General features: G+C 35.8%; 16 protein-coding genes and 1 long non-coding RNA gene across 27 annotated transcripts; 9 read left to right on the plus strand and 8 right to left on the minus strand.

The window, feature by feature from the left end:
• Nucleotides 1-8,849: 8,849 nt before the first annotated feature.
• On the minus strand, nucleotides 8,850-16,952 carry ARF6 (auxin response factor 6). The gene is made up of 14 exons (XM_059579417.2): nucleotides 15,881-16,952; nucleotides 15,236-15,348; nucleotides 13,982-14,080; nucleotides 13,842-13,898; nucleotides 13,604-13,759; nucleotides 13,420-13,504; nucleotides 12,995-13,085; nucleotides 12,329-12,493; nucleotides 12,128-12,250; nucleotides 11,559-11,634; nucleotides 11,263-11,410; nucleotides 9,859-11,069; nucleotides 9,526-9,716; nucleotides 8,850-9,346 (listed from the first exon to the last, which is right to left on the minus strand). Exons 1-14 carry the CDS (start codon nucleotides 15,921-15,923, stop codon nucleotides 9,148-9,150), a joined length of 2,757 nt encoding a protein of 918 aa, XP_059435400.2. The 5' UTR covers nucleotides 15,924-16,952; the 3' UTR covers nucleotides 8,850-9,147.
• Nucleotides 16,953-50,327: 33,375 nt separating this feature from the next.
• On the plus strand, nucleotides 50,328-50,933 carry LOC148588128 (uncharacterized). The gene has a single exon (XM_088514231.1). It carries the CDS (start codon nucleotides 50,328-50,330, stop codon nucleotides 50,931-50,933), a length of 606 nt encoding a protein of 201 aa, XP_088370357.1.
• Nucleotides 50,934-59,156: 8,223 nt separating this feature from the next.
• LOC132168602 (Galactosyltransferase family protein) lies at nucleotides 59,157-67,781 on the minus strand. Its single transcript, XM_059579596.2, has 7 exons — nucleotides 66,249-67,781; nucleotides 62,913-63,145; nucleotides 62,246-62,536; nucleotides 60,470-60,598; nucleotides 60,127-60,300; nucleotides 59,677-59,784; nucleotides 59,157-59,584 (listed from the first exon to the last, which is right to left on the minus strand). Exons 1-7 carry the CDS (start codon nucleotides 67,153-67,155, stop codon nucleotides 59,375-59,377), a joined length of 2,052 nt encoding a protein of 683 aa, XP_059435579.2. The 5' UTR covers nucleotides 67,156-67,781; the 3' UTR covers nucleotides 59,157-59,374.
• A 7,440-nt stretch (nucleotides 67,782-75,221) lies between these two features.
• On the minus strand, nucleotides 75,222-79,009 carry LOC132168601 (Pentatricopeptide repeat (PPR) superfamily protein). Its single transcript, XM_059579595.2, has one exon. It carries the CDS (start codon nucleotides 78,665-78,667, stop codon nucleotides 75,701-75,703), a length of 2,967 nt encoding a protein of 988 aa, XP_059435578.2. The 5' UTR covers nucleotides 78,668-79,009; the 3' UTR covers nucleotides 75,222-75,700.
• Nucleotides 79,010-79,694: 685 nt separating this feature from the next.
• PTAC12 (plastid transcriptionally active 12) lies at nucleotides 79,695-98,729 on the plus strand. 2 transcript variants are annotated; one of them, XM_059579597.2, is made up of 11 exons: nucleotides 79,695-79,876; nucleotides 80,104-80,168; nucleotides 80,317-80,387; nucleotides 84,389-85,048; nucleotides 85,625-85,737; nucleotides 89,899-90,158; nucleotides 91,292-91,413; nucleotides 96,323-96,391; nucleotides 97,558-97,611; nucleotides 97,765-97,869; nucleotides 98,498-98,729. In XM_059579597.2, the coding sequence occupies exons 2-11, from the start codon at nucleotides 80,135-80,137 to the stop codon at nucleotides 98,594-98,596; spliced, it is 1,587 nt and encodes a 528-aa protein (XP_059435580.1). In that variant the 5' UTR covers nucleotides 79,695-79,876; nucleotides 80,104-80,134; the 3' UTR covers nucleotides 98,597-98,729. The 2 variants fall into 2 exon arrangements, with proteins under 2 accessions (XP_059435580.1, XP_059435581.1); XM_059579598.2 differs by lacking the exon at nucleotides 79,695-79,876 and adding an exon at nucleotides 79,885-80,022.
• Nucleotides 98,730-112,993: 14,264 nt separating this feature from the next.
• On the minus strand, nucleotides 112,994-129,881 carry LOC132169478 (hydroxyproline O-galactosyltransferase GALT2). Of its 9 annotated transcripts, none has more exons than XM_088516502.1 (15): nucleotides 129,498-129,881; nucleotides 128,410-128,497; nucleotides 128,107-128,198; nucleotides 127,875-127,993; nucleotides 125,760-125,839; nucleotides 125,372-125,458; nucleotides 124,426-124,577; nucleotides 124,209-124,329; nucleotides 119,901-120,213; nucleotides 118,884-118,993; nucleotides 114,294-114,422; nucleotides 113,951-114,124; nucleotides 113,741-113,846; nucleotides 113,510-113,617; nucleotides 112,994-113,418 (listed from the first exon to the last, which is right to left on the minus strand). In XM_088516502.1, exons 9-13 carry the CDS (start codon nucleotides 120,025-120,027, stop codon nucleotides 113,787-113,789), a joined length of 600 nt encoding a protein of 199 aa, XP_088372628.1. In that variant the 5' UTR covers nucleotides 120,028-120,213; nucleotides 124,209-124,329; nucleotides 124,426-124,577; nucleotides 125,372-125,458; nucleotides 125,760-125,839; nucleotides 127,875-127,993; nucleotides 128,107-128,198; nucleotides 128,410-128,497; nucleotides 129,498-129,881; the 3' UTR covers nucleotides 112,994-113,418; nucleotides 113,510-113,617; nucleotides 113,741-113,786. The 9 variants fall into 9 exon arrangements, with proteins under 9 accessions (XP_088372628.1, XP_088372627.1, XP_088372642.1 ...); XM_088516501.1 differs by lacking the exon at nucleotides 125,760-125,839 and adding an exon at nucleotides 127,546-127,649; XM_088516516.1 differs by lacking the exon at nucleotides 125,760-125,839 and having other exon boundaries at nucleotides 128,107-128,176.
• On the minus strand, nucleotides 127,627-130,335 carry LOC148588129 (uncharacterized). Its single transcript, XM_088514235.1, has 7 exons — nucleotides 130,285-130,335; nucleotides 129,498-129,866; nucleotides 129,125-129,135; nucleotides 128,410-128,497; nucleotides 128,107-128,198; nucleotides 127,875-127,993; nucleotides 127,627-127,649 (listed from the first exon to the last, which is right to left on the minus strand). The coding sequence occupies exons 1-7, from the start codon at nucleotides 130,333-130,335 to the stop codon at nucleotides 127,627-127,629; spliced, it is 753 nt and encodes a 250-aa protein (XP_088370361.1).
• A 1,334-nt stretch (nucleotides 130,336-131,669) lies between these two features.
• On the plus strand, nucleotides 131,670-141,479 carry LOC132170371 (F-box/FBD/LRR-repeat protein At1g13570). 2 transcript variants are annotated; one of them, XM_059581327.2, is made up of 9 exons: nucleotides 131,670-131,988; nucleotides 132,323-132,409; nucleotides 132,572-133,561; nucleotides 133,656-133,799; nucleotides 134,461-136,105; nucleotides 138,419-138,631; nucleotides 138,876-139,019; nucleotides 140,140-140,271; nucleotides 140,403-141,479. In XM_059581327.2, exons 1-5 carry the CDS (start codon nucleotides 131,899-131,901, stop codon nucleotides 134,812-134,814), a joined length of 1,665 nt encoding a protein of 554 aa, XP_059437310.2. In that variant the 5' UTR covers nucleotides 131,670-131,898; the 3' UTR covers nucleotides 134,815-136,105; nucleotides 138,419-138,631; nucleotides 138,876-139,019; nucleotides 140,140-140,271; nucleotides 140,403-141,479. The 2 variants fall into 2 exon arrangements, with proteins under 2 accessions (XP_059437310.2, XP_059437311.2); XM_059581328.2 differs by having other exon boundaries at nucleotides 138,419-138,626.
• A 20,802-nt stretch (nucleotides 141,480-162,281) lies between these two features.
• LOC132169480 (uncharacterized) lies at nucleotides 162,282-165,439 on the plus strand. Its single transcript, XM_088512149.1, has 5 exons — nucleotides 162,282-162,572; nucleotides 162,901-162,987; nucleotides 163,150-164,136; nucleotides 164,227-164,370; nucleotides 164,845-165,439. Exons 1-5 carry the CDS (start codon nucleotides 162,483-162,485, stop codon nucleotides 165,196-165,198), a joined length of 1,662 nt encoding a protein of 553 aa, XP_088368275.1. The 5' UTR covers nucleotides 162,282-162,482; the 3' UTR covers nucleotides 165,199-165,439.
• Nucleotides 165,440-173,032: 7,593 nt separating this feature from the next.
• On the plus strand, nucleotides 173,033-175,852 carry LOC132169481 (putative F-box/LRR-repeat protein At5g54820). The gene is made up of 5 exons (XM_088512313.1): nucleotides 173,033-173,125; nucleotides 173,373-173,459; nucleotides 173,762-174,730; nucleotides 174,821-174,964; nucleotides 175,499-175,852. The coding sequence occupies exons 1-5, from the start codon at nucleotides 173,042-173,044 to the stop codon at nucleotides 175,850-175,852; spliced, it is 1,638 nt and encodes a 545-aa protein (XP_088368439.1). The 5' UTR covers nucleotides 173,033-173,041.
• A 19,725-nt stretch (nucleotides 175,853-195,577) lies between these two features.
• LOC132168410 (uncharacterized) lies at nucleotides 195,578-196,730 on the plus strand. Its single transcript, XR_009438866.1, has 3 exons — nucleotides 195,578-195,639; nucleotides 196,037-196,090; nucleotides 196,526-196,730. It is a non-coding gene; the product is annotated as an uncharacterized LOC132168410 (long non-coding RNA).
• Nucleotides 196,731-203,394: 6,664 nt separating this feature from the next.
• On the plus strand, nucleotides 203,395-221,361 carry LOC132170762 (beta-amyrin synthase 2-like). Its single transcript, XM_059581860.1, has 18 exons — nucleotides 203,395-203,749; nucleotides 204,441-204,626; nucleotides 205,746-205,835; nucleotides 205,924-206,121; nucleotides 207,034-207,118; nucleotides 210,815-210,981; nucleotides 216,693-216,881; nucleotides 217,041-217,151; nucleotides 217,265-217,384; nucleotides 217,481-217,603; nucleotides 217,807-217,905; nucleotides 218,219-218,275; nucleotides 218,596-218,642; nucleotides 218,806-218,949; nucleotides 219,024-219,201; nucleotides 219,898-219,978; nucleotides 220,094-220,177; nucleotides 221,028-221,361. The coding sequence occupies exons 1-18, from the start codon at nucleotides 203,543-203,545 to the stop codon at nucleotides 221,148-221,150; spliced, it is 2,289 nt and encodes a 762-aa protein (XP_059437843.1). The 5' UTR covers nucleotides 203,395-203,542; the 3' UTR covers nucleotides 221,151-221,361.
• A 6,946-nt stretch (nucleotides 221,362-228,307) lies between these two features.
• LOC132168917 (CSC1-like protein ERD4) lies at nucleotides 228,308-233,479 on the plus strand. The gene is made up of 6 exons (XM_059580003.2): nucleotides 228,308-228,843; nucleotides 229,957-230,105; nucleotides 230,449-230,721; nucleotides 231,336-232,180; nucleotides 232,297-232,552; nucleotides 232,855-233,479. Exons 1-6 carry the CDS (start codon nucleotides 228,573-228,575, stop codon nucleotides 233,233-233,235), a joined length of 2,175 nt encoding a protein of 724 aa, XP_059435986.2. The 5' UTR covers nucleotides 228,308-228,572; the 3' UTR covers nucleotides 233,236-233,479.
• Nucleotides 233,480-235,799: 2,320 nt separating this feature from the next.
• On the plus strand, nucleotides 235,800-252,111 carry LOC132172386 (CSC1-like protein ERD4). The gene is made up of 6 exons (XM_088511909.1): nucleotides 235,800-236,087; nucleotides 246,141-246,289; nucleotides 247,114-247,389; nucleotides 249,450-250,294; nucleotides 250,520-250,775; nucleotides 251,564-252,111. The coding sequence occupies exons 1-6, from the start codon at nucleotides 235,817-235,819 to the stop codon at nucleotides 251,930-251,932; spliced, it is 2,166 nt and encodes a 721-aa protein (XP_088368035.1). The 5' UTR covers nucleotides 235,800-235,816; the 3' UTR covers nucleotides 251,933-252,111.
• A 1,150-nt stretch (nucleotides 252,112-253,261) lies between these two features.
• On the minus strand, nucleotides 253,262-267,976 carry LOC132170957 (nucleoporin protein Ndc1-Nup protein). The gene is made up of 4 exons (XM_059582119.2): nucleotides 267,287-267,976; nucleotides 266,120-266,344; nucleotides 257,646-258,026; nucleotides 253,262-253,955 (listed from the first exon to the last, which is right to left on the minus strand). The coding sequence occupies exons 1-4, from the start codon at nucleotides 267,851-267,853 to the stop codon at nucleotides 253,488-253,490; spliced, it is 1,641 nt and encodes a 546-aa protein (XP_059438102.2). The 5' UTR covers nucleotides 267,854-267,976; the 3' UTR covers nucleotides 253,262-253,487.
• A 1,657-nt stretch (nucleotides 267,977-269,633) lies between these two features.
• Nucleotides 269,634-272,900, minus strand: LOC132170468 (putative F-box/LRR-repeat protein 9). Its single transcript, XM_059581459.2, has 2 exons — nucleotides 272,518-272,900; nucleotides 269,634-270,440 (listed from the first exon to the last, which is right to left on the minus strand). Exons 1-2 carry the CDS (start codon nucleotides 272,832-272,834, stop codon nucleotides 269,813-269,815), a joined length of 945 nt encoding a protein of 314 aa, XP_059437442.2. The 5' UTR covers nucleotides 272,835-272,900; the 3' UTR covers nucleotides 269,634-269,812.
• Nucleotides 272,901-276,610: 3,710 nt separating this feature from the next.
• On the minus strand, nucleotides 276,611-279,324 carry LOC132170466 (putative F-box/LRR-repeat protein 9). The gene is made up of 2 exons (XM_059581458.2): nucleotides 278,792-279,324; nucleotides 276,611-277,439 (listed from the first exon to the last, which is right to left on the minus strand). Exons 1-2 carry the CDS (start codon nucleotides 279,109-279,111, stop codon nucleotides 276,794-276,796), a joined length of 966 nt encoding a protein of 321 aa, XP_059437441.1. The 5' UTR covers nucleotides 279,112-279,324; the 3' UTR covers nucleotides 276,611-276,793.
• Nucleotides 279,325-288,358: the final 9,034 nt, after the last annotated feature.

Genomic DNA, 288,358 nt, shown 5'->3' on the forward strand with positions numbered 1-288,358 from the left:
TGACCGAGGGGCCATGGAAGTATATCAACTGACAAGCCTCTTTGGCATGTGTACTGAGAGAGGGACCTTGGAAGTAAATCAACTAAGGAGTCCCCTTGGCATGGGTACTAAGAGGGGCCTCATGAGTAAATCAATCTAGGAGCCTCCTTGGCATGGGTAAAGAGTGAGTAACCTCGGAAGCAAATAGACCAAGGGCTTGGAGCCTCCTCAGCGTGGGTATCGAGAGAGGAGCATCATGAGTAAATTGACCAAGGGCTTTGAAGCTCCTCTAGGTGGGTATCGAGTGAGGAGCCTAGGAAGTAAATCCACCGAAGAGTCTCCTTGGCATGTGTACCAAGAAGGGGACTTCGGGAGTAAATCAATCTAGGAGCCTCTTCAACATGGGTAAAGAGTGAGTGACCTTGGGAGTAAATCAACCAAGGGCTTTGAGCCTCCTTGGCGTTAGGAGTCTCGGGAGTAAATTGACTATGGGCTTTGAGCTTTCTCGGGGTAGGTACTAATTGAAGGGCCTTAGGAGTAAATTGACTGACAAGCCTCCTCAGCGTGGGTATCGAGTGAGGGGCGATGGGAGTAAATCGATTGAAGAGCCTCCTCCTCGGCGTGGGTTCCAAGAGAGGGTCCTTGGGAGTAAATTGATCAAGGGCTTTGAGCCTCCTTGGTGTGGTACCAACTAAGGGGCATTGGAAGTAAATTGATTGAAGAGCCTCCTTGGCATGGGTAGCGAGTGAAGGGCCTCGCGAGTAAATCGCCAGGAGCCTCCTCAGTGTGGGTACCAAGAGGGGCCTCAAGAGTAAATCAACAAAGGGCCTTGAGCCTCCTTGGCATGAGTGTTGAGTGAGGGGCCTTGGGAGTAAATCAACCCAAGAGCCTCCTCAACTTAGGTATTGGGGCCTTAAGTGTAAATCAACCAAGGACCTTCCTCGACATGAGTGTCGGAAGTAGGGCCTCAAGAGTAAATCGACCCAATAGTCTTCTCGGTGTGGGCCCTGAGAGAGGGGTTGTGGGAGTAAATAGACGAAGGGCTTTGAGCCTCCTCGGCATGGGTATCGAGTGAGGGGCCTTGGGAGTAAATTGACCAAAGAACCTCCTCGGCGTGGATACCGAGAAAAGGGCGTCTGGAGTAAATTGACCAAGGGCTTTGAGCCTCTTCAATATGGCTACCGACTAAGGGGCCTTGGTAGTAAATCAATTGAACAGCCTCCTCAGTGTGGGTACCGAGACCTCGAGACTAAATCTACCAAGGGCTTTGAGCCTCCTTGGTGTGGGTACAAACTAAGGGGACTTGGGAGCAAATGGACCAAAGAGCATCCTTGGTGTTGGTACCGAGGGAGTGGCCTCAAGAGTAAATCAACCAAGGAGTTTCCTCGGCATAGGTACTAAGAGAAAGGCCTTGAGAGTAAATCGACCAAAGGCTTTGAGCGTTCTCGATGCTGGTACCTAGTGAGGGGACTTGTGAGTAAATTGATTGAATGACATCCTCGGTGTGTGTATTGAGAGTAAATTGATCGAAGAGCCTACTTGGTGTGGGTACTGAGAGAGGGCCCTCGTAGGGTGGGCGCTGATCGAGGGCTTGGATGCACAAGGTGGCGACCTATGGCAATGGAGATCTGTCAGCCGGCACATGTGACTTTCCAACGGGGAAGTTGTTTATTGTAGAAACACAAGATAAACAAAGATATGTAGCAGATTTAAGCCATAAAACTTGTAACTTATGAACTATTGTACATAATTAGTAATAGAATTAGCCATTCCATTTGATAAGATTATAACACATTATCATGATAATCTATCTTGATCATGTGTAGTAGCGGAAAACCACACCTCCCGAAAAGGGAAGCAACCCTGTTTGAGCGGAGGTCGTTGCCCCTATCAAAGGAAGGCTATCCCTCAAAGTGAGGGTTGGCCGCTCATAGAGAGGGGAAGCAACCACTCTGTGAGGGGACGTTGCTCTTTATAGGAGAGGGGTTGCCATCCCTTGTCTGGCTAGGGGCGATCCCATTACCAATTAGGGGTGGTTGGCCATCCACCACCTCTCTTTTTTTTTCTTTTTTTTTTTTTCTTTTTTTTTATTTAGAGTATATTGATAATTTAAATTAATTGTGTCACTTTACAAGTATAGTTAATACATGAAGCGTCAAAAGAGAATCACATAACATTAATTGATTGGTCTGATGTGGTATACCATTAATTAATTCAACGGTAGGTTAATGAAGGGATCTAATTTATACCATAAGAAAAATTAAAGACGTAATTTTCGGAATTGAAAACGGAGAGTTTAAATTAAAATCACATGAAAACCTAAGATTTAAATTTGATTTTTAACTTTACTCTAAGTAATTGGTATAAGGTTGGAAGGAAGGTCCCTCCAAGCTCTCTTACTAGTTCTTTCATGTATACATGAAAATGATAAGACTTTACAAAACAAAATAAAACTTCCACCTTTAGCAAAGTAATTGACTGATACTAAAATATATACTCAACTCACAGAAGTCGATCGTATCCAGACAGCTTAAATTGTCTTCAGGAATCATTAATTCTTACAACTTGTTCTGTCCTTGTCCATGTCTTTAGTTGATTTTGCATCACTATTATCCTCTATAAGAGTTTCAGTGCATGTCCTTTTATTCTTAAAATTAACAACTCTAAACAAAAAAAAAAAGCAAGGGAAGGATTCTGTTAAATTGGTGATCATAAAGGTTGCCATATCTATAAATGATTGAGAATGAGACAAAAATAAATTGGGTCAGTCTTACTTGTAATTCAATAATGGGCTTGACCCAAACTCAGTCTATTAGGGTTAGGGTTTAATCTCTTAGGCTATTTAAGCATAATGTTATATTGTAATAAACAGATTATGATGAATAAAAAAGGTATGTTCTCTATGGTGTGCGGTTCTTATTCTCTTTTGGTGGCGAGACTCTATCAAAACCAATGACTCTCGTTCAACTCCTTTCTCTTCGTATTTATCTCTTTTGTTGGCAAATTCCTTCCGTCCTGCGTCAATAAATCTATGGAATAAACCAATAAACAATCACATTTGATTTTTTGTTTTATTACTGTTGGATGGTACAGATGAACATTGCACTATCCACCACCAACCAACCAAGTAGAATAAATATGCAGAAGTGTAGCAATGAGCAGATTCTCTAGCACAACCATTGTAGAGTGTAAGTCATAGATAAGATCCTACAAGTCATCTCTAGGAAAATCACTCAAATTAATATCCTAGAATTTCAATTTCCTGGAGCAAACTTCCAACCTACGGAATGTATCAGCGACCCCCCCCCCCCCCCCCCCCCCCCTTTTTCTTAATTTTTTTTTAAAATTTTTTAAATTTTTTTTTATTTTTTTAGTGTTGGGAATTGGGCCATAGAGAAAGTTCAAATGGGCTGAAGAGAAAGTCCTAAAGGTCACCGGGACCCGAAAAATTGAGCCCAATTCCTATGCAACGAATCCGCCCGGATTGTTCGGATTCATTGTTAAAGGAATTCTCAGGAACCCAATATCAATAAACTCGGGAATCCGGTACTGCAATTTACCACAATTGTTCGAGGCTAAGGCGCAATCTTTAATCTAACGCCCAACTTTCAGGATTCTCAGGATCATGCCAATCTCGAGAATCAGGAGATCGTATCTGATGCTAACTATCACATCCTTCTATATAAGAGGCCTTCATTCACATAAAAATGGTCAACTTTTTGTAATTTGAGTTGTGATTATTATTCAAAAAATATTACTAATTTAAGCATCAAAGCTATCCTCCACCGGCACCTCCCGACAAACTCTTTTGTCTAATCTTTTGCATTTTGCAGATACCCAGTTGTATTCACTTTATTCGAAACCTGTTCTAACATTTAACAAGTAGAATATGAAGGCCTCCTTCTATACAAGGGGGCCTTCTTTCATGTAAAAATTGTCAACTTTTTGTAATTTGAGTTGTGATTATTATTTAAAAAATATTACTAATTTAGGCATCAGAGCTATTTCCCTCTGGCACCTCCCGACAAGGTCTTTTGTCGAATTTTTTGTATTTTGTAGATACCCATTTGTATTCACTCTATTCGAAAACTGTTCTAACATTTAACAAGTATATAAGGAGGCCTTCATTCATGTAAAAATGGTCAAGTTTTTGTAATTTGAGTTGTGATTATTATTCAAAAAATATTACTAATTTAGGCATCAGAACTATCTCCCTCCGGCACCTCCTGACAAACTCTTTTGTCTAATTTTTTGCATTTTGCAGATACCCATTTATATTCACTCTATTTGAAAACTGTTCTAACATTTAACAAGTAGAATATATATAGCAGCTTTTACAAAACAGGCGATCGAAAAATGTTTAGGTTCAAAGCATCCTATCTCTAAAAAGTTTATACATGAGATGCTATGATTTCCACTCTAACTCGTATATGGCATTCTGTCCTCAAAATCATTCGTGCAAAACATGCATTATTAACGGAGACATGCTTTGTTGATTTAGTACATGTTACGATGTTTGGTGTCTCAAAAGCAAGTTTTACCTTAAATTTGTATAATAACTAATGATTTTATTAAAATAACAAAAAACCGAATTAAGGCCGATAAACTATTGAGGACGGGTTTTTGGGGTCCGATCACCCTTAGGGGATCACATGCAGGCAACCGTTTTTGCCATTGTATTATCTTCAACTGGAGCTAATATAGTACTTCTTGCAGTGGCATATTTGTTGTGTTGTGTTCATCGCATGTCGGCTTATTTAGGAACTATATATAACTAACAGTTCTTAATCATGATATACCTCATTAGCTAGGTTGTACTATGTATTCATGTGGTCGGAATTTTAGCCAGCAGGGACTATATATATATACCTTTTTTCTAGTCAAATCTATTCCTTATAAATTAAGAAAAAATAACGACTAACATATGTCCGAGAGACCTGTGACATGTATATATATCTTCTTTACATCTCTTTTTCTATTGGTTTTTTTATTTTTAATTTATTTTTAATAATAATAAAAAAAATGTAAAAACATTGTTACGGATAAAATTCACAATGGGTCATAGTAAGATGATTAATGACTTGTATAATGACAAATCCCAATGCACCGCTCACATAATCTACAGGCCCAAGCCATGGCTTAACCAACACTATTCACTAAACAAAAGATAGATTTTTCAGATTGAGAATCAAATCTTTGGGAGTGGAGTGTTTTAATATTAATATTCAACCAAACTTGAAATTTGTTTTTACTGAGTTTAAAAGTTCACACCCCGATACAACTCCAACCTCGCAATCTCCAGCTAGACTCTCAAGGCAAGTTTTAGAGCCTACATTAATAAACAAATTAGTCAAAGTTGGCATTCATCAACTTAGCTGATTCATATTAGCGTTGGCATTATTTTTTATTTCTTATTTTTTATTTTTCTGGTATGATTTGCGAATTTAGCACGGGATTAATAGGTTAGGTTTTGGTATAATTGAGTTTGGGCAATGGGCATACTTAAAATTAACTCGTTTAATAAATTAATCAATTTCAGGTCAATCTGCTTAACCAACGGTTGAATCTTATTATTATTTTTTTTTTCTTTTAACGAAACCCTAATAAGGTTGGCGGGACGAGTCAAATGGGTTATTTATTTTTTGAGTTAGTTTTCAAATAGCGAACATGTCGTGTTTGGGTCAACCCAGCACGACTTGTTTAATAAATTGGTTATGCGAGTCAATTCGGTTCGGGTTAACCCAACCTGCATTGTTTATCAAACGAATCGTATCTCACCTACTTATTTAAATGAGTCATGTCAGTCGGGTTGAGGGATCTAATCCGTTTAATTAAATAGATCGTGTTAGGATTAACCCTAACAGGTTGGTGGGTTGGTCAACCTGACATACCAATCTAGATTGTTAGCCCTAGATCCTAGTAATTATAAATATACCGACATAATTCACACACATTTTCTTCATTTGGCTTAGCAATTTCAAAACGCATTTAAGCATTTGATAAAATTTAGAGAAAGTGTTTCTTCAATTGAACCTATAAAACAGTTTGACCCCTCTTGGATTTTTACACGTTTTTAATCCGCCATTTTTTTCAAATGCACACTCTTGAACAAATACACATTCTTCGATTTTGTTTAAAAACATGCATTGACAGTGGAATCACGAGGCCACTGTTTAATTAAACAAGAAAGAAGGTTTCTTTATCATCATGTTACATGCTTGATAGAGAGCATGGGGTCCCCTAAAAAAATATGAAAGTAAAGTTGAAGAAAATGTGGCCTACCATGGGGTCACCATTACTTTATATATTGGGTAGTATTATTGATGATAGATAGTGCCCTACCATGTCACCATTCCATCCATCAAAAAGCTTGTATTTTATGCTCAAACCCCACAACATGCATCAAAAAAATACAAACCATTTCACCTTCACACAGTGGGTAACCCCACAGGTGATGGGTGAGATCTCAACTAATTATATAACTTTTTCTTCCCAAATGGGTTGAAAACTATCCTCCTTGAAAAAAACGAAAAAAGGAAGATTATATGAGATGATTAAATGCCATCATGGATGGATGACACGTGCCTGATCACCTGTCCACTCTGCCGACATCACACTGGCCCCATGGATTAAGGCCACATCGGGGGGGATCCCTACAAAATATATTACGTAACCTCTCTGTACCCTACAAATAATTGCAATTCAATTTGAAGTTCTCTTTTTTTTTCTTGTTTTTTTTTTTTTTTTTTTTTTCAAATACTTTTGATCTACCGCACAAAAGTGTATATATATATATATATATATATATATATATTATTGTTTTAGCATTTACCATACTTTCAAAAATATTATTATTATTATTATTTAGTTTTATGGTAAGTCATTCAAAAAATTTAAATGATATAACATTATTTATACTAATAAATACAACAGTATTTAATCATAATGATGAAGAGAGCCCCTTCTATTAGGATAAGGTGCAAATTTTATTTTTATGGCCTTAGATAGAAATTTGACACATAAGGTAAAAATACCAAATACAATGGAGATGAAAACGTCATATTTTTAATTCAAATCAATCTCATTAACTTTTTTATTAATTCTAACCCAACACCCACTACTCATCACTAAACCCTCACCCACCTTTGAACCCTTAACAACAGAGTTCCCAAAAGCAATCAAGACGGTAGATCCGGTGATTTTATTAATGGGTATTTCGTGTATGAGTTATTTTGTTAAGAGAAAGAAAATTATTTGGTATGAATGCTTATATATATATATATATATTGTGTTTCAAGCTAAAATGGCAGCTTCTTATTAGAGGGTGCTAAACATCTAATTTACACAACTTAATTGAAGTTATTCTTCAAGATGAAATGTCTTTTCTTTGGAGAGGTTGTCGCACTCCTTTGTACAAACTTTTCCTTGTCTTAATCACTAGATCTTTGCGTTTAATCAATTTTGAGGCAAAATGAATTAGGCAGTATTATTGTTGCTAATCTCAACTTTATCCAAATAGATGATGATTTGTCAAAGTGATAGAACCTTTGGCTTTTCCTTAAACAACATTCTTTTGTCTTGTCATGGCGCCATTCGCTTGCTAAGCTTAAGTATCTCTTATTCATCGGCTAAGAGCGGAAAAAACAACTTTGAAACAGTCAAACGGAAAAGGATTGGTTGGAAAATACTTTAATTAATTATTTAATTAAGAGAAATACTAATTTTCTATCTCCCATTCATCTCCTCTCCGATTCATCTCTACCCATTAAAATTCATTATTGAATATGTATATAACAGTAATCTAACACGTTAAATATTTAATTGAAATTGAGAGAACTATCATTTTAAATTACTCATTATTCCATAAAGTAATGGTAAAAATTATATTTTTATCTCAAAATTATTTTGCAACGCTGATATGACAATTCTAATTAACCCTTAAATCAGTCATTATTAAAAATTAAAAAAAAATCAAGAATTAATTGTGACCGTCATAAAAACATTGAAAGATTAAAATATTGTATATAACAGTAATCTTAAATCATTTTTTTCTTATCAACTTGAAATTTTGAAATATGTGATAATTTAACATAATAAATTCGAACTTTGTTTTTGTCACTCGCTTTCTATTTCATCATTAAAATATCACTTATTAAGAAATAGTTTGCACCAACTCGTATGTTAAAAAAAATTGTTAGAATATTAATTTAAATATTCTACATTTTAAGCCCGAATTATTAAAAGAACATTTAAACCCACACAAAAAATATAAAATAAAATAAAAAAACATATATATTAAAACATTATTGAAATTCAAGCAGTTTGAAGAAAATATCATTCAACTTGCTCTATAAGTGATAAGTATCATCTCTCACATGTTTTTTTTTAATATTCTAAAAATGTTGAATGACATTTGTTCCTTAATATATAGGATGAAGAAAATTTCCTTCAAACTGGTTTGAAAAAAATTTGTATCCTACAGTTTAAACTCCAAAAATAAATAATCACAAGCAGTATTCTATTCCAAATGCTTAGGCCAATAGAAAAAAGTGAATTTCCTATAAAATCAGAAGAAATAAGCATGTGTGAGAGAGAGAGAGAGAGATGATAGAATCATAGAAGGATAGAGTGGGGGCAGGAGAGACTAATAAAATGATGAATCCAAAGCAAGCATGGGGCTTGTATAGGTTTGTTTTCCAACACTTGAAAACCTAACAACAACCGCCAAGGTTGTTATAGAATTAATGGAAACACAGAGTTGCAGCTTTCCATACCTATCTGGAATAGAGACCCATCACATGTGCACAAAGCCATTCACAAAACACCAGGACATGTCAAAAGTTAAACTCAACAACATCAATATCAACATCATTTGCTAAGAAACATCCTTAAATATATAGATTTGCAAGATTTATAAAAACAAATACTCTCTAATCTTGACAAACATTATCTCCTAATATATATATTATGTATAGTAGCTAGTATATGTATTCCAAAAGCTTAGAAACTTGAAAGTAAACGATATAATTACAGTATATTAAGCTTATAAGAAGCTAGAATTAAGCACCCTTCCAGGACGACCCTCATAAGGTTGGAAAAGATGGCAAATACCATAGAAGAAGAAGAAGAAGAAGCAGAGAATGGTGTTCTTAATGGTTAAATAGTTCATCAGTACTCGAGAGATCCCACAGAGGTTATCCCACTGTTTAAATTTCTCGAGTCCTGCCGGCTTGTGTAGTCATCACAGCTGCTACTGGAAAGCCTCTGAATTGGTACAGAGTTCAAAAGCTCAAGACCTCGCTTGCCCATTTGCTGCACTTCTTGTGGTGACAGTATTTTGATGCACCACACACTGTTTACAAACTCCCTGGAGTCAAAAGCATCAACACATGTAAGACGACCATCAACCATCTCATTTCATCAAGTTGGTTTTGTATTTCAATTCATTTTGATTTCAGATGGAAATAACAGCCTAAAAGCCAAAAATTACCATTCCCAAGATAATTTAACAGACTTATATAGCACACAAGAGAGATGGAAACTCACGGCCAGGGGTCGTCACCGAGGAGAAGAACATCATTCTCCCGGTCAACAAATACAAGCTGCCAGCCTGATCTCAGGGGGTCCTCCAACTCGCCTTCAAGGCCAAACATGCGAGCTAACTCACCACGCAACTCATGGTAGCTACTAAATTTGGTGATATCCAGTGATCTCCCGAAGGACCCTGACTTGTAAACCTGAGAACATTTACAATATTCAGACCAGAGACAAGACAGAATGCGTAAGGCCGCTATTATAGATCGCATATATAATAGAAGGAATATAATTGAAAACAACAATTCATTGCATAAACAACATAAACCAAAAAAGACAGCCCACCTTAACAAAGGTTCTGGTTGGTGGATTTAATTGGCCCACGTTTTCTGGAGACTGCAGAAAACCAGATTCATCAATGCAACTGGAAGGTGTCATTGCTGGATTAAGTGAGACATCGTTGCCTGCAGTACTCATATAATTAGAAGAAGGGAAGGGTATGGTTGTGGATTCGCTCTCACTGCCAACTCCCCTAAGACCTGACATCCCATTCTGCATTAGAAGAGACGAGGGATCTATATTAACACCAAATAGGAGATGGCTATGAGGGTCAGTGCTCCCTTCTTGGTCTAGTGAGTACTCCCTGCCAGGAAAGGGTGGCAAGGAAATAGAATTTGGAGAGATATTAGTCTGGGGTTGTCCCAACTTTTCCACCTGAGGCAGAACACACTGAGAAGCTCCAGAAGAAAGAAGAGGTTCGACTGCAGCTCGCTTTGATGGCCAGCCAGCAGATTGCATCAATGGGATACTTCTTGGAAGGTTGAGCAGGTGGGATGATTCATCCTGGGGAAACGAACCCAAAAGACTATGTAGAGGAGAAACAATAGGGCTGGTCACAGGATTCCCATTTGAATCAGAAAAACTCTGTTGTTGGCATAGTGAAGGGATTGCTTGTAAGGATGGTGACTGGGATTGAGAGGATGAAGCAAACTGAGACATCGTAGAGACAGCACATGACATCTGTCGATGGTCAACCAGTGGTTGTTGCTGCTGTTGTTGTTGTTGTTGTTGATGTTGTTGCTGCTGCTGCTGCTGCTGCTGTTGCTGCTGTTGGTTATTGAACGAATGCTGATGCTGCAATTGTTGCTGAAGAAGCTGCGCTTGAGCTTGAGCTTGAGCTTGAGCCTGAGAATGAGATTGATGCTGGTTTTCTTGAACACCTTGTAGAAAGGCCTGTTGAGATTGAGACTGCTGCACCATCTGGGGCTGCACCAAAGCGGCAGACCTACTCTGGAGATTCTGCTGTTGCTGGAATTGAAGAAGGGATGTAGGTAGCGGTTTGGTAGGATCTACAGCTCTCATCTCCTGAAGTGCTGCAGCAGCCATAGCTTGGTACATGTCAGTCTGCAAACCAAGCATGGAAGCATCAAGCCTTGGTTGCATCCATGGCGTGACCCCAATTCCCTGAAAGTTCATGGATTGGATTCCACGATCTCCATTATCTCCTCGGAGCCACATAAGAGGAGAATTAATTCCCAGATCATCATCCTTGATTCCTGCAGGGAAAAAGAACAACAAAAGATAAATTAGATAAATGAAATGAGAGTTGAAACTTAGCTTTGATGGTCAAATGGAGTGTGCGGGGGATCGGAGGGGTAGGAAGTAGAAAACGGGACCTTGAAACTACCATAGGATGTCCGTATATAGTTATTTTGCATGTACAGTCCTAGGTAGGAGAGACAAGCATACCATGGAAAGATGGAAGTCCCGGTGGCCAAGGTCGCTTAAGCCTGAGAGGAAATGGAGATGGATACATTGGGAACGTTGTCAGTGGTTCAATCTCCCATAGTGATACTCTTGGCTGCCTCTCACCAGCTGTGGATTCATCCCAGCCAACCTGCAATAATCAAGTCAAAGAAACTCTCAATTTTATCCATTCATCTAGGATGGAGAATCAGTCCGAAAGAAACTTAATCTAGACGAGGCAATGTTTCTATCAACCAACTTGCCAATGCAAAATAGAAAAATATTTGTTCTCAACAAACCTTGACAGAGCGCCAATGTGAATTTGACCACCGAACAGGATCTAAGTCGCTTATGCCAGTTATCGTACCCATGTACCTGTATAATATACAAGGGTCAGTCTATGTTTTCATATCTATCGTCTAAGAAAAAAGCTCATTGTTAAAGAGAAGAATAAACTAAACAAAATGAAGAAATCAATTTATTAACCATTAAGGTTACATAAGATCTCAACCAAAAGTATAGCAGTAAATTCCATGCCTATTGAAATCAAACCATAATTTACCCATAGAGCATTGTGATTATATTGAAAAACTAAATTAATATTCATTCCATTATTCCCTATCTGTTCATGGATTTTGTGTGCTAAACATCAACAGCCTAATATTCATTCCATTATTCCCTATTTGTTCATGGATTTTGTGTGCTAAACATCAACTGCTTAATATTTTCACCCTTGTCCAGTAAGCAAGGCACACTCTTGGGAATCCTTAATGTACCAAAAACTTCCTATTAATTTTACTTTGTAATATTCTATTTCAAAGACAAAGGCAAAGACATAGGAATTAACAAGAACTGGTTTGATACATACCGCCGGACACTTGATTCTTCTGTTTCGAACAGCATCCTAAAGCGCATGCCAACAGAAACACGAGTATGATAGACTGCTTTGACATACTTGGCCAGTGGTATCACAAACTCCGACGGGCTAGCCCTGAATAAAAGTTGATGTGATTTGGAGGAAGAAGACAATTCAAAATTTTTAATTTCTACCACCTATGAAGAATTGTACCTTGGGTTATAGAATATGGTGAAACGGCTGTTTGTTGCAGCCGCATGGGCTGCAGCAGCAAGAAGACCCAAGTGCATGCTGTCACTGGATAAAACTGATGAAGGCATCACAGTTTGTGGCCGATTAGCACGCCGGATACCAAGAAGTAATTGATTCTTTTCATTCCTGATGAAGGAAAAGACGTCAGTCTGAGCATAAAAAATAAAAAAAAATAATTCATAGTTATACAAGTTCAAATAACATTAAACAGCCAAGATGATGAAAGTGTCAAAGAAGTTGCAATCTCCATGCCTGCATTACGCACACAGTACATAATGCAAGTACAGGAAACTATTCTCAGAAAGTCCATCAAGGGAAATTTCAGCTCAAAATCAGCTTGATGGCATATGACTAAACATATCATATAATTGCCTTATGTTTAAACCTATTGCCATATATTTGCCGACACTATCCGGGTGAAATTAATAACTTACATAGCTTGGATCACCCAGATAAGTTTTTCAGGCCACATGAGTATCAATGTATACAAATATAACAGATGGAGGGGGAAAATGCAAGAGAAAAAAAGAAAGAAAAAGAAACAATTATGTCAGGTCCTGATCCAAGTACAAAATCTGTGATCTTAACAGAGAACAGTCACTCTTGGGGGATTAGCAAACTGCCTACCATATAAAAAGCACCGAATCGCCAGCAACAAGTCTTTTAGCACTAACAAATACACTCCATCCGGTTGTTAGGAGGTGCCTCTTGGGCTGGCCTGCATAAAGAAAAGGAAATTATTTTTTAGAGTGTTTATTGTAATTTGAAAGTCTATAGAGAGTACACCACTACCTATCATTATACACGATAAACACCCTTAATTAGCTGGAAAAGTACAGCGAAATTCTTGACAGGAGGCTATTATGGATTTTAATCTAATTCTCAACCATCTCCTGCATTTCTTGTTGCAGGATTTTGAACAGAATTTCCAATATTCAGGAAAAAAAAAAAAAAAAAAAAAAAAAAACAGAATTTCCAAAGAAAAAAAATTGAAAACAAAATCATAAATAAAAAAATCAGTATTTTTCACAATGGTCGTCCTAAAAGCTCACCACGAAATATATGTCTAAATTTCCATTCATTATCATGTAGATCCCTTGCAATTAACTCTTGAGCCGGAGGCTGCTGTGAGAAGTCCTGCAGGTCAGAAGTATGATGTTAGAAACAACGTAAGAGATTGTGAACCACAGGAGAATAAAAAATGTGTGATCTAAATCGATGGTGAAACAAATTTACCAGTGGAGGAAACACTTTTTCAGCTGCTCGGCGAGGAACAGAGAAACCTCCATGAGTGCTTGTGTCACTGGCTGTCAAGGTTTTACAAAAATAATTTGTTGGCTGTTTGCTGGGGCTGCCCAACTCTGCTGGGAGGTAGGCATCCTTCTGCTCTTGCTGCAATTAAGGTCATTATAAATATGTGACGCAATCAATAAGACCAAAAGATCAAAATGCCAATCAATACACAGTAGCATACCGGATTCAGTGGTTGTAAGGTCATCTGAGCGTATACTTCATCTGTCTCAACATCTGCCTGAAGTTCACAAATTTGGAGCCATTAGGCACCGGCCTCTACAAAAATTTGGAAACTCGAACCAACAAAACTACAAGTCTTACATGCATGGTCACATTGTGAAGTTGACAGACAAGTTGCGGAGGTAAACTTGGGTAGTTAGGAATATGGGCATCAACTTCCTTGTTGGTTGATGCAGCAACCTGCATTGAAGCATTGAGATACAATTTAGATATGTAGGAAGGTCATGACTTATTATATCTCATTTCAATGTGTATAGATCATTCGACTATTAAGATGCACCAATGAATGTACATGCTGTTATCAAGTACAAATCAATTACTAGGAAAAGAAAACAATGCGGGGTTGAATTTGACGTTAGCTCCAGAGAAAGGGAAAACAGACCAGTAGGAGTGGCAGAGGGAGAAGAGACGGCTTTTCGAACCCTCCCTTGATAGTGATGTATAACTATATTTTTGCCCCCATTATTTACATGCAGCCAGCTCTACATTTTTTAGCCCCTTCATACTGATTTTAAATTTATGAGAACCCAGTATTTACACATGGCCTCTCTTGGTTTTTCAACCATAGCTTTTTCATTCTTTTGGTTGCTCCACATAATTTAAATATAATCCCTCCCAACATTACAAACACTAACTTTTAAGTTAATTATGCTTTTGCAATTCTTCTTAAACTCTCTTTAAAGCTAAAAGGTAGCAATTAATGTGACAATAAATTATAAACTTACAACTACTATATCAGTGTGAGACGTTTGTCAATCAATACTCAATAGCCAATATGTAAGCACCCATAATGCTCATTAATTGCATACTCTCAACATGTAAACAAGGTGAATCAACATGGAAAATATCACCTTGCCTCTTGATCGTTACTCATCCTAGCATTTCTCATATTGTTGTATTGTTTAGCCCCCCTATGGAAAAAATTTCTGCCTCCCAACACTGAGCAGAAGCATTGATAGATAAACAAACGAGAGAGAGAGAGAGAGAGAGAGAGAGAGAGAGAGAGAGAGAGATGTATATGCTTATATATTCATACTCAAAATGGCAATCTCCAACCAAAAACACATAAGAAGAGAGGGAGGGGGAGGAAACAGAAAACTTTTAAATCTCAAGCATATATATATAGATTTCTTGTCCTCTTTGAATACTGTATACTGTATAGGTCACAATCAGTATATACATCTGAAAGGAGAGATGGGGAAAAGAAAAGAAAAGAAAATAAAAAATACATATAAAATGGATCACACAACCGCACTTTCCTTGCCAGAAAGCAAAGAGCTACATTCATGATTCAATTTTTATTTCAAAAACACAAGTAAATCCGGATATACTAACCTGCTCACTATGGCCCTGGGGGAAATAAACAACGCGGCTTCCAACAGCCGGCAGTGAAACAAGAGGACCCGCACAAGCATGCCAAAGCTCTGAATTTAGAACTCTCTTCTCCACTGCAAATCGTTTCAGTGACACAAAGTTTGATGAAGAATAGGCGTAAATGTAAAATTTGGAAATTAGACCCTCTCCAATTAAATACACCAATTCTTTCTCAGAACTATTTAAGGAATATTCCGTTAGGAAATTAAGTTACTAAATCAAGGCTACGACATAAAACAAAACCCCAAAGGGACAGGAAACAGACAGAAACTCAGCAAGACGCAGCCAAATTAACCTTCTGGTTGCTCAGAACGTGGATGAGAGAAAGCAGTGAATACTAAGTTTCATGCAGTTTCGGGGTCCAAGAAAGGAAAAAAGAAAAAAGAGAGAGAGAGAAACAAAAACTTAATCAAAAGTGGAATTATCAGCCATCTTCGATCTTCGACATTTCTTATGTTCTATCCTTTTCTTACTCTTTCTCAGAAACCAGTGAGCCCCAATTGACATCCCAACTTCATAAAAACTGAATTTTCCAAGAAAAATTTGGTGAGAAAGAGAGAGAGAGAGAAAAGAAACACCAAATCTGTAAGAAAATGTTTAGCATACCTTCTTGGTGCTGAGGACTAAAACCAGCTGAAGAGAGCCTCATTTCTGCAGATATTCCTGAAGTTGTTCAAAACTCAAACTTGAGCCAGTAACTAAATTATCCGAACCCACTCTTGAAGCAAATCTTCTGAGCAACAAATTACCCCCAAAGAAACCCAGAAACCACTGAATAATCTTTTTCTTCGGCTCCTGCTCGTTCACTGCAAAAGACCATTTCTTTTACCTTTCCTCCCCTTTAAGCCAAAGCACAGGAAAGAGTACACGGCTGAAACAAAAATTATAGATTATGAAGCTTCATGCAAAGGAACCCAGAAAAAACCCACTCCCGAATCTTCAACCGAAACCGGTTCCACTACAAAGAACAATCGATTTCAGCCTCATCCGCTCCTTACTGTCCTCACCCCCAACCCCCAAAGATTCCAACTTCCAATCAAAAACTTCATGCTACAATCTTCAGCAACTAATTAAACCTCAACATTTACACAAAAGCTTGCCTCCACAGCTCGAGAGTCGGCTGATTCCACTACCCAATAAACCCAATCTCAGAGAAGAACTATTTTGGGCACAAAGCCAAGAAAACCCACAACACAAAGCAGCTAAATATGGCACAGAGAGACCAGATCTCAGCCTGAATGCCTCAAAGCTGGCTACACAATGAGCCCCACAAGGGACCAGATCCCAATACAGAACAAAACCCAGTTGAGAGCTACACAAAAACAGCCAGAACAAGCATTTTCAGAGCAGACTGAAGCTACTCGATAATGAACTCATCACTGTTCCAAACATGCATACGCACAGGTGTATTAAATATTGACTGAAATAGTTTTGGCTGTGTTTCTACTAATGGAAATGGAGAACTGCTGAATCTTGTGGTGGTGGTGGTAGTGGTACTACTACTAGTCCTCTACTGCTACTACTACTACTGCTTGGTGCCTCTGCTATCACTATTGCTTTACCACTTCCTCTCCATCTCTCTCTCCTTGTTTTCTCTCCCTTCTCCAATCAATCAACATACAACCGCCATTATTTCTCGCTGTCTTTTTTATACCAGGGAAAAAGAGAAGCAAAGACCCAATAGAGAGAGAGAGAGTGTCAGATTTTTTTTTATAGACACAGAAGATTTTGCATTTTTTTTTCCTTTTTTTTTTTTTTTTTTTTTTTTTCCCAGTGACTTTTCGTTCTCATTCCAGAGTTTCAGGTCATACAGAAAACACATAAATAAAAAAGCCTCTGTATTCAGCAATTTTTACTAAACTACCATCATCTAAGTTCTTCTGCTTTCCTTTTCCTTTTTTTTTCTTTTTTTTTTTAATTTTTTTTTTTAAATTGATAAATATTAAAAGAGTGGTGCATTATTTCATGAGTGTTTTGTTAAGAAAAAGAAAAGTGTCGTAATTAGTTTGAATTTGACATGCATGAAATGATTAGGAAGCACTGTATGCACTGTGGTGATGGCTGTTGTTCCAACTTGCAACTTGCTACTCATGCATGTAAAGATGGGCCACCTCGGAGACTCCAACTCACTTGTGTTCAACCATTTTCCCTCTACCTTCCATCACCCACCTTCCTTTTTTACTCCTAGGTAATTTTGATGCCCAATTAATTGAAGATCATGCCTCTCTCCCTCTCTCTCTCTCTCTTTCTCTCTCCCCCTTCAAATGTTATGAGATGCTTAGTGGCAATTTATATTCTCACGTTACTTATAATTCGATTCAGTTAAACTTTTTAATTTTAAATTATTAATTTTTTATTAAATTTGTGTCTGATTTTTATTAGTTCTAAATTTTGCATGTCAGGTTTAAATTGAGTCGAGACATATATAGGTCAACTTTATCTCAATATATTTAATTAAACAAGTAAGACACATCGATTCTAATTCACTAATTTCGTATTGAATTTGCACGTTATGTCAAAAATTGTCAGTTTAAAATGTAGATAACTTTGAAGGGCAGCCATGTGTAATTCCGTTAGTTTTATTGATGAAAGATAAATGAAAGTACCATCTCTGTATTTACCCATAAAAAATGTACTATTTATGATACAAAATAAAACTTAAGCTCATAAACCAAAAGGGTATTTAACAAGAAAAAATAAAAATTATGCAGATCATGGGATTAGAAATTTATAAGAAATTCTTTATTAAAAAAAAGAAAGAAGAAGGAGAAGTTGGGGTGGGCACCTCTGATCATGGGTTGATTCAAATTTAAATAAATGATATTTGAAAGGGATATGATTTCAATGATTCACTTTGCAAGAGTGGAAAAGGTATAGCCACGTCCAGCATTTCCTCTTAGAGAGTCTTTCTTTTGACTTTAACCTTTTCTATTCTTGATATATGATTCGGCCATTAAATTGATAAAAATAGAGGGAGAACCTACTTTGAGGATCAATGGAGAAGAACATGCAAAAGGATTACAAATATTTAGTAGACTCTTTTATATAATTATAGTAATGTGACAGTAAATATTAGCTATTAATTTTTATTTTTATAAGTTCTTATTAATTTAAAAGTTGATTTTTACTTCTACATCATCATAATTGTATATATGTTGTATAAAAATCTATTAAATAGCATTAGAATTGAATCATCTCTAATTCATTTAAACTAAATAATATCTAGTTAATTATATTGGAGAAGTATTTTTGTCCTTTCAAAAAAGTAAAAAGACAAAAATATCTTTTAATATTACTAGCTAGATATTATCCAATTTAAATAAATCGGAGAAAATCTTATTCCATATCGTTACTCTACAAATACGTTGTATAGGGGTGAGATATTTCATTAAATCAAGGCTATACAACTCGAGATGCATGGGTGTGAGATATTTCATTAAATGATAGGTGATGGACTTTCCCAATTATCTTTCTTTAGGTCCACCCGTCCCATGTGTGTACAATTGGGGATGACCCTATTAAAGATTTTGAAGTTTTAGCGTCCATCTCAATTAAATGTAAAGGAGGATTACAACTTTACATGGGACCATTCATTTCTCTATCTATTGAAGGGGCTTTACATGATTTTTCTTTTTCAAATTTTTTTAAATAGACTTAGAAAGTGTTGTTATGGGTAGTACAACTTTTAGTACAAGTTTCTTATTAAGCTAACGTGACACTTAACACATTATGGGGGCAATTCTTAGTTGTTCTAAAACATTAAGTAGGCAATTACTTTGAGCTCGAATCCATTAGAGAGGAAGTAAGTCTAGAACTCACACCAAATTGGATAGCTGGCTGCTACCATAATACAATAGGCCTACAAAATGGGACTAAAATGCAAAATTCCAAAGACAAGAAAGCCGACATGAACACAATTAACAATTTTTAAATTTGGTTCCAGCAAGAATATCAGTTGCATCTCTCTCTCTTCATGTAGTTGTGTCGTTTTATTGTGTTTCTCATATATGTTATGCTATTCTATATCTCCTTAAGGCTTGGGTAAGCCCTGCCTATATACGAAAATGAACCACATAACTTAATAGAAGCGATAAACAAGAAGAAGATATGTCTCTTCAATCCTAAAACTCTTAGCAAACTATGCAAGTAGCTTGAAAAAGAGATGAAAACCTGAGATTTTTATTATTCTTTAAAACTTAATTATCAATACAAAGGTTCTAAACTTAGAACAATAATCAAAGCTGATAGAGGCAAGAAACTAAATGTTAAGAATCAATCAAAAGATGGACATTTCCTTAAATATGGGAAACCTAACTAATGCTAGGAATAATCTAAAGATGAGAATTCTTAAAGTTGGAAAATTAAGTCTTAAATGGCAAGTCTTAACCTAATAAGGGAAATGGTAATGCTAAGATTAATTCAAAATGCATAAATAACATATTTGGGACCATGATCAACCAAGAAAAAGTTTGCATATCCATTCAACTGCACAAATCTACTCAAGCTTTAACGTCCAACAGTGCTTCATGTTGATGCTCTACGCAAGTGCCCCTCAAAGTGGAATATTCTACTTCAGCTCTATTGATGTCGGGCAGAACTAAGATTGTTCTGACATCATATAAAAGTAGCAGAAACTAAGATTTGAAAATAAAAAAGGAAATTTAGGAAGAGAGAAAATAACAAATAGGGAAGAGAAAGTTCCTAAGTGCCCCAATTAAGCAAACAGATAAATAACTCTGAAAGACTTAAATTTAATTGATAGTATAAACTGAATTTAAAGATAACAAAGACTAGATGCATTTATATAGGCTAGGCACCTCCTAAATTAACAAGGAAATGGAAAAGCAAACCTAATTGGAAAAGGAAAACAAATCCTAATCGGAAAAGGAAAACAAATCCTAATAAGAAAAGGAAAACAATTCCTAATTGGAAAGGATAAACCCAATCCTTATTGAAAAAAGGAAAACTAAAAGAACATGCATAATTAAAATAACAATTTTCTCAAATTCCTCCTGCATCATCTACTCAAGCACCCATCGAGTGGATGTTGAGCGGAGCATTCTATTGCTCTGGATGGTAAAGGACTAGCCACGTCCATCAAGTGTTTTGCACCCCTCCCAATTGCCCTACATCACCCCTTTTTAGCAAGAGATAATGTACCATTCCTCTTGGGCAATGTGCAACATGATAGGTAGGTGAAAAGTAGGACGTTTGCTCAAACTGGCAAACTTGCTCGACTATTCTTGTTTGGTCATAATTCTCTAAACATACAAGTTATAGAGTGAGAGATTTAGATTTGACGGGGAGATTGTTGGTTAAAAATGCTTGAAGCAGTGTTATGCACCCCTCCCAAGTCCTTATGTACTTAATTGATAAAATGATATCACACAAATGGTAGTAATTTGGACATAATTGGGTTATGACTATTAGAATCGCGCATAAGACCCTAATCCAGAAAGTTTCCTTTGGTGCGCATGTTGTGGTAACTAGTTATTCTTGGTAAGTGCATTTTTTGGTTCAAAATATATTGTTTTCACCTCGAAAAATCTCATTTTAAGTTATTCTTCATCATTTCTATGAAACTTATTTCTTTACAGGGTGGCTAGGGTTTCTTTTTTCCTTATTCATTATTCATTTTTCTCTTCTCCTAAGGGCCTGTTTGGAATTGCGTTTGAAGGGCCTAAAAGTGTTTTTAATACTCAAAAAGTCCATTTGAAGAAAAACGTGCTCGTTTAGTAAAAAAATTAAAAATGCTTTTAAGGGTCTAAAAAGCCTAAAAATGACTAAAAAACACTTTTGGCAAAAGCTTAAAAATAAAGCTTTTGCCCAAAAGCTCTTTTTGACTTAAAAGGTCTATTTCTCAAACGCAATCCCAAACAGGCTCTAAGTCTCTTTTCATCTAAATTTCTAGGTTCCAACTTACTATCTCATGATAGAATACTTGTCAGGTATCAGCCCTTCTTAAGGCTGGGCAACCAACCCTTTGTGATAATGGCTGGTGATCGATCCTCCATGATAGAATACTAGCTGGGTGACCAACCCTCAATGATAGAATGCTAGTTGGTTGATTGATCCTCCACAAAAGAATGTTGGCTGCCTTATCTACTCTTTGTAAAGTATAGGGGACCAACCCTCCATGATAGAATGCTAGCTTGATGATCAATTGTAACGTCCCGTGAAAATCAATTAACTGGTAATTGACTTCATGGTTTGCCTTTTAGCTTTGTCCCTTACAGAACAAAATTCAGAGATCATAACCTCTCCTAAGAAAGACTACAGCGAAAGACTTTCAACCACAGAATAAGGGTAACGATAATTAAAAACATAATCACAATAACTAGAGTAATAACAAAGCGTATTTACTCTCAAATGTGCTAGTCAGAGACCGATCATCAAATTTTACAAACCATAATAATTGTTTGAGAATAAGATCAATGCATAAGCCTAAGTAAAGCTAACATGAGAACAATCCCTATCATCTCTGTTCGGATAGATCCTCCATCGTCCCACATGGACTTTGGCCATACTGAGTCTAAGTCCTCAAAGATGACCCGTATCAAGTCCTTTACCACCACCAGCTGGCTATTTGAATTCATCATCTGCTAAGCTAGTTAAACCGCGCAATTTATACATAATGGAGGGGGAAATACAAGGAGTAAGTTTAAAGACTTAGTGAATAAAAATGCACATAGTACTTATGTCATTTGATGATGAACTCTGTTTTGATAAAGTATGCAGCATTTTGGTATGACAACTATTCATGAACGCAGTATAGGTATAGTACATGCTATAATCATGTGAATTAATGATAGTTCAACTGTATAGTCTACCCAAGGTATTATCCATTCTCAGCAGGGTTGGTGCTGTCCTGTGGAACCTGTAATATAATGCCGGTGCCTCGACTATTGTACGATACCATCCATAATACTAGCAGCCCGACTGAGTCCGAACTTGGGTGGCTCACGCTACTAATGGTGTACATCTTGTAGTGACTCATCAATTAAGGTTGTATCAGCCACAAAATAACCATTGGATCCAAGGTCCATATATCACATCCACATATATATTTGACCATAGAGTTAATATGTATAGTAAGTCCATCACCATGATCCCGCACGTACTAATGTACCATGTCATACGATGCAATTAATCTTATCTATATTTTACATGTAGTTCTTACAACTTCATCATGTTCGTTATCTTGTCAAGTAGAAAATTTTCACAAAATGTATTTCACGAGAGTTGTAAAAGTGCATGTTTTGGTACACAAAATAGACGTGTAATGCGGAAAAGTAACGGCTAGTATCATGTGAGTTTGCACTCACTTAGGTCGTATAAATCCTCCAAAAATCCCTCGGGTGGTTCCAAGTTCTCCAAATATGTAGAAAGCCTAATATTAGTCCAAAGCCAAGCTAAAATGAACCTATAACATGAAAACAACGGCTATTGAACGACTGGGCAAAATGGTGTTCCCCATAAGTGCTTCTAGGTGAACGTTCAGGCTCGAGGCCGAGCGTTTGGTTAGAGAGGTTCAGGTAGAACCTCATTTGATCCAACGATCTCCTAAGCAGTCCTAAACTGGTTCCAAAACTGCAAAAGGGTTTCTAACACATCCTAGCCCAAAATAACATCATCATGCAACAATAATAAGTCTAAGGAAAAGGAACGCTCATAACATAATTAAAACCAAAACCTTCTTAATTTCTAACAACATAGCTACTGTAACAGTATAAGGCTAGCATAACATCTAAGAAAACACTAGAGATGATATGATTACCTTTCCACTGCAAGAATCCTCAAGAGGTTTCTCCTTCCTCTCCGAGAACACTAAGGAAATCTCTCAAAAGGTCACAACAACACTCCAACATGGTTTCTCTAGGGCTCAAAGGGCATAATAGGTTGGTATGGGCATGGGAGGGGGATATTTATAGGCTGAAAAAAGCTGTGAGCTCTGCAGAAGCAGGCCTGCTGTGCAGTGAGAGTTCGATACTATTGAGCCAAACGTTCGTGTACTATTTACCTAGCGGTTTTAGGGTTGCAGTCATACGCTCAGGCAATATTTAGTGGTCAACCAAGATTCAACATATGTTTGGGCTGGTCCCCACACGAGCGTTCGGTTAGAAAATCCAAAATCACCAAAATGACCCTATAGCTACTCATAGTGAACCAAAAGTCCAATTAACCATCTAACGAAGTTATCTTAGCCTAATTAATTATTTGGGTCATTACATCGACCCTTCGTATAGGCTGGGCAACTGACCCTCCATGATTAAATGTTGGTTGGATGATCGACAGTTCATATAGGCTAGGTGACCCACCTTCTATGATAGAATATTGGTTGGGTGACTGACCTTCCATGTAGGCTGAGTGATTGACCATTCACAAATGAATGTTGGCTGAGTGACCGACCCTCAATAAAAGAATGCTTGTCGGGTCGTGGGCACTCTAGAGTAAAATGATGGTTAGACCATTGATTGAGATCTTAAGGCCTTTTTTGTTGACATTTCAACCCAAAAATATGGCCTTGTTCGAACTTGCTTTCTCCAATAGATGGGCTTGTGTGCATGTGCTAGTAGAAAAAAAATTAGCCCTTAACTACTAAAATTTAGACCGCAACGTAGCAATCCACGTGACCTTTTTTATGTTTATGAATTCACGTGGCAGTTCTCGTAGCACTTATCTTGTTAGTTGCTAAAATTTGGACTATCACGCAGCAGTACATGTGTAGACTACAATGTAAGTTATAACAGGTAGTATTAAAAATTATAATTCTCCAAATATTTTCCATAATAGAAATGGTTAATAAGAAGACTAAGGGGTTGTTTGTTAACAACCCATGTACTGTACATTTTTTTGTGAAAAAAAATAGAGAATAATGATTGGTATAAAAAAAAAAAAAAAAAGTGGTATTGAAGTAAAAAAAGTTTTGTTTTGTACAGATTTTATTTTATTTGAATAGTAGTAAAAAGTAAATGATATATATATATTTGGCATGTCCACACAAGAGGGGGATTCAAACTAGTGATTTTCGCTTCATAAGGCGTGGTCCCCAGCCAATTGAGCTACCCTTTGAGGACATAAATGATGTAATATAAGAAGTGAATGATGTGATATAAAAATTGACAAATTTTTTGATGTTAATTTTTTGAAAAAAGAAAGTAAATAGTATTTAGGAGAGGAAGGGTATTTAACCCTCTAAGTAGGGATGGGCATGGGTCAATTCGGGGCAGGTTTTGGCCTTTTTGGCTACCCGATCCGAACCCAACAGGTATGGAAAACCCTACCCGCTACTCGAATTCAAGTCACCATATCTGCCAGGTTTCGGGTAGGGCAGAGCGGGTCAAATGTTTTATGGGCATCAGGGTTGAGATAGTGAGAGAGGTTGATCTGAAATAATTGAAATAAACTTATTAGAGACAAAAACATTAAGAGGTTGATTTGAAAATTGAAAATAATTAGGGTTTAGACTAAGACAGAGAGAGAATAAAAGAGAGAGCGGAAGAGAGAGAGCGAAAGAGAGAGAATGAAAGAAACAAACCTTGTGGTCAGAGCTCTAGTGGACGAAGAGTGAGCGGGGGCAGCGCAGTGTGACTAAGTGAGGCTGAGGGAGAGGGAGGCGTGACTCGTGAGAGAACTGAGAGAGTTTGGGAGAGGGAGGCGTGACTAAGAGAATCAAAGAAATGAGAGATTGAGAGTCGAGGGAGATGGAGCCTGAGCTGCGTGAGATGAGAGAAAAGAAGGGCGGGAAGGTGGAGGCTGCATGATATGAGACTTGAGAGAAAAGAGGGAGAGGGTGGGAGATATTTGGGTTTTTAGGGTTAGGTTATATGGGTGGAGCGGGTACTCGAGGGTTAAAAAAAATACAACCCATAAGCTGACCTACCCTTGCGGGTAACCCAAAACGCAACCCAAATTTATATTTTTCTTGGAGAAAATGAGCGAGGCGGGGTGGCGGGTATTTGCCCACCCGTACCTCTAAGTGTTTGTATTTATACTATTATAGTTGAGTTAATAGTTGAGGTACTTATGACCTTTTTATTCTTTCTTTATCTTTGACTAGATTTGAAATGTCAACAAAAAGTGAGATCTCAATCAATTTTTCCATTGTATTATTTCTTTTCAATTTCCAATCCACATAGGTAATTATTATTATTATTATTATTATTATTATTTTTTGTGTGATTACCATTAGCTTTTGAATGCTTTTCCTATTTAATATATAATTATTCATTATTTCTGTTCATGTTATTTTAATCATCACTTTGTCTCGTTGTAGTTTTTACTCTACCTCTGTCTATTTTCACTCTATGAACTGGAATTAAATGACTTCTACTATGTTAATTGAATTAACTATTTTTTTCCAATGCATTAATTAGCAGTCATCATTACACATGGTCAAACTAATTAAACAACTCTTCCTCATCAATCCTAATTATTTTATACTTTATCTCATGATAAATAAAGAAGTTGTATTTAGAGATGACAAAGATGAGTTTACAGCTACTTTGACTAGGAAAATTTGCCTAGCTAGTTAGGGCACGGCATCTTGAGAGAATCTTCAGCAAAAGACATTGGTCTAACTAATTGGTGGAGGGAAAGTTCCTAAACATATTGAAGTTTCTTTTTCTTTTTCTTTTTTCTTTTTTCTTTTTTTTACCTAAGCAAAGATATTGAAGTTATTAATGGAGACATTTTCTATTGAGATAGTATACCCTTAGGATTGAAGATTCTTAGAAAGATAGTTAAAGATTTTTGTCATGTTTTATATATGAAAATTAAAAAAAATTAAAAAATTACAAGAAAAATAAAATTGTCATGTCTAATGATAAATAAAGTTGCTAATATCTAATATCTTTATGTATATGCATATATTTGTGCTTTATCGATGTTTTGAACATTCTTAATTTATAGCATGTTTTGTTTTACACTTGTTACAAATCTCAATGAATACAAGTGATTTTGTGAATTTGAAATATGAAGATATTTATCGGTAAGCATTATTCTGTTTGCTTATAGAAATTACATTTTTATTTCACTTTGTTGATATGACAATGCTAATCAATCCTTGATTTTTATTTATTTTTTAATAAAGGCTGATTCAATGGTTGATTAGCACTACTTAGTAAGATAATAAATAAATAAAAGTATAATTTCTAGTATTACTCGTGCTAATATAATGGAACCAATTGGCTAAGTGGATGATAGTAATGGCTATTTGGTAGTTATAGGACAACCTATTTTTAGAGATAATTAAAGAAGGGTGTGCTATAAATATTGCTCCTCTTATTATCAATGTGTGAAGCTGAAATTTCAGCTCCTCTACTGAAATGGAGAAGAGTCATTTAGATAAAATGTTGTGACATAATTATCCTTCTCTTAAGAGATGAAGATGGACGTTTGGAGTGGAGGGCTACGTTTCTTTCAAAAATTCATCTCACTAGATGATGATTTTTTGTCTCTGGCTGAAGAAATTCTTCAAAGGAGTCGGGGAGAGGAATTCACTATTTTTGTGGAAGCTGCGAGAAAAATTTGGTTTCACAGGAATAGGTGGATTCATGAGGGTTTGTTCACCCCTCAGAATGAAGTGGGTAGGTTGGTGTCTGCAGCAGTGGAGGAATTCAGAAGATGTAATGCACCTCTTAATGAGGAAGGTGACGACAAGGAGATGGAGAAAAATAAGTGGAAGAGACCTCCCCTTGGGTGGTTTAAAATGAATTGTGATGCGGTTGTACGTGGATGCGAAAAATGGACGGATGGGAGTGGGCCTAATTCTCAGAGACCACGACGAAAGGGTCTACGCCGCTCGGAGCTTTAGGCGACTGGGTTGGCTAGATTCAACTACGGTAGAGGCGATGGTTACAATAAAAGTAGCTCAGTTTTGCTCGAAAATGGAGGTGAGAAACATAATTCTAGAAGGCGATGCACAGACAATTATAATGGCATTGCAGGCTAAGGCACAAAATGAAAGTCGGTATGATCAGTTAATAGAAGATGCAAAACTAATTTGAATACGATATCAAATTGGAAAGCCAACCATGTACGCCGGAACATAAATGGTGCTGCTCATAGTCTAGCTAAATTAGCTACAAAAAATGTCATAGATTGTGTATGGAGAAATGCGACACCCGATTGTATTTGTAATATTATTCAAGCTGAGCAAATTGCTTCAACTTGTTTTTGATATATATGAGAAGTGAACTATTTTTCAAAAAAAAAAGAAAAAGAGATGAAGATATTTTTGTCTTCATTTTTACACAATTTTGCCTAAATGACTCCTCTCCATTTCATTTGAAATGGAGAGGGTCCATTTCCAATTTTTTGTGCTCCCAATCCATCAAATCAATAATTCTATTAATATTTTAGAAAAAAAATCATATCAAATTTAGGCTATAGGTTTGAGGGCAATTTCATCTTAGTCTCTATATAAGTTTTTAATTTTGACAATTAAGTTCTTAAATTTTATCCTAATTTTAAAGTCTCTCTGGCAACTTATTGCTCAATTAATTATTGATAGTGTGTCACATCAAACCATAAATGGATCATGTTTGACACACGTACACACACACATATGTGCGTGTGTGTGTGTGTGTGAATTGTGCATTTTATATTGCAAATTTACTATAAATTAAAAAAATAATAAAAATTTAAAAATTTAAAAAAGATAAATAAAAAAGAAAAAGAAAAGAAAAAGAAGGGTGTCCAATCTCCTCCCATAGAGGATTTGTAGGAGAGTAGCAACCGCCCCTTGGTGAGGAGAGGTTGTCCCTCATGAGAGAAGGTAGCCACTTCTCTACAAGGGGAGGCAGCCCTTCATAGCAAAGGAGCAACTCTCCCATCAATGAGGTTCGGCCTCTCTCACTACCGAGGGGCCACGACCCCATCATTAGATGAGTGGTGGTCAACTATCATTTTTTTTTTTTTAACAAAAAAAATTTATTTTTAGATAAGGCTTTAGATGTTTTTATTCTTGTCGTCGGAAGCACGTCAAGACGTTGACGTGACGTTGAGCCACATAGATCTTATTGCCTTGAAGCGTCAAGACGTGAAAAGAGACTAAGGAGAAGAGAAAAATGAATCATAAATAAGGGGAAAAAAAACAAACCCTAGCCACCCCGAAAAGAAATAAGTATTTCATAGAAACAATGGAGAATAACTTAAAACAAGATTTTTCAAGGTGAAAATGATAGATTTTAAACTAGAAAATGTGCTCACTAAGAATAACTAGTGACCACAACATGCGCACGAAAGGAAAACTTTATAGATTAAGGTCGTATGTGTGATTCTGACATTCATAACCCAAGTTACGTCTAAATTACTATTGTGTGTGTGATATTACCTAATCAATTAAGTACAAAAGGACTTGGGAGGGGTGCGGAACACTCCTTCAAGCAGTTTTGACCAATAATCTCTCTGTGAAATCTAAATCTCTCACTTTGCAACTTGCATATTTAAAGAACTAATACCAAACAAGAGTAGCCGAGCTAGTTTGCCATTTTGAGCAAACATCTCATTTCTCACCTACCTATGCATGTTGCACACTGTCGAAGAGGAAGGATGCATTCTCTACTGCTAAACGCGGGGGCACTTTGATAGGTGTCGACTAGTCCTTCGCTCAAGTGAAGGTCAATGTAGAACACTATGCTATACTTAGGCTTGACCACCACTAGAGCGGTGACACAAGCCGGAGCAATAGAATGCTCCGATCGATGTCCACTTGATGGGTGCTTGAGTAGAGCCAAAGCAAAATACTCCACTTTGAGGGGCACTTGAGTAGAGTGTCAACATGAAGCACTACTCAACGTTAAAGTTTGAGCGTATTTGGGTAGTTGCACACATATGAAATTTTTTTGTTGGTTGATAATGATCCCAAATTAAGTGGGATGCGGCCCTAGATCACAGAAGAAAATTGGTGGGCGTGAGCGTTATTGTTAGAAACTTTGATGGAAAGATTCTAGCAACAATGTGTTATTCCAGAAGGTTCATCATTGATCAAACTATAGCGGAGACTTATGAGGCGTGGAAGGCTGTGGCCTCTTGCAGACATATGAGTCTTCGAAAAGTTATTTTGAAAGGTGATACTTTAAAGATAGTACATGCACTACACAAGGAAGAGTAATCAAGAAGCAAGTATGAGAATTTGATAGATGATTCGAAGTTAATCCTAAATAGTCTCCAATCCTAGCAAGTATTGTATATTAGGAGAGAAGCATATCAGGCAGCCTATCTTTTGGCAAAAGCCCGTTCAATAAAACGTAGAGAAAATTTGGATGAGAGAATATCATGTTTTTCTTTATGCTATTGTCATCTCCGAGAGTTGTATGAGTTTATGTTTTATTAATAAAAGCATAAGATTTCACTTTTTTTATGGGACAATATTCCCAAAAAGAAAAAAAAAAATACCTTCAATAAAATTTTATTTATATTTATTATTTTCATGTATATTAACAATACAAGAGAGCTAAATTTAAGGTAAACTTAAATGTAGTAAACACTTACTAAAATATGAATTAATTTTTGAATTCGTGGTTACATTAATTTATGTTTGCATGTTGGATTAAAGCTGTTGTGTCCGAATATGAATATAAAATTATAAAAGTTAATCATAACTCGATTCATTTAATTAAATGAGTCAGACATTTTAACTCGAACTTGTTAATTTTATTTTGAATTTTTAAGTTATATAAAAAATTATCAGTTGTAATGTCATGTATTAAGTTTGAATTGTGTCGATGTATAAGTATAATAAAATTAGATAGGTCAACTATAATCTTACCAATTTAAATTAAACATAACACCTCAACTCATATAACTAATTGGATATTAAATTTATGAGTAGCATCAAAAATCAACCACAATAAATCGAACCAGGGAATTAATTTGCTCAAATTGTTTTTTTTTTTTAAAAAAAATAAAAAATAAAAAAGGTCAAAGTATGTAAAAAAGGGGAGGTAGAGGGGCAGATAGAAGGAGAATGGTGATCGGGTAGGGGGAATGTGTAGTGGGAATCACAACCATTGGCCGAGGAAAGAGTGGGACCCAGTGGGTTGTGATGGGACGTGACGTGAAGCAGTGGTTTGCTGTCAGTCGTACCCTGGAGAAATGGCACACGCAATAAATTTGTCCACGCGTCTAACTCCAGACCCCGGTGACCAGTGTTGCGTTACACTACTGTGATTTTCCCAACTTTCACAGCCATTATCACCCCACCCAACAAAACTTCTAAATGGGTCACTCTATCTTTCTCACTCTCTACTACTTCTTTTTCTTTTTTCTTTTTATTAAGCGGTTGAAAATGTATTAAGGTGAGAATTTGTTTTTTTGAAATAAAAATTTTCATTTCATTTTCATTTCATTTAGTATCAGTGGTTTTGAGTTCTATTTATGCCTCGGTAGTGTTCGGTCGCTTTATAGTTCAGTTAAACTTAAGGAAATATCTACCGTTCTATTATTTAAGTTTTTTATGTGCGGCTTTCAACAGACAAGTATTAATATGGTCACATTTACGGTTTATCTCTCATGTATCATGTATGCCCTTTTTTTTTATTAAATATAAATAAAATTTTCAAGGGTTTTTCTTTCTTTCTCTCTTTTTTTCCCCTTAAAACTTATACTTATTTAAACTTTAATCTCTTGTAAGTCGACATATATATATATATATATATATATACTTGAGTTGTGAGTAGGGCTTTTTTTTGAACTTGAACACGACATCTGATTTTGTTGGCACAAAAGGGGTCTTTACACTTCACTTGTTTTTTTGGATTTAGGTCCTTTCCAATTTTTATTTTATTTTATTTTATGGTGAGTGGTCCTGTCCATCTAGGTTATTCATTGCATGTACCAAATTGCACGGGTTCTAGATCATGTTTCTTTCTAGGGTTTTTTTTTTTTTTTTTGGGGAACCATAATATGCATTCATTCATTCAATAAAAACAACTTCCTCAAATTATCTTATTCTAATTTTGTCTTTGACTCTTATAATTCAGAGCATTTACATTCGAATCAACAAATGTTAGTTAAAGAATTATTATTTTTTTTTTAATTTTAACCATCAACATTTTCAAAATATTTATCCTGTTCTCTATTTTAATTATCAACTCTTATTGTCTCATTTAAAATATTATTTCTTTGTCCACTTTTACTATTCTAAAAGAAAGAGAGAATCATATTAATTTTACTACTCAATACTATAGTAGTCAGCCATTTTTTTTTTTAAGGGTTAATAACTTTTTTGGTACTTAGGTTTTGAGATTTTTTAATTTTTTTTCCTAAGTTTTAAAATATGACTAATCTAGTATTTCAGATTTTGGAAAAAACTGAATCACCTCCTCCAGTTTGAAAAATTCTATGGGAGTGGCCCCAGATTGGCCTTGGGGGTGGCTTCTAAGGTCAAACTAGGAGTGGCCGGCCACTCTCTGGGGATGATTCAGCCACCCCCATAGAATTTTTCAAACTAGAGATGGTGATTCGGTCTTTTCTAAAATTTGAGGTACTAGATTAGTCATACTTTAAAACCTATAAAGAAAAATTAAAAAACTTCAAAACTCAAGTACCAAAAAAGTTATTAACCATTTTTTTAAAGATAAAATAACTAGGTAAATTGATTTTTTTTTTTTTTTTTGGTTTACACATTTTTACTACAAAATTAAATCAAAATAACATTTGAATAGGTAAAAAAGAGTGCTATAATTAACTCTACGTTTGAATTTGTTGACAAAAATGCTATATGGGCATCGACTTTTTGTAAGGTATTTGAAAAAGTGGCTTCCTTTTTCTCTTTACCTATATATGCCTTCTGTAGTTAGGGGACCTCTCCCCTACTCTTTAAAAGTTTGACGCCCCTATTTATTAGTAAAGCTTGGAACACTTCCACGACCCGTGATTACATGCATTTGGATGACAATTCTGTCCTCTACTTAAACGATCGGCTCCTCCGCGGTTAAAATCAATTGAACAGAATTCATTTCTCGCTTACATATTTACACATATTGCTAAAATAAATTATTATTATTATTATTATTATTTTTAAACATATTGCTAAAATAAATTATTATTATTATTATTATTATTTTTTTAAAAAAAAAAGAAGTTTACGAGATGGGACTTATCTTTCTTTATTTTTTTTAATTTATTATTATTATTATTATTATTATACTGAATTTGTGCTTACCCCTAGGCCTAACATAAAAATTGATTTAATATTTGGTCAGTTGAATCAAGTTCCAAGGAAAGGTGCAAGTGACTTCAGTCCCCCATACATTTGCTTGAAGAAATTCATAGAATTAAATGAGACAAGGGAATAAAGAAAATAGAGAACAATGATTTTAAGGATAGTTTGGTTTTAGATATTTACCTCTATTATTAGGATAGAGCCCTAGCTATATTGATTGACTGATATGATTGATAGGGTAATTCAATACTCATCAAATTCTTAAATTTAGGGTAATCTAAATATACTCTAATCCCTTCAAATTTAAGATGAAAATTTTTGGAAATTTAAGTTTGAAAAGATATATATATATATATATATATATATATACCCATGATTTCTTTGGGGCTTTCTTTTTTTATCGGTCTAATTTATAAATTTAGGCTAATCTAAAAATACCCAAACATTTTTAAGGTTTGCACACGTTTTAATATTGCCCTAAAAGTTTTGAGAGCACCTTGGTGAGGAGGAGATTGGATTTGCCTTCTATATCAACACTCTCATCGCATGTGGTTTTAAATTCTCTTTAAATCTAATAAGTAAAATATTTAAATGAAATGAAAGATAAGTAGTGGATTCAAAGTTCGAATGCAAGACTTTTACTCTGATACTGTTAAGGTGCAATAGTGTAATTCTATTTACTTTAAATGCTCTTAGAACATGCTTTACAAAAGACTTTGGCTTTCCTTTACTGAACATGCACCAGTTAGTTTTCAAATAAGATAGTCAAAGGCTCGATCTAACAAATGCCATATTAAATCATCAATTATTTCAAAAACTTAATTCGACATGTAGCCATCAAACTTCAAAGTCTTCCACTCACTTTTCCATGTGAATGGATAGAAGCATAAGTTGAAACATCCATGTCCAAAGAAACTATCAATTGTCACTGAAGTTGGCCAAGCGCATGTGCTTTTTTCTTGGTAGAAAGATGAGAGATGCATTTAAAGTATCCCATTTTCAAATCCAAATCAACCTAACATCATCCACCAATTTTGATGAAGGTCCAAAGCTTATTGTCTCATGCAATTGTGGTAACAATGGAAAAATCTATCGTGGTGTAACACATATTTATTGGGCTACATGGCCTGTCTTCTTGAATTTGTCCCATAATTGAGGGGAATCTTACTTCAATGCTCAAGTTTTCTAACTGCATGAATGAAACGTGAGGGAAAATTGCATGTGCAGGGCATCTATAAGTGGTAAAGTCATTATGATCAAATCACTTTTTTGGTCGTGATCATGTTGATGCTAGTCAATTGGATAATATGGCATGTTATCGAGCGAGACTCAATACAGAGTAAAATATTTAATTAAAATTTGAGGTAAATTATAAAAATAATATTTAGATTTAAGATTTTTGTTTTGATAATATGATCAATCACTAATTTATCTAAAATTTCGGGTCTTACTGAGAGAAAATTTTATAATATTATTAAATAATTATCATTTTTTTTAATATCAATTTAAACTTTTAAAATAAGTGATGATTTAACATAATTCTCATTAATATACTTCTTATAATGCAATGAAAATGCTGGCATTGATTAGGGGTGCAAGTGTACAATTAGCTACATTGAAATTAATGATGAAGAAAATTTAGAAAATTGTGAATTTAAGATTCCTAAAGAAATTTATTTATATATAAAATTTGATGATGCGCGAGTTGATTGCATGACTAATCTTCAAAAAAAAAAAGCTTGTAAAAGAGACATTGAAAGTAAATTCGGAGACTTGTCCATGTCGATACTTCTGAAACCTAAGCTAGTAATATTTTTTTTTGTGGAGAGAAGGAAAGTAGAGTACGAGAAAGGTGTTCAAAGTGTCTATTTGGAATGGTTGTCTTCTCTTATTTTGCCTATATGACTGTTGTTATCGTGCACAACAATAGAGAATAATTTGGAATCGAAAAGAAAGATCAAGAAAGAATTGAGATACAGATTTTTACGAGGTTCGGCGAGATGCCTACGTCTACAGGAGAGTACGGCTATATGTTACTATTCATAATTTAGGGTTACAACATAACATATATATATATAGAAAAACCCTAATTGTATGGGGTATTTTAGGAACTCTGTTCACTCCGCTCTGTCTACTCGACTAACCACTAGTATTCTAATATTACTCTCTATGCCTGAGAGAATATGAACAATTAGTTCTAACAATAACTCTAGCCATTTTTTATCTACTAATTAGGCATGATCTTGCTAGGCGTGTCATTTAGTTTCCGTCATCTATTAATGTATGTCCTTTGTCGGATGTCTCTTGCTGAGAAGGCGCGATCCTAGCAAGATAGTGACACCAAATTTTTTGCATCCTATAATTGTTATCAGATATTGTATAGTGCTACATGCCTATTGGCAAGTTAATCAGTATATGAAATATCAAAAAAGTTTTTTTTTTTTTTTTTGAAAAGGAAATTCGATTAATAATATGGCATGAACAAAACAAACTATATATGCATCTATCCTTATACTTTATACTTTTTTGTGCAATAAAAAAATATATCATGCATGATATCTTCAATAATTATATCATACACTTTCAAAGTAGAAAAATTAGAAGGGATATAGAATCTAAGCACCCAAATTAACCTCAATAAACATCAAATTCTTGTGATTCAAGTCCAAATGACCTTTTGTTCTTCTGATAAGCCAAATTGACTAAAATTCTTAGAATCATAATCAAATCTTTCTTTAGTGACTTCCATATATTTGAAAGAAAGTGTATAAAAAAGGGGAAGAAAGCTTGGGGAAGACGATGCCGATAGGCTAAATATGAAATGATTTAGACCAAATCACTTTCATTTTAAAGCTGTGGTTAAGAATTGCAGCCGAAAACCAGAAGTTGAGAGTGGAGGACAATACTGTCTCTTTCAAGACCTAATCATTGTCTCAATGAAAGCATGTTTAACTTTTGATATCCAATGAAAACTCATGTATGCTATATATTCACACAAATTTCCCTCTTCATGTTCTTGTTCCATTTTTTCTCCTATTATTATTATTATTATTGTTATTATTGTTATTATTGTTTATTTATTTATTTTCAAATTATTGAGCAAATAGAAAAGTATTTTTATATGGAGAAAGAGCCTTTTTTTTTTTTTTTTTTTAAGGCATACAAATCTTATATTACAATTTATTTCAAAAGCTTAAGCTGACAAGATGAGATAAATTTAATTAATACTTTAAGAGTGTACTTGGGATTGCGATTTCATAGACACACAAAAAGAAAAAAAGAATAAAAAAAAAAGAGAGAGATTTTTAACCAAATAGTAAAAAATGAATTGTTTGGGATTGCGTTTTTAAAAAATTACGAATTGAAAAGGTAGAAAATCTGCATTTTTTCAAATCGCAGGTAATGTGGTGTTTTTTTTGAAAATACAAAATTTAAAAAACAAAACCTGCGATTTTGCCAAACGTTTAGTTGTGTTTTTAAAAATTATATTTTCAAATCGTTATTTTAAAATCGCAAACTCAAACGGACCTTTACATTTCCTCACAAGTGAGCTTAAACTCTCATAGGTGAGATCCAACACGTGATTTAGTTGAAATGAGAGGTGAATTAACTAAGACACAGTTCGAACTTAGGACTTCAGCTATGATACAATGTTAATTAAATCACCGCTTATCCCAAAAGCTTCAACTAATTGGAAGAGATGAATTTAATGGTTTAATCTAATACTTTAGTACGAAGAAAAAGCATAAGAGAAATGCCTTTAACTTTTTTTTTTTTTAGTACAATTTAGAATCTTCACAACCTAAACATTATCTATGACACATAAAACCTCTCGAGCTATTTACAAGACAATATGTATGAAATGTCACTGTCCCAATCAGTTTTAGATCTACAGCAAAGACCGATAAATCACATCTCTATTTACTGTCAGGTCATTGATTTTCTTGGCAACGCAATCACCTTTGCTACTTCTACCATAGTGACAATTCGTCTTTATGCCTGATAACTCCTTTATCATCGGTCTATTGTTTGCTCTCAGAAATGAACCATAAGAAAATAAAAGACCAACCGGAAACCAATTATGTTATTCTTAAAGATTCGTGAAAACAAAACCTAAGAAAATGACTAAAACTTTACCCTATAGATCGTTACTAAAAGCAAATCTAGAGAGAAGACATTCTTATTTAAAAACAACGAAAATACAACAACAACAACAAAAACCCAACACACTTTCACAAGTTCCACGCACCACCATTGGCCAACCACTCGCCGTTAGAAAGCACTCCGAGGACCATTAACACACGCGCCCCGGTCAATCTACGATGGTCGGTGGAAGAGGGAAAATGAGGGGGAATGAGGAAATTAAGGGGGCGAAGAGGAAGGAATCGTAACTCACTCCTTCCACTCTGCTATGCTCTTTTAGCGTTGCTCTCTCTCTCTAGGGTTTGATGGCTCTAAGTGGGAATGCCTTAACCTATATGAAATAGAACCCAAGCTAATAATACATAATTAAGAGTATATTTGACTGATATTCAGGAATAAATTTGGGTAAGCTTTGACTGTAGTGATGACCAAATATTTGAAGAACAAAATCTGTACCTTATAATTAATCGATCACCAGCATTATTTGTACCTTGTGGGCTTGCTATATATATATACAAAACAAATTAACACTTCAATGGGTGCAAGGGTGGTTGACAGAAAGATAGATATCACAAGGAAAAAGAACCAATCAGCTTTAGAATTACATTTATCTCATCTTCTAAACTAAGAACCCTAGTACCCATCGATCTACTTCATACTTCAACACAACAATCAACGTGGGGTACGAGAAAATCTTGTCAAGATGATAACAACATTAATATTCAAACCAAAAAAAATATTAAAAATAAAATAAATAACGACCGACGACCCATGTGATTGAACACCAACTGGATCATGATCTCCATCACCCAGTCGAGGTCAATATATCTGGAATTTAATCAAATCTTTTGAAATAAAATTATTCTTTTTTTAAAAAAAAAAAAAAAAAAAAACCTTCACAAAACCCCCTAAACTTCCATGCATTTCGAAAGTAATCTAAAAGTTTAAAAATTCTCAATTAAGAGTATCAAACATTTAATTTCTTTCTATTACCCCATTCTTTATTAAGATTTTCGTTAAATCTTGTCAAAATTTCTAAAATACTAGTGGTTTTTTAGTATAAAAATTGTAAAGATTTGGGGGTTTATTTTATTATAAAAAAAAAAACATTTTTGTAATATTTTATATAAAAAAAAAATGACTATTTTGAAAATTTTGACAAGATTTAACAAAAAAATTTACCAGAATTGAGTAATCAAAAAAAATTAAAAGTTTGATACCTTTAATTGAGAGTTTTTAAACTTTAGTGGTCGTATCAAAACGAGTGAAAATTCAGAGAGATTTTTGAAATTTCCTTACCAAAAAAAAAAAAAAAAAAAAAATTTTGAAAAAGATATAGAGTTTGAGTAGGTCCCTGAGCTCACCAAATGACCAGCTTGTTGTATGGCCCAATTTTCTCAAATTCAAGGAATGTGTCCTGCAAGTAGATCGCATTTTCGCCAAGTAGATCAGAACACACAGGCTGGTGGGTCCTCACTATATATACTGATTGATGATGATATATATATATATATATATAGCATCCATATCTTCTTCTTTTTTTCTTTTTTATTTTTGGCAAAAAACCCGTCTAGATTTAAAGTGAATTTTGATACAAGATATTTGTTCTTGGTGAGGTCCACTCAATTATACTATGCCATTAATTTTCCTCTTTTTATTTTTTATTTTTTTGGATGGGTAGTATGCCATTAATCCTAGCCTATCATCAAGCATTTGTATAAACACTTTGAATCATTTGCGGGTCTTTGGCAACTCAAACAAATTTAAAATTGTTATACAAAATTATTTTGTACACAATTGCTCCGTCAACGATGACTTTTTTGTGGCCATACTTTCCATAACTTGACCACGACATTTGATTTTGGCACAAGTTAAACTAACTAGGAAAAAAAACGGATGAAAAAAGGTGTTCATCTTTACAATAAATATGTTTGTTTCTTTACAATATGAGGTTGTTCATTGTATGTCGTTGCAAGGGATTTTCGATCATGTTTCTATCTTGGGTTTCTTTGCAACCATTCAATAAAAACAACTTATTTGCAGAAATGGCCTTATTCTAATTTGTTTCTTGTTTTTGGTTTTTATTCAAGATGAAAAAGGGAAAATACAACAAAAGAAAAACACATAAAGGATGGGCAATCCAAACAAAAGCCCTAAACAACCATAAATCAATATGGTAGCACAATAAGAAAGGAATAAAGAACACTCAAAAATAGGTTAGATAAATGACTCAGTCCATTAAGAGAAGAGAAGCAACCACAAAGGACAGTTAACAGAGACAAAAAAAAGAAAAAAAAGAAAAAAAAAAGAAGGTTCTAAAAGGGGCACGGACATCGAAAAACCCTTCAACCTTTCTCGAACCATCACAAAGAGCTTAACAATAGAACAAGCATTGAAAGATGCCCAACAACATGATTTACAATGCCCAAAAGATAAAAAATCAATTACGGAGAACCAAAACTAAAAACACCGAGAAAAGACAATAAGTAGACAAAAAGTCCTCAACTCTAACTCATTAATTTTATATTGAATTCGTAAGCCGTGTAAAAAAATTGTCGGTTATTGCAGGTAATACTCGAATGTTAATCCAAACATATCATCAAGCATTTGTATGGGCACATTGAATCATAGCCTCATAGGGTAGGGTATAGGAGAACAAATTTTAAAGTTAGGGTAATTAATATATAGTGATACGAAATGAGGTGAAGGAAAGTACGTTATCTCATGATCCAACGCGGTTCCTTGGACTGCATGCTTTACACATGCTTTCTTCGAATTTATTCCTCCCACTAATAAACGCGTAACATCTTTAAAGCTAATGCCCTTTATATATGCTTCACTTTCAATATTGTTTAATCACTCATTAAATTAACTTCATATATATATATAGAATCTGCACATGGTCACAGGCTTGGCAACTTTCTATGTCTTATATACCTACGATAAGAACAAAACAAAAGAAAATAAGAATAAATATATTTGTTTTTTTTTTTTATTTGAAAAAGTGTTTTCACATACGATAAAAATTAGGAAAATATCATATATAGTCCGTAAGTTTTCATTTGATTTGAATTTAATTTTTAGGTTTTACACCCAAGTTTAAAATATGTTTTATTTATCACTTTACGGTCAAATCTATCGGTACTTTATCATTTGTCACAAGTCTCATTTGACACATCATAAACACTCTAGTGCAATGCCACCACGTTAACAAGTGTTAAGCCATTCATATATTAAAAAAAGAAAAAGAAAAAAAGGAGACCTGAAAAAATCTTGGTACATAGAACGTAGACATATACACAAATTTTAAGAATTTTTTTTTAAAAAGACCCCACATTAACAAAATACTTCGGTTCTGTTGGCATGTCATTGCATTGAGATGAACATTCACATATGACAAACTGTTAATTTTGACGGTAAAGTGATAGAGAAACCTATTTTAAATTCGGATAAAACCTAAAGACCTCATTCTTAAATGAGAGTCTCTATTATCATGTCTATTATGATAACACCCATTTTGCAACCTCCAATTACCATGTGACACATAATCAATTTAAGAAAAATTCAAAAAGTAAAAGTGAGAACAACCATATCAAATCAAAATGAAAAAAAAAAAAAAAAATGGTTAAATTTTGTTACCCCATTCTAATGTTGGCATGGCGTTGGCATGGCATTGTATTGAGATGAACGTTGACATGTCCAATGAGATACATATGACATATGATAAACTGTTAATTTTGATGGTAAAGTGATAGAGAAACATATTTTAAACTTGAAACACTAAATATAATTTTTTCCTAAAAATTATAAAAACAGTTTTAAATATTTTTTAAGTTGTTTAAATTTGCATGTCGATTGCCGACAGCCTGGCAGCTAGTCATTTTGGAATTCAGTCAATATTTCAACATGTCTCCATTAGAAACTAATGCATCTGAAAAGGAGAGGAATAGAATCTTTTATATTTGGAGATTGTAACGTGCATGATCGGTATCCTAGCTAATTAACTAACAAGTGAGAAAAAAAGTCGGAAAACAAAAATAGTTTTATATTTATATTTCGACACAATTTAAAATTGACATACGATGATATAATGATTGATAATTTTTGACATAATGTGCGAATCCGATACGAACATAATATAAAATTAGAATTATCTTACATGACCTTAGATTTATACGTTAATACGATCTGAATCTGACACGTGAACACGAATTTCTACTCATAATATCAAACTATATATAATTAGTTTTCTTGACAAAAATGTTAGCTTAGCAATGGACAAAACAGTAGCTTGGATACATATATAGGCTTTGTTTGGTAATGGGGATGAGGTTGGCCAAACACTGTTCATCACCATTTCTCAAAAAAATCAATATCAAAACATTCTAACTTTTTTATTTTTAATATCAAATCATTAATTTTTTTTTATTATTCAAATAAAAAAATCACTACAAAATAAAACTTTTTCACTTTTTCATACCACTTTTTCATTTTTTTTATACTAAATATTCTTACTTTTTTTTACATCAATCTATATCAACTACAGTGTTTAGGCCATCTCATTTGCCAAACACCCCCATAGTGTTGTTGTTGAATAATACAACTTATAGATCATAAAATTAGGCAACCGGAAGTCAATGAATTCAAGTTAAAGTTAGGTTTAGATTTAGAGTATTTGGAATTTAGCCCATGTGGTATATCCCCCTTCTTGCTGAAAAAAAAAATACTTGGGTCATGGGTTGATTTGAAATAATAATAATAATGATTCACGTCAATATTTTTTACAGTTTTTTTCCATCTCATCCTATAAATTCATTATATCAATTATTGAATTTGTGAACTCATGTGAATGTACCCACATAAATTTAATAGTTGATTCATTTATTAACTACGGAGATAGTTAAAAAATAGTTAAAAATAAAATGAATTGTATCATATCATTTTTATAAATAAATAAGGTTGAAAGTTAGGAAAGAAATGGAATTGAAATTGCTCCCCCATTTGCAATTTGATTTTTTTTTTTTTAAAAAAAAAAGATAAAAGATAAAAGAAAAAAGAAAAATCTGAATTCCTCCCATAAAATTATCAAAACTTGTGAAAAAAAAAAAAAAAAAAAAGTTATAGAAATTGCGTTTCCCTCTTGTTGGACAAAAGACAGAAAACCTAGAAAAGTTGGTCAAGATTTTTCACTCTTTTTGAAAAAAATCATTTCTCTTTTCAAGGGAGTCGGCCATTTGGCACCCAAAAAAAAAAAAAAAAAAAGAAAAGAAAAAAAAAGTCGGCCAAAATATCCCATTCAAGAATTATCACCGACCATGGCAACCATGTAATATACACAAAAGAATGATGATTACTAAGAGCAAAAATAATAAATAATAAATAAATAAAGGTTGGTGGAATATAATGTCATACACCCATTACCCATATAAACGCACTTTTAGTACTTTGCATGAATCATCAACAGCTAGCCTTTCATTCTATCTCTCTTTCTCTCTCTTCCCCATATTTTCTTTTATTTATTTATTTGTTTTTATTTTAGAGTAGAAAGAAAGGGTGGGAGAGAGAGAGAGTTGTGGAAAAAGCGATAGATGTCAAAAAAGCAACAGCTCACCGTATAGATTTGTGGGTCCCATCAAATTTCTCAATCTAGATTTCGTCGTCCCCTTTTTGACGGGACAGGTGGGGCTCAGCCCTGCTGGCGTCAGACCGCATTCCCTCTCAGCCGGCTCCTGCGCCGCGGCTCAGTGCTACACTAGGGACTAGGGTTAGGGTTTTGCTTCCCCTGAATTCAATAAAAATTTATTTGATGTTGTATTATTTTGAAAATATTGGTTAATCTAAGCATTTTTATGATAATAATAATATTATTATTATTATTATTATTCTAAAAAGAATATATCAAACAGGAAATAATTAGTGTTATATTTTTTATGATTATTTTCGACCGTGGAACGGAATTAATCCAATCCGTTGATCGATATTGATCGGTTTTAATCAATTTAGTTAGCGGTTAAGAGTGTTGATCTTATAGTAAAATGTGCTGATATGGTGATAGGAAATAACAATTTGGCTAATTTATTCTGACATGTTGCGTTGAGGGCGCAAAAGTTGATTCTTTTGTTTACTTTCGGAGCTTTCTACGAGGAGGATGTTGAAATGGTAGTAAGAAGGTATGAGATGGTGAGGAGATATGTTAATCTTAAATAATATTAGGATATTTTAAAGTTAGTGTAATGACTAAGGAGTCGCCTTTCAAAATGAAACGATAGAGGTGAAGAGAGACGGTCAACCTAATTATCACGAAGGTAGTAAGAGCTTCACTTAGATTTGGATTATAAGAAGGGTTGATGAGAACAATAATTTTTGAGAGTTCTGTTATTTGAATTTTAGAAGAAAGCTGTTTGAGTAGAGAAAAAACCACAGATGATAGTATCGTAATTTATCTTGAAATTTAGGATCTTAGTAGTGGAATGATTAATGTACCATATCACCTTTCAAAATGAAATGATAAGAGGTGCCGGGAGACGGTTAGCCTAGCTACCACGAAAGTAGCAAGAACTTCACTTAGATTTGGATCACAAGAAGGACTAATGAGAATAATAATTTTTGAGAGTTCTACTATCTAAATTTCAGAAGACAGCTGTTTGAGTAGAGAAAAAGCCATATCGTAATTTATCTTGAAATTTGGGATCTTAGTAGTGGAATGATTAATGTACCATGTCACCTTTCAAAATGAAAGGATAGAGGTGAAGGGAGACGATTAGCCTAGCTACCACCAAAGTAGCAAGAGCTTCACTTAGACTTGGATCACAAGAAAGACTGATGAGAATAATAATTTTTTAGAGTTCTGCTATCTGAATTTCAGAAGACAGCTATTTGAGCAGAAAAAAAGCTACATATGATAGTATCGTAATTTATCTCGAAATTTGGGATCTCAGTAGTTGAATGATTAATGTACCATATCACCTTTCAAAATGAAAGGATAGAGGTGAAGGGAGACGACTAGCCTAACTACCACGAAAGTAGCAAGAGCTTCACTTAGATTTGGTTCTCAAGAAGGACTGATGAGAATAATAATTTTTGAGAGTTCTGTTATCTGAATTTTAGAAGACAGCTGTTTGAGCGGATAAAAAGTCACCTATCATAGTTTCATAATTTATCTTGAAATTTGGGATGGAACCATTGTACCATGTCGACCCAACCCTTGTAGGTCCATTAAAATTTTGATATTTCACATTAATTAGCTATAAAAATAGGAAATGATAAAATATCTGAGGTTAAGAATTGAGAGATGATATGGACCCGTTTGATAGGGTTTTTAGGGCAGTTTGAACTTGAGAATGTGATCGAAATTCATTCACATTAATTCGTACTTTTTTCTTTTTTTTTTTTTTTTTTCTCTCTTTTTCTGGGCATTTTCCTTTCTTCTAAATGACGATTTAAATTGCATTATCTCCACCCTATAGTAGCTGTGCTTGGTCACTTGATCAAGAAACTGACAATCAATTTATTTTTGCTTATATACAAACCCTTTAATTGTATACAATAAATAAATAAATAAATATTAGGGGTTTGGCTTCGCTTTGAAAATAGACTCATATCTTTGTCCTATAACAAAACAAAAACACGTATTTCAATCTCAATATAGGAATAATTTGCTCGGGTAATGACATTTAAAAAGAAAAAGAAACAATTTACACTAACTTCTATTTGCACACGCACTTGCAAGCTGGAGAATCGATCTGCTTGAGTAGAATTAGGTTAAGCAAGACAGTGGCATATTATTAAAGTATTAATTACATTATTAAATTTATCTCTTCGTATCAAATTACGCTTTTAGAAATAGTTGTTGTTTAACACAAATGTTCAAACTCAAAAAGGTTGTGCGACTTAATCAAACCAAACCAGAAACCATCTAGTTATTGCATGCTTTGTCAGCCATAGCAAGCTGAATATACACCGCACCCATGTTGTGTCCAATGAAAGATAGAACCTGGATATACAAGGAAAACACACTCACAAACCTCTCTTGCTCCCCACAAACTCTTCTTGAGTCTTTGGACATTGATGAGGCCAGGGCTTTTCTTTTGTGTGTTAAAAGTTGCAACACACCTGATCTTTTTGCTATTTTCAGGGTTGTTAATGCCCGTGTCGTGTTTTGATATAAACCTCAAATAAAATTCACTTTTGAAAATTAATTTATGTATCAAGATATTTTAAATCGGCCTATCAGTCGCCCCCTTTGTAATTCAACCACAAAGTCGCAATAAATTCGATCCTATAATCGATGAACCGTACATGTCTGATTCCATATTCAACGTGGTGACAGCTTTAGTCAACTGAAACAAACTTCAGGTAGAACTCAACTTTAAAAATTAGCTTACAAAGATCTAAAAAGTGTCGAAAATCTTATATACATATGAATAAAATTGTACTTAAATTATATGTGAAAATATATTTTGTATCTTGCTTTAAAAAAAAAAAAAAATCAAGATGGATGAAGTGCAGCCAACAATTGTACCTGATAATCATTACATGCTTTTGCAAAACATCCTAATATCAGCAGCCACAATTGTCTTCTCTATGGTGAATGCATATATATATATATATATGAAAGCAGCAAGCTTCCTTGGAGTATCACACACAGTATTTTCTCTTGACCTAATTGCTCACCTTTCCTTGACAAACAGGAGACACAGATGTGTTACAACTTTTAACTTTCCAAAATCGTGCTTAGGGATCGATACATTTTAGGATTTTTTTTTTTAAAAAAAAAAAAAAAAAAATTGAGGGTTTTTTTTTGTTTTTTTTTTTTCTTTTCATTTTCATTTTTTTTTTTTAAATTTAAAAAAATATTTAATTAAACGTTAAAATTAAAAGGTGAGCAACTGAATATATAATTGCATGCACGCCTCTAATAAGATCTCTTAAAATGAGAGTCGAGATTTGCGGCGCAGAATGAATACTGATAATCAAGTTTTTAATATATATATATATTATGCAGAGATAATCCAAAATTAGTCCTCCTCTAATCTAACAACCAAGATTTTATTTGTATAGAAAAAGTGCATGGATAACATAGATTTAAGGAACAATACGACACTAAAGCTGAGGTTACCCCAAAACAAGTTGGATCAATGTGGAGCCCATCTGTTAATGATGTTAGTAAATGCAGTCTATAGCATGACTAATTAATGAAAGAGAAAGGGGTTGAAAGGGCCACTAATCATGATTAATAATAATTAAAAGTGTTTAGTCGTCATTAATGTCCTTCTCAACACTCAAATCTGACATTAAAAAGAGCATAGAGAATGGTAGAGACACAAACACAGAATCAAACATGTTGACCAGATGTTTTTGGGTTTCCCTTTTTGATATTTTTCAATGGGTTTTTTTTGTAAGGGGGGCAAAGCAAGAAAGCAAGCCAGCAGCTCTTAGATCTGCTGTCTTTGCTCATGTTCTGGGTGACATGCACTCTTCCAACAATTAACAAACTTCCCTTTTTTTTTTGTTTTAGTTATGTTTTTTTTTTTTTTTTTTTCCTGACCAAACACCTCTCTAATCATTTGTATATCATCTGGGTTAGTGAAAAAAACAACCTACAAACTCCACACTAATCTAAATGTGTTCCAAGTCAAATCTCTGTCACCTATGATAATCCATTTTCTTTTCAACTCTAATCTCTTTGTCTCTCTGTCTCTGTCTCTCTCCCTCCTATGTTGTCAAGAGGCATTGGTTGAAGCTTTAGGGTAAACCGGCCGCAATCCCTTGAAAATGCAATGTCCAAACCCCACTAGTATTCATTAATTTTACAAACTGATATGACAGTTTAGTTATGTGGTCCTACTAGTGCCACATTATGCACAATTAAATTGTTTAGTTGTTAGCATGGTAAGTGTTACATGAATTTATAAACTGACGTGACAGTGTCAGCTACAATCAAATTTAATAGTTTATAGCTGATGTGGTAAGTGTCACATGAACTACCATGCAAGTTTGTAAAGGGCTTGTAGATTAAGCAAAAATGATCTGATCTTCCGGAGTAACTTGGTTTCCACAAGTATATTTTAGGTAATTTGAAGTTAAAGAAAGAACATATGGATTATAAAAGGGACCAAATCTAAAGCACATCAAAGTACAGTTTTGTTTAAGCAATCTTAGGGATTTTGTTTTTTTTTTTTGTTTTTAAAATGTCAGTCATCTCATTGATTCCCAGAGAGAATAATGAGCACAATTATAGTGTTAGTATTTATGTATAGTGATAAATTTAATACAAGTTTAATATGAGTATAAAGCACTTTTAAGATCTTGCAAAGGCATCAGGTAGATAGTGTAGGCCATGGGAATAAGTTAATTAAGGAAGATGAGCAGAGGGGGACACCTCTGGAATTAATTAATTAGCATTATTCCATTTAATTAATATGGTCTGGAAGTCACTAAAGGCCCAAAAAGGATAACTATGCCGATTTTCAAAAGGTAAATCTGCTTAGATAAGAAAATCTTGCCCTAATCTCATTTTCTCATGGGATTCTCCCATGACTTTTATGACCAACTTTCAAGGTATCACAACTCCAAATTATTGGTTTCTTTTCTTTTTCACTGTTCTTGAGAATTATATATATATATATATACTTCTTAATCTGTCAGTTTTGTATTTACATATAATTACACATATTTTGCATAAAATGATTAAATATAATTTGAATATTTTGAACAGAATTTAGATAAAGCAAAAAAAAAAAAAAAAAAAATCAAAATCAAGCCATGTCTTTTCAGATTGGTTGCATATTTTTATGGCTTTCCAAACATTCAACTCTATAGGAAATTCTTGTTCAAATTTGGCCATGGAAATATTGGAAAAATATTGAAACCTTTAATTCCTGTCAAGGTAATTAAATTATCATTGAGCGATTAATCTTTTTTTTTAAAAAAAAAAAAATCAGTCAAAAATTGTGGTTCTTATTTTTGAAATGACAGAAATTTTTTCCAAACTAGTATGAAGGAAATATCTTCCAACCCATTTAAAATAGTGCAAAGTATCTATAAATATTTAAAACGCACATTAAATTTTTAAGGTCATTATAACACTTTACTAATTTAAACTAACGCTTTAAATGTTTATAAACACTTGTCACTATTTTAAATGGGTTGGAGGATATTTCTTTGGAGAAAATTTTTGTCATTTCTGAAAAGAAAAGAAGTTACTTTTTATTTTATTATATATATATATATATATATATATATATATAGTAATTTTAGATGACTGGAATCTAATTCAAATTTGAACATGGTTTGAATTGGGTAAAGGAAAGAATCATCCATGGAATATTGCCTAATTTTTAGTATAACTAGATTGAATAAAATGCTCAATTCCACTTTGTGAATTGCAATCTTGTCGTTTACACAAAAGACAAAAACTTCACCAAATTATTAAGTGCCTAACCAATAACCATGAATGAAGACTCAAAGGCTCACATGCCTAAAATTAATAAATAAATAATAAAATAAAAAAGGCTCAGATGCCTATTATGAAAATGGTCCAGGCCCACGGCCCAAGTCCTAAACCCATATTGAACTCCTGCAAATATGTGACTTTATATTTAATTATATATTCTGAAAAATCAGTTGGTTTAGTTAACAAATCTTACTCTATCTAGATTGGTTCATCATTCAGTCAGCTAGCTTACATCACATACATGTCATGCTGGATGCGCCACATCATTAGCACATCAACTCAAAACTTAAAAATTGAACACGTCGCTAAAATAGGAAAATAAAATTAATGTTTGCAGTCACGCCTAACAATTTGTCTCGTGAAAAAACAAGTAGCTAAGAGCACTAGCAGCAGTTTTTTCAGATTTTTCTTCTTTTATCGTTTCCTTATAATATTTAAATATTCTTTCAAATAAATGTTAGAGGAAAGAGAAAGAAAAGAGAAAATTATTTAAATATTCGTTCACATAAATGTTAAAAGAAAAATAAAATATTTTTATATTAAAATAATATTAAGGGAAGTTGGTTCCCTTAGTGTTTCCTAATCTATTGCATGAGTTTTTCCTACATTTGGATAATAAAATGAGATTTAAACAAGCTACTAGTGCTCTAAAATGAAGAAAAAGGCCAAGTCCGTCCAACCTAACCCATATTCTAATGGGCCACCTTGAGAAAAAGAAACCCAACTAAGGAAAGAGATATTCAGTCCATGGGCTTTATGGCTATGTTTAACATCATGGCCCATTTGATAGAACCAAGCCCATTTTCTCCAATATAGCAGTTTACAGATCTTTTTAGCCACGATTTCAAGAGTGTAGTAAAATGATTTCAGTTGGTATATAGGAACAAACAATATATATATATTGTTTGTTCCTAGATACTTTGTAATATTTTCAATCAATCTCAATCGTCCATCTATATGATCTCAATCCTCCATGTTTCTACTGGGATTAGAAATACTTATTCCTGCTTTGTGTAGAAGCATTGAGCACTATATTGTCCCGGGCCAACAGCAATGGTGTGTTGAAGGGGAGTCCCTTCCTCTAGGGGGGTCCTCGCCTTAACCACCTATTTTTTAGTGATGATAGTTTATTGTTTTACAGAGCAGGCATGTGCCATTGGACGAGGCTTTCAAGCTTACTCAAGGTATATGAGCTAGCTTCGGGGGCAACGATTGAATACCGCCAAGACAACCATTTTCTTTAGCAGCAATACTCCTTTGGAAATAAAAGAGCAATTATTGGAAGTGTCGGAGGTCCCTAGCTCACAAAGGTATGATAAATACCTGGGCTTGCCAGCTTTGGTGGGGAAATCGCGTACAAAGGACTTTAAGGGCATTATTGACTGAGTTTGGAAGCGGCTTCAAGACTGGGAATTAAAATTCCTCTTCCAAGCTGGGAAGGAGATTTTATTAAAGGCGGTAATTCAAGCTATCTTTACATATTGTATGAGTGTCTTTATGCTCCCTAAAGTTTTATGTTCAAAAATTAATTCTCTCATGCAAAAGTTATGGTGGGGGAAGTCTCATAAGATGAGTTGGAGAAAGATGGGTGAGTCGAAGGAAAAATGTGGTTTTGGCTTTAGGGATTTTTTGTGCTTTAACAAAGCATTGCTAGCCAAACAATTTTGGAGATTGTGGCAGGATCCAGACAACCTTTTTTCCAGAATTCTAAAGGCGAAATACTACCCAAATAGTTCTGTTCTTGAAGCTAGGTTGGGTAATAAGCCGTCTTTTGCATGGAGAAGCATTGTGGGATCTTGTGACCTGGTGAAGCAGGGTTTGTATTGGTGAATTGGGAATGGCTAGACAACGAGAATTTGGGAGGATAAATGGGTTCCTATACCTACAACTTTTTCCATCCACTCTTCTACTCGGCTACTAAACTCGGATGCCAAAGTGTCTGAGCTAATTGATAGAGATATGTTATGGTGGAATAAAGGGTTATTGGATGAGCTATTTATATCTGATGAGGTAAAGGCCATTTTGTCTATACCTTTGAGTTATACAAGCTAGAATGACCGATTAATATGGAGGGGCACAATGAAGGGTATTTTTTCGGTGAGAAGTGCCTATCATTTGGCAAAGGAGGGGGGAGGCAATGTTGCAAGCCGAATGCTCAAAAAAAGGGGAGCTTAGTGACTTCTGGAGATCCCTGATTCCCTGTGGAAGCTAAGAGTCCCTAATGTGGAAAAAAAAAAAAAAAATTATGGCATGCCTGTAATGACATCCTACCCACCAAAGCAAATATGTGCAAACGTAAGGTAATAAACGACCCACTTTGTCCTATCTGTGGATTAGCTGCTGAGACTGGCCTTCATATTCTGTGGGACTGCCTATCTGCAAAGGATGTATGGGGTAGCAGTGGGAGAAAGTTGCAGAAGAGTTCTCTTGGTGGCCCGACTTTCTGTCATGTGGTGAAAGAGGACTTCAACAGCTGTGGAGATGATGAAATAAAGCTCTTTGTCTGCCTAGTGAGAAAAATCTGGAGTAGGAGGAACAAAGTGACTCATAGAGGTCCCTTTGCCCATCCAAACCTGTTGGTCCAACAAGCTTTGACTTCAGTGGCAGATTTTTCCTTAGTTCAGAAGGTTGAGAGCGTTGTGAAGGATGGGGCGACGATTGGTTTATTGGCAAGGTGGACAGCTCATCCTATAGGTTGGTACAAGCTAAATTGGGATGGAGCCATATGTACTCAAAACAGAATGATTGGAATGGGGGTAGTGATCCGTGACTGGGAGGGTAAGGTCTTGGTGGTACGGGCTCTGGCTATGTTGAGTTTCCTCCATCCTTCTGCGGCTGAGGCGTGGGCTCTGCAGGCATTATGGCTAGGGAAGGAGACACGAAAGCCATAGTTAACTCAAACGCTACAAATTGGATCACAACAGGACATATAATTGAGGATATGAAGTTACTACTATCTGCTTTCTCACAGTGGTAAGTGCAGGGGGTGAACCATGCTATTAATAGTGCAGCCCATATCATTGCGAAAATGGCTGATAGGGAGGGGTTAGACAGGACTTGGTTGGGTATCTTCCCTAAATGTATTCGTGAGATTGTTTTGAGAGTTTTTTGCTCTCTCCGTTCGATTGATTAATAAGAAGTGATCATTATTATATAAAAATAAAAATAAAAAAAAATCCTATTGCATTTCAAACAATCGAGTCTTGGGCTCAAATTGACCGTAATGTATATAATGTGATTTTCAAGAGGAAGGAAAAAAAAATTATTACAAAAACAAAATTAACAGATTAAGAAAAATAAAAAAATTTAAAAAAAGCAAGGGGTGGCCGAACTACATTTATTTATAATTTATTATTTTTTAATTCAGTTTATGGGTTTGTTTTATATTTTCATATCATTTTTATTTACTTTTTAATGATTTTTAAGGATATTTTGGTAAGAAGTGTTTAAAATAGTCCATTTTGACAACTATTGCTAGCAACAACCCATGATGTTTTTGTTGAAGAAGAAATAGAAAGAAACGTTTTGAAGTCAGTCACTAATCAAACACAACATAAAGGTAAAAAAAAAAAAAGAAAAACCCTATGAAATCTTAGCTTTTCAACGACCAAAGAAAATATTCTAACTTTACTGTGTACAATTGTTGTGCCTTGGGTAATTACTAGGCTATGTTTAGCTTAGTTGGAGGGCTAGCAAAATTGCTTGGTTCATTATGGTTTGTTGAAAGTAAGATTTTGGAATTTTGGGTTCTGGCCGAACGTTTGCAGAGGAGGACCACCGAACGTTCGCTCTACAACCTTAGAACCATTGGGTAATGTACACAGAACATTCACGGGGGACCATTGAACATTCATTGACCAAATTTTGACCTATGGAGTAATGACCAAATTTTCGACCTACAACCCTAGGACCATAGTACACCAAACATTCGCCCCAGGACCACCGAACGTTCATTAACCTACAGGATTGTCACAGCAGCACCCTTACCTTTTTCAACTCTATAAAATACCCCATCCCACGCCATTCTAAGCTTCATTCCGCCCACTGAGTCCTAGAGAAACTATGCTTGAGTGAATCTCATACCACCACTTCATCATCATACACCTTTTTATTACAAGTAATGATCCTCAAATTTTAATCTCATCCAAAACCACTATTCTTATGGAGGATGCTGATGATATTCCACATGCTTTTGATGGTTCTAAGGCGATTGTCAAATGGTCAGGTACACATTCAACTTCGAATTTCTCGCTAATTGACTTGGCAACTAGTGCAAACGATGCAGGTTTGAATGTGTTTGAAGGCTATTTCCATTAGCAGCCTCATTCATAAGAATTTCAAGTAACAAAGTATGCATAGGTTTTGACCACCTAAATTGCTTGTTTGCAACATCCTTCTCCTTACTTTTACCCATTGCTACAATCATAAACATATTAATGATAATACAAGATAAAAACATACAATATCTCATAAAAGATTGAAACATACTCATATCATAAGCTTAGCTGAATTAAATATCAAATGTGTATCATACAATCAAATCATTACAAATAGAAACATAATCGTCTTTAAACATGACTAGTTCAAGAATGGACATACGGGAAAAAAGAAATCTACACGTTTTTCCTATTTTTATAATCATCTCACATTACATGACATATTACATTCCTTTTGATTATCTATTCTCTACTTTCCTGTTAAACTTCTCTTCATGTTTGGTAGAGTCTTAACACTTTAATTTTGAGATTCAACATCACGAACAACTTCTTTCAAAATTGAGTCATTTGGATCAACACCTATAATGTGATTGTGAATGATACAACATGCTAAAACTATATTCACTTGTGTTTCAAATGGCTTTTACATTCAACCCACGGAAACGTTTCTTCAAAATTCCAAATCCTCATTCAAGTGGTTCTTAAGGACAAATGAAGAAGATTGAATAATTCCTTTTTCATTTTCACAAAGATGATCACTAAACTCTTTCAAATGGTATTGAACACCACGATAGCGGGAGAGAATTCCATTTTGATTTCCATAACCAACATCACCAAGATAATACTTACCTACAAGTTTATGATAAAAATATAATCATAATATAAACAATGTAATTAACCATCACAAAATGTATTTTTTATCCATATATACTTTTAGGATTATTTTTTTTGATTTAATATTAATAAGAATTGATTAATGTGATCTAAAGTGTAAAGAAGTTATAAAATGTTTTGTAAGGAAAAGTGAAAAGTTGTGGGTCCAAATCCATAATGCCATGTGGATCCAGAAAATAGTGTTATTTTTAAAGCTTATGTTTTGTAGTGTTTTTATTTTTTTGAAAGTGGTTGTATTTGGCTATAGACTTGTGTAGTGAATTGTTGGTTTCAAAGTGATTGATGTGATATAAAGACATAGAAGTTTTGAAACGATGGTTGACATGCATTCTTGAATCAAAGGTCAAGATCATTTCATAAATGGCGTAAGCCTTAGGTGAAAATTTTCTTTTGAATATGTGATTATGGCTGATTCACATGGTCAAGCTTTCGAGTGAAATGTGAAATTATCCATGGTGTCACTATGTTGCCCCACCACATGGGGTAAGGGATTGAGATCCCTGGCACTTCAGCACTTCTCCTAGAATTGCCCATGAGTTTTTTTTTTTGAAATCTTGGTCACTCATTTTCATTCAACAACCACCAACTTGCCACATGTCTCACCCAATATAAAATAATAAAATATTATTTAAAATTTAAAAATAAATATAAAGTAAAATAAGATAAAGTAATTTATTAAAAAATAAAATAATTAAAAAAATGGCCACCCCATTCTCCCCCTAGGGGGTGGCCGGCCACCGTAGCTCAGCCTGGGGGTGGCGTCGGCCACCCTCATGGCCCTAGGGGGTGGTTCGGCCAACCCCTAGGACCAAATCTATAAATTTTGATTTATGGGTTTGGCCCTAAGGGGGGTGGTCGAACCACGCCCAACCAGCCTATGGGGGTGGTTCGGCCACCCCTTAGGACCAAACTCATAAATTAGAACTTATGGGTTTGGCCCTAGGGGGTGGCTGAACCACCCATTGTGGCAAAAGGGGTGGCGTCGGCCACCCCTAACCGGCTTATGGGGTGGTTGACCCCATGGCCAAAGGGGGTGGTTCAGCCACCCCATAAGGCCAAACCCATAAATTTTGGCTTTAGGGGGTGGTCGACCCACCCCCTGTGGCAAAGGGGGCGGTGTCAGCCACTTGCAACTGGCCTATGGGGTGGCTGACCCCATGGCCACCCCCTAAGGCTAAACCCATAAATTTTGGCCTTAGGGGGTGGCCGAACCACCCTCTGGGGTCATGGGGGTGGCCAAGCCACACCCCCCTAGGGGCCTAGGGGGTGGCCGACCCATAGGCCGGTTGGGGGTGGCCAACGCCACCCCCAAGCTGAGTTGGGGTGGCATTTCCGCCACCCCATTTTATTTTTTTAATTATTTTATTTTTAATAAATTACTTTATTATTTTATTTTATATTTATTTTAAAATTTTAAATAATATTTTATTATTTTATATTGGATGTGACACATGGCAAATTGGTGGCTGTTGGATGAAAATGAGTGGCTAGGGTTTCAAAAACAACCCATGGGCAATTCTAGAAGAAGTGCTAGGGATCTCAATCCTGGGGGAAGACCTTCAATTATTGCCACGTCACATGCGATTAATGCCAACAACAACAACAAAAATTTGGCCCACACGTGTACGTACAATCATAGGTAGCTTCCGCAAAATCGGGTGCGAAATAAGAGTATTATGCGGCTCATATGATGCGGTTACAACCCTAGTTAAGCCGCCTTTTTTTACATAAGACATCATTTTGGCACACTTGTTTTCATAATTCATCTTTGGGTCCATAATTTGATCAAAATACTGATCTACCTACATGAAAATAACCAAATGAACATATTCATCCTACTAAAAGACGTATAAAACGGTTTAGTCCATCTATAAAAGAGAAACAAATAAATTTCAACACCTTTTTACATTATAAAAACAATGCATCGTCGTTTTCAACCTTTTTCATCTTCAACCTTCAATAACCTAATTACAAAAAACCTTGAAACATTGAAAACAATAAAATCATACGTTATGAATTCCAATCCTCTTGTATCGATGGGTGTTCAGGGTGCTATGTATTCTTTTTTTTTTTTTTTCATATAGAAAAAAAAAAAAAAAAAAAAAGCAAAAGAAGAAACCAAATAAAGTCTGTCAAAAGTGCCACCCAGCAAAAGCGGCGAAGAGCTGCTCTTCAGAGTAGATGCAGCGTCCATTGGAGTAATGCACGGTCTGGGATATGGGCGAGTTGATGAGGAATTGGAGTATTTGTTTCCAGCTCACCTTTCCTAAGAAATCTGAATCGCCGCCCTGGCCCAAACCCAAAGAATAAGCGCAGTAGGAGGAGTGGTGTGGCATAAACTGGAAAGCCTTGAGCTGAGCCCGGAGGTATTTGGCGTACTTGGCGTACTTGGCGTACTTTTAGCCATCCTTAAGCATGTCAGCCTCTTCTTGATCAACATCTCACATTCTTTCAAAACAAAAATACAACTAGTTAAACCAATCCACATAACCATTTAGAAAATGACAATTATTGACAAACCAATATCCAATATAAAATCTAAAAGACCAAAATATCATAAAACACATTATGAAAAGTAAGAGCACATACTAATTTGACCTTACAGACTCATCCCCTTCGACCAATATTTGTAACTCCGCATCCGAGTCCTCCATCTTTGGCTCTCAAATTTCCTCTTACTCCAAATTTAAAAATTCACAAAAGCACAGAATGGAATCTTTTTGTTCTTCAGGAAGAGAACGGATAATCCAAACGCCTGTTCGGGTTCCTCTTCCAACATTCAGACAGCCTATGACGATGCCCTGTAAAACTGCTCAAGTAGTTGACAAATTATTTCTTCTACTTTGAGGTATTTCCTATTGGAATATTTGGACACTGGCCCAAAATTCCACTGTATATGCAATTGACCTTCTTGGCTTTGGAGCTTTTGATAAACCAGGATGCTTTTCATATACAATGGAAACATGGGCACAGGTATGCTTATCCTAAAGCTAAAACTTGGATTTTAACCTATTTATGTCTGTCTAATCAGCCCTTCAACATTGCGAGTTTACTGTCTTAACCTAGAATTCACTCTAAACAGTTGATATTGAACTTCTTGGATAAAATTGTTCGGAAGCGGATTGTGATGATATGGAACTCTGTTGGAAATCTTGCTTGTGTAATTGCAGCCTTAGGTAAGATATGCTTTTGTTGTTGTCTAATTTTCTGTAAGGATATCTATTGACTACACCCCTGGTTGGCCTTTAGAAGAAGATATCTATGGCTTGCCTTAATTCTTTAGTTTTATCTTCTCCAATCACAATCCAGTAGAAGCCTATTTCGAGGACTTCTACTGCTAATTTGTATTGTTGGTATGAACAATAAGGCAATTGTTGATGATTGGAGAATCAAGCTATTATTACCATTGCTTTGGTTGTTTAGTTTTTTGCTGAGGCAACGTGGAATTGCTTCAACTATATCTTAGTGTGTCAGAAAGAGCTACGATATATATAGATATTGGTTTTTTTAATCAAAAATTGTGAAGGGCTTCTGATTTTTAATGACAATTTGACAAATTTTGTGTTACTGTTTAGAAAATCAAAGTTTTAAACATAAAGCTAAGTTTAGGTTGTTATAGGCTTTCGGAGTTTTTATTTTATTTAAACCTTGAGAGTCGAGTCTCGTTTATTAATGCTTTCATAGTGTTTTTACTTTTTGTCAAAAAGGCCTCTCTACAAACATTGTCGCGTTAAGTTATGTCAAAATGGCCTCTTAAGTTAGGTGTCTCAACAAACGGTGCGTTACTCATTTCAGTTTTTAATTAAAAAACGTGTTTTGTATTATTTAAACCTTCGCCTTGATAAATAAAAGACAAAGGGTTAAAAAAAAATTAAAAACAAAGCATAGCCGTCTTCAACTTTTGTCCTTTCAACCTTCAATAACCTAATTACAAAAACCCCTGAAACATTGAAAATAATAAAATCATACACTGTGAATTCCAGTCCTCTTGTATCTCGATGGGTGCTGAGGGTGATGTATATTCTTTTATTTTCATATAGAAAAAAAAAACAAAAAAAAAACAAAAAAACAAAAGAAGAAACAGAATAAAGGACTGTCAAAAGCGCCACCCAGCAAAAGCGGGGAAGAGTTGCTCTTCGGAGTAGATACAGAATCTATTGGAGTACTGCACGGTTTGGGACATGAGCGAGCCTTGGCCCAAACCTGAAGAAGAGGCACAGTAGGAGGAGTGGTGAGGCATAGACTAGAGAGCCTTGAGCTGAGCCCGGAGGTATTTGGTGTACTTATACAACAGGTTAAACCAATTAACATAACCATTTAGAAAATGACAATTATTGACAAATCAATATCCAATATAAAATCTAAAAGACCGTATTATCATAAAGCACATTATGAAAAGTAAGGGCACATACTAATTTGACCCTATAGACTCACGGAACAGGATCCTTCAGTTCAAATGAATTTGATAATATTCAGTTAGTTATAGTAAATGAGTATTTTTTGTCTTCTCACTTTTTGAAGGAACAAAAATATCAATCCACTATAACTAACTGGATATTTTCCAGTTCAAATGAAATGGAGATGATCATAATTCTAGACTCATCCCCTTTGACCAATATTTGTAACTCCGCATCCGAGTCCTCCATCTTTGGCTCTCAAACTTCCTCTTACTCCAATTTAAAAATTCACAAAAGCACACAATGGAATATTTTTGTTCTTCAGGAAGAGAACGGATAATCCAAACCCCTATTCGGGTTCCTCTTCCAACATTCAAATAATACAGCCTATAACGATGCCGGCGGAACATCTCCCGTGTTGAAGCACATAACTATGCAAATGCAAACACACGTGTAAGTGAAGATATTGATCAAGAGAGTTATGATAAGAGTCATCAACGTAGAGAGTGGAAGATAAGAGCTAACATCTATGCAAGAGTTCTAATTGTATTTATCTTTAGTTTACTAACTCTATTGGAGTTTAGAGTTGTGCTCTATATGTATTTCTTACCGGAGTAGTAGTTGTTCTCTAATACTTGTAAGTTCCTATATATACATCTATACAAACCTCAGAGAAGGTAAGGTGATTACAAAGTTCAATTACAGTTTTACTTGTTCTTATATCCGGTGAACGTGTTCACTACGCTTCTCTGTTCTGGTTGTTTTTTGTTTTCCTAAAGCGTGTTGATTAGTGGTGAAATGAGCACTACTTTCTTGTTAGAGAGAGTGTTATGGGTTGTACGTGTGAGAGAAGTCTGAAGGTTAACATAGACGGATGTCTTTTTGATAAAGCAGTTAAAAAATAAATAATAAATTATTGTATTGTAATTTTATAATACAAACATTTGGAATTGAATAATGTTTAGTGAAAATGAATTTTGTAGATTGATTCTCATAATTCTTTTTTTGGTCCATAATATGTAATAATCATTGATGTTAAGCTTAGGAGCGCTTAGATGAGAGGTTAAAAACCGTTCTGCATCTGCTATTCACCTGCCCACATGGTTTATGGGCGAATTTTCAGCCCCTAATTCCATGTGAGCGGATAGCATATCCACTATCCACTCTTATGTTGGCGAATAACGGAATATGACTAGGTAAAGACAAATACTCCGCATTCCCGTACATATTACAACAATAGTTATATTGCGGTTACGACCCTAGTTAAGCAGGACCTTTTTTACTAGAGACATCATTTTAGCACACTCGTTCACATAATTCATCTTTGGGTCCATAATTTGATCAAAATAGTAATGAGCAAAAGGTGAAAATTTAGAAGCTTTATAATAAAAGAAATATTTCTGCCCCCTTCATCTAACTTTCTATTTCAATACAAAAGTAAATTAAAAATAAAAATAATATCAGATGATAGTCATTCGGTGTTTTACTTCTGAGTGGTGTAACAAACACAAGAAAATAACTGGATGAACACATCCTTTTTTACATTATATTATATATAAGCATAAAAAAAATTAAAAAAAATTTAAAAAAAAAAAAATTAAAAGAGTAGAAAATGAATATATTGAGACCATATAGTATAGTATATATATATATATAGCACATCATACTTTGATAAAGTTCATTGTTGCAAACTGATTCTCATTCTTCATCCTTGAGTCCAGATTTGACCCACTAACCTAAATGGACAAAAAATCAGCACCCAAAATGGGTGAAAAATACAAAGTGGGGGAGAGAGGAGGAAGGTATTTTGTGATCTACTCATTGTCATCTAAAGTTGCAGCAATGAGCCCGACCCCTCGCCAATTTGTCCCAAAGACAGATCATTTGCCTTGGGGATTGATAATGTGCAGTGAAATAGTTTTCCATACACCCATACTGGCAAAATTTCCAGTTGTGGGAGTATTGGACCGCCGCCGTGGATCTGTTAAATTGCTCAACCCACATTCCCATGCTTACATCCTCCATCTTGAAAAGCTGCCACCAAAAACAAACAGTACTTGTCAGTTATCACCTGTGAGGAGGTAAGCTGGAGGGGGAAGGCATGTTGAATAAATAATGAAACTAACCCTTAGGCTTCGATTGCCATGTTGAGAGACAACATATTTAGCAATATCACTGGAAATTATATATCCAGGCCCATTGGCATAAGGAGGATATACTTCTTCCGGCCACTCCTGTTACATTACAGGATTCCTTCAGATATAGGAACAATGCAAAGAGAATCAAACAGGTCTATACAAATTCCCACAAAAAAAAAAAAAAGGACAAACTTCTTAAATTAGTAGAAAACATGACAATAAGAAGCTCGAGATACTATGAGAAGAAAATATTCCTCTTCCTTTTTATGATCCTACTTCCAAGCAATCAAATGTATCAGACTTCTAAGATTATCATATTGATGAAAAGAGCCCTATGAGAAATCAAAAACCCAAAAGACAGAACCAAGTTAAAATAGAATTTTGAACCATAGCAGGCAACAAGTTCAAATTTACACAAATGCAACACCACTAACATACCTCATATGTGACTGCCCATTTTCCACTTCGGAGAGGGCGATGCAAGAGATTGAGATTGCCCATATAAAGGGACTTATTTGGAGAGATACCCTCAATTTCTTTTAGGACGGTGTCAACCCTAACGAATGTGTCATCATCACATTTCATTATGTATGCAGTGGTCAAATTCTGAACCTGCATGGATGATGTTTGGGCCATTTGAGGGAATAGAATACAACTCAGCAGAGGATCCAACAAAATTGAAGTTCCAAGACTGACACTTTCAAGGACAATATTTGCGAAGAATTTCTACTTAAAATAAGAGTTCAATGAAAGACTAATAGATTATAAAACACAAACTCACCCCAAACTCACAGATAGCAATAGTTTTAAGAACAACAAGCTCATAGCGATCCATAAATGGCAAAATCACAATATCACCAAAGTAAGCCGCCTCCTTTTTCAGCACTGCATTTACCTCCTTCCTTGGATTCTGCATGTCGATTTTGAAACAAGAACACCAAATAAGCAAAAACTCAATCATAACCCAATGAATGACAGAAAACACTTAGAATGGAAAAATGAAAAAGAAACACAAATATAACAGCCAGTGAAGAATGTCAGCAGAAAGATAAACAGGCACACACATCCATGGTATATATCACATGAGACTTTGTTAGCTAATATGCATGCCATACATCAATGTAGAAGCCCATATTTTCAAATTCCAAGCATAAGGACAAAAGAGAAACTTGTCTACTAGATTGGAGTATATAAACTAACATTGTTATTCATATAAATAACCTCATACATACCACAAGGAGATAGATTTCATGTCATAATGCTCACAGGAATCAACAAGCCTTGCATGATACCTCATAGTCATTAATTCCCCCAATCAAATAAGATTTTATAGTTGGTAATAACCCAACCCACAATTGTTTGAACCAAGGTTGGCAACACTGATCCTCCTCAACAATTCTGACATCTCAGAAGTCATTATCTTCAGTTAAAGTTGACAAATATAAAAACTTATCCGATTTCTCTAGATGCTATTTTATAATTCCCATTTAACTCATCATGCCACCTAACAGTTCCTTTCCAATATCTTGATGACTTAATTTCTTATCATAAAAAAGTAAATTCTCAATTACACATACTTGATGAACAATCAGTGTTTCAAACTAACATTCTTTATAATGTTGCTCTCTAGTATGCATTTCCCATCATTCTGATCGAAATGCTGCAGTTACATGACCTTCGAGAGAAAGAGAGAATATGAAAGATTGCAAGAACTCAACCCTAGAGCGGCTGGCTTTTCTATTTGTATATATTATCAATGATGCAGAAATACAGGATTGCCCTTCATTCAATATGACACCCTAACAGATACATTATGGATTGGTATTTCCCTATATGCTCATCAATAGGAAATTATGCACCTAAAGACTACCAACATTTTATGTATGGGTTAAAAAATGTTCAACCCCAGACTGCAAATTTATGTTTCATAAGAAGTTCTATGCTTTGCTACTATCCATCATATTTTAGATAGGTGTCAATATTATCATTAATAGCTCTATATTTCAAGCATGGCAATATCACCAGGTTCTGTTACTTTAACTCATGTGGAATTGATTCTGGAAGCTAACTCCATCAACCCATAAATCTTGACACCATAGATGAATGCATGGTAATGATAAATGCAGAAACCTCATAAAATGCAACAAAATCAAACTACTACAGTTGAAGACTTGATAAGACACATTTGCATTCAAGTTGTTCTAACTGCCATGCGTGCAGCAAAGGTACATCAACAATTGGCCGCCTCTTTATGCTCATCAAAATGCAATTTTGCACCTATAGACCACAAACATTTTATGCATGCATTCGACAATGTTCAGATCTGGACTATAAATTTAAGTTCCATGCTTTGCTACTATCTATCATACTCTAAATAGGTTAGGTATCAATATTATCATTGATAACTCTCATATCCAAGCAAGTCAATATCACCGCATTCTATTCCTTAAACACATGGAATTGATCCTGGAAGCTAACTCATAAACCCATAAATTTTGACACCATATTTGGATGCATGCTAATGAATCTAATAATCAATGCAATGCAGAAGCCTTACCAATGCAACAAAGAATCGAACTACTATGCTTGAAGACTTGATAGCAGTAGCTTGCATCCAAGTTTTTCTAACTGCCATGCGTTCAGAAAAGTGATTAGTAGCAGATAGTACTCCAACAAAGAGTTGAATCTTGCTCTTGGGTGTAGGACGAGCTTTCCACTCATCTGAAAATTCCAATACTCTTTGAGGTGAGAAACTCGGATGAGAAGTAGGGAGAGACGTAGCATAAACTGAATGGACATCCACTTCTCCTTTAATTGCTAGTCCAGTTGCATCTTCAAGAGTAAACCCCTGAAGGTACAGCAAAGCATTTCTGGGTTCAATACAGGGTTCATTGAAACAAAAAATACCATTTTGAAATGCCAGAAATTTGAACAATAAACAGTACCATTATAACAACTATAGCTGTAGGAGCATGCTACCACAAAATCTATAGATCAACAAGGACTAAGAATGCGCATTGGAAATGCAAATTTATAAAAAGAAAAGGGAAAGCCTTAAATCAAATTCAAGAAGTAAAATAGAAGCCATGAAGCACAACACCACAAACGACCCCGCAGGTTCACATTGACTAGAGCTCCTGGGCAAGCATTCTCCATTCATTTAGGAGAGGTAGTAAACAGATGTCATCAGTAGTAAACATCAAAAAAATTTCCACATTACTTACTGTCCTATATGGAAATGAAGTCACATGTCGACCCCCAACATTGATATGGTAGCCATCAACACCAGCACGCAGGGTAAGGATAAACAATCTGCCCTCCACGAAAGGAAATGGCCAGGTCACCTCTGGCTTCTGCTCACGCCCTATAAATCGCTTAAACCATGAGGTTGTCTTGGACTCTTTTGAGTCCACAATATCATTCCGCATCCATTTTTCACATCTTCCATGTCCATCAACTGCCAAATACATAGATAAGAAACACCTTCCAGCTTAAATGGTAATACAGAGTTGAGAGAATGGGAAGGAAAGAAAGAAAAGAAAAACAAAAGTCAAACCACATCACAATCAACCAAACCATAGGTAAATAACTAAATGTTTATTTTCTATGGAGCATAAAAAATACCAAAATTACAATCAATACAGCAAAATACTGAAGTTGGTTGGCAAATGGAAACTAAGGCTACAGAAAACATAATTGTTCAGACAGTGTAATTATGGTGCTTCACAGTAAACTTAGACTAATATTATTGAATCACACTCAAAGCATGTTAACAGAGTTATTTGGCTATTTAAACTACCATAAAACAAACTCAACATAGTGAAATTCAAAGAAAGTAGGTCATTTATAGTAACAAACCCAATGATATGCCCAAGGAAGAAACAGGATCAGTAAGACCATTCAAATGATGCTGCCCCAATCAAGCTCTTATACCATGTTAGAGACCACTAATACCAACTAGTGTATAAACCCCTATCGAGCTTGACACATAACCATATTAATCCAAATTGGTACATACACCTATACACTAATACGCACCATTCTATAGCTTGATGTCAAAAATCTCATCAGCACAGAACAAATGACAAAGCAGATGTCGGCCTGGTATCAAATTACCTAAATTTGGCAGCTCAGGAGTCACTCAAAGAAGGAAGAAATTGTAAGTAATATGATAAGTTATCAAGGTTCATGCTTTTCTTCCATCTGAGCCAAGTTGATAAGTCTGAGGTCAAATTTGTTGTAAAAAAGAGATAAGAAATAATGGTGAATTGAAAATTTGATGCTTAGGATATGGTTTATGACTAAAAAGGTCAAAAGAACTTATTGGGAAGAAAAAAAAGAAGGCCAATAAGCTCTAACTCAAATGGCACTTCTTTCTCCCATAAGAACAAGATGGAGTATGTAATGTGTTTGGGACACACTGTGTCCTTGTGCCATTTCAATTGGAAAGAGGAAAAGAAAATCAAGAAGAGAGACAAATTAAGTTTGTGTCTAAATAAGTTTTGTAAAAGCTGAGTCCATAATCCCTTTATTGGGCATCTTGGTGTGTTCTTGCGCTGTTTCAGGACAGCAAGCTTGCCTTATATCCTCTTATTCACATTTTTTATCAGTTTGTTAAAATTTATGCTGGAAATAAATGCCAGAGATGTTGTTTTGCTGAGATCAACTAATTTTCTGGTAAGGGCACCACCAGACAGCCCTTTGGGCAGCATAAGATGTTCATGCTATAATTTTGTCGGTCTGAAGGAACTTAAATGCTATAGCACATGGCTACTTATCATGATGATTGTAATCCTGGATAGCTTTGTTCTCAGAGAATTAATGACAATCTTATTCAATTAATTTCCTAGAAGGTCAAGGAGCATTTGAATAAGTTCAAGATCAACATGTCTATCTGAAACTGAGGCAATCAAAAAGGTGATAGGGACGAAAAATCACACTTTTCAATATATACTTTTCTAGGTCACCAAACAGAGCTTACATATGCTACCACATTGATCTATCCCACTACTACATAAAATTTAAACATTAAATAGTATAAGCTATTTTGAATATTCATATTACTCATCAAAGAAAAGTTAAACTATTCTGAAGTTTCTTATAGCCTACACCTAACATAAGAATTCAAATGCTGAAGTTGTAAGAAAATAGGAAAAAGCTTCCTCCATTTAGAGTCTGTTTGTAATTGCGTTTGAGAACTAGAGCTTTTAAGTTAAAAAGAGCTTTTGACCAAAAACTTCATTTTTAAACTTTTGCCAAAAGTACTTTTTGGCTATTTTTAGGCTTTTTTGACCCTTAAAAGCACTTTTAATTTTTTTACCAAACGAGTACTTTTTTCTTCAAACAGACTTTTTGAGTGTTAAAAACACTTTTGAGCCCCTCAAACGCAATCTCAAATAGACCCTTAGTCATACAACTAACTTGCATAACATTTTCTTATGAGATGAATGCTGTGAAATAAAACTTCTTGCAATCTCAAAGCATCCACACCCCCTTACATTTTTCTCTAACTTCCTCTAAAAGGATTTTGAAATCTCTACAAATACAAATTAGAACATAGTAATGTGTTGTGAGATAACACTGCACAACTTTATATTTTTGCATTTAAATGTGGAACAATGTACATAAGATTATTGCTAACATGTGTCATGACTTATCTGGTCTATGACAAATAAAAATGCGAAAGGACTAGAAAGTTACAGCCTGATTTTTGAGAAAACCTACGGAGACATTTACACATGGTTCATCTTATGGACAGTTAAACCAGATAGGATCCAACCACTAGACTATGCTCACAACCACAAATTGGAGTATAAGCCTAATGTCCATGTAAACCATTGAATTGTTGAAGTATACGACTAGTGAAGTATCAATAATTTGTTTCTTTGTTACACATTGCTTTGTTAAAAGTATTCTTATGCCAAAACTTGACAGATCTATAAGTTTTCGTCCCCTACCCAGTATTGACAAAGTCTTTATTTGATTTCACAAACTCATCATACACGCAGCACACTTCAAGACATACAGAATGCATTTAGGGGTGGAGTCTTAAGAATGGATCATAGCTAAAGGCATGACTTTTGGGGGTGAACTAAGCCTCATGGATGTTCCATGAGTCATTTCTCATGAGCCACACCACAAGGCAAGCCCAAGGTATGAACTCAAGTTTTCTAGACCAGGAATTTTAGGACTGACTTCAACGCATAACTTTCAGGTCAACTGAGCCTCACGGCTGTACCAGGATTCATATCTTTAGAATGTGAACAGACATCCACTCATCATGTTCTTCCTATTTCCTTATAATAAATAAACCTTCTCCTTTTTGTCTGTTTCAGACACTTTATTTTTTCTTCAGTTAATTGTCTTTTTCTTCTTTGCACAAGATTATTGAGTTCCCATATCCTAATCAAACTTCAACCCTATCGTAGGAAGGCAGAGTTTACAGAAGAGAATCATAAGTAAATAATATATTTAATGCATGATACTCTTCCCTCAGCGCCTTCTAATAAAATCGAATTTCATATATATTGAAAAAAAAAAAGGAAGCATGATGATCCTACCAAGCATATCTTCGTCGTACTTGGATGGTAAACCATCACATCTTTGAGCTTTTCCCCACTGCATTCTATAACAGGTGTTATGCTCAATGACAGGCTGCTTGCTCCAATCTCCTTTTAGTCGAGGATTCAAGTGTAAAATCTTTGGTGGTTCCTCTCCATCCACTGACTTTAAACCCTGCAATTCAACCATGAACTGTGAAACCATAACCATGGCATTACCACTCCTCAACTTGGCAAGCTGGGGCACATATTCCTGGTGAGCATAATGGGGTGTTCCCACCACTGTAATTGAAGAACCAGCAGCGAGCCCACAAGGAAGAAACATTAACCTGTCTCCATTCACCAATTCTTCCCCAGTCATCGTTATCCATGAAGGACATGACTCAGGTTGCCCCTCAAGTATAGAGCTTTCTCCAGTCGCCTTTCCATCACCCTTATCCACTTCATCCCATGCCTTTAAGCCTAATGTCCAAGCCTCATCCGCCATTCTCTCAAGCACTGACAAATCAATAGTTCTATTCCTCCGCTTCATAATCTCGCCCGTTATTCGACCATATCGGTGCTGCAGTGGCTTTATAGGTCTAGACCCATTTTTTCCCTCTTCCAATGGTTCCTTACTAGGCATCAATGGTGCATCTTGGTTTTGGTTATCTTCTAATTTCCGGTGAAATGCATCCTTATAAACAGAACCAAAGAATGGTTTGCTTAAATCCGAATCTTCGGAGTCCCTTTCCATTGTCCCTTCTGATCCAACATCAGTATCATGCCCACTTAGCATTGCTGCAATCTCTATAAACTGTGGAAACTTGAAGGATATAAAAACCAAGTATAAAACCGCTATACCCAACAACAAATGCGACAATTTGAACCTCCTTACACTGGGAGGCTCACTTTTCGGCCTCTTCATCTTGGCTAAACCAAAAGATACGCCACAATATTCTTCACAATAACCAAAATTCTCTCAAACCCGTGTTGCTCATTGACTAAAAGAACCGAAAACAAGCTCCAAACCCACAAAACACTCAAAGCAAAATACCAACAAATTCTTCAAAACACAAACCCTTTAACTAAATGTAACTACAGATCAACGAAATGCAAAAACTGGGTCATTTAGAAACATAAAGTGAGCGAAAACTCAAACCTCCACGGATCCGATACAACCCAGTTTACGAAATCACCCAATATCAGAATTCAGCAACACAATCCGAGAAAACCAATCAAGATTTGGCACAGAAAACCTTAACTTCATCCACATTTCGGCAGCATTCTTCAACTGAACAACAGGAACAATCACAAGAGTGAGACAAACCCAATAAATTGCAGAAGATAAAGTTGGTGAAAGCTGATTCTGGTTCAAGAAATAGGCGAGGATTGGAAGGTGGGAGGGTCCCAAAATCTACAGAAGAAATGGGAAAGCAGAGAGAGAGAGAGAGGGAGAGTTGTGCGCACGAAAGTGCGTAATGAACAGTGTAGAGGAAATAGAATGAAATTGAGGTACTCACATCACATGCAAAGAGAGTTTCTTAGATTTTTCTGGGCAGTTAGGTTTCAGTTTATGATTATATTTTTAATTTTTACAAAAATAAAGAAAATAGGTTTTTTTTTTTCCTTTTTTTTTTTTTTTTTGCAACAATAAATTAGTTGGTATTTAACAGAAATCTCTATTTTTCGTTAAGGACAATTTTGTTTTTACAAATTGGTTTGTAAGAAGAAAAATGTTTGGTTTCATTACACGTCTTCTATGTACAAGAGATAAACAAATTTACTATTAAATCTGCAACAATCAGAGAATGATACTAATTTAGTAAGAAACTTCTATAAACCAATTTCTAAGAATGACACGTGTCATTTAAACGTGTGAGAATCCTGTGTTAAGGGAACCAAAAGAGTTTTTATATACATTATTTTAATATAAATATTTCGCTTTACTCTCTCATCTTCCATCTTTTTACTTTTTATTGGGAATTTCGTAAAAAAAAATAGATGATAGGTATGAAATTTGTATTTATATATATATATATATATATATTTTAATGATACAAAAAAGATAATAGAAACTATTGTAAAATATATTTGGATAGAGAATAAAAAGTAGTTTTGTTCCTTAAACTTAAAGAAAATCAAAGAGAAGCTATTGTTAGAGAATATAGTTTTTTATCATTTAGTAAATTGTGTATATTCATTTATTTTGTGTGGGGGAGTATATTTGGTAATGTATTTTTATGGTGTTTTGTTTTTGGTTATTTGTTTGAAAAATTTAATGTGATATAAATATAAAAATATAACTTTCTCTTTTGAATACTATTTTTATATTTTGAATTATTTATTATATACTTTGTTCTGGAAACAAAAATTTAAAAGCAGAAAATAAAATTTTTGGCATGTTTTAGGATATTTTCACCAATCCAAAACTATACACTTGTCATGCAAGTATATGAGCCTTATCCTGCTTTATATTCTCTTGTAGATTAATTTCAAACAAATTTGTGTAAACATAAATAACTTTAAAAATAAAAAATAAAAAATAAAAAAAAAATAATACTATTCTAAACGGGAAGTGTTAGGGAGCCAAACAAATGAACCCAAAAAAAGTTTCAAACTGACGTGACAAATCGTAAGTGACAGATAAGGGAGAGATAATTGCATTTTTTTTTTTTTTTTAATTTAAAAATCCTTGCCATATCAGTTTGAAATTTTTTTTGGATTCATTTGTTTGACTCCCTAGCACTTCTCATTCTAAACACATACTTATCATACTACATGACATATTTTAAGTGACTTATATATATATAACATGAGAAGCTACTAAAATTACTTCATGTCAATTAATGTAATATGTGATGTAGTAAATATGTGTAAAGAGTATTATTATTCTTGAAAAAAATTTAAAAAGGTGCTACCTAGCTTATATATATATATATATATATATATATATATATATATAAATGACTAACATGAGAAGCTACTGAAATTACTTCATGTCAATTAATGTAATATGTGATGTAATAAATATGTGTAAAGAGTATTATAACTCTTAAAAAATTTTAAAAAGGTGCTACCTAGCTTATTTGCACCTTTTTTTAATAAAAATAAGGGAAAAGGGAAAGAAAGCTATTTTCTACTATTGATTCTCATCAAGGATATAAAAGAAAGAAGTATGAATGCTTATAAAACAACAATAAAAAGTGACCCATTTGATAACAAAATATGCCCAGAGATTAGCTATGCCGGTTAACAGTTAACCGCAACTGACGGTTATTGATGACGGGTTATTAACTGTTAACCGCTTCTCATAAAAATTCAAAACACATTTTTTAACTGCCAATTTTTTTTTTTTTTTTTTTTTTTTGTAAAAAAAGAGAACAAATAAAAAAATATTGATATTTGTCTTTGTTAATAAGTACAAGGATATGAAAACCCATTTAATCGCATGAAGCTTCCTTCTCAAAACTGAGAGTGTCCATTATTTTAAACATATTAACGATATCTGTTTGGCTTTACCACACCACTGTTTATCTAATGCCCCCCACTATATTTTCCTCATGATTTCCATCAGCTTTCAGTTTTATTCTTGCTAGCACATGAATTAAAATATTATGATGATGAAAAATATAAAACGAGAAAAGCTGGAGAATATTTTTTTCCCCAATTTAATTACCATTAATATATATATATATATATATATATATGATATTTTTTTATATGCTATTAATATTTATAATATATTATAAAACGAGTTACCTATTATTAACCACTTTTTTTAATCCCCATAACTAATAACCGCAATCAGCCTAAACAATTATTCAGTTATCCGATTACAGTTTAGTTGTTGTTAGCAGTTGCCAATAGTTATTAACAATTAGCGGTTAATAACCGCTCTGTAGGGGTGAAACCACCTTATGCCATGGGGGGTTATTAACTGATAACCCCCCATGGCATAAGGTGGTTTCAAAAAAATAATTTATATATATATATATATATATATATATATAAACCTTTCAAAAATTGATGTTTGCCCCCCACCCCACCAAATATTGTTTTTTAAAATTTCGCCCCCCAAATTCATTAAGGGTATTTGACGTGGAGAAAGATTTGGACTGGAGATCTAATCTATTTCTTTTTATATGTTTTTTAATCTACTCCCTAAATTTAGATTATGCATAGTAAGTTACTAATATTAAATTGTCATTTATTTTTAAAATTGAAGTTAATAAAAAAATTATAAATTTAATTATTTAATTAATATTCTAACGATAAACAATCACATAAAGAAATTAAGAAATTGTGAATACTCCCTTGGAATTCATTGAAAGAGAATCTCAAACTGACCTTTTGCTTTCTTTTTATTTATAAAAATTTTGTATTTACATTATTTACCGGTGTCTTAATTTCTGACCGCAGGAAACTATATATATATATATATATATATATATATATATGCCATATTAAAAAAAAAAAAAAAAAAAAAAAAAAAAAACAAGTGTCATATTCCTGATAAGGGCAATATGGTATCACAGCACCAAATATTGATTGCGATTTATCAAAAGAAAAAACATATATTTTGCCTTAAATTAAAATCGGACAAATTATTCATGAGTTCCTTTTTCGAAAAAGGAAAAACTTAAAAAGAAAAAAGAAAAAAAGAAATTATTCAGCAACTCCCTATAGAGAAATTAATTTTGGAGTCCTATTCAATCCAAGGAAAAAAAGAAAAATGAATACTCACATATTGATTCGATTAAAAACTCTTTAATGGTTTAGAAAATTGTGGAATCAACCAAAAAAAAAAATAATAATAATAAAAAATGTCTCAGCATGTGATTGAAGTATGTTTATTTTGTTTAGGGATAAATGTAAAATTGGTCATTGTGGTTGGTCTAAATTATAAATCACTGCCTATGGTATAAAAAATAATTTATAGGTCATTGTAGTTGACCTAAATTACAAATCACTCAATGTGGTATAAAAAATAATTTATAGGTCCTCAAGGTATGCCAAAATAACAGTTTATTCACTAAAATCAATTTCCATTAAGGAACTTAACAAAACCTGTTACTTTGCCAACTAAGATTACACATCAGTCCTCACTATAGGTCATACTACTACAATAAATTAACATAATCTCTTATTTTTCCAAAATTTTACCACATGCATAACCCTCCTTCATCTTCTTCTTCCTCATCCACTTCACAAAATGCAACCGTCAAATTCTCACAAAATGTTCTCAAATCATGGTGAGGAATATGAACATGAGGAGGGTTATGCACAGGGGTAAAATTTTTGGGATAGAAGAGATTAAGTTAATTTATTGTAGCGGTATGACATGTCAACTTAACGGATTCAGTTAAGTTATTTAACGGAAATTGATTTTAGGGAGTAAACTATTATTTTGGCATAGCCTAAGGACCTATAAATTATTTATTATACCACATGGAGTGATTTGTAATATAGGTCAATCACAATAATCAATTTTACATTTATCACTTTTGTTGAAATGGCTAACGTTGCTTCAATCAGACGTTGATAAGTGTAAGGAAGATATAAAAGAGTTAGGTTGTTGGTCTAGTATTACTAAATAAAAATTTATATTTTATTTATGATATTAAGGACTACATTTTCTCTTCATTTATTGGTTGTATATATTTCACAATCAATGTGAGTTGTAACTTTCCATCCATAAAATTTATAAACCTTGAAGGATGAGTTCAACCCAATTGGTATAATAATGTAATTCTTTTTTTTTTTTTTTTTTTTTTTTTTAAATTTTTTGACATGTCCGCACAAGAGGGGAGAGAATGCGTGGTCCAACCCGAAGAGAAGCATTAGATGAGGTTTTTAATGTTTACTTTAAGTAGCTTTACTCTTAAAATAAATATTTAAAAGATATGGAAATGAAAGGGCAATGTACCCCCTCCACCTTGTTGGGGACATTTCTGACAATCGTCTGAGGCTATTTGGACCATCCGATATGGTGATTATGGCCACCAAATCGCACGTCGGGAGCGACTATGACTATCCATGAGGGCATCGGAAATGGTTGCACCATCCATGAAATGATGGAAGTTTGGTTGAAGTGAGAGAAGCTAGACAAAAAAATTTTAGGAGAACCTTCACCTAAGACTCCTGGTCTATCGTGTATTTTGAAAAGAACTCCAAAATTTTCAAAACTCTCAATTTCACCTATGAACTTCAATTTGATGCAATGTATCATCATCCCTCAGATTTTAAATGTTAAAAGTGATAAAATGACATTTATACTATTGATTTTTTTTATAAAATTTCAAATTTACCATTAATTCCAAATAAAAAAACGAAAATCAAAGGGTAATTTGGTCTTTTTTGCCATTCCTGTTAGGAGTTAACGGCTGGAGGGAGGTCAATTAAATCAAATTAAAAGTTCAGGGGGTTAAATTGAGAGTTTTTGAAATTTGGTGGAGTATTCTCAAAGCACGTAGTAGTTTAAGGGTCTAAAGTGAAATTTCTCAAAAATTTTAAGTTGACATGACAAAGTGATGTCATTATTATGTTAAAACATTTTTTTGGTTTGGGGGTTGGAACTTGGAGCAGCAGTGCCATGTCATGAAATAGGATCAGGATCCCCTCCAATTGAGGGGGAAATTGGAGAATCTCCAATTGTGAATCCTGGCCGTCCATTTTTTTCTAATAGCTCACATCACGCCATGTGTCCCACTTAAATTAAATAATAAAATATTAATTAATTTTAAAAATAAAATAAAATAAAAAGAAAAATATTAAAATCAAATAATAAAAAACGGGGGTGGCCGGACACCCTAGTTGAGTCTAGGGGTGGCTTCGGCCACCACATGGCTCTTGGGGGTGGCCGAAGCCACCCCAGTTTTTTATTATTTGATTTTAATATTTTTTTATTTTGATTTTCTTTTTAAAATTTAATTAATATTTTATTATTTAATTTAAGTGGAACAAGTGGCGTGATGTGGGCTGTTGGATAAAAATAGATGGCCAAGATTCACAATTGGAGATTCTCCAATTTTCCCCGCAATTGGAGGGGATCCGGATCCCATGAATTAAGGGAAAGGATTGTAAAATGGTTGAGAAATATTAGATGAGTAATGCTTATATAAGTTTTCCTAGAGTCATCCCAAATGTAATGTGACTTTTAAAATCACCAATAGATCAAAAGTCAATAAATTACATTTTAAATTCAACGATAATTTTAAAAGTCACATCACATTTAGGATGGTTCTAAGAAGACTTTATGAAGACTTATAGCATTACTCATATTAGATAGTATAATTTTATCCAACAAAGATGACGTGATACTGCAAACTAACAATTGAATTAATCATTATTAAATGATCTAATAGTGTTATGTCAACATTGTTAAATAATTGTAAGATAATAATATAGTATATAACATTATTCATTAATGGGTCTAAGTCTAGCATTATTCAAATAGAAAAATAGAAAGAAAATGTTTTAGATGTTGAATAAGCTATTTAACGTGTGTGTGTGTTTTTTTTTCTTAATTTTTAGCTCGAAGTATATTTTCTATTTTACATTCTTCTACCGAATAAGATTAATTCGTTCAAAATACAACTATGTCATGCTGGATCATGATTTCTTCATTTTCAACTGATATGGAGAAAAAATACTTTATGATATTAAATTTTACATATCTAATGGCATATATATATATATATATATATATATATATATATATATATATATATATTATCAGGATAACGTGATATTATATACACCGTTAAATATAACAAAACAAAATCTTAACCGTAAAATAGGTTGTCTATTTTTGTTAATTCATACAGTTGTACATTTTTTCTTTTTCCTTCTCCTGCAGTTCCGTACACTGTTTCTCCGATATATTAGATTTTGTCTCGTAGGTTGAATGTTATTGTTTAACGTTATATATATATATAAAAAGATGGCATCATATTATATACACCATTAAATATAACAAAACAAAATCTTGACCATAAAATAGGTCATCTATTTTTGTTAATTCAGACAGTTGTACATTTTTTCTTTTTCCTTCTCCTGCAGTTCCTTACACCGTTTCTCAGACATATTAGATTTTGTCTTGTTGGTTGAATGTTATTGTTTAAATAACGTTAAGTTGCTATATATGAGACTACTGAGAGTGGCTAGATAACACATCCTTAAGTTAGGTTTTCAAGTATGCAGCCGATCACTCATGCTTGCAGCTTCTCTTAGTTTGCAATTCTTCATTTCTATGACAGAAAGAAACTTCTCAACAGTCGTTTTTCCTCTCGACAATCCGAACATTACAGTTGATTGGAGCATCTCCCCCACCATTTCGGCGAGTCGAAATTCACAAAAGTGCACGCTTTTGAGCTCACTATATGACAGAATGGGCCGCATGTTGACATCATGCTGGTAGCATTCCCATCTCCCATCACTTGAGCCTCTCCATTATTTTAGACCCACCTTCTTGTTGAAATGAAAATCACACCATGATTTGAATAGAAAGAACTCTTCATACTAGTCCAGCAGCTTGCCTTTAAGTTCATTGTGAGAACACTTAGATCCCCACAGTTCATGGAGACATTGAAAGCTGTGAATTCCTTTTTTTGTATCTTTTTTTTTTTGGTATGCATGAGTGAGATTACTTATAGATCAAGATCATATAAATAAATCTGTAACTAGTACAGAGACTTATTGAGGAGGGACTGCAGACTGCAGGTTGTGCTTAATGTGATGGAAGGACTTGGTCTTCAAAAGATGATGAAGGCCATTCCTTCAAAGGTTTATCAGAATGAATCAAATTGTTGTAAAGCAGTGCCCAAAACCTCCTGGATAACCATTTACCACTTTAAATTCTTTGTATTTTTGCCAATATATCAAAACAAATCCTCCAAAACAACCACTGATGAGCCAAACATATTACTCTACTGCTCTCAAAGGACACTTGCATTCAGAAATACAAAATAGAGTTAATAAGAGCCTTGAATCAAATTCAAATAAGAAATTTTCATTAATCCAACTGAAGTTTTACAAAGAAATAACATACAACTATATTTTTGAGAGAAACACAACATCTACATGTGATTCTCATCATAGGATGTCACATAAATTTCTTGATTCAAAGTTGAACAAGAATGGAAGGAAAGGGCTCAAATCCACTGCTAAACTTCAATTTCTCACAAGAAAAACCACTACAACCGGATGAGGATATTGATCTTTGAGTAGACTGGTTTTGCTGCATTTTTCCACATGTTTTTCCCTTACCTTTTTGAAGCTGGTGCAGAGGATGAGCCGATGAAATTGATTAGTAGTATAAGGATTCATCCACATATAGAATGTCAAACTTAATCATTTGCAGAATAAGATTAGGCAATGATTTGTGCAGCTGTAATCCTTTTTGACACGCTTTTAGAAATTTTCACTCAAAATCAAATAGGAGAATACAAGCCAACCCTTACTTAGTTCACCTACCAAAAATCTCTACAAGAACAAAACCCATCTTTGAAATGGTGAAAACGCTTGTTGTCTCTCACAACTATCTCCCTTTCAACAGCTTTTGATATTAGCTTAGCCGCATTATGACAATCTACACAAATGCGCAGATTTTTGCAGATCCTCAGTGTTGCACCTTTGGTCGTCTTTAACAACCCGAAAGAAATTGCAAGCTTCTCACTATGCCCCCGCAATACCTCAATCTTCTCCTCTTCGCTAAGTTCATGAAGCACAGATTCCGTGTTAGGTTTGTATCCAATTTTGCTTATTTTTTCCTCTAATCTTCTCCACATGTTCCGGATCTCTTCGGACTTCAACAGCATGTCATCACCAACAACAAAGCTATAAACTTTCCCTCCAACTTCAATCCAACTGCGGCCAGCATCTTTCTGAAGACCATTCTCCTTCATCCTTTGCCTCACTCTTCTCACATCATCCCATTTTCCTGACCCAGCATATAAATTTGAGAGTAGCACATAATTCTCTGCTTTGTCCGGTTCGAGTTCTAGTAACTTTTCTGCAACTTTCACCCCCATATCTAGATCACCATAAATTCTACAGGAACTGAGCAATGAACTCCAGATTCTAGCATCTGGTTCTTCAGGCATCTCATGTATGAGCTTTAGAGCTTCAGCTAATTGGCCAGCCCGACCCAACATGTCCACAATACATGCATAATGCTCCAATTTTGGCTCTATTCCGTACAAACTTTGCATCAGGCCGAAATATTTTAAACCCTCCATAATCAACTCAGCGTGGCTACATGCCATTAGAATTCCTATAAATGTAAGCCCATCAGGCTTCTGGCCTGATCTTTGCATTTTTTCAAATAGCTCAATGGCATTTTTTCCATATCCATGAATTCCATATCCAGCAATTATAACATTCCATGATGCCTCATCTTTCTCCTTTAAGCTGTTAAAAACTCTTTGAGATTGTTCTATGCAGCCAGCTTTTGCATACATATCTATGAGTGAACAGCCTACAAAAGTGTCATCTGTTAGGTTAGCTTTTAAAGCAAAGCAATGCATTTCCTTTCCCAGACGCTGTGCTGACAGCTGAGAACAAGCCCCAAATACACTGATTATGGCAATCTCACAAGGTTTAATTCCATAGGAAAGCATTTGACGGAAGAGATCAAGGGCTTCATCTGGAAGTCCATTCTGTGAATAACCAGCAATCATCGCATTCCAAGATACTAAAATTTTCTCTTCCATCCTATTGAACAATATCCTTGCAGATAACACTCTCCTGCAATGAATGTAAAGTGAAAGTAATGAGATACCAATAAATGAATCCATATCTAAACCGTTCCGCAACACAAATCCATGAAGCTCTTTGCCATAACGCAAACATTTCATGTGGGAACAAGCTAAAAGGAGGCTGCCTATGCTAAACGAGTCAGGATCTAAGCCTGAATATGTCATTTGAAAGTAGAAATATAAAGCCTTTTGTGGATCACCATTTTGTGCATGACCACCAATAAGTGCATTCCAAGAGTTCACTGTCTTAGTTTTTATTCCAAAAAATACGTGCTCAGCAGAGCTCAGCGACCCACACTTTGCATAGGCTGCGACAAAAGCATTAGCGACCAATTCATCATATTGCAACCCATGTCTCAATGAATAACCATGAAGTTCCTTCAGCCAAAGAAGTTCTGATTCTGCTGAACAAGCTGGCAAAACATTCAATATGGTGATCTCATTCACCTTCATTTTCTCCTCTTCCATCTGCATTTTCCGCAAGAGATCAAATGTTCTGCATACATCTCCTTCCCTAGAGTAACATCCAATCATGGAATTCCAAGACACCACATTCTTGTTATGACTCCTAGTAAATAAAATATGGGCTTCAGTTAAGTGGCAACATTTTGAATACATGTCTATCAAGGCATTGTTCACCATTAGTTCCTCATTCAGCCCCAACTTAACCGCCAAACCATGAATTACCACTCCCATATTCACTTGTCCTTCTCCTGCACATACCGGTAAAACAGTCACAATAGTAGCAACATCTGGTATCAAACCCTCCTCACCCTCCAAAATCTTTCTAAGAATATCATAACTCTCTTGAGAACACCCATTTTCAGAAAACCCACAAATCATCGAATTCCAAGAAACCAAGTTTCTCTCAGGCATACATTCAAGCACCTTCACTGCTTCCTCAACAAACCCACATTTCCCATACATTGCAATGAGCGCATTACCCACAAACACATCAGAAATCAAACCCGTCTTCATTGCCATCCCATGAATCACCTGCCCCAACCCCACATCCCAAAGCCCAGCACAAGCCTTAAGCACACAAGGCAACGTAAAATTATCAGGTTTAAACTCGGAAACCGAAATCAACTTAGTAAAGGAGCTAATTGCTTCGTCAAAAAGTTCATTTCTAGCATACCCACTAACGAGTGCATTCCACTGAAACAAGTTCTTCCTCTGTAACCCATCGAAAACTAAACGAGAATCTACAGGAGAGCCACACATGGAGTACATTGTTATGAGACGGGTATTGAGAACGAAGTCGTTGCTCAACTGGGTGGACGCTGAAACCATCTCGTGAACTCTCCTGCCGGTCTCGATGTCCTTTTGGTACCCACAAGCCTGTAGTAAAACACCCATAGCTTCCGCTCTGTGCACTGAATCATAGATAGCATGTATAGAGTTTCTTTGAAGAAAGTCAAGAGCTCCGGCGAGGTTCCGCTGCTGGCAGAGCTTGTTGATTTCTTGGACTAAAGAGAGATTATGAGGCGAGTAGTTGGTTGGAGTAGGAGAGTGTATTTCGTGGGTATGGGTGTGGGTAGAGAATTTGGGAGTGAAGATTGGGTGAAGGGAGTGCTTGTTATTTGATATTCGGTTGGTTCTGTAAATAATGAGAGGGTGGTGGCGGTGGTGCTGTAGGGACAGCGGTGGTGCCGCTGCCGCAGCTGCAGCAGAAGCCATACTAAATCGGAGGTTTCTCTCTGTTAATATTATCGTCTTCCTGCGTTTCCCGTTTGGATAAGGATCCTCTCCATTTCTTTCAAGCCGGTTAATGGTGAGGATCTCTTAAAAGAGATCTAACGTCTAGAATTTGTCCCAGTATTAAGAAGCTTTTGTTGAGGATGTTTTTGATCAATTTATGTCAAACTTTCTGATGTCCAATGAGAAACGAGGTGCTTGCAGTAAATTTTTCCAATCACAACGGTGGTTTCATCAAACTGTTGGTTTTGGGGAAACACTGGATGATAAAATGTCTGGATGGCTACTCGGTGTTTGACAAAATGTCTCTATGATGAATACAGCAGAAAAAGAAGTACCTGGTGGCGTTTCCTTTATATTGCCAATGTAAAAAAATCACTTGGCGAATATAATGGTAATTGTTCTTGTATTTATATTCTACAACTACCACCGAAAGTGAGACCATCTCTACTATGATTGTTGCTTTTCAAGAACAATCTTGGTAAGGATCTCTGATCATTGTGGAATAGTAAGAACTCCCATCTCTTTGGATGCCGACTTACACATTGGAAGGTGGCTTGGGCAGCAAGCATCTATAACAGATGAATAGAAAGGAACTCTTGACTGAGGAAACTTTATTCCAACAAGTTGCAGCAGAAAGCCTAGTGCAGAAAGCTCCTGGATAGGTTGCTAAACATTTCATATGAGGAATTTTAAATTGCATTTTTTTTTTTTTAAAAAAAAATGGTCATATTATGAAGAAAAATACAATTTTCTTTTTTTAAAAAATACCAAATAAAAGGAGGACTAAATTGACTGCAATTGCTTCATTAACTTTTTTTATTTTGTATATATATATATTTTTTAAATTAACAAATATAGACTCGTGTGAGTTTGTTGCATTTTTCTAAAATTATTTAGAAGTTAATGCAGCAATTTTAAAAAGATTTTTTTTAATTATTATTATTTTATTTTAAAATTTTTTACATAGATTCTCAACGGTAGAAAAGTCCCTTATCCATCTTCAAACTCTCCAGCCTTAAACCCCTCAGCTCAAAACCCTTCATCTTCAATTCCAACTCTGCCCACTCCCGTTCAAAACGGTGCGCTCGTATCTCATACTACTTGACATTTTTCACTAATACCCATTTCGTCTTAACGGTTTGATCCTCTGTTTGTTTCGTCGGAAAGTGTTTCCCGGAAAATTTACAGGTTTCGTATTCTTCTTGTTCTCTCAACTCCCATATAACGAATAATATAATGAGAATGAGATAACTTGGAGTGATGAGAAAGGAGGAGACAAAATTTGGGAAAAGTTTGTTTCAGATGGAATTCACTCACTGCCTCACTGGTTTTGGGTGTGTTTCTACGTGTATATTGGGTAATGGGCTTCTATAATTTTGCTAAATGATTGATTTTTAATTCGGCAATTTCTGCAGATACCTATGTGATATGCTTTGTTGAATTCTAATGGCATCTGTTTCAGCAACTTGGTTCTATCAAGGTTTGTTTGATTTCATTTTATTTATTAGATAAATTCAATTGAAGATGAATTTTGTATTTATTATCTATCTCACTCTAAATCTGAAAGTGCTGATTCTGTGTGTGTATATATATATATTATCTCTCTTCTTTTTTTGGATCTATGGTAGATAGAGGTTTGAGGGGTATAGCTTCTGCGGATGCCTTTGTTACTGGGAAGCCATATTCCAAAAACTTCCAGGTTTGTTTATTCAATTATTCTCTATGCGATTTTTTATTTTTCTTTAATGCGGGTTGCTCAAGATATCATGCCTGCAATCGTACATATTTCTCATCTTGCATAGAAAATTCTTAATAAGTGCTATGGGTGATGCCTAAGTTACATTTTGTTTGGTTGGTAAGGGAATGTTAGCCAAGAAAGTGAAAAAACTAACTTATAAAAATAAAATAAAATAAAATAAAAAAGTGAAAAAAACTCAACTAGATTAATGCAACCTTGCAGATTAGTTGAGCGACCTTTCATTTTAGAGTTCCGGAACAGCATAAAACGTAAGAGGTCAAAGCTCAAATTCCACAAGATTTCCATTAACAAAATAACCTTTATTCATGTCTCTCCGGTCTCTTGGTGGGGAACAGAATACCAGTGTCAAGCGGACATCTTTTATTGCTTTCTGGTATCTATCTGGTCCTCCGGTGGATGTGAATAATTATCTTATATCAAGACATACTCATGTCCTTATAGTGTTTAAGACATTGGATAAATATTTTAAGGGACACTTCACTTACCCCCCATAGATTGTCACCCTTTTTGCAATGTCTCCCCTAAAGTTCAAAATCTCTCAATTTAGTATATTGAACTTTTAATTTTTTTCAATGTCCCCTACTTATCAATTTTTTTTTTTTCAATGTCTCCCATCCGATAGGATTTTCCATTAAATCCCAACAAAATTTCCAAAATTTCCCATTTTTTTTAGAAAAAATATTTTATTTTTTTTTACAAAGGTTGACGATTGGTATTTTTGCAAATACCGTAAAATTCACACCAACGCCTCAATTTTTACAATTTTTTTTTTTCCTAAAACAAATGGGGGCATTTTGGTAAATGTTAATGGAAAAAAAATGGAGGGGTGAGATTGCAAACAATTGAAAGATGGATACACTAAATTGAGAGAAATTGAATTTTATGGGGTCATTGCAAAAGTGATGACAATTTAGGGAGGTTAGGTGAAGTTTTCCTTATATTTTATTAAACCAGAAATCTAGTTACTCAAGAAATTGGCGTAATCTGTAACGTCTATGCAACTATGATCTAAAAATATGAATTTTAGGGATACGAGATTGATAATTGGTATTAGGATGGTCTAAAACTATGGTAGGAGACTAGTATTATCAAATCTCTGTCTGGCAAGTCGTGGTGAGTCAGATTCTTTAAACATGATTATTTCTGTATATGCTGTGTTGTAGATGTTGAACGATATTGCACTTCCTTAAAAAAATTGAATTTGTAATCTCCAGTTTTCCCCAAAAAATGTGGAGACAATACTATGATGCTTTTGATCTACTACAATTTGACAAGCATTTTCTAAATAATATTAGAGTATTTATGCATTTATTGTACATAGTTGACAATCACAATCACTTTAGAAACGGTGAAGGTTGTTCTATTAAACATGGTTTCCAAGTGCACAAGCGTTTTTCTAAACAATTTATGCTCGTGTATATTCCATCACGGCAAACAATGACATTCACTTTTAACATAACAGGTAAATGTTGTTGTGCTATTAAACATACTTTTCAATCGGGGTTACATACATTTGAATACAACAACTTCTCTACGTGGACATGAACATTTAGAAGAGCAATTTGTATGGACTTTGTCTTTTTAAGTTTATGAGTTTGACGAATGGCAACTATATGGTTTGAAGACTAGGTATTTAGCTTAAATAGCCATGCTAATCATCACAAGTACTTATCATGTACTTTATTACTTATCAAAAAAAAGTACTTAGCATGTACTTTATCATGTTGCAACTTGCTGCAAGTCGGTCTCCCCATTCGCCTTTCTTGACAATATAAAAAATTTAAGTCTTTGAGAGAAACTTGTCCTTCATATCGTGAAATCACATGTGTCATGTGTGGTTGGGTAGAACAATGATGGTTCATTAGCTTCTTAGAATCCATCCTTAGTCATAGATGTCAATTTCACAGCACTGATTGATATTAAACCCATTTGAGTCAAGTAACATGTTTCTTTCCACTAAAAGAATTTTAAATTATAATTTATTTGTTATGAGGTATGCATGTTCCACTATACTAAAAGATCCAGAAAGAGAAGGTAAACCTGGATAGATCAAATTCAGACTACGATTTGGGATGGACATTATATGGTGGACAGTTTCTGTAGGACTCCATATTTTTCTTCTATAATATGCCAACCTCAGTCCTATGCAAACAAATACATGTTACTGATGATTTCGTAGAACGTGGGCAAAAAGTCTTTTTTCAAACATTGCATTCTTTCCATTTTCGAAGATTTATATGTGTTTAAGGATTGCTGATAACATAATCTTCAGAAACATGCCTCATCTTATACCCTACCTCTAAGTAGAACAGAGAGTCAAGAAGACACAGGTACCCATAAAATACAGACATGGCAGGGACTTGATGATAAACAAGTTTCAATAAATATACTTAAGAAACATCACATGTAAGTTAATTTATCTGGAATAATATGCTGAGAAGTTATTATAATTGGTGTGAAGGAAATCAAACGTGAAAATGTGAGTAATTTATCAAGTTTGATGAGGGATTCTCTCCCCCTCTCTCTTTGTGCCTACCCTAGTTTAGATCTTTCTAAAATGTTAATATTGTTTTACTTGTGATACACACACAAAGGGGTGAAATTGCGGATGCGGATATTAGCAATATTCGTATCTGCATCCGCATGATGAGGTTATCACTTTTAGGCATCCGTATCATGTGATTACTATCTGCATTTGCACGGTTATTAAATGCGGTTATTATCCGCTATCTGCATATGAGGTAATGGGCGTTTTAGCCTTGAAGTTTTAGTTCATGCCTTCTAGTAAATACAAACAGGCATTATCTATAGTTGAACACTAATATTCATATCACATGCTAATCATTTTTCCATAAAATTTCCATCTCGTACATTATTTAGGTTCCTGTATCATATATCTATAGTTGGTGAAGGGGGAAAAAATAATAAAATAATAATAATAATAATAATAAAGTAAGAACCTATAAGACAATTAAATAAGAACAAATTCCTAGCAATAAAATCTAACAACATTACAAATTCAACAAACATAAAAAAAAAACACAATATGAGATTCAAAACATAAAAAACACACACACATATATATATATATATATATATATATATATATGAGGGGGAATGTGGATGCGGTTATTTACCGCATCCGCATACCCTAAAACCGCTATCTGCATCGGCATATGCGGATAGCGGATACACCCGTATTTTCACCCCTACACACACACACACACACACACACATATATATATATATATATAGAGAGAGAGAGAGAGAGAGAGAGAGAGTAAAGTTATCACACCTTTGCCTCCTCCCAATTTAGTTGTATTCCTTGTTCTTGAGCATGCCCATCTTCTTTACTGGAAATTTTAGGATTTTATGGCATGTGTATACCACATATTGGATCATATACATTGTATATTTGTATGTCTGTAATTAAAATGTGTTAGACATGGCATGGCTCCTTCAAGGGAACATCTTTGTATCACACCTTTGCCTCCTCCCAATTTGGTTGTATTCCTCCTCTTCCCACTTTGCTCATATCTTAAATTCAACTTGGCTTTAGCAGCAACAGTGTGAGCTATTGAGTGTATTAACCACTCCTTGGAGATGCCAATACCTGGGGTAAAGGTAGATGAAATCTTATGCATATAGATTTAATGTGAACATATGAAACAGAGAAAAATGTATATTGTATCTATGTGTGCACATGATGCGCATTTGCTATGTGTACTGTTTAGTTTAGAATTGAACATTAACTATTTCTGGAAAGTTACAGGTCTAGTGGGATTTATCAAGTTGTAGATGCCAAACTACAAAATATGCATGGTTTCTTTTAGAGATTCCTCCTTCCAATCTCACTTACCGTCGATTTGGTGTTCTTTTTGTCTTCCTTCGTTATTTTCTTTTGGTGCTAACTTAATAATTTTTGGTGAACTGTATTCTAGTCATCATTTCTAGGTTCATTTCCAGCAGGAATATTGCAAGTTAGATTTCACTTGAATAATTCACAGAGGAGGGCTCTTCTACTTCCTTGTATAAAGTGTGAGAAGGAAGATGAATCCTTCAAAGAGGTATCTGTTGAGCGTCCACCCTACTATAGTTACATGGACTCAACATCTGGGCAGCTTGAACCAGCCTCAGGTGCTCGTGCAAGTATTCCAGGGGAAGAGTATTGGCCAGAAGGCACAGCTAGTCGAGTTAGGGCTGCCAGGGCTCCTGAACCAACTGGTAAATCTTTAGGATCTCCATCTTATGGCAAAAATCCAGGCAGTAGGAGAAAGTATAAGACATCGGTTGCTGCTTCTGAATCTTCAAATGTGAGTTTGGAATCAAGTGATCCACTGGAATCTGAAAGTTCAGTGGACACAACAGAAGAGCCTAATGCTTTCTCTTCTGATTATGTTGTTTATGAAACTGAACCTGAGCAAGAAGAAACTGGATATGGACTAGACAAGAAACTTGGACTTCCTCATCCCTTTATTGATCCAAAAGTGAAGAAGCCTATAGAAAATACTCTTTCTATTGAAGAACAATGGTGGAACTGGAAAAAGCCTGAGAAGGAGCAATGGTCAAGATGGCAAAGGAGGCGACCTGATTCTGAGACGGTTAGTGCAAATATAAAGGAGAAGACGAGTAGCTTTAATTACAATACTTCATATTGGTTGTGATTCCATTCTAATTTATTTGGAAGAGAGGGGTAGGATTAGAGAGAGAGATTTTATGTCAAATCCATTGGTTGCTTATGTAAACATTTCCACAAATTGTGCGTTAGGGTGTACTTAATGTGACCAAAGGTCAGATGGCACTAAAATATGTAATGCGTGGATGCCCTTGCATGTCAATTGTGTGATATTTTCCCATCTGATGGATCTGTAGGCCCAGGAGTTAGAGCAACTAGATGGTTTTGAACTTTGTGTTCCATTAGTTCTAAAGCTCAAATCCATCTATGGAATTGGTCCCCTTTTTGGAACCCTTTCATTAGTGGGTCTGCACCTCTATGCGTTAGTCACACAATGTATTATGTTTGCATGAGCATTGGACATAGAAGTATTGTGGCGTAATGAAATCCATTTTAAGCGCATTACTTGGTCGAAGTTTAGGTAAACACAATTTCGCACATCCTTAGGACACACTAAGAGGCCTTTTATATTCATGTTGACTGTGTATTTTAACTTTTTCAGGTTTTTCTCAAAGCAATGGCTGAGACAGGGCAAGTAAAGATTTACGGTGAACATCCAACATTAACTGAAACTTCTCTTTACAGAGCTAGACGACATCTTTTCAAGGAAGAAAGGTATAAATGGTTTAAATAATAGTCCTTTTTTTTATTAAAAAAAAAAAAAAAAATTATACTGATTTTATTTAATTCTTCAGCATTTTTTTGATATCTCTACTCGTTCTAATCCCCTCTCTGTCTGCACAGACACATATAAACATATGAATATTAGTATTTCTATCCATTTCTGCGTATTACAAAGGAAATAGGAATTTTAATTTATGTGAAACTATAGATGAAAATGAGGATATGGTGACAATTCATCACTGAAACATCCTTTGGCAAACACAGACACACCTACCTGCCTAAATGGTTTCTATTTAAAGAGATGGAGTGTGTTATTTATATCAAGCCATGAAATAATGAGAACGTGTAATAAACTTGATGTAGGATGGCCCTCTGAGATTAGGGTTTTCAACAATCAGTATGAATGGGCTAAAAGGTTCTAGATTTAAGGGTTTTATGATTAGGAAAGCTTGTTTGAGATTATGGAGGGTTCGAGTCAAAATAAGAGAAGAAAATTGAGAACAAAAGGTGTTGTCCAGGGGTTGTTAGCAGTACCCACTATCCGCCAGCCATTGGCTGTTGGCTGCCCTCAACCAGCCATCTTCCGCTGGCTACCATCTTGGCCACCAAATCAAACTCCCCCCTGCCAACCACCATCTTTGGCATAGGGGCATTTTTGGAGACTTGGACAAGACTTGTTATTATTTGCAGAATGTTTAGTTTCATTAAACACAAGAATACTACATTCTCAATAATCTGGCAGGAAAGGCACATGATAAACCAAATGAGAAATCTCATATTACTAAGCATTTATTCTGGAGTATTCAGATTATGTGATGTGGATTTTCATGGGAATCCAGGATTCCCTAAACTGAATGGTCCTTACTAGTGTTTCCATGGCCATAAGATAGTCTGAAAAACATTAAACCTCCTATTGGAAAAGGAAAAGACCTTTAATAGCCAACCAGGACCCGAACTAAAACTACAGGAGAATTAAAATAAACTAGATGCATGAGCAATAAACTAATAACTTTTTTTCTTTTTTTTTTTTGAGGAGCTCCACCATAATCTATCTTCAAGCCCTGAACTAAACTAATAACTTTAGAATACCAAACATCCTAAATCTGAAAATTACTAAAATAACCCTAGAATTAGAGTTGCGTGTTATGTTGGATCTGTTTTGGAATCTTTCATTGACTATCATGTTGGCCTTGCAAATCTTCAAGAGTGTGTCCTTTATCAAAACAATAGCCAAAGATACTATGAAGTTGCTTTCTTATAGATTTGCTCATTCATAAGAAAGGAAGATGAGGAGGATGTTACTACTAGAAAAGTGTTGGAATAATGAAATGAACAAGTGCATTTAGAAAATTTTGTGATCTTAGATTACATGAAAACCTATTAGGGAACCTTTTTTTTTTTTTTTTTTTTTTTTTTTTTTTTTTCCAGTTTTAAGGCTATCTATATTTATGGTACATAGGGGGCGTGGCAAACATGTTTGAAAAAATATATAGTTGAAGTGAGGATGTTAACATAAATGAGTGGCAAGAGAAGGATAAATAGAACAATGAGTACATTCCTGAGAAGGTAGAGATGGCGCTGCCGCTGATTAAGGATAAGAAGCATTCAAGTAAGATGGCTTGCCCATGCATGATAAAGATCCATGAAGGCACCTATATTGGATTCATTACTTATCATTACTGGTCAATTGGTATAAAGGTTAAAAAAAAAGAGAGTATATCTTTAAGATCTTCCAGTCATGTCCATTTTAGGCATGTTTTCCCAATTTCTTGGAATCAATTAAACCTTTTTAACACTTTCAACCAAAAACCTGAAAAGAAAGGGGAAGAAACTTTTACAGAGAAGGCTTTTTGCAATAAAATTTGTACTTTGAAACAAATGCAGCCTTAACAATAGGATTTTGTGGTGCTTGCGTTCTTTCATTAAAATAAACGTATTCTTTGTCCACTTCAACCAGATAAAAAGCTTTTCAGTTTGAGCTGCTTGAGTGCTTATTTTCCTTGCTCAACTTAAGTTTCCTCACTGTTTAAGTATGATTAAGGTTATTGTTGTTATAGTTTGTATGAACGGTTTAAACACAAAAGGCGGAGGCTATTATATTATTCAACTTATGTTAACCTAATACAGGCATCCTATTATATAGGATTAGGGAAATACCATAAAGACTAAAATACCCCTAAAACCCTAATGACTCAAACTCTAACTCTTCTAACACTCCCCCTCAAGCTGGAGCATATACATCATATGAATCCAGCTTGGAAGATACAAGCAAACGAAAAACAACTAGAAAACATATTCTAACACTCCCCCTCAAGCTGGAACTGCTTGGACCACACAAGTTAATTAAATAAAACTTCAACGCCGGTCGAAAACTCGTTGGTAACTTGAACAACCATTTGATCGGTTCTCGCCGAAAAACACCAAGGCCGGTCGGATGCAACGATCACTTGATCGGTTCTCGCCGGAGAATCCAAGGCTGGTCGGATACATCGATCTTGGGATTGGTTCTCGCCGTAAAACACCAAGGCCGGTCGGATGCAACGATCACTTGATCGGTTCTCGCCGGAGAATCCAAGGCCGGTCGGATACATCAATCACAAACAACAAACAAACAACAAATTTTCACATGATTAACCAACAAGATTCGCCGGAAAACAGATACTGGAAAAACAAAACAAAAAATTCGCTGGAGCTTCGCTGGAAATACGCCGGAACTTTGTCGGGGCTTCAAAACTGGCCGGAAACACACAGAATTGGCCGGCAGTACCTAAAAACACTGAAAAACAGAACAGAAACAGTCACTGGAGGCTCGCCAGACCTTTGCCGGAGACTCGCTGGAGCTCGCCGGAACTTGCCGGAGAAGACAAAACACTCCGACCACTTCAACAGCAGCAACTACAGAATCAATAGAGGGCCACACAGTAACGTTTCAACACCAAAAACATCAAATCGTCGGAATTTTTTTTTTTTTTTTTTTTTTCCGATGGCCGCTGCAACTTTTCTGGCCACCACAGAATACTCCGGCCACTTCAGACAAGACAGAAAACCACCACAGAACCATCCGGCCAGCATCACAGAACATCAAAAACAAACAAAATATATATATATATATATTTTTCACCGGAAGGAATTTCGGTCACCCTAAAACAAGAACAAAACAGTTCTACGGAGCTCTTTGAAGGTACTGCCCGTGTGGGTTAGCCCACACGGGCAGTGCGGCCACCAAGTTGAAAACTTAACTACCCAAGAATCGAAACAAGCTCTGATACCATGTTATAATTTGTATGAACGGTTTAAACACAAAAGGCGGAGGCTATTATATTATTCAACTTATGTTAACCTAATACAGGCATCCTATTATATAGGATTAGGGAAATACCATAAAGACTAAAATACCCCTAAAACCCTAATGACTCAAACTCTAACTCTTCTAACAATTGTTATATGTAAAAGAATCTTCTTCAAACACAATTTATAATCCACAATGTTTTTCTGCCATATGGATTTGTTTTCCCTTTACTACCTTTCTCTATGTCATTAGTTAATCTCCTATGCATTGGATGACCAACTTATGCTCTATTTCGCTCTTTCTCCATTTTTTGTATAATTTAAATTTGTGAAAGAGATACCTGTCAAAATCAATTTGTAGTTCATACTCACTCAACATAACTATTAAATTAACTTATGCTCTATTTCGCTCTTTCTCCATTTTTTGTATAATTTAAATTTGTGAAAGAGATACCTGTCAAAATCAATTTGTAGTTCATACTCACTCAACATAACTATTAAATTAACGAAACCTAGATCTTATGACAATATGGGATCTTTAAGCATATTAACACAACAAAGCCTAGTTGCTGAAATATGCAGCTTAGTTATCTCTGGAGGTAACATTATGTGGAGTATGCAACCCGTCTTATTCTCTTATATGTTAAATCAATGCCCGGAAAGTTATGTAAGTATATGTCCATAACCATGATGCTCAATATAAAGAATGACGAAAAGAAGTCAGGTTCATTTGTGCTTGACCTGCTTTCTCACTTTTGCTAATTTACTACTGCTTGCTTTGCCACCTGAAATTTGTGATTACAAATACTTTCTGTAGCATTGCAGTTTTATAAAGGAATTTACTAAATACTCTTGATTTTGTAGGCTTCGAGCTGAACAAGAGAGACTAGAAAGAATAGGTCCAATAGCATACTACTCGGAATGGGTTAAAGCATGGAAAAGGGACACTTCACGTGAAGCTGTTCAGAAACATTTTGAAGAGACTGGCGAAGATGAAAACACTCAACTAATTGAAATGTTTTGCCATCAAACAGATCGAGAGTATCGTGTGATGATGGGGACTGATGTCCGTATTCCTAGGGATCCTCTAGCAATGCGAATGAAGGAGGATCAAATAAAGCAAAGTATTTACTCCAAAGCTAATAAGTTCTTGCATTATTTCTGTGTCATCATAATTTTTTAATCATAGTGTTTCACCATATTAATTTCCACCTTAAAAGTTGCAAGTTCTACGATTTTGGGATTTAGCTTATTGGGATGGATACGGCATAGTCTATCAAAGTGGTATTTTGTTTATTTGTTTGAGCCTTTTCTTTTTCTGCCATCTTCAGAGCGGAGGCAGTGTAGGGATTACAACAACCTCTCCTGAGGTTTGATGATATTAAGATGGTGTCCTTTCTTGTTGGGTATATTACAATAACCTCCCTCCTGGTCAAAAAAATTGTAACAGATGCCTAGCCTTAACAGATATGATGATATCCTGCTAAGAGTACCTTTCTCATACTCCAAATATGTCAGACTGAGGAATGACAACTATATCCTTCTTTTGAGTGAAATAATATTAAAGTGAATGAGTTTATGGGCACAAGACATGGGTATTATTGCAAAATAGCATGTCCTATCAACGCCATTTTACCTTTCTGTTATGAAAGAGAGGGTATTCTGGTAATTAAAAGAGATAATTCGTAATATCACCAAACCTGAGGAGAGGTCATTGTAATTTACCTAGCAGAAAGGGAAGATGGATGTAACCCTTCGACCTCTTTGTGTTTAGTCTATGTATCTAATGTGCTCGTGTTTCTTTCAATTGTCGTTTTCAATCTTTCTTTTGGTAGGTAAACTGCAAGTCACTGTTATAAACATCCACTTGCATGGATTCTTCTGTCTTTAGATGATTTTACATTTCTTCTATAATGGCAGTGTATCTAATGTGCTCGTGTTTCTTTCAATTGTCGTTTTCAATCTTTCTTTTGGTAGGTAAACTGCAAGTACTGTTATAAACATCCACTTGCATGGATTCTTCTGTCTTTAGATGATTTTACATTTCTTCTATAATGCCAGTGTAATTATCCTACATATTTCATGTTCGTGCTATTGCAGATACTTTTATTTTCATGCCATTTAACCATTCAAAGCTGTCAGATTCGTCCGTTAGTTAAACTGTTCTGCTAAAGCAACAAATGTGAAAATTTGCATTCTGTTACCCTTCATTGATTTATTGCGTTCTGGTAATTGAAAACTCTGTTGGTCTTTTCAGTATGGGGTGGAGATCCAGTTTATCCAACTGTGAACTATATTCAAGATCCTGATGAGGTGATTGATTTCAGGGGTCCAGATTTTCATGAACCCACACCCAGTATGCTAGCTTATTTGAAGGAGGTAAATACTGCCTAATCCTCTCATACTCTTAATTTCTCAGATAGGGCTGTTAGTCGTCATAGTTGATGACATTCTGACAATACCGTTTATAAAACAAAATTTTGGTTGCTGAACTGGAAGTGAATCAAATTTGGTTCTTGTTTGGGATAATTGGAATTTATGACACCTAGCTCCATGCTGGAGCACTCGTAAGATAATTGGAATTTGTTATATATTGCCCAGTCTATGGCATACAGAGTTTTGTGAGTAGCTACTTGATAGGTTCATGGACAAAACTTGGTGAATTACTGACAGTTTTTGCTCACTTTATTTCTACGTTGTGTTAGTTTTCTGCCCTGAAGAATTCAACGGGATGACAAGTTCTTTTCATCTGATTATTATGTCTTTGGGTCTGAATTGCATGTTCGGGCTCAGATACTTATAATAATTACTTCCTGAATTAATTCCCGTTTACTTATCAAAAAAAAATAATTACTTCCTGAATATGGAAAATTTATATGGGAAGTAAGCCGAGATTTTTCTGGCGCATATCACTTTCATTATATTCAAGTACTGATCAATACTGGTCACAATTCTAAGCAGGGTTACCGTTATCCTACACCTTACCCTGAATTTTTAATTTTTACAATAACAGAATTTGGAAATAGTACTACTTGAAATTTTAAACTTTTTTTCTTTACTTATTAAAATTTAAAGATAAAAGATTTGGATGCTTTTAAATTTAGTTGGTTAGGATTTGCATTGTGTCCAAGCCTAATGCAAAGCCCAACCAAGTACAACCAGGGGAATTTTAATGGCTAACCTATATACATATTAGGTAAACCTGATCCCTATTTGACCTTGAGTTGTCATGGGTTTGAGTTTGGTTCTCCAACTCTAATTTTTAATGGAAAAAGTGAATTGCAAGAATGCTTTGGTAAAGAACACGAGTTTTGTCAAAGGTGATATTTTAGGCCTTAGCTAATAGGTGGGACGTGTGGCGTGGAAAAGAAGTGGACAAGTTGACTCGATTGTAGGGGTTATTAGTGCTCGGTTTTGAGGGGCAGAGACAGGGCATTACAGGAGATATGTGGGTGGCATGGCAGCGGTTGTGGTTAATGGAGGAGGTAATTCTGGTCGAGTGGGAGTGGGATTTAGAGATTGTTATAGGCTAAAGTGGTGTAGTTTATGGTGCCATATTTGTCATGGGTAGCGTGGTGTTTGTTAGGTGATTGTTGTGTGTGTATTTCATGAATTGTGAAATGGGTAGTCATGGGGTAGTAGATATTTCATGGTTTATGGTTAGAAGGAGATGGAAGTGTGTGTTTACGGGAGAGAAAGAAACGTTAATTTGATTGTATGTGGTGTTTCAAACCCTAAGTGAAATTTCTTTAATGAAATTCTCTTCCATTTCTCGAATTTTCTTTTTCAATGTGTTAGAGCCAATTGTAACCAATCAAAAGACTATTGAGAAGCTAGAAGGAGACATGCCTGAGGTGCATGAATAGATTTGCTGCTTCGAAGTGGCAGCAAGGGCAGAAGCCCAAGCTACGGCCAAACGGTTGTAGTAGGTGGACAACACCTTGAAGGAATTGTTGGGATTGGTTGCGGGTTCCTAAAATCAAATTGATTGGTTGCCAACAAGCCCTGCAAATTTGGGGTCTTCTTCGCGCCTGGCTACAAAGGGTGAAAAGCAGCTCACGAGTTCATGTCTCCCTGGTACATAAAAATGGACTTTCTGCTGCTATTCTGATGTGGACCCAACAAAGTGGCTTAACCAAAGCACCCCACCAAAATAGAAAGTCACATTGGCATCCTTTCGCTTGGAAGGTGAGGCTAATAAGTGGCTTCAGTGATTGCAGTGGGTGCACAAGAAGGTTTGTATGTCATATCGGTGGAAATTTTTACAAAGAATTGTTGGCACATTTCGGACCTACCAAGTATGAAGAATTTTTTCCGAGATTAAGCAGATGGAAACTATGAGAGATTATTGACAAGAGTTTGAATGGTTAGCCAACCATACTGATGGTTGGTCAATGGTCATAGAAGATGTTGATTGGCACATTCCTTGGAGAATGTAAGGAGAAAATCACCACTGATATTTATCTTTAAGTCCAAAACCTTTCATCAAAACTATTGAGATGGCCTGAATGAAGAGTGAATGCCTCTCTCGTCAACAATGATCTCCATGGCCTGCCATCCCAGCTATGACAACAATTGCCACACCTCCCGTCAACCACTTCTTCAGGGAAAAAAAATGTGGAAAGAAATACAACATAGGCGAGATAATGACGTGTTCTAGTGTGATTTTTTGTGGGTTGTGCTAGGTGAAGAGTTCAAATATCACTTGGTGAATTGGTCCAAGGTTTGCTCACCGATTTCTGAGGGAGTGATGGGTATTAAGAATTTGATGGTGTTCAATTGTGCCTTCTTAGGTAAATGGCTATGACGCCATGGGCTTGAGAGAGGGGCTTGGTAGAGAGTTGCGGTGGACTCTAAATATGTAGTTCATGGGGCGGGTGGTGTTCTCTTCAGTTTGCTAGAGCGTTTGGGGTGGGGTTATGGAAGAATATTAGGAAAGGATGGGAGAAAGTTTCATGTCTTACCGGATTTTTGGTGGGAGATGGATCTAGGATTAGCTTTTGGCATGATTGGTGGTATGGGGATGTGGTCTAAAGGTAGCTTTTCCAATTTTATTTGGCATTGCTAATGCAAAGGACTTTGTTGTGGCTCAATTGGAGTTTTTGAGTGGTTCCAACCAATGCAATGTGAGCTTTGCTAAAACGAATGTGAAGGGAACATCATCTAGGCGTGGGAAAGGCAAGGTTCATGCTCGTTAGCGTTTGAGGGCTTAGGGCTTTTTGGGTGGGTTGGTTTGTGGGTGTTTTCGCTGTTTTTTGGGTTTCAAGCTTGTGGGAGCTCATGTGTACTTACGCTTTTAATAAAGTTTTTCATTAGTTATAGAAAAAAAAAGCTTTGCTAAAATGGCACATGATTGGGAGGTAGATGTCTTTGCTTCATTTCTTCAGGTGTTGCACTTAGCTCAAGTGAAAAGAGGAAGTGAAGATTAGTTGTGGTGGGTCCCTTCCAAAAGAATATTGTTTAAGGTCAAGTCCTTCAATTTCTCATGGGCTTCTATTGAAGGTTGCTACTTCTTTTGGAAGAGTGTGTGGCGGACTGAGGTTCCATTGAGGGTGGCCTTTTTCGCGTAGTCGACGGCTCTAGGTAAGATCGTTACCTTGAATAATCTCAGGAAGCGACACGCCACTGTAATGGACAAATGTTTCATGTGCAAGAGAAATATGGAGTTTGTGGACCACATTCTTCATTGTGATGTGGCTTATGCCATTTCAATTGCCTTTTTCAGTCATTTTGGGTTGTCCTAGGTCATGTCTAGACGAGTAGTCGATTTGTATGCCTGTTGGTGGACCTCTGGCTTTTCGCGGAGTGCTGCAGTGTCGAAGATGATGCCTATGTGCCTTTTTTGATGTTTATGGAAGGAAATGAGTAATAGAAGTTTTGAGGATCGGGATGATATTTTATCTTTATTCTTCAAAACTTTGTATCTGTGGACAGTTGTTTATATGTCTGCTCTGAGGATTAGTTATAGTGATTTCCTTGTTCTTTTTGCTACTCCTAATTATGTGTTTTCCTTTTGTATACTTTCTGTGTACTTTGAGTCGCTTTACGCTTTTAATGATATTTATTGATTGCTTATAAAAAAAAATTGTAACGAACGTTTCACTCTTGGCCAAAAGTGTGAGGCTCCATAGTTGTTCCTCATTGAGAATACGCAGTTTGTGGAAAGTGAGATAGCCTCTGAATACCTTGGTTCGGTGGATTGGCTCTCCAATCATTTTCCAAATCTAAACCTTGAAGACAAAATTCATCTTGAGAGGAGGCGAGTGTTAGGCTCTAGCTAATAGCTGGGATATGCAGCATGGAAATGCAGTGGACAAGTGGGGCTTGATTGTGGGTGTCGGTGTGTGCTCTGTATTGAGTGGCAGATTGTTCATTACATCAGACTTATGTGGGTGGCATGGAAGTGGTTGTGTCTAATGGAGGAGGTAATTCCAGTTAAATGGAAAGTGCATTTAGAGCTTGTTACAGGGTAGAAGTAATGGGGTAGTTTATGGTGCCATGTATTTCATGGGTAGTATGTTGTGTCTTCTGTGTCCTGTGCATGAGTGATGCATGTATCGTGTAATGGGTGGATACGTGGTAGTGGGGAGAGGGAACCTGTATACAGGGAAGGGAAAAAATCAGATTGAATGTAGTATTTCCAGCCCTAAAAGGAATTTGTTTAGTGAAATTCTCTTCTGTTTCTTGAATTTTCTTTTCTGGTTCATTATGTGAAACTTCCATATCTTCTATTCTTTTGCACACAGATGTTATTTTCACTTTGTGGAAGCTACTCAAAATAAAATAGAGAGTGCTCTCAAAGGTAGGGCGGTCCCTGTTATTTTGTTAGTCCTTTCTTTTTTGGTATGTTCCATAATAAATGTCCACATTCCAAAATTAACACAATTATGACTCACTTTTTAAAATTAGTACAAAATAAAGTACCAAGTAGAAGGGTAGTTTTGGAAAGTGATCTTTTGTTTATGAGTCAAAGCAATAATTGATGTTGCCTTAAATATTAGAATTACGGAGACCAACAAAATGGGACAGAGGGAATAAATGAAAATATGAGTGACATTTTATGTTTTTGTTTAGCTTTGCCATCTGGGCCTGATGTGGTTATCTTGGTTGAGAGTGTTGTCCTCAAGTATGTGTTAATATAGGTCTGTATGTATGTGTGTGTGTGTATATATGTGTCTAAAACATGTTGAAACTTTTATATCATACTAAGTAGGGTATTTCAATATTGTCCTTTACACCTGTGATTTTTTGGATTACATTAAGTCCTGATGTTCTTCCCTTTGATTAGCATGGCAAAATCATATCAAGGGAGGAGCTTGAAAAGACTCTGGCAAACGAGAAGACTGAAGAATTAGAGGTAATGAAGCAATACCTATGAACTTCACTTAGTATATTGATTTTTGTTCTGTATTACCAATTGGACAGATTTTTTTGTTATCTAAGAAACCAGAAAATATATATATACATCTGATGGTCTTGTTATCAGTGAATTGTCTTCTTTACTTCTTCATGCTTTCTCTGTTTTGCTCTAAATTAAGCATTGGAAAGCAAAGTACGTATTCCATTTCTTTTCTATATTTAGTTGTGTCGTAAATTGAGTAGGAACAGGTGGATGGCGGCGAATGACCGGCAGATAATTTAATCATCAATAGTTTATCACTTTATGTGGTTGCTACTGTTATCTATTCCGGCTTATTTGTGGATTTTGTTTCTGGGATATTTTGTTTCTTCTGCATTTTCATTGTAAATATCTTTCGGCTTCTTATGGTATAAACTAAATGGGAGGAGAAGTTGAGTTGTAATAGTGATACACGGAAATAAAGTCTAGTAGTAGTCCAGCGGTTAGTTAACATGAGATTGTGTCCATTATTGTTCATGGTTTTTGAGGGGGCATAAGATCCAATTCTTAGCTCTTTTGTTTTGTGAGAAAAGCTGGTGAGGGGGGAATTTTGTTTTTAATGGAAAAAAGACAAACAATAGAAAACGAATGCGATAATTAAAATGTAACCAAAATTCATTTTACGTTTTAAAAATTATTTTATGTTGAAAGAAAGCCCTAGTAGAACAATTCTCTTTGTATCTGTCTGTTTTTTCCTTCTTGATTCAGATTATGTATTGAAGAATTTCATTCATTCATCGGAACATTTTGTCAAACTAGCAGAGGCATGGTACTAGTTGACATGCGATCAGATTAAACCTGGGTTTAAATTTAATGCATCAAAACTATTTTTCAATATTTAGCATAACCTCGTAACATTTTGAAGAACATCTGTTATATGAAATTTCTTGTCTAATTACATTGCTGACATACATCTATCATATAAAACTGTTTATAAACGATTTGTCATTTATCCAAGAATCAGTTGAGTTGTGTTGACTTCCGAAACATGAAACACTAAACAATAAATTACTCAAGTAGGTTTACTTTGAAGCAATCTTACTAGAAGGAAAACTTTTAATTATATAGTTTTTCTGACCTTAACTTTTCAGTGTTTAATTCTTGATGCTTTGCAATAAATGCAGATGACAGATATGGATGAGGCCATGGCACGAGCTGTTGACATTGGTGAAGATGATGTGTGTTTCGTTGCCTCATCTTTTTTTGTCCTTCTCATCTGTCTCTTTAATTAATTTATACTGATGCCCTTGGATTAATTGTCCAACACCCTTCTCAGCCAGTTATGGTTGTTCTTCAAGTAATTTCCTTCTCTTTTGACCTATTTGCATTAGGATGAAGGAGAGGATAGTGATGTTGAGGTTGAGGAAGAAGCAGGGGAGAAAATTACACGCAATTGGAGTGTTTTGAAAAGTACTCCTGAGCTACAAAAATCCAAGGTGATTTTGTATTTCAGTCTATCCTCCATTGTATCCTGGTTCAGTTGTATGCTTCCATCACACATTCTCTATAATCTCATTTTTGAAAAAGAAATAAAATGTTTACAATATAAGGAAGCTACCATTGAAAGAAAGGCAAAGTGGGATCTCATATTGCAATAATGATAATATTCCAATTGAATTGAATGCGCAACCTTAATAATGGAACTCCAATTCATTTGAACTAGATAATATCCGGTTAATTATATTGGTGGGGTATTTTTGTCTTTTTACTTTTTGAGGGGACAAAAATACCCTTCCAATATAACTAATTGGATATTATTCAGTTCAAATAAACTAGAGAGGATTATAATTCCTTAATAATGCTTGCATGACCATGGTCAAATGTTGTGTTGATCCCTGATTAATTACTGTCTGGTCAAGAATATGTTTTAATGTTTATTGTCTTTTTAGCCCAATAGTATCCACTAGATAGCAGCAAAATGTTCTCTTAAAAAAAGGACTTGGAATTTGAAAGTTTTGAGTGCTAACTTGAGAAAGTTGCATCTCATATTGCTCTTTGTTTAACTGTTCTTATTCATTTCAGGCCATGTAATATAATAGCTTCCTGATTTCCTTGAACTTGCAGGAAAAACCTAAGAAAGAGAATCCCTTATCTCTGGAAGAAGCAATAGATGATTCTGAGAATTTGACTGATTTTCTACTGGACTTTGAAGAAGATGATTGATCTTATCTCTGTTATTAAACCTTTCATGATAAGTTTTGGAAAATTGCAAGAGAAATAGTCAGCACGCTATGCATATAAATGTTGAAATGTAGTAGTATAATTATTAATCAAGAAAAAGAAATTGTTTCTCTTTTTTCTTTAATCTAAAAATAGAAAAATGAAAGTCAAATGTTTTTATTGGTTGCTGAGGTTGCATATATATACTTTCTATTGCCTTCTCAGTATTTATCGTATTTCATCAGAAAAAAAAAAAAAAAAAAAAAAATCTCAACATTTTTCCATCAAGTTCTGTCAACTATGATTAGCAGAATGATGAAATTTTTTTCATTTTAAATTAATAAGGGACTAAGTTCAAGCGTTTTTAGTTTTAAGGATTAACGACCAGAATTATAATTTGGCCCTATTTTTTTGAAAAGGAACCACTAGTTAAAACATGTCTTGGAGATTATAATTGTTGGTCAATGCAAATTAATATCATATTATCTAAAAGTTTCTTAGATGCTCTTATTATAAATCTAGTAAATATTAACATAATGGAACTTCTAAAAAAAATAAAACACTTCAGAAGACAAGTATTAAGCCTTCATGAACCCATTTAGTCCTTAAAATGTTATTAATTATTATTGATTAATAATTAATTATATACGAATGATCAGATTTCTTAAAGGTTATTTTAATATGTAAAAGAATCTTCTTCAAACACAATTTACAATTCACGACGTTTTTCTGCCCTATGGGTTTGTTTTCCCTTGCATTAGTTAATCTCCTAAATAGTCCGTCTACGCTATTAGTTAATTACCATTGAATTTGGATGAATCACAATTAAATTTTATATCTCATAGTTTTTTTCCCCGTCAAGAAGGGTGCATTTGAGAGTCCATATAATAGTATATCTCTTTCAGCAATTATAGACTGCTACGTCAATTTGTAAAGAAATTATAATAAAAATTGTAGTAATACCCATGCAACAAAATGAGATATACATCCCAAGAGATAGCTCGATCGGCTGGACCATGCCTCATAAAGCGAAAGTTGTTAGTTTAAATCCTCACCCCCTGCAAATATATCAAAAAAAGAAGAAAAAAGATATATCCTTAAAGGATAAATTGTTAAGCAATTTTCAAACTTTGATGGCAATCTAATGCTTTCGGTTGCTTTCAAATTATTTAATGCCTCTTCCACTAATGAGTTCGTATCATGGCATTTTTATGCTTCGGTTAGTCAAACCAAATAGAGAAATACTGCATTTACTAAAATTTCTTTCAAAAAGTTGGTTATGAAGTGATGTGTCACCATTCCAAAAGATGTTGACACATTTTTCAAAACAATAAATCTCATGGATTGTAATACATTACTTGAAAACCAATTTTCTAGGAAAAAATTTGGTAAGTGTAGGGCTTTACGTGATTGATGTGAAATTTCACAATTTTTTTTTTTTTCAAGCAATAAAAAGTGAAATTTCGCTTTGATAAAAAGCTTCATTTATTCCTCTATGTTGACATTTGAAGTTATTGCTTTTGGGTGAGAGAAAGGTGAAAACAACAATAATTTATGCCAATATCTCATTTCGAGGACCCTCCCGTATTTGAATGAGAAGCATTCAATTAGTTTTTTTTTTTTTTTTTTAATTAAAAATGCCGGAGGGGTGATCAGAGTGGCAACTCTATCCAAGCATGATTATATTAGCCTATGCCCGCTTACCTAGGCAATAAAAAACGCAAGCCCTCCTTCAAAACCAATCAAGCTATAACTTATTTTTCATGAGTTTAAGAAATTTAAAGGAATACATATAAAAGGGGGCACCATCAATTTCTTCACTCATATCCTCATCTATATCACCATTACCATCATAATCATTTTCTTCTTCTATGCCATGCTCATCCTCATCCACATCACCATCCACACCACCCTCATCATTTTATGGGATTGAGTTGGTAGCAGCTTCTATGAAGGGGCAAGCCCCATTCCAACAAGGAGAAGGATCCTCTCTAGCCCGTTTGGACTGGAGGGGATCCAGTCCAAACAGACTGAACAATAATCCACGTCAACAACAATTTGATGGCCATCGCACAATTAGGGCTGTTAAGTGAGCAAAGCGTCTCGCGAGCAAGCTCGGGCTCGGCTCGCATAAGATCGGCTCGTGCTCGACTCAAATATTATATGAAGCACTTCGTGAACACAAATCCTAGCTCGAATATTAAACGAAACAAGCTCGGCTCGACTCGGCTAACTCGTGAGCAGCTCGTGAGCTCGGCTCGTATAAGGCTCGCCTCGCTTATTAAGCTCGGCTCGTATATTTTTTATTAAATAACAAATAACAATATCTAATCAACATTACTCATTTACTCAATAATAACAAATATATTATATACCTTTGTTTTTTTTTTGTTATTTATATATATGTGTGTATATATATTATATATATAATATATGTATATATTAATATAAAAACATATAAGAAATATATATATATATGATATTGTCATTAATCATTTTATCATATGATATAATCATATAGTATAACCGCACAAGTTATTGTGTCATTTAATACAAATATTATAATTAGATAGTTTATACTTTGGAAATTGGAATCGTATATATCATATAATCATTAATCATTATATAATCATATGGTATATCTGCATAAGTTATTGTGTTATTTAATCAATACATTATAATTATATACTTTATTCTTATAAAACATATATGATGTATCACATGATCTTAGATCTAAGATAATATTAATATTAATTGTGAGATAATATGATCATAAAATTTAAGTATGAGTGTACGACCATTAGATCATATGAATTTATTACTTAGAGTTTGAGTATTTCGGTTTTCTTGCTTCTGTTTTGTAATAAGGCTTGGCCACTCGATCTGCCTGCTTGGATGTGAATTGAAGTACTGAACTTTGATCCAGATCTTTTAGGTCGTGGATGTGAATTTTAGTCCAAACCTTCGAGTTGTGGACATGAACTTCATCCTGGCTTTTGGGTTGAAGAAGAATTTGCGCTACCTATGCATTGGATTGCGTCTGTCTTATGTTTGTTTAATGTTCTTTAACATTTTAGTTGATTTTGTATGGATGATTGTGATGTTGGGATTAATCTATTATATTTGTTTAATGTTCTTTAGCATTTTAGTTGATTTTGTTAGTTTTAATTGTAAGGTTGACATTTATCTGATATGTTTGTTTAATATTCTTTAGTATTTTAAGGTGCAAATTATTCTGGATGATTTTTATAATCTAATACATCTAAATTACAAAAAAAAAAAACAAAGTCGAGCTCGAGCTCGAGCCTGGCTCGAGATCGAGCAAAATAGTCGAGCTCGAGCAGGGTACATACCCTGTCGAGCCGAGCTCGAGCAGCATAGTCGGGCTTGAGTCGAGCTCGAGCTCGAGCTCGAGCCTGACTCCAAAATAAACGAGCCGAGCCTGGACAGCCAAAGCTCGCCCAAGCTCGACTCGTTTACAGCCCTACGCACAATACAATGTAAGTCCAATGGTCACCACAATAGTATAGTGGCTACTACGTGAGTATGGGTAGTACCAAAAATTACCAGCCATATATTTAATATTAGTTCCATATTGTTTTTATTTTTAAAATCATACATATCTAACACCAGTTCTTTTTTCTTAATTGTTTTTCCTGTTTTTCAAAAAGGACACTCTTCCTAATCCAAGTTTGAGATGGAATAAGACATGTACTTAAAAAAATAAACAAAATTGTTTTTTAAAATAAAATTATATGTTTTTTATTTTTTATTTTTTTTCAAGATGAGAAGCTCACTTTACCACTTACAAGGAAAAACAATTAAGAAAAAAGAAAGTGTTCGATACTTAGATGCGTATGATTTTAAAAATAAAAATAATATGGAACTAATATTGAATATATGCCTAACTAATTGCTTCTAATTATAATATGACCGGTAATTTTTGGTACTATTTGTGAAATTAATATAAATTCAAAACAAACTTAGTGAGTTAAAATTTAGTAAAATAGAATTCAAGTCAAACCGAGTAGACCCATTTAAACATGATTAATAAAGTAGTTAACTTCGGATCAACCCACCTAACTTATAAGTGACCCGCATAAATCGTATATATAAATTCTTATTATTATTATTTTTACTATTAAAAAATCAAAACCCTAAAGTCTAAAGCAAAACAAAAAAAATTCCCTAATTTTATACAAATATTGGCACACTAATTTTTAATTATTGATAATGAAAATACTATTTTTTTGCAAAGATATTGGACCAATAATTTTCAATTATTGAGGAGAAAAATGAATTACACTATCGAATTTATATATTTAAATAGAAAAATGCTAGGTGCTCTTTTAGTGTTTTTCGATAGTGTAATTCATTTTTCTGCTCAACAATTGAAAATTATTGTTCCAATATCTTTGCATAAAATAGTATTTTTGTTATCAATAATTAAAAATTAGTGTGCCAATATTTGTATAAAATGGTATTTTCGTGCTCAATAATTGAAAATTTGGTTTATTAAACCAGTTATGTTGGTCGGTCAGGTTATGTGAGTCGTGTCGTATCACTTGCTTATTTAAATAATTGTGCTCGAATTATATATTATCGAATTTAAATAATAACGACAGTTGAGTGTTATATATATTTTAGTTTAAGTCTTTTTTATATTGACTTTTTTTTTATTTTATAAATTAATTTATAAGTGTTTTTTAATTTTAATATATTTATATTTTTTTTGTTTTATGTTTTATTTAGTTTTTTTTTTTTTTTTTTTTACTAAAACTGGTATATATATATATATATATATATATATTAATTTGCTTTTTCACTAGAGGAGCATTTTCCACTCGAGGAGGCCGGCGATGAATCAAACTCTGGGGACTCTGCTGCCACCTTAGGCTCCTCCGGTGGAAAATGCTCCTCGAGTGAAAAAATGCTCCTTAGAGATACCAAGATCTCAATATCTTAAGATCTTAGTATCTCAATATTTCAAGATCTCGATTTCTCATGGTACAATATGAACCAAGTAACAATTGTTTTACTAATTGCTTTTATGTTCCAAATGTTTACTAATTACTAGTTACTTTTAGGTTCCAATTGTCTTTAATAAATACATCTTACCTTCCAAGCGGATACAACTTTGCATTTCAGATGAAGACACCGAATATATTATTAAAAAAAAAAAAAAAAAAAAAAAAAAAAAACTAATTCATAATGAAGATATTTTTAGAAATGCATATCTTGAGATGGTGAAAAATGCTCTTCAAGTGGAAAAAGGCTCCTCCAGTAGAAAAGGCTCGAAATACTTTGGATCTTCATCAAGGGAGCTGAGATAACAAATTTTAGCAGGCTTTCCACCACGATTATTCAAAACCACTTGCTTGACATCGTTAGCAGATGAAACAAAAAAACTATTCCAATCAGAAGAGCTTAAAGCCGGTGGATGATAGTGGTTGACAGCGATTGCCAGCGACCTCCGCATTTTCGGCTAAGAAACTTGCTAGATGCTCCGAGTTCTCGAGCTCCTTTGCATTCTCACTTTGTTTCGGCTCCTCCACAGAATTCTCTGTCGGCTCCTCCGCCTGCGGACCTTGCTCTTCATCCACCGCTGGCGGATTGGCCTCCACTTTTGGCGGAAATGCCTCTTCCACGCCATCCATAGCCCTCCTCCTCCTTATCATTATCCTCAAGGAACGGATTATCCAAAGCCATCTTCGGCTTTCTCGTCCAGCATTAAGAAAATACAGCATATGACGCTAGCCGAACATCTCCGATTAAATTAGCACTTGTTCAGTTCTGGTAGTTTCTCCTAAAGCGTGATGTTCGGTTCTAGGAGTTGTTGCTTTAAAACAAATGCATATTAGATATTTGTATAAAATAGCATTTTCGTGCTCAATAATTGAAAAGTTGGTTTATTAAATCGGTTATGTTGGTCGGTCAGGTTATGTGAGTCGTATCATATCACTTTTTTATTTAAATAATTGTGCTCGAATTATATATTATAGAATTTAAATAATAATGATCGTTGAGTGTTATATATATATATATATATATAAATAATAATGATCGTTGAGTGTTATATATATATATATATATATATATATATATATATATATATATATATATATATATATATAGTTCAAGTATTTTTTAATTGTTTTTTATATTGACTTATTTTTTTATATTTTTTTTATATATATATAAATTAATTTATAAGTGTTTTTTAATTTTAATATATTTATATATATATTTTTTAATTTAGTTTTTTAATTTAGTTTTTGATTTATTTATTTTTACTAAAACTAGTATATATATTAATTCGCTTTTTCACTAGAGGAACATTTTCCACTCGAGGAGGCCGGCGATGAATCAAACTTTCAGGACTCTGCTGCCACCTTAGGCTCCTCCGGTGGAAGGCTCCTTAGAGATATCAAGATCTCAATATCTTAAGATCTCATCATCTCCACTTTCAAAACCAAATACCAATAACTTTCACATTTAAAAATTAAATGTTTGATGTCAAAACCTAGCTGACTAATCCAAAAAGTGGGTGTGGGAGCAAGAAACTTCACAAATCAGAACAAAATAAGACAATAAGAAGCTCGAGATAATATGGGAAGAAATTATTCATCTCCCAAAATTATCTTATTGATGAAAGGAGCTCCATGAGCAATCAAAAACCCAAGAGACAAAACCAAGTTAAAATAGAATTTCAAACCATAGCAAGCAACAAGTTCAAATTTACACAAATGAAAAATAAAAGGCACATATATTGAGCCACTAGATTCATGCCCCTCCCCCTCCATCTTTGGGTCACCAATTATCTTATACTCCAGATTTGAAGCTTCACAACGCAACACAATGGCATCCCTTTGATCTACCTCAAGAGTGCTGAGGCTTCCCTAGATTCTTCAAAACCACTTTCTTGACATCGTTAGCAGATACAACGACAAATCCTTTCCAATCGAAACAACTTAGAGCCGGCGGATGATAGCGGTTGACAGCAACCACTTCAGCTGGCAGATTGTCGGCGACCTCCATTTTTGGATCCACCGTCTGCTCCTCCGCCTGTGGATGATAACTTCAGCCGGCAGATCGCCGGCGACCTCCGGTTTTGGATCCACTGTCCACCCGCTATCATCCGCAGGCGGAGGAGTGGACGGTGGAACCAAAACCGGAGGTCGCCTGCGATCTGCCGGCTGAAGTGGTCACTACCAGCCGCTATCATCAGTCAAATTTAAGTTCTTCCGATTGGAACGGTTTTTTGTTTCATCTGCTGACGATGTCGAGGAATTGGTTTTGAAGAATCCTGGGAATTCTCAGCCGGATACTCCGATTTTGGCTCCTACGCAGGCTACTCTGTCGGATCCGCAACCCTCCTCCTTATCATTATCCTCAACGAACAGATAATCCAAAGTCATCTTCGGCTTCCTCGTCCTCCTAAACCCTAAACCCTTTTTAACCGCTCATGCCTATTTGACAGTGTGTTAGGGGCTGAGAACTAAGCATAATGGGCTTACTCTAGATTATATAACATTGGGCTAAGCATAGGGCCGTACAATGTACCAGCCCATGGGCTTACTCTAGCAAGCCCAGATTCTTCTTAGTGATTTCTAATTCTAAACAAGGTTTTATTTATTTATTTATTTCCTCTTCTCTTCTCTTTCTTTCTGTCATTAATTTATTTTAAATTAGGTAGGATAAATTTTCTCTAATTAAACCTATAAAACTACTTTGTGTCTCTTAACATCTGAGAATTTTTTTAAGGGTTAAATATTAAAAAAACCCTAGAGTTTCATTTCTTTATTTTTTCCTCCCTAGAATTTGATTTTTATCACATGAGGTCCATGTGGTTGTGATAAAGACCAAATTGGTCATTCCGTCCATTGACCGTTAGTTGACTTAACGAAAGTTCACGTCACTGACATATGGACCAATTAAAATTTGACACTTGGCATAAGTGGCCACATCATCAGTGATGATGTGGCCACCTAATTAATTAATTGATTTTTTTAAATCTTTTTTTAAATAAAAAATAAAAAAATATATAATTTTTTAACATCTGAACATCTGAGAATTTTAATTCTTTTTTAAAATTCAACCTATAAAACTATGTTGTGTCTCTTAACATCTGAGAATTTTTTTAATATAACTATTAAAAAAACATGTGTTTTTCATATGCTTAAATAACACATGACAGTTTAATAGACTAGACTCACATGCACTCTATTGTGAAACCTTGCTAGATGTTTGTAAGAACACTAATATCAAAAACATGCATAATCGGATTCATTGTTGAAATCCAAGTATTATTGATTAAAGATCTTGGTTTCTCAGAAGTTACTAGAAGAAACCATAGTCGAAACAAACTCTTAATCAAAATTATCCTCATTAAATTGTTCCCAATAGTTTGAACTTTGAAGGTATAATTTTGTGACAAATACTCAAAAGATATAAAGCAAACCCTAGTGGTACTTTTTTCTTTTATTCAAAGTAAACAATTTGGAAAATTAAAAAGCTAACGAGGTGAAAGAGACCATCAAATCAACCCGTACGAATGTACAAAGTGGAGAAATAGCTTTTAGAAAGAAACAATATGTATATTATTTTACAGTACAAACTAAAAACACTTGGAATTTAATAATGTTCAGTGAAAATGAATTTTGCAAATTGATTCTCATAATTTTTCTTTTCAGTCCATAATATGTTATAATTATTGATGCTAAGTTTAGAGGTGTTTAGATGAGCGGTTAAAAACCGCTCTGTATATGATGCGAGTGGATACCATATTCATTATTCACTATCCACACTTATGCAGGCAAATAACGGAATATGAGTAGGCAAATGCAAATACTCCACATACCCGTATATTATTAAAATAGTTACATTTTATTAAACTAAAATAATGACATTTTAAGTAAAGGAGTAGAGCAGTCGGTGGATTTTATTAACAAATTGAAACTGCATATGTACAAGTTATATTGCCAAATTTTATAAATAGATGCGGTTTTTTTTTTTTTTTTTTTTTTTTTAATTTTTTTTTAATTTTTTATATATTAGAATTCAATTCATAAATATTTGTATAACCCAATGTTTACAATTCAATTTGTATTTTCATATTATATTACAATTTACAATTGTATTTAGCTCACAAATTGAATTAAGCCTAAATTAAGTTCATAGTTTAAACATTAAAAATAAAAACCCAAAAAATAGCCCAAAATGCAAAGCAGATATCTCCTGCAATTAATACCACCAACAACAACAAAAATCACCCACACCAGTCATGGGTAGGTTTCGCAAAATCGAATACGAAATAAGAGTATTATGCAGCCCTTTTTTCCTTCGGACATCATTCATTTTGGGACACTCGTTCTCATAATTCATCTTTGGGTCCATAATTTGATCAAAATACTAATCAGCAAAAGGTGAAAATTTAGAAGCTTTATAATAAAAGAAATCTTTATGCCCTTCATCTAACTTTCTATTTCAATACTAAAGTAAATTAAAAATAAAAATAATATCAGATGATAGTAATTCGGTGTTTTACTTTTGAGTGGTGTAACAAACACAAGAAAATAACCGGATGAACATATTCATCCTATTGAAAGATGGAGAAAGTTTTCATCTATAAAAGAGAAACAAATAAATTTCATCACCTTTTTTACATTATATTATATATAAGCAAAAAATAAAAATAAATAAATAAGAGTAGAAAATGAATATATTGAGACCATATAGTATATATATATATATAGCACATCATACTTTGATAAAGTTCATTGTTGCAAACTGATTCTCATTCTTCATCCTTGAGTCCAGATTTGACCCATTAACTTAAATGGACAAAAAATCAGCACCCAAAATGGGTGAAAAATACAAAGTGGGGGAGAGAGGAGGAAGGTGAGTGTGATCTAATCTTGTGACCCCTCGCCAATTTGTCCCAAAGATTGCAAGAACTAAACCCTAGAGTGGCTGGCTTTTCTATTTGTATATATTATCAATGATGCAGAAATACAGGATTGCCCTTCACTCAATATAACACCCTAACAAATACATTATGGATTGGTATTCCCTATATGCTCATCAAGAGGAAATTATGCACCTAAAGACTACCAACATTTTATGTATGGGCTCAACAATGTTCAACCTAGACTGTAAATTTATGTTTCATAAGAAGTTCTATGCTTTGCTAATTGCTACTATCCATCATATTTTAGATAGGTGTGCAATATTATCATTAATAGCTCTATATTTCAAGCATGTCAATATCACCAGGTTCTGTTACTTTAAGACATGTGGAATTGATTCTGGAAGCTAACTCCATCAACCCATAAATCTTGACACCATAGATGAATGCATGGTAATGATAAATGCACAATCCTTATAAAATGCAACAAAATCAAACTGCTATAGTAGAACTGCCATGCGTGCAGCAAAGGTACATCAACAATTGGCATTCTCTATGTGCTCATGAAAATGCAAATTTGCAACTATAGACCACAAACATTTTACGCATGCAATGGACAATGTTAAGTTCCATGCTTTAGGACAAACTAAGATAGGACAAACTGTAAACAAGTCTTGCATTAAGCACAACCCCAACTGTACACAAGAAAATGTTCAGACTGCCTCCTTTTTCAGCACTGCATTTACCTCCTTCCTTGGATTCTGCATGTCGATTTTGAAACAAGTAAGGACACCAAATAAGCAAAAACTCAATCATAATCCAATGAATGACAGAAAATACTTCGAATGGAAAAATGAAAAAGAAACACAAATATAACAGCCAGTGAAAAATGTCAGCAGAAAGATAAATAGGCACACACATCCATGGTATATATCACATGAGACTTTGTTAGCTAATATGCATGCCATACATCAATGTAGAAGCCCAAATTTCCGAATTCCAAGCATAAGGACAAAAGAGAAACTTGTCTATTCGATTGGAGTATATACACTAAACATTGTTATTCATACAAATAACCTCATACATACCACAAGGAGATAGATTTCATAAATTTCACCCTTAACAACAAATTTTTGAATCAAGCAATGACGAGAACATCTGACGAAGGTTGAACATATGTTGAAGTAGATCAAATGACCAAAGGTGATGGCCTGGTAGAGTGGTATAACTGTGAAAATAATGAGGAGAACATATTTTTCTTCATAGACAGCCATGTGGTTCATTAATTCATAAGTACACGAGCAACAAAAGCAACTGAACTATGAGACAAATTTTTGGATGCTCCTACTACATACTCCTTTGAAAGACACTATAAAATCACAAAGTTATATACCGCAAGATTTAGAACTTGAACACGACCGCCCACCAAAGCATTAAGAATTACAAATAATATAGGACAACTCAATTATATGGAAATGTTTCTTAAGTAATAATGCGAGAAAAATAATCAAGTAATAGCCAAGTATATCACAATATCATACACCTCAAAGTGCCTTATTATAATTTGCAATATCACAGGAAATTATATATCCATGCCCATTGGCATAAGGAGGATATACTTCTTCCGGTCACTCCTGTTACATTACAGGATTTCCTCAGATATAGGAGGAACAATGCAAAGAGAATCAAACAGGACTTATATAATCGAAAAAAGAAACTTCACAAATCAGAACAAAACAAGAAAATGAAAACTCGAGATGCTATGAGAATAAATTATTCCTCTTCCTTTTTATGATCCTACTTCCAAGCAATCAAATGTATAAGACTTCCAAAATAATCTGATTGATTGATGAAAGGAGCTCCATGAGCAATCAAAAACCCAAAAGACATAACCAAGTTAAAATAGAATTTCGAACCATAGCAAGCAACAAGTTCAAATTTACACAAATGAAAAGTAAGGCACATACCAATTTGAGTTTGAGCCGGTAGACTCATGCCCCTCCTCCTCCATCTTTGGGTCACCAATTTGGTCATACTCCAAATTGTAATTTGCACAACACATCATAATGGAATTCTTTTGATCTGCATCAAGAGAGCTCAGAAAACAAATCTTAACCGGCTTCCCATGATTGTTAAAAACCACTTCCGCAACGTCTTCGGCAGATGAAACAACAAAATCGTTCCAATCGGAAGCACTTAAAGCCGGCGGATGATATTTGGCCAGATCCTCCGCCGGCTCCTCCGCTTCCGGCGGAAATGCCTCACCAATAGCATTCACGCCATCCACATTCTCATTCTCAGGTTTCGGCTCATCAGCAGACTCCTCCCCAGATCCTCCGCCGGCTCTTCCGCCGGATCCTCCGCTTCCGGACGGAAATGCCTCCACCAATAGCATCCACGGCTTCTGCATTCTCATTCCGGCTTGTCAGCAGAAGCTATTGGTGAGGCATTTCCGCCGGAAGCCGGAATGAGAATGCAGAAGCCGTGGATGCTATTGGTGAGGCATTTCCGCCGGAAGCGGAGGATCCGGCGGAAGAGCCGGCGGAGGATCTGGGGAGGAGTCTGCTGACGAGCCGAAACCTGAGAATGAGAATGTGGACGAGCCGAAACCTGAGAATGAGAATGTGGATGGCGTGAATGCTAATGTGGATGGTGGAAATTCCTCACCAACAGCATCCACGGCATGTGAGGGATGAAATTAGAGTGTTTGGCTGGTATACGTGATATGGCCACTATGGATGAAATTAACGCAAATTCAAAACTATATTAGCTAATTAAAATTTAGTGGAATATAAAACCTAGTAGGCCGGATTAGACACTGTTAATTTTGGATCAACTTGCTTAACCTACGCTTTACCAGCATAAATCCTATCAAATGACAATTTTTTTTTTTAAAAAAAAAATTTAGGAAAATATGTAAAATTAGTCCATGTAATTTACCTGATTTACAATTTGCTCCATGTGTCATTAAAATGAATTCAAAAGTCCTTGGGGTACACCAAAAAAATATTTAATCACTGCAGTCAAATTCCGTCAAAATACTTAACCAGTCAAATAATTTAAAATTGGGAAAACTTCACTTTACTCCTTTGAATTACCACGCGATTTGACATACCCCGAACTTTGAAACCTCTCAATTTGGACCGCTGAACTTTCAATTGCAATCAATTTGAACACATCCGTCAATTTTTGCCGTTAAAACTTCTAAAAAGACAAAATTACCCTTCGATTTTCTTTTTATTAAAAAAAAAAAGAAAAATATGGAAAAATAATTTTTTTTTTTTAAAAAAATGGTCACAAGGTGGCTCAACCGTGAGTCACCTTGTGATCTTTTTTATATATATAATATTTTTTTTGTAAAAAAAAATTAATTTGAAATTAAGGGTAAATTTGGAATTTTATAAAAAAATCAGGAGTATAAACGTTATTGTATCACTTTTAATGTTTAAAATTTGACAGAGGGGTTCAAATTGATTGCAATTGAAAGTTCAGTGATTCAGAGTGAGTGGTTTCAAAGTTCAGGCGTATGTCAAATCGCGCCGTAGTGCAGAAGTATAAAATGAAGTTTCTCCTTTAAAATTTAATTTTTTAATAAAAAATAATCTAAAGCCATCTTTGGCTTCCTTGTCATGCATTAAGAAAATACAGCCTATGACACCGGCCGAACATCTCCGATGAAATTAGCACTTGTTCGGTTCTGGTACATGTTGTTCAGTTTTGGTAGTTGCTTTAAACTCCCTGACCCTCTACCATCCTTCGAACCCTTGACCTGGTCGAGTTACAAATGCCTATTAGAGATAGTGTTAGGTTGGCTCATGCGCCACCCCCATTTAGCCGTGTGGTTCATAGGCCACTTAATTTCCCTTTTTTTTTTGGGTCAAAATAAATAAATAAATTTTAAGTTTTTAATTTCTCTCTCTCTATATATATATATATTTTCATTAAGAGTGACAAATGTTTTCATTTATTGGTGCTGACAAAAGAACATGATTTTCTCAATTTCATTTGAACTAGATAATATCTAGTTAGTTATATAGTGAAGGGGTATTTTTATCTTTTCACTTTTTGAGTGGCAAAAATACTCATCCATTATAACTATCCGGATATTATCTATTTCAAATGAAATGGAAAAGATCTTAATTATAGTTTTTTACGTAAGACATCGTTTTGGCACACCCGTTCTCATAATTCATCTTTGGGCCCATAGTTTGATACAAATACTTATCTTCTACCTACGTACGGTGAAAATTTAGAAGCTCTATGGTAAAAGAAATATTTTCGCCCTTCAGTTAACTTTCTACTTCAATACTAGTCATTAGATAATAGTCATTAGGTGTTTTACTTCTGAGTGGTGTAACAAACACATGAAAATAAGCGGATGAACATATTCATCCTACTGAAAGACATATAAAATGGTTTAGTCCATCTATAAAAGAGAAACAAATAAATTTCAAAACCTTTTTTACATTAAATTATATATAAGTAAAAAAATAAAAAATAAGTGGAAAATGAATATATTGAGACCATATAGTATACATATAGCACATTATACTTTGATAAGTTCATTGTTGCAAACTGATTCTCATTCTTCATCCTTGAGTCCATATTTGACCCACTAAGCTAAATGGACAAAAAATCAGCACCCAAAATGGGTGAAAAATACAAAGTGGGGGAGAGAGGAGGAAGGTATTTTGTGAGCTACTCATTGTCATCTAAAGTTGCAGCAATGAGCCCGACCCCTCGCCAATTTGTCCCAAAGACAAATCATTTGCCATGGGGATTGATAATGTGCAGTGAAATAGTTTTCCATACACCCATACTTACAAAATTTCCAGTTGTGGGAATATTGGACGGCCGCCGTGGAACTGTTAAATTGCTCAACCCACATTCCCATGCTTACATCCTCCATCTTGAAGAGCTACCACCAAAAACAAACAGTATTTTTCAGTTATCACCTGCTGAGGAGGTGGGCTGAAGGGAAGGCATATTGAATAAATAATGAAACTAACCCTTAGGCTTCAATTGCCAAGTTGAGAGACAACATATTTAGCAATATCACTGGAAATTATATATCTAGGCCCATTGGCATAAGGAGGATATACTTCTTCCGGCCACTCCTGTTACATTACAGGATTCCTTCAGATATAGGAACAATGCAAAGAGAATCAAACATTCGAAGAAAAAAAAAAAAAAACAGAGGACAAACTTCTTAAATTAGTAGAAAACATGACTATACGAACCTCGAGATACTATGAGAAGAAAATATTCCTCTTCCTTTTTAAGATCCTACTTCCAAGCAATCAAATGTATCGGACTTCCAAAATTATCAAATTGATGAAAGGAGCTCTAGGAGAAATCAAAAACCCAAAAGACAACCAAGTTAAAATAGAATTTTGAACCATAGCAGGCAACAAGTTCAAATTTACACAAATGCAATACCACTAACATACCTCATACGTGACTGCCCATTTTCCACTTTGGAGAGGGCGATGCAAGAGATTGAGATTGCCCATATAAAGGGACTTTTTTGGAGAGATACCCTCAATTTCTTTTAGGACGGTGTCAACCCTAACGAATGTGTCATCATCACATTTCATTATGTATGCAGTGGTCACATTCTGAACCTGCATGGAGGATGTTTGGGCCATTTGAGGGAATAGAATACAACTCAGCGGAGGATCCAACAAAATTGAAGTTCCAAGACTGACACTTTCAAGGGCAATATTTGCAAAGAATTCCTACTTAAAATAAGAGTTCAATGAAAAACTAATAGATTATAAAACACAAACTCACCCCAAACTCACAGATAGCAACAGTTTTAAGAACAACAAGCTCATAGCGATCCATAAATGGCAAAATCACAATATCACCAAAGTAAGCCGTCTCCTTTTTCAGCACTGCATTTACCTCCTTCCTTGGATTCTGCATGTCGATTTTGAAACAAGTAAGAACACCAAATAAGCAAAAACTCAATCATAACCCAATGAATGACAGAAATTACTTAGAATGGAAAAATGAAAAAGAGACACATATATAACAGCCAGTGAAGAATGTCAGCAGAAAGATAAACAGGCACACACATCCATGGTATATATCACATGAGACTTTGTTAGCTAATATGCATGCCATACATCAATGTAGAAGGCCAAATTTCCGAATTCCAAGCATAAGGACAAAAGAGAAACTTGTCTATTCAATTGGAGTATATACACTAAACATTGTTATTCATATGCTCACAGGGGTCAACAAGCCTTGCATGATACCTCATAGTCATTAATTCCTCCAATCAAATAAGTTTTTATAGTTGGTAACAACCCAACCCACAGTTGTATGAACCAAGGTTGGCAACGCTGATCCTCCTCAACAATTCTGACATCTCAGAAGTCATTATCTTCAGTTAAAGTTGACAAATATAAAAACTTGTCTGATTTCTCTAGATGCTATTTTTTAATTCCCATTTAACTCATCATGCCACCTAACTGTTCCTTTCCAATATCTTGATGACTTAATTTCTTATCATAAAAAACTCAATTCTCAATTACACATACTTGGTGAACAATCAGTGTTTGGGCTGCAACAAAACAAACTCAACATAGTGAAATTCAAAGAAAGTGTGTAGGTCATTTATAGTGACAAACCCAATGTTATGCACAAAGAAGAAACAGGATCAGTAAGTCCATTCAAATTATGGTGCCCCAATCAAGCTCTTATACCATGTTAGAAACCACTAACACCCACTAGTGTATAAACCCCTATCACAAGCTTGACACGTAACCATATTAGTCCAAATTGGTATATACACCTATACACTAATACACACCATTCTATAGCTTGATGCCAAGAATCTCACCAGCACAGAACAAATGACAAAGCAGATGTCGGCCTGGTATGAAATTACCTGAATTTGGCAGCTCAGGAGTCACTCAAAGAAGGAAGAAATTGTAATTAATATGATAAGTTATCAAGGCTCATGCTTTTCTTCCATCTGAGCCAAGTTGATAAGTCTGAAATCAAATTTGTTGTAGAAAAAGAGATAAGAAATAATGGTGAATTGAAAATTTGACGCTTAACAGATGGTTTATGTAAAAAGGTCAAAAGAACTTATCTCAAAAAAATGTTCAATAGCTCTAAGTCAAAGGCACTTCATTCTCCCATAAGAACAAGATGGAGGATGGCATGGGTTCAAGACGCACTGGGTGCTTGTGTAATTTATCATTTGGAAAAACAAAAAACCAAAATAAATAAATAAATAATAAACTGTCAAGAATACGGGCTGATTAAGTCTAGGCCTAACACGTTTTGCAAAAGCTGAGTCCATAAACCCTTAATGTGCATCTTCATGTGTTCTTACACCTTTCAGGAAAGTTTTGATTATGTATGTAGGTTTTTGGGATTAACGATTTTTGGCGCCCTGACTAACATGCCAAGTTTCTTGTAGTGATGAACACTGGCCTCAGTATAATTCTGGCTGCAATATTCCAAAGAATAGTCCTTTGCTTGAGGTCTCTTCTCTTTTAATTTGGCTGTCTGGCTTGGATCTCCTAGGGATTTATCTATTGATTTATTTCTACCCTCTCCTTTGGGATTTTAGGCAGAAGCTGAGAAGGTGTTGGTACAAAAGTTAATCCACCTGGGTTACCCAAGGCCGTAGGCAGAAGGATTGTCCTCATAGCAAGGGCCCTGGCAAGGCAAACCTGCTATATATGAAAGTATGAAACACATCCATGGTTATAGACTATAGTCCAAAAATAGCAGTTAAGAGTCCAAACCTTTCAGGGTGTTATATATTATATTTAGACAAAATAATATATAACACATCATACTTTGATAAAGACATTGTGGCAAACTGATTCTCATAATTCTTCCTTGTGCCCATAATTTGATCCACTAACCCAAATGGCCAAAAAATCAGCACCCAAGATGGGTGAAAAATACAAAATGGGGGAATTAGGGGAGAGAGGAGGAAGGTGAGCGTCATCTAATTTCATGAGCTGCTCATTGTCATCATTTGCCTTAGGGATTGGTAATGTGTAGTGAAATAGTTTTCCATGCTTACATCCTTCATCTTGAAGAGCTGCCACCAAAAACAAACACCATTTTTCAGTTATCACCTGCTGAGACAGGCTGGAGGGAGGGCATATTTAATAAAAATGACACTAACCCTTAGGCTTCGATTGCCATGTTGAGAGACAACATATTTAGCAATATCACAGGAAATTATATATCCATGCCCATTGGCATAAGGAGGATATACTTCATCCGGTCACTCCTGTTACATTACAAGATTCCTTCAGATATAGTAGGAACAATGCAAAGAGATCAAACAGGTCTTATACAAATGAAAAAAGAAACTTTACAAATCAGAACAAAACAAGACAATAAGAAGCTCGAGATACTATGAGAAGAAATTATTCCTCTTCCTTTTTATTATCCTACTTCCAAGCAATCAAATGTATGAGACTTCCAAAATTATCTGATTAATGAAAGGAGCTCCATGAGAAATCAAAAACCCAAAAGACAGAACCAAGTTAAAATAGAATTTCGAAGCATAGCAAGCAACAAGTTCAAATTTACACAAATGCAACCCCACCAACATACCTCATGTGTGACAGCCCATTTTCCACTTCGGACAGGGTGATGCAAGAGATTGAGATTGTCCATATAAAGGGACTTATTAGGCTTTATAACATCTCTAGTATGAGTATGAATTTATATACACATAAATTCTTGGTCTTCATGTTAACACTATCATTAATTTATATATACATAATGACATCTCTGGTATGAATTTCCCATCATTCCTGACCAAAATGCTTCAGTTAAGTCCGAAGTCAAATTCGTTGCAGAAAAGATAAGAAATAATGGTGAATTGAAAATTTGACGCTTAACAGACGGTTTATGCCAAAAAAGGTCAAAAGAACTTGCCCAAAAAGGGTCACACAGTGTGATTGTGTCATTTATCAATTGGAAAAAGGAAAAAACTATAAGAAAAAATATATACAATAAAATAAAATAAAAAAATCCATCAAGAAGAGAGGCAAATTAAGTCTAGGTCTAACAAGTTTTGCAAAAGCTGAGTCTATAATCCCTTTATAGGGCATCTTGGTGTGTTCTTGCACTGTTTCAGGACCACAGGCATGCCTTATATCCTCTTATTCCCTCACAGTTCTATCAGTTTGTTTAAATTTATGCTGGAAATAAATGCTAGAAATGTTGTTTTGCTGAGATCAACTAATTTTCTGTTAAAGACACCGCCAGACAGCCCTTTGGGCAGCATAAGATCTTCATGCTACACTTTTGTGGGTCTAATTAAACTTACATGCTATAGTATAGCAGAAGGTTACTTATCATGATGATTGTAATCCTGGAAAGCTTTATTCTCAAAGAATTTGCATAATGGAAATAATGACAAGCTTATTCAATTAATTTCCTAGAAGGTTAACGAGCATTTGAATAACTTCAAGATCAACATGTCTATCTGATACTGTGGCAATCAAAAAGATAATAGGCAATCAAAAAGGCAGTAAAAGAAGACTCACGCACCCTATAACAACAAGAAAATATCTCCTGAATATTAATTGAAAATGAATTCAAATTACATAAAGGGATGCCACCCATCTATGTGAGAGAGAAGAAAACAATCTAAACAAAAACAAATATTTAAAAAAAAAAGAAAAAAGAAAGAGTAAAACATTAATGTTACGTTTGGTAGGAAGGTGGAATGAAATAGCTTTGGAATAGGCATTCCCTCATGAGCAATAGGAATGACTATTCCAATGCTATTTTATTCAACCTTCTTCTATTCATAATAAAAGCTATTCCATTTTTTCTAATGGAATAGCCATTTCGCGTACCAAACATAACATAAGTATTTAAAGATCATAAATCGATAAGAGTATCCATGTTCTTATAACAGAACAGTTTTGGCGCCAGTAGCACCAAATACTGCGACTTCCAAAAAAAAAAAAAGGGGCACCAAATACCATTGCTTACACATGAAACATGACCAAATGTCACAACTGATTATTAATCAACAATCAAATCTTTCTTTTTGGTAGAAAAAATCTGCAATTAACCTGTAATTCCATTACAAAGTGAATCTAGCATACAGCAGTGACCATCTTATGGAACTATTAAGTTTGGATAAAAGAAGGTTGAGTACAGCAAATTGGATAAGGAGGAACTCTGTGCATACATGGCAAGTAACTGAACTACATTAGTATGATGCTTCATTAATCTACCGTCAAATTCATGGCTGCTTTTTTCTCCTATGGATGACGAAAAAGCCATTAACGAATGATTTCAGTTCAAGTAAAGCTAGAAAGATGGTACATAGAAGAGTAGCAGAAGTATAAGTAAACAAACATATTGACAAGCAAGAACCTTTTCCGAGCTGGATGACTGGAACTCTTCCCAATATCTCTTGAAGTCCAGTTCCAATTCATGTTTGTCTCTGCTTTCACAAGAAAAATGGTCATCATCTGCTTTCATCCCTACACATGCAGATCAAAAGAAGCTTAATACCTTCTAACAGCATATGTGGACCTCCATGCACAGTGAAATACGCTAAACATCATTAAATGGTTAGCCCATTGTTAATCTTGCTTAAGATCCATATACTGTCAAACATGTTAATGTAAAAAATGCTTTGACTACCGGTGATAAGTTGCAACAATGGGGTTTTAATGGTGATGCTCATTGTAGTTTCTGCAGAAGTGGAATAGAGGACTGAGAGCATCTATTTTTTCTTTGTGGATTCAGTAAAATAGTGTGGAAGTCATGTTATGCTGAAGTGTAATTTGACAAATCCTCCCATCAGCTGAGATGATTTTATCTCTGTGGGGATCTAGCAAAATGACGCTCTCCCACTAACAATTCCAAACCCTCTATTCAACCCCATCGCTGTGCCTAAACCACTTCCAGCAGTATGGCTTTGAGGAGGGTTTGAACTCCAAAAGGGTCTTACCCCTCTTCTACTTCTACTATTTAACACATGTTTCTTCCTGAATTTTTGATAAGGCATATGCATCAACCAGATTTTTAGAATTAAACAGCCTAATAAGTAGTCAGACCCCCAAGAAAACAACTTAATTTGTGAGTTTCAGACAATCCATAAACTCTATTGGCTAAAATTTCGAACAGAGTTTTGTATTCCTCCACTTAACCTACATGCTTCAGTTTAGCCAATGATTCCAAGGGATCATCATAGGATCCTTTCCCAAAACTACCTTGCAGGGCCTTAACAAAATCTTCCCAACTACCAAAACATCTAATAGCATCTATTTCTTGAAACCAGATTAGGGCCTTACCTTCCATATGAAATGAAGCAACTGTAAGCCTCTGCTGTACTGGAGTATTGTAGTAGTTGAAAAATTGTGATGCCTTATAACACCAACTCACCATCAAACCTTGGGAATTCTAAGCGAATTGATCTTGCGTGAATACCATAAATTCCACTGTTGCCCTCATGGTAAGAATGCCCCCATACCACTACAACTGTTACCATTGTTGCCATTATTATTGCCATGATCCTTTTGATTTAAGACTGACATCTAGCTCCAACGGTGGTTTTGGCTCCGGCTCTAACTGTGGTTCTGACTTCGACGGTTGTTCTGGCTCCAACTCCAACGGCGGTTCTAGCTCTGTCGGTGGTTCTGGCTCCAGCTCCAACAGTGGTTCTAGCTCCGCCGGTTCGGCGTTAGCAGCTCTTCTCCTTCGTAGAAGAATAAAAGACTATTTTATTCTACATTCTTCTATTCTTAAAGTCATGATACACAGCACACGCATTCTTAGAGTCGTGATACACAGCACACGGCGTGCTCTTTTACTTCACCCCTATTCTTAATAGTCATTTAACATACAAAATTTACCCTTAGAAATATAATTTTTTTGGGCCAGGCAAATATGCAACAAAAAGTTTTCTTTTAGTCCAAAATGAAAGTTCTTGCAACTGTATCATAAATAATAAAAAAAAATAAAGATAGATTTCATGTTGAACAAAGTCTCATCAGCCAGTAATAGAGTTTGGCAAAGTCTCAACATCAAAGACAAAAGGAGTCGCACCTTAAACAGAAAAATCTCATCTCTTATAAAAGTATCTCACACAGATTATAATTCACCATTCATTTAAAAATTATTACAAAAGAACATTTAAATAGACTGACAAAAATCCTAACCCTAATTTGACAGACTTTGAGCTAAGCCCATTATAGAATTACAGAATAACTTAAAACTTTGGGTCAAACCTATTATTGAATTACAAATAAAACTAATAATCTAAATAAAACTAAAAGACCAAATTCTTTATTTTTCATCCTGCATCAGAGAAACAGAAAAGATCACTCAAGTAATAAATTAATAGTAGATGGCACCTCTGGACCCAAAATTTTGAGAATTTGCTCTTGTTTGATTCCATCTTTGTGTATGTCCATGCATTCACCGTCGCCTGAATAAAGTGTTATTTCTCGAACAATTCTCATCTTCTCTAGAAGAAGAGCATTTTTTTAGCAAAAGTACCGCAAGGTCAAATTGAATTGGATAACCACAAAATCCACGTAGCTCCACTTCCTTGAGACGCTGATGTTGACAATATTCTTTTTTTTTTTTTTGTAAGTACAATAAAAACGAACAAGAGATTACAACATAGGAGGGCTGGGAAACCCAAACAAAAAGACCCTAAACCACCCTAACAGAACAGGTAAACAGAAATTAAAAGGCAATGCAGCAAACAAATACCGTGGACTTATATTTTCTTGATACGAAGACCAAAAAAGAGGACCACCAAAAGAGGCAGTCATATATGGTGTGACAAAGGCACAACCAAAAGGGCAAGAAAGGAGCACAGAACTGGAAAAGTTCCACAAACCTCCCCAAACCCCACAAGAATCGAAGGTGGCAGGGACTCAAAAATACAGGGAAAAGAACAGAACAAAAACAAAATCAGCATAAAGAAAGTACAAAACCCAGAACAAACTGATTAGTAGTGTTTTTTCTTCTTCTAATAATTAGTAGTGTTTGTCATATAAGCTAATCTAGTATGAAAGCCATTTCTGGTCTGGCCTTTGTTAAAATGTAAAATGATACAATTCATTACTGGCAGTGCCATAATAACTATGCCTTTTAATTTGATAAACACAATCAAATGGAAACATGAATTATCTGCAATTGCTTGATGAGTTTTTATGTGGGGGTGTATGCAACTGTACAAACCACGTTCACATGAACCATTCAAATATATATCAGCATGGTCTGGAACTTTTTGAATGTCTTACCTCAAATGTTGTATTATGTATGCTAATTTTTTTGTTGGTATCTTATTTTCTGCTTTTGACGTCTAATTATTGTTTTCTTTCAATGGCAGAAGGGCATTCCATAGCAACCGTTTCACTGATCGGACGATCAAGCTGTGGTCTAGCAGTAGCCATGAGAAGGAACAGGCTATGGATGTGGACTAGGTTGCCAAAGATGATAAAATGTTGCTAAAGATGATAATTTTGTTTTCTTTAATCTCTCAAATTCAACCTGCTCTTCTTTAACCAAGCTCTGATACAAGCTGTGTTAGCTGGATATCCCAACAAGTAAGAAACTCAAAAGATGAGTTCTAAGAAGTTGTCGAGCATGCCTCAAGTACAAGAAGTTTCTACCAATGTTTCATTTTCTTGTGCTTAGCCATCTAGCAACTGCCTCAGCTGACTTGACTGCAAAGCTGTGGAATGCTTTGAAGGGTCTGTCCTGAAGAAATGAGGGCCAGCCTGACTGTGACGACTACCATCCATCGGGGAAGACTTGGGGTTGGGGTTTGCCCACAAGGGTTTTATTTTTTATTTTTTATTTTTTATTTTTTATTTTTATGGTCAAAATGACGGACCATTGGCAGCATCCATCTTGTGGTCTTGTCAAGGCACTTAGACACTTGGTTCTTTTTCTTTTGGCTTTCCTTTAAATTAGTTTGAAGTAAATTCCATCGATATAATCTATTAACATATTTTGAGTTTAGAGCATGTAATTTTCACGGGCATTTTGAATAGTATATATTTGAGCATGTGATTCTTTTGGAGGAAAACTTGGTTCTTTTCTTTTTGCCTAAATTCAGGATGTGACATTATTCTGAATACGTACATTGTGTGTATGTGTAGGGGTAAACTTAGGTTGGTTTCTCAGATCAAGTCCATTAGGAACTACTTAAAATTAAAAAACCCAAATTAAAATTAGGTTGAAGATCAATACTAATCAAATCAGATAATCTTAACGAGTTTTAATATTTTATCTAAATTTTCATTCACTACAAAAACCTAATGAATTTTGGGCGGTTTTTGGTAAATATGAATTAAAGTCATCATTTCCATTCAAACTTCTATGCATTTACCATTTGGAGTGTTAAAAGAGATGTATTCAATATTGAGTTCCGATGTCATAATTGTTAACATGATAATTTCTCAAAGAGACCTAACGAAGCAAAGATTTGACCATACATGTAAAACTTGTTCTCTGAATCACATGTATATCAATGTCTTGTGGGCATCCATACGGTAATTCATGAAGGTACAGCAGCTCATCCGATTGAAGATAGCGTGGAATCGCCAATGGCCGACTCAAGCATTGCTGTTGTGTAGCAAATCAGTGAAGTGGTGGTTTATGCATTCACTCTCAACAACTAGCTAAAATATTGATCATACAAACAAATCATTCTCAACAGGGTACACGCTAATCAGAAAACGATCCGATTTATTATTGGACCGACTGCTCTTTTAGGTTTCTAACAACCACAAATGTTCCAAAATTTGATCCTCTAGTCAATTGTTAATGCACCACAAACTTTGTCATATAGCAAAGCACTACAAGATAGCATCCCTAGGCCTATGCCGGAGGAGTTGGCAGACTCCAAAATAACTATATAGAAAAGCAACAGAGTTTCAGAACAATTGTGTAATTTTGGATGTTGGCATATGTAAAGACCTACATTTCACATCACCTACAGCTGCATACGCCCAAAAATAAAGAGGTCAAATTTTCTTCATATATTTTCAAAAAGAGATGCATCATTCATCGTCTTTAGTCCTTAATTTTAAACCAGAACACTATATGAAGTAGTCATCAATAATCATCTAACAAAAGTGTGTTCGTGAAACAAGAGAAATGTCAACAGTAACATGGTCTTTAACTGTCTTCGCTTTCCAGCAAGATAAATTCAGCCAATTAGTCCTCTCCTCTTGAAGGACCACGACATAAAAATAACTGTAAATTAACCTCACAAGTGTAATGTCATTCAGCATGATCTCCAAAAATGTCAAAACTGCTAGGGATTTGTGTTTCGGGTGAAAGACTTGCTCCAGTAATTTTGGTATTTTAATCACTCTTAACAACAGAGGGTCATATCTGCAAAATACCCTAGCAAGTAAGCAAAACTCCCAGATGATAATTAATATAACCAGAAGATCATTTCTTTGATGTTGCCACCTCATTTGTACCAACCGGCGAGGAAATACCTCAGCACGAAACAGAGGCAGCACGCAATGGCCCGTGGAAAATAGATACAATTGTGCTAATGAGCCATCTTCACAAATCAAATACCCATTCACACAGACAGACATGCAAGGGATACCAGTGGACTGTCTCATGTGATGCATGCTTTTAACAGAATGGAACCAGGTAAGAGTAACACCACAATCTGAAGAGTTCTCATTAGAAGCATATAATGCTAAAAATCACCTGGACAACAAGATGAACAGTGCAAAGTGACTTTTCGGACATCTTTCCAAGTATTCTCAAAGTGAAATTAACAAGTGTCCCATCATTTGTCCCAGTCAGTAGTCCACTCTTAGAATCGAACCTGATCAGTTAAAAAGATATGGCCGATATTACTGGAAAAAGTTTCACATACACTGACAGTTTGTAGAGAATGAATCTAAAGGACACAGAAAGCTACCTAGGCAGGCGATGCCGTGCACATGGAACCAACCCAGAAAGCTGAGAAAAAAATAACGCAATTTAGATGCCTTGACCAGCAGAGTTCTAAATTATGCGCCTTATTTTTCCCTTTTTGGTGGGGCGTGGAGGCGAAAGTTTATTAGACCAAACCTGGGGGAGTGATAAGAGGAAGTTCAAAACTTGAGGAGCAAAGAAAATCAGGAGTGTTTCACCGCAACAAAGATTTCAAAATGAAAAAAGGAAAACCATTATTAGGCAAAGTATTAGCATAGTGATATGAGTAATCTTCAAGCTTACTATACTTGAATTTGATCATGTTGATTAACTCTACAAAACTGGCAGTGATCCAGCAGAAATGTTAATGGGAGAAGAATGTAGGTTTAACTCAAAACTTATCAACGCAAAGTTTGAAATTCAAAATTCCAGATTGCATGTATGTTGAAAACGGGCTCCAAACTGATCCAGAACTATTCGGAAACGTCAAACCGATTTTCCCAATGCATGAACCATGATTTTTCCATGCAGAAACAAGTCCCCAATTATTTTTAGAACTCCTCTCAGACATAATTATTAAAAATCATAATTAGACGGTCCATGCAGGAATTTCAGTATGATCTTTCTCACCAATTGCAGCTAAGGCAGAGTACCTAAGGTCCAATTCCTTAACCACAATTTTCTCTAGCATGAATAAAGATTTTAACTTCAAAGCCCCACTAAGTAGGAAGGGTCCTGGGAAACTGAGAGGAAAAGACATACTTGATGCTACTGAAGATATAAGTTATTAGTAGAAATTAAAAACTGCAGTTTTTCTGTTTTTCCTACTACTGCATAATTTAAGATAAGAGAGCAACATCATGCTGGTGGAGAAAAACAAGAAAGAAAAAGAAAAAGAGAGAAGATTCCAACTTTCTGAAGCACCTATAAGAGAATGTAAGTTAACACACCTAAAATGGCCTAAAATCCCGACTACAGCCATAGTCATCCCAGCAAAATAGGTGTAGGTATCTCCAACAAAAACTGAAGAAGGGTACCTATCATAAGCAAGTCAACAAAAAATGTCAAGAAGAATTACTTAAATTTGCAGAAAGAATGATCATAAGAGACTATGCAACAAGATGATGTATCACTACCAGTTAAAAGAAAGTAAAGCCAATGATGTCGTGAGTAACGGTTGAACTAAATAAATTGAGAATGCATGGGCCTGCTTTTGCTCAGGACCTGTGGATGCTCCAATTTGCATGATATTGTGTATCATAATTTGCGAATTGCTAAGATGTGTCATTTTCTCTAACAAAGTTAAAATCCAACGGTTTTACAAGCATTTATGCTTACAGCAGATGCAATGACAACAGCTTGTCCAACTTCAAGTCCATTCAAACCAGCATGGATATTTATAGAGTTTGTGCAGAAAACTGCCAAAAGCCCCATATATAGTTTATATATCCATCTTGTGACATCAGAAAAATATTGGTAAGACAGACTAGAAAAATAAATAACTAAACAATCAAAATAACAACCAGCATTTCAAATGTGGAGAACATTGGCAAAGTCAGGGAGAACCTGCTTAACCCAGTCAAGAAGTAATAGCACTCTTTTTTTTTGGCACCCACCCAAGGCGGTGGCTAAGCATTCATTAAACTCATGCACACAATGTATCTAATTTTAGAAGTTAAAGTGCATAATCATGAATGTAATCAAGCAGTTTAGCAGTAGATTTTTCATGCTGTCTTTAACACAATTTACTTCTTGTCACACCCTTTAACAGAGAGAGAGAGAGAGAGAGAGAATTGTGTCTTTCCAAATGACCATACCAGCCCATTAATAGAAGGACCGATCAACCAAATATGTACATATATTTTTTGATAAGTAATTTATATTCATTCAAAGAGCACAGAGACACAACCATAGTACACAAGGAGTATATAAGAGAACCCTTAAATCATAGAAAAAGAACATAATTCTAAAAATTCAGAAAAATTAAAAACAGGCAAATTATTGCATGCCACTCTCCATATATACGGGGATTGTAGCATCGTCTTCTTCATTTCTAGCAATCCATTCTCATGATCTTCAAAGCTCTTTTTGTTCCTCTCTCTCCAAAGACACCACATTAAACACAAGTCTAGTAAATTTTTTTTTTTTTTGATAAGTCTAGTAAATATAATATTCCAATGATTCCAAGAAAACACTTATTCTTTCATTAATCCCACTTTTCAAGTGGCACACTTGCCATGTGCATCCCAATCATATTATTTTGCACAAGTTCTTCAATAACAAAACACCAATCTACTATCATAATTGAGAAGAATTGTCCAATACTCTTCTTTTCCTAAATTCAATTCATTAAACATCCATTCTAATTGATTGTGTATTCTTTAAGGAATAGCCAAAGAAATGCTATTCCTTGTCTTATGTGGTGTGTATGGAGTGAAAGAAATGCTAGATGTTTTGAGAATTCCTCTAGGTCTTTAAAGGAACTTATTCATTTCTTTGTTTTTCACTCTGTACTCTTGGACGGCCGCCTGGCTAGCTCCGTTAGTGATTAGCTTTTCTGACTTCCTCTTTCATTTCTCTCCCTCTAAGGCGCTCTCTTTTTATACTTCCCATGTATATGGGTTGCGCCCCTCTGTGCTCTTTTTATATCATCATTACTTATCAAAAAAAAAAAAAAAAGCTAAAACTAGGCTCATAGACAACCATAAACACTTTCCTTCAACAAAAATTAGCCCCACAATAAGAGTAGGCTCATTAGTTAGATGGATGATACTGGCATGCTTCCATATTTCAGCAAATTCTTCTGATATTGAATAATGAAGAATCTGATGCCTCATCCATTAGGAGGCCCCTTACATGTTCTTTGAACATCTTAAAAAAAAAAACGTGCTTCAAACTTATAATATAGTTGATACTATGCTTCTTGAGAAAGAACCTAATAACATTGACTGCATCCTTTCTTCTACATGCTAGTTTAAATTGATGGATCTACTTTGGATTCTAACATACTATGCAATTATGTCAAGGCTCAAGTTTACTGATTCATTGAAATTCAAGATATATATTTCAATTAATAGCAGCAAGGCACATACTTCATGTTCTTTATGCCATGCTTGTGATTTACCTGCCACTTACACACTTCTTAGATAAAATATGTGAAATTTCCATTGAAATAATAACTTCGATCTTTTCCCCTGGCTAGGTACTAACCAAACTTTCTTCCTGAACCTGAATTTGTATAAATGTCAACATTTACATACCCACCAAAATTTGGAAGGACAACCCAAGATATTTAGCACATAAAAAGAAAAGAAAACAACTCATGTTTGAATATAAGTTGATGGCAATATAGAAAGATAGAGAGAGAGAGAGAGAGAGAGAGTAGATAACACAAACATTTAAATGGTATGTTTCTCTCTTTGTCATATTGTTTTTTCACATCAGAAATCATACCTAGATCAAGAATCTCTAGTCCAACATATGGAATAAGAGGCTTTGGTATAATAATTGTTGTATGCCCAGCATAGGCCATCAACAAAGGAAGAGCAACAAATGATGGCAGTAGTAATTTCCTGCTCTTCACAAATCACAAGGAAGCACATAAGAAATACAATCCAGCACTAGTTCAAGAAGGATGCAATGAAATAAATGCTTAGGAAAAGAACAAAGATGACTGGATACTCACACTCTCCAAGGGATATCAAGGACATCATCAACGAATCCAATTAATGTCATGAAGTAGATGGATGCCAAAGCTGCATTGTACTCAACAAGCCACTGCATCATTGATGTGGTGAAAACATCAATTTTATTCTAGTTAAAGCCTTTCACAACTTATTAAAATGATGTTAGTAATAAGGACACGATGAGTTAAGTTGAGCTTAAAATTAATCCAAGGTGTCCCAGTAAGCATAAAAATAAATACATAAATAAAAGCTTTGTACAAGTTTATGAACTAGAAACTTTTTTCAAAAGACAAAAAACTTACGTTTGAATCTGATGTGAAGTTAAAATACTGAAATAAGATGGCCAAGACCAAGAAAACAATCCCAACAACAATACCCAACGACTCAGGCCTGCAAAAATTACAAAATACTGTCATCAAGGATACTAAGAGAACTTAGATGGATGCACTAAGATTCAAAGGTATATGAATAAATGGAGGAAAAAAACAGAAAAAGAAAAAAGAAAAGAGATAAAAGAGAATACTAACAATATATACTCATAGCTTTGCTTTGAACTTAGCATTTTTGTCCACGGCAAACTTTCGTTAAAAATTTGCTCCCATGGTTTACAAGACCTCAGAATCACAAATTGATTGATTACTTAAGATCAGTTAAAGTTTATACTTGCAACTCCCCATACTATAAATAGCTGATGACAGAATTATAATTGTCCACTCATAAACTCTTCTTTTCCAGTTGTTGGACCATTTGCAAGCACCGTCAAACTAAAACTGTGCAGATCAGGTTTTCAGCTATCTTTTAATGAAAGAGAAATTAGAGAATGTATCAAACCAAAAAGGAGAAGAAAAACATGAATACAAGTTCGATTTTAGGATAATTACAAAAATTAATGAACTCACGCACACACATTAAGTCAAACTCAGAACAAGGGTGAGGCATCTCATATAATTTCCAATAAACAAACAGTCCTAAAATGTTAAGATGAAAACAAAATTTGAACAATCCAGATAAAAATACCAGTCTAGTACCTATCCAGTGATAAGCAAACTGATACATACTCTATACAAACCATTACTGTCAACTAAAAATAACTTTAAACAAAGAGGACAAAATCACACTTTTATTTAACGATGGCAATGAAAATTGAGAATCCAACAGAAACCCAGTTCATAAATTCGACAAAAAGGAAAATGTAACAGAAACCAGCCTCAAATTCAACGAAAAACAAGTCTAACACATAGCCAGTTGACAAATTCAATCAAAAACCAAATCTGCCACACACCCAGCTGACAAAATGAACTTAAAATCAAAATCTAACACATACCCAGATCATAATTCAATCAAAAACCACACGCAAACAACAGGAAAGACAACAAAAAATTACACTCACTCTGAGAGTGCCTCCAGGGGTACCCTTCTTGTTGATATCGTAGCCAAAGAGATTGCACATGATGGCGTATCTGGAAGCCACGGAGATCATCTTAAGAGTGACGAAGAATCCCGCGATGCTGAGCCCCGCATTTATGAGAATCGACCTCTTTAGGTCCTGGTCGATCTTGTAGTGGTGGAAGATGAGGTCCAAGTATGGACCCAATAGTAAGAGCGCGAGTTTCACAATGAAGCTGGACTTCGCCTTTAGTGGCGCAGTGGCAGGCTCGGCTGGCGTGAGGTCTTGGGATTTCGGTTTCTCTAGGGGTTTGGTGGGTTCTGCCGATGCGTCTGCCGAAGCTCTCTTGCGAGCTGCTTTCTCTCTCTCTCTCTCAAAGATGATAATTCATTCAGTCATTCAAATCCTAAATTTTTTGAGAACGGTGCGGGGTTAACTAATTCGAATTTCCTTCTCTTTTTTTTTTTTTTTTTTTTTTTTTTTTTTTTTGCGGGTATGTTAAAAAAATGTTAAATACTTAATACTCTCAAGGGTTTACTTCTTTATTTTTTTTACTTAGGATTTGGTTTTTATTACAAGAGATTTTTATAGTTTTGATAAAAGACTAAATTAATTATTCCACAATTGACTTAATGAAAGTCGATGTTACTGACACGTAGACCAATTAAAATTCGATACCTGATATAAATGACCACGTCATCATGCCACCTAATTTAAAAAAATAATAATAACAAATTAAAAAAAATATATACTTTTTTTTTTTAAAAAAAAAAGGGGTGGCCTTAGTTACCCCTTGTCCATTTGAGAGCCATCCCCTTTGACCATGGGGTGGCCGAGTCATCTCAAGGTGGCTAGAGCCACCCCCTTGGCTCCCTCAACCACCCCATGGCCAAAGGGATGGCTCGAATGGGTAGCCATCCCTTTTTTTCTTAAATATATATATATATATATATATATATATTTTGTTATTATTATTTTTTTAAATTAAGTGGCATGATGATGTAGCCACTTATGTTATATGTCGAATTTTAACTAGTTTATGTGTTAGTAACATGAAATTTTGTTAAGTCAATGGACAGAGACTTTTCTGCGATAAAAATCAAACCCTAAAAAAAAAATATAAAAAAGTGAAACCTATCGGTTATGAAAAAAAAAAAAAAAAAAAAATTAAGATGTCCAAAACATTTTGAACACGGGCTTTCTTCTTCTCTTGCGTTGTTGTCATTTGGGCGAATAATATCTTGCCATGTCCTCCATTGGATGGACCCAAGTTAAATTCCTGCCACATCAGCAATCAGTAGTTTTTTTTTTTTTTTTTTTGTCGTCGTCTTTGTCTTTTCGGGCATGAAAATTTACAGGGTCAAAAGACTCAAACCCTTAAAAAGTAATGGACAAGAGTTTTTCTTCCGAGGAACTTCCTCTAAAAACATTTAAAATAGAAGAGTCAAATATTACTTTTATCTAAAATAATTTTTTAAATATTTAAAAAATTCTTTACATTAGATTAACAAAAAAAATTGCAAAATTGATATTTGATTGAAAAGGCTAAAAAAAAGTTAAATATAGTAACACTTTTCAAGAGAGCCATTTTATTTTTTATTATTTCTCACTTGTTTTATCTTTTTTTTCAAATCTTTTCCTACTTTTTCCTTCACATGTTCTATTTTTCTCAAAACTTTTCTCATTTTTTCTCTTACATGTTCTCTTTTTCCCAAAACTTTTCTCACTTTTAATAATATTTAAATGATATAAATAAAAATATAGCTAATCGGATGTAGGAGGATTTTAAAAATTATTAACTAAACTAGATAAAGTGCATTTTGAGAAGCCATTTTGCATAAAAATTTGGCTCATCCATTGAGAATGCTCTAATTCAGTATATAAAAATGACATATATTATTTAAACAGGTAATGATAAAGGGCACGCTGGGCATGCATGAACAGCTAATTTTTTTTTTAATAATTAAAATATTTTTTTTTAAAAAAAATTGGTTGAGCATGCATGACTGTTCATGCACTCCAGCGTGCCATGAATTATTACTCAATTTGAACCTATGAGATATACTTAATTTTTTTAATATTAAAAACAAAATTAAAATAAATAATATTAAAAAAATCATGTGCGCATATCTTATCAAGAGCGGCTTTTTTGAAAAACAGGCAAAAACACGATATATATTTAACTTCAGCTGGCGCTCTCCGCGGCCACCGTCTCAGTCTCTCTCTCTCTCTCTCTCGCCAGGTCGTCGAGGTGAAGCGGTTGTCTTTTTGTTCTTGACTCTCTCTGCAACGTTGTGAGGGCCAGATCTAGTAGGTGAAGTACCCATCTTTTTAATCAACAAAGAAATCGGAAAGATTCAAAGTTTTTGTGGGCTCAAAGTTTGTATCCAGAAAGGGGAAGTTGATGATCATGAAGCGGAAACTGGAGGAAGTACGGCCCCAGGGCTCCGTTAATTGCATCCCCAAGTATTGTTTTGGATTTTCCGTGCCAGAGGTATCTATTGCTGATGTATTCCCATTGTGGCTGTTTTTTGTTTCTTATATAGACAGATATTGATAATTTGAAGCATGGGAAATTCGAATTCCAAGTCGCCATAGCTTTATAATTATCAATTATGCAAATTTACTCAAATTTATGGAACAATTTTATAGAATAATCAATACTTGTTAATCGATAAGACCCTGGGAATGTTATTACTATTGTTCCTGTCATTGTCGTTGTTGTTTTTGGTCTCATTATGGTTTTTATTTTTGGTTTCTTAGAGCCTAAATGCTTCATCTTATAGAAATTTCATCTAATCGAGAGCTTCATTGCTCTTTATTATCAGATTGACAAGATAGTGTTGGACCGGTTGCCAACAAACCAAATTTCCAGACTTAAGTGGCCACAATTTCAGTCCAAGACGTTGCTTGGTGTAAGTTTAAGTTTTAGATATATTTCTATGTAATTCACATTGTATTAAATAAACGTCCTTAATTGTTCTTTTAGCTTTATTAACAACAAATGCCTACTGTTACTTTGGAATCTTGGTATGCACAAGAGTTAATTTTGTTTATGTTATTTTGTGTGCACATAGATTGACAGTGCCCCCGAGGCCGATCTGACTGGTAGATTGCCAGAGGACATTCTTTCTTCTATAATATCATTAATATCAGTGAGGGAAGCTGCCACTACTAGCATCCTTTCAAAAAGATGGAGATACCTTTGGACGACCTCTTCTAACCTTGACCTAGATCCCAAAAACATGCTTGGACATTTTTTATGCTTGGAACATTTCCAACGCCAGCATACTCAGTGGAAACAGAAGCAAAAGGGAAGATTTGTTGGATGGGCCAACCATATTCTGGAACTTTATGCCGGCAAAAAGGTAGATTCCTTTAGGGTTGAGTATCCGTTGGGTAGTGATCATGGTTGCGACGTTGATCGATGGATTCAGTTTGCAATTGATATGCAAGTTCAAAATCTTTCTATCAACCTGTTAGAATGTAATTTGTCAGACTTGTCTCGTGGGCTCTATAAATTTCCATATTGGCTATTTGATCAAGCAGGGAAACAGTCAAAGATAAAACATTTGTCTTTGAATTTTTGCAGCCTGAGTATTCCAGCAAATTTCAATGGCTTGAACTCCCTTTCATCCCTCTCATTGACAAAGACAAGTTTAAGTCAAGAGAATCTGGATAACATTTTGAATGGTTGCCCATCTTTAGAATGGTTTAGTATGAGTGAATGCCGTTGTCCATTTCATTTGAAATTATCTAGTGGATGTCGGTTTCTCAGGCTGAGACACTTGAGGATAGTTCGTTGCGATCCTTTAGAAAAAGTTGAAATTCATGATGCTATAAGTATTGCATCAATTGAGTACGACGCAAAGATGTTTGGGCAGGTCTTGTTAAAGAACAGTGCACAACCTGTTAGAATATGTACGACTTTGGGTCGTGGAACTTTGCAGCGTGATCGTCTAAATTTGCAATCTGATCCTAGAACTCAAATGACATATATCCTTGGCACAGTTGCAAAAGACTATCCTTTACTTGAGATTTTATTAGTGTACACTCCAATGGTCAAGGTATTGCCACTAACAAAAATTTTTAGTTGAACTTTTGTCATCATTGAATATTTTGTCTCTATCTAGTTAATAATTTCTTTCCATTGTCTTTCAGATTGATATAATACCTAAGCACTTAACCACATTTACTAGACTCAAGCAGTTGAAGCTATTAGGTGTAACATTTAGAGAAATCCTGCTGGACCTGACCTCTGCTTTTTTGGAGGCGGCTCCGTCATTGGTTGAACTTCAGATAGATGTAAGTTATCTTATATCACAAGCACATTTTTATTTGGTTGTTGAGCTGTACATGCCTTTTTGTTCCTTGGAACTTTGTACAAGAGGAATTTATTTATTTATTGCTTTTGATACTTTTTTAAACTAAGTTTTGTATGGTTGTTTTACCATTTTTTAAACCATAGCTCAATTTTATGTTTTCAAACAAAATATCATTTGGAGTATTCATCAAAAATATTTTGGTGGAGTCTTACGACTTGGACAAATATTGGTGTTTTGTAATTGGATCTGTGGAAGTATTTGTTCTTAAGGTAACAAGGCGGTTAGTTTTGCGATTTATTACACTTTTCTTTACACCGTTGTCTGAAAGATTTGCTTTTAAATGCGGATTTCACCTATTGTTTCTAAGACATCAAGAAGGATTTGTTGCAAAGATATTTTTGGGGTATAATTTCCAATGCACTATGTATTGACTTTCTTGGAAGGATTCGCGATTGGAGAGTGGAAATGATTGTTAGTGATTTCATTACCGACTCACTAAATTTAGGCTGAAAGCTAACTGAAAAAAACAAAAAACTTGGTTTACTACTTGCTTTGAGTTAATATTACCTATTGTTTTGTATTATATTAACCATGATTTGTAGTGAAAGCTTATTTATGTTTTGCTTGTTTCTTGTTTTTAGCTCTTCTTTCCCTGCACCGATGAAGGGAAAATAGAGCACCAAAAGATAGTCGATGGGGCAGATTACACAGAGCACAGAAAGATACCTCTTAAAGAATATTGTCAACATCAGCGTCTCAAGGAAGTGAAGCTAAGTGGATTTCGTGGTTATCCAATTGAATTTGACCTTGCCGTACTTTTGCTAAAAAATGCTCTTCTTCTTGAGAAGATGAGAATTGTTCGAGAAACAACACTTTATTTAGGCGACGGTGAATGTTGGGTTTTGAAGTTAAACAAAGATGGAATCAAACAAGAGCAAATTCTCAAAATTTTGGGTCCGGAGGTGCCATCAACGGTTAATTTAGTACTTGAGTGATCTTTTTCTGTTTCTCTGATGCGAGATTAAAATTAAAGAATTTGGTTTCTTAATTTTATTTAGATTATTGGTTTTATTTGTAATTCAATAATAGGCTTGACCCAAAGTTTTTTCGTTATTTTGTAATTCTATAATGGGCTTAGCCCAAAGTCGGTCAAATTAGGGTTATGATTTTTGTCAATCTATTTAAATGTTCTTTTGTAACAATTTTTAAATGAATAGCGAATTATAATCTTTGTGTGAGATACTTTTATAAGAGATGAGATTTCTCTGTTTAAGGTGCGACTCTTTTCGTCTTTGACGTTGAGACTTTGTTCAACATGAAATCTATCTTTATTTTATTTTAATATTTATAATACAGTTGCAAGAACTTATTGCATATTTGTCTGGCCCAAAAAAATTATATTTCTAATGGTAAATTTGGTTTGCTAAATGACCATTCTTAAAAAAAGGAATAGCTTTTACTACAATACTCCAGTACAACTGAGGCTTATAGGTGCTTCATTTCATATGGAAGGTATGGCCCTAATCTGTTTTCAAGAAATAGATGCTATTAGATGTTTTGGTAGTTGGGAAGATTTTGTTATGGCCCTGCAAGGTAGATTTGGGAAAGGATCCTATGATGATCCCATGGAATCATTGGTTAAACTGAAGCATGTAGGTTAAGTGGAGGAATACAAAACTCAGTTCGAAATTTTAGCCAATAGAGTTTATGGATTGTCTGAAACTCACAAATTAAGTTGTTTTCTTGGGGGTCTTAGACTCTTAAAGATGAGATTAGACTACCTTTTAGGATGTTTAATTCTAAAAATCTGGTTGATGCATATGCCATTGCTAGATCCCCACGGAGATAAAATCATCTCAGCTGATGGGAGGATTTGTCAAATTACACTTCAGCATAACATGACTTCCACACTATTTTACTGAATCCACAAAGAAAAAATTGATGCTCTCGGTCCTCTATTCCACTTCTGCAGAAACTACAATGAAAATCACCATTAAAACCCCATTGCAGTCAAAGCATTTTTCACATTAACATGTTTGACAATATATGGATCTTAAGCAAGATTAACAATGGGTTAACCATTTAATGATGTTTAGCATATTTCACTGTGCATGGAGGTGTCGATATGTTGTTAGAAGGTATTAGGCTTCTTTTGATATAGGCTCTGCATGTGTAGGGATGAAAGCAGATGATGACCATTTTTCTTGTGAAAGCAGAGACAAACATGAATTGGAATTATACTTCAAGAGATATTGGGAAGAGTTCCGCTCATCCAGCTCCGAAAAGGTTCTTGCTTGTCAATATGTTTGTTTACTTACACTTCTGCTACTCTTCTATGTACATCTTTCTAGCTTTACTTGAACTGAAATCATTCATTAATGGCTTTTTCGTCATCCATAGGAGAAAAAAGCGGCCATGAATTTGACTGTAGATTTTTTTGTAGATTAATGAAGCAGCATACTAATGTAGTTCAGTTACTTACCATGTATGCACAGAGTTCCTCCTTATCCAATTTGCTGGAACCCAACATTTTTTATCCAAACTTAATAGTTCCATAAGATGGTCACTGATGTATGCTAGATTCACTTTGTAATGGAATTACAGGTTAATTACAGAGTTTTTCTACCAAAAAGAAAGATTTGATTGTTGATTTAATAATCAGTTGTGACATATGGTCCTGAAACAGTGCAAGAACACACCGAGATGCCCAATAAAGGGATTATAGACTCAGCTTTTGCAAAACTTGTTAGACCTAGACTTAATTTGCCTCTCTTCTTGATGGATTTTTTTTTTTTTTTTTTTGGTTTTTTCCTGTTTCCAATTGATAAATGACACAAGCACACAGTGTGACCCTTTTTTGGCAAGTTCTTTTGACCTTTTTCGGCATAAACCATCTGTTAAGCATCAAATTTTCAATTCACCATTATTTCTTATCTTTTTTTTTCTACAACGAATTTGACTTTCAGACTTAACTGAAGCATTTCGGTCAGGAATGATGGAAAATTCATGCCAGATATGTTATTATGTATATATAAATTAACGATAGTGTTACCATGAAGACCAAGAATTTATGTGTATATAATTCATACTTATACTACAGATGTTATGAGCCTAAATTGTTCCTTTAGCTTTATTAACAAGCATTCGCTGCGGTTCGTGTCAAAGTCCAACTGAGCATTTTGCAAATGAAACTCAAATTCAGTGTCAAATTAATGAGAGTAAATGCTATCTGTTTCTTTATTGTCTGCATCCAAATAAGTTTCCAAACGTCTTAGGGAATCGTAGTTCTTTATACGTTTCTTGTGTGGTGTCCGTTCCAATCTAACTTGACTCAAAGGTTGTGTTAAGCACCTTCTATAGGACAAGAAAGAACACAAGAGCACATAAACACGAGCAAGAAGAAAAATTCATTTGTAGAAGATATGTTTTTTTAATGAATGAGTAAAGTTTTATATCATCAAAACAACTACTAGAATTCTCTCTTTAGCCGAAAACTAAAGAACTCCGAAACTATACAAGTATCAACCCCAACAAGATATGTTGAAGATAAAAGTACAAGTCCAGTAAACCTGGATACTGTAAAGCGCCGAAGAGATCAGCTGAGTCTACCCGCAAAGGAAAGATTCTTGGATAACCAAGAACTAGTCCTTACAGTAATTTTCTCCAACAGGGAAGAACAATTGGCAGCTTTTGATCTAGTTGAAATTAAAAACACTCCAAGATAACGGCCAGGGAGATTACCCTCCCTAATTTGCGGACAATTAGTAATCTGATCTTTGTCTCCAAAAGAGATGCTGGCAAAAAAAAAATTGTGCTTTTCTCAGGATTAGCTTTAGACCAGACAAGATTTTGCACCTTCCTTATAGCAGCAACTGATTTGACAAAACCTTCAGAAAATTCAAAAGGTCATCATCTAAACATAGATGAGTAAGATTAACCTTAGCACATCTATAATGGAAGCTGAAACCACTTCTGCTCCTAGCATTTTCTTCCAAAAGCGGAGCCAAAATCTCTATGGCCACAACAAACAAATAAGGGCACAAGGGATCCCCTTGTCTAAACCCCTTCTTACCATCAAAATAGCCTACTAAGGTAGCATTCAAGGCCCTAGAAAATTTTAGGGAAGTGATGCACTCTCGAATCCAACCAACAAAAATATTTGGGAATCCAAAACAACTGAGACAATGCAAAAAAAAAAAAAAAAAAAAAAAAATCCCTGTTGAAGAGTCATAAGCCTTCATGAGATTCACTTTTAAAGAGCAACAAGCTTTACCCTCATTCTTGTGATAGTCCTTAACTACCTCTTGTGCTAAAAGCACATTTTCAGCAATACTCCTTGTTGGAACAAAAGCAGATTGGCTGGGAATTATAATGGGATCTAGACAAGACACCAATCAATTTGCAAGGAACTTTGTAATACATTTGTATAGAAGGTTAGCAAGAAATAGGATATTTAATTTGTAATACATTTGTTGAAGATATTTACAGTTGCAAATTCCCTATAAGATATTGAATTCTCCCAACTTCTTAGCACCTAAATGGCATGATTTGTCACAAAAATATTGTAGTTATTACAAATGCTGCTACAAAAAATTTCAGGGGATAGAAGATTTCGATACCTTGCCTTGTGTGTTCCCCTCTATCAAGCTGCCTTAAAAGGTGATTGGCAGGCTGCTGAGGCTTTACTTCAGCATTGCAAAAAAAAAAGATGGAAACACAGCACTTTGCTTTGCTGCTGCATCAGGAATCGTGACAATTGCTGAGGAGATGGTGAAAATGAACAATAGACTACTATTTCCACTGATATGTATGGTATGTCCTGCATCTCACTGATTTTATTTAGTTTGAGACAATTTATTTTCAATTGGATGTGAAATGTAAAATTTGACAATATTGACCATTCTACATTGTGGCATAACTTCAACAATGAGTAGTTTTAGGCAGTTAGAGAAGTTGGGTAGAGATATCACTTCTATTGCAATATTAGTGACCGTAAGGATTTTTTACACCAACCTTTGACAATGATCAAATGTGTTGTTTTTGTGGACATGTTTAGCGTTGAAAATTATGGAAAAGGATCGAACATTAGCAACTGCCCAGGATGGAAATCGGAAGACAGCATTGCATGAGTTGGACCAAAAACCTTTCGCAATTGGCAGCAGGAGCGAGCTATCAATATGGGAAATATGCTTGAACTCTTGTTAGTTTGCCCTCTACTGAAACTTCCTTTATTGGCATATAACATTTCCCAAGTAGTTTTTATTGCATTAATCGAAATTTAATGATGATTTTACTCAAATCACTACAGAGTGAAAATCTTATCAAATATTTAGATGATATCTGCTTCATAAACAATTAGATGTTCTGATGAGATAAACCATTTTCTATTTATAATGTCTCATTCTTCTGTAAAACTTGTAATGTTTCCTTTATAGACACATAGGAGCATTGTAGATAGCTTCATTTTTTTTTTAATTGGAAAAAGGTAGCATTCATTTTTCAGTTCAAATGTATAACTTTTTATTTTTCTCTTTTTGTTCTTGTTATTTGAGAATAGCTGGTCATCAAATTAGCAAGACATCTAACCCCAAAACCCCTATATCTGAAGCCGTTAATTTCAATATGCTTTGACATTTGATATATATATACATGTTAAATTTGACTCTTGTGATATAACTGTTTAATTATTAATAGGCTTCTAAAAGTAAAATTCTTTATCAATTGCAAATATATCGCCATTCATGTCAAACTGTACAACCTAAAATCTGTCACAGAGCCTTGTCAATTTAATTAGGGGTGGGCAAAATATCCAATTACCACCTACCGACCGTCACCGAACCACCATCGAACCGCCACCGACCCCCTACCGACTCTACCGACTTCTGGCTGTCGGTAGTCAAAATAAAAATTTATACCGATGTCGGTTACGAACTGAAAATGACTTAACCGACTTAACCGAAAACCTTACCGCCAAAGTTCGTCAATGCAAACTTGCAGTTTATTCGTGGTGTTGTGCTTCATGGATTCTATTTTACTTCTTGAATTAATTCATGACTTTCCCTTCTCTTTTTATAAATTTGCATTTCCACTGGACATTCTTAGTCCTTGCTGATCTAGAGATTTTGTGGGGGCATGCTCCTACAGCTATAGTTGTTATAATGATACAGTTTAATGTTCTGTATTGAACCCAGAAATGCTTTGCTGTACCCTCCCACCTTCCAATCCTCGCCTATTTCTTGAACCAGAATCAGCTTTCACCAACTTTATCTTCTGCAATTTATTTGGTTTGTCTCACTCTTGTGATTGTTCCTGTTGTTCAGTTGAAGAATGCTGCCGTAATGTGGATGAAGTTAAGATTTTCTGTGCCAAATCTTGATGGGTTTTCTCGGATTGTGTTGCTGAATTCTGATATTGGGTGATTTCATGAACTGGGTTGTATCGGATCCGTGGAGGTTTGAGTTTTCGCTCACTTTATGTTTCTAAATGACCCAGTTTTTTTTATTTCATTGATCTGTAGGTACATTTAGTTAAAGGGTTTGTGTTTTGAAGAATTTATTGATATTTTACTTCGAGTGTTTTGCAGGGTTTGGAGCTTGTTTTCGGTTCTTTTAGTCAATGAGGAACACGGGTTTGAGAGAATTTTTGTTATTGTGAAGAATATTGTGGCATATCTTTTGGTTTAGCAAAGATGAAGAGGCCGAAAAGTGAGCCTCCCGGTGTAAGGAGGTTCAAATTGTCGCATTTGTTGTTGGGTATAGCGGTTTTATACTTGGTTTTTATATCCTTCAAGTTTCCACAATTTATAGAGATTGCAGCAATGCTAAGTGGGCATGATACTGATGTTGGATCAGAAGGGACAATGGAAAGGGACTCCGAAGATTCGGATTTAAGCAAACCATTCTTTGGTTCTGTTTATAAGGATGCATTTCACCGGAAATTAGAAGATAACCAAAACCAAGATGCACCATTGATGCCTAGTAAGGAACCATTGGAAGAGGGAAAAAATGGGTCTAGACCTATAAAGCCACTGCAGCACCGATATGGTCGAATAACGGGCGAGATTATGAAGCGGAGGAATAGAATTATTGATTTGTCAGTGCTTGAGAGAATGGCGGATGAGGCTTGGACATTAGGCTTAAAGGCATGGGATGAAGTGGATAAGGGCGATGGAAAGGATACCGGAGAAAGCTCTATGCTTGAGGTGCAACCTGAGTCATGTCCTTCATGGATATCGATGAGTGGCGAAGAATTGGTGAATGGAGACAGGTTAATGTTTCTTCCTTGTGGGCTCGCTGCTGGTTCTTCAATTACAGTGGTAGGAACACCCCATTATGCTCACCTGGAATATGTGCTCCAGCTTGCCAAGTTGAGGAGTGGTAATGCCATGGTTATGGTTTCACAGTTCATGGTTGAATTGCAGGGTTTAAAGTCAGTGGATGGAGAGGAACCACCTGTCAGTCAGATACGATATATATAATTAGTCTCTCTAGTTATGGCATATTTTTGTATTATAGCTATAGTATCTTGTAATTAATAGGTAGATTTTAGTTGCCTTATTTGTTCTCCTAGATTGTTGTAATCGCTATGATACAACCTGTAATTAGCTAGACAATTTCTATATAATATGAGCAACCCTCACATTGAGAAGTATTCAGTACAATTGACATGGTATTAGAACCAAAATCATCTAAATTAGGGTTGTGATTTGAGTTTTTTGAGTTGGGTCGGGACTGTGCGGTTGGTCTCTTTGGCAGTCGGTAACTTCAGGGGAAGTTGTCGATTTTTTTGGTGGGTTCTAAACTGCTATTCGACAGTTTCTATTGAGGGTAGAGAATTTCTTACTGGAAACTACTCCTTTGGTGAAGTCTGTGGTGTCGGCGTTGTGTTCCCGGCGATTTGGGCTATCGGAGATTTGGGCTGTCTGCGTGGTGCGGTTGGCGTGGTGCAGTAGGCGTGGTGTTCTCGGCGATTTGGGCTATCGCGATTTCTATTTGAGTTTGCTGACTGGTTTGGGTGCTGCGATTTCTGTCGGCTATTTGGTGTTGTCGCGATTTCTGTTTGTGGTACTGTTGGTTTAGGTTGATGTTTAGTTTGGGTTGCTGACTGGTAATTGTGTTTTTGGGCTTGGGTTTTGTTGGGCTTGGACTTGCTGGGCTTGCTAGTTTGGACTTGTTGTTTGGGGTTGCTGATTGGTGTTTGACTTGTGTGGACTTGGGCTTGCTGTCCAACAGATCTAGTGGGCCTGTTACTCCTTCATCAGGTGTTTTAATTTCTAATTTTTTTATTTCATCATGTCTTCTAGCGAGACTTTTAGGGTCCGTTTTACTGGAAAAAATTATTTTGCTTGGGAATTCCAGTTTCAATTATTTGTTACGGGAAAAGAGTATGGGCCATATTGATAGTAGTGATCCAGCTCCTATGGAAACTAAGGAGTTGGCTAAGTGGAAGGTCAAGGATGCACGTGTGATGTCCTGGATCTTAGGGTTTGTTGATCCTCTTATTGTGCTCAATCTGAGGCCCATAAGACTGCGAAGACTATGTGGGAGTATTTGCTGAAGGTTTATCATCAGGACAATACCGCACACTGTTTTCAGCTAGAATATGAGATTGCTAGTTACACTCAAGGCAATCTCTCAATTCTAGAGTATTTTTCTAGTTTTCAAAATTTGTGGGGAGAATTTTCTGATATGGTTTATGCGAAGGTACCTGCTGCATCTCTCTCTGCTGTTTAGGCTGTTCATGAGCAGAGCAAGAGAGATCAATTCCTGATGAAATTATGCTCTGAATTTGAGGTTACTCACTCAAATTTAATGAACCGGGATCCTTCTCCATCTTTGGATGTTTGTTTTGGAGAATTACTTCGCGATGAGCAGCGTCTTCTCACACAGGCTACGTTTTAGCAAGATTCCAACCCGAATCCGGTTGCCTATGCAGCCTATGGGAAAGGGAATCGTAAGGATAAGGTCCAGTGTTTCAGTTGCAAGGAGTATGGTCATATTCCCGCCAACTGTGTAAAGAAATCTTGCAACTACTGTAAGAAAAAAGGCCACTTTATCAAAGAATATCCCATTCGGCCTTAGAATCGTCCAGTTACCGCCTATTAGGCTGCAGTGACCACCTCTTCTGCTCCAGTGATGTCCCCAGCTTCTTCTTCTACGGCCGGATCAGCTGTGCTTACTCCTGAAATGGTCCAGCAGATGATTATGTCAGCCTTTTTCGCCTTAGGGCTCCAAGGTAATGGTACTATTTCGTCTAAGTCTTGGCTTATTGATTCTGCTGCATCTAATCATATGACCAGATCGTCTGATACTCTTTGCAATGTTCGTCTACATCATGGTTCATCCCATATTCAAGTAGCTAATGGGAGTCATTTAGCTATTAACGAAATAGGCGATATCAATTCTTTATTCAAAGATGTTTATGTATCTCCTGGACTTTCTAATAATCTTATTTTAGTTGGCCAGTTAGTTGAAGAAAAATCTGTGATGTCCATTTCTCTCGTGATGGTTGTCTTGTACAGGATCAGGTGTCGAGGAAGATACTTGCGAAGGGGCCTAAAGTTGGCAGACTATTTCCACTGCACTTTTCAATTCCTAGTTGTTTATCTTTGGCTTGTATGACAGTTAACACTCCAAACGAAATATGGCACAAACGTTTGGGTCATCTGAACTCTGTTATTTTGTCTCATATGTTAAATTCTGGTTTGTTAGGCAATAAAGAACGTGTTTCTAAAAATTTGTCATTTGACTGTTCTGTATGCAAACTTGGTAGGAGTAAAACTCTTTCGTTTTCTTTTCATGGTAGTCGTGCTGCAAAATGCTTTGATATTGTGCATAGTGATGTATGGGGGCATTTCTCCTGTAATTTCTTATGCTCGATATAAATATTTTGTGACATTTATAGATGATTTCAGTCGGTATACTTGGGTCTATTTTCTTTGGGCCAAATTTGAGGTCCTGTCTGTTTTTCAGACCTTTGTAGCATATGTTGAGAACCAATTTTCTACAACTATTAAGATTTTGCGGTCTGATTCTGGTGGAGAATACATGTCCTACAAGTTTCATGATTTCTTACACCACAAAGGAATCGTCTCTCAGCGCTTTTGTCCTTATACTCCTCAGCAAAATAGGGTGGCGGAACGAAAGAACCGACATCTCTTGGACATTGTTCACACCTTATTGCTTGAGTCCTCTATTCATCCAAAATTCTGGGTTGAGGCATTATCTATTGTAGTTTACTTAATTAATAGACTGCCCTCTCAGGTCTTGAATTTTGATTCTCCTTATTATCTATTGCATCGTCAGCATCCTAGCTATCTTAATTTGCATACTTTTGGATGTGTTTGTTTTGTTCATTTACCTCCTCATAAACGTCACAAACTTTTTGCTCAGTCTGTTAAATGTGCCTTTATGGGTTATAGTATTTCTCACAAAGGTTATGTTTGCTATGATCCTTGTTCTAACAAATTTCGTATATCTCATAATATTGTTTTCTTCGAGAATCAATGTTTCTTTTCTACACATGTTGAGTCATTGCCTGAGATTAGTATTCTACCTTGTTTTGATGAATTGCCTCATTAGCTTGAACGATTCAAACTTGGAATTGAGTATACTAGACGTCTTCCGACTTTGCCCCTTCCCGAGACTGACCCTTCATCTGAAACAGTTCTGACAACTTCTCCTCAGATTGACCCGCCATCTGAGACAGTTCTTGAGTCTGGTCCTCGACGATCTGCCCGAGTATCATGCCCTCTTGATCAGTATAGTTTTTCCCACACTTCTTTTAATGCTACTTTGTCTTCTATTTCCATCTAGGGATGGAAATAGAAGACAAAGTAGAACTTGAGGAGCAAAGAAAATCAGGAGTGTTTCACTGCAACAAAGATTTCAAAATGAAAAAAGGAAAACCATTATTAGGCAAAGTATTAGCATAGTGATACAAGTAATCTTCAAGCTTACTATACTTGAATTTGATCATGTTGATTAACTCTACAAAACTGGCAGTGATCCAGCAGAAATGTTAATGGGAGAAGAATGTAGGTTTAACTCAAAACTTAGCAACACAAAGTTTGAAATTCAAAATTCCAGATTGCATGTATGTTGGAAACGGGCTCAAAACTGATCCAGAACTATTGGGAAACGTCAAACCGATTTTCCCAACACATGAACCATGTTTTTTCCATGCATAAACAAGTCCCCAATTATTTTTAGGACTCCTCTCAGACATAATTATTAAAAATCTTAACTAGACAGTCCATGCAGGAATTTCAGTATGATCTTTCTCACCAATTGCAGCTAAGGCAGAGTACCTACGGTCCAATTCCTTAACCACAATTTTCTCTAGCATGAATAAAGATTTTAACTTCAAAGCCCCACTAAGTAGGAAGGGTCCTGGGAAACTGAGAGGAAAAGACATACTTGATGCTACTGAAGATATAAGTTATTAGTAGAAATTAAAAACTGCAACCCACACTGTTTCTTAGTTTTTCTGTTTTTCCTACTACTGCATAATTTAAGATAAGAGAGCAACATCATGCTGGTGGAGAAAAACAAGAAAAAGAGAGAAGATTCCAACTTTCAGAAGCACCTATAAGAGAATGTAAGTTAACACACCAAAAATGGCCTAAAATCCCGACTACAGCCATAGTCATCCCAACAAAATAGGTGTAGGTATCTCCAACAAAAACTGAAGAAGGGTACCTATCATAAGCAAGTCAACAAAAAATGTCAAGAAGAATAAATTTGCAGAAAGAATGATCATAAGACAGTGGCGGAGAGACAGGGGGGCGACCCAGGGGCGGGCGCCCCCGGTAAAAAAAAAAAAAAAAAAAAAAATGAAGTAGTTTTTGGAATGCGCCCCTGCTAAAAAATTTCAGCCCCTGCAAAATATTTTTACTGCCCATAAAAAAAAACTAAACTAGTCTCAACGCAGCAACGCTCCAGTGTTCAGCCCCTGCAAAATATTTTTACTGCCCTAAAAAAAAAACTAAACTAGTCTCAACGCTCCAGTGTCCACGGCAATACACTAAACAAAAGAAAAAAAAAATAATCTTACCCTAAATGGCTAAATCCCTAACCCCTCTTCCAAACTCCAAATTGTCCTGCGGCTCAAGCGTGGACTGTGCAGGCTGTGCAGCACTCCGTCTCCCATCGCCATCGACCTTGAATTGCTTAGCCGCACCACCGGCATTTTCACGCCACAACCGCCCACGGTGATAGCCCATCTGACGGATTTTCCTTTTTTGTTTTCTTTGATAGATTTTCATGAACTTTGTTCGGTTTTAGTTTATGGGTTTTGTTGATTTAACTCATTTGTCTAACATGGTAATTTGGTTTTTGGTGGTTCACTGGTTCAGAACTCATAAGGGAAACAGAGAAAGAAAGTTTGATTGTGTGTGTGACAGTGTGAGAGTGGTGAGAAACAGAGGGATTGGTAGTAGTGCCGTAGTGGGGAGAGATATTTTTGAGATGGGAACTTGGGAAGGCTATTTGTGAGCACACTCTTGAAGCCAACAAATACCCACTAGAGACAAAACTTGAATTGGGCTCCACACTCAACTTTTGACTGGCTTTGTGAATAATGAATATCTGAGATCTCCTTGGTTGCTTAACTTGCTTTATTTTTATAAATATATTTGGTTCCTAAGACACGAGATACATGAATAATTAAGGCATCAAATTGAAAGGAAAATTGTCAAAAGCTTTAATTCAGATTTGATACCGGATGATTTTGTTGTTCTAAGACCACGTAGAATGCAATTTTAGGCCCTTTGTATTTTGTATTTTTCTTTACTTTTGTACTAGTGCTTATATGGTAATTGATATATCAATTTAACATATATTTATGAAGTTAGATAAATATGCTTTTTGTGATACATATATTGTGATATAATAACTTCTTCTTTTTTTATTGTATTTACCATATTATAATAAAAATATAATATATAAAGAGAAAAAAAAAAAAAATTATCATTATATTTTATTGACGCCCCCGGTAAACTGAATTTCTGGATCCGCCACTGTCATAAGAGGCTATGCAACAAGATGATGTATCACTACCAGTTAAAAGAAAGTAAAGCCAATGATGTCGCGAGTAACGGTTGAACTAAATAAATTGAGAATGCATGGGCCTGCTTTTGCTCAGGACCTGTGGATGCTCCAATTTGCATGATATTGTGTATCATAATTTGCGAATTGCTAAGATGTGTCATTTTCTCTAACAAAGTTAAAATCCAACGGTTTTACAAGCATTTATGCTTACAGCAGATGCAATGACAACAGTTTGTCCAACTTCAAGTCCATTCAAACCAGCATGGATATTTATAGAGTTTGTGCAGAAAACTACTGCCAAAAACCCCATATATAGTTTATATATCCATCCTGTGACATCAGAAAAATATTGGTAAGACAGACTAGAAAAATAAATAACTAAACAATCAAAATAACAACCAGCATTTCAAATGTGGAGAACATTGGCAAAGTCAGGGAGAACCTGCTTAACCCAGTCAAGAAGTAATAGCACTCTGTTTTTTCTGGCACCCACCCAGGGCGGTGGCTAAGCTGTCACGCTCCCGATTAAGGTGAATAGGAGAAACGCGAACTTAAAAGAAAATCACAACAAATAAGGAATAATTATTAGAGATCATTACATTAATACTAAGTAGCAAGTAAAGATAAGAAGTCAAAAAGTTATGTAGAATTAGTGTTTTACTATGAACATTGCAAAATCTTTTTTTTACATGAGCTGGGAATCCAAAACAAACATTTCAAGCCATGTCAAGAGGCATAATCAAAGTGACTACTATAGGGGGTTATAGCCTCCCCATGTGTCAAGTGTTCTCCTATATATATATACATAACAAAAAATTTGTGCAGTCTACAAAAACAAAAGTCTGTACAACAATGGCTTGATCTGGCAACCCATTGGACTCTCCAGCTCTAACACCCCTACGGCTCCGCAAAGCAGTAGGTCCAGGTATCCCAAGCATAGGGCCATACAATAGGGTCCTCAATAGCAAGGACGCCTACGGGAATACCCATTCTCAGAATTATAATGTACAGCGGCATCTGAAAAATTTAAAGGGAAAATGGGTGAGTTTGACAACTCAGTAAGTAGCCACAACACCAAAATGCTACAAAACATGCAGTGCATATGTTATGCTATAAGATCAATTATGCGCAATTAATAAAATAAATGACAATTAATACAAGAATATTAGGTGACTTATGAGATGTACAAGCACTTCCTTTTTCTTTCTTTCAAAACTGTTGTTTTACCCTTTTGACCCAACGCCACAATTTTTACCGTGAGTAGCGCACGTTGGCTTGTCCCGAAGGACCTATATGCTTAGCCTGTCGTCACAGGGGAGAGCTACCAGGTTGGGAACTTCCCTAGGTGAAAGCCACCTGGCCAGTAGTACACACCTTTTCATAACCATCCCTTGGTGTGCTTACCATGCTACCCTATGCGGTACCGATCGTCACTATAATCGTGTCTCGGGTTAAACATTTAAAACCATGAATGCTCATATAACATTTCATATGATCTGTAAGCTCATCTGTAACTGTATGCTATTTCATGAATGCACATATAACATTTTATATAATCTGTAAATTCATCTGTACCATGAATTTTGAGAGCTCTTTTCATTCATAATTGCAGTTATGCATAGATCATGAAATATGGTAACTGTAACATGAAAATTCTGAAACAATGACATATGAATAAATAAAACTTGTCATTAAAATATGGAAGGAAGTGCAATTAAAAATCATGTGAATGATTTATAAAATCCCCAACATTTTTCTAAAAGATTTATAATAAATTATGTTTGGGTTTTTGGTGTTGTGTCCCCTTACTTGGATTTGACGCTGGGGTTGGGTCGAGCCGCCCTTTCACCTAAATAAATTGTAAAGATGAATTTAGAAGAGTTTTTAAAGTTTTAGTCAAAGTTTTCAATAAAATTATATATATATGTGTGTGTGTGTGTGTGTGTGTTTGTGTGGGGGTGCACGGTCCCCCATGTGTAATTGCACATGTATATATATATATATATATATACATATAATTCTCATGATATATCAATTTCTCTCCCAATATGCTGTATACGTGTACATATATATATATATATATATATATATATATATATATATATATATATATACAAAACATCATGACTATATATGTATATATACACATGTGTGAGGTGCTAGACATTTATTCATGAGATAAAAAAAAAGTTTTATTATTGCTATTATCATTATCATGGATGTATAATATTTAATCACAAAAATCTGTCTCAACAAAATATATATATAATCTATATAAAATCTACAAACTAACATTTCAATATTAACAAGAATCCTAAAATACGCATAAAAGCAAATACTAATTTTTAAAATAAAATAGCAAAATAATAATAATGGAGAAGAGGACTTACTGTGGGGGTTTGCAAGAGAAGGAAGAAAGAAAACTGAAATACGCTCTAATTTGCTACTGATGGTCGTGAGGGAAAGAAAGGGTTTTGGGCATATATATAATGGAGGAGGGAGAGCTAGCTCATTGACTAGTGTAACATAACTAGGGAAGGAAGCATGCCATTGGACACATGCATCCTTACGTGGGGACATGCATGAATCCTCATGGCTTCTTCAAGAAGGGTGAGACACGTTGGTTAATAGGTGTCCAAAAAGAATTTGAATGAACCAAGTGTTGACACGTTTTTTTATTTTTTATTTTATAAAATTATTATTATTAAGCAATAAATCTTAAAGCTCCCAAGTAATTAATAGGCTAACAACCCCTCTAATATTCTCCTAACTAAAAGAGTCCTCAAATATATATATATATATAAACAAAATGCTTTATAATTTTATTTTAATCCATAAAATATATAAGATGTCACATTCTCCTCCCCTTATAAAAATTCCGTCCTCGGAATTTGTTTAGTCTATATTAAAAGCACCATATAGCAATTGTGATCAAATACATAAATAAATCTATCCGCTAGCGCATACCTTATATTCTAAGTGTTCTTAGCAAACAGGAAAGGGTATTCCTTGCGTATCTCATCTTCTAATTCCCATGAAGCTTCTTCGATTTCATGATTCCTCCACAAAACTTTCACTAGTGGAATGCTTTTCGTACGTAGCTCTTGGACTTTGTGATCTAATACTTTTACTGGAACCTCTTCATATGCCAAATCTCCTTGTAACTGTAAAGGTTCATATCGAATTACGTGGGAAGGGTCAGGGATATATTTTCTCAGCATAGAGACATGAAAGACATTATGTATATTTGCAAGTCCCGGAGGTAAGGCTAAACGGTATGCTACAGGACCTATGTTCTCCAGAATTTCAAACGGTCCGATGAAGCGAGGGTTCAACTTCCCTTTCTTACCAAATCTAGTGACTCCCTTCATTGGTGCCACTCTAAGTAACACTATGTCGCCTTCTGCAAATTCCAATCTTCTTCGACGTGTATCTGCATAGCTTTTCTGTCGGTCTTGAGCTGCTGACAATCTTTGCCGAATTAAAGCAACTTTATCTATGGTATCCTGCACAATATCTGGTTCTAAAATTCTCCGTTCTCCAAGCTCGTCCCAATAAAGTGGGGATTGACATTTTCGTCCGTACAATGCTTCATATGGAGCCATTCCAATGCTTGCTTGATGGCTGTTATTGTAAGCAAATTCCACCAAAGGAAGATAGCGAGCCCAGCTACCACTGAAATCTAGTACACAGGCTCGTAACATGTCCTCCAAAGTTTGGATGGTCCTCTCTGACTGTCCGTCTTTCTGAGGATGGTATGCAGTGCTAAATCTCAACTTAGTCCCCATTGCTTCTTGTAGACTCTTCCAAAATCTTGATGTGAAACGAGGATCTCTATCCGACACTATTGATATAGGTACCCCATGCAATCGAACAATTTCCTGTAAATACAGTTCTGCCAGCTTCTCCAGTGAGTATCTCAACCTTATTGGAATAAAGTGAGCGGCTTTAGTCAACCTATCCATAATCACCCATATTGCATCGTATCCTGCCTGAGTTCGTGGTAACCCCACTAAAAACTCCATGGCTATTTCTTCCCATTTCCACACTAGTATTTCTAGAGGTTGTAGTGGTCCTGCAGGTCTTTGATGTTCTGCTTTGATTTGTTGACATGTCGAGCATCACCCTACAAATTCAGCAATGTCCCGCTTCATTCAGTTCCACCAAAAACGTTCCTTAAGATCCCGATACATCTTAGTGCCTCCTGGGTGTACTGTATATGGTGAGACGTGTGCTTCTTCCAATATCAGTTTCTTTATCTCCTCATTATTAAGCACACAAATTCTATTCTGGTATCTGAACAAACCATCTGATGTGGTACCATAACCCAAGACTTGTCCTTTGTTGGCTCTCTCCTTAATTTGAATGATCTCTTCATCTTTTTCTTGAGCCATACGAATATTCTCCAGTAGTGTGGATTTAATCTTGAGTTTCGCCATTAATGCTTGCACCTCTCCTATCACGATCTCCATATCGAGCTTCTCAATGTCTGTCTTTAGATTATGGGGCAAGGCTTTTAAACATGCTATCTCACTTCTTGATTTTCTGCTTAGGGCATCTGCAACCACATTGGCTTTCCCAGGGTGGTAATTAATTACACAGTTGTAGTCCTTTATTAGCTCCAACCATCGCCTCTGTCTTAAATTCAGTTCCTTCTGCGTGAATAAGTATTTAAGACTCTTGTGATCTGTATAAATTTCACACTTCACCCCGTAAAGATAATGTCTCCAGATTTTTAATGCAAAAACTAGTGCAGCAAGCTCTAAATCATGGGTGGGATAATTCAGCTCATAACTTTTAAGTTGTCGAGAGGCATATGCTACTACTTTGTCATTTTGCATGAGGATGCAGCCAAGCCCCTTTCTGGAAGCGTCACTATAAATAACAAATCCACAAGATTCTGATGGAAGCGTTAAGATTGGAACAATTACTAACCACAGTTTTAATTCTTGAAAACTTTGCTCACATTCATCAGTCCACAAGAAACGAGCATTCTTTCTTGTCAAACCAATCAGCGGTCCAGACAACTTTGAAAAACCTTCTACAAAACGCCGATAATAGCCAGCCAGACCCAAGAAACTTCTGATTTCGTGTGCATTGGTGGGTCTTTCCCAATTTACTATAGCTTCAACTCTCTTGGGGTCTACTGAGATGCTGTCCTTTGATACTATATGCCCGAGAAAAGTGACTCTATCAAACCAAAACTCGCACTTTGAGAACTTTGCAAACAACTGTTTTTCTCTAAGCCTTTGCAAAACACACCTCAAATGGTCTTCATGTTCTTTCGAGCTTTTGGAGTAGATTAGAATATCGTCAATGAATACCACCACGAATTGATCTAAGAAATCATGGAATACTCGATTCATCAGGTCCATGAATGCTGCTGGGGCGTTAGCTAATCCAAATGGCATTACCAAATACTCATAATGGCCATAACGGGTGCGGAAAGCCGTCTTGGAAATATCTTCCTTCCTTATCCTCAACTGGTGATACCTCGAACGAAGGGCGATCTTTGAGAAAATCAGAGCACCCTTCAGCTGGTCGAACAAATCGTCTATACGAGGTAGTGGATATCTATTTTTGATGGTGATTTTGTTAAGTTCCCGGTAGTCAATACACATCCGAAAAGTACCATCCTTCTTTTTCACAAAGAGCACAGGCGCTCCCCATGGCGATATGCTGGGGTGTATGAATCCTTTGTCCCAACAATTCTTGTAGCTGGGTCTTCAATTCTTTTAATTCTGCAGGTGCCATCCTGTAGGGTGCCTTGGATATTGGAGCTGCTCCTAGAATTAAATAAATGCAAAATTCTATTTCCCTGTCAGGAGGAAGTCCTGGAAAGTCTTTTGGAAAGACATCAAGGAATTCTTGCACCACGGTTATCTCCATTTTTCTCTCCTCTTGAGGCGACTCCTTTAAGCATGCCAGGTAGACTTGACATCCTTCTAGTAATAATTGCTTGGCTTGTGTTGTTGAGATTAGTTGTGGAGTAGCGCCCACCTTGGTTCCCACAAATTTGAATTCGGAGTCAGTTGGAAGTCTGAAAATTATCTCTTTGTTGTGGCAATCAATGATGACATGATTTTTTGATAACCAATCCATTCCAAGGATAACATCGAACCCTTCCATATCAAATACTATCAAATTAGCAGTGAGAGTTCTTCCCTCAATAAAAATTGGGCAACCCAATACTATTTTTCTGCATAACACTGATTTGCCTACCGGGGTAGATACTAGTACTCCTACTTCCATTGGTTCTATATTAATACAAAATCTCCTAGCATACTTAGCTGATATAAAAGAATGAGTAGCTCTAGAATCGAATAAAACCACAGCCTTGCCAATAAAGAGAGATAGAATACCTGTGACCACTCCATTCTTCGTTTCTGCTTCACCTAGTGTGAGGGCGTAAACCCTGGCTTGAGTGGGTGGTAAGCGATTATTCCTTGCCTGTAATGATGCAGCACCTCCTTTTGCCTTTGGGCAATCTCGTGCAAAGTGACCGGCCTGACCGCATCGGTAGCACATATTAGTCCCTGTACGACACAGTCCGTAGTGGAGGCGTTGGCATTTCGGACAAGGCGCACCGGTGGCTGAACTCGACCCATTTCCCATGGGTTTGACTCCATGATTATTTTCGTTCGGTCTTCGTTTCCATCTAGCTTGGTTTTGATTTGATGGAGGTGCAGCCCTCTTTCGTGTTTCCGTCATTGCCAAAGCACTCCTCTTCACGCTCTCCTCCGCTAGAGAGGCCTTGTTGACTAATTCCACAAAATCTTGAATTTCAAAGCATACAATACGTTCATGGATTTGTGGGTTGAGACCGTGTTCAAACTTCCTTACTCGATTTTGCTCATCTGCCACCAAGTAGGGAGCAAAGCGAGCCAATTCATTGAAGTGGCCAGCATACTGAGCGACTGTCATATTTCCTTGGGTGAGGTCCATGAATTCTCAAGCCTTCGCGTCCTTGAGAATCTTGGAAAAATATTGCTGGAGAAATTCTTTCTGAAATCGCGGCCAAGAGATTGCTTCCTCCTTGCCTAGTTCTTGAATCAGTAATACCTTTTTGGCAGTCCACCAGTGCCTGGCTTCACCTAACAGTCGAAAAGCGGTGTATTGTACTTTCTGTTCTTCCGTGCAACCTGCAAGTCGCAAAATCTCTTCCACATCGGTCAGCCAATTTTCACACTCCATAGGGTCTCGTTTCCCATCGAACGGAGGAATGGGGAGTCGCTCGAAGCGTTTGAATGGACAGCCGTGCTCCTCCTCACAGGGTGCTTCTCTTCTAAGATCAGTTATGGCCGTGACGAATTGCCTAGCCATAGCTTGAAACATCTGAGCCATATCCGGGGTAGCCTCAACTTCCAAACCTTGGGAAGATGCTTCTCCTCCTTCTGTCATGACTCTGTAACATGACAAAAATTAGAGTTTCCTATCTAACTACTTGCAAAAATCATAAGCGTAGTGATGCAATCTGACCTAAGCCTAGGTTAAGAAAGTACAAGTCAAACTTATAGTTGACTTGGCTCTAATACCATACTTATCACGCCCCCGATTAAGGTGAATAGGGGAAACACGAACTTAAAAGAAAATCACAACAAATAAGGAATAATTATCAGAGATCATTACATTAATACTAAGTAGCAAGTAAAGATAGGAAGTCAAAAAGTTATGTAGAATTAGTGTTTTACTATGAACATTGCAAAATCTTTTTTTTACATGAGCTAGGAATCCAAAACAAACATTTCAAGCCATGTCAGGAGGCATAATCAAAGTGACTACTATAGGGGGTTATAGCCTCCCCTTGTGTCAAGTGTTCTCCTATATATATATATATATATATATATATATATAACAAAAAATTTGTGCAGTTTACAAAAACAAAAGTCTGCACAACAATGGCTTGATCTGGCAACTCATTGGACTCTCCAGCTCTAACACCCCTACGGCTCCGCAAAGCAGTAGGTCCAGGTATCCCAAGCATAGGGCCATACAATAGGGTCCTCAATAGCAAGGACGCTTACGGGAATACCCATTCTCAGAATTATAATGTACAGCGGCATCTAAAAAATTTAAAGGGAAAATGGATGAGTTCGACAACTTAGTAAGTAGCCACAACACCAAAATGCTACAAAACATGCAGTGCATATGTTATGCTATAAGATCAATTATGCACAATTAATAAAATAAATGACAATTAATACAAGAATATTAGGTGACTTATGAGATGTACAAGCACTTCATTTTTCTTTCTTTCAAAACTGCTGTTTTACCCTTTTGACCCGACGCCACAATTTTTACGGTGAGTAGCGGACGTTGGCTTGTCCCGAAGGACCTATATGCTCAGTCTGTCGTCATAGGGGAGAGCTACCAGGTTGGGAACTTCCCTAGGTGAAGGCCACCTGGCCGATAGCACACACCTTTTCATAACCATCCCTTGGTGTGCTTGCCATGCTACCCTATGCGGTACCGATCGTCACTATAATTGTGTCTCGGGTTAAACATTTAAAACCATGAATGCTCATATAACATTTCATATGATCTGTAAGCTCATCTGTAACTGTATTCTATTTCATGAATGCACATATAATATTTTATATAATCTGTAAATTCATCTGTACCATGAATTTTGAGAGCTCTTTTCATTCATAATTGCAGTTATGCATAGATCATGAAATATGGTAACTGTAACATGAAAATTCTTAAACAATGACATATGAATAAATAAAACTTGTCATTAAAATATGGAAGGAAGTGCAATTAAAAATCACGTGAATGATTTATAAAATCCCCAACATTTTTCTAAAAGATTTATAATAAATTATGTTAGGGTTTTTGGTGTTGTGTCCCCTTACTTGAATTTGACGCTGGGGTTGGGTCGAGCCGCCCTTTCACCTAAATAAATTGTAAAGATGAATTTAGAAGAGTTTTTAAAGTTTTAGTCAAAGTTTTCAATAAAATATTCATATATATATATATATATATATATATATATATATGTGTGTGTGTGTGTGTGTTTGTGTGGGGGTGCACGGTCCCCCATGTGTAATTGCACATGTATATATATATATATATATACATATTATTCCCATGATATATCAATTTCTCTCCCAATATGCTGTATACATGTGTATATATATATATACAAAACATCATGACTATATATGTATATTTACACATGTGTGAGGTGCTAGACATTTATTCATGAGATAAAAACAAAGTTTTATTATTGCTATTATCATTATCATGGATGTATAATATTTAATCACAAAAATCTGTCTCAACAAAATATATATATAATCTATATAAAATCTACAAACTAACATTTCAATATTAACAAGAATCCTAAAATACTCATAAAAGCAAATACTAATTTTTAAAATAAAATAGCAAAATAATAATAATGGAGAAGAGGACTTACTGTGGAGGTTTGCAAGAGAAGGAAGAAAGAAAACTGAAATATGCTCTAATTTGCTACCGATGGTCGTGAGGGAAAGAAAGGGCTTTGGGCATATATATAATGGAGGAGGGAGAGCTAGTTCATTGACAAGTGTAACACAACTAGGGAAGGAAGCATGCCATTGGACACATGCATCCTTATGTGGGGACATGCATGAAACCTCATGGCTTCTTCAAGAAGGGTGAGACACGTTGGTTAATAGGTGTCCAAAAAGAATTTGAATGAACCAAGTGTTGACACGTTTTTTTTTTTTTTTTTTTTTTTAAGTTTTTTTTTTTTTATAAAATTATTATTATTAAGCAATAAATCTTAAAGCTCCCAAGTAATTAATAGGCTAACAACCCCTCTAATATTCTCCTAACTAAAAGAGTCCTCAAATATATATATATATATATATATATATATATATATATATATATAAACAAAATGCTTTATAATTTTATTTTAATCCATAAAATATATAAGATATCACATAAGCATTCATTAAACTCATGCACACAATGTATCTAATTTTAGAAGTTAAGTGCATAATCATGAATGTAATCAAGCAGTTTAGCAGTAGATTTTTCATGCTGTCTTTAACACAATTTAGTTCTTGTCACACCCTTTAACACAGAGAGAGAGAGAGAGAGAGAGAGAGAGAGAGAATTGTGTCTTTCCAAATGACCATACCAGCCCATTCATAGAAGGACCGATCAACCAAATATGTATATATATATATTTTTTTTGATAAGTAATTTATATTCATTCAAAGAGCATAGAGACACAAGGATAGTACACAAGGAGTATATAAGAGAACCCTTAAATCATAGAAAAAGAACATAATTCTAAAAATTCAGAAAAATTAAAAACAGGCAAATTATTGCATGCCACTCTCCATATATACGGGGATTGTAGCATCGTCTTCTTCATTTCTAGCAATCCATTCTCATGATCTTCAAAGCTCTTTTTGTTCCTCTCTTTCCAAAGACACCACATTAAACACAAGTCTAGTAAATTTTTTTTTTTTTTTGATAAGTCTAGTAAATATAATATTCCAATGATTCCAAGAAAACACTTATTCTTTCATTAATCCCACTTTTCAAGTGGCACACTTGCCATGTGCATCCCAATCATATTATTTTGCACAAGTTCTTCAATAACAAAACACCAATCTACTATCATAATTGAGAAGAATTGTCCAATACTCTTCTTTTCCTAAATTCAATTCATTAAACATCCATTCTAATTGATTGTGTATTCTTTAAGGAATACACAATCATAAGCCAAAACTAGGCTCATAGACAACCATAAACACTTTCCTTCAACAAAAATTAGCCCCACAATAAGAGTAGGCTCATTAGTTAGATGGATGATACTGGCATGCTTCCATATTTCAGCAAATTCTTCTGATATTGAATAATTAATGAAGAATCTGATGCCTCATCCATTAGGAGGCCCCTTACATGTTCTTCGAACCATCTAAAAAAAAAAACGTGCTTCAAACTTATAATATAGTTGATACTATGCTTCTTGAGAAAGAACCTAATAACATTGACTGCATCCTTTCTTCTACATGCTAGTTTAAATTGATGGATCTACTTTGGATTCTAACATACTATGCAATTGTGTCAAGGCTCAAGTTTACTGATTCATTGAAATTCAGGATATATATGTCAATTAGTAGCAGCAAGGCACATACTTCATGTTCTTGATGCCATGTTTGTGATTTACCTGCCACTTACACACTTCTTAGGTAAAATATGTGAAATTTCCATTGAAATAATAACTTCAATCTTTTCCTCTGGCTAGGTACTAACCAAACTTTCTTCCTGAACCTGAATTTGTATAAATGTCAACATTTACATACCCGGCCACCAAAATTTGGAAGGACAACCCAAGAGCACATAAAAAGAAAAGAAAACAACTCATGTTTGAATATAAGTTGATGGCAATATAGAAAGAGAGAGAGAGAGAGTAAATAACACAAACATTTAAATGGTATGTTTCTCTCTTTGTCATATTGCTTCGCTTTCTTACATTATTATTTCAGATTATAAAATCTCAATTTTTCGCCATTTTTGTGATTTTCATCTACAGTTCTGAGTTGCTATATAACTTAAATTCCTAAATTAGAGTTAGAAAAGCTTTAGCGAAACCTCACAAGTTCATTGCTTTCTTGGAGTTTCGTACATGTATTTGTGGCATTAATTGTGAGGTTACTTGTACACGCAGAAGCCATTTCTTTACTAACCCATTACCCTTTATTACACCTAGTCTTCATTTTCTTCAAGAAGTTCAAGCACTAGTACTAGGGATTATGTTGTGGGAATAGGTGAAAGTGATGATAGTGGCGATGGGTATGGCAGATTTAGGCAAAAAGGTTAAAGAGCTTGAGGATGAGGACGATGAAGAAGAAGAAGGAGGAAAGGATGATAATGATGATAATTTTATGGTTTTGAATTCATTTAATATGAATTGTGAAGAAAGAGAAGATGTTAGAAGAGATGAGGCTGATCGATGAGGATGAAAAAAGACACCCTTCAGTGAGAGAGAAGCTTTACGATGTACATAGGCATGGAATTTGTAAATTCACTATTATAACTAAAGTCCATTGGGGAAAATGGGGTATCAATTTGAACTGTGTCCATTTGGATTGGGAGGCCAGACACCTCTAATTGTCTACCATATTCATTATAGTATCCGACTTGATGAAAACAAGATCAATGGCGGAAGATGCAAGAAACTCCCAGGTAGCAGAATCTGTAGCAGCGTTGAAGAAGGATCAAAATGAGTTCAAGTTAGCAATTTTAAAGAGCCAAGCAGAATTCCATGAAGCAATGCGAAAGAGTGAAGCAGAATTCCAAGTAGAAATCCAGAAAAGTCAAGAAACCCTATTTCAACAATTACAACAGATGTCAGTCTCAAATCAAAAGGATAATGGCAATAATAATGGCAACAATGGTAACAGTTGTGGTGGTATGGGGGCATTCTTTCCAGGAGGGCAACAATGGAGGTGATGGTATTCACGCAAGATCAATTCGCTTAGAATTCCCAGGTTTGATGGTGAGTTGGTGTTATAAGGCATCAAAAATTTTCAATTACTACAATACTCCAGTACAGCAGAGACTCACAGTTGCTTCATTTCAAGAAATAGATGCTATTAGATGTTTTGGTAGTTGGGAAGATTTTGTTAAGGCCCTGCAAGGTAGATTTGGGAAAGGATCCTATGATGATCCCATGGAATCATTGGTTAAACTGAAGCATGTAGGTTAAGTGGAGGAATACAAAACTCAGTTCGAAATTTTAGCCAATAGAGTTTATGGATTGTCTGAAACTCACAAATTAAGTTGTTTTCTTGGGGGTCTTAAAGATGAGAGTAGACTACCTATTAGGATGTTTAATTCTAAAAATCTGGTTGATGCATATGCCATTGCTAGATCCCCACAGAGATAAAATCATCTCAGCTGATGGGAGGATTTATCAAATTACACTTCAGCATAACATGACTTCCACACTATTTACTGAATTCACAAAGAAAAAATAGATGCTCTCGGTCCTCTATTCCACTTCTGCAGAAACTTCAATGAAAATCACCATTAAAACCCCATTGCAGCAACTTATCCCTGGTAGTCAAAGCATTTTTCACATAAACATGTTTGACAATATATGGATCTTAAGCAAGATTAACAATGGGTTAACCATCTAATGATGTTTAGCATATTTCACTGTGCATGGAGGTGTGGATATGTTGTTAGAAGGTATTAGGCTTCTTTTGATATAGATTCTGCATGTGTAGGGATGAAAGCAGATGATGACCATTTTTCTTGTGAAAAGCAGGACAAACATGAATTGGAATTGGACTTCAAGAGATATTGGGAAGAGTTCTGGTCATCCAGCTCGGAAAAGGTTCTTGCTTGTCAATATGTTTGTTTACTTACACTTCTGCTACTCTTCTATGTACATCTTTCTAGCTTTACTTGAACTGAAATCATTCATTAATGGCTTTTTCGTCATCCATAGGAGAAAAAAGCGGCCATGAATTCGACTCTAGATTTTTTTGTAGATTAATGAAGCAGCATACTAATGTAGTTCAGTTACTTACCATGTATGCACAGAGTTCCTCTTTATCCATTTTGCTGTTACTCAACATTCTTTTATCCAAACTTAATAGTTCCATAAGATGGTCACTTCTGTATGCTAGATTCACTTTGTAATGGAATTACAGGTTAATTACAAATTTTTTCTACCAAAAAGAAACATTTAATTGTTGATATTTGGTCATGTTTCATGTGTAAGCAATGGTATTTGGTGCCCGTTTTTTTTTTTTTTGGTAAGTTGCAGTATTTTGTGCTACCGGCGCCAAAACTGTTCTGTTATAAGAACATGGATACTCTTATCGATTTATGATCTTTAAATACTTATGTTACTTTTGGTACGCGAAATGGCTATTCCATTAGAAAAAATGGAATAGCTTTTATTAGGAATTGAAGAAGGTTGAATAGAATAGCATTGGAATAGTGATTCCTATTGCTCATGAGGGATTAATGCTTATTCCAAAGTTATTTCATTCCACCTTCGTACCAAACGTAACATTAATGTTTTACTTTTTTTTTATTTTTATTTTATTTTAATATTTGTTTTTGTTTAGACTGTTTTCTTTCTTCTCTCTCACATAGATGGGTGGCATCCCTTGATGTAATTTGAATTCATTTTCAATTAATATTCAGGAGATATTTTCTTGTTGTTATAGGGTGCGTGAGTCTTCTTTTACTGCCTTTTTGATTGCCTATCACCTTTTTGATTGCCACAGTATCAGATAGACATGTTGATCTTGAAGTTATTCAAGTGCTCCTTGACCTTCTAGGAAATTAATTGAATAAGCTTGTCATTATTTCCATTATGCAAATTCTTTGAGAATAAAGCTATCCAGGATTACAATCATCATGATAAGTAACCTTGTGATATACTATAGCATGTAAGTTTCATTAGACCCACCGAAGTGTAGCATGAACATCTTATTAGTTGATCTCAGCAAAACAACATTTCTGGCATTTATTTCCAGCATAAATTTAAACATACTGATAGAACTGTGAGCGAATAAGAGGATATAAGGCAGGCCTGCGGTCCTGAAACAGTGCAAGAACACACCAAGATGCCCTATAAAGGGATTATAGACACAGCTTTTGCAAAACTTGTTAGACCTAGACTTAATTTGCCTCTTTTTTTTTTTTTTTTTTTTTTTTAATTTTTAATTTTTTTCTTTTTCTAATTGATAAATGTCACAAGCACACAGTGTGACCCTTTTTTAGCAAGTTTTTTTGACCTTTTTCGGCATAAACCATCTGTTAAGCATCAAACTTTCAATTCACCATTATTTCTTATCTTTTTTTCTGCAACGAATTTGACTTCATACTTAACTGAAGCATTTTGGTCAGGAATGATGGGAAATTCATACCAGAGATGTTATTATGTATTTATAAATTAATGATAGTGTTAACATGAAGACCAAGAATTTATGTGTACATAAATTCATACTCATACTAGAGATGTTATAAGCCTAATAAGTCCCTTCATATGGGCAATCTCAATCTCTTGCATCACCCTGTCCGAAGTGGAAAATGGGCTGTCACACATGAGGTATGTTAGTGGGGTTGCATTTGTGTAAATTTGAACTTGTTGCTTGCTATGCTTTGAAATTCTATTTTAACTTGGTTCTGTCTTTTGGGTTTTTGATTTCTCATGGAGCTCCTTTCATCAATCAGATAATTTTGGAAGTCTAATACATTTGATATTTGGAAGTAGGATAATAAAAAGGAAGAGGAATAATTTTTTCTCATAGTATCTTGAGCTTCTTATTGTCTTGTTTTGTTCTGATTTGTGAAATTATTTTTTTGTCGTTTATATAAGACCTGTTTGATTCTCTTTGCATTGTTCCTACTATATCGGATGGAATCCTGTAGTCCGCCTTATGCCAATGGGCATGGATATATAATTTCCTGTGATATTGCTAAATATGTTGTCTCTCAACATGGCAATCGAAGCCCAAGGGTTAGTGTCATTACTCCCTCCAGACTCTCTCGCCAGATCGTCGAGGTGAAGCTGTTGTCTTTTTGTTCTTTACTGGCTCAAAGTTTTTGTGGGCTCAAAGTTTGTACCCAGAGAGGGGGAGGTGATGATCATGAAGCGGAAACTGGAGGAAATACGGCCCTGGGGCTCCGTTAATTACATCCCCAAGTATTGTTTTGGATTTTCCGTGCCAGAGGTATCTATTGCTGATGTATTCTCATTGTGGCTGTTTTTTTGTTTCTTATATAGACAGATACTGATAAATTTGAAACATGGGAAATTTGAATTCCAAGTCGCCATAGCTTTATAATTATAAAGTATGCAAATTTACTAAAATTTATGGAACAATTTCACGAAAGGTGAGACCTTTCAGAATAATCAATACTTGTCACCTACTGAAGCTTTTGACTTTGCTTACTGATTATCGTTGTTGTTGGTCTCATTATGATTTTTATTTTTGGTTTCTTAGAGCCTAATTGCTTCCTCTTATAGCAATGTCTCATCTTGTAGCTCTTTATTATCAGATTGACAAGATAATGTTGGACCGGTTGCCAACAAACCAAATTTCTAGACTTAAGTGGCCACAATCTCAGTCCAAGACATTACTTGGTGTAAGTTTAAGTTTTAGATATATTTCTATGTAATTCACTTTGTATTAAATAAACACCCTTAATTGTTCTTTTAGCTTTATTAACAACAAATGCCTACTGTTACTTTGGAATCTTGGTAATCACAAGAGTTAATTTTGTTTATGTTATTTTGTGTGCACATAGATTGACAGTGCCCCGGTGGCCGATCTGACTGGTAGATTGCCGGAGGACATTCTTTCTTTGATAATATCATTAATATCAGTGAGGGAAGCTGCCACTACTAGCATCCTTTCAAAAAGATGGAGATACCTTTGGACGACCTCTTCTAACCTTGACCTAGATCCCAAAAACATGCTTGGACATTTTTTAAACTTGGGCCATTTCAAAAGCCAGCATACTCAGTGGAAACAGAAGCAAAAGGGAAGATTTGTTAGATGGGCCAACCATATTCTGGAACTCTATGCGGGCAAAAAGGTAGATTCCTTTAGGGTTGAGTATCCGTTGGGTCGTGATCATGGTTGCGACATTGATCGATGGATTCAGTTTGCAATTGATATGCAAGTTCAAAATCTTTCTATCAACTTGTTAGAACATCATTTGTCAGACTTGTCTCGTGAGCTCTATAAATTTCCAGATTGGCTATGTGATCAAGCAGGGAAAAAGTCAAAGATGAAACATTTGTCTTTGAATTTTTGCAGCCTGAGTATTCCAGCAAATTTCAATGGCTTGAACTCCCTATCATCCCTCTCGTTGACAAAGACAAGTTTAAGTCAAGAGAATGTGGATAACATTTTGAATGGTTGCCCATCTTTAGAATGGTTTAGTATGAGCGAATGCCGTTGTCCATTTCATTTGAAATTATGTAGTGGATGTCTGTTTCTCAGGCTGAGACACTTGAAGATATTTCGTTGCGATACTTTAGAAAAAGTTGAAATTCATGATGCTATAAGTATTGCATCAATTGAGTACGGCGCAGAGATGTTTGGGCAGGTCTTGTTAAAGAACAGTGCACAACCTGTTAGAATATGTACGACTTTGGATCGAACTTTGCAGCGTGATCGTCTAAATTTGCAATCTGATCCTACAACTCAAATGACATATATCCTTGGCACACTTGCAAAAGACTATCCTCTACTTGAGACTTTATTAGTGATCGCTCCAGTGGTACAGGTTTTGCCACAACAAAAATTTTTAGTTGAACTTTTTGTCATCATTGAATATTATGTCTCTAGTTAATAATTTCTTTCCATTGTCTTTCAGGTTGATATAATACCTAAGCACTTAACCACATTTACTAGACTCAAGCTGTTGAAGCTATTACGTGTAAGATTTAGAGAAATCCTGCTGGACCTGACCTCTGCTTTTTGGGAGGTGGCTCCGTTATTGGTTGAACTTGAGATGGATGTAAGTTATCTTATATCACAAGCACATTTTTATTTGGTTGTTGAGTTGCGCATAAATATTTTGTAGTAGTTGGATTGATGGAAGTATTGGTTCTTAAGGTAACAAGGTGGAGAATTAGCTTCGCGATTTATTACACTTTTCTTCACACCACTGTCTGAAAGATTTGCTTTTAAACGCGGATTTCACCTATTTTTTCTATGACATCAAGAAGGATTTGTTGCAAAGATATTTTTATGGTATAATTTCCAATGCACTATGTATTCACTTTCTTGGAAGGATTCTTGATTGGAGAGTGGAAATGATTGTTAGTGATTTCATTACCGACTTACAAAATTTAGGCTGAAAGCTAACTGAAAAAAACAAAAAACTTGGTTTACTACTTGCTTTGAGTTAATATTACCTATTGTTTTGTATTATATTAGCAATGATTTGTAGTGAAAGCTTATTTATGTTTTGCTTCTTTCTTGTTTTTAGCTCCAACTTCCCTGCACCGATGAAGAGAAAATAGAGCGCCAAAAGATAGTCGATGGAGCAGATTACACAGAGCACAAAAAGGTACCTCTTAAAGAATATTGTCAACATCATCGTCTCAAGGAAGTGAAGCTAAGTGGATTTCGTGGTAATCCAATTCAATTGGACCTTGCGGTACTTTTGCTAAAAAATGCTCTTCTTCTTGAGAAGATGAGAATTGTTCGAGAAATAACACTTTATTCAGGCGACGGTGAATGTTGGGTGTTGAAGTTAAACAAAGATGGAATCAAACAAGAGCAAATTCTCAAAATTTTGGGTCCGGAGGTGCTATCCACTGTTAATTTAGTACTTGAATGATCTTTTTTGTTTCTCTAATGCGGGATGAAAAATAAAGAATTTGGTCTTTTAATTTTATTTGTAATTCAATAATAAATTTGACCCAAAGTTTTAAGTTATTCTGTAATTCTATAACGGGCTTAGTTAGCCTAAATCGGTCAAATTAGGGTTAGGATTTTTGTTAGTCTATTTAAATGTTCTTTTGTAACAATTTTTAAATGAATGGCAAATTATAATCCTTGTGTGAGATACTTTTATAAGAGATGAGATTTCCCTGTTTAAGGTGCGACTCTTTTTGTCGTTCACATTGAGACTTTGTCGAACTCTATTGTTGTCTGATGAAATTTTGTCCCAAATGAAATCTATCTTTATTTTATTTTATTATTTATAATACCGTGTGCAAGAACTTGTTGCATATTTGTGTGACCCAAAAAAATTATATTTCTAAGGGTAAATTTGGTATGCTAAATGACTATTCTAAAAAAAAAAAAAAAAAAGAACAGCTTCTACCAAAAAATACTCCAGTAGAACTGAGGCTTCCAATTGCTTCATTTCATATGGAAGGTAAGGCCCTAATCTGGTTTCAAGAAATAGATATTGAAAATTTGATGGATTACTTGATAGCTGATTGTCCAGTAGCCGCATCTATGTGTTCCCAATTTCATGAAAGGTGAGACCTTTCAGAATAACCAATACTTGTCGCCTACTGAAGTTCTTGACTCTGCTTACTGATAGTCAAGATATTCATTGATCTACCCAATTCACCGCCATTATCGTTGATTGAACATAATTTATATGGTCTTGTTTTTTTTAAAGCTTTTTTTTTGGGATTTTTTAGATGGGCTTGATTCAATTTTTGAACTAAATACAATTATAAATTGTAATATAAAAATACAAATTAAATTGTAAACATTGGGCTATACAAATATTTTATAAATTGAGTTCAAATTAAAAAAAAAATACAAATTAACTGGGACGCAGCTAGATTATTACATGGGCCACAAGAAGAATTGGTTTGGACAGATGTAGTAGAGGACCCAAAGCCCAACTGAGCATTTTGCAAATTTTTTATCCTCAAGCCCCTTACCTTCTTAGTGGCACATAAATCTTTCCAAGACACTTTGCTTTTGCAACACCTTCAACCTTATCATTCCATAAAATTCTATTGAACTTTTGTTCATTATCTCGAATGACTCTTTTAGGCAAGATAAAAATACAAGTCCAGTAAACCTGGGTACTGTAAAGCGCTGAAGAGATCAGCTGAGTCTACCCACAAAGGAAAGATTCTTGGATAACCAAGAACTAGTCCTGGCCTACCAGTAATTTTCTCCAACAGGGAAGAACAATTGGCAGCTTTTGATCTAGTTGAAATTAAAAACACTCCAAGATATCGGCCAGGGAGATTACCCTCCCTTATTTGCAGACAATTAGTAATCTCATCTTTGTCTCCACAAGAGATACCAGCACAAAAAAAATTGTGCTTTTCTCAGGATTAGCTTTAGACCAGACAAGCTTTTGAATTCCAGCAGCACCTTCTTTATAGCAGCAGCTAATTTTACAAGTCATAAGCCTTCATGAGATCCACTTTTAAAGTGCAACGAGCTTTACCCTCATTCTTGTGATAGTCCTTAACTACCTCTTGTGCTAAAAGCACATTTTCAGCTATACTCCAGCTTGTTGGAACAAAAGCAGATTGGCTGGGAATTATAATGGGATCTAGACAAGACATCAATCAATTTAGGGTTAAGATTTTTGTAAGTCTATTTAAATGTTCTTTAGTAACAATTTTTAAACGAATGGTGCATTATAATCTTTGTGTGAGATTACTTTTATGAGATGAGATTTCTCTGTTTAAGGTGGTACTCCTTTTGTTATTGACTTTGAGACTTTGCCAAATTCTATTGTTGGGCAATGAGACTTTGTCCAACATGAAATCTATTTTTATTTTATTTAATTATTTATAATACAATTGCAGGAACCAAAAAAAATTATATTTCTAAGGGTAAATTTGATATGCTAAATGATTCTAAAAAAAAAAAAAAAAAAGGAATAGGGCTTACAATTGCTTCATTTCATGTGGAAGGTAAGGCCCTAATATGGTTTCAAGAAATAGATGCCAAATGTTTTGGTAGTTGGGAAGATTTTGTTAAGGCCCTGGAAGGTAGATTTGGGAAAGAATCCTATGATTTTCTCTAAGTTTATGGCACAATACTACTTTTTGTTTCTCTATGAAAATATATTTCACAATAGTTTCCCTTACTTTTTCTTATACTATTAAAATATTATTTATTTACAAAATATAAGTTCCCCACTTACTCCCACTCTTTTCACAAAATCTCAACACAATCCCTAATTAAAGACAAAAAGATGAAAGAGGAGAGAGAAAAGATAAATATTCATATTAAAATAATGTACAAGGAACCACTTTTGGTTCCCTAGAACCATTGAGAGTTGGTTAAATGTAGGGAATCTGATGTGAGTAAGTTTTTGTAGTTTTTTTTTTAAATTTTTTTTTTCTAAACATAAGGAAGTGAATGGTATATACGGCATCTGCTGCTAGTGGTCTAACGAAATTCGTTAAGTATTTTGACGGAATTTGACTGCAGTGATAGTTATCATTAAATTCTAGACAACTTTAATTTTCATTTTGACATTTGGTCCAATATTCTAAAGTTGAATTGAGTATTGAAATTCTGAAATATTCAGATATAAGGAGAAAAAGCAAAGAGCCCTAGAGCAATATTTATAATTTATACAGGCTTCCCCAGTCATTAGGTTAAGTTTATATATATTAATTAGAGGAAATAAAAACTCTTTAGGGTACTGAAGTGTACAAAATCATTAACTTCTTTTAAGGAACTAACAAGCTAGAGAAAGGCAATCTTATTGATAAACAATGAAGAGAGTTCCCATGTAATCTCTTATAAGAAAACACTAAAGCCTAAAAAGTAACTAATCATTATCCTTAATCTAAATTTATCCTAGTACGTACTAATTAAAAAAAAAAGAGACAAAAATACCCTTAAACCCTATCTACGCTACTACTAATAATACTACCAGATACTATTGAGCACTTGAGAGAACTTGCTCTTTGTTCTCTTCTTTTCACCCACTTTCTGTTATTTTATTTAACTACTTTATTTGTATTTCCTCAAGAGTTATATAGAGAAAGAGGCACAAAGTAGGATCCTGGTAGAGTCAACTGTTTTCTTTAAATTTTATGAAGAAGAAGCGTCTCTATAAAAGTGAAAATGAAGCTTTTTTGGGAGAACTGAAAATGAAGCCTTCTTGGCTGCCCAAATTGTGTGTAATTTAGACAACATGGAATCCTCGTTGTTCAAGTCTTGGTACTTATATGTAGGGGTGTGCAAATTTACTGCCTACAGATTATCGACCGCTTATCTACGATGACTGACTTGAAATTAACTGTTAACCGACTCTTGTGGTTCAAAAATTGGTATGAATTTTTAATACCGACATCGGTTAGGTTAATTGGTATACTGTCCGTGTAAGTTAAGCATTTGGATCAAATTATGGACCTAACCCAAAAGATTAATATATAATAGCTTATTTTTTTCATTTAAGAAAATAATTTGACGTTAGCCATTTAAAAGGATTTATACTGCTAAAGGGAATCCAAATACATGCCCGCAGGCCCTCCACTGATCATGCTAATGGCATGTCAATTTTTTGAGCAAAATGTTATTATTATTAGATTTTATTTTTTCTTGAACGTTATTCTTGTTCCCAGTGACGCGTTTTATATGTTTTCTTATTTTGTTTTGTTTGTTTAACTGCGTTGTTAAAACGACATCGTCTATCAATAATTTAGAATGATAGACGAGTCGGTGTGTGAGTCCCATGAGGAGATACGGAGTGCTTTTAGTGAATATTTTTCTGACCTCTTCTCGACAGGCCCTACAGTGGAGAGGAAATCTTGTTTACAGTTTCTCGACCGACGGGTATCGGATGAGATGAATGAAAATCTGCTGCAGGAATTTAAATGGGAAGAAATTGATATAGCCATAAACCAAATGGGCCCTCTTAAAGCCCCAGGACCCGACGGTCTCCCTGCGGGTTTTTTCCAACATCATTGGTCGACTATGGGTTGTGAGGTTGGTAAATCTCTTCTTGATATTTTAAATTCTGGTGTTATGCCCTCCACATTGAATTCAACAAATATTGTTTTGATTCCTAAAGTGAGGAACCCCGAGTATGTTACTGATTTTCGCCCCATCAGTTTGTGTAACGTATTATATAAAATAATCTCTAAGGTCCTTGCGAACAGATTGAAGAAAATTTTGCCTCGTATTATATCCCCGACTCAAAGCGCTTTTATTCATGGTCGGCTTATAACCGATAACATTCTGGCTGCCTATGAAACCCTTCATACCATGAATTCTCGGATGAAGGGGAGGAGAGGTTTTATGGCAGTTAAATTGGATATGAGTAAAGCATATGATCGGGTGGAGTGGAGTTTTTTAGAAGAAACAATGAGGAAAATGGGGTTTGCAGACAGGTGGATTCACTTGATAATGATGTGTGTATCTTCTGTGAAATATTCGGTGTTGGTAAATGGTGAGGCATGCGGGGAGATAGTGCCAACAAGGGGTCTCCGACAAGGGGATCCAATTTCTCCCTACTTGTTTCTTATATGTGTTGAGGTCTTGAGTACATTGCTGATCCAAGCAAACAATGAGGGGTCTCTCATGGGTGTCCCTACTTCTAAACTAGGACCCCGTGTAAGCCACCTCTTTTTTGCCGATGACAGTTTGTTTTTTTGCAGGACTAGTCTATCTCAGTGGAATTTTTTGACCCGTCTCCTCCATATATATGAAGAAGCCTCGGGGCAACGGTTGAACAACAATAAAACTGCTTTATTTTTTAGCAAGAATTCTTCCCAGGCTGAAAAGGAGAAGATTGTGGAGGCAGCAGGTATTCCCGTTACACAGCGGTTTGATACCTATTTAGGTCTCCCCGCCTTGGTGGGAAGATCGCGGGTGGCGGCGTTTAAAAATATTAAAGACCGGGTATGGAGGAGGTTACAGGATTGGAAGCTGAAATTTCTTTCCCAGGCAGGAAAGGAGATCCTGCTTAAAGCTGTTATCCAAGCTATTCCAACCTACAGTATGAGCGTCTTTCGACTTCCGCGATCCTTATGCTTGGAGATTAATTCCCTCATGCAACAATTCTGGTGGGGCTACCAGGAGACCAAGAGGGTGCACTGGATGAGTTGGACCCGTTTGGGTGCATCAAAGGCCAATGGCGGATTGGGATATCGAGACTTGGGTTGCTTTAATAAAGCCCTCCTAGCTAAACAAGGATGGAGACTATGGCAATCACCGAATAGTCTTCTCTCGTGAATCATGGAAGAGAAGTATTACCGGGGTGGTAACTTTCTTGAAGCTAAGTTGGGTACTCATCCGTCATTTGCTTGGCGAAGTATACATAGTTCGCGCGAACTATTAAAGGAGGGCTTAATATGGAGGATCGGTGATGGTTCTAAAGTGCGCATTTGGAAAGATCGATGGATTCCACGACCATCTACCTTCATGGTGCAATCTCCACTGCAGGGCTCGGATCCAAATGCCAGAGTATGTAGTCTTATCGATGAGGATACGACATGGTGGAAAGCGGATTTGCTGGAAAATATTTTTTCCAAGGAAGATATCCAATTGATTTATTCCATCCCGGTCAGTAGCACAAAACAAGAGGATAGGCAAATATGGAGAGGGACCAAAAATGGTTCTTTCTCTGTCCGGAGTGCCTATTATATGCAGCTGGATTTAGAAGCAAAGGGGGTGGCAGAGAGCTCAAAAGGGAGGGAAAGCCAAGGGTTTTGGCGTGGTATATGGGGGCTGAAAGTACCACCGGTGGAAAAGAATTTTCTGTGGCGAGTATGCCATGACATCCTCCCTACACGGACAAACATATATAGGAGGAAGATTACAGATGAGATTCTCTGTCCGATATGTGGCCTAGTAGAAGAAACAACCATACACATCCTCTGGCAGTGTCCTTCGGCCATGGACGTGTGGTGAATGAGAGGGGTTAAATTACAAAAACTGTCGATCGATGGAGACCAGTTCAGTCAGGTGGTTGATCAAGTTTTTGCAAAATGTGATCCGGAGGAGACTCGACAATTTGTTGGCATAGCCCGGCGTCTGTGGCTAAGAAGAAATGATGTGGTCTTTGGTCGGGCTTTTACACCTCCTAACATCTTGATTCAAGGCGCGCTTCGCTTTGTGGAAGAGTATTCGTTGGCGACTGCTACAGGGGGATGTCCAACCTGTACCAACACACCCTGTTCATCCCGAGTACTGGTCTGCACCATCACCGGGATGGTTGAAGGTAAACTGGGATGTTTCTGTCCTAGCATCCTAGGGATTGATGGGGTTTGGGGTGGTGGTCAGGGATGAGGAGGGGCGGTTGGTTGCAGCTGCATGCAAGACTCTTGTTGGCAACCTTGACCCTTCCGTGGCTGAGGCATGGGGGGCTCTGTTGGCTGTTCGTATGTGCAAAGCACGGGGGTTTAAGCCTGCCCATTTTGAGGGCGATGCGCAAGTGGTGGTTGCTGCGGTCAACTCACTGGAGGAGGACTAGAGCAGAGTGGGCCTTCTCGCGGTTGATATTAAACGGGAGCTTGCAGATTTACAGCCATGGAGGATGTCATTTGTCAGGCGTACAGGGAATCGTATAGCTCATGTTCTCTCAAAAGAAGCAACAACGAGTGTAGTGGATAGGTTTTGGCTTTCTGAGCCGCCTGATTGTATCAATGCACTTGTTATGGTGGAGCGTCATGCTCTCACCTGCTGATTTCAATGAGAATTCAATATCCTTTTCTTCAAAAAAAAAAAAAAAAAGAACTGGATATTGGCTTGTCAATAATTGCCATTTTTTAATATCTGGGTTTAAATTTAATGGTATTTGAATTAATTTATTGCTATTGTATTTTTGGTTTAAAATACAATATGTACATAAAAAAGATGTTGACCATTACTTTTTTTGTTTTTTTTTTCTTATAATTAGTCGACAAATATTATTAAAAGCATAAGACATTTTATGTACATAAAAAATATACAAAATGAACATGAAAAAAGAGGAAATATATTTTTTTTGAAAATAAATTTGATGATTATCATTGATAAAATAAATGAGGTAGAGCATAAGCCTCCATCAACAATCAAAAGATAGAGCAACTTGCTCCATCAAAATAATGTCACTAATACAATCTGGAGTTTGATCTCTCCAAACCCTATCACTGCCATTTGTAATAGTCTCCCTTGTGAGTCGATGTGCTGCTTCATCAGCTTCATGGTGTATAAACCTACATCTCCACCTTGAGAAATTTTGCAAGACACCCCGCGTATCCTCCACAATATGACCAAAAAGGCGCCAATTATTCTTAAATGAATTATAGTGGAGGTCACTAATTCAACATGTCACTAATTCAACTCTCCCCCTCTCCTGTATGGATATTTCAATATATATATATATATATATATATATTAAAAGAGAAACACCCCTAATGATTTATTAATTTATTTTAAAAAAATTATATTATTTCTTTGTTGGAGAAAACAAAATTTCAAATTAAATCAAAATATCTAAAATAATTTGACCCTAATGAGCATTCAGTCCACGGTGCTGTGGCGATTTGATATAATTTTCGTATAATTTTTTTTTTTTTTTTTTTTTTTTTTAAGGAAATAAACGAAAAAAAGTCCGTGTTCATATTGGTAGACTCACGCTTCTGGTGTGAGGGGATGGGTAGGTGAAGTACCAGATTGACAAAGAAATCCGAAAAAGATTCAAAGTTTTTGTGGGCTCAAAGTTTGTATCCAGAGAGGAGGAGTTGGTGATAATGGAGCGGAAACGGGAGGAAATACGGCCCGAGGGCTCCGTTAATTGCATTCCCAAGTATTGTTTTGGATTTTCCGTGCCAGAGGTATCTATTGCTGATGTATTCCCAAGTCGCCATCGCTTTATAATTATCAATTTATGGAACAATTTCATAGAATAATCAATACTTGTTGATCGATAAGACCCTTGGAATGTTATTACTATTGTTCCTGTTATTGTCGTTGTTGTTGTTGGTCTCATTATGGTTTTTATTTTTGGTTTCTTAGAGCCTAAATGCTTCATCTTATAGCAATGTCATCTAATCGAGAGCTTCATTGCTCTTTTATTATCAGATTGACAAGATAATGTTGGACCGGTTGCCAACAAACCAAATTTCCAGACTTAAGTGGCCACAATCTCAGTCCAAGACTTTGCTTGGTGTAAGTTTACGTTTTAGATATGTTTCTATGTTATTCACATTATATTAAAAAACCGTCCCTAAATTGTTCCTTTAGCATTGCTAACAACAAAGGCCTCCGTCTCCAAGAGGTAGCTCAATCGGTTGGGACCATGCCTCTTGAAGTGGAGGTCACTAGTTCGAATCATCTCCCCTACTTGTTCGAACATGTCAAAAAAAAAAAAAAAAAACAAACAAACAAACAACAACAAAGGCCTCCTTTTACTTTGGAATCTTGGTATGCACAAGAGTTAATTTTGTTTTTGTTATTTTGTGTGCACATAGATTGACAGTGCCCCGGTGGCCGATCTGACTGGTAGATTGCCTGAGGACATTCTTTCTTCTATAATATCATTAATATCAATGAGGGAAGCTGCCACTACTAGCATCCTTTCAAAAAGATGGAGATACCTTTCTAAGACCTCTTCTAACCTTGACCTAGATCCCAAAAACATGCTTGGATATTTTTTAAGCTTGAACCATTTCAAAAGCCAGCATCCTCAGTGGAAAGAGAAGCAAAGGGGAAGATTTGTTAGATGGGCCAACCATATTCTGGAACTCTATGTCGGCAAAAAGGTAGATTCCTTTAGGGTCGAGTATCCGTTGGGTAGTGATCATGGTTGCGACGTTGATCGATGGATTCAGTTTGCAATTGATATGCAAGTTCAAAATCTTTCTATCAACCTGTTTGAACATCATTTGTCAGACTTGTCTCGTGAGCTCTATAAATTTCCATATTGGCTATTTGATCAAGCAGGGAAACAGTCAAAGATAAAACATTTGTCGTTGAATTTTTGCAGCCCAAGTATTCCAGCAAATTTCAATGGCTTGAACTCCCTTTCATCCCTCTCATTGACAAATACAAGTTTAAGTCAAGAGAATGTGGATAACATTTTGAATGGTTGCCCATCTTTAGAATGGTTTACTATGAACAAATGCCGTTGTCCATTGCTTTTGAAATTATCTAGTGGATGTCGGTTTCTCAGGCTGAGACACTTGAGGATATTTCGTTGCGATCCTTTAGAAAAAGTTGAAATTCATGATGCCATGAGTATTGCATCAATTGAGTACGACGCAAAGATGTTTGGGCAGGTCTTGTTAAAGAACTGTGCACAACTTGTTAGAATATGTACGACTTTTACTCTTCCAAATTTGCAATATGATCCTGGAACTCAAATGACATATATCCTTGGCACACTTGCAAAAGACTATCCTCTACTTGAGACTTTATTAGTGGTCATTCCATTGGTCCAGGTATTGGCACAACAAAATTTTTTAGTTGCATTTTTTGTCATCATTGAATATTATGTCTCTAGATAATTATTTCTTTCCATTTTCTTTCAGATTGATATAATACCTAAGCACTTAACCACATTTACTAGACTCAAGCTGTTGAAGCTATTAGGTGTAAGATTTAGAAAAATCCTGCTGGACCTAACCTCTGCTTTTTTGGAGGCGGCTCCTTCATTGGTTGAACTTGAAATGGATGTAAGTTATCTTATATCACAAGCACATTTTTATTGGGTTGTTGAGTTGCACATGCCTTTTTGTTCCTTGGAGGAGTATTCATCAAAAATATTTTGGAGTCTCACGGCTTGGACAAATATTTGTGTTTTGTAATTGGATTGATGGAAGTATTGGTTCTTAAGGTAACAAGGCGGAGACTTAGTTTCGCGATTTATTACACTTTTCTTCACACCACTATCTGAAAGATTTTCTTTTAAACGTGGATTTCACCTATTGTTTCTATGACATCAAGAAGGATTTGTCGCAAAGATATTTTTAGGGTATAATTTCCAATGCACTATGTATTCACTTTCTTGGAAGGATTCGTGATTGGAGAGTGGAAATGATTATTAGTGATTTCATTGCCGACTTACTAAATTTAGGCTGAAAGCTAACTGAAAAAAACAAAAAACTTGGTTTACTAGCTTTGAGTTAATAGCACCTACTGTTTAGTATTATATTAGCAAGGATTTGTAGTGAAAGCTTATTTATGTTTTGCTTCTTTCTTGTTTTTAGCTTCAACTTCCCTGCACCGATGAAGAGAAAATAGAGCACCAAAAGATAGTCGATGGAGCAGATTACACAGAGCACAAAAAGATACCTCTTAAAGAATATCGTCAACATCAATGTCTGAAGGAAGTAGTGCTACGTGGATTTTGTGGTTATCCAATTCAATTTGACCTTGCGGTACTTCTGCTAAAAAATGCTCATCTTCTTGAGAAGATGAGAATTGTTCGAGAAGTAACAGTTTATTCAGGCGACGGTGAATGTTTGGTTGTTGACTTATACAAAGATGGAATCAAACAAGAGCAAATTCTCAAAATTTTGGGTCCAAAGGTGCCATTTACTGTTAATTTAGTACTTGAGTGATATTTTTTGTTATTATTTCGTGGAGGGAAATGTACATGAAAAATAAAGAATTGGGTCTTTTAGTTTTACTTAGATTTTTTAGTTTTATTTGTAATTCAGTAATGGGCTTGACCCAAAGTCTGTCAAGTTAGGGTTAACGTTTTTGTCCGTCTATTCAAATGTTCTTTTATAATAGTTTTGAAATGAATGAAGAATTATAATTTTTGAGTGAAGTTGAGATGTGATTTTTTTGATTAAGGCGCGACTCCTTTTGTCTTTGGCGGTGAGACTCCGCCAAACTTCGTTGTTGGCCGGTTAATGTATCTTAAAATCAAGTTTATTCTCAGATAAATAATTATGTATTAACATTTATTTTCTAATATCTGATTTTATTTCTTACAACTGAAGAAAAAAAGGAAGAGGGTACGATCAACATGCTTTAAGAATCCTCTTAACAGCCTTTAACTTGGAGTACAACCTGGAACATAGGATTGCCATCAACATCAAATTGCCAGCCCTGCTCTACTCACGACAAGAACTCAACATGATCTTCCCAAAAATTAAAGAACTTAATACGGTTTTGGACCAAAACTCTAAATTTTCCGAACTAAAATGACAGCAAGGAAATGATCAGAGGCACCTCCTTCCTGGGACTCCACAAACATTTGACTATAACTAATGAGCCATTCTTCATTAGCCATAACTCGATAAAGTTTATGAGCAAAAAACTGATCAAAAGTCAACTCCTTTAAGGGTGTCCACGATTCTTCGTATAATCGCTTTTTAGTTTGATTTTGGAATTTTTCTAATGTAATCTTTTAGTTTTGCTTGTGCCTTTTTGCTTCCTTGTAAAAGATTGTTAGTATGGACCCCTCTGGCTTTTGGTTGTCTTGTTTTTTAATAAATTCGTACTTATCGAATAAAACAATAGTTAAATACCTTTTTGCCCCCTTATGGTTTAAAAACTTTATTTTTTGCCCCCTTAGGATTTAGTTTTTATCACAGGAAATACCTCCGTCAAAGTTCCATCCAAAAATTGATGAAATCTACGTCAGCATTTCTAAAATCTTGACATGTGTCCATATACAAAATTAATATATATATTAAAAAAAAATTTTGAAAACCCCCATTTTGCCTTAGAGGGTGGCCGGCCACCCCCAGCCACCCTTCTTTCACCCTTATGTCGCTCTTCGATCTTTTACCCTTCGTAATCTCTAAGAAAATGAGAAAGTGCATTTCAATCCACATGGGTCAGGCCGATAATGCCTGCTGGGAACTCTACTCCCTTGAGCATGGCATTAAGGTGAGATATTCACTCATTGGCTTCATTTATTTTGTCATTCATTTCCTTTTGATTTTTGTCCGCACAAGAGGGGGAAGAGAGGAGATTTAAACTAGTGATCTCTGTTTCATAAATAATAGTCCCTAGCCGATTGAGCTACCATCTGAAAACATTTTTTGCTGTATTAAATATTGAAAAAGGACAAAATATTTTTAATATTTTACACCACCAAATTAACAAATACAACTTATAAGCGGTTCAAATTTAATGTCACGTATTGAGCTGGTACACGTCTAGGTGGTCTTCAATGATTAAATTCATCTTTTCATATAACAAGTCGTACGAAACACACCACGCTGAAGATGGATTCGACACATTTGCATTACTAGTGTTGGTTAAATTGATAACAAATAAATATTAAAAAAAAATTACAAAGATAATTAGAATAGAAAGCTGTAGTAGGAGAAATTTGAGGAGTTTGGAGCGTGTGGCCGGGAGTTTTTCCGGCAACTCGAGTCCTCTCAGATGATTGGAGAACAGTATATCCAGGTTTTGTTTGATTCTTTTAATTGATTCCGCTTGTGTTAAAATGTGAGTAGCCCCTGTTTACGTTTCTTTGATTAATGTAACATTATTTCAAGTAATATAAAAAAGCTTAAAATAAACATCTCATTTCTTTAATGTAGCATTATTTCAAGTAATATGTTGAATTTATTATTACTGTGATATATTATTTTGTTTATATTTGTCATTTTTTTTTTCCTTTTTTTGATTTTATCAAATAACATGTCAAATGGGTTGTATTTTGGTCGACTCTGACATGTTTTTTATTAAATGGGTCATGTGTGTAGGGTTAACCTAATACGACCTGCCGTCTGACCCGTTCAAATAAGCAGTGGGCCAAAATGTGTTCATACAGTGTGAAAATAATGGTACTGAGAATGAGACGTTTGTAATAATTCTTTCAAATTCAATAGTAATTTTAAAAGTTACATTACATTTGAGATAACACAAAAAATACTCTAATCTTTCTTTTAACATTACTCATTGAGAAGATAGGCTAGATTTTCAGCTTCTACCTCTGAAGGAACACGTGTCCTTGAGCTTATCTTGTGCGACTTGCGTAGATGTTTCAGTAGAACACTATAGTATTAAAATTATTAATTATACAACGGGAACAATTTTCAAAAAATTATCAAATATAATTGATATTTGAATAATAGTACATTAATTATGAAGGAGTCACGTGTATAAATTCTTCCATGGGAATCAGACATTAAAAGGATCATACATGTTTTGAGGCACATTTTCAGGATTCTACAATTGCTTTTTGTTGTGCAAAAATAATACTAAAATAAAATAATAATAAATAATCCGAGAACAATCACACATAAAATAATACTAAGATTTAAGTGATTCCTTTAATGTGAGGTACGTCTACTAGCAGTGGCTATCATGAAAAAAATTCAATATGAAAGAGTACAAAAATTATATAGTAGAAAGAAAATCACTCAGACCTAAAACCTCAATACACTCAAATCTCACTATCACTCAATAGAGATTATTTTCCAAAAAAAATACAAAAGACAGAAATACAAACTCTTCTTTTGCCAGGATACGATGGTGGCTGGTCTCTCTATTTTTCTCTCTTCCATAGTAACACCATTTCTTTCTCTCTCTTGTTTTTGTTGTAATATTTGTTATAAATATTCATTTTTTGGTCATTTGAAAATGTTTTATCATTTGATATTGTCTTCATGAGTTTTTTATTAAAAATAAAAATCAGCTTTAATCATTTTGGTTTATAACCGTTTGGTCATTAATATTGTTACAAATCATTAAATCTTGTCTGACCATTTAGTCATTGACATGCATTGATATTTTTATAATTATTAACCGCTATTATTATTTTTCTAAACATTAATGGCTGTTTTTAAGATATGAGATTTTGAGAAAATATCAGTTATGACCGTTGGTCATTAACAATTTTTATGACCAAATGGTTTTCTAAGATTTATTACGTTGGTCAACTTGAGGGTTTAAACCTTTAATGTTATGACCGTTTGGTATTAAAAGTTTCACAAGTTTTTTGAAAGAAATATTGAATAATATTATTAATTACCAAAGAAAGGATTAATACATAGAATGAACATGAAGAAAAACTTCCTTCCTTTTTTTTTTTTTTTTTTTTTTTGAAAAGTTGAGATTCTTATTCAAAAAATCACAGTGGAAAAGTACATTCATGGAGGGGGAATGACTTCCTCCCTCCTTACAATACCATAAATGCATGGTGGAATCTCCTCCCTCCATGAAGCATCTATGACATGATCGGTAGCATTTTTTGCTAACCCGTGCGCCGCAAAATTTGCTTCCCTTGGGCAGTGTACTACACACACATTACCCATAGACTGCATCCCATTCTGAATATCTTCTATGAAGTGCCCATAACTACTTCGACATGGATCCGGAGAGATAATGGCCTTGATAATCTGCTGAGCATCTCCTTCTAGTATACATCCCGCGCCACCCAGCTCCTTACCCATCATCATGGCCAGGGACGGATTCAGAAAGTTTGATTGGGGGGGACCGAGGTATAAATTCAAAATACAAAAAGTAATGTATACAAAAATAAATAAATAAAAAAAACTTCAATTCAGTTTTAACAAAAAGATAAACATACGGAGAAAAAGATATATAGATAGTTGTGTCATAAAATATTTCAAATTTTAGCTCAAACACCTATCAAAATAGAACCCGTCGTGTTTGCATATCCCGAAAATCATCTATGATTGAATATGTACTAAGTGTCGCAGCAATTTCTTTTTCGATGTACAACATCAGAGAATCCGTCAGAAACTCATCTTCAATTTTGTTGCGAAGCTTAGTTTTGATGATATTCATGGCTGAAAATGCTCGTTCTGTAGTTGCGGTAGAAACGGGAAGAGTAAGCAGAAGCACAACAACTCGAAAAACAAGTTGGTAGATAGTTGATTTTCCGGTTCTAACCAACCATTGGCACAATTCGGAAATATTTAACAATCCTTGGAAACTTGAATCTTGAACTATATTATGCTCATAATGGTGAAATTTTATTTCCAACTGTTCTTTTTCAAGATCGGTAAAGTCTTGTGGATAAAACTTATTTACCAACTGACAAATATCATCAATTCTAAAAGACTCACTTGCAGCTCGAAGATCAAGTGCCGAGCCTAGAATAAGCAACTCCACTGCATGCTCACTAAACCGGCGATTTAATTCTTGCAATTGAGAATCTATTGCAGCACAAAAAATATCTACACGATAATGATGCTCAATTGTAAAGTCAGTTCGTTGATTGCGAGCTCGACCTCTTCTCTCAACATAACTGGCATTCATATCTGGAACATCTATGTTGCGTTTATTGCAAAATAACTTCACCTTGGTAAGTAAAACTTCCCATTTATCATCTCTATATTGTTGAATACACCTTTTAGTGGATGAAACAAGGTTCATGGCTCTTAAAATGTCTTGAGATTTGGATTGCAATGCTTGACATAGATGATCGGTGATCTGCATAGTTTCTTTCATGAGATGTAAGATGAATACAAATTCAAATGAAGTCATTACCTGATGAATTGAATCAGCTTCTGCTCGTTGTGAAGAAGAAGTTCCAACATCAATGATTTTAACAATAACTTCACAAGCTGGACTATAAATTTTGATCAAGTTAGAAACTGATCTCAAGTGAGAACTCCAACGCGTATCTCCAGGTCGTTGTAGCGTACTAATTTGATTAAGTTCCCTTCCACTCTCAATCTCATCAATTGCAATCATGTAAGCATTTTCAGCAACTTGGGCAACCCGCAATTCTTCATACCGATTGCATGAGGCACAAACAAAATTGACAACAATATTCAATTTGCTAAAAAATTGATTAACAGAAATGACTTCTTTTGATGCCGCCACTAATGCCAATTGCAAACGATGTGCGAAACAATGAATGTAGTAGGCATATGGACAATCATTTGAAACCAAAGCTTGCAACCTATTCCACCCCCCTCGCATATTACTTGCGCCATCATATCCTTGCCCTCGAATATTTTGAATGTCTAGTTGATGCTTAGACAATACAGAATATATACCTGTTTTTAAGGTTAATGCCACAGTATCAGAGACATGAACAAGTCCAAAAAAGCATTCTCGCACAAAGCCATTCTTATCAACAAATCTTAAAACTATAGCCATTTGCTCCTTCATTGACTCATCACGAGCTTCATCAACAATTACGCAAAACTTTGCATCACCAATTTCATTATGAATTATTTCCTTTACTTTGGTTGAAAAAACGTGTAAAATTTGTTTTTGTACTATTGGTGATGTGTAAGTGGCATTTTTGGGAGCTTTAGCGATCACTTCAGCAAGCTGTTCATTATATGAAATCGTCAAACCCAATATCTCAAGAAAATTTCCGCGATTTGTAGAACTCACACTTTCATCCCGACCTCTAAAAGCAACACCTTGAAATGCAAGCACTCGAACAACATCAATTGAGGCTTTCAACTGCAGTCGATTGTTTGCAATTTGTTCAGAAGTGAGCTTTTCAAATACATTTTGTATATGTTGAGATTGGTTCTTCAAATCTTCATATGACTTCTCAGCAACTCTGTGAAATGAAGTAGGATCTTTTCCTATATGATTGAGAAAAACACAATCTTTTCCATTTCTAACTTTCTTCCAATTCCTGAATCCATCTATAGTGAATACACGTTGTGTGAAATGCCCAGATGGCTTATTAAAGAGAAAACAAGGTAGACAAAAGGCTGCATCTTTCTCACGTGAATATTCAAGCCATGAAGGAAATAGATTGTACCACGAGGGTTGAAAGCTACGAAGATGACTTTCTTTTCCAGATTTCGGGTAATTTGAGATCAAAGGTCGGTACGGACCAGCATTAATATAAGCTCTTCGAATTTCATCTCGGTGATTAACATCATATTCCCATATCGGACGACGCAATCCGGGATCAAACTCCAATGAACTAATATTAAATTCATTGCCATCAACTCTTCGAAGTCTTTTAGAAGAATTTTCAGAAATTGGGATATCAGAAGTTGACGATGATGTATCGCCAATGTTGACATTTGAAGTTTGTGCATTTGAAGTTTGTGCATTTTTTCGTTTGAAAAAGTCAAGTATTGTATTTGACTTTTCCATCATCTACAAACAAAATCGGGAGAAAGCATCAATAAATAATATCGGAAATTGATAGCTCTAGTTGGCTGAGCATGTGCGCAAATTGGCTAGCCAAGAAATACAAATGAATCATTGGATGGGGAAGTAAATCATTCGAGAAATAATTAACCCCATCAAACAAATAATATACACATGTGTTACATTATTACATTTACATACATACATAAAGAAAATAACAAAAATAAATAAAAAAATATGAGAAATCCCCAAAATTCGGACTTAAGTCAACCAACCCAAAGTCTCACAATTCACAACTCTTCACAATTTCTTGCTTCTTTTTTTTTTTAATTTTTTATTTATTTATTCTTTTTGGATGAATAAGCACCTTCATTAAAAGTAAGACAAACCAAATACAAAGTATCACTGAATACAAGCACTTCAAAAGCCTAAAAAATAGCCTCACAGAGGCTGAACACCAACAAAACAAATCACAAAGCTGCAAAACATACTAGCCAGTAACTATAGAACCAATATTAACAAAGCAAAAGCAAGACTGCTGGTATATTCCATAAAGAGCAAAGCACAAGGTTTTCCCACGATTATAATCCCACGATTGTAATTATAATCCCACGATTATATAAAGAAATTTAAAAGAAAATTGTAAGAATTTTACCTCCTGCAGCAGTGCTCTCTCTCTCAATTCGAAACTCTCTCTCTCTCTCTCTCTCAAATTTTCAATCTCTACGTCTCACTCTCTCACCGGCGTCTCTCTCTCTGACTCTCCAATTCTTGTAATATGTGAAGCTGTGAAGGAAAGGGGTTAGGCCAAGAGGACGAAGTGATGAAGTGGTGGTATTTTGTTTGGGGATGGGGCGCCTGTTTTTTGGGAGGCTATTTTTTTGCCTTTTTTTTGGCTATTTTTTGGGGATTGGGGGCCTATTTTTTGGGCTATTTTTATGCATATTTTTTTGGGCTATTTTTTGGGGATGTGGCGCCTATTTTGGGGGAGGGGGACCAGTTTTTTTCTTTTGGGGGGGGGACCGTATAATTTTTTTTTTTTCTGCCTTTTTTTTTTTTTTTTTTAAGGAAATTGGGGGGGGGGGGGGGGGGGGGGGACCATGGCCCCAGCCGGTCCCCCCCCTCCTCCGTCTCTGATCATGGCATACACCCCAGCCATAGCTTCAGCTGTAGCCGGATCAAGGAGCTGTTTGATTGTGATACTCTGTGCTGCATATATTTTGCCCATTGAGTCTCTAGCTATAATCCCCAATCCAACACATCCTTTGTTTTTGGAGACTGCTGCGTCCCAGTTCACCTTCAATATATGCCGAGTAGGTGGCTGCCATTTAGCACTTGATAACTCCAGCTGAACCGGCGCATTTTCATTTGTTCCATCCGCCTTTTTATTTGCATTCCTATATTCCTCCAAAGAAATGCCTACATTCCGGACCAACTGGTTTGGGGGGGTAAAAATCCCTCCATGTATCACCGTGTTTCTTCTGAACCAAATCTGCCTGGAAATGACAGCAAACATTTCTAACTCCTCCAGTTCGCATCTCCCCATCATTGATTCAAATACCTTATAAAAAGAAACCTCTTCACACACCCTTTTTTGAAACTTGGTTATGCTACCACCCCAGACATCTTGGGCAGTGGGACAACTCCATAGTATGTGTTCCGTCGTCTCTTCATATCGTTCACATAAGGGACATAAACTTGTGTTGATCACTCCCCTTTTAAACAAATTAGCCCTTGTAGGGAGGATATTATGGCAAGCTCTCCAAGTGAACATTTTAACAGCATTTGGAACTCTTAAATTCCAGCACGCTTTCCACACCAGACTATTTGTGTTTGGTCCAGACCCTCCACCCATTTCCATAGTCTGAAACTCCACCTCCATGTGATATGCACTCCGAACAGAGAATTCACCATTAGAAGTACATCTCCAAATCATGTGATCTTTTGGACAAAGTGGGCTTAGTGGAATATTTTTTATTAAATCTGCCTCCTCCTTAATAAAAATGCTGTCTACAAGAGGGCCATTCCATGCTTTCAAGTCTCGGTCAATAAGCTCCACTACTCTTGCTTGGGCCGGCAACACCCGAACTGGAGTTTGTATGGAGAACGTTATTGGTTGCGGAATCCATCTATCCCCCCATATTCTTACGTCTCTACCATCCCATATTCGCCAAATAAGCCCCCGACTAAGAACTGATTATGCCGATAAGATACTTCTCCATGCAAAGGAAGGTCTTTTCCCCATATTTGCCTCCAAAATCGAAACATTGGGGTGGTACTTGGCTTTGAAAATTTTTGCTACCAGAGATTCTGGGTTTTGTAACATTCGCCAAAGCTGTTTTGCTAAAAGTGCCTTGTTAAAAGTCACCAAATCCCAGAAACCCAATCCTCCATTCGCTTTTGCTTTTCTCATCCGTTCCCAGCTCATCCAATGAGTCTTGGAAGTGTTCTCCTTATGCCCCCACCAAAACTTTTGCATCATCCCATTAATCTCTTTGCATAACACCCCCGGAAGTTTGAAGACGCTCATGCAATAAGTGGGTATGGCTTGGGCCACCGCCTTCAATAAAACTTCTTTTCCAGCCTGTGATAGGAATTTTACCTTCCAATTATGAATGCAGTTCCACACCCTATCTTTTATGCTTTTGAAAGCTTGCACCCTCGACTTTCCTACCAAAGTGGGTAGCCCCAAATATTTATCATAGCTATTTGATGCTGGGAGACCCGACAATTGGGAGATCTCGGCCCTTCTTTCGGTAGGAGTGTTGCGGCTAAAAAATATAGAGGTCTTCTCCTTATTTAATTTTTGGCCTGAAGCAAGTTCATCCTTTTCCAGTATTTTTGTGAGTCGTCTCCATTCCACCATGTTTGCTTTACAAAATAGGAGACTGTCATCTGCGAAAAAAAGATGACTGATACGCGGCCCATTTTTTTATGTTGGAACACCCATGATTATCCCTCTACTTTCATCTCTTCTCAGCATTGCACTTAAAGCCTCTGCACAAATAAGAAACAGATATGGTGATAATGGATCACCTTGTCTTAAACCCCGAGATGGAACAATGTGTCCCATTCGTGATCCATTAATCATCACAGCATAAGTAACAGAGGTGATGCATTTTATGATTAAATCAATCCACTGCTGTGAAAAGCCCATTTTTACCATGACTACCTCCAAAAAGACCCACTCCACCCGGTCATATGCCTTACTCATATCAAGCTTTATGCCCATAAAACCCACCTTACTCCACATTCTAGTATGCATTGAATGTAGAGTTTCATATGCAGCTAGAATGTTGTCAGTTATCAATCTGCCTGGGAGAAAAGCACTCTGAGTACATGAAATAACATGAGGTAGTATGGGTTTGAGCTTGTTTGCCAAGACCTTGGAAATTAATTTATACATCACATTACACAGACTAATCGGTCTATAATCCGTCATACAAACCGGATTCTTAATCTTTGGAATAAGAGTAATGTTAGTAGCATTAATACTTCCATCCAAAGAGGCACCATTTAAAAAGTTTAAAATTGCATGGCATACCTCCTGACCAACTGTGGCCCAATTTTGTTGATAGAATTCTGCGGAAAAACCATCCGGACCCGGGGCCTTCATGGGTGCCATCTGATCAAGGGCTTGCTTCACTTCAATTGCCGTAAATTCCCTTGTCAGATTTTGGTTCATAAAATCTGTCACCTTGCTCTCCAATCCGCTGGTGCAGTCCTCTATTCGACTCGGCTTGGCTGATATAAATAAGGCTTGGAAAAAACAGACAAAAGCATTGCCCACAGCAGCTGGCGAGTCGCACACCTGCCCATAAACATCCTTAATAGAGATCACCTGATTCCTCCTCATACGTTGTTTGGCACACGCATGGAAATATTTTGTGTTCCAGTCCCCATTTTTTAACCACTCTACCTTAGCTCTTTGCCTCCATTTAAGGTCTTCTTGTTCCAACAGCCCATGCAAATCAGCTTTAACCTCTTCTTCAGCTTGGTAATTCGGTTCTCCTAGCTGGGTTTGTAATTCTTCGAGGAGTGCAGATTTTTTCCTTATAATTTCCTCATTTGACATCACCTTCTTTTTTACCCATACCTTCAAAGAATTTTGGCAGGAAGTGAGATTATTGTTGACCCTTGTCCAAGGGTTTTCGTCTCTTTCTTTTACCTTCCAGGCCCGCTGAATTGTTTCTTTGTAGCCCTCAAGCTTAGTCCATCTTGCTTCAAACCGGAATTGCCTCTTTCTCTGTCTGCTAGAGCTGCCCATCGGATCAAAAGAAATAAAAATGGGGTTGTCGTTTGAACTTCGTCTCGCCATAACTAAAACTTCTGTCTCAGGATAAAGTGCACACCATTCCCCATTGGCGACTGCCCTGTCTAGTCTTTCTTTCGTGAAAGCCCGTCCATGCCTCCCATTGGTCCATGTAAATTTTGGACCCCGAAATCCCAAATCGCTTAAATTACAATCCGTAAGGGCCTTCTGAAAATCCTCCATGAGACTTCGAGCCCTTCTCCTCCCTCCCCACTTCTCACCAAGATGAACAATTTCATTAAAATCCCCCATGCATAGCCATGGCATTGGGGAAAGCAGTGCAATATGGCGCAACAGAGCCCATGTCTCCCTTCTTTTTGCTGCTTCGGGGTGCCCATAAAAGCCGGTGAATTTCCATTCATTCCCATCATTCGTTTTTTTTATCACCGCATTGATGTGTCGACGACTATAATTTTGTATAGTTACTTGAAACTCATCATACCAAAGAAGAGCCAACCCTCCACTACGCCCCACACTTTCAACCACAAACATTTGATCGTATCCCAATTTTATTCGTAAAAACTCAATTTTTTTATTCATCATTTTGGTTTCCATAAGAAAAACCAAACGGGGTTTCTTTTCCTTTACCATTTGGCAAAGGTCACAAACTGTCTGGGGGATCCCAAGCCCCCGACAATTCCAACATAAGGCACTCATTGATGACGGCGAGGCTGTGACCCAGCCTCCGCCATACTAGTTTCTGCAATTACATTTGATTTTCCTTTATTTCTCTGGTCTCTGCCTGCCTCTACTACCAGAGAGGAGCCTTTTCTTTTTCCTTGCTGCAGTTGATCCCCCCCGTATATGCTTGATTCTCCACTACCGTCACATGCCTTACGTCTCCACATTGGTGAATTACTCCCCTTCCCATTTTGCTGTAGGTGCCCCGTATTCCCTTTTCTGTCTCTTTGGGATACTTGGCGATTTTGGGCTGCAGGTGGCGAGACAATGTGCGTTGGGCCCCCCACATCATTTAACACCTTTGTCATATTATTCTGAAAAGGTGGGGTTTCTCCCACCCAAACTTGATCCTTTTTTTTTTTTTTTTTTGACATGTCCACACAAGGGAAGGGGGAGGGGGGATTCGAACTAGTGACCTCCACTTCATGAGGTGGGGTTCACAGCCGATTGACCTACCTCTTGAGGACCACCCAAACTTGATTTGTGGTATGAACGATTGCCTCTCGGGCAAGCCCATGTGCAACACAATTCGTGTAAAACCCCGGTCCCATATTAGAAAGATGAGAAGAAGCTCATTTAGAGTTGGTGGTTTATAAAGATAGTCATGAGTGTTAAGTCCCACATTGCCTAGTTACTAGGTGAAATTGGGCTTTATAATGAATTGTAGGGAAGCTCCAAATTAACTTGTCCTTTTGGAGCAATAGCGTAGATGTGGCTAGCGCTTTTCTCTGAGTTGTTACAAGTGGTATTAGAACCACCTAGTAATGTCAAGTTATGTGGTACTGAAGCACTGCATGACGTGACCCTGATGAGGACGTCAGGAATTTAAGAGGAGGACCCCAGTCCCATATTAGGAAGATGAGAAGAAACCCACATAGAGTGGGTGGTTTATAAATATAGTCATGGGTGTCAAGTCCCACATTGCCTAGTTATTAGATGAAACTAGGCTTTATAATGAATTATAGGGAAGCTCCAAATTGACTAGTCCTTTTAGAGTAATAGCGCAAATATGGCTAGCACTTTTCCCTGACTTGTGACCACATCAGGAGCAAACCAGATTGGATATCTTCAACAAAATGCCCGAAGCTACTAAGACTCATCCCCTTCAAACAAAATCCCATGAACACCTAAATCCCTTCCCATCAATACGGGTGGAGGGAAAGAGGGTTGAGAGGGGTCAAATGCTGCCTGCCCCCCTCCAAAAATTACTCATTGTAAAACTTTCGTCCAGATGCCTAGGCCCACCCTTAGCCACTCATCTGGGGGCAACGTTTTTTCCTCTTACCATGTCGGCTCTCTGATTCTTTGTAATTTGTATTTTAATTTCTTTTTGTTTTTTTGTTTTTACTGTTTCAAGCTTTCTCAGATTTTAGGTCAAATGAAGTAAAGAATATGATAGAATAATTAATTTTAATAAAACACTGCATTTTACCTTTGGATTGGGAAAATGGCCCACGATGTTTTTTAAAACTTGCTGCCCCTGCCAAAAGTCGCTCCTCTCATTGTTGAAGTTTAAAGTTTTTTTGGTCCACGAGTCCCATCCGCATAGTTCTTCACACAAAATGTGGACCTGTCAAATGTCAATTCACATCAAACGGCTACAATTACTCTAATTTATTAGAAAGGATCTAGCGGCATCAGAGAGAAACATCAACATGAACTTATTGACTGAGGTACCATTTTATATTAAGTGATACGTTTTTTTTTTTTAAGCAAAAAAAACCGTAACAAGCTTTAGGTGTCAGACTCACAACTAGGGTCGGACACTTTTTTTTTTCTTTTTTTTTTTTTTTTAAAAAAAAGCTACTCATCCACTATGTTATTTAATTAATTTTTTATATTAATTTATTATTAAATAATAAAAATTTCTATGTAAATTTTTATATTTAGATTGCTTTTTAAAATTAATTATTTATAAATATATAATTTTTGTTACGTACTCTAATTATACAAAATATATAATTGTAGGTACCTGAAATTATATAAAACTCTATTGATATCTAATCAAATTCTAAACGAACCCATGTCAAGGCATATTCAACAAATTTGTCCGTAGATACTTGCTTTAATTAATTAATTATTTATTTATTTTTATCATTACCATATTAATGATAGCTACAAAGAACATATCTACATAAAACATCAACAATCGGTTAATCATGATTTTTCAAAAACACAATTTGAAAGATATGTTGTTTTAATCCAAAATAAATTATAAGTTACATTTAGATATTTTAGAAAATAATTAAATTTTATTGAATTATTTCTTTAATATTCTTAATTAATTTTTGTTCAATTTTATTTTTTAATCTTGACCCATCTTAAGTAAAATTCTAGCTCGGTCACTGCATGCGGAGCTGCGTACGTTTTGGCCATAACTGGCTCTGGATTCATTACGTAAGTTAGGCTATGGGCAATAAGACACTTCCTAGTATGATCCCGAGTAATAACTTCCAGGCCCACCCGTCCCTTTTTTCTGTACTTTATTTTTTATCTCTTGTATTTTATTTATTTTATTGGTAATTTTTAGATTGTAATTATTTTTTTATCAATGAGAATTTGTGCACCATCCAAAATTATTTCCAACATTTTTGGCTCCTCCAAAATCAAGAAGAAAGCGGTTTGATGTTCATTGTCTTTGCACTACAACCCTCTTGTTTTTCTCTCTTGTTTATCTCTCAAAAACCAAGAAAAAAAAACACATAACACGCACCTTGTTTCTCTAGTGCGACGCTTGCCGCCTTTTTGGCGCAATTCATAAGGACTGTGGTATATCCTTTTATAAGAACTACAAGTCAGTGCAAAAGAGACCTATTCCTATTAGAAGTCTAAAGCCAAAAACCAAAGGGAATAGGAGAAACAATAGTTGCCACACATAACAAAAGCCAATAATAAAGGTTGCGGGACCCATAATGTTGATGGGTGAAAGTCACCCACGTCAACAATCTTTACCTTGACTTGAAACCTATCAAGTCGCAATAAAACAAATCTCCTCCAGATGCCTCCACCCAAGCCCATAAGGGCTATCACAATCCACAAGTAACACTCAAGTCCAAGCACCTCTTGAACTTAAGGATAGGACCTGGTTTAGATAGACTACCATGCTTCTCTGCCAATGCTCTTGGTCACACAGCTTTCTTTTTTGGCTTTTTCATCCTGTAGACCCATCTCTACCCTTTAGCCTTATTTCCTTTGAGCAATTATGTTGATTCCCCAGCTTTACCTTTTTGTAGTAACTCTACCTTTGTCGGCATGCCATTCTAAACAGACGATGAGTTTCCACTACCAGTTGTTAGAGAAAGGAAACCATGTCCTCAAATCCATACGTCTCCGGTACTTTTCGATCACGTTTCTCTTTGCTTCTTGTTAATGAATAAGGTTCTTCTAGGTGTTGTGAGTCTCTTGAAGATTCTTCTTCATCACATTCGTCCGTAAATGAACACTGTTCATCAAGCTCCACCTCGACGACCTGTTTCCCTTTCTAGCTCTTTATTAGTGCTTCATTCTCACCCTTTCTTAACATATAGGCCACATCAAACACCACGTCTTTATTAAAAATCTTCTTCTTTGAGACTAGATACTATAGCCTATAGCCTTTAACACTAGATTTCAAATCAAGACTATAACGCCACAAAATTCGGCTTTGACTAGTCTGGTAGGGTTACCGGTAATCATCCTAAATTTAGCTAACTTGTAGCTAACTGGGGAACCGCCCCTCTTATAGCATAATCAAAGTAACTGCATAAGAAGGTGAAGTAAATATGAGGAATCTAAAATCATCAAATAATTAAGTATAATCATCAAACAAGGACAATGAGCTACTAATCGAAACACAGATAATCTAATCAAACCTGATTACACACGATTGGTCTCTATCTTATCTCAATAACTTGGAGTGGCAATCTCATCACTATCATTTCCTTAGAAAGGGGTTTTCTACAAGATGTAATAACTGCATAAGTATAAAGAATTAGTAAGTAAACATCACAGTTGGGTATAAAATGAGCCAATTATTAATGGTGTTGTCTCTGTCAATACACCATGAAAATATCGTTTTATTTAAAGTAAAGAGGAATAATTTCAACGGCAATTGCCTAAGGGTTTTAATGTAAAAAGCTAATGCTTTAATAGGTCATAGCTATCATATATGGTCTACTCAAGATATTACCCATTTTCAGTAAGGTTGGTGATTCCGAGGGACTTGTAATATAGTGTCGGTACCCCGACCATTTACATTATTGTTTATATACTAGCAGTCCGACCGAGTCTGACCTCACACGCTACTAATAATGTACGTTCTATAGTGACCCGCCAATCATGGCTATGCCGGTCACGAAACAACCATTGGATCCAAGGCCTATATAACACATCCACACACATTTGACCATAGAATCAAGTATATATAGTAAGCCCATGGACATTATACCATACGTACTTGTGTACCATGTCATACAATGCATCTTATTAATCCAATTATTAAGACAGTTATCAAATTACGTAAAAGAGTAAATATGATCATATCATATGCCTGCTTAGTCAGCTGACATATCGAACGTTTTTAAAGAAAGCAGTCATAAGTGTTTACTTACCTTGTACACTAGCTCGAGTCCTCTGACATTCCGAATCTCAGCTATAACAAAACATAGCTAACATTATACGCAATGCTAGAGGGTTTACTAAAGACACAAAAGTTCCTAACCGAATGCGTCTAGCTAAACAGTCACAAAACCCTACTTTTATTCATTTTGGGTCTTGGTCAAACGTTCTGTCCAAGGGGCGAACGTTCGGTTCGGTTACGGGGGCAAACATTATGCCAAAATAGGTAGAGAATGTTCAGGCATAGTAAAAATGCAAAGTTTGGGCTTCTATCCTCAAGTCACCATGTTAAAAACTATATCCTAGGCTCTAAACAAATTCATACAACATAGTGAAGCATGACATACAAGAAAACCAAGGAAATAAATGAGTGTTTCTAAAACATTTAAAAATCACTCTGTTCCTCTAAAGGGAAAGTGGCACACACGTCATGGCATCTTTAAAAACTTGAAGAAAGCAAGGATAATAAGAAGATAACATAAAAGCTTGGTGAAAGTGTAAGAATTACCTTGAAGGTAGCAAAAATCCCGCAAAACCTTCTTCTTCCTCTCCAAAAATTCTCCTCTCACTTTAGGGTTAGGATTTATAGTGTAAAGGGTGGCTGAGGGACGAGAGGGTGGTACTTATAAGGGTGGGGAGGCGTGCTCCCTTCTACGAAGGTGGAGAATGGGTTAAAAACGCTTTTCAAACTATCACCGAACATTCGGTACTATGGGCGAACGTTCGGTGTACTATTACACAGTGGTTCTAGGGTTGTAGGTGGAACATTTGGTTAATACCCATTGAGTCAAAATTTGGTCAACGAACGTTCGTTGTGGTCCCCTGCCGAATGTTCGCACCAAGGATATGGTTGAATGTTCAGTGTGGTCCCCTGCCGAACGTTTGGCCAAAGAGTTTGAATTGGGGTTTTAGAGCTAATTTCAAGTGAGGGCTTGGTTAAGGGTTAAGACACTCCTCTGTGGATTACAAAAAGGTTTTCTAGGCTCAATTATAATGGTTGACTTTAGATAAAAAAAAATCTTGGAAATTTGGGGCATCACAAAGACAAATACACTTTCTTGACTTTGAATCTAATTTTAACCGTTCTCCATTTTACACATGACTGTATGTCGGACAACCAAATATTCCCAACATAGAATAATCAACTGGTTTACTTGACCATACTTCCTCTGAAATCATGAAGTCAATTCTAGCAGTTAGAGATCGGTTGGTGACGAAGCATGCATAATTAACTACCTCAACCCAGAAATATTTAGCCTCATACTCGCATTTTTCAACAGTGTCCTGTTTATCCTTTCGGCAACTCTGTTCTGTTGTGGAGTCCCTCTAACCGTGAAGTGACGAGTAATGCCTTCTATTTTGTAGAATTTGAAGAATGCAATATCTTTGTACCCTAACCCACTGTTGGATCTCATATACCTCACTTTTCTTCCAGTCAGATTTTCCACATGTGCCTTCCATTGTTTGAAGATGATGAAAACCTTTGACTTGTGCCTTATAAAATAAACCCAAACCTTTCTTGAAAAATTATCAATAAAATTGACAAAATAATGTATACCTCCGTTTGTCAGTATCGTCATTGGTCCCAAAACATCTGAGTGAACATAGTCAAGAACACATTTACTTGTATGAAACGCCGCCTTAAAGCTGACTCTTCGTTACTTTCCACACACACAATACTTGCAGAAACCCAATTTACATTTCACACCTTCTAACTCATTCTTCTTGTAAAGCTCAAACATACTATGCTTGCCCAAATGACCAAGCCACATATGTAACAAAATTGTATTGTCATTATTTGGTTTTGCAAAGGTCGACGATGCAACTCCACCTGTAATTGTGTCCCCGAGTAACTTATACAAATTTCCAATTTTTTTACTCTTACTTATTATCATAGCACCTTTAGTTTTTTCATAATTCTATCTTTGGTTGAATAACCATAGGCCAAAGAATCCAATGTGCCTAATGAGATCAATTTTTTCTTCAGATTTGTAACATATATGACATTAGTGAGTATCTTGACAATTCCATCAAACATCCTGACTTTTATGGTACTTACTCTAGTAGCCTTACGCCTAGCATCATTGCCTATTAGCACTGAGCCCGCATTATAGGATTTAGATATGCCAAACCATTGCCTATTCGAACACATATGATATGAACAAGCAAAATCCAAAACCCCAAAGTCTATGACATAATCTGTGTCTAAAGAAACTAAAAGAACATTTGCGCTAACTTCACTGTCATCAAACTCACCATCGACCACAATGACTAAATTTGTCGAACCTTTCTGATTTGTCTTATTTTCCAGGTCTTGTTTCATCAGCTTGCAAAAGTTTTTATAGTGTCCTTTCTGATGACAATAATAGCATTCCACATCTTTTGCATCTAACTGAGATTCTCTACCCTATGCCAATCGCGACATAGATCGAGACTGCTTACCCCTGTCATTCTTCTCCTTAAACTTATATCTTCCACACTTTGGCTCAAATTGTGCCATAAGCCCATCAACCTTGTAATACCCCAAAATTTACCCCCTAAAATAAAGGTGATCTCAATATCAAGGGTAAAGAGGAATTTCCATTATTCTAAGGCCTACATGGAGTTGAGTAGATGAACTTAATTTGGTAGATGATAAAAATGACTATTAATAATATAGCGAGTTAAAGAAAGAAAAGTCGCACCGTTTTGGACACCAAAGATTCAATAAGCGACCATAAATAAAACCGTTTTAAGACATTATAGAATAATGAGAAAGGAATATTTTAAAGGTGGTTTCATGATTTTTGAACATTTGTTGGAGGAGTTGTGATTTTCAGAAGGTGCAAGTGTGAAAACAAAAATTTCAGTCAAATAGAGCCACATAATTTTGAGGGACTTTTAAGGTATCAAATATTTCTGGGTTGCTGTGAATTTTTGATATATCATGAGCCTTAGAAAAATTTCAATACAAATTTCGTGTTATTCGAAATAAAATTGAAAGAGTTATGAATTTTTTAAGCTTGATAGATCAAATTATAAAATAGTTAAAGCACTTGCGATTTAGAAAATTAATTAGATGAGTTAATAATCTCAATAGGCCACAATTTTTGTGTATGTGATAGTCAAAAGATTTAAGTTCATAAATGATTAATTATAAAGTGTTATGATTACATCTCCAGACAAAATATGAGAGAAGTTAAGACAATTCAAAATACAAGGACCAAACAGAAAAGTTGAAAAGATGTGCATAAATGGTATAGGAAATAATAAAAGAAATTGAGCTAACCTGCGATAGTGCAACACGTGCACCACAGCAGGTGCCAGGAGGCTCCCTTGCAGGGTGCCATTTTGATACCCAGCAGAAGAGTTGAGTGCATGTGGGACAAATGTCCCACATGCGGCAAACTCTGAAGGGAGCAATTGCCTCACAGCTCAAGTGAGCGTGAGATGATCAGGGAGAGACCCGAGAGAGTCGCAAAAGATGTGCATAAATGGTGTAGGAAATAATAAAAGAAATTGAGCTAACCTGCGATAGTGCAACACGTGCACCACAGCAGGTGCCAGGAGGCTCCCTTGCAGGGTGCCATTTTGATACCCAGCAGGAGAGTTGAGTGCATGTGGGACAAATGTCCCACATGCGGCAAACTCTGAAGGGAGCAATTGCCTCACAGCTCAAGTGAGCGTGAGATGATCAGGGAGAGACCCGAGAGAGTCTGCGAAAGCAAAAAAAAAAAAAAGGAACGATAGAGAAACTCATAAAGTTTTGTAAGGAAATTTTAATCTCAACCTCTGTGACGAATTGATTTAGTATTTTAATTCTATATAGTCAGCCAGATTACGATCATAAATGTGTCATTGGATGTTGTTGTTTTTGTTAATAATATTGGTATTGATTTTGCTATTAACTTTGGTCACCCATTTGATGGTTTGAGTATGATGATCAATATGGAATTTGGGAGGTATTACATGGTCTTGCATGTAGGATTTTATTGATTATTAAAATTTTATGGGAGGCATATAAATCAAGTATGGTGGGGTTTGATGTCACTGTAATGTTTTTGGTCAATGATAGATGATGGTAAGATAAAGATTAGAGATAAGATCATAAGACCTGAAACTTGTAAATAGAATGATGACTAAGGACTCTTTATCTTCATTGCAGGGAATTATATGTCGGATACGGATCCCGAATAAAAGCATAAGCATGTGACGCTAGGTAAGTGGATCAAGGTTAAATAATCACAATGAAAAGAAAATAGAACATTTCTCAAAAGAATTATCTCGCTTTATAAATTAACGTATAATGGTATTCTCCTTAATGAGACATTAATTTTATTGTGTGCAGTGATGACTTATGTTTTATGAATAAAGAAAATGTATCTTTCATGAAATAAGAGCAAGTAAAAATACCTCAAAAATCCAAACACAAATTATCCATTAAACTTTTAAAATGTCAGAATATGATGTTTTTAAAGTTATACTTAATTCCTTCCATATTTTGTGTCTTATTCATGATAAATTCTCATGCAATGATTATGGAAAGTATGAAAAGATTTATACTATGATTAGCACATGTTATGATTATGAACGGAATGAGCACCAAAGGTTATATGAAATGTTACATGTGCGTTTATGATTATAAATGTTTAAGCCCAAGGCAGCATAATGTCATGACCGGTGCCGGATCGCATGGGTAGCGTGGCAACCACACCGAAGGACGGATACACAACCTGGTAGTTTTTCCCTGTAACGACAGAATGAGCCAATGGAATCCTTCGGGACAAGCCTACGTGCGCTAGAGTTGAGCCAAAGGGAAAATGTATATGACAGTTTATAAAAAGAAAAACAAAGAGAAGGAAGCCATAAGCTATTTTATTTTATAATAAAAACATCATCTATTTTATTTTATAATAAAAACATCATCAATTTTACTCATGATATTCTGTTTATGATTCTTACTATTGGGATTGCTACAAATGATATTCTGTTATGATTCTTACTTACTATTGGGATTTCTACAAAACAGGTTATGTTCAAGAACTTTGTTGGGTTTTGAATTGCCAAATTCAGTGACAAAATACATTCATCTGCAATCCAGTCAGCAGTGCATACACGAGGTGTTGTGTCAAGAGAAGACCTACAAAATGTGGTTAAGCTTAACCAATCATAATAGAAAACCTATATAATATGGTTAAGTTTAATCGAATCGGAATTCTTTAATTAGAGTTAAAATAGGATTTGATTAAATTTCGTATCCTGCACATGTATCAGTATTCAGACCATAACTTTCGGCTCAAGAATCGGATTGAGGTGAAACCAGCGGCATTGGAAACCTAACACAAAATTATACAAATCTTTGTGAAATAAGATTTTCAAAATTCGAAAGTTAGCTATGCCAAAATCGTCTCACAAGATAAGGAAGAAAATTTGGATGAATCCTATTCCAACTAGAACTAGTTTTTCTTCCCATTTCAACTAGTACTAGGTTTTCTTGTAGTCTATATATAGAGAGCTGTTATGCACAAAATTGTAAGGAATTCCACATAAGAATTCCGTGTGCTAAGAGAGCGTTTAAGATATTGAGTGTTAGGGTTAGTCTCTCTTAGAGTTAAATGTTGTGTCTTCATCACAAATCATATACAACCGAAGTCTACCGGAGTTCCGGTAAAGGAGATCAAGTAGAAGGATTGTGCCAGATGTTCTGGAAAGGGCTACTGCGGTAGAAGTCAAGTGGGTCGCTTGTCGTGTACAAGGAAGAGTAAATTGCAAAGGTTTTGTAATTCTTCTTGTATTCCTTATTCTTCTTATAGTGGATTGATTTCCTGGGTTTGGCTGCCCTGGAGAGGTTTTACATTTAGAGAGTTCTCTAAATGGTTTCCTCTTCGTAACCAAATATCTGTGTTCTTGATTTTCATTACATATCTGTATTTGGTTGATTATTGATTGTTAGGTCAGATCTTATTCCGCTTAATATTTGTGAATCACCTAGACATTTGAATAGGTGTCGTTTGGAGTCGTTTTAGATTTTTCAATTGGTATCAGAGCGGGTTCACTTTGTTTGGATTAAATTCCTGAGTGAGATCCTTGACTCCTTTGCTATGAATACTCCTCAATCCCTTAGCATGGATTCTGATGAGGAGATTGACCTTCAGATGGCCTATAACAAGCTCTTTAAGAAATTTGTTAAATTAACTCATCATCATCAAATTTCCTTTAAAAAGCTTAATGATGTTGAGCATGAGAAAGAGTCTTTGGTTATTAATTTGTCTAAATCACATGCCTTAATTGACTCTTTGAAATCTGAAAATACTATGCTTATTGATAAATTGGGTGCCTCTACTTCACATGCTTCTAATTCTGAAAGAAAAACTTTGTTTGTTAAGCATGTGAAAGTTGAAGAAGTCAAAGCCAATATAGCTTGCTTGGATAAGGGCAAAACTTCTTGTATGAATACTTGTGTGAAGCCCGAATTCAAGGCTCTTTCAAGGAAACAAACTCATGCAAAGTTTGTTCCTACATGCCATCATTGTGGGATTATTGGTCATATTAGACCAAATTGTTCTAAGTTGAAATCCCAAAGACCTTGGAATAAAAAGGCTGCTCCTAAGAAAGAAAAAGGTGGTGTAGAGTCATGTTTGTCTAGATTTAAGTATATGTATATCCCTCCTCATATGAGACAAGTTTCTCCGAAATTTGTCCCTACCTACCATCATTGTAGAAAAGTTGGTCATATTCGACCTAACTGTTTTAAGTTGAGACCTCGTGAGCATAAGAGTGAGAATTCATATTCTAGGAAAGGTTTTGAGGGACTATGCATAATGATGAAGGGAGTGTTATCTAGGTTAGATGAGTTTGACAAGAGTCACAAATCTGTACCTAGGGTTAAGAAGGTTTGGATTAGGAAGGTTGATACCATTCACCCTTTGAGGGGGAGTGGTGGTGAACTCACCTAAAGTAAGGTGGTCCATAACATGCTTAGGATTGGTTGTCTTGCATATTTCTTCATATCCTAAAGCATGTAGCATTCATTGCATTGCGTTGCATTTATTTTTTTTTGTTTTTGTTTGTTTTTTTTTTTAATTTCAGTTTTGCATATATATGCATTGCATTAATTTTGTGCATTTTATTTAAAAATTCAAAAATTCAAAAAGACAAAAATATAGTTTTTAGGTTGTCTCCTTATTTTTGTCATATCCACTTTGATAGTCCATAAATTTATCATGTATACTTCATGGATCCAATTCCTTATATCTCAAAATGTGCTTACTATACATAGGATGAATATTTATTAATGGACTGATTGTTTTTTTGGCCTAAGCTTATGCTTCTATGGTACATTTTACCTATGCTTGAACTCTTGTGCACATTTAAGCTTAAATTGAGTATGAATTTGGCCTTAAGGGTGAGTTATGTTAGGCAACCATATGAAGAAGATTGACTAGTTGTGTCTATCAAATTGACCAAATGCTAGTTGAACCTAGGACCTAAAAATTCCAGCATTCCTCTAATTTGGTTTAAGCACTAAATGATTAAAGACACATTCTCAAAGAAAAAAATAGTGAAACAAGAAAACATATGAACATATTCCAAAAGGAATCTATTTCACTATGTCTTATTTGTGCTCAACTTGTCCCTATAGAAATAGTTGTGACCATATTCATTGTGGAAAGAAACGGTCACTACCGGACAATGTTTGAGTATGTGCTACTACTACATGGGAAGTGTATTGGATGAGGGTGACACGGCCCTAGCAAGGTTTGACTTTTGTTTAGATATACATGTCAATCTTCCCATGAGGTAATTTAAGTTTTTGCTTGCTAGCCTATCCCATTACTGTATAAGTTCTTAAACTTACTTGATGGTTAGCTTTCACACACAACACACAAGCATGGGTCGAGTCGAACATGTTGCTTTGCTTGTGTTGAAAAAACTTTTGTTTCATATTTTTTTATTCTCATATATATTTTGGACATTTTGAGATATTACCAGATAATCATTGCTTAATACATGAGTCTTTTATGTTTTATCATGTGAGTGTATTTGATATAACAACTCTTATATTGAGAAAAAAAAAAAAAAAAAATTGACTTTTTTCTTCATTTTTTTTTATGTCATTCACTAAGGGGGAGAATTGTTTTTTATCATGCTCTTGCATTTCACTCATTATACATTCATAGTTTTGATTTTGTTTATGTTTCTCTGACTTTCCTTGGGCTTATTGGTATTTTACTGCCCTTTGTCCATTCACGACAAAAAGGGGGAGAGAAAGTTTTAGACAGTGCAGATTGGGATAGATAGAACACCATAGATGATTTTGATTTTGATTTTGATATACTTTTTGCATCTATGAATGATATTTGTTTTGTGTTTTAACTGATTTGGTGAGCTATTCATGATTATATTCTATTCAAATCTGTTATATTATTGGTACATTGGGTATTTCTATTCCACATACGTTTAATATGTTTTGTGAGTGTTTCAGGAAACAGGAGTTATCTATTCAGATATAACTTGTAAATTTTGTCACAGAATTGTCAAAGGGGGAGTTTGTTGGGTTTTGAATTGCCAAATTCAGTGACAAAATACATTCATCTGCAATCCAGTCAGCAGTGCATACACGAGGTCTTGTGTCAAGAGAAGACCTACAAGATGTGGTTAAGCTTAACCAATCATAATAGAAAACCTATATAATATGGTTAAGTTTAATCAAATCGGAATTCTTTAATTAGAGTTAAAATAGGATTTGATTAAATTTCGTATCATGCACATGTATCAGTATTCAGACCATAACTTTCGGCTCAAAAATCGGATTGAGGTGAAACCAGCGGCATTGGAAAGCTAACACAAAATTCTACAAATCTTTGTGAAATAAGATTTTCAAAATTCGAAAGTTAGCTATGCCAAAATCGTCTCACAAGATAAGGAAGAAAATTTGGATGAATCCTATTCCAACTAGAACTAGTTTTTCTTCCCATTTCAACTAGTACTAGGTTTTCTTGTAGTCTATATATAGAGAGCTGTTATGCACGAAATTGTAAGGAATTCCACATAAGAATTCCATGTGCTAAGAGAGCGTTTAAGATATTGAGTGTTAGGGTTAGTCTCTCTTAGAGTTAAAGGTTGTGTCTTCATCACAAATCATATACAACCGGAGTCTACCGGAGTTCCGGTAAAGGAGATCAAGTAGAAGGATTGTGCCAGATGTTCTGGAAAGGGCTACTGCGGTAGAAGTCAAGTGGGTCGCTTGTCGTGTACAAGGAAGAGTAAATTGCAAAGGTTTTGTAATTCTTCTTGTATTCCTTATTCTTCTTATAGTGGATTGATTTCCTGGGTTTGGCTGCCCCGGAGAGGTTTTACATTTAGAGAGTTCTCTAAATGGTTTCCTCTTCGTAACCAAATATCTGTGTTCTTGATTTTCATTACATATCTGTATTTGGTTGATTATTGATTGTTAGGTCAGATCTTATTCCGCTTACAGGCACATACTATTTAACCTTAATTTACTTACTAAGTCGTAGACTTACCCACTTTTACTTTGCATTAAGTATTAATTTACAAATTGCATTTACAAAGAGTGCAGTAACTAAGGCGCAACTTTAGGGAATACTACGACAAAGTCAAGAGGTTGGCCTCTTATGTGTAAAGCTTTCACCCATTTGATTTGTGGCTCATATTTTCAGCAAGGGTAATATGGTATGTACTATAACTTAAGAATTAAGATCTCATAGTTCTTGAGTACGTTGTAAGGAAAGAATTATTGTATGTATTGTTTTAAAGTTTTAAGGTCAAGGTTTATTTTAGTAACTTTATTGTTTATGAGTTTATCGAATGCTAGCACATTATGAGTTTGTGATTTCATAATAATGGTTGATATAGTGCTCTGGTGATTTTATGTTTCTATGGTGAACATGTGATAGAAGAATAAAATTTTTAATAAAAATATGTTACAATTGCTCCCAATCGCTCTACCTTTAGAACTTGGGGCATTTAAAACCTGATCATTGACAGGTTTCCTCCACGTCTCATGTAAAGAGAACTCATGTCACTTCTTCATACGCCAGAGTATCTTTCCCATACAACAATGTCATAACCAGTTGATCATAGGAAGGGGGAAGCGATGCCAACAGAAGTATTGCTTTATCTTTTTCTCCAATTTTCACTACAAAATTCAATAGATTTGTTAATTAGGTGCTCCAACAGATCTGTATTTTCCTCCATATGTAAACTATATAACTGCTTCTTCATGTACGACTTGTCGAATTCTTCACTACATATAGACTCTCCAATTTCTGCCAAATTGACTTTATTTTTCCTCATTAATCACATGGTGAATGACTTCATCTGACAAATTAAGACGAATCACATTGGTAGCCGCCTTCGCATCCATCTCTTTCCAAAAATACTCAGACCTAAAACCCTAATATACTCAGATTTCACTGTCATTCAATAGAGATTATTCCAAAAAATATTCAAACTATTTTTTTGCTAGGATACGATAACGGCTGGTTTCTCTATTTTTCTCTCTTCCACAATGGCACCATTTCTTTCTCTCTTGTTTATCTCTCAAAAATCAAGAAGAAAACACATAACACGCACACTGTTTCTCTAGTGCGGCGCTTGCTGCCCTTTTAGTGCAATTCATAAGGCCGGACTATGGTATGTCCTTTTATAAGAACTACAAGTCAGTGGAAAAGAGACTTATTTCTATTAGAAGTCTAAGAACTACAAGTCGGTGCAAAAGAGACTTAGAGTCTGTTTGGGATTGCGTTTGAGAAATAGAGCTTTTGGATGTAAAGCTTTTGTCTATGAGCTTTTGTCTAAAGCACTTCTACTGAAAGTTGTTTACATATTTGGTAACTACATGTCTTAAGTACTTTTTTGAATTTATTGATATTTGATAACAAAACTAAAAAGATGCTTTTAGTTGCAAAAATAACAATAAATGACATGTAATGTTATTGGTGTTTTACATTTTATTAATGTTAACGTTAAATACAAAACCATAATAATAGTATAAAAAATAAAGAAACATGAATGTGCAATAATAAACACAGTTATATCATTAAAATAAGAATATATAATATGTCAAAACATTCAATGAGATCCTTACAACATTTTAAAGAGTTTATATGATTAGAACTTAACATCATTTTCAATGAAGTTATGAATAGGCGTCACAACGATTTTCACTTATTTATTGTAAAATAAAAAAAAATTCGGCATGCTATGCACGTTGTTGGAGAAAGAAATAGAAAAAAAAAAAAATCTAAAGACAAATAATATAGTAAAAAAAAAAAAAAAAAAAAAAAAAGGGGGTAAAATAAGTAACCAAGAAAACAAATATGTTCTAGTAACAATTAAAAATAAAAATAAAAATTGAAGGAAAAATCTGACAAACCCATGTCTAGACCACGTCTCTTTGCTGAAATTTCAAATACCAAGGAATAAAGTATTATATTGGATTATGGATAGAGCAAAAGCTGAAATTTCAAATACCAAGGAATAAAGTATTATTTTCGATTATTAAGGTATATAGCTCAACCAGAAATCCAAGATAGAGGCAGATTAAAAAAAAAAAAATCAGTGGGTTGTCTCCTCTCCCAAGACCTCTCTGCCTCTCCAAAACCAAAAACCACAAACAACTTATTCCTACATATTCAGAAGATCAATGTGGAGGCTGAAGATTGCAGAGGGTAGTAATGGCAATGAGTCTTTCCTCTTTACCACAAACAACTTCGTGGGGAGACAAACATGGGAGTTTGACGCCGATGCCGGTACACCTGAGGAGCGAGCCGAGGTTGAAGACGCCCGTCTTAATTATTACAACAACCGCCATAACATCAAGCCCTGCAGCGACCTCCTATGGCGAACGCAGGCATTTCCATCTTCTTCTCTCATCATTCGTTTTAAGCCCATATATATCCTCTAGTAACGTCATAAGACAAATTCAGATATTTTCTATATATGTATATAAAATATATAACTATCATGCATACGGTAGGATTTCACAAGCGGTTATGGTCAGTGGTTATTAGCTCTAACTGCAACTGTTAAGTTATGAATTTTTAATAACCACAACCAACTAGGCGGTTAACGGTTATTCAAACCAATAACTGGCGATTTTATAACTTTTTTTATTTTCTTTTATATGGGCTTTCGGTCTTTTTAACTGTTTTGGGTCATTATTAAGCTTATTTTTTGGAGTTATTTTAAATGTTTTGGGCTAAAGTGTTCCCAAAAAAATGAAAAGAACATGTTTTTTTGGACAGGCAATACTTTTGAATTAAGCGTAACCCAAAACATTATATACCACATTATATTTCACATACATATAATTATATACGGCCAAAACGGCGTCGTTTTGAGTGTTATATTTTATATATATATATATATATATATATATATATTAAATGTACACAAGGTCGCCTTTTTGTTAAAAAAATGAAAATTCAAAAAATAAATAAAAAAAAACATTACGCATATTCAAAACAAGAATTACTACAACCTTTAAGTTTGTTCGTCAAAAGATGTCCTCTTTTGTAACATTTCTATGATATGTAATGCAGTTTTTAAGAGAGAAAAATTTCCAACAGACAATTCCCCAAGTGAAGCTTGAGGATGGTGAGGAAATTACATATGAAACTGTCACAACCACGTTAAGGAGAGCCACCCACTTCTTTTCAGCTTTGCAGGCCACCGACGGCCATTGGCCTTCTGAAATTTCTGGCATATCATTTTCCCTTCCTCCATTTGTAAGTTAATTCTCTTCATCTCTGTCATTCACCATCAACATCTCTTTATTGAACATTAATGGAGAACTCTCTCTCTCTCTCTCTCTCTCTCATGGTTTTGTTCAAATTTATTATAATGACTTGTTTACATGGGTATTTACTATAATGACTTGTTTACGTACATGGGTATTTAGTTACTACAATAGATGTTTTTAGCTTCCAACATTCTATTCACTCATTTACAATAGATGTTTTGTTCAAATTGTATTGTCAAGAAAGAGGTGCAACATAAACTTGTGAAGACTCATGACCAAGTTGTTGATAGTTTCACAAAGCCCCTCGGCTATGACAATTTTAAGAGAAATGATATAGTGCAATAAAAAGACCATTTTTTGTCCATAAAAGTCTTATGTGATAAGAGGTCATAGGCTTCATTTATAGTTGCTGTGGCCCTACCCGCTGATAGACCTATGGCCTCTTGCCACCTAAGACTTTTATGGGCCAAAAATGATTTTTTTATTGCACTATAGCATATTTAATGAGCTGCACACTCTACTTTGACTCATTGGAAATTAAAGTCTTGTTTGATATGCGTAATGAGTATTCTATTAGGAAAATAAATAGTTATTACTGAGAATAGAGGAGGATGAAATGAAATAGTTATTTCTATTCCTTAATTTCGTAAAAATGCATATGCTCTAATTGTAATTGAACTAAAATTACAAAAAATAAAACCCACATTATATTTTATTTTTTAAAAACTCAAATGTAAACCTAAGTATGGATAGTCGGCCACCCACTGCAATAGGCTAGTAGCCGGGGGTGCTTGCACCATCCGTGGAGCGAGTGGTGCGACCACCTTCGATAAGCATTCAGGGTAAAAAAAATCAAGATAATATTAATATTCTGAAGAAGGTGCTCAATGTTTTTGCGTAGTAGCTATGTCACTTCATTTTACTTTACATATTTCTCCTTGGCCAAAAAAAAAAAAGAAAACTAGGTTCATTTAATTCCAACCAAATCTTTGAATTGTTTAAGTCACAAATATTTTACACTGCAATTGACTGGAATTGACATTGCGTTTATCTAGTTGATGCAATTTCTAACTGCTATTAAATTTTTGGAAAAATCAAAATGCAGATCATTTGTCTATACATTACAGGGCATCTTAATACTATATTCACTACAGAACATCGCAAAGAAATCCTTCGATATATATACAATCATCAGGTACATATTATTTTCTTAATTATATGATTTTAATTTTTATTTATTTATTTAAAAAGGTACTCTAATTAATTAATTTTGTAAATTACAGAACAAAGATGGTGGATGGGGATTACATATAGTGAGTCATAGTAGTATGTATGCTACAACTTTGCACTACATTAGCATGCGTATACTTGGAGAAGAAGGTGATGGTGGTGAGGGTGACGCTTGTGCGAGAGCACGAAAGTGGATTCTCGACCATGGTGGTGTAACACATATACTATCTTGGGGAACGATTTGGCTTTCGGTACTATACAATTTCCTTTAAGATACGTTGCTATTATATCTAAATAATATTAAAGAAGTTAACTTTAATATTGTTTATAAAATTTTAATAAAAAACATTCTTAATAAATGCTTAGCAAAAAATAAAAGATTATGTAACAAATTTGTGTATTGGTAAATAGAAAACATGCTATTCTCTTTTAGGAAATGCTAGGTGTTCTCTTATTGTTCTCCTCGTGTCCTCCTAGTCCTGGGAAGATATAAATTTTTAAAAACCAAGTGAGAGAAATAAGTGACACTTTATTATTATTATTATTATTTATTATTATTTTTTTAGAAAATAATATCTATCTAGGATTAGAAAGACATGAGGAAAACACTAGGAGACCAAAAAATTAGGATACTAAAAAAGGACAAAATGGATAAAAGATGAAAACCAAACATTTTTTCTTATAAATTATATACGCATTTTAGGAAGAGAACATTAAAGTGACATTAACCTATTCTCTTAAAAGTTTCAGCTTATATATATATATATATATATATATGAAAATAATATGTGTTCTCCTAATGTTTTCCTAGCGTCCTCCTAGTCATAAGTGGATATTATTATTTGGATAGAGTTTTCTTTCAAACTGGGTTGTTGGAATTTCCTTCAACCTACTCTATAAAAGCGACATGTGTCCATTTTTTTAATAATATGTGAGATGCACATGAGTTTTTAATAAGATTTATTTCAATTTTGTCCCTGCTATTAAAAAAGTATGTGTTTTTCACATGTTTAAGGGACACATGTCGCTCTTATAGATTAGGTTGAAGAAAATTCCTCCAACCCAATTTGGAGGAAAACTCTGTTCTTATTATTTTTATATATATTTGAATCAAGCAGTTAATTAGTAGTATTGGCTTGGAATGACAATTCATTTTTGTGCAGATACTTGGTGTGTATGAATGGTCTGGATGCAATCCGATTCCTCCAGAGTTTTGGATGTTTCATCCTTTTCTTCCGATTGATCCTGGTATGCACCATTCCCTTTTCTTTCTCAATTTCTTAGTTCATAGGATCTATTTCAATAGACGTAACAGGCTGAAGATGTTGGTTAATTAGGATAAATCAAAAGTTTCAATTAAACATTCCAACAAGAGAGAATAAACCAAGCTGCTTATTTTATTCTGAAACTCGATACTTGGAAGTCAACGGATTCCCTGTTTTCTTATTTTTCTTTATGCGAAATAATTTAGATGAATTGAATTTTTTGCCATAAAAAAAATCTCTCACAGCCGATTGAGCTACCTCTTTATAGGACTTTTTGAAATATTTCTTGATGAGTATTAATAATAATTCCACTCATTTGAATTTGATATACGTACACAAAAATCTTAATTTCATTAAGAAATATTCTTTATTTTGTCAAATAAAATTACTAATTCAGTACTCAATAATCAATCCAATTTTTAAAATTGGATTCGGATAGGATATATATATCCTACAAAAACACCAGCAGAAAAACAATATAAATTAAACCAATCCTCCTGTACTCAGAGAATATCTCTAGTACTATACAAATCCCAGACAAAAGAACAACAAAAAACTAACATACCAAATCAGCACAAATCCAAAAACCAAAGCTGCAGCAAGGCAGGGACACAAAACAACCAGAAACCTAGAAATCATCACTAGCTAAGATAGTAAACTCAGGAAATTAATGGTGTAATGTTAGATAATACACCATCATTTCACCTCTATCCCACTACTGCACGAAACACACCATTTCACTAGGCCGATGTGTTAGTGCCTATCAGCTATTGGATTGACTCTAGTTTTTTTTTAAAAAAAAAATTAAAAATTAAAAATTAAAAGTTGATAGCTACTGCCATATCAGCCTAGTGAGATGGGATAAAGGTGTAGTATTTGGCACTACTCTGGTTACTAGTGTTGGTTAAATTGATAATTGTTGAGGTTCAACAATGTCGCTGCTCTACTCACTTGGACGGCTCTTAAATACCTTGCGGGGTGCAATTTTGAATGCCATAAAACGATTTGGTTTCCCTCACTAGACATCAATTGGTTTTCAGATGAGATGGTCAAAGGCCCGATCCAACAAATGGTATCAAAGCCAGGGTCATAGATTTGAGTCGCAAGAGCACCATGTTGAGAGAAGGATTGTTGAGGTTCAACAATGACGCTGCTCTGCTCACTTGGACGGCTCTTAGATACGTACCTTGCGGGGTGCGATTTCGAATGCCATAAAAGGATTTGGCTTCCCTCAATGGACACCTATTGGTTTTCAGATGAAATGGTCAAAGGCTCGATCCAACAATAATAATTGAAGAGTAGTGCTAGAAAATACATTTTTATTTCAAAACTATTCTATGATGCTGATGTGGCAGTTTCAACTAACTATTGGATCATTATTAAAAATAAATAAATAAAATTTAAAGATTGGTTAAAACTATCATGTCAGCATTGTGAAATAAAAATGTGATATCTAATATTACTCATAGTTAAATAAAAAATTTACAAAGATAATGGAATAGAAAATTCGAGTACTCCAATTTATATTAATTGTGGTCCACTATTACGAAAGTAAGGAGTTAACAATATTCATTGTTGAGTGAACCTCTTCGTTACAAATGAAATTAAAAGAATTCATTTCATGGTCAAGATTTAAAGTTGATGGATCTAATTATGTCAATATTGTATAGATGCACGTTTTAAAAAAAAATGAAATAATGTTACCTCATGTAAAACATTAGATGAATTAACTTTAAATCTTGACCATGAAATACTATTTATTTCAAATGAAATTGAGATGATCATTTGTTGTGGGTGCACTTGTGAGGTTTGTATCTCACGTTGAGAAAATATAAAGATAGTGAGTGGTTAATATACCTAAATATACCAAAAAATATTATCTTAGGCTTTGGGTTAGAAATGGTGTCCTATTATGCATATTAATTTACTATTTGTTGACTCCCTTGATAATTCTCTTCCTAACAATTGATATCAGAGCCATAGTTATCTTTCGCTGCTAAAATGAGTGTTAATTGGTTGACTTCGGTAAAAGGGTACGATGGCCCGCTGTTTACTCATGACACTCTTAGATTTGTAAATGACTCACATGCAAGGTGAAGTTAGGTCAATGTGAAAGAGACTTACAAGTGAGGAGGAGATTTGTTGTAAGTATGGTGTCTCACATTTCTAAAGTATAAACAAAGTGAGTAGTTAATATACCTAACTGGGCCCAAGCCCAAAAACTTAGATTTTTGGTCTAGAGTTTTGTCCAAATATATATATATATTCTATGTAGATTCCTAGTTAAATATGGTATCAGAGCCATGGTTAGTTTTCATTATTGGGAAAAATACAAAATCAGTCCTTGTAGTTTACTTGATTTGCAATTAACTCCTTTTAGTATCAAAATGAACTCAAAGGTTCCCTAAGGTATGCCAAAAAAATAATTTAATCCCTATACAGTCAAATTCCGTTCACTGACTTAACGGACTATGATAACATGAAATGCTAGAACCAATAAAATTGTGATACTTGTCATATTTAAATCAGTGTTACACTAACAGAATCTGTTAAATTAGTTGACAGAATTTGACTGTAGGGACTAAATTATTTTTTTGGCATACTTCGGAGACCTTTGAGTTCATTTTGATACCACAATGACTTAATTGTAAATCAGGTAAACCATAAGAACTAATTTTTCATTTTTCCCTTCATTATTTGTACGAGTATTTTGGTTTGACACGTTCGAATTGGCTCCTGTAAAAGAGTGTGTGGCAGCTATTGGAGTATGCGTGATACTCTAGTGTAAAGGACTCGCACACGAGGGGAAGTTGGGTCAATGCAGAAAAGAGTCACAAGTGATGGGGAGATTTGTTAGAAGTGTATTTGTAATGATTATTTCCCACATTGAGAAAATATAAAGATAGTTAATGGTTAATACACCTAAGTACATCTAAGCTCATTAGCTTAGATTTTTGGACTAAAAATTGTGTCCTAATATGTATATTAAATTACTCTTTGTTAGTCCCTAAGAAATAGTTCAATCAACTAGGACCATGCCTCATAAAGTGAAAGCCACTAGTTCGAATCATTCCCCCTACCCTTTGTGTGGACATCTCAAAAAATAAAAAATAAAAATAAAAATAAAAAACTTACTCTTTGTTGATTTCCTTGATAATTCTCTCCCTCGCATCCTTCTCCATTAATCAAATGTCTAGGAGTTACAGGTACTAATTGTTGGGTCAAATTTGTGGAATTAAATAGCTAGTCCATTTAGTGGGTCAGTGGCCTGTCAAAATCTAAATTAAAAAATGGCAAGTAAATTTAAGCTATATATTAACTCAGACACAATTAGTCGTCAACCTTCCATATTGTTACCTTACTAATACACCTGGGTTGAATCGTTTCTACATGACACACTTAAATGAAAACAAAATCTCTATTCTTATCAATGTGGCCATGTGGGAATTAGATAACTCCTCATTAATTAACTCATCAAACTCTCATCAATTTTCATTCAATTAACCCAATTATTTTCATTATTATTACCCAAATTTAATCAAATATTACTAATATCAAAATGTACCAAGAACTAGCAACCTTTTACTTTCCCCCTTTTGGTATTGGAAATTTGCTCATACTAAAATAGCCTTTCTGATTGTTAATTAGCATTAATTCCCTTTCTTATATATATATGCAGCAAAATTGTGGTGCCATATACGGATGCATTATTTACCTATGTCATATTTGTACGGAAAGAGGTTTGTTGGCCCCACAACACCTCTCATTTTACAATTGAGAGAAGAGCTCTACATTCAACCATATGATAGTATTAATTGGAGGAAAGCAAGACACTTATGTGCGAAGGTGAGTTCATCTGATTTTTCTTTCTCATTAAGAAAGCATTGCATACCATTTTTCTAATTAAAAGGGTAGGAGGGGACAACCAACTATGGCTACCCAACGTAAGGGTGACCATGGTAATATCTGTCCACTAAGAACAGGTCATGATAGGCCTAGACAGTGAAAATCATAGGTAATCCCTCAAAAGTAATTGAGCCATAACCTGACGGCTCTGACCCAACGCTACCAGGACATTAGTGGAACACAAGACGGATAATATTAATGAGGTTTTGGTGAGACTGGTAAGTGATTCTTTCTTGTGGAGAGTCAAATCAACACCCTAGTACTTGCCCAATCTCATGCGGATTACCTTGAGACCACTTAACCACTGCTACTTGTGGTGCCTTGCATACCATTAATTATACAACATGTTAGAATATAATCAGAATATATTCTGATTATATTCTGATAATCACCATAATTGCTGATTTGATATATTTTCCCTGTATATACATTGATATTATTCTATAATATTGTACATTAATTTCGTGATTATATTTCTTATTCTGTCTGGCCTTATTCAACTATAAATAGGCCTCATTGTATACAGTTCTAAACACACAGAAATACAATATTCAGTTTATCCCTATATTCTCTAGTTTTCTTTAAGTTATTTTAACATGGTATCAGAGCCAAGTTTTGGCCTTGTCTAGAGAAGTAGGAAGTCAGTCCGTTCAAAAGCTTTTTCGATCTTGTTTTGGTATAATTATTAGACCAACAGGCTCAAAAAGGTCTGATATATCCTGTGGAGTTATCAGATCAACGTTCTGAAGTTCAACGCGCTCTCACGCACCGCCTGAAGTTTCTGTGTCACTATTCACGCGCCTCACGCGCCGCCCCAGTCAGCCGTTCTCAGAAAATTCCGCCAGAATCGTGATCGGAGGCTACCGATCTGTCGAACCAACTGAAGCACGAGCCACCCAGAGCTGCCACGTGCCGCCACGTGCCGTCACGCGCCGCCTCCTTTGTAAGTCATTTTTTGAGCTCACCTATTTACTCTACAACCGGTCACACCAAATTTTTCTCTGATTTTTTGAGCTTACACACCTATTATACACTCAGCCACACCAGATCTCAGCCTTTTAACGAAGCCTATATTCCTTATTATATACTCAGCCACACCAAATCCTAACCCTTTAAAACAAGCTCATATCCCCTATCATACACTCAGCCACACCAGATTCAACTCTCTCACCAGGCTCACAGAACCTATCCTACACCCAACCACACCGGATTATATCCCGGAAAAAAAAAAATGGCTGTACCTCCTACCACTCTCCCAAACACCAAAGATATTACCCAACCTATTCCTACCATTCTCGATGGCTCCAATTACCTGGCTTGGTCTCAAAATATGAGTAGGTGGCTCAAAGGACATTGTCTCTGGGAGTATGTTTCTGGTGAAGAATCTAAGCCTCTTGCTGGAAAAGAGGAACCTGCTGCGGCTTTCTCTACCCGCCTCCGCACATGGAAAAGTATCCATTATAGGATTATTTCTTGGTTCTCCAACACTTGTGTTGTCTCCATCAGCATGACATTTGGCAATCTTGACAATGCCAAAGATGTTTGGGACATGTTAGCTCAGCGCTACAGCACTACTGATCTTGCTCAGCGGTTTCAAATTGTGACCAAGCTCCATCATATGCGCTAGGAACCAGGTCAGAGTATTACTGATTTTTATTCACAAATGACTTGTCTTTGGAATCAATTAGCACTATGTGAGCCAAAGTGGAGGGATAAGGTTGATGCCTCTGAGTACATCGCTTTTCGCGATAGCATGCGCCTAGCCGAGTTTCTTGCGGCAATTCGAGATGAGTTTGAGCATACTCGAGCTTCTCTTCTTCACCGCTCACCACTGCCATCTTTGGAAAGTGCTCTTAGTGAACTTGTTTCAGAAGAGACTCGATTCTCTACTATGAAGTTACACACCTCTGAGATGGTCATGGCCACTGCATCCCGCAATGCGCGTGCTCCTAATTCTATTCCTACCGGGTCTTCCTCATCCAATCGGAACATCCAGTGCCACTATTGTCAGAAGTTTGGCCACAGATATAGTGAATGCAGGAAAAGACTTTCTCGTGGGAATCATCGAGCTCCTAGTCATAAGGCTGCTGCGGTCACTCATACTGATATATCAGATATGCCTTACACCGATAGTGCACCCCAACCCAGTACTCTTTCTCCTGCAAAAATCGAAGCTCTCATTCATCAGGTTTTATCTAAGTCCAATCTTAATACTGCCATGTCCACCACACTAGGTAATTCCTCTTGGTATATTGATTCTGCTTGTTGTAATCACATGACACTGAATTCTTCCATATTTTCTGCAAAATCTGTGTTACCTAGGCCTACCACCATTTACACTGCTAATGGTTCCCATCTTGCTGTTAGTCATGTCGGGTCTGTTTCTACTAATCAAGTATCTGTGTCTGATACATACTTGGTGTCTAATCTCTCGTTAAATCTTTTATCTGTTGGCCAACTTTGTGAACTTGGCTTAGAATTGCACTTTTCTAATCGAGGTTGTGATGTGCAGGATCCACAGACGGGACAGCTAATTGGGACCGCCCGTAAGATTGGACGTCTGTTTGAGCTTTCATCACTCCATCTTCCTCCTGCTATGTCAGCTGCCACTTCATCTCGGTCTTCCTCTACCACCCTCAGTTTATGGCACTCTCGTTTAGGACATACATCTATTTCTCGTATTCGTTCTTTAGCTACAAGTGGTCAATTAGGGTCTGTTGAGTCTGAGTCATTTGATTGTGTTGCGTGTCAACTTGGAAAACAAAGTGCTTTACCTTTTAATAATAGTGCATCTGTTTCTTTTGCTCCTTTTGATTTGGTGCATTCTGATGTATGGGGCCCTGCGCCTATTCCCACCATGGGTGGATCCCGCTATTTTGTCATTTTTGTGGATGATTTTTCTCGATACACATGGCTTTATCTTTTACAAAATCGGTCTGAACTTCCGAAAATTTACTCTGAATTTCAACGGATGATTCAAACCCAATTTTCTCTAAACATAAAAAATTTTCGTTCTGATAATGCAATGGAATATCGTGAATCTACCTTCCTTACTACCCTCAAACAAAATGGTACTCTTCCCCATCGCTCATGCCCAAATACTTCTCAACAAAATGGTCAAGCTGAACGTAAACACAGGCACATCTTAGACACTGTTAGGGCTTTGCTCCTATCTGCTTCTATCCCTGAACACTTTTGGGGAGAAGCCGCTCTTACCGCTGTTTATACCATTAATAGGGTCCCATCTCCCACTACCTTAAATAAGTCCCCCTATGAACTTTTGTATGGATCTCCTCCTGATTACCAATCTCTCCGCATCTTTGGTTGTGTCTGTTTCGTGCTCCTTCCACCCCATGAACGAACAAAATTAGAACCTCGTTCTCGTCTATGTTGTTTTCTTGGGTATGGCATTGAACACAAAAGATATCGTTGTTATGATCCTATTTCCAAACGGCTCCGCATCTCGCGGCAAGTCACTTTTTGGGAACATAGGCTATTTAGTGATATGGAGTCTTTTCCTACTCGTCCCTCTAGTTCTTCTCCTATCTTCACTAATGTCTCGGTGGATTTGCTCCCCGACACTACTGATCTTGATGCAGGGATGACAAGCTCTCCAGACGACATTCCGATGGTCGACCCCAATGACTCTGCCCTGCCTGTTGATCCATCTACTCTTGAGACCGCCCCCTCTATCCCTCGTCGTTCTACTCGGGTAACATCTCTTCCTTCCCATCTTCATGATTATCACTGTTATTCTGCTCTTGCTACTCTCCATGAACCTCACTCATTCCGTGAGGCTCATGCTAACCCTCTTTGGCATAATGCTATGTCAGAAGAACTTAATGCCCTTTCCAAAACCCATACTTGGGACTTAGTTGATTTACCTCCAGGCAAAACTGCGGTAGGGTGCAAGTGGGTATACAAGATTAAGACAAAATCTAATGGGTCTATTGAGCGATACAAGGCACGTCTTGTGGCAAAAGGGTTCAATCAGGAGTATGGTATTGACTATATATGAGGAGACTTTTGCACCAGTGGCTCGTCTTACTTCTGTTCGATCACTCCTTGCTGTGGCTTCTGTGCGTCGTTGGGATCTTTTTCAAATGGATGTGAAAAACGCATTTCTTAATGGTGATCTTAGTGAAGAAGTTTATATGCAGCCTCCTCCTGGGTACGATCATCCGCCACACAAGGTTTACCGACTTCCCCGGGCATTGTACGGTCTGAAACAGGCTCCACGGGCTTGGTTTGCCAAATTCAGTTCCACTATTGCGCAGATTGGGTTTGTTTCTAGCCCCTATGACTCTGCTCTTTTTATCCGGCGATCTGATGCTGGTCTCATTCTCCTCTTACTATATGTTGATGATATGATTATTACTGGAGATGATACTGTTGGTATTCGTAACCTTCAACAGTTTTTAAGCCAACAATTTGAGATGAAGGATTTGGGTTTTCTCAGCTACTTTCTTGGATTGGAAGTGTCTTCTGATCCAAATGGTTACTATCTCTCTCAAGCCAAGTATGCTTCAGATCTCCTCTCACGAGCTGGCCTTACTGATTGCAAAATTGTTGATAGCCCTCTAGAGACAAATGTCAAACTTCGTGCCACTGATGGCGAGCTACTTTCTGATGCCACTCTCTATCGACAGTTAGTTGGCAGTCTCATCTATCTTACTGTGACACGACCAGATCTTGCCTATGCAGTCCACCTTGTTAGTCAGTTTATGACAGCGCCATGCTCAGTTCATTATGCGGCTGTTCTTCGCATCCTTCGCTACGTGAAGAGCACCTTGTTTCATGGTTTGCATTTCTCTTCTCACTCATCATTAGACTTACATGTATATTCAGATGCTGATTGGGCAGGTGATCCCACTGATCGTCGTTCCACCACGGGTTATTGTTTCTTACTTGGTGATTCTCTCATCTCTTAGCGTAGCAAGAAACAATCTGTTGTTGCCCGCTCTAGCACCGAAGCTGAGTATCGTGCTCTTGCTGACACCACTTCTGAGCTCATCTGGCTTCGCTAGCTCCTACATGATATGGGTGTTTTTCAGACCTCCAGTTCTCCTATCTTTTGTGACAATCGAAGTGCGATTCAAATTGCGCATAATGATGTATTTCATGAACGTACTAAACACATTGAGATCGACTGTCATTTTGTGCGCCATCATCTTTTACAGGGAACTCTTCGTCTCTGTCCCATTGCTTCTGCTGATCAGTTGGCCGATGTGTTCACCAAAGCACATCCACCTGGACGGTTCCATGATCTTGTTTCCAAACTCAAGTTGGCATCTACATTACCACCTTGAGTTTGAGGGGGGATGTTAGAATATAATCAGAATATATTCTGATTATATTCTGATAATCACCATAATTGCTGATTTAATATATTTTCCCTGTATATACATTGATATTATTCTGTAATATTGTACATTAATTTCGTGATTATATTTCCTATTCTGTCTGGCCTTATTCAACTATAAATAGGCCTCATTGTATACAGTTCTAAACACACAGAAATACAATATTCAGTTTATCCCTATATTTTCTAGTTTTCTTTAAGTTATTTTAACACAACATATTCATGATCTTTAAAAATTTAATTACCTATATACAAGAAAATGATTATGTGAAATTGTTGTTGTACGCAGGAGGATCTCTATTATTCTAAAACATGGATGCAAGATTTACTTTGGGATAGTCTTTACATAATCATTGAGCCCGTTCTTACTTGTTGGCCTTTTAACAAGTTGAGAAATAAGGCTCTTCAAGTAGCGATGAAATACATTCATTATGAAGATGAGAATAGTCGGTATCTTACCATTGCAGGGGGGGTAAAGGTAACAATATTTTTATATATATAAAAGGAAGATAAGAGTTATGAAGAATATTTGATCCAATTTTATATATATATATATATATATATATATATATATATATATAATTGGATCAAATATACTCCTTAAATTTGAGACTCTTATGCAACTTCAATTGAACAGCCATTATTGATGCTCGCTTGTTGGGTGGAAGATCCACATGGGGATTCCTTTAAGAAGCATCTTGCTAGGATCGATGATTTCTTATGGATTGCAGAAGATGGATTGAAGATGGTTAGTAAATATTATTGACAAATTGTAGTTCTATTTCTTCTTTCATTCGTTAAAAAATCATTCTTTCAATTAACTCTTGATAACATTTTAAATTTTTGTTTGAAATTATGCAGACTTCTGCTGGCCAGGTTTGGGATGCTTGCTTTGCCATCCAAGCTTTGCTCGCTACTAATCTCAGTGATGAAATCGGACTAACACTAATGAAAGGACACGACTTTTTAAAGAAATCCCAGGTTTTTTCACATGATTATTTTTAAAATACATACATATGTATCTATATGCATATAAATATAGGCGTTAATTGTTAATCCACCTTAAAATTTGGGAAGGTCAAGGATAATCCTTCTGGCGACTTCATAAGCATGTTTCGTCACATTTCTAAAGGAGGGTGGGCTTTCTCTGAGCAAGATCAAGGTTGGCAAGTTTCTGATTGCACTGCAGAAGCTTTAAAGGTGACTAATTAATTAGTTTTCATTAATTAATGACGTGTGAACAGTGAACAAAGAAATGTCACCAATTATATTTTGTGACGTTTTACTCAGAAAACGTCAACATTTTGAGACGTTTTCAAAAACACCACTGTTCACACGTCACTAATATTGGGATTTTTTTTTTTTTTTTTAGTGGTTGCTTATTGAACCCTCTTGTGTTTCAGTGTTGTTTGTTGCTATCTATGCTTCCATCAGAAATGGTCGGTGAGACAATGGATCCCGAGTGCGTATATGATTCAGTCAATGTCATACTTTCTCTGCAGGTGAGAATTAGGCTGCAATGTGACTAATTAAGTATTTGAAGTATTTTATGTTTGCACAAAGTGGATATGCATCAATATATATAATTATATAAGGGGCTACGAAACATTTTGTTGCTTCCTAAGATGAATCTAATCATCTGAAAGTTTTTAACTGGGAATAGAATAATAAAATTGAGAAAACATTCTAGAGATTCTTTTCTACTATTCGACATGATCATCGTTGATTCCTTTTGGGGGAGTGATGGACTTGTGTTTCCTTTTTTCTTAAAGTATATTATTGTAAGAAGATTCTCCATTTTATGAATTATTGCAGAGTAAAAACGGAGGAGTGGCAGGCTGGGAGCCGGCAGGTGCAGCATCATGGTTGGAGGTAAGAGAAATATTTGGTTTTCATCTTTTGTCAATCTTAATTCGTATGAAGATGGACAAATTCACCATTGAATATGTAGAACCACATGTGAGTCCTACAAATTCAACAGTAAATTTGCAAAAAAGAAGAGCAAGAGATGGATATATAACACTTCTTTGGAAGTAAACACATAATCATTCCACGGGCTCTAAAAGCTTCTCTTCTTTTTTTCTCTACTCATCAATAACTTTCAAAAGTATCCATATTTCCTACATATTTGAGCTTGATAGATACTTTCATCACAGAGTGTTCTCTTTCTATGTTACCTCTTTTTCTCTCAGCTTCTCAATCCTGTAGAATTTCTCGAGGACACTGTCATTGAGCATGAGTAAGACTTTGCACCTTTTCTTTCTAACAATGCTTTATGGTATAAGTTTCTTAATATTGAATTACTAGTTATCCCAAAAGTTTAATATGATAGGAAGAGGTAAATTTAATCACTTAATCAATATTTTAACACTTAAGGACTGAAAACTAAGCGGGTAATTCAGGTATGTTGAGTGCACTTCATCAGCAATGCAGGCATTAGTTTTGTTCAAGAAATTATATCCAGAGCATAGGAAAAAAGAGTGCAAAATTTTCATCTCAAATGCTGTACACTACCTTGAAGATATACAAATGCCTAATGGTTCATGGTATGTTTCTTTGTTGAGTTATTAGATTTGCCCATTTTTCACAAGGAAGCTGCATGACAAACACTAATTTGCAGGTACGGAAGTTGGGGAATTTGCTTCATATATGCAACTTGGTTTGCGCTCGTAGGGTTAGAAGCTGCTGGCAAGACTCACCAAAATTGTCTTGCCATGCGCAAAGGCGTACTATTTCTACTCAAAACACAAAACGAAGATGGTGGTTGGGGAGAGAGTTATCTTTCTTGCCCAAACAAGGTAATTTCATTTGCTTACATGAAGTTTAGGGATCGATAAATATACTTAATTTGGCCCCCTTAACTAACGGTCATTTTTTATTTTGTCTCGTAAATTAATAGTTGTAACACTTAGATACATCAAACTACTATTTTGTTGTAATTAAACTACTGTTCTTTCATTCTTCCAAAAATACCCATATTTTCTTAGAAATAATAAAATTTTAATTCAAAAAACTAAAATAAAAATTCAAAATTTCATGCAAATTGTTTATATACTAATCGAACCTTACTTTATGTATTTTAGTATTTAATCAAAAAATAATAATTTTTTAAAAGAAAATTTGGGTTTTTTTTGGTAGAATGACAAAAAAGTGGCTTATTAATTGCAACAAAATTGTAGTTTGGTGTATCTAAGTGTCACACTTGTTAGTTTATAGGACTTTTTTGAAAATAGTTGATAGTTCTAGAGGATTAAATACATTTAACTCTAAAGTTTATATCTTAATTAATAATCTCTAAATGCTAAAAGCCCAAAAGAGTTCTTGAATGCTAGTCAAAAGAAGCCTAGCTCTTTCTTTTTTCTTGTAGGAAAATTTTCAATGTTGTAGTGTTTGACTTGTCTTTGAATCTTTGACTGATCACTCCAAAAACAATATATATATATATATATATATATATATATATATATATATATATATATATATATTATTCACAGGATTATATGCCTCTCGAAGGAAATCGATCAAATTTGGTGCAAACTGCGATGGCTTTGATGGGGCTAATTCATGCTCAGCAGGTGACTTCATGATTTAAGCACTTTGTAGTTAACTCATTCCTATATATATCATTTTAATTTTCCATTTATGTTTTTCAAAAATTTAAATTTTTAAATTTTATGTCATAATATATAGGCAGAGAGAGACCCTACTCCTCTTCATCGTGCGGCAAAGCTGTTGATCAATTCTCAAATGGAGAATGGTGATTTCCCCCAACAGGTACCAATGTGCAGTTTTTTTATGATAACAAATTTTCAACCGAAAATATTTTCTGCAAAAGCTACCTTTTTTTTTTGGGGGGGGCGGGCGGGCGGGGGAGTATTTGATTAATGCTTAGAAAGTGAACCTAAAATTATTTTCTGTTGTTTATATTGGGGTTATCCCATATCAGTTGTGGAAGGGACTGGTGGTCGGTTTATAAGTGTGAGAAAAAACCTCACATCTTTAGCTAGCTTTTGGGGTTGAGAGAGGCTCAAGACCACCTAAAATTGGTATCATAGTTCAGATTTACCAACAAGTCTAGGCCCAACAGTCTACGGAAGAAATAGGTTGTCGCTGCTTTGACCTAGGGCCCGATGTGTAAGGGAGAGATTGTTGGGATCATCCCACATCGGTTGTGGAAGGTGTTGGTGGTCGGTTTATAAGTGTGAGAGAAAGCCTTACCTCTTAAGCTAGCTTTTAAAGTTGAGAGAGGCCCTATACCACCTAACAATTTAAAGGGTTATTCTAAAATCAATAATATTTTTACATAATATCAATATAATTAATAATTTTAATTCACTGTAAGATATAACATAGAAAAACTAGATCAATTTATCAACTCAATATATATATATATATATATATATATATATATATATATAAGAAAATAATAAAAAATAAATTTACAAAAATGCAAACTTTGGTTAAAAAGGTAGAGGGGGGAGAGCTAAGCTATTTTTTGCCCTAAACCTTTTACTTTTGATTGATTTTGTAAATAATTTGTATTGAATATTATTTTTGATATGCATGAAACATTAAAAAATGTGAAAAATATTGTATAAACAATTTATTGGTTATTTTGTGGCAGGAACTTGTAGGGGCTTTTATGAAGAATTGCATGGTGCATTATGCACTTTTTAGGGATACTTTCCCGCTGTGGGCTCTTGCGGAATATCGTAATCTTGTTTCACTGCCCACCGAATCCCTTTAAACTACATATGTTGTGGATTACATAATAATTAATTAATTAGGAGAATAAAATGGGTGAAATAAGGCATGAAAAATAATGAATTTGTAAACAATAAGCCATATTTCAAGCAAAAGACTAGTTGTGGTGCTATTCTACTGTACATTTGTAATTGATTTACAATACAACAGTAATACTGTTTAATCACTTGATCAACATTTAATATTTTTCCTCACATATGAGTTTAAATTCCTTTTTAATATGTGAGGTCCAACACGTGAAATATTTAATTTAAATGGATGTGATTTGACGGAGTCAAAGTTTGATCGTAGGACCTTTGGCTCTGATACTATGTTAAATTACCAATTGTCCTAAAAACGTAAGCTAATAAGAAGAGATAAATTTAATCACTTAATCACCACTTTAACATGGTACTATTCTACCATACATACATTTGTCACAAACAGATAAATTTGTTTAGGTTTTTAGCCTCCTTCAAACTTTTGTTTTTGGTTATAAAAAGACAAAAGAGAAAAGTGGGGGATATTTATGTCCTTTATTAGTAATAGAAAATGATTTTTTTCTTGTTAGCAAATTAATGACTTATATTAATTTTAAAAATACATATTGGAAGACCAAAATTATATATATAGGAGGAGATAAAAAAACTCTTTTAGTAATGCAAGACGCAATATACTTAGGCTGCATTGGTTTCGATATGACTTAGGCTGCATTTGTTTCGATATAAAGTATATATATATTGTCAACACTTTCTGCAAAAGCTACCAATTTTCTGGTATTTGGTTAATGCTTAAAAGTGATCCTAAAAATATTTTCTTTTTTTTTTTTCTTTCGTACGTACAAAAAGTCATTAATATTTTCACATAACCCATATAATTAATAAGTTTATTTTACTATAAGATATAACAAAGAAAAAATAAAACATCAATTTATCAACTAGATTAACTTTAATTTTATGAAAAAAACAATAATTTAAAATATATATATATATATACCCTCCAACTATTGATTACGACAATTTATCCTCCAAATTACCAAAACAATGACAATGTACTCTCAATGCTAGCAAAATGATGAAATTACCCCTATAAAATTTTCAATAAGACAAAAATACCCTTAAAAATTTGAAAAAAAAAATTGTATTTTTGTTTTTATTTTAGTAAGAGTAATTTCATCATTTTATTAAAATTTGGAGTACATTATCATTATTTTGGTAGTTTGGAAGGGTAAATTGTCGCAATTGATAATTTAGGGAATAGATTATCATTAAGGTGGTAGCTTGAGGGAATTAAATGGACCTTAACACACACCCACGTACACACATTCACATATGACATAGACAGCTCAGTGAATATTTGTATAAAAAAAAAAGAGGGGGGGGTCTATTTTTGCCCTAAACCTTTTATTTTCCATTGTCTTTTTAAATAGTTTCTATTGACTAGTATTAATTTTTATATGCATTAAAAATGTGAAAAATATTTTATACAGAAACAAATGCTGCTTTAAAGTCATGATCGATCCAGTTTGTAGCATATAATCAATTGACTGTTTAATTATTTGTGACAGGAACTTGTGGGAGCTGTTAAGAAGAATTGCATGTTGGATTATATATGCACTTTTTTGGGAATACTTCGCCGTTGTGGGCTCTTGGGGAATATCGTGATCATGTTTCTCTACCCACCAAATCCCTTTAAACTATATTTTGTGGATTACAAAATAAGAAAAATAAATGCAACTTGTAAAGTGTGTTGATGCGTGTAGTTGTATCAAAGTCCATTAATAAGACCAATAGTTAATGGATCAATTATTCAACCATAAATACAATGGATGAGATATGGCTTGAAAAATAATGAATTTGCTAACTATAAAAGTCTATGAAAATGTGATTTTATTGTGGTCTTGGTACAAATTAAGACTTTTGTATTCTCCGATGAGAGGTTGATGCATCAACCTGGAACAAGAGAAACAGATGTTAGTAAAAACACTATATCTAACCGTTCATTGACGCTGGGCTGCGAGGAGGCGTCTGGGCTGGGTAGAGGCGATGGTGGCATCTAGCCTGGCAATGGTTGTGCTGGGAGGGTTTTTTTTCTTTTGGAGGCTAACTGAGTGAAAGAAGGGTTTAGATATGGTGTTTTGCTAATATTTGTGTTTATTGTTCTAAGTTGATGTGTCAACCTCTTATTGAATGATATAAAAGTCTTAGTTTATGCCAAAACTACGTAGAAGTTATTTTCACTGACACTTAGGGTCTGTTTGAGATTGCATTTGAGAGGTTTAAAAGTGTTTTTAAGACTCAAAAAGTCCGTTTGAAGAAAAAAAAAATACACGTTTGATAAAAAAAAATTAAAAGTGCTTTTAAGGGTCCAAAAAAACCTAAAAATAGTCAAAAAAAACACTTTTAGCAAAAGCTTAAAAATGAAGCTTTTACCCGAAAATTCTTTTTAACTTAAAAGTTTTATTTCTCATATATGTACACTTGGATAAGCCATATCTCTTGGATAATTTAATAAATGTTTAACTAGAAATTATTTTTGGAAAAATGGGGATTTATTTGGGACATTAGTAATAGTCCCAAGTTGATATCTTAGGTCCCCAAGAGGTAACTTAATCGGTTGAAACTATGCTTAATGAAGCGAAGGTCACTAATTCGAATCTTCATCCCCCCTCTTGTGTGGTCATGTAAAAAAAAAGTTGATATCTTAGACTTGCATTTGAGGCTATTTACTCTTTATTTTAGTTAAAAATCATCATTTTTTAGGACAAAGTTTTCCTCCAAACTGGGTTAGAAAAAATTCCTTCAACCTAGTGTATAAAAATGACAAGTGTCTTTTTTTTTAGTAACATGTGAGATGCACATGGGTTTTTAATAAAATTTATTACAACTTTGTTTATGCTATTAAAAAAACATGTACATCTCACATGTTAAGGGACACATGTCATTTTTATAAACTAAGTTGAAAGAAATTCTTCGAACCCAGCTTAAAAAAACACTTTATCCTATTGTTTATTGCAGCTACCAACTTTTTCGAAGCACATATATCTAAGTTATCTAACTTGTTATTTTAGTTATTTACTTACATTATTCTATTTAAAATAATCTTCTCGTAGGATAAATAATTATATGACAAAATCTCGTCCATTTAATTAGAAAATAGCCGTTGAGATTCAAAAGATTTAATCACAAACGAAATCTCAATCATTTAATTTAAAACTAAAAATTGAGATTTGAAGAAATCTAAATAATTTGAAAAATTCTAAAAATCCAGATTCAGTATTCAAATTTCATGGACACTAGACCAAAAAAAGGGTGTGGGTCCCGGGTCCCGGGTCCCTGCTTTTTGGCCCTTTCCTTTTCACCAACGGCCATTCTTGACTCTACCAAGCGAGCACGTGCCATGGCCCACGTGCCAACTATATAGTTCCGCGTCACAGACGTGTTACAAAAACGACCACTCAATCTAGATAAATAAAAAAAAAAAAAAAAAAAAAAAATTAAAGAAAACAAAAAGAAAAAAAAAGGAGCACTCAGATTCTCCATGCCTTACAGTTACCGACTTGGGAAACGACACCGTACAGAACAAATCTTGTGGGTCACACGACTGACACCAGTGGGGTCAGCCCGTAGCTATCTCCGGCGGTTAAAACGCTATCCAGTGTCGGCAGCGCAGATGACTGACACGTGTCCTGTCTCACTCAACGATCACACCCAGTGGAGTGGGGTCAGCCACGTAGCCATCTCCGGCACTAACGGTCAAAACGCTACCAGGTGTCGGCAGTGCAGGTTACCGACACGTGTCCCTGTCCAAGTATCAACATCTTTCTCGAGCAGCGTTTCCTTATAGCTCGGATGCAGCCGGCAAGTGGCTCAAGTTGGTGAAGCTTTGATACTCGCTGCAAGTATGAGCCACGTCATTAGATTGTACAGCGTGTCGTTTTATGGTCGACAGTAGTGTCTAGTGTGTAAGTATACGTGGCATGATGATTGGCATGGCCGGTTCAACCTTCACGTATAACTTTGGAGTGGATGAGGTACCCCTACACCCTACTTTTTCCTCCCAAGTGACAAAAGTAACCTTTCAGGTTTTCCAATAACAGCCTTTAAAAAAAAAAAAAAAAAAAGACAAATTAAATAAACAAAACATAACAGTAACCTTTTATTGGGGAATATTTGTTTTTTTTTTGATAAGGGGAATATTTGTTAATGTATGATATATTACTTCACTTTTTTTTTTTTTTTTTCATTCTTTCAAATTTCATGTACCATTTAATGAATATTTATTGATTTTTAGGTTGCGTAACCCTGCAATTTATTAATCTTTGCGATTTCTTCGAAAATTTGTCAAAATTTAAGTTTTTGGAGGTTTTCTTATTTCATATGGTTTTATCTGAGCGGCTTTTATCAGTTGTATTCACTAGTGTCTTTCACTTTTCTAGTTAGATAGAGTTTTCTTCCAAACTAGGTTGAAAAAACTTTCTTCAACCCAATCTATAAAAATGACATGTGTTTATTTATTTTTAATAACATGTGAGATGTACATGAGTTTTAATATTATTTATTCAACTTTGTTGGTGCTATTAAAAAAAATATATCTATCTCATATGTTCAAATGACAGTTGTCAGTTGGAGAAATTCAGTTTGGAGGAAAATTATATAATTTATATTCTCCCAATTTACTAAGATGATAGTGGTCTGTCTGAATTGAATTTTTACTTGTATTTGTTTTTTGTTTTTTGTTTTCGTTGTAATTTCTTTTGAATGAATTAATGTACTTACAATATTTATTATTATTATTATTATTATTTATTTATTTTTTTTAAAAAAAAAACATTTGAATCAGATTTTGTGTTCTTAATTGTTTATTAATGTCTTAGACTTCCAAATAGAAAATAAAATTGTTAACAAAGATGACCTAATGTTGATATTCGCTTATGCCCATTTACACCTTTGTTCTGATAAAGTAATTCAATCAATCAGAGACTATCCCAATCATTAGTTTGAATCTGCCTTCCATTCCTCTTTCCTTTTATAGTTATAGAGGCGTGTTATACATCATCTCTCGATCATTCTCTCATCTTTTTAATTTTTAAAATTATTATTGAATTTGTGAGGTTCATATAAGTCTCACAGATAAGCTCACATATTCATAGGTATTTTTGAAAATTTGGAGATGAGAAAGACCGTGTAAGAAAATAAATCATTTCTATGTAGTTATATGTATAAATAATAATAATAATAATCATAATAATTGCTCCCACAAAAAATGTGGACAACTCAAACGGCCACAACCCCTTTGGACTGTCTTTATGTTGAACAACTGGCCTACCATGTGACATTACGTGCAAGAAGAAAAAAAAGACCTACCATGTGACACTTTTTCTGTTCATATATCAAAATTTTTTTATTCCTAAAAGTACGTTTGTGTCAAATTCAAGCAACTCATCATAATCAGTGTAATCATTATTTTATGGGTTGATTATATTTTATTAATCATACGCTAATTTGTCACCATGTGACTCATAAAGTTATATTTTTACTTACTTTTTTGTATTTTTCAATTCTAAAATTTGGATATTATATACAATCTAAAAATAGCCCCAAAAAATGATGTAATTTTATTATGATTTGACATTAAACTTGTAAAAGAAAACCAAATATAATTACGTAAGATGCATAAACTATAAGTTCACAAATTAAGCTCGAACTATTTAATATGTTAAAAAAATTGTAGTATTATTACACGTACAACTATTTTATTCCTCTTTTTTATTATTTTTAACACGTATTACATGGGGTTAAAGGATTTGGACCTCTTGAAATTCTTAAGGGAATTCCAAATTTTGAAATTTCAGATCCTAGTTCTTCAATTTCATCTAAAGGTTAGTGTTCTGTGTTACACTAATAATAAAATAATATTTAAATTAAAAATAAAAATAAAAATAAAAAAATGAATTAATTCCGCTGGCCACCCCATATTTGCCATGGGGTGGCCGAAGCCACCCCCAAAGGTTGGTTGAGGGTGGCTGATCCACCCTCGAGGGCCATAGGTGTGGCTTCGAAGCCACCTCCATGGCCCTTAGGGGTGGTTCGGCCACCCCCAAGGGCCAAACCTAAATTTTTTTAGTTTTGGGTTTGGCCCATGGGGTTATTCTGTTACCCCCAAAGGTCGATTGGGGGTGGCCGAAGCCACCCCATGGTCCTTGAGAGTGGATCAGCCACTCCCACAAGTCAAACCCAAAATAAAATTTAAAAAAAGAAAGAAAAAAATTTGGATTTAGCCCTTTGGGATGACAATCCTCCCCTAAGGGCTATGAAGGTGGCGTTATTTTTATTTTTATTTTTAAAATTTAAATATTATTTTATTATAAGTAGGATACGTAGCAAGACAATAGCCCTTAAATTAAAATGGATGGCTTTAATATGATTTAAAAAATTTACTTAATTTTTATTCTATTTAAATATTATTTTATTATTTTATTATAAGTGAAATCCGTAGCAGAAGACAATAGCCCTTAAATTAAAATGGATGGCTTTAATATGATTTAAAAAATTTACTTAATTTTTATTCTATTTAAATATTATTTTATTATTTTATTATAAGTGGAATCCGTAGCAGAAGACAATAGCCCTTAAATTAAAATGGATGGCTTTAATATGATTTAATAAATTTACCTATTTTTTATTTCGTTCTCTTCTTGACAATACCTAGCGGCTAAACAACGGCTTCCTGCTATTTTTTTTTTTTTTTTAATTGTTTTATTCTACATGCTTTTCTAATGTCTGTTCAATGAAGCGCCACTATAAAATAATAATGAAAATAAAAAAATTGTTCTTTAAATAAAAAAATAAAAAAAAACAACTAAATCTTCGATTCATAAGGCCCCCACTTTGGGACAACAAAGGGGCAATATTGTGGATGGAGGGCAATTTCGTCATTTTAAGACTGCACAGTACACACTACACCCTGTCCCGCCTGCATTATCTTGTTCGATCAAATCCATTTCTACAGTTATTTTTCTTTTTCTCTTTTTCTCTTCCTCTTTCTTTCTCTCTCTCTCTCTCTCTCTGCATTGAAAGAATGAAAACGCAAAGCCAACTTACTGAACCCTACAGCCAGCTAATCAGACCCAGATATTTTCTCTCTTTTTTGTTGTCTTTTATTACCAAATGGCAGTACTGCCTTCTTCGCAATTGTAACGTCACCCACACCATCCAATCAATCTCTTCTTCGTACACCCTTTCCTTGTCTTCTCCCACCTTCTTTATATCTCCCCTTCCCAACGGTTACTTTTTTCCTTTAATGGGGCCGTTAACATATTCGCCATAAATCTGCTTCACACGCATGCTTTTCGGAGAGATATAAGGATAGAAAGGAGAAGAGACAGGGAGTGAGAGTTCGTTTTGAGTTTTAGAGGGAGACCCAGATGGATTTCACTTCCTTCTTGACGTCCCTAGGGACGTCGTGTGTGATATTCGTGATTCTGATGCTGCTTTTCGCGTGGTTGTCAAAGAAGCCGGGGAACGCCGTGGTGTACTACCCGAACCGGATCTTGAAGGGTTTGGATCCGGTTAACGGTGGCTCTAGGACCCGTAACCCGTTCGCGTGGATCCATGAGGCTATGACCGCCTCGGAACAAGATGTGATCTCCATGTCCGGGTTAGACACTGCCGTGTACTTCGTGTTCATGGGCACCGGTTTGTTTCTGCTTCTCTCTCGCTTTCTTTTTGTAATTTTGGTGAACTTCTATGACTTTTGTGTACTGGGTTTTCCTATTTATTTTTTGGGTTCTTTTTGGTGGAATTTGTGTGAATTTTTGTTGGATTGTGTGTTTTTGTTGTTGTGTATATGGACTTTACTTAAGAAAAAATGGAATTCTTTTTATTTTTTAGTTTTTCACCAGAAGAAAAATAATAATTAACTAATAATGATATTAATCTAATTTAGTTTTGAGATATCATTTTCCAGGCATATCTTTCAAGTGAAAATTTAAGCTGTTTTTTTTTTTTTTTGGGTAAAAAAAGGTCTATTTTTTTAGTTTATTTTATTATTTAAATTAAAAAAAATAAAAAATTAGAATAGCTTAACAGCTTCCGTTTAATTTGTACAAAACTTCATTCAATCATAATTTGATGAATTCATTCCTGATTTTGCAAAGAGGGAATCTGGGTTTGTGGGAGGTGGTCCAAGTGAGGATGCTGTTGCAGGTACTTTTCACAAAGAAGTCAGAGTTAGACGTTATAGCCTTTCGACTTACCCACAGCCCACAGGTCATGGAAGATGATACTTTTTACGAAGAAGTCACGAGACTTTTGCGGTCTCCTTACTTGTCAAAGTTAAAAATAAATGAATGATATTAACATTTGAACTATGAAACTGATGACGATGCCCTGTAGCTTATGATCTATTTGGTTCTATTTTGACTGAATATTAAATATTAAAAATCATTCTAGAGTATTAAAAATCAGGTGCACCTTCATGACATCATTTTGACTGAATTGGAATAAGTGAATGTCACTTTGATTGTCAGAAACTTAAACTAAGGCTGAATATGAATAGTAAACATTTCTTTTGTACAAACCTTTCTGGCGTTGAAAAAAAAAAAAAAAACAAAAAAAACAAAACCCTTTCTGGCAAGCTATTAGTTAATAAAAACTTTTGCTTTCTTCAAAGATAAGCTTGCATTTGAGTTTTATTCTATTTGGTTTTTTTTTTTTTTTTTTTTTTTTGCACTTTTTGACCTAAATAGGTGAACTTTTTAGGAGAAGGCAAACAATTCTTATACTATCTTTTTGCCAATTAATCTGCAGTTTTGGGAATCTTGGTCCTATCTGGCATAGTGCTGCTGCCTGTTCTTCTACCAGTTTCTGCTACTGATGTTAGTGTGATGAAGACTGCCGCAACCACAAGCAATGGGACCTTTAATAAATTTGATAAGTTATCCATGGGAAACATCACCGTATGCTACTCAACTTTTCATGCACTGAATATTTAATTCTCTTGATTTTATTCTCTCAGGGCAATGGGTTATAAAATGATGGAGATGACTATTTTATATTTATTAAATTTGTGAAATTGTATTTATGAATTTGTCTTATACTTATAAAATCTCACACTTATACTAGAGGCACCTCTTTCTGAGCTAGTGATGCTAAATATGTGATTTGTGTGTTATGCTATCTAATTAATGTCTTTTCTAAAATAAAAATTCGACCTGTTATACCTTCTATTTTGTTTGTTAGTGAATTATATGTGCCCCATTTCTTCTGAATGCAGTTTTCTGTGTTTGTTTGCATGTGCAGCCAAAGAGTTCTCGGTTGTGGGGATTTCTGCTAGCCACTTACTGGGTTTCATTTGTTACATATTACCTCTTATGGAAAGCATATAAGCATGTCTCTGGACTGAGAGCAGACGCGCTTATGTCTCCTGAAGTGAAGCCTGAACAATTTGCCATTCTCGTCAGAGACATACCTGGCTTTAAAGGTCAAACTAGAAAAGAACAGGTCGATTCATATTTTAGAGCTATCTATCCTGAGAAATTTTACAGATCAATGGTGGTAACAGACAACAAAGTGGTAAGGCATTGATTTGCTCTGTATTGTTTTCCTTTCTTGCTTTTACTTCAATTTTTAAGACTGCACTGCACAGCACTTGAAGGCTTCTTTATTTCCATTGCACTATGATATACTCCTGTTTTCTCTATTCACTTTATAACAAATTTTTCACTTTTAGTAATACCAGAATATTTATATAAGGGCTAAATTATTGAATTGATTTATGAGATTTGGACTTGTATCAAATCGATTCTTAGAGCACAACAAATTTCTTAAAGATCCTCGTGGTATGCTACCGTTTCAAATTGATAATTTTTTTGTAGGGGCTTTGTCAGAAAAATTGACAGAATTTGTCTGGAAGGATTGATTTGAAATGGGAGTATACCATGAGGATCTTTAATAAACTTTTTGTACCCCAGGGATCTATTTGATATATACAAGCCAAAATCTTAAAAATCAACTTAGTAATTTAGCCTTTATATTATACGTGGGTTTTCATACTTGCAGATCCAAAGTTAGAACAATATCTCATATGGAAGTTGAATGTATGAGCGTTCTAGATGCATTAGAAAAGTACCATAGGTTTTATGATTATTTTCATTGATTTGTTACATAACATTGATTGGTTCTCTTAGGTAAACAAAATTTGGAAAGAGTTAGAAGGGTACAAGAAGAAGCTTGCACGTGCTGAAGCAATATATGCCAAGTCAAAAACAACTGGCAAACCAGAAGGAGTAAAACCCACTAACAAAACTGGCTTCCTTGGTCTTTGTGGTGCAAAAGTAGATAGCATAGAGTACTATAGTGGAAAGATTCATGAACTAATCCCAAAACTGGAATCAGAACAAAAAGTCACTCTCAGAGAGAAGCAGCAAGATGCTGCTCTGGTCTTTTTCACGAGCAGGGTGACTGCAGCTGCTGCAGCCCAGAGTCTACATGCCCAAATGGTTGACAAATGGACAGTTACAGATGCTCCTGAACCACGTCAACTGATATGGACTAATCTTAAAATCAAGCTTTTTCAGAGGATACTACGGCAATATGTCGTGTATTTTATTGTGGCCTTGACCATATTTTTCTATATGATTCCAATTGGGCTTATTTCTGCTCTCACAACACTGGACAATTTGAAGAAGCTTCTCCCATTTATAAAGCCAATTGTGAAGATGAAAGCACTCAAGACTGTGTTGGAAGCTTACCTCCCTCAGCTTGCACTCATTATCTTTTTGGCTTTGTTGCCCAAGTTCCTTTTCTTTCTCTCTAAGGCCGAGGGAATTCCCTCTGTAAGCCATGTAGTAAGAGCTGCTTCTGGGAAGTATTTCTATTTCACTGTGTTAAATGTTTTTATTGGAGTGACAGTGGGCGGGACCTTGTTCACTACATTCAAGACCATTCAGAATCGTCCCAAATCTGTAGTTGACATACTAGCGAATGGTCTGCCAAGCAATGCAACGTTCTTCCTGACCTTCGTGGCTTTGAAGTAAGATAATGATTTTGCATTTCTTAAATATACCTTGCTAATTATCCTAATAATCTGTGCATTAAGCTTTACAAACTCACACTTCTCATTTGAGACAATAATTCTATGATTCCCAGGTTCTTTGTTGGCTATGGTCTTGAACTGTCTAGAATAGTTCCTTTAATTATATACCATTTAAAGAGGAAGTATCTGTGTAAGACTGAGGCGGAGTTGAAAGAAGCTTGGACTCCTGGGGATCTTGGATATGCAACTAGGGTTCCGGGTGACATGCTGATTTTCACAATTGTCCTGTGCTACTCTGTTATAGCTCCTCTTATTCTCCCATTCGGCGTGGTTTACTTTGGCCTGGGATGGCTAATTCTTAGAAATCAGGTAGTTTATTGATTTTTGTTGAATTTCTTATTCTTATTTTACCAAGCTCTTTCCTACGTTGGAAGAAAATTGAGGAATATATAGGCTGTTCATTAACTTTGATATATCTTTTACCTTGCCAGGGTGACAGCATGAGGAAAGGAAAAAAAAAATCCTCATGGTTCATTCTTATTAAATATGCAAATATTACATGCATAGACTTTAAAATCTGTGTTGAGAAATCTTGAGCTTTATCAGGCTCGAATATTTGCTTTTTTAGTTTTCACGTTTATATAATTTCTTTGTGATGTTTGATCCAACAGGCACTCAAAGTTTATGTTCCGTGTTATGAAAGCTATGGAAGGATGTGGCCTCACATGCATAAACGCGTCCTAGCAGCTCTAATCTTATACCAAGTTACTATGTTTGGTTACTTTGGGACAAAGAAATTCTACGGTGTACCATTGCTACTTCCACTCCCCATACTGTCTTTGCTCTTTGGATATGTCTGTAGTCAGAAATTCTATCGCTTTTTCCAGGACACGGCTCTGGAAGTTGCCAGCCATGAGTTGAAGGAAATTCCTAACATGGACCAGGTTTTCAGATCCTTCATCCCACCAAGCTTGAGATCTGAGAAGAATGATGATGATCAGTTTGAAGATGCTTTGTCACAGTCGGTTTCAAGAACAGGGTCATTTGTTTGATGTACATTTGTGTATTCCACGAGATTTATGTTGGTTTTGATGGAACTTAGCATATTTGTTGACAAGAGTTGATTGTCTGTAATATATATATATTATGTTTATGTTAGTTTGAACCACTTGTGTGTGGAGTTTCTTATTTGGTACTGTTTAACCGCAGACAGGTTGATGTGATTCTGGACAATATCATTTGTCTCTTGTAACAGGGTTCAAGGTTGTCTTTTAATGTCAACTACAAATGATATCATCCTGCATTGTCATCTGATTGCTTACATTTGAGACTATTCCATTCTTTGTTCTCTTCATGCCTTTTTATCTGGAAATCATATTCAGGTAAATGATTATTCCAGCACTCTCTTCATGCTGGAAAATCATATTCGGATAAATGATTTCCAGCTTTTTTTATCATGGAATCAGACCCGTGATATTTTCCACTTTTTCAGTGGAACCTTTGACAGATTATTCTGTCATGCTGTTTCTTAGCCTGTTTAGCTTTATTAACGATGAGTTCGAATTGCTTATATTCTTATGTTTCAAGATTTTTATTCCCAGTCTCACTTCATATGTGTTTTTTTTTTTTTATATATATTTATTTTATTTTATTTTTACATACCCCTCAAACTAATACTGAATTTGCATTGTACCCCTCTTTTGTCCTTAAAAAATACAAAATTGTCATCAAGAACTGTAAAGGGGAAAGGGGAATTGAGAACTTGTACTCTGTTTTGGTTTATAAAATGAGTGGCCAAGCTTCAAGTCTTCTTATAATGTATTTAAATAATGTAACGCACTATATTATATTGTTATCTAATTGAGTATTTCATAATGATGACACGATAGTTCTAATCGACCATTGGTAAAACATAAAAATAAAAAATTCAAGAATCGATTGAAACTATCATGTTAACATTATAAGATAATTGTGGGAAAAATGTAATAATCAACGTATTTACTAGAAGTGACAATTCATGTTTGCGTATCGAATTTTAGTTGTGTCAAGGCATGAGTATAAAATTCTATAAATCCAGAACTTGATCTATTCAATTAAACGGGTCAAATCTTTCAACTCTAGCCCTCTAATTTTAGGAGAGGGATTCTCTCCATTTCAAATGAAATGGATGGGATCCATTCGGTTAAAGCAAGAGGGCATTTTTGTACAAACAATTTTGGACCAAGTCTATTTTATATTGGGTTCGTGCCAGATTCACAAGTCATGTCAACAATTGCTGGCTATTATGTCGCGTCGAGGAGTGAATATAAGACTATACAAGTCAACTCTAATACGATCCATTTAATTAAATGGGTTAAACTCTTTAACCATAACTATTTAATTTCGTATCGTGTTCGTGGGCCATGTCGAAAATTGTTAGCCCTAGTATTTACTACAAAAATTGGATTAAGACCATACAAAAAAGCCCATATAAAGCATAAAAAATCGAACTTCTAACAAAATTGGGCTAAAGCGAGATATCACCGTATAAAAAAGCCCATACAAAATGGATTAAAGTCCAAGGGCCCAATTCAATACCACAGAACCAGATTACCCTCACCTCGAACATCTGGTCCGAGAGCCGCCGGGCCGCTCCACAACCATAAAAACTGAAAATGGGGGGGAGTTTGACGTGGACATGCAACCATAAAAACTGAAACTACAACTAGACCATCTGGGGCACGTGGCGTCAGAAGGTGAGAGGATAATGTTATGTCCATAGAATACAAAAATTTCATTTAAACCGGTTTAAGAAATTTTCTTCAATCAAGTTTCTTCTAACATGTTTGAGTTTCTCAAAATCAATGTTTGGGTTCAAAACTGGATAACATCCCGTTCCTTATATTTAAAGAACATTTTTGTATTTTCACTTTTTTCGAATAAAAATACCCTTCAAATATAAATGACTAAATCCTTTTCGGTTCAAATATAAATGAACCGGAGATGATCCTAATTTTTTGAGTTCTTAGGTTAGTGAAGGGGAAATAAATAACAGTTAATTAAGAATATTAAAGAAATTAGAGGATACTTTAGACTGGCTTGAATGAGATTTCTTCCAAACTGATTTGAAATAAATTTTTGTCCATTAAAATATATATATATATATATATATATATATAAAAGAGAGAAAAAATGGGTTACAAAGAAACATCTACATGCTTCCAAACACACAGTGAAGGTGGTGCACAAAAGTAGTTAATTCTGGTTAATTTCTCCACCCCAAGTGAAGTCGGTTGTTTCAGTGTATCAGGAATAAGAAAATGGTTGAAAAAATGGCACATCAACTCTTTTCTCTTCTTAACCTTCGAATTCCTATGGTTGAAGATTTTGATTTTGATTTCAAATTTTTTAAATAAACCAATGTCACCATCATCAAATGTTCCTCTAGCTCCACGGAAAGGATCCTATATTCCTTCCTCTTCTGCCACGCCCCCTTCCCGACGGCTACTTTTTCCCTTTAATGGGGCCATTAACATATTCGCCGCCATAAATCTGCTTCACACGCATGCTTTTTTGGGATAAAAGAGAGAGAGAGAGACAGGGGGAGGGAGGGAGGGAGAAAGAGTTGGTTTTGAGTTTTAGAGGGAAACCCAGATGGATTTCAGCTCCTTCTTGACGTCCCTAGGGACGTCGTGTGTGATATTCGTGATTCTGATGCTGATTTTCGCGTGGTTGTCGAAGAAGCCGGGGAACGCCGTGGTGTACTACCCGAACCGGATCTTGAAGGGTTTGGATCCTTGGGATGGCGGGTCCAGGACCCGTAACCCGTTCGCGTGGATCCATGAGGCCATTTCCACCTCGGAACAGGATGTGATCTCCATGTGCGGGTTGGACACTGCCGTCTACTTCGTGTTCATGGGCACCGGTTTGTCTCTGCATCTCTCGCGCTTTATTTTTTCAATTTTGGTGAACTTCTATGACTTTCATTTGCTTTTTGGGAGTTTCTTTTTTGTGGAATTGTTTGTAGACTTGTGCGTTTTTGTTCTGGTTTACGTGACTTCCTATATTAGCTATTGTTTAGCATTTTCTTTAGAGTTACAAAATTCATTAATTAATGTTTTTTTTTTTAAAGGGTTAAATGCCTTATTATTAGTATGTATGAACGATTTTATTTTTTACCACCTAAATTTCAATTTGTATCATAAATGATACATTTGTTATTGATAAAGATAACATTCGACAACATTCCGTCAATAAAACTAACGGACTACCACGCCAACCCAATCAAAATATCACATGTGCATGTCCTATGTCAAATAATAATAATAATAATAATAAATAAAAAATAAAAAATAAGAATGAAAAAAGACAAAAAATTTAAAAATACTAAAAAGAAAAAAAAAATTTAAAAAAATTAAAAATAAAATTGAGGGGTGCATGGCTTTTCCTTTTTGGCCATTGGGGGTGGCTAAGCCACCACAGGCTAAACGGAGGTGGCCAAGCCACCCCCAAGGGTAGAGGGTTTAGGCCTTGTAGGGGTGGCCAAAACCACCCATAGACCAGTAATCATGGGGTGGTTCAGCCACCCCTAAAATACTTAAACCCTAAATAATAATAATAATAATAATAATAATAATAATAATTGAGGGTTACCCTTGTAGCCGAAACCACTTTAGGTCAAACAGGGGTACCACCCCCAAGGCTGTTGGTGGTGGTTTCAGCCACCCCTACTTTGAGCCACCCCAATGGCCAAAATAGGGGTGGCCGGCCATACCCATTGGCCTGAAAATTTTATTTTTAGTTTTTTATTTTTATTTTTATTGGGACATAGGACCCATGTCATGTTTTGATTGGGTTGAAGTGGCGATCCGTTAGTTTTATTAACAGTATATTGATAGAGGTACTAACCTCATCTTTATCGATAACAAATGTACTATCTGTGATACAAATTTAAACCTAGGTTAAAAAAATGGTAAAATCCATATACCCTCCCTCAAATTACCACACAATTGACAATGTCCAACAAACTTTCAATTGTGACAATGTCCTCCTCAAATTACCAAAACATTGTCAATGTCTCCCCAAGGCTAGCAAAAAGATAAAAGTGCCCCTATATATTTCTCAATAAAACAAAAATACCCCTATAAATATAAAAAAAAATTTAAAAAAAATTTAAAACGAAAAAATTTTAATTTAGAAAGAACGATTTTTAAATTTTTTTTTTTTAAAAAAAAGGAATTTTTATTTAAAATTTTTTTTTAGAAAACAAATTTTTTTTTAATTTTCTTTAACGAAAATTCTTAATTTTATTTAAAAAAGTTATAAAACAAAACAAAAAATTTCAATTTTTATAACAAAAAAATCAAAATTTTTTAATTTTTTTCTTATAAAAAGATTTTTTTTTTTTAAAAAAAAAAAATTAAATTTGCCGTCCTTTGGATTTTTTTTTTTTTTTAAAAGAAGTTTTAGTGTGTTTTATTTTTAATTTATTAAGGGTAGTTTTGTCATTGGGGAACATTGACAATTTTTGGTAGTTTGGGAGAGACATTGCCAATTGAGTGATAGTTTAAGATGGGTATGTGGACTTTTCTCAAAAATAAAAAATAAAGTTGTTAAAACCCAAGTACTTAATAGTATTTAACCATTTTACAAATTGACACGGTGATGTAGCAATTGTTCGTAAAAAAACAAGCCTGTAATGAACAAATCACAAATCAACACAACAATCCACACATGGAAACAAATGCAACAGCTACATCCTCAACAAGGCAAACTCGTAACTGGAAAGACAACGCTCCACATATGGAAATTCAAGCAACGGCTACAACCTCTACAAGGCAAAATCTCAACAAAGGAAATCAAGCAATGAAGACAAATCAAATCAACCCAATGGCTAGTGTTCATCAAGAAAGGAAATCAAATAAATTACTAGGCCTGGGTATCGGTCAAAACGGTCCGGTTTTGGCTCTTATCGGTTATTAATCGATAATTTTCGGTTAAACGGTTTATTAACCGATACCGAACCAATAAGAATTTTAACCGAAATTATCGGTTATAATGGTACACGGTTAAACAGTTTGGTTAAACCGGTTAACCGATTTAACCGTGGGCTTTATATTGATTTATTTTGTTGGGCCAAAAATGAGTTTTTTTGACTTTTGAGAGCCCAAATACTTTTTGTTGGGACCCAAATATTTGTTTTTTGAGATAAAAATTGAAGCTTTTTTATATTGATCCACCACAACTTTTTTTATATTATAAAATACATTTTTCCAAAGCAAATGGACTAATTAACATAATGAATGCTAATTAGACTAACAAAACTAGTTAATAAAAAATGCTTTCACCAAAAGCAAAGAAATTTCATCTAATGCCATCACTAAAAAAAAAAAAATCAAACCTACCCAAACCCAAATTAAGATAAGGTTACATAGGTATATATATAATCCCAAAACTACGTCATTTTGGCATCCCTATTTAACGGTTTATATCGGTTAAACGGTTAACCAATATGAAATTTCTAACCGAACCGATAAGCATACCGGTATAAAAAATTTAACCGATAAGGATATCGGTATATCGGTTACGGTTAATATCGGTTCGGTCGAAACCGGTACACGGCCGGTAATCAGTAACCGGTTAATCTGCCCACCCCTATAAATTACGATAATGTTGTAATTTATTTTCCATTTGTAAATTCCCTAAACACTTGTATAAATTCACTACGTATCAATGAAAAACTAGTGCTGCAATTACATAGAAATACCCCACTTTATGTGGTATCGAAGTCAAGAATGAGCGACCCACATCGTCCCTACGGTTGCTCTCTTTTTTTGGTTCGTTGAAACCTTTGTTCAAACCCCTTGTTGCATCTTCCCCGGTGGTCTCTTCATCTACTGAAACCAACATAGCTATTCCAAACACCACCAACACCCATCAACCCATTCCCATGGCTCCTCTCTCAAGCTTTGCCCAATCCAAGCTCAATAAGGGCAATTTTATGACATGGTGTGGTATGGAACCTTTCCTCCGGGGTCATGACTTCTACGACTTCATTGACGGCACTACCAGCCCACCAACCCCATAAGTCTCAACCTCTCATGACGGCACCCTTACCGTCTCCACTGACCCAAACACCCTTTGGTGGCCCCGCCAGGATCAATTGATCCTGAGCATGCTGATATCTTCGATCCATACCTGATGAACTCTTGCCTCAAGTTCTCGGTTGCAAAATCGCCTAGGAGCTCTAGAAGACGCTTGATCAAACCTTTACCTCTGAATCTTGCGCCCAGACAATGACTCAATTTTCAACTTGCCACTGCCAAGAAGGTCAACTTGAGCATTTTAGACTATTTCCACCAACTCAAGCACATCATCGCCATTCTTGTCGCTGGACATCCCCTTAATGATTATGAGTTCACCTTCTACCTTCTCATCGATTTGGGTCCTGAATACGACCCATTTGTGATCTCGGTGGCCACTCATGTAGAACCTTTCCCCATGGACACTCTATTTGGTCATTTTCTTGTCCACGAATCTCGAATCGCGAATACGTCATTAGTGCGATTCCCTCTTCCCCACTGCCAACATCATTACTCGGAGCCCCAATCACCACCATGGCCGTGATGGTCATCGAGCCTTCCAGCGCATCTTCAGCCAAGGGCCACGTTCCCGGAGGCGTGCACACCAACTCCACACCTCTGCTTCTAGAGGTTTGGGAGGATCTTTGGGTCACTCCTCCTTTAATTATCGCCCCAATGCTTCTATGGGCTCTCCAAAATCCAGCCCACAAATGGGCTCGAAACCCACATGTCAGGTCTATGGAAAAATGGACCATTCCCCCTTACTTGTTACCATTGTTTTGATCAAGCCTACCAGGTTGCTGGTCCAAGTCTAACAACATCTACTGCCACATCATCTCACTCTTGGGACCTCAATTGGTATCTCGACATTGTGCTACTCACCACATCACCTCCTATCTTAACCAATTGAATCTTCAATCGGAAGAATATATTGATGGCCCCGACTAGATCCAAGTGGGCAATGGTACCTGAATCACCATCAAAAACATTGGCACATCTATGCTCTGTCTATCTTATTTTATTTTACGTCATGTTTTGCATGTTCCAAAAATTAGCAAAAATTTATTTTCTGTTCAAAATTTACTTTAGATAATAATGCTTTCATGGAATTTCACCCTTGTTTTTTTGTTAAGGATTGAATCCCCATAAGGATTCTACATAAAGGACAAAGTAAAAATGGACTGTACCAGTGGTCCTCCTCTCCATCAGCTACACCACCTAGTGTCTTCTCTAGTGAACGTGCTTCTCCTCAAGATTGGCACGTGCATCTCGGTCATCCTGCTAATCGAATACTTTGTCAAGTTGTGTCCCAGTTTCACCACCATATCACATCTAATAAGTAGCTGCCACTTTACTCCGCCTGTCATTGTGGCAAAAGTCACCAGCTCTCCTTTTCCTTGTCTAATCACCCATCTGATGTTCCCCATGAATTAGTTTTCTCTGATGTTTGGGGACCCTCCCTAATTTTATCTAATAATGGTGCATGCTACTATGTTATTTTTGTTGACCACTTCAGCAAATTTACTTGGTTATATCCCATACAATGCAAATCTAATGTTTTTACAAGTTTTCCTAAGTTTCAAGCTTATGTCGTACGCTTGTTTGATTGCAAAATAAAATCAATCCAAACCGATGGAGGTGGCAAATTTCTAAAATTATACCATCATTTTGCCTCTCACGATATCCACCATCGATTAATGTGCCTTCACACCCATGAGCAAAATGGGTCTGTGGAATGTAAACACTGGCACACCGTAGAAATGAGCCTTACTCTCCTTGCTAATTCCTATGCTTTTCTCATTTATTGGGCCGAGGCTTTCCAAACAGCCTTCTATCTTATCAATAGACTACCCACTCTGGTCCTCCATAACCTCTCTTTTTTCAAAAGCTTTTTAACCTTCACCCAAGCTACACTTTCTTATGCGGTTTTGGATGTGCATGTTGGCCCCACCTAGGACCTTACAACAAACACAAATTGGATTTCCGATCCTCCAATGCATCTTCTCTGGCTATAGTCCCCCCCATCGTGGCTCCAAATGTCTCCATCTTTCCTCCGGCTGTCTCTATATCTCCCGGCATGTCATCTTTGATGAATCCTATTTTCCCTCCTCTCGCTTCCCTCTTTCCTCCTTGGATCCACCCCCTCAACACACTCTTCTCTATCCACTCACTCATCCTCACACTCTCGTTGCACCAACCCACAATCCCCCGCGCACCCCAGATCCCACACGGGTTCAATCCACCATAGGACCCCCCATGTCGACTTTGTCGAGCCACCTCCCCCCCTTTCATTCATTAGCACCTACTCCTACTAACACAATTTCTCTTTCTTGTACGTAGGCTGCACCTACGGAGACTGCCACCTTAGCTCCATCTCAACCACAACATGTCATGCAAACTCGCTCCAAGAACAATATCTTCAAGCTCAAAAGTCTTCTAGAGGGTCTCATCCATTATCTCCTCCATAAAGCACTCCTTGCTGCCACTTGCTCCGATGATGTTGAACCTACCTCCTACTCCTCCGCAGCTCAACATCCCACTTGGCGTGCTACTATGAACACCGAATTTGATGTGTTGCTCATCAACAGTACTTGGAACCATGTTCCTCCTACCAACAATACAAATATCGTTAGTTGCAAATGGGTCTTTTGTTTCAAACGCAAAGCTAATGGAACTATTGATCGCTACAAAGCGCATCTCATCGCCAAAGGCTTTTACCAACAACATGACATTGACTATGGAGAGACATATAGTTCAGTAGTCAATCCCACAACCATTTGTCTTGTTCTCTCACTGGCCATATCCTCTAATTGGCCCATCCGCTAGATTGATGTACAAAATGCTTTCCTACATTGATGGCTCTTTGAGGACGTGTATATGACTTAGCCTCCCGATTTTCTCCATCCACAATACCCTTATCATGTTTATAAGTTACACAAGGCTCTGTACGGTTTGAAATAAGCTCCCCATGCTTGGTTTTTTCATTTTAATGAATGCCTCCATGAGCTCAGTTTTGTCGGTTCCTATTCCTACTCCTTATTCATTCATAGCCCATCTTAGCACACTACCTACGTCCTTATCTATGTTGACGATATACTCATCACCAACTCTTTTCCTCAAAGGACCACTTTTGTCCTGCAAACACTTAGAGTTGACTTTGTCATTAATGACCTCGGTCCTCTCCACTTCTTCCTCGTCATGTCAAGTCTCCTATGTCCACTACACATACTTTATCCATCCTCTCATGTGATCCCCTCATTGATTCCTAATTTCCTCCTCATACTGAAGTCTTGTTTGTGCCTTACAATATATCTCTCTCACTCGTCTTGACATCTCTTTTGTTGTCAAGAAAGTATCTCAATTCATGCACCGGCCCACCTCAATCCACCTTTAGGCTGTGAATCATATCCTCTGCTACCTCAAGTCTACCATTACCTATGGCCTACTCCTTCACTAGTCTCCATCACGCACCTTTCAAGCTTTCTTCAATGCTGACTAAGTTGGTTTCCCCGATGACGGAAAATCTACTAGTGGTTTTTGCGTCTTCCTTGATCCCAACCTCATTTCGTGGTCATCTTGTAAACACTGCATCGTTGCCCGCTCTAGCACTGAATCTGAATATCAAACCCTCACCATCACCACCACTGAACTCATCTAGCTCCATTCCTTGCTCCACGACCTTTGTATCTTTCTTCCCCACCCGCCTACGCTATGGTGTGAAAACATTGGCACCACGTACTTATCTACAAATCTCGCCTTCCATGCTTGAACCAAGCACATCAAAATCGACTTCCATTTTGTCTTGGATAAAGTCACTTCCAAAACACTGCTCGTTCATTTCATGTCTAGCAAAGACAACCTAGCTAACATCTTTACCAAAACCAAGACATTTTGCCTTTTTTTTTTTTTTTTTCTCATGTGTACCAAGCTCAACGTTGTGTGCCATGTGTCTCGCTTGCGGGGGCGTAATGAACCAATCACCAATCAACACAACAATCCACACTTGGAAACAAATGCAACGGCTACATCCTTAACAAGGAAAAATCACAACTAGCAAGACAGCACTCCACATATGGAAATTCAAGCAATGACTACATCCTCGACAAGGCAAAGATCTCAACAAAGGAAATCAACCAATGAAGGCAAATCAAATCAACCCAACGACTAGTGCTCATCAAGAAAGGAAATCAAATGAATTACCATAATGTTGTAATTTATTTTCCATTTGTAAAATCCCTAAACACTTGTATAAATTCACTACGTATGAATGAAAAACTTAGTGCATCAATTTTATTGAAATACCTCACTTTATAACATGGAAACAAAATTTCCAAGTTGCTAAAGTAGCAATTGTCATAGAAAATGTTTGCGCCGGTTATTCTGCCCCTTGGATCCAAGGCAAACAATATTAAACTAAAATTTGATCATAAGGTCAAGTTCATATACCAGTGTGTACATACCCGGGATTTTTCACCTCTTTTTCCTATAGCGATACGTCACACAATAACATATTTTTAGTTAAGAAACATAATTTTAGCGTTTTTATGGACGATTACTTACTTTGAACACTCAAATCCAACGTTTCTATCCCATAGATCACTACTCTGACATCAGTGTACCCAGGGCTCATTTTCTTATACTATTTTGAAAGGTGCTTCTATTGATTTCTGCTTATTAGCCATTCATGTCATGTATGATGTTTTTAATGAGAAGACCACTTCCATTGTGCTTGCTGTCCTCATTACCTGTATTTGCGATCAATCATTTTGAGGTTGAGAAACCTATGGGTTCCTTTTCTCGCGCCACTGTCCTTCGAACCATGGCTTAGCTCTCTCTTTGGCATAGGCATCTTAATGGTTGTGATGGCATTTCTGCTAATGCAGAATCTTCTGATGCTGTTTATAAAGCGTCTTTAAAGGCTCGAACGTCTACATCCGAGCCTTCCATCCAAGTTTCTACCATCATGAGGAAACTCAATGAGATGGTTGAGCAGATGACTTGTCTTGAGACTCCTGCAACTAGTATTCCTGCTATGGTTGTGGGTGATCGTAATAAGTTGGTTCAACTTAGTTCAAATGTTTCGTCGGTCTTGGATCATGTAGCTGAAGATGATGAGACATCTAATGAGGTTGTTAAGGTTGGGAGGTAGAAACTTGCAGGTGAGGGGTCTTCTACTGATGATAAGGATCAGACTGATGATGGAAATAAGGATGATGCTAGTGGAGATGGAGATAATGAGGATGGAGTAGATGCTACACATGATGATGATCCTGATCATGATCCGTTTTTGCTTATTTTGGTTGATTTTATTTTGGACACCTCCCTGAAAAACCCGGTACAACAACAAGGGTTGTATGAGTATACCCAATATAGACCCCAACATGCAGCAAAATATTAAACATAACAACTACACATGCAATATGAGATATACAACAATATTAGCACAAAAGCATGCAATGTTATTTAACACGCTAACAACAACCACCAACAATTCACCAACAAAACATATTATTTTTGTTGACGAATAGGAAAATTGTTGTACCAAGAGAAAACCGGGTCAGCCAAACCCAGGATTCCACTAATAATGAAAACCGCATGCACTACAAAGTATAGGAAACTTACAATACCAGCAACCTTATTACACCATATGTAGGACGATTTGTTCTTCATGCAATCTTTATTCCAACAAGTCCCATGTTGACCGATCTTAACCTAGTTGAATCCTTACCAATCCCCACTGATAGACTATTGTGTGTGCGGTCCCAGCACGTTGTCTCCTTGTTGATGTAGTGCAATCAAAGCACTCTGTTGGCTTCTTCAACCCTCCAATTAATTCACACAAAGATCTCTTGGAGTACCTCATTCAAGTGACTCTCACAAACTCTCCTTGGAGTTTCTCTAAATTTTTGTGTGTTTGAGAGATGAGAAATTGTAGAGAGAAAGCAGACCTTAAATAGAAAACTTCAGGTTTGCAGTGGCGGCATTAGAACACGTTAAGTGAGCGTTCAGACTTAACTAAGGTTTTGTAACCCTAATTTCCCCGCTTATTCAAAGATGCTGCTGCACTGTCAAGAAATGGCTCTTCCAAATATGCATTGTTCGTAGTGCCGTCTGGACATCACCGCTAACAGGATGTTTCAGAAACCCATCTGTCCGAACACAATTGAACCCGAGAAGGTCTGTTTGCACAACCGTCCAAACTCTTCAATTATCAAGCACTTTATGGAATGGTCTTTGTATATGGCTGTCCGAACTTTGCTTCTCCTTGTTCGGACACTCAACTCTATACTTGTCTTCCTTAAGCAGTATCTACATCTTCTCTTTCTCACTCTAGGGTTTACATAGGCTGAAGAGTGGTGAAATGAGCTCCAAGGGTCAAGAACATTCTCTTTAAATGAGCCCATGCATGTCCAAAAGGGTAGAGGTGTCAAAAAACCCAATTTTGTAACCGCTCATCGATTGATCGAGCTCCCTGATCAATCCATCAATGCTAGGGTTTCATCTATCGATTGATACTACTTGATCAATCTATCGATGCCCAAGAAAATGTAAACAACCAATTCTTAATTCAATCCCGTTCCAAGTCCTAAAGGGATTAAAGCTTAATTAAATTAATAAAAATTCCAAATAATTTTCGGGGTGCTACAGGCTGGCCTGGAATGGTTTTACTCTTGAAGCATTCATCAAAAGATTTCCATTTTGTCACCAAATTCGTGTGTTGATTGTTTTTGAAACTTTCACAATATTTGGTGATTGATTGTGTGTTGAATGAATTTTTAATTCCGTGTTATTTTTGCAAACATGTATTCAACCTCACTTTTAAGTGTTGTTAGGAGCTTTTAGGCTAATTTTCAGTTACGATTTCTTATACTTTCATTTTTCCAATTAATATGCAGTTTTGAGAATCTTGGTCTTATCTAGCATAGTCTTGCTGCCAGTTCTTTTACCAGTTGCTGCTACTGATGATAGTGTGAAGTCTACTTCGGCAACCACAAGCAAGGGGACCTTTAGTGACTTTGACGAGTTATCCATGGGAAATATCAAAGTATGCTACACAAATTTTCATGAACTGAATGTTTAAATCTCTTTCTTTTATTCTCTTAGGGCAATGGGCTATCAAATGATGGAGATGACTAATAGTTATTTATTAAATTTGTGAAATTACATTTAGGAATTTGTCTTATCCTAATAAAATCTTAAAAAAATCTTTGAGAAACTTCACAAAGGACCCCTAAACTACTGCGCGTTTTGAGAAGACCCTCCTAAATTTCAAAAACTCTCAATTTGATGCAATTTACCTCCTCCGTCAATTTTTTGCCGTTAAAACCCCTAAAAATACAAAATTACCTTTCAATTTTCTTTTTTAAAAAAAAAAATTGAAAAAAATGAAAAAAAGGTCACAAGGTGGCCCAACCGTGGGTCACCTTGTGATTTTTTTTTTTTAATTATTTTTTTTTTTAATTTGAAATGAAGGGTAAATTTAAAGTTTTCTAAAAAAGATAGGGGTATAATGGTCATTGTATCACTTTTAATGTTTAAAAACTAACGTAGGGGTTTAAATTTGAAAGTTGAGGGGTTCAAATTGAGAGTTTTTGAACTTTGAGAGGAGAGTTTTCTCAAAACATGCGGTAGTTCAGGAGTCTAAAGTGAAGTTTCTCCTAAAATCGTACTTATTCTTCAACCAGAGGCACATCTTGCTGAGATGGTGATACTAAATATGTGATTTGTGTGTTACGCTATCTAATTAATGTCTTTTCTAAAATAAAACTTCAAACTATATATTATATATTCTATTTTGTTTGTTAATGAATTATATGGGCCCCATAATTTCATTTGAATGCAGTTTTCTTTGTTTGTTTGCATATACAGGAGAAGAGTCCTCGGTTTTGGGCATTTCTGATAGCCGTTTATTGGGTTTCTTTTGTTACATATTACTTGTTATGGAAGGCATATACACATGTCTCTGGACTGCGAGCAGACGCTCTTATGTCTCCTGAAGTGAAGCCTGAACAATTTGCCATTCTTGTTAGAGATATACCTCCAGTTCTTGAAGGCCAAACAAGAAAAGAACATGTTGATTCGTATTTTGAAACTATCTATCCTGAGACATTTTACAAATCAATGGTGGTAACAGACAACAAAGAGGTAAAGTATTGATTTGCTATGTATTATTTTGTTTCCTATCTTTTACCGGCCTCGTTGAACTATAAATAGATCGTTCTATTGTGTACTTCATATATCAGAAATACAAGCTTCTTTTCCACGATTCTTTAACTTGTTTTTTTCTTCATGTTATGAGAGCCACTATTTTCTTGGTGCCTCCAATAAGCCTTATTTTGCCGCTCGTGCACCTTCTCCTATTTAAGCATTTCTTTGAAGTTTTTAACTGCAAAAGAAGCACACCAAAGGCTTTTTTAACTTTATAGTCTTCTTCATCAACTCCTCTATATATTTTAAACCTTTAAATTGTCTCTCTTGTCATCTTGGAAATCAAACTCATTTAACATTTAATAAAACTAAGTCTTTTTTGTTTGAACCTTTAGATTTTGTCCATTCTTATTTTAGGGTCTTGCCCTAATTCCCATTGAGTGAGGATCTCGCTATTTTGTTATCTTTGTTGATGATTATTCTTGTTATACTTAGATATATATTTTACAACATATATTTGAACTCACTCATATTTATCGAAACTTTCAAAAAATGGTACAAACTTAATATTATTGTACCATCAAAATATTTTGTTCAAATAATGCTATGGAGTATAATGAAAAATCATTTCTTGACATTTGAAATCAAAATGGGACAATTTTCCATTGTTCTCATGTCCTTACACCTCTCAACATAATGGACGTGCAAAACAAAAACATCGTCATATCTTAGACACCGTAAGAGCTCTTATCATTTCTACTTATGTTCAAAAACAATTTTGGGCTAAAACTAGTTTTACTATTGTTTACACAATCAATCGAGTTCCTTCACCTACGATTCACTACAAAACTCTTTTTGAGCTTCTCTATGGAAGAGTTCCTGACTACACCTTCCTTCGCGGTTTTGGTATGTTGTGCATGTTTTGTCACTCTTCCTTCACATGATCAAGGACATTAAACTCGAACCTCCCAATTATGTTGTTTTCTTGATTATGTCATTGCCCAAAAGGGCTATCGTTGTTATGATCCCATTACTAGACGCCTTTAGGTTTCTCGTCATGGGGACTTCTAGGAACATAAATCGTTTACACGTCACTCGAGTTTTCCACATTCCTCTTCCAATTATTCGCCTATTTTCACTTATCCCTCCAATATATATATTTTTTTCCCCGAGTCTTATGCACAAAATTCAAGCTCTTTAGACGATCCTTTCATGGCTACTTATGGTATATTTGATGCGTCTGATGGTCATCATGTTACATCACACCCCCAAAATTCTCCCTAGGCCTCCAGACTCCGTCGCTTTAGAAGGGTAAGAGCACCTCCTACCCATCTATAAGATTACCATTTTTTTCTTTTTTTACTATTTTATTTTTGTCTCTTACTACTCTTCACAAACATTACACTTATCGCGAGGCAAGTGGTAACCCTCTTAGGCAGAATGTCAAATTAAATGCCCATACCAAAACTCCCATACTTTGGATCTGATGGATTTGCCTCCCAAAAAATCAGCAATTGGATGCAAGTAGGTTTGCAAAATCCAGACAAGGGAATTTGGGTCATTTGAACGCTACAAGAGGTTCGTCTTGTTGACTATGAAGAGACTTTTAGATCTTTGGTTGACACCCAGGAGTATGGTATTGACTATGAGGAGACTTTTGCCCCTAACCTATAGCATGACCCACCAATTTTAGATCTTTGTTTGCAGTTGCTGCTCTTCTCTTAACATTATTCCCTTGAGCTTGGGCCTATTCCTATGCTAATGGGGCTAGTGACCCCACTCCACCATATTAGCTATTGTAGATCAATTAGGCATTATTTCTTCATTTTGTATTTAGTGTATTTTCTTTCTTTCACTAGCCTCGTTCAATTATAAATAGGTCATTCTATTGTATAGTTCATGTATCAAAAATACAAAGCTTCTTTTCCACAATTCTTAAGCATGTTTTTTCCTAATTAGAACAATATCTCATATGGAAGTAGAATGTGTAAGCATTCTAGATGCATTAGAAAAGTACTATAGGTTTTATGATTATTTACATTGATTGGTTCTCTTAGGTAAACAAAATTTGGAAAGAGTTAGAAGGGTACAAGAAGAAGCTTGCTCATGCTGAAGCCATATATGGACAGTCAAAAACAACTAGAAAACCAGAAGGAGCAAGACCCACTAACAGAACTGGCTTCCTTGGTCTTTTTGGTGAAAAAGTAGGTAGCTTAGAGTATTACAGAGGAAAGATTGATGAACTAGTCCCAAAACTAGAATCAGAACAAAAAATCACTCTCAGAGAGAAGCAGCAAGATGCTGCTCTGGTCTTTTTCACAAACAGGGTGACTGCAGCTTCTGCAGCACAGTGTCTACATGCCCAAATGCTTGACAAATGGACAGTTACAGATGCTCCTGAACCACATCAACTGATATGGACTAACCTTAAAATCAAGTTTTTTCAGAGACACCTACGGCAACATGTCGTGTATTTTGTTGTGGCCTTAGCCATACTTTTCTACATGATTCCAATTGGGTTTATTTCTGCTCTCACAACACTGGACAATTTGAAGAAGCTTCTCCCATTTATAAAGCCAATTGTGAATATGAAAGCACTCAAGACTCCGTTGGAAGCTTTTCTCCCTCAGCTTGCACTCATTATCTTTTTGGCTTTGTTGCCCAAGTTCCTTTTGCTTCTGTCAAAGGCTGAGGGAATTCCCTCTGTAAGCCATGCAGTAAGAGCTGCTTCTGGGAAATACTTCTATTTCACTGTGTTAAATGTTTTCATTGGAGTGACAGTGGGAGGAACCTTGTTCACTACATTTAAGACCATTGAGGATGATCCTAACTCTATAGTTACTATCCTAGCCAAAGGTCTGCCAGGCAATGCAACATTCTTCTTGACCTATGTGGCTTTGAAGTAAGCTAATGATTTTGCATTTCTTATATGTACCTTTTCTAATTACTTTATGAACGAGGTGGCTTTAAAATCACCATTTGATCAGAATTCAATAATAATCAATCACAAGCTCAATGGTGATTTTAAAAATCACGTCATTTATAGAGTTACACAAGAGTGACTTCTAACATTAAGCTTTGCAATCTTACACTTCTCATTCCAATACAATAATTCTATGATTCACAGGTTCTTTATTGGCTATGGTCTTGAACTATCTAGAATAGTGCCTTTAATTATATACCATTTGAAGAGGAAGTATCTTTGTAAGACTGAGGCTGAGTTGAAAGAAGCTTGGTTTCCTGGAGATCTTAGATATGGAACTAGGGTTCCTGGTGACATGCTGATTGTCACAATTGTCCTGTGCTACTCTGTTATAGCTCCTCTTATTCTCCCATTTGGCGTGGCTTACTTTGGCCTGGGATGGCTAATTCTTAGAAATCAGGTAATGTTCTTTGATTTTTGTTTAAGTTCTAATTCTTATTTGACCAAGCTCTTTCCTATGTTGGAAAAAATTTGAGGAATATATATATATAGAGAGAGAGAGAGAGACTGTTCATTAACTCTTACATATCTTTTACCCTACCAAGGTGACAGCATGAGGAAAGGAAAAAAAAAAGCAGAGAAACTTCACTTAACTCTGCTGAATTGTCATCATTTTTACATTCCCTGAAGTTCAATTTTTCTTAATTTAGTGTATCAATCTCTCAATTCTTTACAATCTCACACATCCGTTAACTTTTTCCAAAATACCCCCATTTGTTTTAGGAAAAAAACACAAAAGAAAAAAATTGCAAAGATTAAGACATTGGTCTGAATTTAACGGTATTTAAAAAAATACCCATGACTCAATTTTTGCAAAAAAAATAAAAAATAAAAAATAAATTAAATATTTTTTCTAAAGAAATTTTGTTGGGATTTAATGGAAAATCCTAACGGAGTGGAGACATTGAAAAAAATTAAAAGTTTGATACACTAAATTGAGAGGTTTTGAACTTTATGGGAACATTGCAAAAGAGGTGAAAATTTAAGAGGGATAAGTGAAGTTTTCCTCATGGTTCATTCTTATTATTAAATGTGCAAATATTACATGCATAAACTTTAAAATTCCGAGCTTTATCAGTTTCTTTACGATGTTTTTGTTAGAATTTATGATATAATTCCATTTAAGATTATATTCCTTATAGGATAATTACCTTGTAATCAGGTTTTTTATGATGTTTGATCCAACAGGCACTCAAAGTTTATGTTCCATCTTATGAAAGCTATGGAAGGATGTGGCCTCACATGCATAAACGCATCCTAGCATCTCTAATGTTATACCAAGTTACTATGTTTGGTTACTTTGGGGCAAAGAAATTTGTCTGTGCACCATTGCTAATTCCACTCCCCATATTGTCCTTGCTCTTTGGATATGTCTGTAGTCAGAAATTCTACCGCTCTTTCCGTGACACAGCTCTGGAAGTTGCTTGCCATGTGTTGCAGAAAAGTCCTAACATGGACCAGGTTTTCAGATCTTTCATCCCACCAAGCTTGAGATCTGAGAAGAATGATGGTGATCTGTTTGAAGATGCTTTATCAGAACAAGTTTCGAGAGTTTGATGCAGATTTGTGTCGGTTTTTATACTCCTGTTTAAGATTACTCTTTTAGAACTTGGCATATTTGTTTACATAAGAAGCACCATGGGAGTCACAGCCTTGATTGTCTGTAATATATTATGTTTATGTTTTTTGTTTTTTGTTTTTTGTTTTTGTTTTCTAATTTATAATGTTTGTGTTAGTTTGAACCACTTGTGTGGAATTTCTTATATGGTTCTGCATTAATATATGTTGCTTACATTTGAGATTATTCCATTCTATGTTATCTTCATGATTTCAGACAAATGATTTGCAGATTATACTCAAACAGAAAAGAGAGAGTAGTTCGAGGAACCCGAAACCTTCTTCTAACAACAAATGTAAACGTTTGACAATAAACTTCTCTAGTTATTTTATTAGTTTTATGGTGTCTTTAAATAAACACTTACAATGCATAGTAGAAATAAAACACTAACAGGAATAAACCACTTATAATGTGATAACATATTATCTCTAAATTATTCAATTCTAATCCTAAAATCCTTCTCCCTAATCACATAACAATGCAATCTTTAGTTTGAGGAAACATTGCAAATTGGGTTTTACTTTGTGACCGGTATTTGTACTTTTTTTAAGGTTTTTATTATTATTAGTTTGGGTAGTCTTGTTGAAACTTTAACTTCTGTGTTAGTTGTGTTTTTTTTTTTTTCACTTTTATTTATTTATTCTACTTTCAAGTTTATTTTCGCTATATTTTACTTTCAATTGATTTGTACTTCTAGGGGGTACTGCTTGAGCCTATAAGATTGTGTACTAGATATGGTGCTGCATAATTAGTGCCTTTTGTGGTGTTAATTGTAATTCCTTAGACTATAATGCTTTCAAAAATCATCAAATTCTCCCTTAGCCTTCTTTTTATTCATTAACGGATTGTTTTTCTTTGCTCTCTGACCACCATCTTCTTCATTAAAAAAATTCCAAACTTCCTATTTCTTTTCATTTTTAACTTCCTCTGTTGTCAACTGCCACAAGTCCTCCCTTATTTCGTGAGAAGTTGACTTCATTACTAACAAAACTATTGACCAATTGAAACCCTAACCGATTTGGCTAAGTGCTGTAAAAAAAGCTGTAATTTTTTACGGTCTAAATTTAACTCCACTCTTTTTCTCATGAAAAACTTGATATTAAATATGGACTGTTAAAAAAACTACAACGTATATTTTGTAGTTTTTTTTTACAGTTCCTACGCCAAATCGACCGAGTAAATGGTCAGATTGTCAAAACCAATATAGATATAATGGAGCCTGAACATGTAAATTTCAATTAGTACAAGATCATTTGGAAACTCAATAATACACACAAGCCAAGTGTGCTCTACTAATCACATAACTTAAATTATAGAATTTTCCTTTGATATTTCTTTCAAGCAAAACCAACATGATCTCTCTATATTTCCACCTTTCACTTGGATTAACATACAAAACTGCCTCTTCATTTGAGCTGTTCTTACAGGACAGATCAAAAAAAAAAAAAAAGAAAAAAGCAAAGGCAGGCGGTTTAAACCCAGAAAAACTAGCAGTTAACTGGCTCGAAAATCCAGGAAAAGATGCAACTTCTGCAGTAGGAGCTCACGGGTGCCGAAAAGAGGCTTGCCGCTGATGATCCAATCCTTCTCTAGAAGACCTGCTTTAGCACTACTCAGCATCTCATCGTGGAAAGCAGATACAATGCTGTAGATTGAGGTCCTCAAAACATCAGCAACAGCATATGCTTTTGAATGTAGAGGCCCACCTCTCTTTTTACCCACTGCACCTTCTATTCTTCTTGTGCTTGATGTTGCCCATTTAATTCCAGCCGGCCCCATCAAATGTGAGGGGGATTGAAGGTGGGTCTTCTTCCCCATGAATGTCTCAACAGCAAGGAGGCAGGACAACAGTGTTGAGATGACGTCAGCATTACTACCAGAGAGCTGAGCAACCCCACACCTGTCCTCCGTATGCGAGCCTGCAGTTAGCGAGGCAACCGTCCTGGCACACCACGCACATAGCTGCATAAAGAAGGCTCCATCATTTGGTTTGTATCTCTATGCTAATAGGTGCATGAAGTAATGTTCATATAAAGTTGTATAATTGAAGAAACAAATTTATAGTCGTTGGAAACTAATCTATGATCTGATCACATGTCACATGCAACATAAAAGAAACATGGAAAGTTCAAGCGAAACTATGAGAGATATTAGCCGACATATTTATGCTTTTTTTTTAAACCAAATATATTATAAATAAAAAGTATATACAAGAAGTTCCTGATGAGTAGACTGTTAAAACCTAGCGCACAGTAAAAATATTAATTATACAAGGAGATATTCATAACTAAGAACTAGTGTGCTCATGTCTGTGTGTGAAGAGGGAATATGTTGTTCACACCCTTTCTTTGTCCCACATGCATAGCAATAACTTGCTGTCAGCAGGCATCTAACACAAGGACCGACTGCTGCAAGAAATAAATTCTCCGGAAAAATGAGCAGAGAAAAAAGGTGCTTATGTTGAGATATGAGATAAATAATTTGATCATCATGCTATAGAAGTCTAAAAGAAAACCCTTTTGTTGCATTAAATAATCTCAACACTTGAATCAATCCCCACAACTCCCCAATCTCTAAGTGACAGAACAGCTGGTTACGTAGTATTATGATGCACAGAAGATTCCTAACTGCGGACCATTCAAGAATCCATTGAATGTGATCTTATCTGTGCAGGTCAGCCTATAATGTAAGAGCAAGCCCAAGTGATGCAGGATTTTGAAAAATAAAATAAAATAAATGTTACTGTTTGCAGTACCAGCACCAAATTGGTGGCATTGCTCAAAGTCCACAATTTTCTCCAATACCTAAAATGACATTGTAGTTTATATTATCAGATCTACTGTTTAAAAGATTTTAAGTACGACCCTTTTGAAGGATTAATAGAATGAGACCTTGTGGGCAGACGGTTCAGCCAAAAGGTAAGAGCAACCCCATATCCAGTAACTCTTTTGTGTTCTGCCAATGGCATGGTATAGCAACTTCCAAAAGACGGGCTAGGTGGCCAAAGGCTCACAGAAAACCGCTACTTTTGTTATAAGTAATATACCAGTTTCATTGAAAGCGTCAGGCTCCCTTAAATACACAGAAAATATACAAAATAAACCACCTAACTAGAAAGAGCAGAACAAACAAAGAAGTTACTATAACTAATCAACATAGGAGACACAAATGCCACCGTCCATAGATACAATGTTTCATAGAACAAAGATAAATTTCCCCCAACGTCCTCTCCCTATCCTCAGAAGTTTCTATCATTCATTTTACTCCCTGAGCATCAAAAGAGGCATGTAGGCACCATTTTCCACACAGCAGCACTTCTTAGCCGTTCAGAGGACCACCAGCAGCCATACAGATCAACAACATGTTTAGGCATAACCCAGGACATCTCAAACGACAGAAAAAAGCGCTCCAAATGGCGGAAGCCACATCGCAATGAAGAAGAAGATAACCTTAAACTTCTTTTACAGAACAACATCAACAGACATCTTTTTCCCTTTCAGCCACCAAACTCAATGACATTCTAACTAAAAATCTTTATCAGGTAAATCTTCAGCTCAAGAATTGCTCACTAGAGCTAGAAAATAGAAACACAGCATTTAATTAAGAATACATGTTTCACACTGTGTTCATTTTAAAAGTATCGTTAATCTGCTAATTTAACATCAGTCCCCTCCTCTTCAGAGAACATTCCTAATTCCCATCAATTTCAAACAGTTTCAATACCTCTAGACACAAGAGCTAATCCCACCCCCTAAACATTTCACTCAAAAAGATGGATGATACAAGAGGGCCTAAACTCAGCTTTTAAAACCAAAACCTTAAACTAGTGTGCACAATCGTGCAGGAAAATGAGCATATACATATATCTAGGAAAAAAACTAATGGTTGAGTGGCCCGCAGAAAATGTTCTATTACACAAAGAGAAGTACCAACAGGCTTGCAAGAGAGACAGAAGATGGATGCGGCAAACAAGAACAGCATTTAAGGAGTTGGCCTCCCAAATTAATTCTGAAATGCATAAGAGACAATCTACTGAGTTTGAAACCCAAGATAAGATAAAATCGATTGATAGCATCCTTATCGTAAGAGGGACATGTCCCAAAATGGAAGTAACAACTCTGATCCTATACGCAAAAGGAACATGTACAGTCAGAATAGCATCCTTAACAGCAAAGATTAAAGGAGAAGAAAGATCTTTCAAACAGTATCCACTACAACTATTTCCTGATTGAAGATAGTGGCATGTATGCTCCGATCTTGAGGAGTTCAGAGCCACATGGAAGAATCTAAAAGAGGATTTGAGAAGGTTGTAGATGTGATGAACATCTTTTCCCTACATTCTAGACTGCCAAGAGCATGGAAGGCATGGAATATCTCCTGCTAAGTGCACAAACTCTTACTCAATCTTTGAAGGATCTCACATGTACCTTTTCCTTTGGATAATTTGACCTATATAAATTTGGAAAGGCTAGACCCTCAAAGCAAGCCATCCCTGGAGGGAGATGAAATCAAAATCATAACTGGACCTGTTTAAGATTAGGAAGTATAAATCACTTAAAGATGAAAATATTGTAGCATTATCACTTTGGTTGGCAAAGAGATATCCCCTGATAGCAGAAAGTGGTAGAATGACTCCTTGTTATGAGTATCAAACCTTTTTCCACAAGGTATCTTTATCCCATTATTACAAGCCTGAAAACCAAACCAATTTAATAGGTACTCTATTTCTATTAGCCAAATCAAATTAGCTAATGAAATCATCCTATTGATCCGTTTCGCCTGGTTCGGGTTAGTTTAGTCAGTTTTCGGTTTTTCACACACCCCTAACCTTCAGTTACTTAAAATGTGTAAAATTAAGACATGCCATGTTTGTCAGAAAGATGTTAAAAAGTTATTACTATTTTTGGTTAACTAAATGAACAGGTGACCTTGAACTAGATATATTAGCCCATTATATAGTCACCTTAACTCAACTTATGGCCTCAATCCATCTGACTAATATTTATAGCATGACTCCTTTATCAACTGTATATTAGTTCACCATATATTAGTATTCATTACATATTTTAATCACAAAACACATCTATTTATTCAAGTGCAGATATGAATTGCAAGTTGGAATTCATACCCATGTCTATGTCACAATGCAAGCACATAGATCAGAAAGAATTGAAATTCATGTTATATGGACCCTCAGCATTAGTAAATACTACTCATAAATCATTAAAAGGAAGTGTCCTACAAAAAAAAAAAAAAAAGCACAAAAATTCTTTCTTTTACAACTTGTTAGAAGATACGACAACTTGAATAGAAAAAGGCTGAGTAAGTAGCAGCACAGTCATGCAGGAGGTCCTGGGAAAGTCCTACGACACTTTGAGGGATTACGACGAACTAGCCTATGGGTAAACATAGGGTACAACTAGGAAAACAAAACAAGAAGAGTTAAAAATCTGCCCTTCATCATAAAATTACATAGATTCCTGAACACGCTTATAGCAATTTTATAAAGTCAAATAACAAAGAAAAGCCCACATAAAAGAAATCTGTTCATGACAAGATAACATAATGCAAGCTTCAAAAATAATACACAAACATACATAGATTTATGTATGCATACATTTATTCACATGCATAAGCAACAGTGGTCTGTACCTGGAAGTTGTTCAGTGGTTCCCAATGCTTAGATTCTAGACGTGAGTCAGCTGGTGAGAGCAACTGATTGGATAGTTGGGAGGTTTTGTCAACTTTACTTTCCAAACCTTCAGCCAACTTTAATGCAAGCTCTTCCAGAGGCCTCAAGCATACAGCGGTGACTCTTTTGTAAGTCTCACCAGTTTCTTCAAAAAAGGCAGCTCGTCGCCACGTATCAACATTATTCTCACAAACCATACACAGATCAAGATAAGCAAGATACTGTAGAAGAGAACTTCCATTCCTCTCCTCCAGAGCTGCAAGGAGATGCTCACTTGGATTTGTTTCTGCTGCTGCAGATCCTTTGGGTGGTGCAAATGTGAACCTCTTTGTATGTAGCACCTGTTTTGCCACATAGTTTCAGAAAATTAGGCAAATGTTATAATGACTTTTAAAGGGAAGAGGTGAGGATATGAACATGCGAATCACTAGAATAAAAATAATAAAAATGATTGGCTAACACGTGCTATTGAGACAGAAGTCTCCACCCATTAAAGGTCAGACAGAAGAGGAGATATCTTTGTTTGTGGTTATCAGTGAAAATGACATATTATTAGAAAAGTATATGCCAAGATGCAGGTTTTCCAGTGTTTTAATTGCAACTAAGTTCTCATTAACTCCCTATCGAAAGCAACACGCAAGAAATATTTGATTTAAGGTCTTGTGGTTAAAAGAAAAATCGATGCAGCCATGGAAGATTGATTTCCATTACTTCATAACTTTGTAGACTCCAAAATTTATTCTGTGGCTCATTTGCAACAACATCACATTAGGGTCCAAATCTTATACGGTTTTGAAGGTTGAATCATTAGGAGTCCAGGGTTAAAAATGTTTCTGATTTGGGTTATTATCTCATAAGTAATGGTTAGTTTTTTTATGAGGGACAGATCTATAATTTTTTCAAACTCCTGCAAATTGAGGGTCTTTTGATAATCGAGTCGATCTAGAACTTTATAGGTGTTACTAACTGTCCTTGAGTTCAAGTTAGGCTTTATTTGGGTTTTGTTAGATCTTTAGTTTAGTAGACTAATTAAAAGTCATAATGCTGCTAGTCCCTCTATATATGTGCCCAATGCACTCAGAGAATTCAGCACATTTGATAATGGAATACCTGATGCAAATGGCAAGACACAAATTTTATTTTATAGTTTATTTAGGTCTTCTTCCTCCTCTCTTTTTACTAATTTCTCCGTATATTTGTGTGATTATCGTTTGTCCTGCATCAATAATAGTTTTGAGTATTGAAATAAGATTGTCAAGCGCGTTCATATTTCTCTCCACTGTGCAAGATACTATTCGCCAAAGCCTTTTAGAGCCCCTGAACAACCAAAAACTTTTCTCTTTTCTTCCATCTTTTACAACCACAAATCAGATCCATTCTACTATACCCTTTGAAACCCTAAAACCCTAAAATACCTCTTAGACTGCAAATTGTCCTTTTAAACACCTCAACAAGCATAAACATTTACTACTGCCAGAAAATTCTAGCAAGTCGTTTCCATAGTTTCCAACTTCTTCCATCTATCAAAATCAAATCTTTTCAAGCCATTATTCACTCTACAAACCTCAACACGTTCTTCTAAAATACTAGACACTAGATCAATACATTCTCCTAACTCTAAACCTAGTACAAGCATATTTAGAGAGGTTCCCTAATATGTCGTAGGTCAGAAATGAATTTGCTTTACAGGTTATGGCAGTTTTACTGAGATATGGAGATTTTACACAAAACCATAAACAACATTTAGCACGAAAGTTAACATTAGAATAAAACTTAGAAGCAAACAATATGGAGTTGAAACAAGGTATGGGAAAAGTACAGAAACACGTTGGCACGAGGACAAGATAGTACATGAATAGATACTTTGACACATATAGTTACATTACATGTCCTATAGTTACATTACATGTCCTGGTGCTGTATTGTTTGCTACTAAGTGTTGTTACAATTTACAGTAAAAAGCATTCCTTTTTCATTCATTTTAATGCCACGTCCTAACGAAGTGGCTTATTCGTAAACGGGTGGTAGTTGGAGGGAGGGGAAGGGAGTCAGGTGTCACTTTTTAAAGTTTAGTGGCATAAGTGTAAATTGTAAAAACTTTTCTCTTTTCTTCCATCTTTTACAACCACAAATCAGATCCCTTCTGCTATACCCTTTGAAACCCTAAAACCCTAAAATACCTCTTAGACTGCAAATTGTCCTTTTAAACACCTCAACAAGCATAAACGTTTACTACTGCCAGAAAATTCTAGCAAGTCGTTTCCATAGTTTCCAACTTCTTCCATCTATCAAAACCAAATCTTTTCAAGCCATTATTCACTCTACAAACCTCAACACGTTCTTCTAAAATAATAGACACTAGATCAACACATTCTCCTAACTCTAAACCTAGTACAAGCATATCTAGAGAGGTTCCCTAATATGTCGTAGGTCAGAAATGAATTTGCTTTACAGGTTATGGCAGTTTTACTGGGATATGGAGATTTTACACAAAACCATAAACAACATTTAGCACGAAAGTTAACATTAGAATAAAACTTAGAAGCAAACAATATGGAGTTGAAACAAGGTATAGGAAAAGTACAGAAACACGTTGGCACGAGGACAAGATAGTACATGAATAGATATTTTGACACATACAGTTACATTACATGTCCTGGTGCTGTATTGTTTGCTACCAAGTGTTGTTACAATTTACAGTAAAAAGCATTCCTTTTTCATTCATTTTAACGCCACTTCCTAACGAAGTGGCTTATTCGTAAACGGGTGGTAGTTGGAGGGAGTTGAAGGGAGTCAGGTGTCACTTTTTAAAGTTTAGTGGCATAAGTGTAAAAGTGGTGGTAGTTCGGGAGGCTAAAGTGTATTTTTCCCTATATAATACATTAAACATGTATTTCACTATTGAACTGAGATGGTATGCCCATCCACTACATGTCAATGGAGCATCGAAGTGATTGAGAAGTACCCCTGCGGCATAGATATTGTTGAAGCACATTCCTATCCGATTACTAGTAGTTTAGGTTTACCTAAACTCTAGAGATAATTATCTAATGTGTTCTGGTTACTAGTAGTTTAGGTCTATCCAAACTCTATAGATAATTATCCAATGGATAAATATCATAGGAGTTAGGACTCTATCTAAACTCTTGAATAGTTATCCAATGTATTATAGGATAGGAATTAGGAGTTCTATGTAATCTCTTGCTCTTGTAAATCTGTATATATATATAGCATGCAAACCGTGAATTCAATTACGGTGATTTACAAATTCAATCACAAAATTGTGTGCTATTATATGGTATCAGAGCCCCTCATAGACTAACGTCTCTTGCTCTCATGTCTTCCGCTTCATCTTCATCTTCTTCTTCCGAATCACCACGCTCAACCAATCTCACCACAAATCAGTCAGCCAACAACCACCAAGCTGTGGCCTTCACAATTCCAAATATGAATCATTCACTTCATATTCGACTGGCCAAAGACAACTTCATGTCATGGCGTACTCAGATCTTGGCCTATCTTAAAGGGCAGGATGCCTATTGCTTTGTGGATGGATCCTCTCTTCCTCCACCAAAGATGATTTCCAATACGAGCAAAGAAGAAGGTGCTCCAGACACCGTTCCCAATCCTGAGTTCCTCACATGGACTCAGAGGGATCAGATGATCCTTAGTATACTCATCTCCACCCTCTCGGACGCCTATGTAGTACATGCCGTGGGGTGTGCAACGGCCTATGATTTATGGACAACTTTAGTCTCCATGTTTGCTTCCCAATCACGTGCTAGGGTGATGCAAATCCACTTTCAATTAGCTACTGCCAAGAAAGGTAACTCCACCATCACAGAATATTTTCAGAAAATCAAGTACATGAGTGACACATTGGCTGCTGCTGGACAGCCACTCAACGATTTTGAAAGCCTCTCCTTCCTACTTGCTGGCTTGGGCCCCGATTATCATACCTTTGTGACCTCAGTCACCACACGGGTTGATCCCATATCTCTTGAAGAAGTCTATGGCCATCTATTGGCACATGAAGCTCGGCTGGAACAAGAACTCTCATTCATTGATGCCTCACAACCAGCAGCTCACTTTACTACTCGTGGCTATTTCAATCGTGGCCGTGGGTTCCGTGGGCGTGGATCCTACTCTAGAGGTCGTGGTGGCTCTCGAGGTCGTGGAACCTTCTCTCCAAACCATGCTCGGGGATCTTTCTACTCCAACAACAGCAATGCTGCCCCACGCCACATCTGTCAGATATGTGGAAAACATGGGCACACAGCTCCTAGGTGTTATTCCAGGTTTGATCAGAATTTCCAGCAAGCTTCTTCATCATCTCCTCAAGCTTATTACTCCTCTCCATCACTGTTCTCGGATGAGGAATGGTACCCAGACACCGGTGCAACCCATCACCTCACCAATGATATGGGAAATCTGAATATTGCATCCGAGGAATACTCTGGATCTGATCAAATCCGTATCGGCAATGGATCAGGTTTGTCTATAACTCATATAGGGTCTGCTACTTTTTCTGTACCAAGTCGTCAATTCCTTCTCAAACAACTTTTGTTAGTTCCCGATATATGCAAAAATTTACTCTCTGTTAGCCAATTTGCTAAAGACAATTGTGTTTTCTTTGAATTCCATTCTGACCACTTTGTTATAAAGGACTCCCGCACAAGGATTCCTCTACATCACGGCCCACTTAACAATGGCCTCTACCAGCTCCACACGTCTCCTGCATCTCCTCCAATAAAACGCGTCATGGTTGGTGAGAAGACCTCGGTTGATCACTGGCATAAGCGCCTAGGACATCCAGCTTTTCGTGTCGTCCGGAGCATTCTATCCAAATTTAGTCTTCCAATTCAATCCAATAAAGCTCGAGTTTTCTGCTCAGCATGCCCGGTTGCCAAGGGCCATCAATTACCTTTTAGTTCCTCTAGTTTGGATGTTTGTAATCCTCTAGATTTAATTTACTCAGATGTTTGGGGACCATCCCCAGTTGTTTCACTTTCTGGCAATAAATATTATGTTTCTTTTATTGATTCTTTCTCTCGTTATACTTGGCTCTTTCCCATTCAAAATAAATCTGATGTCAAAACCGTATTTATCCAATTTCAAAAAATGGTTGAACGTTTACTTAACACTAAAATTAAGCATGTTCAAACCGACTGGGGAGGTGAATATCGTTCACTCACCACCTATTTTCAATCTCTTGGAATCAATCATCGTCTCTCATGTCCCCATACCCACCAACAACAAGGATGCGTTGAGAGAAAACATCGTCATCTCATTGACACCACTCTCGCACTCCTTGCTACTAGTGGAGTACCCAAGTCCTTTTGGGACGAAGCATGTCAAACCTCTTGTTACCTCATAAATAGATTACCTACCCCGGTTCTTAATCATGCTTCTCCTTTTGAAAAACTCTTTTCCAAACAGCCAGATTATACCTTCTTAAAAGTGTTTGGATGTGCATGTTTTCCCCACCTCCGACCCTACAACTCCAATAAATTTGACTTTCGTTCCAAACCTTGTGTGTTCTTAGGCTATAGCACTCACCACAAGGGTTACCGCTGCTATCACCGTGAATCTGGCCGCATATATATTTCCAGGGATGTTATCTTTCATGAGTCTACATTCCCTTTCTTGGAACAACCTTCAGATCCCTCTCAAGTCTCCACTTCGTCTATCGGATCTGCTCAAATTCCGGTTGTTGTCTCTTCCAGCCCAATCCCATTATGTCAGCCTCCACCTCCTCCTGTGTCACCTATAACACCTTCCCTGGTACAGCCTTCTTCACCTTGTAGCACATCTACTTTTCCAGCAGATTCTATTGAAGTTGTGGACTCTCCTCCTCCACTTGCTGTTCCACGGACACATCACATGGTTACACGTGCTCAAAACAACATCACACAGCCACGACAATTCACGGATGGTCGCATTCGGTACCCCATACCTCATGCTTTACATTCCCAGCTGGACTCTAATCTAGATGAGCCCACATGCTACACCAAGGCTGTTCTAGTTCCAGAATGGAGAAAGGCAATGCAAGAGGAGTTCAATGCGCTTCTACGCAACCAGACATGGACTCTTGTTCCACCTCACAAGGCCAAAAACGTTGTAGGCTGCAAATGGGTATTCAAACTTAAAAGAAAGGCTGATGGCACGGTTGAGAGACATAAAGCTCGTCTTGTGGCAAAGGGCTTTCACCAACAAGCCGGGATTGATTTTGGAGAAACATATAGTCCGGTTGTGAAGCCAACTACTATCCGAACAGTCCTATCCATAGCACATTCAGCTGGCTGGCCTATGAAACAAATAGATATACAGAATGCATTCCTACATGGACACCTAGCCGAAGAGGTTTATATGTGCCAGCCACCAGGTTTCTCTCATTCCTCTTTTCCTAATCATATATGCCGGCTAGACAAAGCAATTTATGGGTTGAAGCAAGCTCCTAGGGCCTGGTTTTCACGGCTGAGCAACAAACTCCTTGACATCGGGTTCACGGCATCAAAGGCAGATTCCTCTCTCTTCACATTCAAGTCGGCTGCCACTACCATCTACATCCTCATTTACGTCGATGATATCATCATCACTGGTTCAAATCAGGTTGCTATTGACGAGTTATTGCAACTACTTCGTGTAGACTTTGCTGTAAAAGATCTTGGGGATCTAAGTTTCTTTCTTGGGATTGAAGTCTTGCATCTAGACAGTGGACTGCTCCTCTCACAACGCAGATATATACTTGACTTGCTGAAACGCACAAAAATGGATGAAGCCAAACCGGTGTCATCGCCGATGTCTTCTTCTAGCTCCCTCTCGGCGTTCAGTGGCGAAGCTATGGATGATCCTTCACTTTACCGAAGTACTGTAGGTTCTCTCCAATACCTATCATTAACACGACCAGATTTGGCTTTCGCAGTCAACAGGGTATGTCAGTTTATGCATCGTCCAACTACTGTACATTGGCAGGCAGTCAAACGAATACTACGGTACCTCAAGCACACAGTGTCCCATGGTCTCTTGCTCAAACACACCTCTTCCTCTCACCTAGAGGCATTCTCAGATGCTGACTGGGCAGGTTGCCCGGATGATCGCAAGTCTACAGGCGCCTATTGTGTTTTTCTTGGAGCTAATCTTATCTCATGGAGTTCACGGAAACAGCCAACCGTATCTCGTTCCAGCACTGAAGCCGAGTACAAAGCTGTAGCAAATGCCACTGCAGAGGTTCTATGGGTACAAGCCCTTATTCGAGACTTAGGAATCACTCTCTCTTCCCCACCAAAACTATGGTGTGACAATATTGGAGCCACATACTTATCGGTTAATCCGGTTTTCCATGCAAGAACCAAGCACGTGGAAATAGACTTCCACTTTGTTCGTGACCGAGTGGCAGATAAATCTATCCAGATTCTGTTTTTATCCAGCAAGGACCAAATTGCAGATGTGATGACTAAACCGATTGTAGCTAAGAGATTTCAAACCCTCAGTGCCAAGCTCAACGTGTGTTCTCCCCCGTTAAGCTTGCGGGGGGCTGTTGAAGCACATTCCTATCCGATTACTAGTAGTTTAGGTTTACCTAAACTCTAGAGATAATTATCTAATGTGTTCTGGTTACTAGTAGTTTAGGTCTATCCAAACTCTATAGATAATTATCCAATGGATAAATATCATAGGAGTTAGGACTCTATCTAAACTCTTGAATAGTTATCCAATGTATTATAGGATAGGAATTAGGAGTTCTATGTAATCTCTTGCTCTTGTAAATCTGTATATATATATAGCATGCAAACCGTGAATTCAATTACGGTGATTTACAAATTCAATCACAAAATTGTGTGCTATTATAGATATAGATGCAGGATAAGGTACAAGAAGGTGTGCAGCATTGGAGAGAATAAATAAATAAGCATGATTGGGGGGGGGGGGGGAAGCTATGATGACTTAGATAATGATGAAAGTTTATAAATCCTATAATGCATCACTTTTCACGTGCTTATATTATTTGTTCTCTATTCGTAAGTACATATATTTTTCCTGTTAGTTCAAAGATTTTGTACTGGCAATCTGTTTAATAGAATTTTTTCACATAAAAGCCTGAATCTTTTCTGCCATGAAATCAGTTTCTTCCCCTCCCTTCACGTTTTGTACATTCTTTTTGTCCCAAATTGAAAATGGAATGAAAGTGAGGACATCAATTTGGGATAATACAACATGCAAGATATAATGTACCCTACTTTTTTAATTTGAAGAATCATATCCCTGAGATGATATGCAATGAGAATTACAATGAAAATTAGCAACCATAGGATACGAACATCAATCAATATTGACATGATATCAAATGCTTCAGTAGACCACCTGCGAAAGGTAAATGATACTGAAAAGAAAGAAAAAAAATCCAACTAAAGAAAATGTCGGAAGAGCTAACCCGATGTAAATGATGACTTAATTCCCAGCAGAGAAACATCGCAAAACTTCCAATCCAAAAGATGATCTGCTCAGCAATGTACTTTCTCACTGTAACCTGCCTCTTAAAGGGATCTGGGAGAATTGCTCCTAGAACAGCTGAGAAAAGGTAAGCCACACCTGAAAGCGCAAAAGCGCATGTAGTAGCTGAAGGGAGCCCCATCTTGAAGCTGAAGAAGGGTGGACGCTGTTGCAACAAGCAGATTAAAATTAGTGGCCAAGAGTCTCATGAATAGAAAGAAAACAACTGTGAGAATACAGCAGCAATCTAAATGGCAACCCCAGTGAAAACATGCAAACAATGACTTCTTAACTAGTAAAAATGAACTTGATTTTGCCATGTTGCGGGCCGCAGGCTCATCAAAACAGAGCAAGACCTGAAGTTTTGAATTTCACAATCATATATTTTGAGCAATAAAATGGACACTATATTATTAAAAGAATGAGAAAAAATAATTAAAAAAGCACCCAAATTTCTTTTAAACACCTACAAAAGAAAAGCATAGAGCAAATTTAGTAGGAGCAATTGCTGATCAGAACATAACCTACCCTGAAATTTTACCCATATCACTACAAGAAGATATTCAAAGATGATGTGCAAATACAGTCTTAGCAGCACCAAAATTTAAACTTTGTATTAAAAATCGGAAAAGTCTAGTGCAGCAGGACGCAAAACTAGATAGGCAGTCATAAGTTCTTGGCATTCCCAAGAAGAGTATTTGGCAATTTGAAGAATGCATCATCAGTTTCTCCGATAAATTTCTAAGCTTAGAGAAATATGGCTTAAATCAAATAGTCTCCTTCATTTGAGCTCTTATGCCTTCCAACATCTAATTTATAATAACACTCATTTATTTTATAACTATAGTAACCAAAGTGACAGGGTAATTCAAACAGCATATTAAAAGTTAATGTGCCTAACACAAGTGTTTAAGTAGATCGAGATGTTTCGTTCTTCTATTTCTGAAACCAGCAGAACATGAAACGCCATCAAATAACAAAATCTGTAAAAAAGTGTAAACTTTCTCTTTTCCCAACTCCAGCTTTTCTCAGCAACCAACCAGAGCATAGACCCAAATTAAAAACTTCATAAAAAGCAAACAAAACCCCAACACACACAGACAGCAACCTGAATAATGGGAAACTCCAAAACCCATCTGCGCTTGTAAACATAAACCAACCCGTAAAGCAATCCAACCCCAAAACCTCGAATCACCCACTCAACATCAAAGCTGCTCGATTTCACCCAGCACATCGAAACCATTCCCAGCGATCCTGATACAGCACAAGCCGCCACAAACAACACAAAGCTCAAAGAAACCTTAGCCCGGAAGCGAAAATCGACGGGCACCGATGCCGATGATGAGTCCGAGACAAGAAGAAAGCGGACGAGACCGAGTATGAGCTCAAAAGGGTAGGCCGGACGGTGGGGGTGGGGGGAGGAGACGAGTGAGAGAGAGGCAGAGAAGAGGAGCTGTGAGAGGTGGAAAGTGAAGAAGGTGAGGAGGGTAATGAGCGACGGGGTATAAGAGAGTAATGGGTTTCTGCTACTACTACTAGAAGTAGAAGTACTGGTGGTGATGGTGGAGATGAATGTTTTGAAGAGGATGAAGATGGCAGTGGAGGGAATGGACTGCCATATGAGGAACCCTAGGAACCGGTTCTTGACAATCATTTCTGGTGATGTTGCTGACATTGTTTTTGGTTTTTTGATTCTGAATTTTGTTCCTCAGACAAGATTGTGTGTTTGATGCTCTTTTGATTTTGGAGAAAGTTCTGGGGAGGAACAATGGTGGGGTTTATTTTTTTGGCACAATGGTGGGGTTTTGATGGGTTTTATTTGTTTGCACAAAGTTACTACTTTTTAATTTATTATTGCAGGACCTTAGAAGTTGTGTGTTATTTCATTTATGATTTTGGTTTTTTCCGAACCGACCCCAAATTTTAATGGGTTTTTAGCATTGTACTCTTGTTAATTGTAGGTATATTGTCATATTGTACAGAGTGAGAGTGTAAGCTCCGTTTCGGTCAGTGATTATTGGTTAAAACTGGAATCGGGCCAATAAGCTAAGCTTTGTTGTGGTTGTTCCAAAAAGTTTAAAAAATATATATCAGTTATAATCGAGTGTATATAAATGCAAAAATGGATAATTGGACAGGTAGGGTTGGTCACTGGTTATTTCCAACCGCTTTTAAGAGCAATTGGCCGATTAGCCAGTTACCACAGGTTGGTGGCTGGTTATAACCTTCCGGATTTAAACCCTTAGTTTCTCTTTCATGTTATATCTTATCAGTACTTCTTCTTCTTTTTTACATTAAACATAGAGGTTTAAGTACCGAAAAAAAGTGTGTACAATATGACAATATACTTACAATTAACAATATTCATTTTAGTTACATCTTTTATCCGGTGTATCATTTAGAAGGAAAATTAATATATAAGATTAAAAAATTAGATAGCTTTCACTTTTTGTCTATTGATATTTGGAGAGTTTGTCTAACAAAAGTTAGATTTAAAATAAAGTAGAGAGCTCGTTAAATAATCATTTTTGTGAGTATTTTCAAGTTTTTAAAGAAAAGCTAAATTTGAAGAATTCACTAAAAAGATTCTTATTGACTGAATCCACCTCTGAGTTTAGGGTCTTTTGAACATGCTGCATAGAGATATCAATGATACTCAACTTATACTAACCTAAAATAAAGGAAAATTCATAGGTTTGATTATTTTATTAAAAAAGAGAAAAATACAAAATCAATCTATTATTATGCAAAAATAAAAAATAGGTCCTGCACCCAACTTGCATCTAATTTTTTTTTACGAAAACCATCAAATTTCATGTCAGCACTAATCAGATTAAGACATGTTACCCATAACAATAAAAAATTATGAATATATAAAAATTAAAAGAAGAATAGTGGGCGGCCAAACCACCTTGAGGGTGGTCCATTGTTTCCTTTGATTTTATTTTCTTTGTAGCTGATGATGCGTACTTATCGTCCGGTGATTTGTTAATATCTCTAGCCTTTTGGTGGTAGTTCGACCATCCTAAAATAATTTTACCCCACCTAAAATTCTAGATCTGCCACTGCAGAACAGATTTGAGTATTATTTTACTATGCAGCTGTGCTGAAAAGATATTAGAGCTGATAAATAAATAATCATTGATCTTACTTCTTTAGTATCTTCAGTGGCTCCAATACCCCCATCATGTTTCAAGCTCTAAGCATACAGCTGTGGCTTATTTAGGCAAATCAATGGAGGATCATCATTGACTAGTTTTTTGAAATATCAATATATGCACAGATCAAGATAATCTGCTTAGGGAAGAATAATAAATTATATAACAAATAAGGTATAAATAAGATATATAATTTGAAGCCTACCATCTTTACCTTTCAAAAGCCCGGCTATTAAATAGAATTATATAATAAAGAAAGACTTCTTGAAATGTAATGCTACTTTTAAGTGGAAAGTATTTGCAGGCAAGGATCTTTTCTATTTCAAATGAAATGAATATCATCCGTTTTACAGTCAAAATTTAAAGTTGATGTATCTAACGGTGCATATAAAGTAAATATGATATTAATACTAAACATTCAAAATATAGGGAGGCAAGAGTTGGGTGCAGCATAGGAGCCATTTCATATACGCTGGTCAATAAAAATCTCCATCGAAAAAACCTTTGTAGTTGGTGAAGTCATCGTAGTCTTCGGAGTCGGAGAAATCATAATACCCACAAGGATCAGACAAATGTAAATCGTAGTCCGACAACCCAGATGGGTAGTCACCATCAAAAGAACCATAGTCATCATCAAGTTCAGCATCAAATTCATAGTCATCAGTGGAATCAAGGGGACGCCGCAAGTGTTTAATCTGTCCAGCACATCTTTTTCCCAAATCCCCTGCTAGAATGACATTTAAGCATTGGCGTAGGTCAAGGGATTCAAGGTGAGGGCAACCATCAAGGATGGCCTGCAAGCCATCATTAGTCAGCGTATTTCCAAAAAGCTGGAGGTGGCGCAATTCAGGCATGTTCTCTGCAATAGCAAGTGCCACCTCATTACACTCCATGTAAGGAGTTCTATACCCCTTCTCGTTGTATTTGAATGATTTCAAATGAGGGCAACAACGGCCCATAGCTTTCAGAGCTTCTTTTGACAATGAACAACATAATGTAATGTCAAGCTCCTCTAGTAATGGAAGTTTTGCAGCCACTTCACTCAATCCCTCATCTGAAATGTCATAGACACTTACAAGTCGAAGGCGTTTGAGCTGACTTGAACTGTTAAAATACCATGGAAGGAAATGACAAAAATGAACCAGCATTTATCAACAGACACGCAAACACAGATATGTGGAGGAATTCTGCATCTGCAAATTCGTTATTGGAATAAAGAGATTGAATCTATATCAGAGATATTTGGGGGGGGTAACTCATCTATAGTCAACACAAGATATGGTGTTTTTTTAATAAGTAATTTTTTACCCTAATTGAATGGGAAATGGGAGATTCAGACTAGTGATTTCCGCTTTATGAAGAGTGGTATTCATATTTCTTTAGCCGATTGAGCTATCCCTCCGGCTCTACAAGATACAGGTTATAGTAGTACAACCTTAATCTACATATATTCATGGACCTATAAATAAATATAAGCATGCATATTTTCGGATACTTGAAGGAAACTAAGCTTTATTAAATATAGGCTAACTATATAACAAAATTGCACTCATGGCACAATCTTAGAGAAGTCACTGCTGCACTAATTATATTTAATTAATATAGACCAAGGCGATAATTAATCACAGAAGCCTAATGGATGTTTAAATCCTTGATTACATGAAGAAGTTCCAATTACATCTAATTAATATAGACCAAGGCAATAATTAATCACAGAAGCCTAATGGATGTTTAAATCCTTGATTATGAATAAGTGAAACCAGATGTCCTGATCCATGAATAATAGGCACTTATTATGCATAGGAAGAATGAACAGTCAACTTGACCAAAGACAGTCATCATATTGTTGGCGGACCAATTTTATTTAGAGCATTCACATTGAGCTCTTCAAAAAATTTCTAAATTTAATTCTAAAAATTTACTTTTGTTGATTTAACTAACCACTTTTCAAAACCACTAAATATCAAATTATCTAAATATTTATCTACTTTAACTAAATATTAATTTTTATTGATAAAACTAACTTTGGTTCATGGATTTAATGTAAACAATTTCTTGCAAGATTTTTCCACCCTTGTGAGTAGTGGGACAAGCTCTTCCTAAGATGGAGGCTGTTGACCTCTCCGCTACCACCAATGAACTCTTGTCCTATGGCCTCTCTGTTTGCCCCAAACCCACATGAGTGACTTGACAAAGTGGCTTATGAGTGACTTGACAGAGTCACAGTGTCCATTGTTGTGAAAGTTAAAAAGAGTTTGAAATGCGCCACCGAGTTATGTATGGTGTTGGTGGTAGGTTGGAAGATAAGGAATCCTCTGTTTTGCAGAATGGTCAATGGTGTTGGAGAGCTGCTCGCTCAGAGGATCTTGCTCATATTAAAAGTAAACTTCATGCTGTGGAAATAGGTGAGCAGGATCAGGCTGTTTGGATTTATTCCAAGATCGACAGAGCTTTATTCTTGTGCTAAAACGTGGGAGTTTATAAGATTGAACTGTTTGAAAGTTGGTTGGTGGAGAGTTTTTTGGCATTCTTTTTCTATTCCTAAGCATGCTTTCATTCTTTGGCTTGCTGCAAATGATAGGCTGTCTACGGGAGAGAATCTGACTAAATGGGGACTTATGGGTGACAATCTCTGTGTTTTTTGTAGAAGTTGCATTGATGGGGAGAGACCACCTTTTCTTTCTTTGCAGTTTCAGCCGTAGGGTGTGGAGGAAAATTTTAAATCTTTGCTTGATTTCTGATCCTGCTCTAAATTGGGAAGATATTCTCTTACGGGGGGAGACTGATTTGAAGGGTCATTCCTTAAAAGCTTCTCTTTGTAAACTCAGTCTTGGTGCTGTGGTTTATAATGTATGGAGGCACCGAAATGATATCAAGCATGGAAATCCCACTAAGACCGAAGAACGAATTGTTAAGCAAATTGTTTGGGAAGTCAGGACTCGAATACCGAGTGGGAGACGTTTTGGGATGAGTATCACAAAAAGTTAAGAACCCATGTTGTTGATTGACGAGCGAAATATAAATTGATAAACACAAATATCTCAAATTAACCAGCAAACCCTAAACCTCGAAAAAAAGGCCCTCAATATTAAAAATTAAGCATAAACATATAAATCAAAATCTTCATTTCTAGCGCATAATTCAAGTCAAATCCGAACAAAAAAACAAAAAAAGAAAATACCTGTCAGCGATGTGCATGAGGAGCTCGTCGTCGCCAAAGTACTTGATGCAGATATCCACCAACTGGCCACAGCTGCGATCGACGGCTTGGCGGCACATCTTCTCGAGGTCGGAGATATCCCAGTGGGAGAGGGGCTTGCACATGTGGACAGTGCGCCACATAGACGGGTCCTTGCAGAGTTTGCGCCACGGCGAGCACACCATCTGCGCGCTCGTCAGGATCTCGATGGCTTCCAATCTCAGCAGGATCGACGCCGTCACGTCCCGGGGCAGCTCCAGCCAGTTGCGGAACTCGTCGAGGTCAGGAGGAGTGTCCATCGCCAGATTTTCTCGAGAAGGCTGGGATTCTCCGGGAAAATCAGGTCATGCAGTTTCTCCCTAATTTTTACAGTATTTGTGCTTGATAGTAAAAATCAGTACTCATATTTCAAAATAAAAAATAAAAAAAATCAGTACTCATAAAGCAAGGGTAAAATGTGAATAAAGCACGACACGTGTATAATTGTGTTAAAAAAAAATCTCATTAAAAAAAAAAAAAAAAAAGTCATTGTTTAGAGATATGCTAAAATCTAATAAGAACTTTATATTTTGCCCATAAAAGTCCATGTGGCAAGATGCCCCATTATCTTCTTTTTGTTTTGTGTTTTTTCCTCTAAAAAAAAAAAGAAAAATGCTTATCTTCATTAAAAAGCCCATCTTTTGACTATTTTAATCTTAGGTGACATAACCCATTTTTAAGAAATCTATTAATTTAAAAAAAAAAAATTGAATTACTATAATTTGATTCTCCAACATTCCAAAATAAATTAGGCTTAAAAAATCGATAAGAATAAATGAGGAATCAAATCATAATCAAATATTAAAAAAGAAGAAGATTGTGTTAAACATTTAAAATCAAATGGAAAAAACAAATAAATAAATGCTAGAATCTAGATAAAAAGTTTCTAAAATATTTTATTCAATTACAAACTCATTTCTTTATAAGTTTCCATTTTTCTCTCTATATCCATTTTCAAGCCTTATTCAAATTTAAATTCTTCTCTTCTTGTCCATAATTTCGCTATTTGCTAGCTATTCAATCTTTAAGTTATTAAAATCCTTCCATAGTTGATCAGCGTTAAAAAAAAAGTTAGTTACCAAAAAATCAATCAATCACTTTCATTATTATTTTTTATTTGATTTTTGAGAATATTTTTACAATTAAGAACAACGAAAACATTTTTGGTTTTTTATTTAATTTTAAGAAATTAAAATCACTAGCTGATGATAGTTTGCAAAGCAAATGTCTTAATCTAGAAGGTTTTTTAAAACATGATATCTATTATGATATTGATGGTTTAGATTTATTTTTAGAATTAAAATTTTTTAAAAAAATTTTACAAATAGAAGAAAGTGCTCCAATTGACAGATTAAATTATATAAAAAGACTTGATTATTTTCTAAATGCATGTATCGCTTATATTTGCAAGGGGTAGCTCAATTGGCTGTGCACCACGCCTCATGAAGCAGAGGCCACTAGTTTGAATTTTATTGACAATAGGATGTTAGAAAATCTTGAATATAAAAACTTAATCAGTAATTTTGCATCCCAAAAAGCGAGAAGAATTATTTTTATATAAAAATATAAAAATATATTTAAATATTTAAATATTTTTAAAAAGTAAGGCAACACTTAAAAGTTTCGCTTAAGACCCCAAAATATATTTGGCTGGTCATGAGTCAGGCTATGACTCAATTGGTCTCAAGGGGACTCCTATGGGTTCTCGTTGTCTTCCCAGAAGGTAAGCATTACCATGGTTACATTCAACTAGAGTAGTCATTGTTGGTTGTCCCCAACCCCTTTAATTAGAAGAAAAAAAAAAAGTTAAAGCTTGACCTCCTCACAAAATTAAAGTCTTAAACTCACTTGTAACCTATCTACACACTAGACTCAAACATTGGTTAAATGTTATACGTTGAACTTGCATGATTGAGTAAATTGAAACCCATCAATATTTTAATATTTTTAGACTATTCTTGTATTTAATTTAGCACAAAAAATTGGTTTTTTACCTTGATTTAAGTGTATTAAGGTTCATCAAGGAGTAACTCAATTAGTTAAAGATCACTTTATAAAGCAAAGGTTATTAATTTAAATCTCTCTTCCCTCGTCTTCCATATATATGTGTGTGTGAGAGAGAGAGAGAGAGCTGTGAGTTTGAGGTATTCAAGTGAAGTGTCAAAGTGGCTTAGAATTGGATTTGAAAAACTGCTGTTTTATTTTTTTTTTGCATTTTAAGGCCTAGAGCGTCAGGTCACCCACCCAAAACCAATAGGGCTCCCAAAATTTCTTTAAATCTTCCATTTTGGGTGTAATTACTCCTCCAAAAAGCATATTCTTTTCCAAAAAATCCACTCACCCACACGAAGAGGTATTCGATTTTCTTTGCTTGTGTAATGAGCCTAAATACACAAAGAATGAAATTTGTAAATAAAAATAACAATTTGGCACTTCAATGGGCCAAAAACTCCTTTTAGCACTTCAATGGGCCAAAACCTCCTCACATAATTTAGGATTGAGATCTCCAGCAATAGTTGAAGAATTGCCCATGAATTTTTTTTGAAATCCTGGCCATTAAATTTCATCTAAGGATCTACAAGCTGTCACGTGTCTCACTAATTAAAAAAAATAATATTTTATTATTTAAATTGTTATATATATATATATATATATATATATATATATATGGGGTGGCCAACCACCCCAGCTGAGCTATAGGGGTGGCTAGGGCCCTAGGGGGTGAATCGGCCACCCCCAACCGGTCCCTGGGGCCATGGGGGTGGAGCCACCCCCAACCGGCCTTTGGGTGTGGTCGATCCCACCCCCTAGGCTGAGCTGGGGTGGCCGGCCACCCCCTAGGGGAAAAATGGGGTTGTCGAACCACCCCATGTTTTTTAATTTTATATTTATTTTTAAAATTTAAAATAATATTTTATTATTTTATATTAAGTTGGACACGTGGTGAATTTTTAGCTGTTAGATGAGAATGGATGGCTAGGATTTTTTAAAAAATTGATGGGCAATTTTATGGGTAATGCCGGGGATCCCAATCCCACAATTTACTTGTTACTTAGGTAGTTTTCTAGATGATTCATTCAATGGTAATGCTAGATTTAAAGAGGAATTTTACATTTATTCTTATTTCTTTACATAATTTTTTTACACCTATAAGTGACTTTTAAAATTATCATTAGATCAAAATCTAATAAAGATTCATCTTATGTTCAATGGTAATTTTAAATGCTACCTATTGAGTTAAAAAAAAAAAAAAATTGTGTTAAAAAGTGAGAATTAAGTGTAGCATTATTCATATTTAAATACTGAAACTATCTCAAACAATTAAACAACCCACTAACTCACTACACTTGAAAAATAGAAGAAAATACACTTTAGTCTCTTGAACTGTCGTCCATTTTGCACTGACACCTCAAAACTTAAAAAAGTGACATTATGGCCTCCCATCCTACCACCACGTGTCAAATTAGACTCATTTGTAATTTTCTCCCCAAAATACCATTTATGAGAAAAACTTCACAAAGATCCCTGAACTTTCACACGTTTTGAGAAAATCATCCAAAGTTCAAAAACTTTCAATTTTACTACTCAACTGTTAATTTGATACAATCTACCTATTAGGGGGGTAAAACATAAGGTAAAAGGATTAAATAATATTTATACCCTTGAAACATTTATAAAATTTCAAATCTACACTTAATTTTACATTAATTTTTATTTTTATTTTCTAAAAAAAAGGTTAAGAGTGTTTTTATATTTTTCATAACCTCCATTAAGATTTAACGCCAAACACTAACGAAGAGGGATAGATTGCATCAAATGAAAGGTTTGAAGAGTAAATTGAACTTTGAGAGATCTTCTCAAAACGCATAAGAATTCAAGTGGCCTTTGTGAAGTTAACCCTTAATAATTATGCATTACATGTATATAATAGAATAATACACAATATATAAACCATGTAAGAAATATAAATGTATATACCCATTTTTTCAATCATAAAATCAGCAAATAAACGATATTATTCAAGCATAGTCAAACCAATTGGAGTGGGCAGTATTGGCAGACAAAGATCACTTCTATTTCAAATAAAATTAATAACATCCATAAGATCAGAATTCAAAATTAGTACATCTATCTAGAGGTGCACACGAAGTCAATAAGATACTAATACTAAACATTCAAAATATTGGGAGGCAAGAGTTGGGTGCAACACAGGAGTCGGTCAATAAAAACCGTCGTCGTTAAAATCTCCGTAGTTGAAAATGAAATCGTAGTTGGTGAATTCATCATTGATGGGATCGTAGCCGGGGAAATCATAATACCCACAAGGTTCAGACAAACAATCTACGTCCGAATACCCAGATAGGTAGCCATCTTCAAAATCAGAAGAACCATAACCATCAAGTTCACCACCAAATTCATAGTCATCGGTGGAATCATGGGGAAGCCGCAAGTGTTTAATCTGTTGAGCACATCTTCTTCCCAAATCCCCTGCCAGATTGACATTGAAGCATTGGCGTAGGTCAAGTGATTCAAGGTGAGGGCAACCGTCAAGGATGGCCTGCAAGCCATCATTAGTCAGCTTATCTCCAAAAAGCTGGAGGTGGCGCAATTCAGGCATGTTCTTTGCAATAGTAAGAGCCAACCCATTACACTCTACGTGAGGATATCTATACCCTTTCTCGTTGTATTTGAATGATTTCAAATGAGGGCAACGACGGCCCACAGCTTTCAGAGTTTTTTCTGACAATGAGCAGAATGAAATGTCAAGCTCCTCTAGTAATGGATGTTTTGCAGCCATTTCTCTCAATCCCTCATCTGAAACGTCATAGACACTTACAAGTCGAAGGCGTTTGAGCTGATTTGAACTGTTGAAATACCATGAAAGGAAATGACAAAAAAAATGAAGCAGTAGTTATCAACAGACAGGCAAACACAAATATGTAGAAGAATTCTACATCTGCAAATTCATTATTGGAATAAAGAGACTGAATCCACAACAACATTTGCAAACTTGCCCAATTATCAAGCACAAGCAAAGTACCAAGTTTTGTAACTCATCTATAGTCATAACAAGGTGCGCCTTTTATTTTTTTAATAAGTAAATTTTCACACCAAGTTGACGGGGAAGGAGAGATTCAAGTTGGTGATCTCTAGTTCCTGAGGCGTGGTCTTTCTTAAGCCGATTGAGCTATAAGTTATAGTAATTCAGTCTTAATCTACATATATTCATGGACCTATAAATAAATATAACCTTGCATATTTTTTGATACATATAGGCTAACTATATAACAAAATTGCACTCGTGGCACAATCTTAGAGAAGTCACTGCTGCACCAATTACATCTAATTAATATAGACCAGGCCAATAATTAATCACAGAAGCCTAATGGATGTTTAAATCCTTGATTACATGAAGAACTCCAATTACATCTAATTAATATAGACCATGGCGATAGTTAATCACAGAAGCCTAATGGATGTTTAAATCCTTGATTAAACATGAAGAAGTGAAACCAGATGTCCTGATCCTTGAATAATAGGCACTTATTATGCATAGGAAGATTGAACAGTCAGCTTGACCAAGCGAACCAATTTTATTCGGAGCATTCACATTGAGCTCTTCAAAATTTCTCTAAATTTAATTTTAAAATTTTACTTTTGTTAATTTAACTATCCACTTTTCAAAACCACTAAATATCAAACTCTCTAAGTAAATATTAATTTTTATTGATAAAACTAACTTTGGTTCATGGGTTTAATGTAAACAATTTCTAGCAAGATTTTTCCATACAGCTTTGGGCCTTATGAGTAGTGGGACAAGCTCATTCCTAAGATGGAGGCTATTGACCTCTCTGCTACCACTAATGAAATCTTGTCCTATGGCCCCTCTGTTTGCCCAAAACCCACATATGAGTGACTTGACAGAGTCACAATATCCATTGTTGTGAAGGTTAAAAAGAGTTCGAATTGTAAGAGGGAAGGGGAGAATGAAATATAAAAGAGACCCATATTGATTGACGAGGGAAATAGAAAATGGTAAACACAAATATCTCAAATTTACCATCAAACACTAAACCTCCAAGACTCATAGCAATCACATTGTACAACAAAAAGGCCCTCAATATAAAAAATTAAACATAAACATGTCAACCAAAACCTTAATTTATCGCGCTTAATTCAAATCAAATCCGAACAAAAAAACAAATGAGAAAAATACCTGTCAGCGATGTGCCTGAGGAGCTCGTCGTCGCCAAAGTACTCGATGTAGATATCCACCAACTGGCCGCAGCTGCGATCGACGGCTTGGCGGCACATCTTCTCGAGGTCGGAGATCGCCCAGTGGGAGTGGGGGTTGCGTATGTGGACGGTGCGCCACATAGACGGGTCCTTGCAGAGTTTGCGCCATGGCGAGCACACCATCTGCGCGCTCGTCAAGATCTCGATGGCGTCCAGTCTCAGCAGGATCGACGCCGTCACGTCCCGGGGCAGCTCCAGCCAGTTGCGGAACTCGTCTGCGAGGTCAGGAGGAGAGTCCATCGCCAGATTTTCTCGGGAAGGCTGGGATTTTCCGGGAAAATCAAGTCATGGGGTTCGGGGTGTGTTAGTGTTGTTTGGAGTTTCTTTTGTGCAAGGAATTAATTCTTGCAAATTTTCAAGAAATTTCAGTTTCTCGAATTACTAAAAATCCTGACCGTCCTCTTCCATCTAACGGTCTGATTTTCATATTTTTCAAATTTCAAAACCCGTCAAAATTCGTACTCCCGCTCTCTGGAAACAACTGAACGGAAGATCGCACAACTTGTTATTTATAGCTCCTGGTTTCTAGCGACAACAAATAGAATCCGAGAGAATCAATCGGCTGTGTTTGGCAAAGGGTCGGACCGGATTGGACCGAACTTAAAACTTAATTTTTTTTTTAAAAAAAAATTAACACTAATATTTTTATTTTTTACATCACATCAATCATTTTTTATTATTATTCAAATAAAAAAATAATTACAAAACAATTTTTTTCACTTTACAAAATAGCCTTTTTTTTATCTTATATCAATTAAATCTGCTACAATACCGTTTCACTCACTTTTTTCATTCCATTACCAAATACAGCCAATGGAACAGAGAAGAAGCAGAACGACCATTATCAAACACAGAGAAAGCTCATTCTTGCTACTAATCCATTGGTTTAAGAAGTTTGAGGGAGGAGCCTCTATGGGTCTTTCGTCGAAGTTTACGTGTCTGGTTCTGATCGTGTTACATGCTAATCTTAACTCGATATATTTAATAAAACGAGTAAAATTATTATAACTCTATAATTTTGTATTAAGTTTGTATTGGATTTACCGCTGGTATCAAAGATTATCAACCCTAGAATCAAGATACTAATGATTATTATGTGCACATATTCATTCCGACAAGTTGAGCTTCACTTAATGTAATTTCGATCATCTCTAATTCAAATGAAATGATAAAGAGTGGGTTCTTTTAAAAAAGAACAGCAAAATTATTATAAAATGTGAAATGACAATATTATTATTATTATTTTTTAACAATCCAATTCTTTCAAGTACATTTGAAACGAAGAGAATATGGTTCCAACCGCATGTGAGCGCTTTGATGAGCAATCATGTGTGGGGGTATGACATGTTTTTATGGACCAAATTGACCATAATTTAGTTCAACCTAAAGCAACATCTCATACCAGTTTCTCCCTGATTTTTAGGGTATTTGTGCTCGCTAGTAAAAATCATAAGGGCAAAATGTGAACAATGCACATGCATAATTGTGTCAAAAATTCTTATAAAAAAAAAAAAAGAAGCCAATATTTAATCATTGCAGGAAAAGACAAACAAACAAACAAAATGGATCCTTAGAAATAAATTTGTGCTGAGGATTAAGTGGAGAATTTGTATGAATGTTTCTACACCCTAAAAATAAGGTTTGATTTTTGGTTCTAGAATCATGTCTATATGGACGGAGGCAGAGTTTGGTATGAATAAAGACCAAAAGCCAAAAATTTTAGTGGGTAGGGACCAACAGGCAAAATATATATATATATATATATATATATATATATATATATATATATATATATATTTTTTTTTTTTCTAGTGTTGGGGGGCATGGCCTACACCGGCCACCCTAACTCCGTCACTGCTCGCCATCATGCTCCACAAGCCCCTTTTTTTTTGACTTCCTTCTCTTTTCTAGGCATTGTACGTTTGAGCGATACTGTGGCATGAGATTAACAGTTCTAACATGATCTATTAAATTAACCTTTGTCTTTGAAGTATCAATAACTCATTTTAAGATACAAATTGTATGATTGAAAGGAAAGAGTTTACACTACATTCACATCTTAAACTTTGACATACCAGACTTCAATTCCAATTGATAAAAAGAAAAAAAGAAAGTAAGAATTGGCGTTCTATTTAGTTCAACTTTGTTTGACCACAATTTCATTCTGATCAGCATATAATGCGTACCTAAACACATATTTTAAGATGTATTTTTTTTGGAAGAAGATTGCAATTTGGGGTGTTCAAAGGATCGAATTGCAATCCTCAAAAATTTTTATCGAGTGAATATTGTTCAGAAATTCATGAATATTTCCTGTATAACCAACACAACCCAATGAAACCCCAAATAAAAGAATATATATATCAAACTAATGTCAACATTGATATATCAATATTGTCCTTGTCCATGACTTTTGGTAAGTTCGACAGTATCATTGTCATCCACATAACTATGCATATACTCAAAAACTAAGGTCTATGAAAGAGAGAGGAGGTGGGTTTTCAAAGAAGGGGAAAAGTAAAATAAAATAATCAAAAGTTTATTAATTAGCCTCAAAATACAAAAATACATATAACATGCATGCATGGTGCATATATGCATACATTCAAGTTATATATCTAACATGGAAAATTGGTAAATTTTCCAGACAGCAAATGAAAACGCATGAAATTTTGGTTCTTTCTTCATTTTGTTTATGTATTAAATCCCGTGTTATGGTGAGTGGCGACCTCTTTTGCGATTCTTATCAAGTGACTTTACATAACCTCTTTCGTGTTTATGAGCAGGTGGCATTAGTGGCTCTACATCACTCATAATATCTGATGCTGGCCAGCATGGAGTAGCGCCCGTACGTAGGCAGGTCTTCTTCTTTGCAGATTACGTTTGCATGTGTATCTTCAACCAAAAGCCCAAAAAGCATGATCATGCAAAGGCAAACAACCATTCCTTTCGCCATTGCAAATTCTCATGCCTACGTACGAATATATCCATAAAATCTTGCACACCATCTATCAGAAAATTTTGGAAAATTTATTGTTTATTTGTTTTCAATTTTCAAAACGTCTTCGCTAATTAATTCATTGAGTTGAATATAATTAGGTTTTGCTCCGACACAGGAAAAAAAAAAAAAAAAAAAGGGTTTAGCCCTTGGCCAATTTTAACAAAAATTATTTTATACCTAAACCTTAAATATATAGTCCAAATCTATCATGATCAGTAACAAACCAAACTTTTCACTAAAAAAATTAGGCAATTTGATTGGTAACTGAGTTGAAAATTGTAATATATATAGTAAAAAACAATTATTTTGCATCTTTCCTTTTATTTATATTTTTGGCTAACATGAATATTAATTGTATTTTTTTATACATTAACTAATTAATATTCATACAACTATTCTCTCTAGGGTTTTCGTGGTAGCCTAGAGGAGAAGGAAAATATTCTTCCAACACTAACTCTATCAGGTTGGTGACCGGGAAGGTTAACATATTTTTTCCCGTGTTCTTTTTGATGGCGGAGATGGAGGAGGATTTGGAGGCTCTATGGGGACGTTTCTCTTTGACGGAAGAGGAGCAAGATGGTCTCGAGGTGACTGAGGAGGATGTGGAAGTGATCACGTCCAAAGGAAAGCATTGCTTGGTGGGAAAACTCATTACAGACAGATTTGTTGGGAAGAATACGATTCGGGCCAAGCTAATCAGAGGATGGAGGCCAACTGGGTCGTTAGATTTCAAAGTTCTGGGTGAAAATATGTTCCTATTGGATTTTGAACATGAGTGGGACAAAATCCGAGTTATGGAAGGCAGACCATGGATTTTTGAGGGGCAACTATTCTCGGTGGCTGAATATGACGGTAATACGCCACCAAATGAGATGAACTTTGACACGGCGGCGTTTTGGGTTAGGATGTTCAAGTTGCCGCTCTCTTGTATGGGACGGGAGATGGGGTTCAAGCTGGGGGCTATCATCGGTGTAGTGGAGGATGTTGATACGGATGAAGATGGTATTGGCTGGGGAGAATATTTACGTGTTAAAGTGCAAATTAACGTGCTTAAACCATTGCCGAGAGGACGGATTCTCAAACTGAAAAACAAAACTTTATGGATTCCTTTTCAATATGAAAGGCTCCCTAAATTTTGTTTTCAGTGCGGGGTTATTCGCCACGGTGTTGGGGGTTGTGTGAATGAAGAACTTCGATGGAAGCACGGCAAGCCGAAAGAGAAGGAGTATGGATTGTGGATGCGAGCAGGCTCACCACAACGTCGGTCGGATCACAGAAGGGGACAATTCGGGGATGATGGATATTTCCATGATACTGGAAATTATCATGGCTCTTCATCGGAAACGAGACCAGCAGCATTCCGACCGGCGAAGGAAGCGAATTCGGAAAGTAACGGCAATCATACAAGGAATGAAACACGGAGCGAGAATCCTGGGAATTTTAAAAATTCTAAGGAAAAAACCGATGCTGAAATTGACGGTTACCTTAGTGGGGAAAATGACTCTTTAATGAGAGATTCGATTGGAGCAATAAATCAGGGATCTAAGAGGAATTTGATGCGAGAATCGAATATTTCTCGAGATGGAAAGAACGTGGGATTTATAGGGGGCATTGGAGGTGAGTCAATCCACGTGGGTGAAAATAAATGCCCAGCCAAGGGGAGCATGCAGAAATCATATGGGCAGAATTCTACAACTGCCACGCCAGATCATGAAGGAGCTGACAGACATTTTCCAAAAACATGCGAGGGGCCCATTGCCCATAGTGACCCGGTCCATTTGAGTAAGAGCCCAGGATCATTAAGAGGATGGAAAAAGAAAGCCCGAGAGGTGCAACGGGACAGCAGTGCAGGGGTTGGGAATTCGGTAATACTCGGTAAGAGGCAAGCCGAGGAGAAGGGCAGTTTCACTATGGCATCAAAAAATAAGGGGAGAACCATGCAACGAATGGGGGGCAGCCCTTATATGCTACGAGATGAAATGGAAGAAATTACAAATGGATCGGGATCGGCGGCGGCTGTGGCACAGCCCCGCCCACCGAAATGAGAATCCTTAGTTGGAATTGCCGGGGGCTTGGGAACCCTCGGACAATTCGAGACCTTCATCATTTGTGAGGGCTAAGAAACCCGGAGTGGTTTTCCTCATGGAAACCAAAATGCGTACAAATAAATTGGAACCTATCAAACTTAAAATGGGTTTCCAAAATATGTTTGTGGTTGATTGTGTGGGGAGGAGTGGCGGTTTGGTGCTTTTTTGGAGTGATGAAGTGGAGGTTGACATTCAAAATTATAGTAGGAGACATATAAACGCAAAGATGACCACTCTTGCTACCGGTGTTCAATGGAAATTAACTGGCTTTTATGGCCACCCAGAAGCTCATAAACGGCATGAAGCATGGGCACTGTTGAAGTATCTTAAGAGATTTGAGCCATTGCCTTGGCTATGCACTGGTGATTTCAATGAAATATTGGAATCAACAGAAAAAATGGGAGGTAACGGCAGAGCTCAAAAACTCATGCAAGATTTTAAAGAAGCTTTGGAGTTTTGTGAACTGGCTGAACTGGACACTAAGGGACCAAGATTTACTTGGTGCAATGGAAAAGAAGGTCAGGATATTATCATGGAGCGCCTGGACAGAGCAGTCGCAAATAAAGAATGGTGTGAAGCCCATCTGGCACATGAAGTTTCTGTGGAGGTAGCTGCTGCATCGGACCATGCACCGATCCTAATATCCCTCTCCAGTTCAGGTGGAGTAAGGAAAAAACGAACCTTTAGATTTGAAGCAAGTTGGGCACATGAAGAGGGCTGTAGGCAGATTGTAAAGCAAGTGTGGCGTGAAAAGATGCATGGAAAAAGTGGATGGCAGAATGTCTCCTCAAAATTGGAAAAGTGCAAAAGAGAGATATTGACTTGGCAGAGGGTGAATAAACGACCAGCTGGTCTTTTAATCCAAGGAAAGGCCCACCAATTGAAGACACTTCAACAGGAATTACCAAACTCGACTCAAGTCCGAGAAGTCCAGCAGGAACTAAATTTACTACTAGAGCAGGAAGACCTTCATTGGCGTCAGAGAGCAAAAGCAAATTGGCTGAGATTAGGGGACCGAAACACCAAGTACTTTCATGCAAGTGCAACCCAGCGGAGGCGGGCAAATACCATTCATAAAATTCTGGATGAGCAGGGGAGATTATGGGAGGACCAGGAGATGATCAGTAGTGCGTTTGTTCAGTACTATACCAACCTATTTAGCACCTTGGGAACGCAAGATGCTGCAGTATGCCTCTCGGGGATGGAGAAGAAGATCACGCCAGAAATGAACCACGAACTACTGCAGGAGTTCACAATGGACGAAGTCAGTACTGCTCTCAACCAAATGCCACCAATGAAGGCACCTGGCCCGGATGGGTTTTCAAGCTGTTTTTTCCAACAAAACTGGGCTACTGTGGGAGAACAGGTTAGCCGTGCTGTATTGTTTTCTTTGAATAATGGCATTATCAATAAAGACTTGAATTATACCTACCTTGCTCTTATTCCTAAGAAAAAAAATCCCACCCGTGTCACTGAATTTAGGCCTATAAGCCTTTGTAATGTGATTTACAAAATCATTTCAAAGGTTTTGGCAAATAGATTAAAGAAGGTGCTCCCGAAGATTATCTCTTGGAACCAAAGTGCTTTCATACCGGGGCGCTTAATCACTGATAATATTTTAGCAGCATACGAGACACTCCACACCATGCAATCAAGAATGTGGGAAAAGAATGGTTTTATGGCCATTAAGCTTGACATGAGCAAGGCCTATGATAGAGTGGAGTGGGGTTTCTTATTTGAGGTTATGAGAGCTATGGGATTTGACGAAAAATGGATAAAACTCATCATGATGTGTGTGACTTCAGTTAGCTATTCGGTTCTGGTTAATGGAGTTCCAAAGGGCCAAATTTTCCCTACTCGGGGAATTCGACAAGGTGACCCAATCTCGCCTTATTTATTCCTCATTTGTGCCGAAGCCTTAAGCTCCCTTCTAAGCCAAGAGGCTCGACATGGAGTTTTGACAGGTGTCCCCACGTCCAGAAGGGGCCCCCGGATAAACCACTTATTTTTCGCAGATGATAGTTTGCTTTTTTGCAGGGCATCTATTCAACATTGGAATCGACTGTCAGAAATTCTCCGTATATATGAAGGGGCATCGGGTCAGCGATTAAATAAAGAAAAGACCTCCATTTTCTTTAGCCGCAACACAACAGATGAAGTTAAAAAAGAAATTTTGGAGGTGGCAGGGATCCCAACTTCACAAAGGTATGACAAGTATTTGGGGCTTCCAGCGTTGGTGGGGAAATCTAGAAATAAAGCTTTCCAAGAAATAAAAGACAGAGTGTGGAAAAAATTACAAGACTGGAAAGTGAAATTTTTGTCTCAGGCGGGGAAGGAGATTCTTTTATAGGCAGTTATTCAGGCAATACCTACGTATAGCATGAATGTTTTCTTGCTTCCCAAGGGACTATGCAGGGAGATTAACTCCCTTATGCAAAAATTTTGGTGGGGACAAAAAGATAGGGAGCACCGGATCCATTGGATGAGTTGGGAGCGAATGGGGGTTTCGAAAAATAAAGGTGGTATGGGCTTTCGAGATTTGGGGTGTTTTAATAAAGCCTTGTTGGCTAAACAGGGATGGAGACTTTTGCAATCCCCGGATAGTTTGATCGCTCAAATACTAAAAGCCAAATATTATTCGGGATCTTCCTTTCAAGAGGCGAAGCTGGGTTCTAAACCATCATTTGCATGGCGTAGCATCTTTGGGGCACGGGACTTGCTCTTTGAAGGTTTAATGTGGCGAATTGGTAACGGACAGGGAGCTCGTATATGGGGAGACAAGTGGGTACCAATTCCCACCACCTACACAATTCAATCTCCACCAAGGCTCCTTGATCCTTCGGCTAGAGTTTGTGAACTTGTTGATCAGGTGAAGGGCTGGTGGAAGCAAGATCTGCTAATGGAATTATTTACAGCTGAAGAGAGGGAGGCCATCACCTCCATTCCTATTAGCTTGACACAGCAACCAGACGTAATGATTTGGAGATGCACTAACACAGGAGCTTTCTCTGTCAAGAGTGCATATCACCTGGCAAAGGAATTAATTACAAAATCAACTCCTGAATCTTCGGTGAGAATAGCGGAGAAGGAAATTTGGAGAATCTTGTGGAGGCTTCCATTGACAAATGCCGAGAAAAACTTCATGTGGCGAGCATGCTAGAATCTGCTCCCGACAAAAGACAATCTGTTGAGACGAAAGGTAGTAACTGAACCCCTCTGCCCCATTTGCTGCTTGGAAGCTGAAACTCTCTTCCATATTTTATGGGATTGTCCCTCGGCGAGAGATGTGTGGGGTGTAAGCAAGCGAATATTTCAGAAATACTCTCACGGTGGACCAGAATTCCTGCAAGTAGCAGAGGATGTTTTCATGAATCATGGGCAGGAGAATTTATGCACTTTTATACGTACAGCACGGAAAATCTGGTTTAGGCGAAATGGGTTTGTTCATGGTGAAGAGCTTACTCCTCCAAATATTATTGTACGCGAAGTCCAGGCCTCCACGGAGGAGTTCAACCGGGCCCAAGAAGTTTTGGCGACACAAATTGCTATACATCAAGCTCCACCCATAATGGTGTGGTCTAAACCGCCGATACATTGGTGGAAGGCCAATTGGGATTTTGCAGTGGACAGAGCAAGCAGACGCATGGGTATGGGCATTGTGGTTAGAGACACTAAAGGAGAAGTAGTGGCAGCAAGGTGCTTAATGAGACAGGGACTTATTGACCCAACAGCAGGGGAAGCTCTCACATCACTAAAGGCAGCAAGTTTGTGTCAAGAATTGGGAGGTCAAGCAATTATTCTGGAAGGTGACGCTAAGAATGTTGTAGAAGCCATTAACTCTGATGCAGACTGTGGCAACCGTTTTGGACACCTTGTGCAGGATACTAGGCAGATCTTACAAACGTTCCCAAGGTGGAAGTGTGTATATGTCAATAGGAGTGGGAATGTTGCTGCTCACACTTTAGCAAAGGTGGCAACAAAAATTGATGTGGATAGAGATTGGGTCGGGATTTCACCTGATTGTATCCATGATACTATTGAGAGCGAGAAAATTTCTCCTCTTCACGACTGATTATTTAATGAAAGCTATACAGTTTTTTTTTTTTTTTTTTTTTTTTTAAAAAACTAATTAATATTCAATCCCAATATACTTCTCATTTATATTTTGGCCCATTTTCGTAAAATTTCTTGTTTCCACATAAGGGACGTCATAGCCTCATAGGTCTATATATGTTAGTCTTTAATTCAATGTTCATTTCACACGTGAAAAACACTTCCTTTTTTTAGTCTATATATGTTTTTTTTTTTTTTTTTCTTGAATCGAATGTGAAATCTTATTCAAAATCATCGAAACCAGTACACTCATAGAGAGGGAATGACTTCCTCTCTTCTTACAGTA

This window comes from Corylus avellana, chromosome 1 (genome assembly GCF_965113065.1).
Source record: "Corylus avellana chromosome 1, dhCorAvel1.hap1.2, whole genome shotgun sequence".
Classification (NCBI taxonomy): domain Eukaryota; kingdom Viridiplantae; phylum Streptophyta; class Magnoliopsida; order Fagales; family Betulaceae; genus Corylus; species Corylus avellana.

Excerpts from the sequence above, each read along its gene's own strand:
- ARF6 (XM_059579417.2), bottom strand. The coding sequence starts at position 15,923 with ATGAGGCTCTCTTCAGCTGGTTTTAGTCCTCAGCACCAAGAAG. Across the intron at positions 12,251-12,328 it reads ACCATATTCTATAACCCAAG|GGCTAGCCCGTCGGAGTTTG; the intron begins GTACAATTCTTC and ends ACTTTTATTCAG. Across the intron at positions 9,717-9,858 it reads CAACCAGAACCTTTGTTAAG|GTTTACAAGTCAGGGTCCTT; the intron begins GTGGGCTGTCTT and ends AAATGTTCTCAG.
- LOC148588128 (XM_088514231.1), top strand. The coding sequence starts at position 50,328 with ATGTGCAAACGTAAGGTAATAAACGACCCACTTTGTCCTATCTGTGGA.
- LOC132168602 (XM_059579596.2), bottom strand. The coding sequence starts at position 67,155 with ATGAAGAGGCCGAAAAGTGAGCCTCCCAGTGTAAGGAGGTTCAAATTG. Across the intron at positions 62,537-62,912 it reads CTTCATTTCCATATAGGACA|GGGTTTACTCTTGAAGATGC; the intron begins GTAAGTAATGTG and ends CTGTACCTTCAG. Across the intron at positions 60,301-60,469 it reads TTGCTATCTGTGAGTTTGGG|GTTCAGAATTTGACCACTGC; the intron begins GTGAGTTTGTGT and ends TCATCCATGCAG.
- LOC132168601 (XM_059579595.2), bottom strand. The coding sequence starts at position 78,667 with ATGGCTTCTGCTGCAGCTGCGGCAGCGGCACCACCGCTGTCCCTACAG.
- PTAC12 (XM_059579597.2), top strand. The coding sequence starts at position 80,135 with ATGGCATCTGTTTCAGCAACTTGGTTCTATCAAG. Across the intron at positions 91,414-96,322 it reads TGCTAGCTTATTTGAAGGAG|CATGGCAAAATCATATCAAG; the intron begins GTAAATACTGCC and ends CCCTTTGATTAG. Across the intron at positions 97,612-97,764 it reads TTGACATTGGTGAAGATGAT|GATGAAGGAGAGGATAGTGA; the intron begins GTGTGTTTCGTT and ends TATTTGCATTAG.
- LOC132169478 (XM_088516516.1), bottom strand. The coding sequence starts at position 120,027 with ATGGCAATAATAATGGCAACAATGGTAACAGTTGTAGTGGTATGGGGG. Across the intron at positions 118,994-119,900 it reads AGAATTCCCAAGGTTTGATG|GGATGAAAGCAGATGATGAC; the intron begins GTGAGTTGGTGT and ends CTGCATGTGTAG. Across the intron at positions 114,125-114,293 it reads TTGCTATCTGTGAGTTTGGG|GTTCAGAATGTGACCACTGC; the intron begins GTGAGTTTGTGT and ends TCCTCCATGCAG.
- LOC148588129 (XM_088514235.1), bottom strand. The coding sequence starts at position 130,335 with ATGACTCGGCCACCCCATGGTCAAAGGGGATGGCTCTCAAATGGACAA. Across the intron at positions 128,199-128,409 it reads ACTTCACATCAGATTCAAAC|TGGCTTGTTGAGTACAATGC; the intron begins GTAAGTTTTTTG and ends TCAATGATGCAG. Across the intron at positions 127,650-127,874 it reads ACTAGAGATTCTTGATCTAG|GTTCAGGAAGAAAGTTTGGT; the intron begins GTATGATTTCTG and ends ATACAAATTCAG.
- LOC132170371 (XM_059581327.2), top strand. The coding sequence starts at position 131,899 with ATGATCATGAAGCGGAAACTGGAGGAAGTACGGCCCCAGGGCTCCGTT. Across the intron at positions 131,989-132,322 it reads TTGGATTTTCCGTGCCAGAG|ATTGACAAGATAGTGTTGGA; the intron begins GTATCTATTGCT and ends CTTTATTATCAG. Across the intron at positions 132,410-132,571 it reads AGTCCAAGACGTTGCTTGGT|ATTGACAGTGCCCCCGAGGC; the intron begins GTAAGTTTAAGT and ends GTGTGCACATAG.
- LOC132169480 (XM_088512149.1), top strand. The coding sequence starts at position 162,483 with ATGATCATGAAGCGGAAACTGGAGGAAATACGGCCCTGGGGCTCCGTT. Across the intron at positions 162,988-163,149 it reads AGTCCAAGACATTACTTGGT|ATTGACAGTGCCCCGGTGGC; the intron begins GTAAGTTTAAGT and ends GTGTGCACATAG. Across the intron at positions 164,137-164,226 it reads TGATCGCTCCAGTGGTACAG|GTTGATATAATACCTAAGCA; the intron begins GTTTTGCCACAA and ends ATTGTCTTTCAG.
- LOC132169481 (XM_088512313.1), top strand. The coding sequence starts at position 173,042 with ATGGAGCGGAAACGGGAGGAAATACGGCCCGAGGGCTCCGTTAATTGC. Across the intron at positions 173,126-173,372 it reads TTGGATTTTCCGTGCCAGAG|ATTGACAAGATAATGTTGGA; the intron begins GTATCTATTGCT and ends TTTTATTATCAG. Across the intron at positions 173,460-173,761 it reads AGTCCAAGACTTTGCTTGGT|ATTGACAGTGCCCCGGTGGC; the intron begins GTAAGTTTACGT and ends GTGTGCACATAG.
- LOC132170762 (XM_059581860.1), top strand. The coding sequence starts at position 203,543 with ATGTGGAGGCTGAAGATTGCAGAGGGTAGTAATGGCAATGAGTCTTTC. Across the intron at positions 204,627-205,745 it reads CATTTTCCCTTCCTCCATTT|ATCATTTGTCTATACATTAC; the intron begins GTAAGTTAATTC and ends ATCAAAATGCAG. Across the intron at positions 217,604-217,806 it reads GCACTGCAGAAGCTTTAAAG|TGTTGTTTGTTGCTATCTAT; the intron begins GTGACTAATTAA and ends CTTGTGTTTCAG.
- LOC132168917 (XM_059580003.2), top strand. The coding sequence starts at position 228,573 with ATGGATTTCACTTCCTTCTTGACGTCCCTAGGGACGTCGTGTGTGATA. Across the intron at positions 228,844-229,956 it reads CTTCGTGTTCATGGGCACCG|TTTTGGGAATCTTGGTCCTA; the intron begins GTTTGTTTCTGC and ends ATTAATCTGCAG. Across the intron at positions 230,722-231,335 it reads TGGTAACAGACAACAAAGTG|GTAAACAAAATTTGGAAAGA; the intron begins GTAAGGCATTGA and ends TGGTTCTCTTAG.
- LOC132172386 (XM_088511909.1), top strand. The coding sequence starts at position 235,817 with ATGGATTTCAGCTCCTTCTTGACGTCCCTAGGGACGTCGTGTGTGATA. Across the intron at positions 246,290-247,113 it reads TATCCATGGGAAATATCAAA|GAGAAGAGTCCTCGGTTTTG; the intron begins GTATGCTACACA and ends TTGCATATACAG. Across the intron at positions 250,776-251,563 it reads GGCTAATTCTTAGAAATCAG|GCACTCAAAGTTTATGTTCC; the intron begins GTAATGTTCTTT and ends TTGATCCAACAG.
- LOC132170957 (XM_059582119.2), bottom strand. The coding sequence starts at position 267,853 with ATGTCAGCAACATCACCAGAAATGATTGTCAAGAACCGGTTCCTAGGG. Across the intron at positions 266,345-267,286 it reads TGGAGTTTCCCATTATTCAG|CGTCCACCCTTCTTCAGCTT; the intron begins GTTGCTGTCTGT and ends TTGTTGCAACAG. Across the intron at positions 258,027-266,119 it reads TAAGTCATCATTTACATCGG|GTGCTACATACAAAGAGGTT; the intron begins GTTAGCTCTTCC and ends GTGGCAAAACAG.
- LOC132170468 (XM_059581459.2), bottom strand. The coding sequence starts at position 272,834 with ATGGACACTCCTCCTGACCTCGACGAGTTCCGCAACTGGCTGGAGCTG. Across the intron at positions 270,441-272,517 it reads CTCATGCACATCGCTGACAG|TTCAAGTCAGCTCAAACGCC; the intron begins GTATTTTCTTTT and ends GTATTTTAACAG.
- LOC132170466 (XM_059581458.2), bottom strand. The coding sequence starts at position 279,111 with ATGGACTCTCCTCCTGACCTCGCAGACGAGTTCCGCAACTGGCTGGAG. Across the intron at positions 277,440-278,791 it reads CTCAGGCACATCGCTGACAG|TTCAAATCAGCTCAAACGCC; the intron begins GTATTTTTCTCA and ends GTATTTCAACAG.